This window comes from Culex quinquefasciatus, chromosome 3, assembly GCF_015732765.1.
Source record: "Culex quinquefasciatus strain JHB chromosome 3, VPISU_Cqui_1.0_pri_paternal, whole genome shotgun sequence".
Classification (NCBI taxonomy): domain Eukaryota; kingdom Metazoa; phylum Arthropoda; class Insecta; order Diptera; family Culicidae; genus Culex; species Culex quinquefasciatus.
The window spans coordinates 30,663,826-30,937,880 of NC_051863.1; the positions used below are offsets into that span (position 1 = coordinate 30,663,826).

The 274,055-nt window shown below is 38.7% G+C and overlaps 14 protein-coding genes across 24 annotated transcripts; 6 read left to right on the plus strand and 8 right to left on the minus strand.

The window, feature by feature from the left end:
* Positions 1–1,049: 1,049 nt before the first annotated feature.
* Positions 1,050–9,243, minus strand: LOC6035030 (translationally-controlled tumor protein homolog). Its single transcript, XM_001845223.2, has 3 exons — positions 9,089–9,243; positions 8,070–8,325; positions 1,050–2,229 (listed from the first exon to the last, which is right to left on the minus strand). Exons 1-3 carry the CDS (start codon positions 9,114–9,116, stop codon positions 1,998–2,000), a joined length of 516 nt encoding a protein of 171 aa, XP_001845275.1. The 5' UTR covers positions 9,117–9,243; the 3' UTR covers positions 1,050–1,997.
* Positions 9,244–16,580: 7,337 nt separating this feature from the next.
* LOC6035029 (dolichyldiphosphatase 1) lies at positions 16,581–18,475 on the plus strand. The gene is made up of 4 exons (XM_001845222.2): positions 16,581–16,805; positions 16,915–17,015; positions 17,081–17,259; positions 17,335–18,475. The coding sequence occupies exons 1-4, from the start codon at positions 16,727–16,729 to the stop codon at positions 17,693–17,695; spliced, it is 720 nt and encodes a 239-aa protein (XP_001845274.1). The 5' UTR covers positions 16,581–16,726; the 3' UTR covers positions 17,696–18,475.
* Positions 18,476–22,885: 4,410 nt separating this feature from the next.
* Positions 22,886–36,960, minus strand: LOC6035028 (vacuolar protein sorting-associated protein 11 homolog). Its single transcript, XM_001845221.2, has 5 exons — positions 36,789–36,960; positions 34,570–36,721; positions 29,215–29,512; positions 28,925–29,153; positions 22,886–23,579 (listed from the first exon to the last, which is right to left on the minus strand). Exons 1-5 carry the CDS (start codon positions 36,801–36,803, stop codon positions 23,028–23,030), a joined length of 3,246 nt encoding a protein of 1,081 aa, XP_001845273.2. The 5' UTR covers positions 36,804–36,960; the 3' UTR covers positions 22,886–23,027.
* Positions 36,961–41,220: 4,260 nt separating this feature from the next.
* LOC6035027 lies at positions 41,221–73,260 on the plus strand. The gene is made up of 5 exons (XM_038259815.1): positions 41,221–42,415; positions 62,485–62,683; positions 64,974–65,187; positions 65,251–66,223; positions 70,027–73,260. The coding sequence occupies exons 1-5, from the start codon at positions 42,298–42,300 to the stop codon at positions 72,120–72,122; spliced, it is 3,600 nt and encodes a 1,199-aa protein (XP_038115743.1). The 5' UTR covers positions 41,221–42,297; the 3' UTR covers positions 72,123–73,260.
* A 5,235-nt stretch (positions 73,261–78,495) lies between these two features.
* Positions 78,496–88,273, minus strand: LOC6035024 (choline transporter-like protein 1). 2 transcript variants are annotated; one of them, XM_038265384.1, is made up of 7 exons: positions 88,142–88,231; positions 87,913–88,071; positions 80,682–80,792; positions 80,376–80,495; positions 80,217–80,320; positions 79,673–80,159; positions 78,496–79,616 (listed from the first exon to the last, which is right to left on the minus strand). In XM_038265384.1, the coding sequence occupies exons 2-7, from the start codon at positions 87,982–87,984 to the stop codon at positions 78,627–78,629; spliced, it is 1,884 nt and encodes a 627-aa protein (XP_038121312.1). In that variant the 5' UTR covers positions 87,985–88,071; positions 88,142–88,231; the 3' UTR covers positions 78,496–78,626. The 2 variants fall into 2 exon arrangements, with proteins under 2 accessions (XP_038121312.1, XP_038121311.1); XM_038265383.1 differs by having other exon boundaries at positions 87,913–88,273.
* A 2,877-nt stretch (positions 88,274–91,150) lies between these two features.
* LOC6035023 (choline transporter-like protein 1) lies at positions 91,151–99,602 on the plus strand. 2 transcript variants are annotated; one of them, XM_038264379.1, is made up of 6 exons: positions 91,151–91,761; positions 91,813–91,932; positions 91,987–92,090; positions 92,146–92,593; positions 92,651–93,391; positions 97,594–99,602. In XM_038264379.1, the coding sequence occupies exons 1-6, from the start codon at positions 91,657–91,659 to the stop codon at positions 97,753–97,755; spliced, it is 1,680 nt and encodes a 559-aa protein (XP_038120307.1). In that variant the 5' UTR covers positions 91,151–91,656; the 3' UTR covers positions 97,756–99,602. The 2 variants fall into 2 exon arrangements, with proteins under 2 accessions (XP_038120307.1, XP_038120308.1); XM_038264380.1 differs by having other exon boundaries at positions 91,151–91,711.
* Positions 99,603–102,541: 2,939 nt separating this feature from the next.
* LOC6035022 (SNF-related serine/threonine-protein kinase) lies at positions 102,542–186,465 on the minus strand. 4 transcript variants are annotated; one of them, XM_038259597.1, is made up of 11 exons: positions 186,062–186,465; positions 185,176–185,444; positions 116,017–116,253; positions 115,736–115,954; positions 115,493–115,668; positions 115,291–115,432; positions 115,012–115,224; positions 114,812–114,949; positions 110,726–110,840; positions 108,959–110,668; positions 102,542–104,972 (listed from the first exon to the last, which is right to left on the minus strand). In XM_038259597.1, the coding sequence occupies exons 3-11, from the start codon at positions 116,238–116,240 to the stop codon at positions 104,535–104,537; spliced, it is 3,375 nt and encodes a 1,124-aa protein (XP_038115525.1). In that variant the 5' UTR covers positions 116,241–116,253; positions 185,176–185,444; positions 186,062–186,465; the 3' UTR covers positions 102,542–104,534. The 4 variants fall into 4 exon arrangements, with proteins under 4 accessions (XP_038115525.1, XP_038115524.1, XP_038115522.1 ...); XM_038259596.1 differs by having other exon boundaries at positions 185,176–185,617; XM_038259594.1 differs by lacking the exons at positions 185,176–185,444; positions 186,062–186,465 and adding exons at positions 142,365–142,404; positions 156,323–156,340 and having other exon boundaries at positions 116,017–116,251.
* A 2,189-nt stretch (positions 186,466–188,654) lies between these two features.
* LOC6035021 (polyubiquitin-B) lies at positions 188,655–189,871 on the minus strand. Its single transcript, XM_038263491.1, has 2 exons — positions 189,764–189,871; positions 188,655–189,693 (listed from the first exon to the last, which is right to left on the minus strand). The coding sequence occupies exon 2, from the start codon at positions 189,682–189,684 to the stop codon at positions 188,713–188,715; it is 972 nt and encodes a 323-aa protein (XP_038119419.1). The 5' UTR covers positions 189,685–189,693; positions 189,764–189,871; the 3' UTR covers positions 188,655–188,712.
* Positions 189,872–194,198: 4,327 nt separating this feature from the next.
* On the plus strand, positions 194,199–204,993 carry LOC6035019 (DNA repair protein complementing XP-C cells homolog). Of its 2 annotated transcripts, none has more exons than XM_038263484.1 (3): positions 194,199–194,571; positions 194,664–197,239; positions 204,633–204,993. In XM_038263484.1, the coding sequence occupies exons 1-3, from the start codon at positions 194,357–194,359 to the stop codon at positions 204,926–204,928; spliced, it is 3,087 nt and encodes a 1,028-aa protein (XP_038119412.1). In that variant the 5' UTR covers positions 194,199–194,356; the 3' UTR covers positions 204,929–204,993. The 2 variants fall into 2 exon arrangements, with proteins under 2 accessions (XP_038119412.1, XP_038119413.1); XM_038263485.1 differs by having other exon boundaries at positions 204,636–204,993.
* On the minus strand, positions 204,984–227,769 carry LOC6035017 (nucleoprotein TPR). 2 transcript variants are annotated; one of them, XM_038263476.1, is made up of 8 exons: positions 227,158–227,769; positions 221,140–226,793; positions 220,882–221,079; positions 219,960–220,759; positions 206,124–206,545; positions 205,787–206,058; positions 205,560–205,719; positions 204,984–205,501 (listed from the first exon to the last, which is right to left on the minus strand). In XM_038263476.1, the coding sequence occupies exons 1-8, from the start codon at positions 227,414–227,416 to the stop codon at positions 205,281–205,283; spliced, it is 7,986 nt and encodes a 2,661-aa protein (XP_038119404.1). In that variant the 5' UTR covers positions 227,417–227,769; the 3' UTR covers positions 204,984–205,280. The 2 variants fall into 2 exon arrangements, with proteins under 2 accessions (XP_038119404.1, XP_038119405.1); XM_038263477.1 differs by lacking the exons at positions 204,984–205,501; positions 205,560–205,719; positions 205,787–206,058; positions 206,124–206,545 and adding an exon at positions 212,449–213,244.
* A 22,336-nt stretch (positions 227,770–250,105) lies between these two features.
* Positions 250,106–257,195, plus strand: LOC6035015 (DNA repair protein complementing XP-C cells homolog). The gene is made up of 4 exons (XM_038263478.1): positions 250,106–252,996; positions 256,028–256,269; positions 256,336–256,727; positions 256,792–257,195. The coding sequence occupies exons 1-4, from the start codon at positions 250,255–250,257 to the stop codon at positions 257,076–257,078; spliced, it is 3,663 nt and encodes a 1,220-aa protein (XP_038119406.1). The 5' UTR covers positions 250,106–250,254; the 3' UTR covers positions 257,079–257,195.
* A 950-nt stretch (positions 257,196–258,145) lies between these two features.
* On the minus strand, positions 258,146–260,663 carry LOC6035014 (DNA repair protein complementing XP-C cells homolog). The gene is made up of 3 exons (XM_038263486.1): positions 258,927–260,663; positions 258,498–258,868; positions 258,146–258,441 (listed from the first exon to the last, which is right to left on the minus strand). Exons 1-3 carry the CDS (start codon positions 260,612–260,614, stop codon positions 258,155–258,157), a joined length of 2,346 nt encoding a protein of 781 aa, XP_038119414.1. The 5' UTR covers positions 260,615–260,663; the 3' UTR covers positions 258,146–258,154.
* Positions 260,664–260,964: 301 nt separating this feature from the next.
* On the plus strand, positions 260,965–262,701 carry LOC6035013 (mitochondrial ribonuclease P catalytic subunit). Its single transcript, XM_001845206.2, has 2 exons — positions 260,965–261,745; positions 261,802–262,701. The coding sequence occupies exons 1-2, from the start codon at positions 261,041–261,043 to the stop codon at positions 262,654–262,656; spliced, it is 1,560 nt and encodes a 519-aa protein (XP_001845258.2). The 5' UTR covers positions 260,965–261,040; the 3' UTR covers positions 262,657–262,701.
* Positions 262,702–262,967: 266 nt separating this feature from the next.
* Positions 262,968–268,968, minus strand: LOC6035011 (polyubiquitin-C). Of its 4 annotated transcripts, XM_038263482.1 has the most exons (3): positions 267,216–267,391; positions 263,293–266,673; positions 262,968–263,064 (listed from the first exon to the last, which is right to left on the minus strand). In XM_038263482.1, the coding sequence occupies exons 2-3, from the start codon at positions 266,662–266,664 to the stop codon at positions 263,011–263,013; spliced, it is 3,426 nt and encodes a 1,141-aa protein (XP_038119410.1). In that variant the 5' UTR covers positions 266,665–266,673; positions 267,216–267,391; the 3' UTR covers positions 262,968–263,010. The 4 variants fall into 4 exon arrangements, with proteins under 4 accessions (XP_038119410.1, XP_038119411.1, XP_038119407.1 ...); XM_038263483.1 differs by lacking the exon at positions 267,216–267,391 and adding an exon at positions 268,257–268,498 and having other exon boundaries at positions 262,968–266,665; XM_038263479.1 differs by having other exon boundaries at positions 262,968–266,673.
* Positions 268,969–274,055: the final 5,087 nt, after the last annotated feature.

Consider the following 274,055-nt stretch of genomic DNA (forward strand, 5'->3'; position numbering starts at 1 on the left):
GTACTAGTTGGCAATCATTGATTAATGAAGATTTCCATAATGGAAAAAAAAAACTTCAAAAAATAAGTGAAGTTAGACAATTTATACAAATTTATTGATGTTTTAAAGAAAACATAATTAAATACTCGATTAAATATGTTGTTTCAAAACAAATTTCACATTAAAACTGCTCATGTTCGAAAGAAGGTGTGTGTTACAAAGTGTTACAAAAATATTGATATTTTAAAGAATAGATGATATTCCAAAACATGTTTATTGAAAACAGCCAGCCTAAAACTATCAAAAGAACTGTTTATGTTTCAAAAAAAAGAGAATAACCTAGGAGAAAACAAAACATTATTGATGTTTGTTCGTACGACCTTTTGTCGCACATCCTGAGAATACTTATCCTCAAATATCAAATAATTCAAAAACAACGGCAAACGAAGTGTTAAAGAGATGCTACTTCCTAGTACAGACTTCAAGTTTTAATTCCAACCGTGGTTTTCTAATTTTTTATGAGTTTTCCACTCTATCATCAGAATTTCTGTTTGATAGTTGTGTTGGACTTTTTTAAAGTGATTATTTTTAAGACATTCTCTCAAATTCGGTTGATGGTTTAGGTGTGTGAAGAAAAAACTTATTACGGAATACAATTTATTTTACTGTACGGTTTCTAAGGAGTAGGTGTAGGCAGGAGTAGGTTAACGGTTTCTGGTATCTTATTGAGTTTTGAGTACAGCATCACGCTTCTAAGCGGAGGAAGCAAAACAATGTTAGAGTGTAGGTTGTGATTTTCTACTTACTTTTTTGAACGACGATTCTGTCACTGGGTTGATTTTTTATGACGGATTTTTCTTAGAAATGATCATTCTCATTTCTTCTTGATTAGAAGTAGCGTTCTCCAATATTTGTTGTAGATTTTGACAAATGAAAGCTGTTCATTTGGTTTGGTTTCAACTGTTCCGGTATTTGCAGAACAGGAACCACGTGATTTTTCAGCACGAACATCCAGGATCCAGTAATCTTTACGGGAACATTTCGGATTGAAAGAATAAAGAAAAATAATATTTTTTGCCATTCCGCATCCGCGGAACCGAGCTGGAGTTTGCCCCGCGCGATGCATTTATTTTTGTTTTTTCCTCCACTTTGACATTCGTTATCCTGTCCTAATTGATGTGTGTTGTAGTGTTCTGTTGTTTCTGAGATATTCGTTCCAACAAATTAGGAGAAGGAAAAAACTACTTTTCTCCACCTTCCTAACAGTGCTTTCCACCAAACTAAAAAAAAAAAGCTGGACTGCGCCACCACCTCAAGAGAGTGTGATGATCTAGCCCCGTTCTAACCTAAAGCGTTTTGCTTCAAAAGCCACCGCGTCGCCACTTTCTTTTTTGTTTTTTCCTTTTCTCAAACAAAGCACGAGTATTTTGGATGGTTTGAAAAAAAACGAAAAAATACAAAACACCGTGCCAACTCTAAGCCGCGTTGTTCTCCTCTGGTGAGCTGATTCTTTTCCCTGTCTGGCGATAAATGCGAGAACACTTTCGTGTGTGTGTGTGTGGAAGGTCGAAGCTTAGGGTGTGGCACCTGCGACGATTTTCTCGAAAGGGGGGAAAGAGGGGGGCACAGAGGGCACAAGTCTTTGCTCTACTGGAAATGCTCTAATGATCGTCACCTTACTTTTCGTCAACATGAAGATTGTGATTATTGGTTTTGTCGTCCGTTTGAATTAAAGCCCTGCCATTTGTATTTAACACTATTTAATCAAGTTTGCAATCATTAGATTTTGTGTCTTAAAAAAGTTTCGTCTAGATTTGCCGTAAATAAATATAAAAAAATATTTTGTTAAGAGATAAGGCTCGTAGGAATTGTGTTGGAAAACGTTCCGTGTCTGTTACTTCGCGATCCTGATGCACATCGTGTGAACGAAACACAACAAAAAAGAAACTAGTCGCAGAAAAGATTTGGAAAGAGAAAAAAAAAAATAGTAAGAGCTTGGTTGTGGTTGTTGTGAGTCTCTAGAACTTCTCCTCCTCGAGACCGTGCTTGAAGCAGAGCAGGATGGGCGTGCTGACGCCGTCAACGTCGCGGTACTCGAGCATCGCGATCAGACCCTCGCAGTCCATGGACTCGCCGGTGAAGAACTGCAGGTCCTTGAAGCGCGTCAGCAGATCCTTCATCACCTTGTTGATGTTGGTCTTGAACACCTCGACCTGGCTGGGGTCCTTCTCTTCGAGCTTGGTGACCAGCCTGGAAAAGAAAACGGAGAACATAGCATTTTTGTTAGTTTGTTTGTTTTATACAGAGAAGCAAGCAGTTTATCTGAATTTGGCAGTTCACGAACAACAAAGGAAGATTATAAAGTTTCTTCACGTTTATAGATTCAGAAATAAATTGCTGTTTGATCTTTTTGCACTTAATCAATTTCAAGGAATCATATTTTTGGTTAACTTTACACAGTCAGTCTGGCCATAACATATTTTTTTGCTGGCTTGGTATCAAAACCATGAATTTTGCATGGTTTAGTAAATGTCCCTTACCGAATCATTCCTAAGGAAATAATTCCAACTGAACAAATATTTCAATTTCAATAAATGTAAGATTTGACAAAAACAAAAAAAAATAGCGAAACAAAAAACTTTTTAGCGGTACAGTACAGTACTTTTTACAGTACAGTACAGTAACTGAACATCGAAAAATTGAAAAAAAAAATCCAAGGATTTTTGAATTAACCAAACATGTTTAAAATTATTCTAATGGCAGGGGAATGCATTTTAAATTGTTTTCAACTAATAGCACTTAAATTTTCATTTTTTTTTTTTTGTAGTTAGGCCGATGCAAATATTTAAAAAAGGTTTGTCCCTCGGCCCTGGCCGAGGTCAAGGGGGGGGCAAAAAAATATAAAAATTTTAATAACAAGCCATAGTCTTCACATTTAAATGAAAAAAGTGTTTTAAAATACATTTTACACTAGTTCAGTTGTTTTGCAATCTCTAGTTTTCAAAAAATCTAAGATCTGACAAAAATAAAAATTGTATCGAAAAAAAAAGATTTTGCATCGAAAATTTTCAAAAAAAATTAAGATTTTTAATAAACCCAAACATGCTAAAAATGATTTTAAACGCAGAAGAATGTATTTTAATTTGATTTCAGCTGGTTGCACTTGAATTTTCATTGAAATTTTGAAGTTTATTGTAAAAATATTTTTTTTGCCCCCTGATTTTTCGGGCCAATTTTGAAGGGGGGGGTGACAAAAACTTTTAAAAATATTTGTACCAGCCTTATTTGTTAAAATATTTATTTACACCCTGATCACAAAAACTTTTGTAAATATTTGTACCAGCCTTAATTTAAAAAAATCTATTTTTTAAATATAGTCATTTTTGAGTTTCCGAATTAAAAAAAAAACGTTAATTTAAGAATTTAGACATTTATTTGCACATTTTTTTGATATTTTGTTTGTTATGATTTATTAATTTCTAAATTTCTGACTATTAAATTTTCAAACTTTAAAATTTACAATTCATAAATGTTTTAATTTCTGAAATTGATTTTTCTGGCCGTTTACCCTCTACAACCCAACCCCGCCTTTAGATGAACTTCGATTTAAAAACTCGCCAAAAAAATATATTTTCAACCAATTTTTGGAAAGAAGAATTCTTTAAATTTAAGAAAATGTATGGGTTGGAAGTTATACTTGTTTTATGTGACTTTGGCAATGTTTTTAAAAATGACATTTTCAGGGTTGTTACGGTAGAGTCGAAAAAAAATCCGCGCCAAATCCGCGCCGATCTAAAATCCAAAACCACGCAAAATCTACGCCATATAAAAAAAATATCGCGACCAACATTTAAGAAATTTTATTTTTAATGAAGAAAAACTAATTCAGAAAGTATTTGATTGAAAAAAAACTCGTTTTATGTTCAATGGCTCCAATAGAATGAAAGCAATAAATTCATTCAAAAAAATCATCAAGAGACGGCAAGGCAAGGGTCATGAAAGAACAATCTTCAAAATAGAAAATACAATATTTAAAAACCTAAAAATTTAACTTCAAAAATATAACCTCAAAATTAAATCAAAATCTAAAATTATATTATGATAAAATTTTAAATTTCGAAAGTCTAAATGTTCAAAATCTAAGAATTTTTATACAGTTTGTAATCCAAAATCCTCGCTAAAATTTCACTCCGAAAGAAATTTAATTTCCGATATTTAAAATAATGTCTTCTCATAATTTCAAAATCACTTACATAAAATAGGACTTCAAAAATTGTGGAATTCAAGAATTTAAGAATTTTAGAATTTTAGAATTATAGAATGATAGAATCATAGAATTATAGAATTGTAGAATTACAGAATTATAGAATTAAAGAATTAAAGAATTAAAGAATTAAAGAATTAAAGAATTTTAGAATTTTAGAATTTTAGAATTTTAGAATTTTAGAATTTTAGAATTTTAGAATTTTAGAATTTTAGAATTTTAGAATTTTAGAATTTTAGAATTTTAGAATTTTAGAATTTTAGAATTTTAGAATTTTAGAATTTTAGAATTTTAGAATTTTAGAATTTTAGAATTTTAGAATTTTAGAATTTTAGAATTTTAGAATTTTAGAATTTTAGAATTTTAAAATTTTAGAATTTTAGAATTTTAGAATTTTAGAATTTTAGAATTTTAGAATTTTAGAATTTTAAAATTTTAAAATTTTAGAATTTTAGAATCCTAGAATTTTAGAATTTTAGAAATTTAGAAATTTAGAAATTTAGAAATTTAGAAATTTAGAAATTTAGAAATTTAGAAATTTAGAAATTTAAAAATTTAGAAATTTAGAAATTTAGAATTTTAGAATTTTAGAATTTTAGAATTTTAGAAATTTAGAATTTTAGAATTTTAGAATTTTAGAATGTTAGAATGTTAGAATTTTAGAATGTTAGAATTTTAGAATTTTAGAATTTTAGAATTTTAGAATGTTAGAATTTTAGAATTTTAGAATTTTAGAATTTTAGAATTTTAGAATTTTAGAATTTTAGAATTTTAGAATTTTAGAATTTTAGAATTTTAGAATTTTAGAATTTTAGAATTTCAGAATTTTAGAATTTTAAAATTTTAGAATTTTAGAATTTTAGAATTTTAGGATTTTTGAATTTTAGAATTTTAGAATTTTAGAATTTTAGAATTTTAGAATTTTAGAATTTTAGAATTTTAGAATTTTAGAATTTTAGAATTTTAGAATTTTAGAATTTTAGAATTTTAGAATTTTAGAATTTTAGAATTATAGAATTTTAGAATTTTAGAAATTTAGAAATTTAGAAATTTAGAAATTTAGAATTTTAGAATTTTAGAATTTTAGAATTTTAGAATTTTAGAATTTTAGAATTTTAGAATTTTAGAATTTTAGAATTTTAGAATTTTAGAATTTTAGAATTTTAGAATTTTAGAATTTTAGAATTTTAGAAATTTAGAATTTTAGAATTTTAGAATTTTAGAATTTTAGAATTTTAAAATTTTAGAATTTTAGAATTTTAGAATTTTAGAATTTTAGAATTTTAGAATTTTAGAATTTTAGAATTTTAGAATTTTAAAATTTTAAAATTTTAGAATTTTAGAATCCTAGAATTTTAGAATTTTAGAAATTTAGAAATTTAGAAATTTAGAAATTTAGAAATTTAGAAATTTAAAAATTTAGAAATTTAGAATTTTAGAATTTTAGAATTTTAGAATTTTAGAATTTTAGAATTTTAGAATTTTAGAATTTTAGAATTTTAGAAATTTAGAATTTTAGAATTTTAGAATTTTAGAATGTTAGAATTTTAGAATGTTAGAATTTTAGAATTTTAGAATTTTAGAATTTTAGAATTTTAGAATTTTAGAATTTTAGAATTTTAGAATTTTAGAAATTTTGAATTTTAGAATTTTAGAATTTTAGAATTTTAGAATGTTAGAATTTTAGAATGTTAGAATTTTAGAATTTTAGAATTTTAGAATTTTAGAATTTTAGAATTTTAGAATTTTAGAATTTTAGAATTTTAGAATTTCAGAATTTTAGAATTTTAAAATTTTAGAATTTTAGAATTTTAGGATTTTTGAATTTTTGAATTTTTGAATTTTTGAATTTTTGAATTTTTGAATTTTAGAATTTTAGAATTTTAGAATTTTAGAATTATAGAATTTTAGAATTTTAGAATTTTAGAATTTTAGAAATTTAGAATTTTAGAATTTTAGAATTTTAGAATTTTAGAATTTTAGAATTTTAGAATGTTAGAATTTTAGAATGTTAGAATTTTAGAATTTTAGAATTTTAGAATTTTAGAATTTTAGAATTTTAGAATTATAGAATTTTAGAATTTTAGAATTTTAGAATTTTAGAATTTTAGAATTTTAGAATTTTAGAATTTTAGAATTTTAGAATTTTAGAATTTTAGAATTTTAAAATTTTAGAATTTTAGAAATTTAGAATTTTAGAAATTTAGAATTTTAGAATTTTAGAATTTTAAAATTTTAGAATTTTAGAATTTTAGAATTTTAGAATTTTTTTAGATTACGACTTTAGAAATTTCGAAAAAAAATAATTTGTATTTTGATTTTTTTTTTCGTTTTTACTATTAGACATTTTTTTCGATTTTTTGAATTTCTGAAGCTTTGAATTTGGAATGTTTTGATCTTTTTATTTTCGCCAAGAATGTTTAAATTTAGAAAAAAAAATATTTCTACCGATTAAATTCCATTCCAAAATTCGAAAGTGGAGGCCAGCTTCTGTTACGTCCAATTAAGCACGCAGAAAAATGTTTTGTAGAATCAGCCTGTACGAGGTTTGTTTTAACAAATTTTTTGTTGAATATAATCAACGCCGATTTTGCGTTGAAACAAACCTTGATTTTCTCAATCCCACAAAAATATTTTGTTGTTTTGAAAAAGTTGCTTTGACGTTTAGCGTTGATTCAACAAATATCTTGATTTTCAAATCAACAAAATATTTTGTTGATCCAAATATGCTTTATTTTTCTGGATGAGCTCATATTTGGCGCCCACCAGAACAAGCCCCAATAATAGTGTTTGTTACACATTCTAAAGTCATATAGAAAAGTTTGTAATATTTGATTTACAAAATTAAAATTGAATAAATCCAGTATAAAATTAAAAATAAATAAAGTTAAAAATCATTACTCAAAACGCAAAAGAAATTAAATATTCAGAGCCGGAGATGTTAAGAAATGACAAGAAACATATAAAAAATAATTTCTACATAATCTTTATCTTCATTTTTCGACGTTTCATACTAAGAAAATACAAACAAACATTTTCAAAATTGCCATCCGCACGAAATCCGCGCCTAAGCAAAATTAGCCAGCAAATCCGCGCCAGATCCGCGCCATCCGCGCCGTCCGTAACAACCCTGCATTTTTCTAGGGGTCAACTCTGGCTGTGTTTTTGCCTTCCTCATTTTACTGAGGAAAAGCTATAAAATCACTCGCAAAACGAATTTCTTAATTTGACCTCCTAGACCCACCTTCATGTATACTTATCGACTCAGAATCACATTCTGAGCAAATGTCTGTGTGTGTGGTGGGATGTTGATAAAAAAAATGCACTGGATTATCTCGGCACTGGCTGAACCGATTTGGATCGTATTGATCTCATTCGATCCGTCTGGTGTCGACCCGTTTTTTTTATATGGCATATTCATATGAAGTCTGACTTGTCGCTCTTTCGACAACGGACCAATATATTTAACTATGAAAAATGCAATGATTAAAAATGTTGTCAAAATGTTTAGAACTTCCGAACAAAATGTGCGCTTCCCTAACACGGATGTGAACTTCATGTAACTGGCATGTATGGAGTTTTGTACGGAATTTGCACTTCCCGAACACAAACGTGAATTTAAGCATGAAATGAAGATGAAACATCTTCTTCCTATTTAAGTATCTAAACTTCTTCGTCATGATGGTTATCCTTGTAGGATTAACACTGCACCTCCTTTCGTTACAGGTAAATTGTATTAAAGCAGTTAGAAGCACTTCCAGGAATGTACTGCAGGTAAAACGATTTTCAGCGTTTTCCTCCTCCTCCTTCCTCAAAACATACTCACTTCTTCATGTAGTCCTTCAGGTAGGTGGTGAACTGTTTCTTGTCGGCGAAGCCGGTCTCGCACAGCCGGTGGTTCAGCACAATGTCCACGCCGGACTCGGTGGCGGCATCGGTGCCCTCATCGGCCTCCTCCGCTGACGGGTTGGCACCGTCCAGCTGGACATCGCCAATGGTGCGGGACTCGAACTTGCCGTACACCTCGTACATGACCTCGTCCACCAGCTTCACCTTGTAGGTGTCCGAGAACATCTCGTCACCTGGAAGAAAGATTAGGATTTCGTTAGAATTTTTTGACAAATTTACATTTGTATTTTTAAGAAAGAGTGAATCCGTGCGGAAAACAGCTGGTGCGAAAAACATGAAAATGCTTTTCCAGTTTCTTCTTGATCATTAAAACAATTCGAGAAATTTCCAAGCTAAATAAGCTAAGATGACTCATCCGGAAAATTGAAGAAAAAATTCACGTTTTGCTGCATTTTCCTAAAAGGTCAACGCCCCCAGATCGTGACATATTCTGTATAAACCCGAAAAGAGTGAAACTCTCTTTTTACCTCGCCAATAGTCGAGATCGAATAGATTTTTTGGATTCTGAAACGACCTGCCATGACCCCGGAGCCATTGCGGCCATTTCCGGTGCATTCCAGATTGTCGCAAAATCGGTGCACTTCACGCGTCATTTTTCGCAAGAGGCAAACAGCCATTTTCAAAAACACGAAATTTGAACAAAAGCTCAACTTCAATGCAATTTTCTCACTAAACAGTCTTTTGTAGCCAACAAGCTCTTTTCAAAGCGAATTCCAGAACAAAAGTTCCCCCAACTTCACACGTATTCACTTTTCAACACCAACACAAAGCAAGCCTTGCACTTTGGTTCGCACCAGAACGCTTTTGTCCGTCCAAGACAAAAAAAAAAAAAAGTTTTCGCACGAAATTTCCGACGCCGATTCCGCGGCCACGGCCGGTCCTACCGGGGCCACTCCAACGGGGTCGGACGCGTTGCCCGGCACTCTGTCCACTTACCGGTAAAGATATCCTTCCAGATTTTCATTGCGGGAAGATGGAGAAAATTTTACGGCTAAAATTATAAAAACTACGACTCGTCCACCTGAGGATCTCGCCGGAAAAAGAATGTGAATGTGTCAGGCGGAAATGAAGTTGACGTTTAAGTAGGGTGGATCACAGCCATCAGGCAGATGACGGCGGCGCGCGGAGGTAGTTTCGTCGACTTTTTTTGAGGGGGTAGCTCGAAATGACGTACACGCACTTTTTTAATCACTAAAATTTGTAATTAAACTAAATCCAACATTTTTTCGATGGATCAACTATGGTCCCCCTGGAACGAGCTGTCAAGTAGGACCTTTTCTGTCAAGAAGGACCGTGAAGTTATTTTTTGAAAATTCAATTAAAAATCCATTTTGAATCCTTTGCAGTCGTTCAAAGGGTCATTGTGCTCAGAAAAATGAGCTTTATCGCTGTGAACAGTAATATCTAAAATTTAATCTTAATTTTAGGACCCAATTGGGTACTAAAGCCCTATGTAAATTTTTATGTACAACGGTAAAAAATACGATTCAAAACCATTTCTGATCACTTTTTTTTTAATTTTTTTTTTCATAATTTTTTTTTTGACAAGACAACATTTTTTCGATGGATCAACTATGGTCCCCTTGGAACGAGCTGTCAAGTAGGAGCTTTTCTGTCAAGAAGGATCGCGAGGTTAATTTTTCAAAATTGATTTAAAAATCCATTTAAAACTCTTTTTGGTCGTACAAAGGGTCATTGTACTCAGAAAAATAAGCTTTATCGCTGTAAACAATAATATCAGCAATCTAAGCTTCATTTTAGGACCTTAAGAATGAAATTCAGCAGAGTCTTACATTTCTAGAGTTTGTGAAAATATCCTATAAACAAAATTTTGTTTTTTTTTGTGTTTTTGAATACCCCAGACTTAAGGCGGTTTTAAAAACACCAAAAACAAAACATGGTTTATAGAAACTTTCCAAAATTTTAAAATTGTAGAATTCTGGAGTTTTTGTTTTTGAATAGATTCCGCTATCTCGACCGCTCTTGTGTTTCATACACTCAAACCCCGTTGGTTTGACACCAACTGTTGTCAAACAAACGGGGTCACTTTTTAGTTTGACACCCTTCTTACACGGAGTTCACACACACTACTAAACGTTTGTTTTGATAGTGTGCGTGAGCGCCGTGTAAAAAGTGACAGTTCGTCACTTTTTAGTTTGACTTTGACCAACCAACGGGGTACAAACTAAAAAAGTGTCAAACGAAAAAGTGACCAACCACCGGGGGTTGAGTGTATATGTATAAGACCTTTTCAAATAAAACTCTAAAATCTCGTCTAAAATTGTTAAATTGTTTAACTGTTAAATTGTTAAATTGTTAAATTGTTAAATTGTTAAATTGTTAAATTGTTAAATTGTTAAATTGTTAAATTGTTAAATTGTTAAATTGTTAAATTGTTAAATTGTTAAATTGTTAAATTGTTAAATTGTAAAATTGTTAAATTGTTAAATTGTTAAATTGTTAAATTGTTAAATTGTTAAATTGTTAAATTGTTAAATTGTTAAATTGTTAAATTGTTAAATTGTTAAATTGTTAAATTGTTAAATTGTTAAATTGTTAAATTGTTAAATTGTTAAATTGTTAAATTGTTAAATTGTTAAATTGTTAAATTGTTAAATTGTTAAATTGTTAAATTGTTAAATTGTTAAATTATTAAATTGTTAAATTGTTAAATTGTTAAATTGTTAAATTGTTAAATTGTTAAATTGTTAAATTGTTAAATTGTTAAATTGTTAAATTGTTAAATTGTTAAATTGTTAAATTGTTAAATTGTTAAATTGTTAAATTGTTAAATTGTTAAATTGTTAAATTGTTAAATTGTTAAATTGTTAAATTGTTAAATTGTTAAATTGTTAAATTGTTAAATTGTTAAATTGTTAAATTGTTAAATTGTTAAATTGTTAAATTGTTAAATTGTTAAGAGCGAGTCCACGAACAGGGCATACCCCTTTGTATGGGACGTCGTTTGGACCTCACCAATCTGCCTGAAATTTTCAGGGGTTGTTTGTACATATAAAACTAGCATCTGGCCAAAATATGAGCACTCTAGGTCAACGGGAAGTGGGGCAAATCGGGACACAAAGTTTGAAAGTTCAAAAACGTCAAAAATCTTAAAAAGGTTATAACTTAGGCAAAATTCAATTTAATTTCAAAATTCAAAATGCATTTGAAAGGGCTTCAAAATTGCAACAAAATGCAGGGTAGAGCATCTCAATTGGTTATTTCTAAAGGGAGTTATTGGCATTTTAGTGAAAAAATAGCATAATTTTCAAACTCAAATAAAAAAGTGTTCCATCCAGATATCAACTCGGTTCGACCTGCAGCTTGTAGGGGACATCTGGGACTACCATCTGAGACTGAGAACGCTTTGGGTAAGGCAGTTTAACATATTAAATAGACACTTTTACTTTTTGTGAATTTTTTGGTTGTACATTTTTGCTCGGGGGACCCCTTAGATCCCATTTTTTGGTGATAATTTTATCATATTCGTGTTCCTGAGACAATTTCACAATAGAAACATGCATAAAAATGTTTATTTTCATCTATTTTAACCCTTTTAAAAATGAAAGTTAAAAAAAATTGAGAAGCTGCTTTATTTCTGGTGTCATCTAGTATCCTTGGAAACAAACTTGATTTTCAATAAATGTGAATCGAAGATTTTTTTTAACTTTCATTTTTAAAAGGGTTAAAATAGATGAAAATAAACATTTTTATGCATGTTTCTATTGTGAAATTGTCTCAGGAACACGAATATGATAAAATTATCACCAAAAAATGGGATCTAAGGGGTCCCCCGAGCAAAAATGTACAACCAAAAAATTCACAAAAAGTAAAAGTGTCTATTTAATATGTTAAACTGCCTTACCCAAAGCGTTCTCAGTCTCAGATGGTAGTCCCAGATGTCCCCTACAAGCTGCAGGTCGAACCGAGTTGATATCTGGATGGAACACTTTTTTATTTGAGTTTGAAAATTATGCTATTTTTTCACTAAAATGCCAATAACTCCCTTTAGAAATAACCAATTGAGATGCTCTACCCTGCATTTTGTTGCAATTTTGAAGCCCTTTCAGATGCATTTTGAATTTTGAAATTAAATTGAATTTTGCCTAAGTTACAGCCTTTTTAAGATTTTTGACGTTTTTGAACCTTCAAACTTGGTGTCCCGATTTGCCCCACTTCCCGTTGACCTAGGGTGCTCATATTTTGGCCAGATGCTAGTTTTATATGTACAAACAACCCCTGAAAATTTCAGGCAGATTGGTGAAGTCGATGCGAGATGGGTATGCTTTGCTCGTGGACTCGCTCTTAAATTGTTATTATTGCGGGCGTTAATAATAAGAGTTCACGCGCGGTGATACGACCGCAAGATAATGGTCGCATGACAGCCGCATGACTACCGCAGAACAAATTTTTGGCTATTGTCAGGCTTCACCGAACACCAAGATCGGGTGCGCCGTGGTGCGGTTTTCGTGTCACTCTAGAACCCAAACCGAGCTAGGAGCGGCCGTGGCTGACTGGTTACGGTGTTCGCTTTGTAAGCGAATGGTCCTGGGTTCGATTCCCATCTGCTCCCAACGAGAAATCAAATAATATATGAATCTTGAAACTCTAAACATTAACGAAAAATCAAAGTCTCTCGAGTCGGGGTTCGATCCCCCGTCTTTTGGATTGGTAAGCAAAAATGCTAACCACTAGGCCATCGCGACTTGGTAGGCTATGGCTGGAATTAGGAATACTGTTACTATATACGCGCTGGGTCCTTGTCCATTTGACAAGGGTTCGGAAGTTCTAAATAACGTTTGAATCCGATTGATGCAAACGTTCTTCAGGGCGGGGCTTGTCGACTCAAGCTGAGGGACCTCGCGTTCGGCTAGCCAGCGTAGAAATGGGTCACCGAAGCTCGGCAGAGCTAACACCTTCCAAATGCCTATGCGAGTTATTTGCATGTATAGAATATAGATCTAAAAATACATGGAAACAACTCAATTTGTAAGAAGCGACCGCGTGGTCCCGTTTGGTTGGTTGCACACACACACACACACACACACACTCTAGAACCCAAACCGAGCTGTTTATTGTCACACCATAGCAACTGTACCGAAAGCACCTTGGTACACCACCGGTGCACCCAACTGTATACCAAGATGCAACTCAACAGAATGTTTGATCCAAGTAAACCGGAGGCGACATTGTTTTGATTGAGGTTTGTTAGCTATCATTCACATTTTCGGGGTGGCCTGGCGGTTGTGATCTCCGTCTTTTAATCACGAGGTTCCTGGTTCAATCCTGACATAAATATTTTTGAGGTTTTTTTTCAATTTTTATTATCAAAATTAGTGATTACATACATTAAAAAAAACTTCTTCGAACCTGCGACGCTCTAGTCAAAGGGTTAAAGCATTGAATGATTTTTTGTAGTGGAATAGAGAAAACGTTCTGTATTATGCAGGCAGAAAATGCATATTTCAGGATTATATGCACTAGAAGTTAGAGTTTATATTTCATGACACTACGAAATTCTATTTCTAAAGAATTATTCTGAAGAAATAAAAACATTCAAAAAAATAAAATAATAACTGTCGAGATCTCGGACAGCAGTTTTTAGAGCACTTTAAGCTTTTAAATTTGGAAATGGATGTACACATTTTATTGACCTGAGTCTGTTCTAACCGAAACCAACCAGAAAAATCAAAATATTGTGCTCCAACATGGTTAAAACTGCTGTCCCAATTCGCCCCATGTGTCCCGATTGACCCCAGCTTACGGTACTGTAAATTTAAAAAGTTCGTTCGTTGGATTAAAAGTTCGCGTTGGTGAATATTCGTAGAAAGTTCAAACTTTTTAATTTAAAAATTGGGTACTAAAGCCGTATGTCAATTTTTATGTACAACGGTAAATAACACGATTAAAAACAATTTCTAATCACTTTTTTTTCATTTTAATGCAAAATTTTTTTTTGACTAGACAACATTTTTTCGATGGATCAACTATGGTCCCCTTGGAACGAGCTGTCAAGTAGGAACTTTTCTGTCAAGAAGGACCGCGAGGTTAATTTTTCAAAATTGATTTAAAAATCCATTTTAAACTCTTTGTGGTCGTACAAAGGTTCATTGTACTCAGAAAAATAAGCTTTATCGCTGTAAACAATAATATCAGCAATCTAAGCTTCATTTTAGGACCCAATTGGAAAGTTTTTGATACTACCATGCATTTCTGGAACAAAATCGTTGTATCGGTAAAAGTTTTTTACTTTTATTATAAGAAGAAACTTTTTATGACAACAATAAATAACATTTAACATTACAGTGATGATTTTCGAAAAATGTGATGGATTTTATTTATTTCTATTTTTATTTTATTACTAAAACTGCTGCTTTTGGTTGGCCAACTTCCACGTCCAAGCTGTACCGATTCTTACGGTACGCCACTGGTCACGTCCGAAGACCCCGGGTTGAGCAGGTTACGGATGGACGTTTCTTTGGGCAGCAACATCGCGGCCTTAATTTTGCAGCGCGACAGCGATGTAGAGAACAGGGTGGTCTCGTTGCCGACCATCATCAGGACAGGCTTGGAGGAGTTGGCCATTGGTTGTTGATTCGGGAAGGGAAGTCGACGTTTTCCGGCTGGGAAGTAAAGCTGGAAGTAATCCGAGTACGTCAACTCCAGGACTTGCGGCTTTCGTACAGACGGTCCATCCAGAACTGGTGCAAAATATTCTTCTGGATGTTTAGGTAATCGTCAAACATGTCCCGCAACGAGAAATGGACTGCGGGCCCTCAGGACATCCCACACTGTCCCGTCATCACTTCCGGCACATAATGCTGCTGATGGTCGTAAACCGCCGGCACCGAGTGCAATATCCACGCTGACCACCTCCGATTATGCCGATTCTTGTCGTTTCCCTCTTCCGTCGGATCCTTCTCCTCATTGTTAAAATTTATTTTATCGTACTTGTTCGAAATTTCGTCCACCTGGCCACCACCACCGAATACAACCGGTGCGAATCCACATCCCGATCTTCGGCAACCGCATAAGCTGCGTCCTACAAAAACAAACAAAATTAATCACGGACGCCACCAAACACCCAAGCTTCCTTCTTACCAACTCCGGTCGTGAAACAGCTGCAGGTCCTGCAGGAAGCTAGCCTTGTCCTTTTTCGAAAACCAACTTTCCCCCCGACCTCGCCCCGCACCGGCACCACCCACCTTCCGCTGCTGCTGTTTTGGCTCACAAAGGTGTCCGCGTCCGACTCCTGGCTGTGGCCGCGTCCGGATTTGATTCGCTTCGTGGACAACTCACTCACCACCGGCACTACCACGAGAACGACGAAATGAAAGAAATTATATAGTCGAATTAAAAGTAAAAACTTTTAAATCAGTTAGCAATGAGATTTTCAAAAACTGTAGCAGTAAAAGTTTTCATATTCAAAACAAGAAAATAACTTTTAATGGAGCAAATTTTGACCACTTTTTATTTCAACAGTAAGTTACTTTTGCCATTACAGTAATATTTTTTTGTGTGTATAGAGATTTTAGATAGTCAAATTTTTAAAAACATCTTTGTAAGTTAAGCGATCCAAATTTTTGAGTTTTTGAGATTTTTTAATTGAAAATTATGTTTTTTTGCTGATAACAATTTACTGCAATTTACAGCAACCAGTATTTTTGGTTTTTCATATTTTTATAATTTTTGAATTTTCGAATTTCAAGGATTATTTTTATTTCGGAATTTATGAACATGGAGTTTTTAAAATGTTTGATTTTGTTTTCGAAATAACCAAAATTATTCTGGTTACCTATTATTTCATGACTTTTTTTGGGTTATCTCGTTCTGAGCAAAGTCTTAAGAGACAACTTGGCAACACCAAATGGTGCGCTAGTGTGCGTACGCGAAACGTCATACCTCTATCGAGATATTAAAAGTGAGAGTGTGTGAATTCAACATGAAATTAATCTTTTCGAAGTGCTATGGTTAACAGTAAACTTCACAGAAAGTTTAACTCCATGTTGCATACACTCAAACCCCGATGGTTTGACACCAACTGTTGTCAAACAAACGGGGTCACTTTTTAGTTTGACACCCCTTTTACACGGAGTTCACACACACTACCAAACGTTTGTTTTGATAGTGTTCGTAAGTCCGGTGTAAAAAATGACAGTTCATCACTTTTTAGTTTTACTTTGACCAACCAACGAGGTACAAACTAAAAAAGTGTCAAACGAAAAAGTGACCAACCACCGGGGGTTGAGTGTATTTGACAGCTCGATAGGATTTTTTAAATACGCAATTTTAGCACGCTCCCCTCATTCATCGATTCGTCACCCTATCGAAATCCGTTCGTCGATTCATCGAATCACCCCATGGCACTTATCTGGGATTGTTTGACACCTGACAGTTGCACCCCTTTTTTAACCCAAAACCTCACTAATCGTTCGTTAACGTGTACGCTGACAACACAACGCGATTGACGCGAAACAACTGGGGACATCGCAGGGATAATATCCAGGATCAAACATTCGCTGCAGAAAATGCAAATGTAAAAACCGAACTGAACCCTATCGAATTTCGAGCGCAATGTCGTGTCCCGCGAACCTGGAAACCGCCCCCATCGAGTGGCAACCGATTACGCTTACGCTGGTGGAGTATCCCAAAGGTAATTCGTTTTTTTTGTGTGATAGAAAAAGGATATTTTTGACAGTAGTTTTGGAGCGCAAGGATCTTCGGTGTTTACAAAATTAGTTAATCCGTTTTTCTCACCGTAGATGACCTGTTGGGGAAGTTACTGGCGTGGGTTTGCCTGGCACCGTTAGGCATCGGTGCCGGCTTCGTGGCACTGATTCTGTTTCGAAGAGATTTGCATACCGTAAGCGGGTTTGAATTTGGTGGTTTTTGCTGTTGGTGTTGACTTGAAGTTGTTTTTTTTTGTAGATTGTGTTTTTCATTGGGACCCTCGTGAACGAGTCGATAAACATGGTGCTCAAGCACTGGATACAGGAACCGCGGCCGGTGAGCCGGGCGCAGGTGTGGAACGAGTACGGGATGCCGAGTTCACACGCCCAGTTTATGTTCTTTTTCACGCAGTACGTGCTGCTGTTCATATTTATAAGGTCAGTTGGAGTCTGCTGAATGATTGTATTAGGCGTTTAGAATGAAATATTCTTCCTTTTCCACCCCTCCACCAGACTGCACCACATGAACAACAACAACGCCCGGGCCGAGCGGCTCGTTCGGCTGTTGGTCCTAGCGATGTGCTGCGTGGCCACGTGCGCTGTGTGCTGCGGAAGGGTATACCTTCAGTATCACAGTACGCGGCAGGTGCTGGTGGGCGCCCTCGTCGGCACCATCGTCGGTTCCGGGTGGTTCGTGCTAACGCACTACTTCCTGACGCCCTTCTTTCCGCTGGTCGTATCGTGGCGGATCTCGGAGCTCTGCCTGCTGCGGGATACGACGCTCATTCCGAACATTCTGTGGTTCGAGTACACGCGGACGGTGCAGGAGGCTCGGGCCCGGGGCCGCAAACTCGTCAGCATGAAGTCCCAGTGACGGTTCTGGCCGGCGTGGTACGTTAAATAGTGGGCCACTCGTGCACTGATTTAGAGAGACTGGCCAACAGCAAACATTAAACAGAGTTACAACGCAAAGGAGTGCAGTACAATATAAACCAACACGAAACAATAGTGCATGCAACACACAGAGAACACGCTCTCGCTATTACAAATGAATTTTGTAGATTGATATCGAAAGAAGGAAACATTTTGCAACGGACGCACAGATTAAATGAAACACATTGAAATAGGAGAACACTCTCAAAGCAAAACCAATAATAAACGTAATACAATTTAACGACAAATTTAAAGTGTACGTTGTGACCCTCCCTAGAATTTCTGTTCAGTTTTAGCTGTTAACTAATTTATTTCGTTGTATAGAACTGTATAAAAACACGCGTTTTTAATTTCCAAATGAATGTTCGCGAAAAAAAGCACCCCTTTCTACAGAAAACAACACGCAAGCGTTACACACACTCCTCAATCCCCCTCGCTACCACCCCATTAGTTTAGGCTGAGTTAGTTTGTCCGGTTTGTGCTAGGCTTAGCAACTCCCTCCCTCCCGAAACTTGCACCAACAATAGAAATCACCCGAAAGCGACGAGACGACGATTATGTGTAAAAGAAACGCAGAGGACAGTGACGGACGTCGTAACTGTAATAGTTATTTAACAACAACATGAAGAAAAGAAGCTCTGAGTAGATGTAATCCTTTAACAAGAGACATTGAGATAAATAAAAACGAAAGACACACACCTCTTCGAATGAGAAAAAAAAATCTTTTTTTTTAATTTTGACAGCCTGAATAGTTTTTTTTTACAATTCTATTGATAAAAACAATGTTTTTGAACTTTACAAAGGTGACAATAAATGTTCAAACATTTATGTTTAAAGTAAAATTTGAAAGTCAACGATTTGTTTTATTCAAAATTGTTGTGCCTAACATGTTTTAAAAGGCCCAGCGAAAAAATTAGGATGGAGCAACTCATCTAAAAATATTGAAAAAAAAAAATTTTAAGCGACCTGAGAGTTAATTTTAAGACATTTTTTTCACAAAAGTCTCCATAATGACCATTGCACTTGGTGTTATCCTTTTAACGACTCAGTGGATTTAAAAAATTAAATCTAAATTTAAAAATAGAAAAAATGAAAAAAATTAGAATGACAAATAAAAAAAAGAAAATTAAAATAATCAGAAAATTCAGAATTTAAAGATTTTAACGTTCAAAAATAAAAAAATTAAAAGATTATTACTTTCACAATGTAAAATTGCTAAAATAAAAAAAAATAAAAAAAGTGTTTTTTTTTTTATTTGATTTAAAAATAATAATTTTGAAATTTAATAGTTTACAAATTTGCTTATTTAAATGTTTCATAATTTCAATAATTTATAATTTAAAAATTTTATAATTTCAAAAATTTATAATTTAAAAATTTTATAATTTCAAAATTTTATAATTTAAAAAATTTATAATTTCAAAATTTTATAATTTAAAAATTTATAATTTAAAAAATTTAAAATTTCAAAATTTTATAATTTTATAATTTCAAAATTTTATAATTGAGCAATTCTAGCTCAAATCAGGAATTTTTCTGGTACTTTTGTACCCGACCCTCTCCGATTTCAATGAAACTTTGCAGACATGTTATCTTAGTCCTATATGAGCCATTTCTGTGTATATGGAGCCAATAGTACTCGAAAATAACATTTGAGGAAGGCGTAAGGTATTTAAATATTTTTGTATTTTGTAATTTAAAAATTACTGTATCTCGAAGCCGTTGCGTCGTATCAAAAAGTGGTCAAAGACAAACTTGTAGGAAATTGAACGAGCTTTCTGAAAAAAAAAATACACTGAAACAAAAATACACGCCACATCAATGAGATTTTTTGATTTTTAAAACTAAAACTTTAATTTAAAGGTGATGTCACGATTTTTTTTCGTTCAAAATTTTTGAGGAAATAGCCTAAAATGTTACCAAAAGACTGACGAAAAATTCAGGATGGTATGTCTCTCCTAAAAAAATACAAAAATCATTTACTAAAACTGTTTTTTTGAAAAGTGGTCTAAACGTCAACATTTTTAGAAACCAGTAGTGGGGATCGCTTCTCCAGACAATTTTACATAAAAGTCTCCATATTGACCATTGTCCTATGTCCCATTCTTGTGAAGATATAGCGATTTTAAAAATAAAAATGTTGTAAAAACGGATTTTTTGTGGTTTTTGGCAATTTCTATATGACAGACTTGGTTTTTCAGTCTTGTAAATATTTTTACCAGGAAGCTCGTCCAATTTCCCATAAGTTTGCCTTTCCTATATTTTAGGTAAAAAGAAGTTTGCAGTAATTTTTTTAGTGTCACAGGCATAGTCACATTTTTTATAATTTAAATGATAAAAGTGCCATTCTAAAGCAGAAAATGTGAAAACAGGCAAAAAATTAAAAAAGTTACTGTAAAAACATGATAAAATTAGAAAGTTCAAATCTAATGATAGGAGGTGGTAGACCAAACACTACCAAAAACAAACATAAACTAAACAAATTAAAATGCTAAAAATGAAAAAAAAAACAAGAGAAGTACAGTTTTTTGTAGAACAAAAGTTGCTCAAAATGACCTCCTAAACAAGGAAAAAAAAATAAAAATCGAAAAATTTGGGTGGCAGAGGAATAAAACATTTAAAATGTTAGAATTCACAAAATCGAAAATTCGGAGGTTTTAAAATCCACATAAAAAATTTAAATTCAAAAATTGAGGAAATTGAGAATTTAAAGATTTTAACATTCAAAAACAGAATTTTTGATTTTTATAATTTCAACACTTTTGAGTATGAGGGTTTTTTACTGGAATTTTTGAATATAAAAAAAATCATAACTTTTATTAAATTATAAATTACTAAAATTCTAAAAATTCTGGAGTTTTTTTTTTTTGAAAAGACTCAATTAACCAAATTTCCAGTTTTTGCTTTTTGGGTGTTTTTAAAACCGCCTTGAGTCAGGGGTATTAAAAAACACCCAAAAAGTAAAAACTGAATTAACAGAACAGAATTAAAAATATAGGTTCAACAATTTTAAGATTTTATAATTTAAAATAGTAATGGTTTCCAAATTCTCTTATTTAAAAAAATATAGCTTTAAAAAAATTTAATTTCAAATTGTTATAATTTCAAAATTTCTAAATATCGGAATTTTATGGGCTCAAAATAAAAAATTTCAAGTCATAAACATTTTAAATTTTAAAAATCTAGAAATTTGAAATTATATATTTCCAGGACAGTTACAATTTTAAAATTTCAGAATGTTAAAAATGTATCGTTTTTAGTTGCAGAAATGTTTTTTTTGTTGATTCAAAACTACTAAATTTAAAACGCCTGATTTAAAAAATATATATTTTCAATATTTTTTTTTTGGGTTTTTGAACATTTTTTTTTAATCTTTAAAAAAATAAATATCTCCCGGCCCTTGAAAAAGGTCGGCCCGAAAAGACAAGAGCAAAAAAAGTTGGAGTTTTTTTTAAAGGTCCAATAAACCAAATTTCCAGTTTTTGCTTTTTGGGTGTTTTTGAAACCGCCTTGAATCAGGAATATTGAAAAAACACCCAAAAAGCAAAAACTGAAAGTTTGGTTTATTGGACTTCAAAAAAAAACTCCACAAGTATTTTAAAAAAAACGTTAATGAATCCACCCTTAGGTGGTTGGCGCCTTCCTCACATTTAAGGGTGCTATCCAAAATGCAAAAAGTGCGTAAATAACACTTAAGTGCTTATAACTTTTGATAGGGTTGTCAGATCTTCAATGTTTTAGACGCGTTAGAAAGGTCTTTTGAATACCCATCCTACGATAGGTCGCATGAGAGATCCGGACAACGTTTCCATCGAAATATCTGAGATCCGGCCTACAAAAAGTGCATAAATAACTCTGAAGTGTTTATAACTTTTGATAGGGTTGTCAGATCTTCAATGTTTTGGAAGCTCTTTTAAATACCTTTCTAAAAATGTATTGCATGACGGGTTTTCTTGCAAAAACTACCCTTTTTACAATCTTCCGGACTTTTGTTAAAATTGATTTTTTAGCATAACTTTTGAAGTACATAACTAAACTGCATAATTTTTAATAGCGACTTATGGGACCCCAAGACGGATCGAATGACGCCAAAACGGACAACATCGGTTCAGCCAATGTCGAGATAATCGAGTGACAATTTTTTGATCAACATCCCACCACACACACAGACATTTGCTCAAAATTTGATTCTGAGTCGATAGTTATACATGAAGGTGGGTTTAGGACGTCAAATTAAGAAGTTTAATTTCCAAGTGATTTTATAGCCTTTCCTCAGTAAGGTGAGGAAGGCAAAACTTAAAAATTTCAAATAAATTTTTAGTTCAGTCAGCTGGAAACAATTTAAAACGCACTTCCCTGCGTCTAATTTTTTTAAACTTGTTTTTAGATTGTTTTGAAAATATTTTGAGATTTAACATTGAGCGCAAGAGTTTTTTTCTTTAAAAAAAATAATCTTAGATTGCAAACCGACTGTACTGCTGTATTATGTATTTGCCGAGAATTTTTTTCATTGAAATGTTGATATTATGGCATGTGAATTTTTTTTTTAATTCTGAAATTTTTCAAAGTTTTATGTTTTTGAAATTTTGTAATCGAGAAATCTCGACCGTGAGGCGAGAAATATTCTTTCGATCTAGTGCTGTCATCATTACGACTTTTGAACTCAAAAATAAAAAAAATAAAATTCATAGAAATTAGCTCTGAAGCCAATAGTCAGATTTTCAATTGCAAAAAATTAATCTGTTGTAAATTTGGTGGATTTTTTCGAAAACAAATATTTTGAAAATTTAAAATAAACAGAAAATAAGAAACTGCTTAATATTGAATTAAGTTACATGTACACTCTGGATAAAAAAAATCTGAGGAAATGAATATTACGAATTGATTTTCTGGTGGACAAACCTACATGGCAAAAGGCAAATTTCGTAAAAAATATCAAAAACAACTAACCCAATAAAATATTTCAAGGCATGGGCCTGAAGACCCGTCCTCGGATTTCCAGAGATTTTGCAACAAAGTAAAAATAAACTAATATATACTGCTTACTTACTTTATTAATATAATTGTTATTTTAGCAAATAAATATGATTTTGGTTACAGAAAATATTTTCAACGATACAAAATGGCGAACTTTCTAAACGTAATTTCATAATGTATTATATTTATATCATATTGTTATAATGGATGCTGCAGCAAATTGCATTTCTCTGCACTTGTCGCTCAGCTGGAATCGTTATTTTTGTTTGCCATCACGATATTCCCCAAAACTCCTCTTAATCCGCAAACGGATCCAGACTGCTGTCGTAGTCCTGCTCGAACGGATTGCTAGCCGGCGTCGCCGACGCTGTCACCACCTGGCTCGGCTTTTTCGTCGGCGTCGGTTCCCCGGACGCAAACGGATCCTTGCTCTTATCGTACCTAACTTCCTCCCCGCCGTCGTCGTCAAACGGATTTTTAGCCACCACCTTCGCCGGAACTTTCTGCTGTGAGGCTAGTGCAGACGGCGGCTTGGGACTGCCGTACGGAGACTGTTGACGCTTTGGGCTGCGATCGTCGCGCAGACGCAGTTGCTGCTGGGTCGTCACGAGGCTGGCCTGTTGTTGGCGCTGCCGGATGCGTTCCTGTTCCATTAGGCGAAGGCGCATTTCGCTGGTTTCCTGCGCCTCAAGACGGAGTTGGCGACTGCCTTCGTCCTGGCGGAGACGCGCCTCGGCACCGGGACCGTAGTTGGCGTACGGCGTTGGCGCAACGGTGGCCGGTGGTCTTGGGTTTGGTTGCTTCGCAGCGGGGGCACGTGGTCCGGCGTCGGTTGGTGTGAGCAGGGACTGAAAATGGAATTTTGGTTTAGTCTTTTATAATCACAACTTGATTATTCCAAGCGGTTGTTATATTGCGATCGAAATTTAGATCAACTTTCGTTGGTCAACGTAAATTGACTTCTCTTAAACGCTAATATTTGTGTTATTAACATTTCCGAACCCCACTTAAAAATTATTATATTAAAGCATTAGCATAAAGTCTCCTAATAAATATTATTTCTGTTAATTTTTATTCTTATATTCATTTGAATCCTTGAAATTCTTAAAATTCTTAAAATTCTTAAATTTTTTAAAAATTTTAAAATTCTTAAAATTCTTCAAATTATTAAAATTCTTAAAGTTCTTAAAATTTTTAAAAATTTTAAAATTTTTAAAATTCTTAAAATTCTTAAAATATTTAAAATTCTTAAAATTCTTAAAATTCTTAAAATTCTTAAAATTCTTGAAATTCTTAAAATTCTTAAAATTCTTGAAATTCTTGAAATTCTTAAAGTTCTTGAAATTCTTAAAGTTCTTGAAATTCTTAAAAATTCTTAAAATTCTTAAAATTCTTAAAATTCTCAAAATTCTTAAAATTCTTAAAATTCTTAAAATTCTTAAAATTCTTAAAATTCTTAAAATTCCTAAAATTCTTGAAATTCTTGAAATTCTTAAAGTTCTTGAAATTCTTAAAGTTCTTGAAATTCTTAAAATTCTTAAAATTCTTAAAATTCTTAAAATTCTTAAAATTCCTAAAATTCTTAAAATTCTCAAAATTCTTAAAATTCTTAAAATTCTTAAAATTCTTAAAATTCTTAAAATTCCTAAAATTCCTAAAATTCTTGAAATTCTTGAAATTCTTAAAGTTCTTGAAATTCTTAAAGTTCTTGAAATCCTTAAAGTTCTTGAAATTCTTAAAATTCTTAAAATTGTTGAAATTCTTAAAATTTTTAAAACTCTTCAAATTCTTAAAATTCTCGAAATTCTTGAAATTCTTAAAATTCTTAAAATTCTTGAAATTCTTGAAATTTTTGAAATTTTTGAAATTCTTGAAATTCTTGAAATTCTTGAAATTCTTAAAATTGTTGAAAATCTTGAAATTCTTAAAATTCTTATAATTCTTAAAATTCATAAAATTCATAAAATTCTTAAAATTCTTGAAATTCTTAAAATTCTTGAAATTCTTGAAATTCTTAAAGTTCTTGAAATTCTTAAAGTTCTTAAAGTTCTTGAAATTCTTAAAATTGTTGAAATTCTTAAAATTTTTAAAATTCTTCAAATTCTTAAAATTCATGAAATTCTTAAAATTCTTAAATTATTAAAATTCTTGAAATTCTTGATATTTTAATATACATAAAATTCTTGAAATTCTTGAAATTCTTGAAATTCTTGAAATTCTTGAAATTCTTGAAATTCTTGATATTCTTGAAATTCTTGAAATTCTTAAAAAAATTCAAATTCTTAAAATTCTTGAAATTTTTGAAATTCTTAAAATTCTTGAAATTCTTGAAATTCCTGAAATTTTTGAAATTTTTGAAATTTTTGAAATTTTTGAAATTTTTGAAATTCTTGAAATTCTTGAAATTCTTGAAATTCTTGAAATTCTTAAAATTCTTAAAATTCTTTAAACTATTAAAATTATTAAAATTCTTGAAATTCTTAAAATTCTTAATATTCTTGAAATTCTTGAGATTCTTGAAATTCTTAAAATTCTTAAAATTCTTAAAATTCTTAAAATTCTTAAAATTCTTGAAATTCTTGAAATTCTTAATATTCTTAATACACATAAAATTCTTGAAATTCTTAAAAAAAAATCTTGACATTCTAAAAATTCTTGAGTTCTTAAAACTCTTAAAATTCTTAAAATTCTTGAAAATCTTGAAATTCTTGAAATTCTATAAGTTCAAGAAATTCTTAAAATTCTTGAAATTCTTAAAATTCTTAAAATACTTTTGAGATTCTTAAAATTCTTGAAATTCTAAAAACTCTTGAAATTCTTGAAATTCTTAAAATTCTTAAAATTCTTATAATTCTTATAATTCTTAAAATTCATAAAATTCTTAAAATTCTTGAAATTCTTAAAATTCTTAAAATTTTTGAGATTCTTAAAATTCTTAAATTATTAAAATTCTTGAAATTCTTGATATTCTTAATATACATAAAATTCTTGAAATTCTTAAAAAAAATCTTGAAATTCTAAAAATTCTTGAATTCTTAAAACTCTTAAAATTCTTAAAATTCTTGAAAATCTTGAAATTCTTAAAGTTCAATAAATTCGAAATTCTTGAAATTTTTGAAATTCTTGAAATTCATGAAATTCTTAAAATTCCTGAAATTCTTAAAATTCTTGAAATTCTTAAAATTCTTGAAATTCTTGATTTTTTTGAAATTCTTGAAATTTTTGAAATTGTTGAATTTCTTAAAATTTTTAAAACTCTTGAAATTCTTGAAATTTCTAAAATTCTTAATGTTCTCAAAATTTCGTAAAATTCTTGAAATTTTAAAAAATTATTACAATTCTTAAAATTCTAAAAAATCTTGAAATTCTTGAATTTTTTAAAAAATTTGATGTTTTGGAATTCATGAAATTCTTGATATTTTTGAAATTCTTGGGATTCTTGTTATTCTTAAAATTCCTGAAATCCTTAAAATTCTGAAAATCTTAAATTCTTCAAATTCCAAAATTTTTAAAAAGTTTTAGATTTATAAATTTTTATACTTTTAAATTTTTGAGTTTTAAATGTTTAAACTTTTAAATTATTAAGTTTAAAATGTTTAAACTTTCAAATTTTTATGTTTTTAAATTTTTAAACTTTTAAATTTGACGTTTTTAAATTATTGAACTTGTAAATTTACCAGTTTTTTCAATTTTAAAACTCTCAAATATTTAAATTTTTAGTTTCAACTATATTTCAATTAGAAGGCAAAACTATAAAGTTATTATTATTTTAAAATTCTGATATTCTTGAATTCTGAAATTCTAAAATATTGAAATTCTATGATCCTAAAATTTTAAAATCTTATTTTTTTTCTTCACCTTAAGACATAATACAATATTATTATTATCCTAAAATTCTTTGCTTTAAATTTTGTGTTGCTTACTTTTTAAACTGAAATATTTTTTTTTGTAAAAAACGGATACACTTAAAGTAAAAAAAAGATATATTATAAAATTCTTTAATTCTCAAAATTTAAATTCTATAATAGTAAAAAATTAATAAAAATAGCTTATCGAGAAACATGTATAACATAGACAAAAAAAACAAATTCCGAGAAAAATCTGAATTTTTGAATCCAAGAATTTTAAAATTTCTAGAAATGCAAAATTAAAAACAAGACTTAAAACTCGTTGAAAACTTCAAAATAAAAATAATCAATTTGGTTCACTGTTATCCTACAATTCAATAAATCATAAAATTAAAAAATAAAACAATCAAGTCATAAATGTTTAATTCAAAACGATACTTAATCCACCTTCAGGTGGTTGGTGCCTTCCTCGCATTCATAATATGAATATTATATTGAATATTGCATCGTTCCCGAATAAAGGTTTCAGATCTTCAATCTTTCTGGCTCACCGGTATGTCTTTTGATAACCTATCTAACGATAGTTCGCATGATATATCAAGACATTATTTTTATCAAAATAAATGAGAACTGTTTTCAAAAGAAATTATAAATAACATGTAAGTGCTTAAAAAATGTTGATAGGGTAATCAGATTTTCCATATTTTGGGCTCTTTGGGAAGGTCTTTTGATTACCCATCCATCGAAGGGTCGCATGACGGATCCGGATAAAGGTTCAATCAAAATATCTGAGATTCGGTCTCTAATAAGTGTTAAATTAACACTTAAGTACTCATAACTTTTGATAGAGATGTCAGATCTTCCATGTTTTGGACACATTGGAAAGATCTTTTGATTACCCATAAATGGATGGGTCGCATGATAGATCCGGGCAACGTTTTTATCAAAATAGCTGAGATCCGGCCTATAAAAATTGAATAAATAACACAAAAGTGCTCATAACTTTTAATAGGTTCGTCAGATCTTCAATGTTTCAAACTCGTTAGAAAGGTCTTTTGAATGCCTTCCTGAAAATGTTTGAAAAATATTTACTAAGGGCTTGTGGGACCCCAGGACGGATTGAATGATACCAGAACGGTCCAAATCGGTTCAGCCAGTTCGGAGATAATCGAGTGCATTTTTTTTTCGGTGCACAGACTTAAAGACATACACGGTAAACGTGAAGGTGGGTCTACGAGGTCGAATTAAGAAGTTCATTTTTCGAGTGATTTTATAACTTTTCCTCAGTAAAGTGAGGAAGGCAAAAAAAAATAAACTGAAAAAAAATGTTTTTTTTGTTGAGTAACATTCAAAAATTAAAACAAAGACTGAAAAAACAAAATCTGAACCAAACATAAAAAAAAATCAATTTCATGCCATCCACATTAACGACCCCCGGGTCTTTTGTGGTCTCTATTGCAAGTTTCTGCTCGAACCTAGGAGTCCGAAGGCTTGAATGGCTAGAGCACCCACACCTCTTTCTACTCCAAGGAACCTTGCACCCCAATGTTTGAACTGACGACCACCGGAGTAGGCTTGGTTTGGTGTGTTGTTTGTATTTATGGCATGGAGACGACTCCTACACCTGAAATGACTTAACGGCCTAACAACCAAGGCCGGGACCGACATTTTACTTCATCATCCGATGGAAGGTTGCAGCAGATGGGAATCGAACCCAGAATCATCCGCTTACAAAGCGGACAGCGTAACCATTCGCCACGCACTATGATGAGTAACATTCAAAAATTAAAACAAAGACTGAAAAAACAAATTCTGAACCAAAAAAAAACAGTTTAATATCATAATTTGAATGTTTGCGTTTTTTGTGTAAATTTCTAAAATATGTACCTTTAACAATCTCAAGCCTGCTAAAAATTCGGTTTTTTTTTCAGCTAAATACAAGCTAAATCAGAGCCAACGGCTGAGATTTGTACACAAAAATTATGTAATAATATATGAAATCTTGTAAACGTATATTTTAATACGGTTTTCTGATTTTAATTTCAATAGTGAGGTCAAATTTTAAAATTTCCTTTTTATAAATTTAATTAAATTATTTTTTGTCAGATGCGGAATTGATTTTGAAATCTGATATAGTTCAAATAGATTTTTTATCATTTATACCTAGATCGTCAATTTCAATATAACGATCGCTTGCAGTAATCAGCTTGTTAATCTCTTCAGTTTCATCCCTCAGTTTAGTTCGCTTTCATTTCTCAAGGGAAATTTATGCAAACCTCAACCTTGAGTCTAATTCTTTTTAATCGAACATCACCGGGATTTTCCTCTCTAGATCTAGAACCTACCTCCGATCGCCCATCCTCTTCCTCCACAATCAACAGCTTGTTGAACAGTCCCCGCCCAAAGTGTTCCGCCACCACGGAGAACGGCTCCGGCGACCGATCCAGCAGATTATGGAACGCCTCATGCTGCCCGCGGGATTCACTCTGGGCACGCAACGCATCCATCAGCAGAATGTTCTTCTTGTTGCACACCGGACAGTCGCGCTCCGTTTCCGAGTAGCCGCGAATGCAACTAAAACATACGAGATGATTGTTAGTAACTTGAAGAAGTGAGTCTTGAGGTGCGCGCTTACTCCTGGTGGTACGAGTGCTTGCAGAGGAAAAAGAGCGCCGGCCAGGAGAGGGGCTGCTTGCACGTGTCGCAGACCGTGTTCCGGAACTCGACGTTGCCGTGCTGCAGGTGCGCGATGTGCTGCTTGATGGCGACCGACTCTTCGCTGTACTTGCGCGTGAGTTCCGCGTCGTGGCGCGTTGCGTCCTGCTCCTTCTGGAACACCTGCATGAAGTAGTCCCGGACGGGAAGGAGAGTGGGCCCGCTTTCGACGGCCAGGCAGTTGAGGATTTGGAGCGGGGCTTGCAGCTTTTCTTGGGCTGGAACAAAAAGAAAATCGTGGTGAATATTGTACTCGATCGTGATTTCGTTCGAAATTTCTCGATCTACAATCGACAAATTACGACTGACGACCAAGGAAATCTCGATATGTGATTTAAGAAATGTAAGGCTAGAAAAAATGTTTTTACCTTCCTCACCTCAATGAGGAAAGGCTATAAAATCACTCGAAAAATGAACTTCTTTATTAGACATCGTAGACCATCCTTCACGTATACCTATCGACTCAGAATCAAATTCTGAACAAATGTCTGTGTGTGTGTCTGGATGTTAGTCCGTGCACCGAAAAATATGCACGCAATTATCTCCGGATTTGCTGAACCGATTTTAACCGTTTTGGTCTCATTCGATCCGTCTTGGGATCCCACAAGACCCTAGTTAATATGATGAAGTTTAATAAAGTACTTCAAAAGTTATGCTAAAAAACGATTTCGTATTAAGTCCGGAAGATTGTAAATAGCGTAGTTTTTGAGAGAAAACTCGTCATGTAATACATTTTTAAAAAGGTATTTAAAAAACATTTCCAACGAGTCCAAAACGTTGAAGATCTGAAAATCCTATCAAAAGTTATAAGCACTTAAGTGTTATTTATGCACTTTTTGGAGGCCGGATCTCAAATATTTTGATGAAAACGTTGTCCGGATCCACCATGCGACCTGTCTTTGTATAGGTAATCAAAAGACCTTTCCAATAAGCTTAAAACGTTGAAGATCTGACAACCCTACCAAAAGTTATAAGTGTTATTTATACACTTTTTAGGCCGGATCTCAGATATTTTGTTAAAAATAAGTCTTATTTATACTCTATTTTTTGAGGCTCTGTAGTGTATTAACTTTATGAATGTAAGGAAGGCACCACCCACCTAAAGGTGGATTAACCCTTTCAGGCCCAAAAATCAAAATTTTCTGAAGTAGCCTATAATTTCGTATGGCCTTAAGGATCATTTTCCAATCATTAACTAAAAAAAGATTTTTTTTGAAAATTCAGGCCTGAAAGGGTTAAGAAACGTTTTTTTTAAGTTTATTTGTCGAGAAAAGAAATTTAAAAAAAATATGATATTTTCGTAATTTTTTTATCCTTATTTTTTTAAACCGTTGGTTGTTGGAAAAGCTTTCATATTTTTTAAAATTCTCACAGATTTTGAATTTTCTGTTGTGTTTAAATGTTTTAGTTGTTCATACTGTTTTTGCAGTTTATTAAACTTTTAGATCCTTAATTTTTTAAACGTAAATTTATAAATACAAAAGTTTAGATGAAAATGTTAAATACAAATTTGTTAATCTTTCAAAAAAAAATCTAAAAATTAAAATAATTTTGATTTTTTGAGTTCATACAATTTTATAAACAACGTTAATTTTGACAAGATTTTGATGTATCTTAATAAAAAAAATGTTTTAAAGGTTTATAAAATTTTTGAAACTTCTAAAATTTCAGAACCTTAATTTATTAATTTTTAATTAATCAATTTGTTATTCCATAATTTTCTAAAACCGTAAAATTTTGGAGAAGTTTTATATTTTTGAATTTTAGAAAATATAAATTTTTTAATAATGTTTCAAAATTTTAAAATATTTTAAATTTTTGAAATTTTTGAAGTTCTTGAAGAGCTAATTCTTATTTTTTCAAAACAATAGATTTTTAAAATGCATTTATATTTTTTTTTAAATTTTGAATTTTATTTCTGATGTTTTTAAAATTTATGATGTGTTTTTTATTTTTTGATTGTGCAAAATATTTGAAATTTATAATATTTTTAAAGTTTTTTTTTTTATTTTTAGAGCAGGCAAAAACCTTTCTTACTAATTTAAATATATCTCTGAAATTTTAAATTTTCAGTCGTTTTTATTTTTTAATTTTAAATTTTTAATATTTTTGTGCTAAATTTTTTTGAGAAGTTGTAGTATTTTTTAAACTTTGAATTTTCTTTCTAATGTATTTAAATATTTTGCTTTTTTTGAAATTTTTTGATTTTTAAAATATTTTTTGAACTTAAAATTATAACCAAAACTTTCAAAACTAAAATAAAAAAATAAAAATAAAAAATATTCAAAAATCCGAAAAAAAGCCAAAATGCTCCAAAAATTGAAAAAGCTTAAAAAATTTAAAAAAACTGCAAAGGTTTAAAAAAATTAAAAAAGACATTTTAAAAATATCTAAATCTAAAAAAATCAAAAACAGCAAAAACTTCAGAAATAAAACTGAAAATTAAAAAAATATAAAGCATCTTCAAAATCTAACGTTTTAAAAAAAACAATAGCTTCAAGAACTTCAAAAATTTCAGAAATTTCAAGTATTTTAAAGATTGAAAATTTTTAAAAACATCACAAATTTTAATAAACGTTATTAAAAAGGAGAATGGGCAAATTTGGTCCAAGGATGTACACGAACGGGACCAACTTTTTTCGAAAGATCTCTCTGAGACATGAAAAAAAAGTCTTCTGGACCAACTCTCTAAACCCCGGGGTTCAAAAGTTACAAGTTGTTGAAGTTAGAGCATTTTGGGTTAAAATGTACAAAAAATCGTATTTTTGCTATTTATAAAATCATTCATAAAATCTCTGTTTCATTATGGATTTCGATTTTCTTGACTTCATTCGACGCGAATCAGTAAAAACTATGAGTTCTGATATATCTTAGCATGATTGAAACATGATTTCTCTTGTTTTTATCCGTTTGAACCGTTTGTGCAAGAGGCATCCCATAGAAACAAGTCGAAACTTCAAGGTTTTGAAACCGGGTCCAACCCAGACTGCTTCAGTGAGTATGGAAGGCTTCAGTGCAATGTTGTAACAACTTATTGGGATGGTCTGAGTCATCCGAGAACTCCTTGGAGTTAAGACCGGTGATTCTACCGCCGTAACAAGCAAGATGTCGGCGGTTTTTGACCACGGATCATACCCGCATGGCTTCAGTGAGTATGGTAGACTACTATGCTGATGTGTTGGAGTGTCCTGGGTTCTCCTAGGACTCCCTGGAGTTAAGATCTGTGGGTCTACTACCGTGACAAGCAAAATGTCGACCGGTTTTGACAACGGAACATACCCGCATAGCTTCAGTGAGTGTGGTAGACTACTTTGCTAATGTGTTAGGATGTCCTGGGTCATCCAAGGACTCCCTGGAGTTATGATCTGTAGGTCTACGGCTGTTACAAGGACTCTCTGGGATGGTCCAGAACATCCCAACATAACAGCAATACAGTCTGAAATACTCACTGAATCTTTGCGGTTATGATGCGCGGTTAAAAATCATCGACCTTTTTCTTGTTACAGTGACCCAAATATCTAAACTCCTAGGATGACCAAAGACATCCCAACACATTAACAAAGCAGTCTACCATACTGTCTGAAGCCATGCGGGTATGATCCGTGGTCAAAAACCGCCGACATCTTGCTTGTTACGGCGGTAGAATCACCGGTCTTAACTCCAAGGAGTTCTCGGATGACTCAGACCATCCCAATAAGTTGTTACAACATTGCACTGAAGCCTTCCATACTCACTGAAGCAGTCTGGGTTGGACCCGGTTTCAAAACCTTGAAGTTTCGACTTGTTTCTATGGGATGCCTCTTGCACAAACGGTTCAAACGGATAAAAACAAGAGAAATCATGTTTCAATCATGCTAAGATATATCAGAACTCATAGTTTTTACTGATTCGCGTCGAATGAAGTCAAGAAAATCGAAATCCATAATGAAACAGAGATTTTATGAATGATTTTATAAATAGCAAAAATACGATTTTTTGTACATTTTAACCCAAAATGCTCTAACTTCAACAACTTGTAACTTTTGAACCCCGGGGTTTAGAGAGTTGGTCCAGAAGACTTTTTTTCATGTCACGGCGAGATCTTTCGAAAAAAGTTGGTCCCGTTCGTGTACATCCTTGGACCAGCTCCTATACAAATTTGCCCATTCTCCTTTCTTTGAAAAATCTTAAATTTTTAAATTTTAAGCTCTTTTTAAAATGTTCGATGTTTTTGACATTTTTGTTGTTTTTGGGTTTTCTGTAGTTTTTTTTTTAATTTTTGTAGTTTTTTTTATTTTTAAGTTTTTTGGAGTTTAACAAAAATAATTCATGAAATTTTTGAAGTTTTTTGAAAATGATCTATGATTTTTTTAAACGTTTGTTTTAATTACAAAAAGATGTTTTTTCGTTTAATATTTTTAATTTTAAACGTTATTTTTGGAAAAGATTTCAGGCCGTTGCAAATATTTTTCTAAATTTATGTACCCTAATTTATAAAATTCCGATGTACAGCACAGCAAAAAAAAATCGCAAAAAATATTCCCTCAGTACTTAGAAATTTTTGAAACTAAAGATTGCAAAACAACTGGACAGGTGTATAATTTAGAACACTCTTTTCATTAGGCTGGTACAAATATTTTTAAAAGTTTTTGTCTACCCCCCTTCAAAATTGGCCCGAAAAATCAGGGGGCAAAAAAAATATTTTTACAATAAACTTCAAAATATAAATGAATATTCAAGGGCAACCAGCTGAAATCAAATTAAAACACATTCTCCTGCGTTTAAAATCATTTTTAGCATGTTTGGGTTTATTAAAAAATCTTAAGACTTTTTGAAAATTTTCGATGCAAAATCTTTTTTTTCGATACAATTTTTGTTTTTGTCAGATTTTAGATTTTTTGAAAACTAATGATTGCAAAACAACTGAACTAGTGTAAAATGCATTTTAAAACACTTTTTTCATTTAAATGTGAAGTTTATGGCTTGGTATTCAATTTAAAAAATATATTTTTAAATTTTGAATTTTAGGTTGTTTTAAAACAGTGAATTTTTCAAGTTTTCCTTCTAAAAACTAATAACAATTTAATTCAAAAAATAAAATATGAGCAAAAAAAAAATCCTAATTTCTTTAATTGATCGTAATTTCTCGATTGTTAGTTGTAATTTGTCGATGGTAGATCGTAATCTGACTATCGAGAAATCTCGAACGTGAGTCGAGCAATTAAGATCAAGTGCAATAATCCCCCGGAACATCTTTTGAAAGTGGCTATCGTTAACGAAGAAACGCTCAACTCACCGATGACTTGCAGCACCTGCGACAGCAGCTTCGGCGGAGCGGCCTGGTCGTTCTTAAGTCCATTCAACGCCAACAGCCACAGCGAGGCATCGCTTTGGCCCAACTTTCGGCAGCACGCCAGTAGGTTCTCGTAGTCTCGATTCTTCAGATAGTGCCGCACAATCAGATGGTGCAGTTTGTCCTCCTCGTAGAGATACATGACGCCGGGCCAGAACTGGTGCACCCGGCACTGGATCAGCACGTGGCTCTTGTCGTACCGGTCGGCGTTCTGCTTCAGCGTATCGAGCAGCTTGCGCTCCACGGCCGGGGCTTCGCGCCACCGGTGCAGATAGTGCTCGATCAGGCTGTTGTAGACGAACTTGCTGCACGAGGGCAGATTTAGGATGAGATGTTCGAGAAAATCGATCAGGAGTTCGCTGTTGGAGAAGAGATGCACGAAGTCTTCCGGGTTGCCGCGCTCGCTGTTTAGGCCGTTTTCCAGCAGGAAGCTGGAGGTGAGGTCATCGCCAAAGTGGTCCTGCAGGGCGCTCGTGCCCAGGTCGGTGCGGACGTAGTCCGTGCAAAGTTTCTTCAGCAGGGCGATGGTTTGACCCGGGCAGTGCTCCATCAGGAGAAAGCCGTACTTTTTAACGTTTCGTTCCGCTTCGTGGAAATCCAGCTGGGAGATGTACTTCAGGGCGTCCTCGTAACGGCACAGATCTTCCGTCAGGATGCTCAGACAGAGATCGTGCTTGCCGTGCGCTTTGGCCAGCGCGAGAGCCTGCTCAACCGATGCGTTACGACAGACCTTGATGGCCACGTCAACGTCGAACAGGTTCAGCTTATTTTCGTTCTCCAAAAACTGTTTCAACTGCTCGGTCCTGTCCAACCTGGTGAAGCAGTTCAGCAGCAGCGTCGTGTGATCCGCACTGGCACGACCAGACTTGTGAATCGCCTGCAGGTAATCCGTCAAGTAGTGAATGTGACGAGCGTCCAAAAAGCGTCGAATCACGTACGAAGGCTCCAAAAATCCAATCGTCTTGGTGTACTGATCAACAGACCCGGAAAAGTCCCCCTTACTGTACAGATGATCTCCGTACTGCTTGAATATCCCGGCCAACCCGTCCGTGTCGTACTGATTGCTCTTGGCGATCCGCACCGCAATGTCGTACAAATTCTTCTTAAACAGCAAGTTCAGCTTGCTCTGCAGGTCCTTCTCGTCCAAGTGAAAAATCTGCTTGTTCTCAGTCAAAATATAGCACGAGCCAAACTCCGTCAGAATCGCCGCCACCTCGTCAATCGGACACGTGTACACGATAAACTTGTTCTGAATATCAATCACGGTCAGCACAAACCCAGCCCCGTTCGAGCCGCTAACCCGAGTATTCTTCGACACTATCAACAGGTGCGATCGGAACCACTGCAGCAGCGTCTTCTTGCCGTCCAGGGCGTAACACGGCCCGCGCCCATCCGACGTGTAGCAATACACGGCATCATCTCGCCCGACCATAAAGTGGCCCTCGTTGTGACCGGTTTGCAGCGCGCAACAACCAACCGGCGATTGCATCGTGTCCAGATTTATCCGAATCTCCTTGTCACGACTCTGCAGGTTGTACAAATACACCCCCGAATCGGAGCAGACAAACATTTGCGTTATCTTATTAAAGTGCTTAAACGCAATCCCGCTAATCGATGCCGTCCCCGCCGTCAGCTGCTTCAGCGTCTTCGACCGATCCCTACTAACATCCCCCCTGTAAAGCGAAATGTTCCCCTTGGCAAACCCAATCGCCATAAACTGTCCGCCTTCGGAAACCGCAAGCGCACTTGGCACCGACACCATCGTCCGCACCGTCCGCAAGCACTGCGCCCCCGCAATCGCCGTCACCTTCCCCAAATTCCACACCTTAAACGAGGGTCCATTAATGTCCTCGCCCACCGTAACCAGCAGGTTGTTCTGTTTGGAAATGTCGCACAGCAGAATCGAGCCCTCGTGGCCCTTGAAGGAGATCGGTTCCCAGCTCCGGTTGAAGCTGTGGATCATCCCCTCCGAGTCGCACATCACGATCACGTTGTTACCGCTGGCGGTGGCCGTGATGCGTGCGTCCTGCAGCGTCTCCGCGACCCGGTCCTTGTCGACGCCCTTCCGCAGGTCGAAAAAGGTAAACTTTCGCCACTGGGGAGGAAAGGAAGGCAGAGGCGTCAGCTTATCACTTCTAATTACAGAATTTAAAACGTCTTACCTCGAAAATCGCCATTGCGAAGGCTCAATTAACGCCAAGTGAACGATAGAAAACTTAAATACTAATTTTTAACACCTTAATCACAAATTACTAGCAAAAGATTACCAGAATTTTGAATGTTTTGATGAATAATCGAACTTTTTTCGCTATCAGCTCCCACCCATCTGTCAAAATCACCTTTGTTTTGGTGGCGCAGGGCTGGACACGGAGGAAACTCTCCTCTGCTTTCACACGCTTATTCAAAGTTACGCAATACACTCAAACCCCAATGGTTTGACACCAACTGTTGTCAAACGGGGTCACTTTTTAGTTTGACACCCCTTTTACACGGAGTTCACACACACTACCAAACTTTTTTTTTCAAACTTCATCATCCCGGTACGAGAATCGAACTCACGACCTCTGGATTGGAAACCCAGCACGCGGCTAGTCGAAACCCATCCCCTACCGGTCAGTATTCCCAGTGAGTAGAATTACTCTTTGAAGGGATCTGACTTTGCCGAGCCAGGCAGGAATCGAACCCATCACCTTCCGCTTACAAGGTGAAACCCGTAACCTCACGGCCACGGAAGCTCGGCAACGTTTGTTTTGATAGTGTGCGTGAGCGCCGTGTAAAAAGTGACAGTTCGTCACTTTTTAGTTTGACTTTGACCAACCAACGGGGTACAAACTAAAAAAGTGTAAAACGAAAAAGTTACCAACCACCGGGGGTTGAGTGTAGAGATCCTAAATAGGGAGACTGGACGAAGTGAATTTGACGTACCCAAACAGACGCGAGTTTGACGTATCTAAACGAGCATTTGCCTTTACGCACAGCAAAACTTATCAGTGTTGCCAAGCTCAAAACATACGTTGCCAGATCGATTTAGCAAGCTTAGACCAGTCTCCCTATAGAGATATCCACGCGCGAGAGTGTGTTAGTGTTTAACAAAATTACACTCAGACATAGGCAAATCGAGTAGAATAATTCGTCTGTCAAAATCAGCTGTGTCCCTTGTTCTACCACGAGCACGTGGTAAACAGCTGGTTTTTACAGACGATTGATCTACTCGATTTGCCTATGTCTGCGAAAAAAAAGGGTAAACAAAATCAGCTGCTTGGAATTCAGCCAATCACAATCGTTCAAAACTAAAACAATACTTCAAATACAAATACTAACACAGAATGATGGTGTGCGTGAGAGAAACCGTGGAGATCTCAATTTAGGGTCTCTAGTTGAGTGTACATTGATATTTTTACTCAGTTTTTGTTCGCAGAGTTCGGAAAACCACTCACACTCACAAATCGAGTAGGCTTCCTCACAGCAAACACTCTCGTTACTCTCCGTGAGTGTGAGGGCTGAGTAAATTTACTCATATTTGAGTAAAATGAGGGCGTGAGTAGGCCGTTTCCAACAGTTTGTTATTTATAGAATCAATGAACATATGAATCCAAAATCAAACGTCTTTATCAATCGGTTTTACATTCGAGGTAGCGTCAATGTCTATGGTTTTGTGTTTGTATTAATTAGACATATACTTTTTTTTGTTGTCTGTCTGGTATATTTTTTTTCATTGCTGAAAAAGAAACCTTGGATTGTTGAAGTCCAGTGGCTGGCGGATGGGCAATTATTTTCATAATTTTAAGATGGGCGACCGGCGAGCCAATAAACCAAATTTCCAGTTTTTGCTTTTTGGGTGTTTTTCAATACCCCTGATTCAAGGCGGTTTCAAAAACACCCAAAAAGCAAAAACTGGAAATTTGGTTTATGAGCAATTCTCTACGAAATCGGTCTTTTTTCTTCAATTTTAATTTTTGTATTTTTTAATCCGACTGAAACTTTTTTGGTGCCTTCGGTATGCCTAAAGAAGCCATTTTGCATCATTAGTTTGTCCATATAATTTTCCATACAAATTTGGCAGCTGTCCATACAAAAATGATGTATGAAAATTCAAAAATCTGTATCTTTTGAAGGAATTTTTTGATCGATTTGGTGTCTTCGACAAAGTTGTAGGTATGGATACGGACTACACTGGAAAAAATAATACACGGTAAAAAAAATTTGGTGATTTTTTTATTTAACTTTTTATCACTAAAACTTGATTTACAAAAAAACACTATTTTTATTTTTTTTTTTTTTTGATATGATATAGAGGACATAAAATGCCAACTTTGTGCAAAAAATCATTGACCGAGTTATAAAATTTTTAATAAATACTGATTTTTTCAAAAAATCGAAATTTTGGTCGTAAAAATTTTTCAACTTCATTTTTCGATGTAAAATCAAATTTGCAATCAAAAAGTACTTCAGTAAAATTTTGATTAAGTGCACCGTTTTCAAGTTATAGCCATATTTAAGTGACTTTTTTGAAAATAGTCGCAGTTTTTCATTTTTTAAAATTAGTGCACATGTTTGCCCAGTTTTGAAAAAAATATTTTTGAAAAGCTGAGAAAATTCTCTATATTTTGCTTCTTCGGACTTTGTTGATACAACCCATAGTTGCTGAGATATTGCCATGCAAGCAGTGTTGCAAAAGAGTGATAGAAAAGCTATCAATAGATTATCTCTGCACCAAAAATATCCGAGAGTATAGCGGCCGTCACTATAGCTTGTGAGATCTCTTCTTGTGTCTCGTGATTCCCAGCGATGTCATTCTCTCTCTATCACTCCTTCCCTTTTCCTCGACTATGCGCTCTCACCGCTGAGTCTCTCAACCTCTCCGAAAACTGCAATGAGAGAACGCGAGATGGCGATTAGGAGCCGACCACGCATGACGCCCCTTCAAACTGCGTTTGCAAAATTGGTTTTGTGGCGGCTTTTGTGGTTAAACGCTGTTGCGGTAGGATGATCGTGGAAGCGAGAATGAGAGAGAAAAGGAAAATGTCAATCGCGAGTGGGTAAACACAAAAACGTGTTCGGCTATGTTCGGCGCTGAGAGTTTCAATGAAGAGAGAAGAGCAGTTGTATTTGAGGCATGAATATTCAGGCGAGATAATTGTAGTTGCTGAGAGGTGATATTTTGATATTTTAACAACCCTGCATGCAAGTGTTTAAAAACAGGAAAATTGATGTTTTCTAAGTCTCACCCAAACAACCCACCATTTTCCATCGTCAATATCTCAGCAACTAATGGTCCGATTTACAATGTTAATATATGAAACATTTGTGAAATTTTCCGATCTTTTCGAAAAAAATATTTTCAAAATTTTCAAATCAAGAATAACATTTCAAAAAGACCAAACATTCAATATTACGCCCTTTTGATATGTTAGTCTGGATTTAAAATTTTTGAAAATAATTTTTTCGAAAAGATCGGAAAATTTCACGAATGTTTCATATTTAAACATTGTAAATCGGACCATTAGTTGCTGAGATATCGACATTAGAAAATGGTGGGTTGTTTGGGCGAGACTTAGAAAACATCAATTTTACTGTTTTTAAACACTTGCATGGCAATATCTCAGCAACTATGGGTTGTATCAACAAAGTCCGAAGAAGCAAAATATAGAGAATTTTCTCAGCTTTTCAAAAATATTTTTTTCAAAACTGAGCAAACATGTGCACTAATTTTAAAAAATGAAAAACTGCGACTATTTTCAAAAAAGTCACTTAAATATGGCTATAACTTGAAAACGGTGCACTTTATCAAATTTGCACTAAAGTACTTTTTGATTGCAAATTTGATTTTACATCGAAAAATGAAGTTGAAAAATTTTTACGACGTAAATTTCGATTTTTTGAAAAAATCAGTATTGATTAAAAAATTCATAACTCGGTCAATGATTTTTTGCACAACCTGGAAATTTCTGAAAAGTTGGCATTTTATGTCCTCTAAAACATATAAAAAAATAAAAAAAATTATAAATAGTGTTTTTTTGTAAATCAAGTTTCAGTAATAAAAAATTAAATAAAAAAATCACCAAATTTTTTTTACCGTGTATTATTTTTTTCCAGTGTAGTCCGTATCCATACCTACAACTTTGTCGAAGACACCAAATCGATCAAAAAATTCCTTCAAAAGATACAGATTTTTGAATTTTCATACATCATTTTTGTATGGACAGCTGCCAAATTTGTATAGAAAATTATATGGACAAACTAATGATGCAAAATGGCTTCTTTGGGCATACCGAAGGCACCAAAAAAGTTTCAGTCGGATTAAAAAATACAAAAAAAAAATCGAATGACCGGAATCCTAGAGAACTGCTCTTATTGGTCCTTTTTTAAAAAAAAAACTCCAGACTTTGTATGCTAATCGTTGTGGAACTGAAAAAAATCGTATGAAAAAGTGTAAAAAGTGCGATAACGAACTCAGCAAAGTGCAATTTTCAGTAACAGTGTACAAAACTGTCACTTCGAAAATCGGCCGCCGCGGCCAGACCTTTTTTTTTCGAACAAGACTGTTCTTTTTTTTGACATTTTTCGAACTCTCACCAACACCAACACGCGCACACAGTTCAAGCAACACTGCTGTTGCAATCCGAACCGCGCGAGTCATCATCATTCATCGTCGTCAAGCAGCAGCAGTGGCCAAGATCCAGATTTTTCCGTCTCGTTATTTTTTCGCGTTCGGAAGTTACAAGTCGGTGGTTCGAGTCCCGTGCGCAATCCGTGTTACTTCCCGGATGGAATCGTCGTCGTCGTCGTCGCCGTTGCCACCGAGCGTTCCGGGATCGTGTGGCTGAGGAGAGTAAACTCTACGGGGACACGACGTCGTCGTCCCCCTCTCTCGAATCTGCTGACGGCTGGCAAAAGAAAGATGGTCGTCGACCAAAATTGAAACGCATTTCGTCGTCGTCGCCTACTTGGTGGAAGATTGGATTGACGGTGTGTGTCGAGGTCGTTTCCTTTTGCGTTTTTGCTTGGCGCGACTGCCAGACTGAGCAGATTCTGTGGGAAGCGCGACTTCCGGTCCGGGAACAGCTGGTCCAGCCCACCGTAATGGGGCGAAAATAGCCGTGACTCATTCGACGAAGAAGCAAAGTTGTGCGCAAAATTCGTCTTGAAAAATTTTGCGAGTAATTCTGGGGAATTGTTTTGGAGAAAAAGTGAACAACAAAGTTTTGCCAAAAAACACAGATTGCAAATCAATCGAAAAGCTTAACCGAGTGGAATGAATGATTAATAATCTGTCCTTCAAAAGTTCGAAGCCCAGCAGAACCAGCAGGAGCCAATCTCGTGGCGAGTGAGGGGAGAAAAAATTTCACTCGACTCGTGTCACTTTTCTTTTCCACCCCGCAGTCGGTCGAAGAGGCAAGGCAAGAAGACGAAGAAGGAAAAAAATACACCCATTTCATTAGTGTACGTGTGTGTGTGTGTGCGCGCGCTTGTATGTGTGCAGTGCCGCGCGGTTCGAAACAAACACCGTCTTAATTTTGGTTGAAGGTTGCGTGAAATGCAATTTTCGGTCGTCGCAGTTGCCTAACGGAATCGACGTGATTTTTTGTTGTCGTTGGTCTGCCCGGAGGAATTTTGCCCGGAGAACATCGGACGTTCATTTTTGGATTGGTGGTATCGAGCGGCTAAACCATGTGGAGTCCTTCGTACGAGATTATCGTGGAAACGCTGACCGGGTCCGAGTTTGAGGTGACCGTCAGCGATCGGGACACCGTCGGCTACATCAAGTCCAAGATCCAGAAGTATGAAGGTATGTGTTGGGGAATCTTTGTAGAATGCTAAGCTTCATGTCGTTAATTTGAAATATTTAGCGGACACCATGAAGGTGCCACATTTCTATCTAAATAAAATAATAGATTAATTCAACGTTTTGCCTTTGCTCTTCTTGCGCATTCTGGTCAAAAGAAGTGTATTTATAAATGCCGTTGTTTGCTGACCCATTGTGGCTAATCCGGAATCGGTTACCGGTGGCCCCTTGGGGACACTTCCGGAATATGAGAGAACCCCTATCATCTGACGCATCAAACTTCATGAAATTGAAAGATATGTCAACCAACAGTCAGCGAACAACGGCATGACCGTAGATTGACATATCTTTCAATTTCATGAAGTTTGATATGTCGGATGATAGGATTTCTCTCATATTCCGGGAGTGTCCCCAAAGGACCACCGGTAACCGGATCCAGATTGGCCAAGATGGGTCAGCGAACATTGGCCGTAGATTGACATATCTTTCAATTTCATGAAGTTTGATATGTCGGATGATAGGGTTTCTCTCATATTGCGGGAGTGTCCCCAAAGGGCCACCGGTAACCGGTTCTAGATTGACCAGGATGGGTCAGCGAACATTGGCATGACCGTAGATTGACATATCTTTCAATTTCATGAAGTTTGATACGTCGAATGATAGGGATTCTCTCATATTCCGGAAGTGTCCCCAAGGCGCCACCGGTAACTGGTTCCAGATTGGCCAGGATGGTTCAGCAGTTAACGACATTACCAAAGATGGATATATCTTTCAATTTCATAAACTTTGATATGCAACATGATGGGTTTTCAGCAAAAAAATCAAATTAGCCGTTCATCGAGTACCCGGGAACCGGTTCCAGGTTACCCGGAAGTGGCCACTAACACTCCAGAGTGGTTCTGGCAATCGTGTATTGTGTTTTTAGTAAGTTATATGGAACAATTTCAACTATCATGAGAGTATTGGTATCACATATACGTGAAAAACAGTAAAATATGAGCTTTTCGGATATTCCGGATTTCCGGAACCGGTAGGTAACCTGGCCGTGATATTAATATTTGTGGTCAAAGTACAGGTTTATACCTGTCGAATGCAATCCGGAGCATCCTGATTGGTTGAAATTTGCCGGAGATACAGGTCGTCAAAGTTGGGGTCTCAATAAGGCCTTTTTTCGGTTGTAGCCGATTCCCGGTGGCCACAGCGACCAAATCCTGTTTTTTAGAATGATTTCGGAAAGGGGACGTTCCAAGCTTTCATTTGTGACTAAAAGAACCGGAATCGGTCAAATACTGAATTTTTGACATTTTTTTAAAGTTTGGGGTCGAAAAGGACCCCAATACCTTTATAGTAACTTTAGCTATGGACGCTCCCCTAGGGGTCGTCCAAGGTTTATTTGTTTTGTAAAATGTGTATTTATACTATAAATTTAATGTCAGAAAATTTCAAGGCTCTAGCATGTATATAGCAAAAGTTATGGCAAATTTAATTTTCAAAAAGGCCGAAAAGGACCCCAATACCGTAGGAAGGTAAATAAAATTTGACAAAATTTCCCCATAGAGTTATCTAAGCCCGATCTCACGCACACTAGCACGCCATTTGTTTTGCTGGCGGGTACAAAATTTAACCTCAATCTTTTTCGTAAACGTACACGCAATACATGCGCACGTAGATAACTCTATAGTGCTGTGCCAATTTAGCAAAATAAAAAAAATATAGCATGTAGTTTATGAAAAATTGGGCAAAATTTTCCCATAAAGTTAGAGCAAAATTCAACAATAAAAAAATAGGTTATCCCGGGCAGACGGTAATAACAAAATTAATAATATTTCAATAACAAATCCTGTTAAAATAACAAAAAGTGTTATTATTTTATCCTGAACTTAAACTTCTAGAAGAAAAAATAATAACAGTTTCTGATGAAATAATAAGAGTTGGTATTGAAGTGATATTATATTGAAAATGTTTATTAACACGCTAATAAGAGGAAATGTTATACATTTCAAAAACTCTTTTAATAACAAGATTTGTTATTCGTTTGGTATTCTGACTTGGAAATTAAATTACCGTAAATAGCACAAATGGAAAAGTTTCGAAGTGTCCATAACACAATCTGTTATTATTTTTTCTTTTGTTAAATATGTTTAGATCTTTCCCGAGCAGACGGAAATAACTTGGGAATAACATTTTTTGATATTTGAAAATACTAGGCCAATAACATTTAATGTTATTTATAAAAAGATTTGTTATTCGTCGTTATGATTTTTTTGTTATTGGATTGTTATTGTAATAACAAACTAATAACATTTTTAGTTATTCTTCGAATAAATCTTTGTTATTATTTTTTGTTATTTTAACAACTAATCCGATCATCCCAATAACAGTTGGCGGTATTCTTCCATAACAAAAAATGTTATTTTAAAGTTGTTTTGCCTTTCAACCAATATCAGACCAATAACAAATTTTGTTATGATAACATAAATTGTTATTAAACCCTTATGCCAAAATGTATTTTTCATGAAGATTCCATAACACATTCCGTTATTTTAACAGTATTTGTGATTGAAATGGCATGAATTTTGTTATTACGGTCTGCCCGGGTTGCGATAATTTTGACCAATTTCGCCGGGGTCATTATTTTGGTCATGAAATGGGGCCCTTAATCTAAAATTATTCGAAAAAGTTAGAATTTTGAAAGCAGATTTTTTTTAAATTATTTGATATACTCCCTACGGATTTTTGCTAAAATTGGCTAAAACTAGGGATATTTTTTACCAATTTCGTCGGGGTCATTATTTTGGACATGAAATGGGGTCCTTAAGCTGAAATTATTCTAAAAAGTTGAAATTTTGATAGTCGATTTTTTTTATTATTTGATATACCCTTCTAAGGGACTTTGCTAAAATTGACTAGAACTATGGAATAATTTTGACCAATTTCATTGGGCCCATAAAATGGGGTCCTTAAGCTAAAATTAATCCGATAAAATTATCTTTTGAAAGCTGTTTTTTTATTCCTTAAATCTTGTCATTCCTTCATGACTCCTTCTGTGTTATTGGTTTGTTATTGAAATAACAACATAATAACAGTTTCAGTTATTCAAATCTTTGTTATATAACATACTCCGATATACTCACAATATCAAAAACTGACCTTTCCAAGTTATTTCCGTGTGCTCGGGTATCCCGAGCAGACGGAAATAACTTGGGAATAACATTTTTTGATATTTAAAAATACTAGGGCAATAACATTTTATGTTATTTATAACAAGATTTGTTATTCGACGTTATGATTTTTTTTGTTATTGGATTGTTATTGTAATAACAGACTAACAATACTTTTAGTTATTCTTCGAACAAATCTTTGTTATTATTTTTTGTTATTTTAACAATTATTCTTCCATAACAAAAAATGTTATTTCAAAGTTGTTTTGACTTTCAACCAATATCAGACCAATAACAAATTTTGTTATGATAGCATAAATTGTTATTGAACTCTTATCCAAAAAATGATTTTTCAAGAAGATTCCATAACACTTTCTGTTATTTTAACAGTATTTGTTATTGAAATGGCATGAATTTAGTTATTTCCGTCTGTTCGGGTATGCCTGATGATTGTTTTTTAAATGTTGGAATGTCACATGAAGTAGCTACTACACTACGGCAAACAAAATCGCACTTTTTGACAGTTTGCCTCCCGGGCAGACGGTAATAACAAAATTCATGCCATTTCAATAACAAATTCTGTTAAAATAACAAAAAGTGTTATGGATTCTTCTTGAAAAATTCATTTTTGAATAAGAGTTGAATAACAGTTTATGTTATCATAACAAAATTTGTTATTGGTCTGATATTGATTGAAAGCAAACACAACTTGGGAATAACATTTTTTGTTATGGAAGAATAACTTCAAATGTTATTGCGATGATCGGATTAGTTGTTAAAATAACAAAAACTAATAACAAAGATTTGTTCGAAGAATAACTAAACATGTTATAAGTCTGTTATTACAATAACATTCCAATAACAAAGAATCATAACGGCGAATAACAAAACTTGTTATAAATAACAAAATATGTTATTGGCTAAGTATTTTCAAATATCAAATAAAGTTATTCCAAAGTTATTACCGTCTGCTCGGGCTGCTTTGTTTGTTTGCCTGGATTTGTTTGTACAAACGTCAGCCTGCATACATTTTGCCTTGTTTGCGAATTTGCCGCAAACAAGTTCTGAGTTTGGCAAACTGTCAAACACGGAAAAGTGCGAGTTTGTTTGCGGTAGTGTGATAGCTCCTTGAATTACCCGATCAAAGATTGAATGATTTTTCATAGGATCTGTTCAATAACAATTTTTTGACTAAGTGTTGGGAATGTTATTATTTTTTCTCATTATCGATGATCATGACGTTCTGATAACAAACGGGAATAAAATGTGGTTTTTGCAAAAAAATGACGAAAATTGCCACTTTTGGGATCACCCTAGCACGGTGTAGGTCATCCTAACGGCCAAACAAAAAAATATGGGTTTAATTATTTTGGCCAAGGAATCTTCACAAAAACTTTTTTTTTCGATTTGTGCCCTTTTCAAATGGAATTGCTGAATACATTTGTGTTCTTTCACAACTGCTATCCTTTTTGCTTTTCTCAGACTTTGTATGAAATCGTTTTAAGCATACTTCATCATAACAACTTTATAACAGATAATTTATCAGGTTCATAATCCAGGTAAGTCTACAAGGCCTTATTGAAAAGTCATTTTTTTCGAGTGAGGAAGGCTAAAAGGAACACCTCAAATTATCAATCTGTGGCAACACTTTCGCCAAAACGCCAAACCATTCAACTTGATATATCCACCCCAACATCTTTAAAGTGCGCGCGACGACGACGACGACGCGTTGGCAATAACAACAAAATTGCGTCTTGACCTAAAAGACAGCCTTCTTTCGCGAGAGACGAGGACGTCAGAGTTCCGCCGCGGCCACGACCGACCGATGCGGCGGCGCTCGTTTAATTTTAGTAGATACTCAAAACGACCCCGTCTGCCCGTTTGGTTCGTGTGGTTGGTTGTTTTGTCTTCTAATGTTTTCCCTTTTTGACCGGCTAGATTGTGGCTTGGTCCTGTCTGTCTGTGGTGGGGTGGGTTGGCTGCTATTAATTAGGAGCTTTCATACTCTAGCTATAGGAACTTTTGGCGCCGACCAAAAATAGCCACAATTGGCCTCAGGTATGGCTTTAGGGATGGAGTGGGGTTGTAATTATTGAGGGAGCCAGGAACTGCTATTTTTAGTATAGTGCAATTGATCAGTTTTCTTCCCAGAAGTGTCCTGCAGATTCTGTTTTACAACAATCCTGCAATCAATGTAATGCCACTCTTATGAAAGGGTACACAATGAAACGTCAATTAATTATTGCTTCTCGCCTTGCATCGACGTCCTTCCTAGTAATTATGCGCCAGCACCTGGATGAAAAAGTGAAGCCTTGTCCTAAAATAAACAGTAATTTATCGGGCTGTTTTCCAAGCTCCAACTAGGTATGTACTCCCACCGGGGGGGCCGGGGTCGATATCGAATATCCTCGTCGCGCCTGTTTGCCCTTCCCGGGAACCATCTCCATGCCAACTGCTGGCGTTCCAGCCAGTGCAGGGGTTAGAACCGTCACACTGGGAAAAAAGGGACCCGTAGCCCCATGAATTAGATGCCGCTGAAATTTTAACTTGGAAATATATGTTTATTATGTAAAAAACTCCGGGGAATCGAATGGTGATGGTTTCGTCTGCCGGAGATAATGGGAAAGGGTCCATTTTGCCCAAATATCCCCTAAAATGCAACCTTTTTATATTATATGCTACATTACGAGAAATACCGCAGGTTTTTAGACTTCAAAATAAGTGAACTTTATGTAAAAAACTATGACAAATCGATTGGTGAAGGTTTCACGTGCCGGAGACACCGAGAAAGGTCTCATTTTGCCCCAATTAACCCTATATTCGATTTTTCATGTAATTTGCTCCACATCGTAAAGTGCCGCAGTTTTTTAGACTTCAAAATAAGTGAACTTTATGTAAAAAACCATGACAAATCGATTGGTGAAGGTTTCACGTGCCGGAGACACCGAGAAAGGTCTTATTTTGCCCCAATTATCTCTATATTCGATTTTTTCATGTAATTTGCTCCACATCGTAAAGTGCCGCAGTTTTTCAGACTTCAAAGTAAGTGAACTTTATGTAAAAAACCATGACAAATCGATTGGTGAAGGTTTCACGTGCCGGAGACACCGAGAAAGGTCTCATTTTGCCCCAATTATCCCTATATTCGATTTTTTCATGTAATTTGCTCCACATCGTAAAGTGCCGCAGTTTTTTAGACTTCAAAATACGTGAACTTTATATAAAAAACCATGACAAATCGATTGGTGAAGGTTTCACTTGCCGGAGACACCGAGAAAGGTCTCATTTTGCCCCAATTAACCCTATATTCGATTTTTCATGTAATTTGCTCCACATCGTAAAGTGCCGCAGTTTTTCAGACTTCAAAATACGTGAACTTTATATAAAAAACCATGACAAATCGATTGGTGAAGGTTTCACGTGCCGGAGACACCGAGAAAGGTCTTATTTTGCCCCAATTATCCCTATATTCGATTTTTTCATGTAATTTGCTCCACATCGTAAAGTGCCGCAGTTTTTCAGACTTCAAAATAAGTGAACTTTATGTAAAAAACCATGACAAATCGATTGGTGAAGGTTTCACGTGCCGGAGACACCGAGAAAGGTCTTATTTTGCCCCAATTATCCCTATATTCGATTTTTTCATGTAATTTGCTCCACATCGTAAAGTGCCGCAGTTTTTCAGACTTCAAAATAAGTGAACTTTATGTAAAAAACCATGACAAATCGATTGGTGAAAATTTTTATGCACCGGAGACACCAGAAATAGGTCCGTTTGCCCCAAATGTCCCTTATATGGAAAAATGTGCATTTCCTAACATTATTCATCAATAAAGAAATAGATGGTGTTCGAACGAAAGTTGGTATCGGACATATTCAGGTCCGACCAGGTCAGCGATAGCCTCATTATGTCCAATAAATTGGCTTCAGGAGTCGTTTTACGAGCGAGGTGAGTCCGAGCGTGTTTGTAACGTTTGTGTGTATGCTCGCCTGGTTGCTCATCATAGAAGCACAACGGGTAAGGCTGCAATGTTTAATATTTTTAGAATAAGTGATTTTTTCAAACTATATAACACTTGCAAATTAGATTAAAAAATCGAATATAGGGTTATTTGGAGCAAAATGAGACCTTTCCCGGTGTCTCCGGCACGTGAAACCTTCACCAATCGATTTGTCATGGTTTTTTACATAAAGTTCACTTATTTTGAAGTCTGAAAAACTGCGGCACTTTACGATGTGGAGCAAATTACATGAAAAAATCGAATATAGGGATAATTGGGGCAAAATGAGACCTTTCTCGGTGTCTCCGGCACGTGAAACCTTCACCAATCGATTTGTCATGATTTTTTACATAAAGTTCACTTATTTTGAAGTCTAAAAAACTGCGGCACTTTACGATGTGGAGCAAATTACATGAAAAATCGAATATAGGGTTAATTGGGGCAAAATAAGACCTTTCTCGGTGTCTCCGGCACGTGAAACCTTCACCAATCGATTTGTCATGGTTTTTACATAAAGTTCACTTATTTTGAAGTCTAAAAAACTGCGGCACTTTACGATGTGGAGCAAATTACATGAAAAATCGAATATAGGGTTAATTGGGGCAAAATAAGACCTTTCTCGGTGTCTCCGGCACGTGAAACCTTCACCAATCGATTTGTCATGGTTTTTTACATAAAGTTCACTTATTTTGAAGTCTAAAAAACTGCGGCACTTTACGATGTGGAGCAAATTACATGAAAAATCGAATATAGGGTTAATTGGGGCAAAATAAGACCTTTCTCGGTGTCTCCGGCACGTGAAACCTTCACCAATCGATTTGTCATGGTTTTTTACATAAAGTTCACTTATTTTGAAGTCTAAAAACCTGCGGTATTTCTCGTAATGTAGCATATAATATAAAAAGGTTGCATTTTAGGGGATATTTGGGCAAAATGGACCCTTTCCCATTATCTCCGGCAGACGAAACCATCACCATTTGATTCCCCGGATTTTTTTACATAATAAACATATATTTCCAAGTTAAAATTTCAGCGGCATCTAATTCATGGGGCTGCCGGTCCCTTTTTTCCCAGTGTGCGTTGGATGGCGACGTCGCGACGCGCCCAACTACTGCGGCGTGGGCGTCAATATTCAATCTCTAGAAGCCAGAAAAGTGCACTTTTATCATCATCACTTGCAGCGGGATGCACTGTGATGAGACCAGTTGAATACAATCAATAAGGACTTCATTAGTGGCTGGAATAAAAGTCCAAAATGAGCCATCGTTAGTTTGTTCGTCGAAATGGTCAAAATATGAACATTCCAGCCGGTATTAGAAATAATCCAACCGGGTGCTTATCAAGTACTCTGGCGCAAGCTTATCAATCCGAAAACATTGCCGCAAATGTGAATGTAACCAGTCAAGGTCGAACGAGTTCGTGGCGCGTGATGATTTTTTTTTCGCTTTGCCTGTATTTTTTTTTGCTGTTGTTTTTGTTAGCGATTGCAGCTCAATTTAGAATTTCGCGGAGCTAATTTTGGACAGCATTTGTTTTCTGTTGGGCCGTGCAAACCAAACAGCTGCCTCTTTAGCTAGCAATCGATTTTTTTTGACGGGTGAAATCAATTTCTCTTTTTAATACTTTTAAAAACCTCATTGTTTTTTTTAATTTTTAAACCTTAATTTGAAACTAAGATATCTTCGGAACTAGAGGTGGGCAAAAAAGATCGAGCTGCTCAAAGAGCTGGTTCACTAAAAAGAGCGAACGAACCGTGGCTCTGAAAAAAAGAACCGCGGTTCTTTTTAAACTTCGGTCTTTTGGAAGAACCGTTTCAAGATGGCATGATTTATGTTATAAATATAAGTGATTGAATTAAAAAAAGTACTTATAATTTTGTTTTTGATAATTGAAAATGCAATTTCAAATATTTCAATTCTAATAAAAATTTATCTCAAAAGTAAATTATTGTCTAAACAAAATGAACAAAAATCATTGTACAGCTGATGTTACACTAAAGTAATACCAGAATACGAATTTGAGCATTTCAAATTGCAAAATAAACACGTTTGTCCAATTAAACTTTAGCGTTTATAGGCTTTATCGATTGAATCAGAATGTACCTAGAAAAGAGTTCACAGAATATTTTCTTCAAATAAAACATCAGCATTAGTTCAATTCTTGCAGAAATAAACTCAATAAAACACAATTTTTCCAGCATCCTAGATTTAAGTTTGGATCAATTACTCGAATGTTTAGGTTTTAGTAGAAATCTTGACAAAGAGACCACCAAGACTTATGGTTTCCAAGGGCATCTTCTCGTTATAGTTTTAATTTGTTTTATCAAATAATTTATAAAAGTCCAATGTGAAATCCAAGGTGAAATCTATATATATAAAAAATTTCGACGGTTTTGTTCGAACGCGAATCAATTCAACACGGAATTTCGGATCGAGGTGCTGTTTGTTGCGTTGGGTTCGTATGAGTCCAAGGATGGTTCTTACGCCAAAAAGTTACAACTTTGGCCACTCTGGAACCGATTCCGGAAAATCGGCAGATTGTATGGGTAAAGTTACGTAGAATCAAATTTTGATCACAGTAGGCTGACAAGGAAAGAGCTAAAAACGTCAACAAACGAAAAAAGGAAAAGACGAAGTTTTTCGGGTAAGGCTTGTAACTTATAAAATCACACGATTCTTTAAAAAAAACCCTCTTTATCCAAACTTTGAAAAAGAGCGAAAGATCCGTTCAAAAGAGCGGACCTTTTTAATAAGCGAACGAAAATGAGCGGCTCCTAAAAAAGAGCGGTATTGCCCACCTCTATTGGGAACTGCAATTTGCGTAAATCTACTAAAATTTTCTTCATTCTGCAATTCTAGAGTTTTGTTAGAAAATGTCCTATAAACAAAGGGAATTCCAAGCTTATAAGATATATTTAAAAAAAACTCTGGAATTTTACACTTTTCAAATTTAGGCTATATTATTCAATCTGCACATTCTTTTTGTGACCCCTTCAAGAAAAATGGACAAAACATAATGTGTTTTACATTTCACCTGTTTAGTTGTTCTGCAATCATAAGTTTCTAAAATATGTAAGCATTGGCGATTTTTTTTGCTTAAAAAAGGTTCTAGCGGTACTGTTCATTAGATGGGGGCGAATAAGCTTAAAACAAATGCTGCAGTACTTTTAAAATTACAAAAACTTTTAAGAATTGAACTTTTTGTTTTTGAGTATTTTAAAGTTTAATAATTATACATTATATTACATTATTTTTCCGTTTTTTTTTGTTTGTTTTTACGTTTTAAACTGTAATGTATAAGTATTTAATTTTTTTTATTTCAATAGTCTAAAGTAAAACAAAATTAATTTTAGAGCATTAGAACTTCAGAATTTATAAGATTTAGTAGAGCACATCAAAAGTTATGCTTAAAAAACTGCTGCATAGAAATTTCACAATTTGCAAAAAATTGTGGTTTTTGCATGACAACCTGCCATATCATATATTTTTAGATAAGTTCGGAAATACTTTTTTTTGTGGATTAAAAATTTTCAAGATCTGACTTACCTATCCTACAAAAAATGGTCTGAATTTACATAACCTCAAATGGTCGGGTCTGATCGCCACGAAAAAGCCGTGTAGAAGGATGCCATTTTTCTCAAAAGCGGTGTCTGTATAATCTTGACAATAAGTCTGTAGGTCTGTTTTTTACTCATTACTTATTTTTATAAGGACCTCTTAGGTGCTGCGAACACGTTCCATAAACCATGTGGACACTTAAGGGGGATTGGAATCACTCTATAAATGAGAGGAAGGTAACAACCACCTAAAGGTGGATTAGGGGAAGGTGGGGCAAGACGACCATACGGGGCAAGAGGAACAATCGCTCGTACGGCCGTAATTTTTACAATTTTGATTATTTCCAGTATGAGGAATTGTTGCTAGCAATGCAATTAGCTGATTCTACTACCACATAACCGCCAAAGCGACGTAAACGCCACGGGGCATAAGATTTAATGAAGTTTTTTCAAAACCTTTGTTTTCTTATAATATTTGGAATGTACAAAATAAGGCTCACGGTTCGTTTTAAGACTCATTTTATCAAAATGCTATTTTTCCTAGATCAGTAGTGTTCCAACCAATGACTTGCACCTATTAGAGAGTATGATTAAGCTTTTGGTTATTTTTGTTGAGAGCTTTTAAAAAATCTTGTTCAGGTGGGGCAAGTGTACCATATGGATTTTTAGTATGGAAAAAATTACGAATTGCTGCAACAACATATTTTATTGGGAAATAAATACATGAAAGTACTTAAAAACTGATAAACAATTGTTAAAAAAAAATACAAAACAAAGTGATATTATGAAAATTTACTATCTATCTTAATAATATTTTTTTTTGTGAAAACGATAAAATTTTTAGTAAAACATTATTATTTTGTCTAAAAATGGAAGAAACCTTTCAAATACATTCTAATCTGATGTATCTAAGTGATAACAGTTCAATTGTTAGCAAATTAACATGTTTTTTCATGCATTGTTCCTCTTGCCCCAACGGGTTGTTCGTCTTGCCCCACTAGTTGAGTAGAACGTACGGAAAATCAAAATTTTTAAAATCAATTTTTTACATAAAAAACAGGATTTTTTTAAAACTTGCTCAGACAAAGTCTTAGTCAAGACCTAGAATAAGATGATTATAATAAAATCCGACAGTTTTTTTTAATTTTTTAATGGGTTATAACGAGCATTTCCTTAGCTTGTTACACTTGCCCCACTTTCCCCTAAGTAACGTTTTGTTTTCAAAAACTTCAAAATTCCAATGCCATTTTAAGTGCAATCAGCTGAAATCAATTTAAAACGCATGCGTTTAGAATCATTTTTAGCATGCTTGGGTTGATTTAAAAATCTTTTGTATTTTTGAAAATGTTCGATGATTATTAGCGCAAAAAGTTGTTTCCCTAGAAAATATGGTTTCTTCAAATCTTACATTTTTTGAAAACATATGATTTCAAAACATCTGAATTAGTATGAAATGCATTTTAAAACACTGATTCCATGCAAATGTTTAAACTATGGCTTGTTATTTCGATATTTACATTTATTTTTTTATTTTTTGCTGCTAGGGTCACTAGGTTGCCAGATAAATCTGGGAATGTCAGTTTTTTTTATCTGTCAATCAGAATAACGATTCATCCTTTTCAGTGCCAGATATTTACAGATTTTGCCTGTTTTTTTTTTTCACTTTATGTTCATTTAGAACAACTTTTTGATTAAAATTAACAAATTTAATTGATAATCAAAAATATTAGAATTTGTTTGTCTTAAAAAATTGAATTCTACCTTTTTTAGGCCAGAAAAACAATAAAACCATACATGCTTTTAAATTAATTCATATCCTCCCTTACCTTCATCAGTGTGATTTGTTAGATTTTTGTACGCAGATTTTTTTCTAGATTTTTTATCAATAGTTTGCCAGATTTTTCAAATTTTGACCTGGTAACCCTGAATGCTGCCGATAGAAAATCCTCTTTTAAACTTTGTATTGTGATCTTTAGAAACAAAAGTAAGAATTTTTTTAATAACAAATGCCTCGATGCTAACCATCTGCTTTTTAGGTTTGGACGATTGATGAAATAATGTATTAAATTTATACATATTAAAAAAAAAACAAACTATTCGCTCTACAGCATTGCCTTGGCGTTCCCGATTACGAGATTCCTACTCGAAACTAGGTGTCCGAAACTTGATTTTTGAGGCAATTGCAAACCTCTTTTTACACCTAAGCTTCTATCCACCCCGGGATTCGAACTGACGACCTTTGGATTGTTAGTCCTAACCCCTTTAGGTTAGACCGGGGCCAACATTTACTTCCCCATCCGACGGAAGGCGTGGTCAGACAAATCTCGTCACGAAAAATGCCACCGGGACCGTCTGGGATCGAACCCAAGCCGACTGGGTGAGAGACAACCACGCTTACCCCTACACCCAGTCCCCTACACATATTATATTTAATATATTTAATAACAGAACTGGAAACATTTTTAATGACAAGCAAAATCAAATTTCAATAACTGAAATACCAATCTTCGGCAAATGATCTGTCAAACCAGACATGCATCTGCACTAAAAGCTCTTCTTAACGGCACTCAGCTTGTTCTAGATGGCATTTTCGTTTAATGTAATGTTATGCTTGTTGCCAGGTAAAAACCTCTTGTTTTTGGCATGAATAATGCTGTTGCGTCCGCAATTAGCTTTTTACCCCAAATTTAGCTTCTTACACGATCATAAAACTGATGACCTTGGACGTACTCTCGAATATCCAGCTCTTTGTACAAGGCCTCAACAATTGTTCTATTGTGCAGTTTAGAAGTCATTTTGGACTCTCTATTGTGATACACAGAAAAAAAAGTGTAAATTTACCCGACACTGAAACCATGTTTTGAACGTAAACAGGCTTAATGTAAATTTGAAATTTCATTTAAAACGATGAATTGCATTTAAACACCCTTCTCGTAAAATGAGATTCGATGTAAAACATGAATCTAATGTAAATAGAACTTTTGTTCCTGGGAAATATTAAATTTTAAATTTTGAAATGCATGTAATTGTACTTCTGATGTAAAATTTTCTTAATGTAAATTTAAAAAGCATTTAATTTCAAGTACATATTTTTCTGTTTGCCAAATGACAGCTCACGCAGTCGACAAAAACAAATCGGTTGATAATTATTAAAGTTTGGAGCGCTGCGCAGTAAAGAGGGAGTGTTTTCGCATTAACTGCTCATTTTTGCGACGATTAAAAAAGGCAAGTGTATTGTTGTAGCAACAGTATATTATTGCTTTGGATTTTTGAGCATTTCTTAAGTGGGTTCAGAAGGTAAGATTTTCAAAAGGCTTTCTGCTTCTCGCTCGTTCTTAGAGTATGTTGTAAGTATCAACTGACATAAGCAGGATGCACTGTTTGTTTATTTTTAGTTTTTTGGCTACTTTTTGGCTGACGCACGGAGTGATTTGTTTACCTTTTTTCGACACCCTCCGCAAACGTCACACCATACAAAATTGCTGCAGGATCTTTTCCGGAGAGATCCGGTAAAAGATCCGGCAGCAATTTGTATTGATTTGACGTTTGCTGAGGGTTCCGAAAAGTTAGGTTATGTTACTGCTTGCAAAAGGCAATAATTTAGTTTGGTCTAAATTCTCTCTAATCGAAATAAATAGGTGGAAATTCCAATCGCAGTTTCACAAACTTACATAATGCAACTTCCGGATGTTTTTGACAAAAGTTGTCAACCGGGTTGTGGCCGGGCGCTATGGGGAATGCGTCCCAGCACAGCTGTGGGGCTTGCTCATCCGACTTCTGGGACATAAAACCACAGCAGCATTTGACTGCGTTGACTGCGTTACCTCGGGAAACCCCAAATCCAGGAACGCCGTTTCACCCTCGATCTGCAGTTTGGACATGGCACGCGCGTTTCCCTCAACGGGTACGCCCTTAGCGTAGTTCGCCAGAAGTTGGTCACCTCAAACTGTTTATGTTCCTTCCCGACGCTGCGCAAACAGTGTCGTCAATCTGAATCTGAACAACTCGTCCGCTAGCTGAACAGCTGCCATAAGGCGCGGAGATGAGTTCCGAGCTGAAAATAGTAAGTTTTGGCTTAAACAAATTGTACATTATTTTCAGATTAACTAACCATCAGCTTTGCCGTATTGGACACCAGACAGTACGTGCCGTTTCGGGCGCAGCAAAGGGTCAGGGTCGTATACGAGGCGAGTTACGCTTCACACGAGATTTTGGTGCGGGGGGCATGGTGACTTTGTAGTACGACGGGGCCCAGTAGTTGGTGTAGTTATTCTGCGTTCGAACAAGCGCCACAAGCAGGTCCGCTGAGACGGCTGGAGCCTTCCGTACGTATTTATGCGCCAGCAGATATGTCTCGACCACAATCTTGGCAAACTGGTGGATTCAAGTGTGAGCGATCTTGTTGCGGGAAGCTGGCCCTTTCCAGCAAGACTAGCGATGACTGAGGATAGTACTCAACTGTAAGTACAATGTTTAATAAATATTTTTTCAGGCCAAATTTTGTCCAGTCATAAGTTTACCAGATTGAAATTGCGAAACCAGCCAACGGATTCCGGGCAGAAATTTGCTCCATTGCGCTCGTTTAGTGGCAAACTGCTTATCGTTGTTGTTCTTGAACGACCTTGACCAGGATATTTTGACCATTCAAAACTGCGACCTTTTGGAACCGGGACCGGTGTTGATCTGGTCAACGACGCACTGCAGCTTGTACGCGGCGCGCAGCTTCGGAATGCGGCTGTTTCGGTGCTTGACGAAGCCACGCTTGTAGACCAGCCTGCGGATGAGCATGAGCAAGGGGTACACATAGGTGATGAAGGTGGCGTTGTTTATCTGACGCAGATGAAACAGCTGCAGCAACTTGCGGTCCTTTGGGGCGACCATATAGATAGCACGGATCACGAAAGTCACCTTCGGCTCGGCCGGAATGTTGATGTTTCGATCACCTTACGCTCCATGCGGGCATCTTCGTGGTGTACTTGGCCGCGCGCAGCAGGTCGCGACGGAGCAGATTGAGCTTGCGGCACCTTCGCAGGCGGTCACCTGAGCCGGTAGTTTGTTCTCGTTATTGTCCATGCTGGCGCCGGCTCCTTGACGGCCGAAACAGTCTTCGCTACAGCGGGTAATTAAAATATGATCAGCCACAAATTTCAACGTTCTATGTCGATAAAAACAAAGAGCTACCTGGTGCTGTGCAAGTTTCACGTCAAAAAGACCGAAAAAGGTTTTTTCCGGAGGCCTACTGCGGCTCGGAACTCCACGCGGACCGTTTACAAAAAAAAACACGCTGATGGTGAAGAAATTTATTAAATAATTTGACAGCAAAACATTGGCAAAACAAAACCATCTCATAATCTACACACCGATCTAGATAAAACAACGTGGTGTACACATCTAGTGTGTACAATCTACTCATTGTGAGCGTTAGGTTTATGTTTCGTTTTAGCATAGACACCCACCATTTACACTCTAGAGAAAATCTAGTAATCATATTAGGTTTAATCCGTATTTTTCTTGCTTTTTTTAAATTAATGTTAAAATGTATTGATCTTTTATTTTAATCGTGCAATATTTGTTTTGATCCGCTATTTTCGGCTGCAGTTTTTTTTTTCCTTTGGGCGGTAAGGCTAAAACCGCGGTTGGTCCATATCACATCGTCTGCAGTTTTCAGACTCGGAGTGTGAGAGGAGCGGAAAGGTGGGCACTAGTTCATTCATCATTTGTGGTAAAACGGTGTAAGGTTTGGGTTAAGCAAGCCTCTGCGAGCTTGCAAGGACGTCTTATTCGCGACTCCACCGAGACAGGACCCAGGGAGACGACTCCTGCACCTGGACTGAGCTAACTCCACTTAAGCTTTAGCTTAGTCCGGTGCCAACATTTACTTCCCGTCAGACGGAAGGCGTGATCAGACAAATCTCGTCTCGAAAAATGCCACCGGGACCGTCTGGGATCGAACCCAGGCCGACGGTGAGAGGCAATCACGCTTACCCTTACACCACGGTTCCCAAAATAAAGGTAAGTGAAATTTAATTTGATGCGAGAGTATATGGGATTTAATTATTTATTTATTTATTTTTTTGATAGATTGAAGGTCGTTGTCGTCGGTTCAGTACTGTCTGTTTAAGAAGTTTTGGCCACCGTTGTCTGTCGAAGCGGCTTACACGGCATGATCGTTTCCTAAATAGGGAAGTGGCGTTACATCGTGCTGCCATCTGGGTTTTTGAAGTACAAAAGTGGAAAAGTGCCGAGTCATCTTCTAAAAAAGACGGCGTCCTATCTCGCCCAGCAAAATGGTCAACCGATGACGTTTAAAATAATGCCGTAAGTAGAAACAGAGTTAAATGTTTTTTTTTATAAACATATTTGATTTCAGTTAATTCGTCGATAAACGAAACACTTACATAAAAAGTGAATTTTAACGGGCAAAAAAGACATTTCATCCCTTTCGCTAACCCCGTTGAATTTAGATTTTGATGTATTTATCATAAGCATTAACTTGTATTGTTTTAAGCACTTTGAATTGTATGTTTTGTTTAGTATTGAGTTTAAATAGATTCAATACAAAACCGTAAGCATGCATTTCAAAGAAGGTTTTGTACCAATACAAATCGCTATGCTATTGAAAATTACATCTGATTCTAGATTCAACGGGGGAAAAAAATTTACACCTTTTGTAAATTTACGTTAGTTTCATCGGAAATTTACATGTTTTCAAAGCATAATTTGTTCGGATTATTTACATTGGATGGCATTTAAATTTACAATGAATTTGATGTAAATTCGCATCATTAATGACGTGCACTTTTGGTACATCATAAATGATGTAAATTTACCGGATTTTTTTTTTCTGTGTAGATCACACAAATCCTCGTGCCCTCGCCTATAAGAAGGCGATCAGAATTGTAATCCCCATCCAGTACCACCAAGCCCCGGCTAAAGGGCACACCTAATAAACATCACCCAGAACCGACGACCAGGCCTTTTCTTCTTCGATTCGGACCAAGCCCAACCAAGGAGTCTTTACAGTCCACTCCCCGTCCTGCTGAGGACAATCCCGGCTGTCGAGGAGGTGTCTCGGCGCAGACAAATGCGTAGAAAACATTGGTTCATTAGAAAAAACTAATTTAGTGATATTTGCATGTGAATGTTGTCTTAAGCTCTTAAAAAAAAACTTCTTAAAAGCTCTTTGAGTGCGTTTAAAGGTTCTTAGGCTATAGACGAATCCAGTTTGAAATGGCCGCTACACGGAGAAAAAAGAGCTCCCAAAATTGTGAACAAGCGTTCATGAAAAAGGGAACCACGAACAAAGTGTTCAAATGGTTCCCATTTTCATGAACGCCTGTTCACGATTTTGAGAACTCTTTTTTCTCCGTGTAGGTGGCCAAAGGTGTTATAAATGACAGCTTCCATGTATTTGAATATGGGAGCTCAGGAAAACTCAATTTTTAAGCAATAAAATGATTATTTATGATAAAAGTATTGATTGATTAGGTTTACAAAATGTGTCTAGAATGCTATTAAAATAAAAACTGTTCGAAAAATTTGCAATCGAGATAAGTAGGGAATCAGCATCTAATTCCAGCGTGCCTCTTTTGTTGCCATATCAGCACTTTGACATTCAATTACAGCTCATAAAAAGCGTTTTCAACTGAATTCGAGTGATAATTAGCTCAATAAGAAGTGAGCAAGCAAGTTTGTATCAAAAGTTTTGCAAAATTAATTGTTTAAATAGTGAAAATGAGCAATTTGGACGGAATTAGGAGCGAGTGCTTAACCTGCCAAACATACGAGAATTTCCCCTACACCATTCGATTCAGCAGGAATATTTAGTTTTCATATGTTAAGTACTTGATTTTAAAAGAATATTAACAAAAAGTATGAAAATCAAGACATTTAGTATGAGAGCTGGCAAATCTCTCAGCTTTCGCTGGATTTGTCTATATATCACTTAGTTTTCGATATTATTTTTCGGGGTCTTCGGGAGCTTTAAAGATCAGCGTCAGGCCTGCGTACACATGAAGCAATCCAAAATGTCAGTTCACTGCTAGCATGTGACTGTAAGCCTACTGTGTCCGTTCAACCACTGCCGCCTGACTCGTGCCGGTCGGCTGCTGGAGAATGAGAGACGTGAAAAAAATGAGCTACACTCACTCAATTCGTGTCGTATGACTGACTCGTAAAATCCTCTCTAAACACTATTTTGACTATTTTTAAGTAATTGAATGGTTCTAGACTGTGCAAAACACTTAAAACAACCATTACTTATATTTAAAATTACATTTCCACGCATAAATACCAACTTTTTGTGTAAAAACTTGTTTCTTTATGTGTATGCGTGCAACGTCGAATGAGCGTTGGTCGACTACTGCCTCGCATTGCAGCTGCTCAGTGAGCTAGGGCACTCACGACTGAGTCGGGAATGTTTATGTCACGGTTTTGCGGTTTAGTGAATGGATCTCAAAAATTCGAGTCAGCGTCACCGATTTTCACGTCATGACCCCTGACATTTTCAGCTCTGGTAATTAGTGTAGTCTAATCACTGGCACAACATGCTGGGTTTCATCTATGCGAAATGCTAAACAAGATCATCTAAAAGAGGAGTTAGAACGGATGCATGTCTGTGTCAAACTGCCACAAGAAAATTACGTAATTGTCAGCATCATAATTTGACGTTTCTTTTGCTGAAATTTCAGTTGTGTTGACAACTATTTTACTTAAATTTCAGTAAATCATCTGTCAAAGTGACAAATATCAGTTAACTGAGAATTCAGAAAAATCTAAATTACTGAATCGTTTACTTAAATTTCAGTAGATAAAAATTCATTAAACTTTTTTCAGCAACAAAAATTTGTTGTGAAGTTATGAACTTTTATTCTCGACGGTTGGATAATTCATGCTTTAAGTTCATAGTTCAAAACTTTGTGACGTATTACGCCTAATTTTCCTGGATTTGCATCTATATCCACATTACTTTTTTTCACATGCCTAAGCATATTCAATGTTGTACAGCTTAGTTACATGATGCTATTTTGTACTCTATATATTCCCCAACAATGATGATCTATTGAAAAGTAAACCAGCACCGTGCTTTTATGTCCAGTCCATTATTGTTGCTACTTGGAACAATCCCATGATAATTTGCCAAAAGTGTTCTATTTATAGATTAGTGTTTCCAATGCAGTTCAGTAAACGTTTCAAAAAAGCTCTTCTCAAATTACATCCTGTTATGGCATCGTTCGTAACAACAACATTGTTTTGTTTTTTAGGTTTAGGTTTTCTAGATAATACGTTTTTTTTAAATACAGTTTTATTACGTATACTAACCGATTCCCTTTTCTCACTCTTTCCCTCCCGCAGGAATCCCGGTCAGCCAGCAGCACCTGCTGTACCAGCACCGGGAGCTGGCGGACGCGACCGAGATGCGGGACGTCCCGCTGGTCAACGGGTCCCGGCTCAAGCTGGTGCTGGGCATGAAGGGTGGCCCGATATCGTCCAAGCGGGTCGTCACCATCTCCGACTACGAAAACTGGTTCGACATGAGCGACGTGCTGTCAAGGTCAGTGTTACTAATTTATGTTGTGGGTTGGTCGCCGTTCCTGGAACGTTAGAATCTATTTATAGCTGCTGCCGCACTCGGCAAACTTTTAGTGGTGCATTGTTTCCAGCAGATTGCGCTTCCTCTCGATAACGATTAAGTGCGAGCGAACATCCAATTTCACAGTTTGTCTTCATTTTTGCCACCATGTCGGATGTCACGTGCCCGCCCCTCCCTTCTTCTGCCTTGCAACAGATCGATGCCAATTGATCTACTTTACAAGCAAGTCGTAGTCGTTTCATTCTGGTGGGCTCACGACGTGAGACCAATCTTCGCAGAACACAACCATATGACAAGAGAGTGTAGTTATAAATAACTAGGCTTAGTGATTTTTCACGCTCAAAAATTGCAAATTTCACGGGGACCTCAATTTCAAAACACCAAATTTCACGCAAATTTCGCGGAACGTGAAAAATGTTAAAATAACTATAAAAACCTTTTGTTTAAATTACAGAAACTGCTTTTTATGCTTCATTATATATTATTTAAATAACCTAAAAACAATTTGAATAAATTTGAACCTGACACAAAAAAAATTCTCCTGATTTTCCTAAAAGATTCCACCTGGTTAATGGATGGGCTCTATATATATTTTTAAACAAAATGTAGGGCATGCGTATTCTCATTTATTGAACTGTTTTTTTTTTTATATTTGACTAATAAAGCTCAAAAGTTTTCGTGAATTTCCTTCATTTTACTGAATTTCATATCAAAGCAAGATTCAACAATCTTGTCCAGCCAAAATAAGTTCAAAACCAAAAAGTTAAATTTTTTGCGACATTTATCACATTAAAAATAAGTTTAATTATTTTATTCAAAATGAAATTTTTAACATTTTTAATTTATTTTACTTGCTCTTGTTAGTGATTTAGTTATAGAAGTTGTTCCAAAATGGATTATGATGCAACACACAGCTGAAAGGAACTCCAAATCTCTGTTAAGAATTGCAAAAGAACTGATTTTATCTTGATTATTCACCAAGAAATCCGAATTGAATTGAAAAAAAAATCAAAATGACTCAGAAAAATTAGAAACGTTTTTAAAAGTTGATTTCAAAGCAAAAAATGCCCTTCATTTTAATTTGAATAAAACAATGCTTGATTCTTTTAATTTCTTCGAACTTAGAACTTCTTAACTATACCTTTCAAATAAAATGCAGTAAAAATTTTATTACAGCCAATGAAAATATTACTAAACTAACCTAAAGGAACCATCACAACGTCCTTCCTTAATCTGTTTCCAATAAATTACAAATTACTAAACTTAATAAGTTTCTAAAAAAAATTTAACAATTCCTCAAATGGTTCATATCAAGCATTTCAATTGTAAACTAATAAAATTTACTTAAATAGTCTGTATGGGTAAAATATTTATTATGTTGTTATTTAAAAAAAAATATTTGAGAAAATTGATAGATTTCACGTTACGCCGTCTTCGAAATCTTAAAAAATCATTAATCCTGTGTTAGTAATTAAACCAGGGTATTCACTCGCTTATTTCTACAGTATGTTATAAGATTATTTTTATTCTCATTCTAGTTTCATAAATCATTTTGAGAAAAATAGTTACAGTTTTACACAAACATAAAATTTCACGGGATTTCGCGGAAAAAGCCAAATTTCACGGATTTCACGCTGTCCGCGAAATCGTGAAATTTCACTAACCCTATAAATAACTGCCAGACATCACCTCACAGTTGAAAAGGGGGCCTCGTGATTTTTTTTTTTGCTTCTTCAGTATCGTTCACTCCCCGGAAATGTCGTCGCAGGCAAAGGAGGACACTCCCCCGCCACCACTTCTTCGTCTCCGAAGACAGACGACAAAGGAGATTTCCTCCTACCTTCACGGATCCGAGATATTCCAGTTTTTCAATTTGAATATTATCTCGCTCGCGGGGCTGTAGTTGTGCACAGATGTCGTTTGAATTCAGAAATCTTCTGCACCGCGATGACGACTTCGTCGTCGAAGCTCTGGATTGCTGCGCGCACACAACACACCCATATCAACACAGACAGAGAGCGAGCGCGCGCGCAACTCCCGCGAGATTCGGGCAATCGTGTTACGTGATCTGTTAATTGATTTTATTGTGTGTGGCGGTTGTGCTGTGGAATGTGAGCGAGTTCATCATATTTTTTGCGCACCGGCATTCCGTGCTCTCTGGAATGTTTGCACTGTAGAATGGCGTAGTTCTGCGAACTTGGCGTTCCTGGGGTGTAAGTCACCCTGGATATTAATGTTTCTCGTACTGCAGGCAAGACGCGGCCAACTTCAAGACGCCCGGCCTGAAGCTGCTGGTCAACAAGAAGAACATCCACCGGCTGATGAAGGTGCGCGCCGAGAAGGCGTCGGACAACATCAAGGGATCCGTGTCCAGGACCATCGGCAGCCAGAGCTGTGCCGACCTGGACGCGGAAGAGTTTGAGCGTGAAACGCAGAAGGAACGCGATGATAAAATCACGGCAGAGGTTCGTACGGTGAGTGCTTTCGAAGCTAACATTGTACTAACAAGTGTCCTTTTTATCCCTCAGAAATTGAATCAAATCAAAACCAAGCTGAACATGAAGAAAAAGAAACTAGCGAGTGGCGCCCTCTCGGAAGAAGTCGTCGTCAAAGAGGAAAGATCCCCCATTGCCCGTCCCACCTTTTCGGCTGGTCCGATCGGTTCGACGGTGCCACACTACCAGCGCCCCCACACATCAACGACCCAGCTGGCCGGCGCCAGCATAGCGACGGCCACGCGGGAGCCCTTTCTACCACATATCAACTTCCAGAGCGCCATCACGACCAGCACCAATCCGAACGTCGCCATCGCACCCACAAGTGCAAACACCCGTCGGGCGGAACTGGACCGCCACTCGCAGATCCGCGAAAATCTCCAGCGCAATCGTTCCTTCAAAACCATCAGTGCTAAGAACCTGAACCACCACCACCACCTGTCCGGTAACGACATTACGGTGCGCGATCCGAGCAGGCTCGAACGGTCGCTGTCGTACCATTCGAACGGTATCTTCAACCGGATGGACTCGGACCCGACGACGGGCGGCCGTAGCCACCACGCGACCGCCGCCAGCTACAACAGCACCCAGTCCCAGCACCAGCTCTCGTCCGCGTCGCTTCACGACATCATCGAGCTGCTCAAGTATAATCCCTCCAAGCTGCGAACCATTTCGCACGACGCCCTCAACAAAATGGTCTCGTCCAAGAAGCACCACGGCGGCGGCGGCGGCGGCAGTCACACGTCCAGCGCCAAACTCGTAGACAACGCTTCCCTCAAGAACATCGACGAGTTCATCCGGGACTACGACGTGACGATGACAAACCGGCTCAAGACGATGGCCGGCGGCGACTGTTCCGCGAATCTGCTCGCGGAAAGCATGTTCAACAAGGAGGCGGCCAGCGCAGCAGCTGGGTTCGCCTCGGCGGAGATTGCCTTCGACAAGGGGTCCACCGGCAGCGGGCTGGACAAGACGTTCCGCACGCTGTACAAGTCCACCTCGGATGGTAAGCATTTTTATTCGGTTGACAATAAGAATTAATTTCAGGGTGGCCACTCAAGTTAGGAAAGTCGGGAATTTGAGATTTTTTTGTTAAAAAGTTGGGAAACATCTGGAATTCCAATCATACTCGTTTGAAATTTATTTTCTATCTCTTGAATAATTTTGTTAATTTTTTTACTCAGCTACATTCAATCCGTGTTGAGCACTTCTAAACAACAAATTTAAGCATTTAAAAACAAATTCAAACTATTCAAATACTTGTTACTTTATGAAAATACAAAAAAATATTGCAATTTCAAAAATGACTGAATCGATTCAAGGAAGGATTTTTCATTGAAATAAAATTGAAGACATTAAAATACAGTCCATACTCCATAATCGGAAGACTCGCTTATCCGAATCCGACTTCAGATAAAGCAGATCAATAGATTTTTTTTTTCTTGCTTTTGACATAAAAATCGAGTTGGGTGATCCCATTTTAGTCAAATTTGAATGGTTAATTGCCTTAAAAATTACGAAGCACATTTTCTCGGTATTTCATCGCCGCCATTTTGGCCGCCATCTTGAATTTATAAATTCAAAAACTTTTTAAAGTAGTTTAGGAGTCACACTTAATCTCAATAATTAAAAATATGATAGAGCAATTCCAGCTCAAATCAGGAATTTTTCTGGTACTTTTGTACCCGACCCTTTCCGATTTCAATGAAACTTTGTAGACATGTTATCCTAGGCCTATATAAGCCATTTTTGTGTATATGGAGCCAATAGTACTCGAAAATATAATTTGAGAAGGGCGTAAGATATTTAAATATTTTTGTATTTTGCAATTTCAATGTTACTGTATCTCGAAGCAGTTGCATCGTATCATAAAGTGGTCAAAGACAAACTTGTAGAAAATTGGACAAGCTTTCTGAAAAAAATACACTGAAACAAAAATACACGCCACATCTATGAGATTTTTCAGTTTTTAAGTTTAAAAGTTAAATTTGACGGTGATGTCACGGTTTTTTTTCGCTCAAAATTTTTGAAGAAATTTTAACATAAAGACTCATGAAAAATGCAGGATGGTGTGTCTCTCCTAAAAAAATACAAAAATCATTTACTGCAACTGTTTTTTTGAAAAGAGGTCGAAAAGTCATTTTTTTCAAAATCGATAATGGGAATCGATTCCCCAAACAATTTTACAATAAAGTCTCCATATTGACCATTGCCCCTAGTCCAATCCTTAGGAAGATACAGCGGTTTTAAAAATAAAAATGTTGAAAAAAAATAGGTTTTTGGGGGGTTTTGGCAATTTTTATATGACAGACTTGGTTTTTCAGTCTCGTGAATATTTTAACCGGAAAGCTCGTCCCATTTCCCATAAGTTTGCCTCTGACAGTTTTTTCATTTTGACTTGTCTTATTATTTACGTATGCTTATTTACTATCCAGGTTTCAACCACACTGAAAAAAATATTCTATTTACAGTTATGAGCAATGTAATTAAACTTATATCTGTAAGCCCATACATTTAATTGAAATGCAAAATCAAAGATATACTTATGGGAAAATGGAAGAGTTTTCCGGTAAAAATATTTACGAGACTGAAAAACCAAGTCTGTCATACAGAAATTGCCAAAAACCACCAAAATACCTATTTTTTCAACAATTTTATTTTTAAAACCGCTGTATCTTCCCAACGATTGGACTTAGGGCAATAGTCAAAATGAAGACTTTTATGTAAAATTGTCTGGAGAATCGATTCTCACTATCGATTTTGAAAAATGTTGACGTTTAGACCACTTTTCAAAAAAACAGTTGTAGTAAATGATTTTTGTATTTTTTTTTAGGAGAGACATACTATCCTGCATTTTTCGTGAGTCTCTTTGTAACATTTTAGGCTATTTCCTCAAAAATTTTGAGCGAAAAAAAATCGTGACATCACGATTGGTCTAATACCTCCTTAAATTGCCACGACTAGCTGTCTGATCTGGATTGTACTAAGAAATTAATAAATCAAAATTGATTTTTAGAAATAAATACCTAATAACGAAAATTAATAAGGAAACTTGATAAAAATATTTGTTTGCTGAACTAACAATATATTTACTTATTTGAAAAAATAAAGATGTCCTGAGTCCTGAGGCAATTCTTGAAAAAAAAACTAATGACAAAATTTAATATTACCTCCTAGGTTATTTTTTTGGCAGTGTCTTTTCTTCTCCTATTGAAACAAAGGACCAAAAAAATAATGTTTGACAATGTTTGAAAAGCATCATAAAACTTTATCGAAATCATGAGTGCCTCAAGTACTTTTTTTTACATGTCTTAAGTTTTTGTTTTTACTAAATTTGTCAACAATTTTTTTTTTAAATTTGTTTAGAAATTAGGCTGTTGTAATTATTTTTCAAATTTTTTTACATTTCAAAATGGGCTAAAAATTTATTTTCCCTAAAAGAGCACTCAGCTAGCAAAATCTAAACGAAGAAATAAAGTTTCTTTTGTTTTTGCCTGTATTTGTTTGCAGAAACGACAGCCTGCATACATTTTGCTTTGTTTACGATATTGCCGCAAACAAGTTTGCGAGTTTAGCAAACTGTCAAACACTAGGCTAATACCTCCTTCAATCTGTCATACTGTGACAAACAAACAAACTCGCACTCTGTCGTGTTTGATAGTTTGCCAAACTCGCAATCTGCGAGTTCGTGTGTCGTGGTCTAATACCTCCTTAAGTGACATATCAGTATGACAGATTCAAGGAGGTATTAGACTATGGCAAACAATCAAACAAACTCGCCCTTTGTGTTGTGTTGTATTTTGTTTATGTTGTGCTTGATTTTCAAATTTAATTTAGTGATTTTTTTTAGCAAAGGTATGACAAATGTGGAAAACAAAAGTCTCGATGCTAGTACCAGTTTTTTTTTTTGGGTTGGGAGGATTGCCCAAACACCAACTTTTTTCGAAAGCAATGGAAAAAAATATTACCAAGAAAAATCAAATCTTGATCTTGAAATACCAGCAACGAATGCTGAATCATCAGCAAATGATCTGTCAAACTGACACAAGAAAATTACTGAATTTTCAGCAAAACAATTTGACTTTTGCTGAAATTCCAGTTTTTTAAGCTGAAATATCAGTGAATCATCTGACAATAAGTGACAATAAACAATTAACTGAGAATTTTGTTAATTCTAAATTACTGAATCGTTGACTGAAATTTCAGTTGATAAAAATTCAGTAAAACTTTACTGAATTTCAGCGAAAACACTGAATTTCAGCGGCCAGAGTCGAGGGACAAAAACATGTTTAGATGTTCACTTTTTCATGAATAGTTTTTGCAATCATTTTTTGGGTGAAAATTTTATATTATTTGACTTCCTGGAAACTTCGGGAATTCGAAAATGCTGGGATTTGAGTGGCCACTAGGGTGACAATTGAAAATTCAAATTTTAGGAAATCCCCGGAGATACGCGATTTATTAAGCAAATTATACCTCTACGTCAATTTTGAGGAAAATTAGTTAAGGTTTAGGGGTCGCATTGAGCGTTGAAGTTTGCATTGGAATTAAAAAAAAAAGTGTGGAGAAAAGCAAAAATTACGATCACTCTGGAATTTTGTCGAAGAGTGCACAATGATTCGAGTTGATCCGGAAAAGTATTTAGCAATTTAAAGAAGACGTTTTTGTATGAAAAGATTTATTTCATTAAATTCGCGACCCCTAAACCTCAACTGATTTTGCCAAAAATTGGCACAGATGCTTAATTTTGTCTAAGGAATCGAACCCTGATGGCCACCCTGTATTACAAATCTATCTTTTCCATTGCAGACAACAGCACGTACGAGCTGCCCAAGCTGCTGATTCGCGAGGATTCCCCCGTGGAATCGTTCCATAGTTCCTACCCGCAGCTGGAGACGGTTGCGCTGCGCGGCGAATCGCCCAAGAACTTCAACTCGATGGCGAAGCTGCAGGCCGAGGCGGGTGCGGCCGCGGCTGAAGGTCAATCTTCGCTGGCGCCCGGTCCCGCCGAAAAGAGCAAGCTCACGTCCGGATCGCTGCTGCAGCTGTACGAGCATCCACCGCCGGCCACGACGGCTGCGATTGGTGGCGGGGCGTCCGGTAGTGGTGGTGGTAGTGGGGGAACTTGGGCTCCGCACTACGGTGGCGTTGGTCATCATCATCACTCGGACTTGGGGATTAATGAGCTGGAGCTGAAGTTCATCAACAACGGGTTGATGGAGAAGAGTGGTAGCGGTGCGACGGCCAGTGGCGGTTCCGTGTTCAAACTGCCGGCGGTTTCGAACCTGGAGATCAACCACTGGAACGCGTTGTCCAACGATTCGGTGAATAACTATGCGCGATCCGGCGACGGTAAGGACAAGGAAGAGGAGCAGGCCTCCAATCCGCGTACGTCGAACGGGTTCATTCACAGTGATTTGTCCATTTCGTCGGACGAGGATGATCTGTTTAGCATATCGGACCTGATTTACAAGAGCCAGGCCAACAAGTCCAAGTCGATCGATTTGAACGAGTTTCGCAAAACGTTCGGCAGCAGTCCGACGCTGTTGAACAACTTTGGAGGTACCAACTGTAACCTAGCGCCACAGCTGTCCCGGCTGGACGCGATCCCGTCGCAGTACCGGAGAGGTTACACCAACCTGAACGATGCGGGTTTGTCCTGCTCAACGTCGGAGCTGGAGTGTGTCAACGCGACCACTAAGAAAAAGACTGGAGGCAGCGACAACGGTGAGTTGTCGCCGCTGCTAAAGCATCGTAACAATGACCACGTGGCGTACGTGCGGAGTTACGAGAACCTGAACCGCTACAAGGCGTTTTCGATGAAGAACGGAGAGTCCAGTGATATTTTACGGTGTCAACAGGGTGGCGGGCAGCTTCTGCCCGGTATTAGCAATTTAGATAGTATCGTCGACTCGGATTTGAACAGCAGCAGCGGAAGCGGCTCGAATCTGATCGACGACAGCTTTACCGATTTCGAGTATAGGTTTTCCAGACTGAGCTGTTCCGGTGGCGGTTGTAGTAGTACCAATACAAGTAGCAATACTCAAACTAGCAGTAGCAGTAGTAGTAATCAAACCAATGGTGCAACCGGCGCAACCCATCGGTTACTCCCGTTGACCGATCCGAACCACCGAACACGACTGATGTACGGCCATCCGCCTGCGTTCAACAACACGTCGTCTCCGTTTAGCAACAATAACCACACCCACAACAACCATCATCACCATCACCACCACCACCCCACCAACAGCAACAACAACAATAACTCGGCATCGGCAGCCAACTACTATTTCCCCTCGGACGAAAGTCTCTTCAACATCGACTCCTTCTTCGACGACTTTGTAGAGATCGACACCAGTGATATCTTTGACAATACCGAGTACATCAACATTGGCGACAGCCGCAGCTCGAACGCGTCCTCCTCGAAGCTGCGCTCGCAAAAGTCGTCCTCCGCCAACAAACAGTCACTGCTGCTGCCGGAAATCCTCCAGCAGGACGAGCTACTCCTCAAAACTCACCCCGGCGGCAGCTTCTCGGAGAGCGCCTCGGAAGAGCTGCTCGGTGACGAAGGCGCGTCCGCGTCCGCGATCCGACAAATTGACGCTGGCGTCGATCCCTCCACCCACGACCGCGACAGCATCGAGCGCGAACTTCCCAGCAAGAAGCCGCCGTCGGTTCACCACCATCCCGCCGAGCCGGTCAAGTCGAAGAAGCTGCGGTGCGCCCAGTGTAACCGCAAGCTGGGCGTCATCATGATCATGCGGTGCCACTGCGAGAAGATCTTCTGCGCCCAGCATCGGTACGCGGAGGCGCACAACTGCTCGTACGACTTTAAGCTCGAGGGCAAGAAGCTGCTGGAGCGCGAGAATCCGCTCGTGGTGGCGCAGAAGCTGCCCAAGATTTAGAAAGCTCTTGCTTTTGTCCTTGAACGATGTTATCTTTATCTGAACTCAGTGTGTGAGCTAAGCGCGATGCAGAAATGGGCGGCTCTATTTAGGTTTTTTTTTTTTTTTGTTGTTTTTGCTTAGAAGAAATAAAGAAAGTTTTTACAATTAACTTTATCCAATTTGTAATAGGCAGTGTTTTAGAAAGTAAACACTTGAATTAATAATTTAACATGTATCTATTCAAAGTCCTCCATTTAATGCATCATTGATTACCCACCACGCTGACACCGGAATTGTTTCGCCTTATTACTCTCATACGTATTTAAGTTTGTTTGTAGTAATAAATTGGCAAAGTCACTAGAAATCATAAAAAAAGACAGAAAAGAAGAAAAAAAGTTTAGCTAGATTCTCTATCAATTTTATCGAACAAACGTTTAAATTAATTCGAAAGTAGGGTGAAAAAAAGTTTGAAAAAAGGAAACAAAAAAAAAAAATCTTAGCCACAGAAATACAGGAAATTAGTTTGAAACACAAAACAAAAAATTCTTGGCTCGGAAACCATCAAAACACACACACACACACCAAAGGCATGATTTTCAAAATCACAAAAAAAAAAGTTGGAACTGAACTAAAAGCGTGTGTGAACTACTAGTAGTCAGAGTTGGTCGAAATAAAAATTGTCAAACACACACACCCAGTAGTAGCAGCAGCTCAAATGTGCGAGCTAGAAGCATATGATTGGTTTGTCAACACAACTGCGCGTTGGTCGCCCGAAAGCACGACGAAAGCAGCGCATCTCAACTAGAATTAGTGGTAAAGAAAAAAAAAGTTGAATATTTACGCTATTTTTGTTCTTAATTTTAGAAAATGGTGGATTTTCCAGTAGTTTCTTATTACCGATATAACCAATATATAGATGGTAACATTACACTACACAGCTACTAGCAGTAAATGTAAAACACTATAAAACGATGCCGTATGATACCGATCGTAACTGATCGTAACTGGAATGGTGAAAACAATGTTATAATCCTAGTACACACGAGAACCATTTAATCAACTCTATCTATCACACACTGGTAAAGCTACTAGTATCACATATGGTCGTAAGTTCAGAGCTAATAGAAGTGTTTATTCTTTGCAAACAAAAAAAAAACAATTAATTTATTACTTATCAAAAACTATTAAAAAAAAGTCCAATAAAAACTCGAAAAAAGCTCACAAAGAAATTTCGTCGTTCGTTTTGCTTTATTTGTGATGACCCTTCATTATGTTACAAAGAACAACGGTAAAAATGCATCAGGAGTAGAGACATTGCCATCAACATTTCCATCACTCTAGAACATTTCTCGGGTTAGTTTTCAAAACGTTGTGATGACCCTTCATTATGTTACAAAGAACAACGGTAAAAATGCATCAGGAGTAGAGACATTGCCATCAACATTTCCATCACTCTAGAACATTTCTCGGGTTAGTTTTCAAAACGTCCTTAGAGCCAAATCCCTCAAGTGGAGGAAAACGATGAACAAGTTTTTGACCATTATTTTAATTCTTATTAATATGTAAGAGGGTTTCAAAGGCATATTTTTAGTCAAAATGATTGCTTTGACTATAAGTAGGCTTAGTGATTTTTCACGCTCAAAAATTGCAAATTTCACGGGGACCTCAATTTCAAAACACCAAATTTCACGCAAATTTCGCGGAACGTGAAAAATGTTAAAATAACTATAAAAACCTTTTGTTTAAATTACAGAAACTGCTTTTTATGCTTCATTATATATTATTTAAATAACCTAAAAACAATTTGAATAAATTTGAACCTGACACAAAAAAAAATTCTCCTGATTTTCCTAAAAGATTCCACCTGGTTAATGGATGGGCTCTATATATATTTTTAAACAAAATGTAGGGCATGCGTATTCTCATTTATTGAACTGTTTTTTTTTTTATATTTGACTAATAAAGCTCAAAAGTTTTCGTGAATTTCCTTCATTTTACTGAATTTCATATCAAAGCAAGATTCAACAATCTTGTCCAGCCAAAATAAGTTCAAAACCAAAAAGTTAAATTTTTTTTGCGACATTTATCACATTAAAAATAAGTTTAATTATTTTATTCAAAATGAAATTTTTAACATTTTTAATTTATTTTACTTGCTCTTGTTAGTGATTTAGTTATAGAAGTTGTTCCAAAATGGATTATGATGCAACACACAGCTGAAAGGAACTCCAAATCTCTGTTAAGAATTGCAAAAGAACTGATTTTATCTTGATTATTCACCAAGAAATCCGAATTGAATTGAAAAAAAAATCAAAATGACTCAGAAAAATTAGAAACGTTTTTAAAAGTTGATTTCAAAGCAAAAAAATGCCCTTCATTTTAATTTGAATAAAACAATGCTTGATTCTTTTAATTTCTTCGAACTTAGAACTTCTTAACTATACCTTTCAAATAAAATGCAGTAAAAATTTTATTACAGCCAATGAAAATATTACTAAACTAACCTAAAGGAACCATCACAACGTCCTTCCTTAATCTGTTTCCAATAAATTACAAATTACTAAACTTAATAAGTTTCTAAAAAAAATTTAACAATTCCTCAAATGGTTCATATCAAGCATTTCAATTGTAAACTAATAAAATTTACTTAAATAGTCTGTATGGGTAAAATATTTATTATGTTGTTATTTAAAAAAAAATATTTGAGAAAATTGATAGATTTCACGTTACGCCGTCTTCGAAATCTTAAAAAATCATTAATCCTGTGTTAGTAATTAAACCAGGGTATTCACTCGCTTATTTCTACAGTATGTTATAAGATTATTTTTATTCTCATTCTAGTTTCATAAATCATTTTGAGAAAAATAGTTACAGTTTTACACAAACATAAAATTTCACGGGATTTCGCGGAAAAAGCCAAATTTCACGGATTTCACGCTGTCCGCGAAATCGTGAAATTTCACTAACCCTAACTATAAGCTATGGTAGCCATATCAAGCGAATGAAAAAAATTAGCAATTTATGTGTGTTTTAGCCTTGTTTTATAACACCAGGTTGATTCGACCTTTTACATGAGCAAATTGTTTCATACATCCCTGTACTTGGGACTTTTTGCCTTCCTCACCTTACTGAGGAAAGGCTATAAAATCACTCGAAAAACGAAATTCTTAATTTGACCTCCTAGACCCACTTTCATGCATACTTATCGACTCAGAATCACATTCTGAGCAAATGTCTGTGTATGTGGTGGGATGTTGATCAAAAAAATTTGCACTGGATTATCTCGACACTGGCTGAACCGATTTGGACCGTATTGGTATAAGTCGCTATTGAAAATTATAAAGTTTAGTAAAGTACTTCAAAAGTTATGCTAAAAAAACGATTCTAACAAAAGTCCGGAAGATTGTAAAAAGGGTGGTTTTTGTAAGAAACCACGTCATGCTATACATTTTTAGAAAGGTATTCAAAAGACCTTTCCAACGAGCTCAAAAGTTTGAAGATCTGACAACCTTATCAAAAGTTATGCGCACTTAAGTGTCATTTATGCACTTTTTGGAGGCCGGATCTCATATATTTTGATGAAAACGTTGTCCGGATCTATCAAGCGACCTGTCGATGGATAGGTGATCAAAAGACCTTTCCAAAGAAATCAAAAGATTGAAGATCTGACAACCCCATCAAAAGTTATGAGCACTTAAGTGTTATTTATAAATTTTTTAGAGACCGGATCTCATATATTTCGATGAAAACGTTGTCCGGATCTTTAATGCGACCTTTCGATGGATAGGTGATCAAAAGACCTTTCCAACGAGTTCAAAAGATTGAAGATCTGACAACCCTCACAAAAGTTATAAGCACATAAGTGCCCTGAATTATAATGATCTGAGTTCCCAATCTGATGGTATGAATAATGAATCAAGTTGATAGAACACTGAAAGGTCCGCCCTTGTGTATCTATTTTGGAAAGCATTACTCTCTAAATGTGAGGAAGGCATCAACCACCTAAGGGTGGATTAAGTAACGTTTTTGAGTAAGAATGACAATACGACCATTGGCAAAATTTATTTGTTTTGTGATTAAAACACATTTAAATCAAACATTCTTATTTTAAACATCGTTTCAACACCCCCCGCAAAAGAGCAGTCGATGTTTTGTGTTGATTGGGAGAAAACATCGCAGAGGAGTAAAGTCCTAACTGACAGATTTTATTCTCTCTCTCTCTCTCTCTCTCTCTCTCTCTCTCTCTCTCTCTCTCTCTCTCTCGCGTTGGTTCGGTTGGTAAGGTTCATATAGACAAATCCAGCGAAAGCTCAACGCTGCTTTTTGATGGTGAGAGATTTGACAGCTCCCATACTAAACGTCTCGATTTTCATACTTTTTGTTAATTTTCTTCTAAAATAAAACACTTAACATATGAAAACTATATATTTTTGGTGCCCAAAATTCCTGCTGAATCGAATGGTGTACTTATCTCAATTGCAAATTTTTCGAACAGTTTTTATTTTAATAATATTCTAGACACATTTTGTGCACCTAATCAATCAATACTTTTATCATAAATAATCATTTTATTGCTTAAAAATTAAATTTTCCTGAGCTCCCTTTTTCAAATACATGGAAGCTGTCATTTCTAACACCATTGGCCACCTAGCGGCCATTTCAAACTGGATACGTCTATACTTCATACGCCAGCTGAGAGCACGAAAAAACGACGAATTACCACTGATTTGTTTATCTTTTCTTCAGTGGTCCATGTGACCTTGGAGAACTCGGGTTTCTGTAGTTTTCAGAGGGCGTTTATGCCTGATAAGATGGATGCAGTCATTATCGCTCGTTCCTGCACAGATTCTGCATCTTGATTTTTTGTTTTGTGTTGATTCAGGCTGCCACACAAAATGATGATTTTGGGGGAAGCTAGCCGCCTCTGCCGGAATAAACGACTGAAACTTCGTTTTGCTGGCTGGCAATTTGGAAAATATTCTTCGCGCATCATTTAGGTCATATAATCAGCGCAATGACAAATAACAAATATTCATCTTTTTTCGTAAAAACTCATGTGCCCATAATAATTAAGCAATTATTATGGAACTTACGTCCTTTTCCTATGAGCGTAAGTACATTTTTGAAATTACCAGTACTTACGACCTTGCATCACCAAGGACGTATATGACTTCTCCGTATGAAAAGCACATTCGACCTTTTAGGAGGAAAGGCTATAAAATCACTCGGAAAATGAACTTTTTAATTAAACCTCCTAGACCTACCTTCATTTGTACATATCGACTCAGAATCACCAGCTGAGCAAATGTCTGTGTGTTTGGCTGTATGTAGACATGTGTACCAAATCAATGTCACTGGAATATCTCGTCACAGGCTCAACCGATTTTGGCCGGAATGGTTTCAATCGATCCATCTTAACGTCCCCTAAGTTGCTAATTAAATTCATGCAGTTTTATGATGTATTTAAAAAGTTATGTTGAAAAAACTGTTTCATATTAAATTAAAATTATGGTAAAAAGGGTGGTTTTGTCATGAAACCCTCACATGTTATATATTTTTAGAAAGCATATGAGAAGACCTTTTAGGTGGAGTAAGAATTTTGAAGATCTGACTTACCTATCTTAAATTACAAGCAGTTTAAAAAACGGTCTGAATTCACATAACCTCAACTGGTCGGGTCTGATCGCCTCGAAAAAGCCGTGTAGAGGGATGCCATTTTCCTCAAAGGCCGTGTCTGTATAATCTTGAAAAAAAGTCTGTAGGTAGTCTGTTTTTTTTACTCATAACTTATTTTTATTAAGACCTCTTAGGTGCTGCGATCACGTTAGGAGAGATCCATAAACCATGTGGACACTTTAGGCGGGTTGGAATCACTCTATAAATTATAGGAAGGCACCAACCACCTAAAGGTGGATTATGTAACGTTTATAATCATGATTTTTCAAAAAAAAAAAAACGATTAAATAGGCCAACACATTTTTAGCTGAATTTTTCATGTTAAATGAAATTTACTCTTGAATTTTTGTTTTTTTAAACCTCACTTTTCAAAAGATCTAAACAAGTCTTACAAGTAAGAGTTTAATTTTTTCCTAATATTTTATCACCAAAATCAGCATATTTCACGAAAAATTCATTTTTCAATGAAATTAGCTTAAATAGATTTAAAATACATTTTGATTTAATTCTTCAATATTAAACATTTCTTACTTACTGAACCCACTTTCTAACAACATTCGGACTTGAGTGTTCACGAGATTGCCTCCTTTTTTTAAAAAAAGGGCTGTTAATTCCTTTCATGCATTGTCCTGATGAGAAAAAAAATAAAATTAATGATATTCAACCGAAAGCAAACCGAATCAATGATATTCAACCGAAAAGCCGAATCAAACAATTTTGCTCAAAATTGTGCTTTTGCTTTATTTAAAAAAAGATGTCAGTTCCGAAAAATCACACGCACACAATTGTGTAGAAAACGAAAAACGCGCAGAAAATCCTTATGCCTATTACAAATTGAGTGCACTCTCAGTCCACCGTTTCCGAGATGGCTTTGGTGAGTTTCTTCCGCGAGCCCGATCCCTCGTCAGTCGTCCATGCTTTGCCCTCGCGCAGCGTGCTGGCCGTGCGGCTATCGTGCACCGCCAGCGCCTTCTTGGAGTTTTGCACAAATTCCATCAACCCGCGGGACATGTAATAGGGTCGGCTGATCCCATCGTTCGTCTCGCAGTCTTCGCAAAAGCAGAGGAATATCGTGTCCACCGTCATCTCGTAAACCGTCATGAAGCAGTGCGCCACCAGGTAGGCGAAGATTCCCACCAGGATGATCGGGACGTACGGGTGGTGCAGGCCCTGCTTCTTCTGGATCAGCTCCATGCCGACGAGACACGTTACGACCACTACGAACACCTTGGCCAGGATGAGGACGAAGTCGCCGACCGAGTTGATGGCGAACACGCGCAGTGCGTTGTTCGTGAGGAGCCGGAAGGCGTTCTTGCCCGCGGTGCAGAACGAGTCGCCGTGCATGGCCGTGACGATGTACGCGTTCCGGGTAAGATACTGGAGGAACTTCTCGAAGCACTGCAAACAGCACTGGCAGCACTCGAAGATGCAGGTCGTCACACGGTTCTGGTGCTCGCGGATGGAGTACATCAGCAGCTTCAACGTCGCCCGGAGGAACTGCACCACGGCTATTACGAACGATCCGAACGCGACCGTTCCCAGGTGATAGCGGAGCAGGTTACCGAAGGCGCGCAAGATCGGACTGCCCAGCTGGGACTTGTTGCGCGTGAAGAACCAGCAGGCCACGGCGCCCGCTATGACCATGTGCTGACAGCCGATGATGAACTGACAGAACCAGAAGAACGCCAGCAGGTTGTACCAGCGTGTGAACAGCATTGTCGTGTCCTTGACGTAGTGAGCGCTCTGGTTGTTCTCGACGCGCAGCATACCGGAACTCTCGATCCACATGGTGAAGTACACGTACAGGACGATCACGGCCGCAATTGAGATGAAGGTCTGCAGGAAACACAAAAATGAGGGAGATCGTCAAGTCACATCCTACCCCATCTTACCAGTATTGGTTCCATCAGTAGAAACGGCATGTTCGAGATGGCCTTGCCAGCCTCCCGGAACAACTGCACCACCAGTTTGATCCTTTTGCGCATCACCAGAATCACCAGGTACACGATCAAGGTCGCCACCGTGGCCGCGATCGCGTAGTACAAATAGTTGTTAACCCGAGCCTTGGCACCTTCACCCGCTTCGCTGGACATCTGCTCGGTCTCAAAGTGCCACTTGACCCACAGCCAGATCGTGCCCACGGTGCAGACGACGATCACCGCCAGCAGGACCAACCACACGATCAGCCCGGGAAGAATCCGCAGCAGCACCAGCGTCAGCAGCGAAAACACGAACGCAATCACGCACAGCCACAGAATGTCTACCGAGCACGACTCCAGATCTTCGGACACCTCCTGGAAGTAGTTGCGCAAGCCGGTCCGGGTGGCCACCTCCTGGGCGGGATTCTCCTTGCGGATGCAACGGTTCAGGAAGGGTTTGCTGCAAGCAATTGAAACACTGATCATCAACGTCTTGTCCTAATTTTTGTCAACCTACTATCCCTCGGTGTCCTCACAGGTGGCCACACACTGCCGGTGCATGTCGGCGGAAATCCCGGACGATTCCACCAGCAGGAACTTTTGCTCGGTACGATCGACGCCCTACAGGAACGATATCAATCAATAATACACCCAACTCCACACTGGAACACCATACCTTGCATGACAGATCCTTATCCGGTTTGTTGTCACGGCCGCACACGTTGGCACAGTCGTCGTACCCGTTGATTATGCGGAAAATGTCTCCGAACGCCATGCAGTAGATAATGAGCACCAACTGTGTGTTTGTGTGTGTGTGTGTGTGCCGGTGGTGAGTGGAATTAGATGTAGGTCGGGAAAATGGACAGATGTTTGATTTATATGGGTTGCGTGCGATTAGTTGTAGAGATATCCGAGAGAGAAAAAAAAGAGAAAGCAATTAATTATGCATTTTCAGCACTTGGCGTGAACTGGCCCTTCTTACCAGGATCAGGATAAACGCTGCCTTGACCGCGATGAACAGAATGTCCGTGCAGTGGCGATCGTTTTCAAACGCGTTGGAGTCATCGCGATGGGGCGATGCGGCCGTCGATTGCTTTTAGAAGTGATGGAAGAGGTATTACATAAAAAAAATATTAGTTTCGAATGACTAACTTATGTAACCAATTGTTTGAAAAAATAAATATAATGAAAAGTCCAAATAGATCAAATTTTGATTTAAAAACAAAAAATTAAAGCATCATTTTCAAAATAAAAATATGCTTGCACCAAGACATTATGTCAGCTGCACAGAAAAAAATGATGGTAATATTCATCAGGAAATGTTGACAGATTTTGTGTCGAAAAAAATGATTAATTTTCCTCAGAAAATGATGAATATTCATCAGTTTTTGATGAATTTTCATCAGATTCACATTTTTACACATTTTTTATGTAATATTACTCAAAGAAAGAGGTAATATTCAACCTACCAAATTTTCAACATTCCAAAAATCAACTTTTTTTTCTGTGTGATATTGGTTCAAATATTACCTACTCGTTTTGAAGTGAAAATCAATCAACCAATTTTAAACCTTCAAAAAGCATTGCTTGTGACATTAATTTCTCTTGTTAGACTCTAGCCGTGTTTTTGACTAATATCACAAAATTTATGTTTGGAATTGAAAATATTTTGATTGAAAACTTTGCCTTTTTTGTTTGTCCCATAAAAAATGCTTATCCAGAAAAAGGGGTTTGCTATGTAAAAATAATCATATCTCGGCCGAAATAAAATCGTCCGTCATGCTTTCATGCTCGAAAACTGACATTTTTGGTCCTCAGAAACATAAATTAAATAAACCAAATTCAAAATCATCAAAAAAAAAAAACAAGGTTAAGTGTGAGTGTGTTTGTGAAAAAAAAAGCTTATTCAAAATTATAATTATCAGAATTGTTCAACAAGTCGAGCATAAAAAATTGTAGCGCAAAAAAATTTAAAAAAATGTGTACAATTTTCTGGACAAGCGTCACAATCCACCTAATTCAAATTTTGTAAATTCAAAATTATAAAAATGTAATAAAAAATCTGATAGGAAGATGTAATAGAGCAATTCCATGCCAAATAGGGAATCGGTTGTACCCGACCCTCTCCGATTTCAATGAAACTTTGTAGACATGTTATCCTTCGCTTATATAAGCCATTTTTGTGTATATGGAGCCAGTTCCACTCGATAATGACATTTGAGAAGGGCGTAAGTGTTTTAAATATTTTTGTAATTCGGAATTTAAATATTTCTGTATTTCGAAGCCGTTGCATCGTATCAAAAGTGGTCAAAGACAAACTTGTAGGAAATTTGACGGGCTTTTCGATAAAATACACTGAAAGAAAAAACACCCAACTTTTATGAGATTTTTGATTTTTAAGTTTAAAAGTCAAATTTGAAGGGAGCCCACGATTTTTTCGTTCAAAATTTTTGTGAAGATAGCCTAAGATGTTACAAAAGACTCACGAAAAATGCAGGATGGAGCAACTCACCTAAAAAATACAAAAATCATTTACTGAAACTGTTTTTTTGAAAAGTGCTCTAAACGTCAAAATTTTCAAAAACCGAATACGGGAATCGATTCTCCAGACAATTTTACATAAAAGTATCCATATTGACCATTGTCCTAAGTCCAATCCTTGTGAAGTTACAGCGGTTTTGAAAATAAACATGTAGAAAAAATAGGTTTTTTGATGGTTTTTGGCAATTTCTATATAACAGACTTGATTTTTCAATCTCGTAAATATTTTTACCGGAAAGCTCGTAAAATTTCCCATAAGTTTGTCTTTGACCACATTTCAATTGGATGTATGGGCTTACAGATATAAGCTAATTTACTATCCAGGTTACTATACTACACTGAAAAAATATGATGTTTTCAATTATGAGCAATGTAATTAGCTTATATCTGCAAGCTCATACATCCAATTTAAATGTTGTCAAAGACAAACTTATGGGAAATTTGACGAGCTTTCTGGTAAAAATATTTACGAGACTGAAAAATTAAGTCTGTCATATAGAAATTGCCAAAAACCATCAAAAAACCTATTTTTTCAACATTTTTATTTTTAAAACCGCTGTAACTTTACAAGGATTGGACTTAGGACAATGGTCAATATGGAGACTTTTATGTAAAATTGTCTGGAGAATCGATTCCCGTATTCGGTTTTTGAAAATTTTGACGTTTAGAGCACTTTTCAAAAAAAACAGTTTTAGTAAATGATTTTTGTATTTTTTTAGGTGAGTTGCTCCATCCTGCATTTTTCGTGAGTCTTTTTGTAACATCTTAGGCTATCTTCACACAAATTTTGAACGAAAAAAAATCGTGGGCTCCCCCTCAAATTTGACTTTTAAACTTAAAAATCAAAAAATCTCATAAAAGTTGGGTGTTTTTTTCTTTCAGTGTATTTTTATCGAAAAGCCCGTCAAATTTCCAGGAAGATGCTGTGTCCTATCCCTCGCCTAGACCAGACCAAAATCCATGATAAAGCTGTCAGACCAAATCTGTCAGACCAAGACTGTCAGACCAAAGAGCAAAAAGTAAACAATCTTGGTCTTCGACGTAGGTGCACACAAATCAAGAAAAGAAAATTTGAAAAAGAATTTTATTTTTTCATTTCAGTGACTGGTTTTGGACTGCAAAATTGAATGTACGTCAGAAAATTATTAAACCGTGCGGCGGCCTGTACACCGACAATTAAAGAAGAAGTTAAAAGCCTTATTCTTCCAATTTAATTTTGGATCGCGTTTTCGGTTTACACCTGAACAATCTTGAAATTATTTATACGGATTTGTGATTCCTCTCTTTCCATCATTCCCTTGCAAATTTCCTACAAGTTTGTCTTTGACCACTTTTTGATACGATGCAACGGCTTCGAGATACAGAAATATTTAAATTCCGAATTACAAAAATATTTAAAACACTTACGCCCTTCTCAAATGTCATTATCGTGTGGAACTGGCTCCATATACACAAAAATGGCTTATATAAGCGTAGGATAACATGTCTACAAAGTTTCATTGAAATCGGAGAGGGTCGAGAAAAAAGTACCTGAAAAATTCCTGTTTTGGGCTGGAATTGCTCAATACTGGATTACGTAATCTCAAATTACAAATCAAAAAATCAAATCATTTTGCATTTTGTTTTACTTTACGCATAAAAATTACAAAAAATCATGCTTAGAATTTCAAATTTTTGTTTTCCCCTTACCATACCAAAAGCAGGGGGCCAATTAAATCCCATTTTCGCATTATCTACATTTCCCGGCTTTTCTGGAACCTCAAATAATAGGATTTACCTTCCCAAAATATGGCAAATCGAGCACGGTTTATAAAAAAAGTCAGCAAAATTTCTAAAAAAAATAACTTAAAAAATATTGACAATTTGACTTCAAGAATGGAAGCAATCATAATTTCCATTCTGAGAGAAAACTATTTGTAAGACATTTAATAACAATTCAAGCAGCTCAATATATTGTTTCCCTTTTATTTTAATAGGAAAAGAAAAGAGAATGGCAAATAGTTTGAAATAACATTTTTATGAATTTTGCAAATCCAAAAATTTTTCTTGAAAACAAAAACAATTTAAATAACATCGAAAATCTTTCAAAGTAGATTTGTTCTTAGAGAGTTTCTTGTTCGAGGGAATCGTATTGACATGCTACAATTTTGCCTTCCTTACCTCACTGAGGCAAGGCTATAAAATCACTCGAAAAATGAACTTCTTATATACACCTCCTAGATATACCTTCACGTATACCTATCGACTCAGAATCAAATTCTGAACAAATGTCTGTGGGGATGTGTGTAGACATGATTTTTTTTCCATACGATTATCTCAGAACTGACTGAACCGATTTTGGCCGGATCCGCCATATTCTGTTCGTATTGGGGTCCCCTAAGACCCCATTAAATTTTATTTTGTTAAGTAAAGTTTTTTAAAAGTTATGCTAAGAAAAAGATTTTTGTAGATACAAAAAAGGGTGATTTTTTGCATAACCTCAAAAGGCCGGGTCTTTTTGTTTACGTGCGAGAGTCGCGCCAGATGCGAAACGCCCGGTTGCCATATTGCTTCAAATGAGAGTCTGCTTGTTTTCTGGAAAAGTCTGTATCAGGTATATATTTTTTTCATAAATTTATTTTCATTATTACTTTGTAAATGTGAGGAAGGTACCACCCACCTAATGGTGGATTAAGAAACGTTTTTATATAGAGATTTTTAAACATTTGTGTACTTTTCGAGCAACTCCGACAAACTTATTGAGGTTATTTTGGCCAAAAACGTACCTCAACTTTAGACAGATGCAAAAATGACAGAATTTGTACCAGAAACGAGATCTTTTCAGCTAAGACGTCTTAAGATGTTTCCTACCCAACCCTTTTAACAGAATTTAGTATCTTTGAGATAAGTAAAAAATCACAACGTCTCGAGACTATTTTGTTGTTTTTGCAATTTCTTTTTTCTTCATATTTTCATTAATTTACAGGGCGGCCACTAGAATCCCATTTTCAAATTGCCGTTTTTTCGATCATACCGACATTTTCAGAATCTAACAAATAAGCATTTCGTATTATTTTTTTTTTTTTTTGCAAAATCAAAACTTTCTATTAAAAGTCTAAATCAACCAATGAACAGAATTAATAAATACATTAAAAAACTATTGTATTGTAAATAGAGCGTCCAATTTCCCGTCCCGGGATTTCCCGAAATAAAATATTTCCCGTTTCCCAGGAAATTTGTAAATTTCCCGGCAATTCCCGAAATTTAAGTAGAAGTATACATTTTCTTAACTATTCGGCACTAAAGTTTTGAAAATTTGCAAAGTAAATTTGTGAGAGAACTTAATATGATTTTTTTAAATTCAATTTACTGTTCATATTGAACTTTCACAACTGGAAATAGATAGTATAGTATCATTTAATGTTTCAAAGCGGGTTTTGCAAAAACAATTTGTTAAATAGTATTCGAGAAATTCAATATGAAGTTAAATATTAATTAAGCACTGGAGCTACCAAGGTTGTATGAAGATTCAATGAGCAACTCTCTACGAAATCGGCCGATTTCGACCATTTTATTTTTTGTATTTTTTTTTTATTTGACTTAAACTCTGTGGGGGCCTTCCCTATGACCAAATAAACTATTTTGTGTGATTGGTTCATCCATACAAATCCCATACAATTTTGGCTGCTGTCCATACAAAAATGGTATGTAAACTTTTGAGTGAATTTTCTGATCAATTTGGTGTCTTCGGCAAAGTTGTAGGTATTGTTAAGGACTTTTGAGAAAAAAATAGGCACACGGAAATTTTTTTTTGCAGATTTTTTTATCAACTTTTTTTCACTAAATTTTTTAAATCAAGACTAACATTTTAAAAGGGTCAAACATTGAATATTACGCCCATTTCAAATGCTATTCTTGATTTAAAAAACATCAAAATATTTTTTTCGAAAAGATCGGAAAATTTCACGAATTTTTCATGCATTAACATTGAAAATCGGACCATTATTTGCTGCGATATGGTCATTAGAAAATGGTGGGTTGTTTTGGTGAGATTAAGAAAACTTCAATTTTCGTGTTTCTTTTTCTTAAAGCGGCTCTATCTCAGCAACCCGAGGTCCAATCTTCAATGTCTCTTAGATAATTTTATAGCAAATTTTCTGAACTTTTCAAAAAAAATATTTTTAGAAATGGTCACTCATGGTCACTATTTTTAAAAATCGAAAAACTGCAAATATTTCGCTAAAATCAAACTTTCGGTGGCTATATCTTGAAAACGGAGCCCTTTATCAAAAAATCTGTAAAGTACTTTTCGATTGCAAATTTAATTTTGCATAAAAAAATAATGTCAAACTTGTTTTTGCATGAAACTTCATTTTTTTCCAAAAATCACTATTTTTTCAAAAATTCATAACTCGGCGGCAGATTTTTTGACCATGTTTCTCTATGGCTCAAAAGTTGCGGATTTTTGTCCCCTAAAACATATCAAAAAATCTCGAAAATCAAAAAATACGTATTTTGGGAAATTGAGTTTTAGTGGAAAAAAAAAGTTGATTAAAAAATCTGCATTTTTTTTTCCGTGTACCTATTTTTTTTCTCAAAAGTCCTCAACAATACCTACAACTTTGCTCAGAAAATTTACTCAAAAGTTACAGCTGTTTGAATATTTACATACCATTTTTGTATGGACAGCAGCCAAAATTGTATGGAGACTTGTATGGATGAACCAATCACACAAAATAGCATATTTGGTCATAGGGAAGGCCCCCACAAAGTTTGAGCCAAATCAAAAAATACAAATAAAATCCATTTCCGATTTTGGTAGAGAATTGCTCCAATATAAACAACATGTATATAATTCATGATCTGAAACCAGTAAATTTTGTTCGGGAAAAGTTCTTTGCCAACAACAACATATTTTGCCTTTTTGTTATCATTTTAATTTTATGTGTCAAATATGAATAACTATTTTTTCAAACTCACAAAGGCAAATTTGAAAGCAATTTTATGTATGTGTCCAAACACTTTGATAAACTAATAACGCTTCTAAACAAAAAAAAAATATTGATGATCATTTTTTGGTTTGGTACGATTTAGAATACAGCATGTAAAATTTGTAAATTTTGTATATTTTCTTAGAGTTTCTTAGACAAATTTGTTGTAAATTTCCCATTTCCCGGGAATTTTGTAACCCCGGGAAATTGGACGCTCTGATTGACAATCACAGTAAAATAGAAACTTCACAACAATTTTTTTTAAACAATGAATCAGAAGGAAAAATTAAGCGATCATTTTTGAGGAATTAAGTTGAAATTTCAAAGTTAATTAAAAATGTTGGACATAATAAAACTGAATTAAAAATTTTAATCTTAATTTTATGTTATTTTCTGTTTACAAAAATATTGTTTTATCAAAATATCAAAGAAAAATAATTATATCCGGTTTCAGTCTGTTTATTACCTAGATATAATGGTTGATTTATCAGTTATCACTATTTCAATGTTTTGTTTTCAATGCCAAAGCCAGTTAAATAAAAATATTTGTTTGGCGAATTCCCGACTTGAGTGACCACCATGTGAAATATAAAATTTAGTTAAATAAAAACAAAACAAATTATTTTTGAAAGTTCTAAGTTTTCTGTTGAACAAACTTTAAACATAAAATAGACTTCCAGCGACCTGCGCCCATATACGCACCTGCACCGATTCACCGGGAGACACCTTATCCGAACGGGCTACAAAGCAGCACAGGTGCGCTGTGGCTCCCATATGGGTGATACGTTTGATGTGGTTTTCCCTGTACTTTTAGATCAATTTCCGTCGTCGAGATTAGTAATCCATATCGAGCACTCTTCACTTAATCATGATAACTTAATTTAAGTATGTTTTCTCTCAGCAAACAACACGACTTCTACTCTACAGATACCTCTACAAGGACACTACTGTTCTGTCTACCAACGCGAAATCGATCGATGTGTCCTTTTCTACTACACTTCGGGGTCCTCGTTTCCGTTTCGCGACCACCGTATCCTTTCAACGTTGGCGCGCGACTAACTGTGGTGGCGGGCACCTGACCTGCGAGCCTGCTACGTCCTGAATTGCAGAAGTGCACCCACACAACACCCTACCCTTACCGTTGAGCCTACCAACCGTACCAAATAACAGCAGACAGATAGACGCAAAAATAATAACTTCAATCGGGTCAGCCTGACTGCTACCGGGAATAGCAGCAATACCAGTATGTGGAGGAGGTCCATAATTTAGCAATGTGTAGGGACTTTTTGTCGGTGGGGGTATTCCGATAGGCCAAGCAGTCTCCTGGTTGATTCTAACGATTCTCAACAGACTTTTAAATAAACAGAGGTGGAAGTATTCGTTTCTTTATAGTGAAATTCACAAGTTTGTTATTTTGATCCCTCAACAACGACCATTTGTGTATAGTAGTCAATCAATATCCCTGGCTGCAGGCTGGCTGGTAAACAAATTTTATGTTCTCTACCTTGCGTACTATACCGAGTGATTTACTTTGCAGGGGGACACCGACTTGGGGTTGAGTTTATTTTGGCAACACCCCAATAGTAACCGGTTGAGGCGAACTTTTCATATTAATTGGAATGCCAGCGTGGAGCGAAGTTTGTCGCGTGTAATTGACTTGAAAACCCGACAGTAATTAATCAACTCGATTATTTAAAATTCTAAATAAAAGTATTCTAACCCTTTCAGGCCTGAATCTCAAAAAAATAGTTGGAAAATGATTTTAGGGACCAAACGATAATTATAGGCTAGTTAAAAAAAATTGGGTCATATATAAGGCTACCAACTGTACGGATTTTTTCCTTACCGTACGGATTTTCAACTCTTTTCGCGGGTTTTTAACAGGCTAGAATGTTCGTACGGAATTTTCGTACGGAGTTTTTTTTTAAATTTGGCCAAAGCAAAGATTTTAAAGAGATAACTTGGATAGTTTTCCAGAAATTCCTTATTTCAGAGTGGATTATCAATTATTGTTCTTTCCAAATTCTTTACAAAACGTGTTTATTCAATAAAAGATCCAAAGGCTTTATAAAGGCGAAAACTTTGAGACTGATATTATTCGTAAAAAGTAACTTGACATTCCGTGAACTTTTAAAGGTTTAACCCAAAAAAAATGAAGATTTGATTCAGCAAATCACGGTTTATTTTGGGAATATGTTTGAACGTGAAAGTCATAAGCACTTTGATAACAAAGTGGAATTTGTAAGCTGCAAAAACGATACAGTTTTATATTTTTAATTCCCAAAATTTAAAATTTATCTAAATTATTAATCAGTGAAGATATATTCAAGCATGATAGAACATGCTTCTAATTACATTATATGTCCAAATTAATTGCGTACATCAATAAAATATCATTTTCATGAAAGTAAGCTAAACCAGCTAAAAAGATTTGTGAAAAAATCTGGATTCGCGGCCATCGATGGACAATTTTGAAAAATTTTCTTAAAAAACTAGTTGAAATAGCCTAAAAACTCGCTTGGCTAACCATAAAGCTTACTAGAATACCTTAAAATCCAGCTAAAATAGGTAACAGACTTTCTGAAAACATACAGTATTTGAGACTGACAGCATTTTGCCAGCTTACAAATTAGTAAAATTTACTAATGATTTAGCTAGATTTACTATTTTTCGGACCTGGTTCCAGCTATCAGATCCAGGATTTTTTTTAGGATTTCTAACTGGGTAATTCTCCGCCAACTCACACAGCAGTTGCCCCGACCCCTCTTCGATTTGCGTGAAACTTTGTCCTAAGAGGTATCTTTTGTCCCTGATCACGAATCCGAGGTCCGTTTTTTGATATCTCGTGGCGGAGGGGCGGTACGACCCCTTCCATTTTTGAACATGCGAAAAATTAGGTGTTTTTCAATAATTTGCTGCCTGAAACGGTGATGAGATAGAAATTTGGTGTCAAAGGGACTTTTATGTAAAATTAGACGCCCGATTTGATGGCGTACTCAGAATTCCGAAAAAACGTATTTTTCATCGAAAAAAACACTAAAAAAGTTTTAAAAATTCTCACATTTTCCGTTACTTGACAGTAAAAAATTTTGGCACATGTCATTTTATGGGAAATTTAATGTACTTTTCGAATCTACATTGACCCAGAAGGGTCATTTTTTCATTTAGAACAAAATTTTTCATTTTAAAATTTCGTGTTTTTTCTAACTTTGCAGAGTTTTTTTTTAGAGTGTAACAATGTTCTACAAAGTTGTAGAGCAGACAATTACAAAATTTTAATATATAGACATAAGGGGTTTGCTTATAAACATCACGAGTTATCGCGATTTTACGAAAAAAAAGTTTTGAAAAAGTTGGTCGTCATCGATCATGGCCATTCATGGTCACCCGCGACAGACACGGACGACGAAACAAAGAGAAACGCAAAAAGTAACTTAACAATTGAACATCTTGTTTTTTTACTTTTCATTTAAAAACTAACTTAACCATTTCCAATCTTGTTGAAAACAGCTTCTAGTGATACTTTGGACACTTTTCTATCATGATCACTACGATTTCAAGCCATTCCGTTCTTTTTATTTCTAATTTATAAATTAATGATTTTGCAAGAAACAATTTTATGTTATTAATGTCAATCCGAGTTTTTTTTACTAATATTTTTTTCAAAATATTCTACCTCTAATTTCCCTAAACATTATTTTACTGAAATTCAAGGTTCAAAAAATGCATTGGAGAATCCTTGATCTTTCGGACTAAAATCTCGATTTTGCAAAATGGATAGAGTTCAGTTTTTCACATATGGACAGTAATGTTTCTATTCGCCCCAGTTTGACGGAACTGCTGTTGTATGTTTTTTGAGCATAGATTTTTGAGAATTGTATACATCATGGAAAATTTATCAGTCAAATTGCGATCACCTAATTTGAACAAAGTTATTGAAGTAACACGATTATAAAACAAAATCCACCTGTAGCTTGCTGAACCGCGGTCAATGAACTCTACATCCAATCGAATTACAAATTCAGTCGTCTTATTTTGCACACATGTTTCTTCCAAGCAAACAGAGGCCCAACTGCCTACAGCCAGCATTGATTACCGTCCCCACCCCCGGCAGACAGTGCAGAACTCCAGAAATCGGGGACCCCACCGGCAGTGCAAACCATAGTCGGTACGCATGGTAACGGTCGCGCCATCACGAATCCAGACCCAGTTTGTGGCGGGAAAATGTGGGTCGGGACTTGCCTATTATTCGTCATCCGTCGGTCGTCTCTGCGGGGTTGAGAGAGCGCGGGACTGATTAATGGCCGCGAAGGATGTCATGAACAAAATTATGTCATCAAATTTAATGTTTAAAAAAACTTAATCTAGTAACCTGACAACATGATCATTTTTTGGCCTCCGTTTTGAAGTTTAGCGACTGTTTACAACATTTTGTCACGTTTTGACATGCAGAAATTTGCACAAACTGATGACGATTCGTTGCACCGGAAAGAACGACAGTGTACGGATGTTGCGTTTTTAGTTGTACAATTTTGTTTCGTCACAGGAATGGTAGGATTTAAATCAATATTTTAATCATTTTCATAACTTATTTTCGCACAGTTTGGCCTAGTGCTAGCATGCCTTCCCAGTACGGACATCTTTCGCACAATCTACGGCTACGACGATTGTGGCAACATCTGCGGCCGAAACAACATCCGTGCAATTGACCTGCCATGTTCGGTGAGATCAAACTAAAAAGGTGGTTAATTCTTTGAACTCACTCTCACTTTCCAGGGCGAAGACATGCGATACAAGCCGTACCTACTCCTCACCGTCACGGCCACTTCCCTGGAACCGCTGCGAAGTTGCGTCGCGGATTGTAACACCAGCGAGGGATAGTAAGTTGCGGTTCTTTCGGCGAGTTGCTGATTTTACAAATGGGATGTTTTTCAGCGAACTGATCTTCAACCGCTGCGTTCGATTCCAGTTGAGGGGACTCGGCCAGGTCCCACCGCCACAGGGTTACCTGGACGAACTGTGGCAAGACGTGGGCAATTTCTGGTTGGAACTGTTCGCCCTCTGCGTGATGGCACTGTTGGGATCGTTCGGGATGTTGGTTCTGCTGTGGTGTGCCACTCGCGTTGTAATACTGGCGATGGTGGCTTCCATTGTCGGAGTTTGCTTTTGCGGAACCGTTTGGCTGTGGTACACGTGGTACCACGCTGACGGAAGAAGCTCTAGCTCGCTGCTGTGGTACGCCGTCGGATCTACGATCGCCACTCTTATCGTGTTTCCGTTGATCACGTTTGTTTGGAAGAAGATCACAATGGTCGTACAGCTAATGGCCGAAGCTGGGGAAGCCATCCGGAGTATGCTGCTAATGTTGTGCATCCCGATTGCGGTTTGATGCGCTCTACCTTTGTTGAAACAAAAACACTTAACGTTGACTTCATTGCAGACCATCACAACCCTACTCGTGACGTTCTTCCTGGCTGCAATCTTTATCCTGGTCATCGAGAGCTCCGGACATGCCAAGCTGATCGACGGCTCTGTCACCTACGAGAAATCAACCTTAGTTCTAATCACCCGCTGGTACCACCTAATAACGCTAGCTTGGTTCCTGCAGTTCGTGTACGGCTGCCAGCACCTCGTCACGGCCGGCGCAACCACGCAGTGGTTCTTCACCCGGGACAAATCCACCCTCAAAGCCCCCGTCCCCCGAAGCTGGTTCGCGCTGATCCGCTACCATCTCGGTACGGTGGCACTTGGCTCGCTCCTGATGTCCTTCATCCAGCTGCTGCAGTGGCTGCAAAGAATCCTCCTTTACACCAGCGGCAAGTCCCAGAAGTTGCAACGCCTTGGCAACGCGTGCCTGTGCTGTGTCGGGTGCTGCCGAGGGCTGCTCGATCCGGTTTGCCGCAATGCGTACAGTTTGACCGCCATGCGAGGGTTGCCGCTTTGCGTGGCCGGGACGGAGGCGGTGCGGCTAATGCGCGTGAACGCTGCCAACGTGGTCGGTGTGATGCCGACCGAAAGTGTGGTTCTGCTGCTGGCGAAAGTTTTCGTGGTGGCGCTGGTTGGGTACACGGGGCTGGAGTTGGCGAACAGGAGGGCGGAGCTGTACCATCCTTACGTGATGGCCGGTGCAGCGTGTGCGCTTTGCTTCCTGATCGCGGACTGTTTTCTGCTGTTGTATGAGGTAAGCGGGTTCAGTGTTTATTAGAATGATCTGCAACTATTTCTACTAAGAATCTTCTTAACATCTGAAGAGTTTTTCAAACACACGATTATCCGAAGGCCTCCGAAAAATTTCACTTTGGATAATCGAAAAAAAAATGGAAGAATTCAAGTAGGGTAACCACTCAGTTCCCAATATAAAATTGCCGAAACTCAATTAATAGACATTTCTTATCTAAAGAATTATTTCAAATAAAAAAAAACTCTTTATAAAAAAGTCAATATCAACTCTTGAAAAATTTAAATGAATTCAGAAAATATCAAACTATTGAAATGTTTAAAAAAAACAAAAAAAAAAAATACCTAAAAATACTTGAAAAATTAACCACTCTAAAACCACTAAATAAATTTAATTCGTTGCAACTGGAAATGGCAAAATATTTAAGATAACTGAATTTATGCTTATTTTATTGAATTTCAAATCAGAATAAAAAAAGCTAGGAATTTGTTTATTTTTTTAATAGGATCCTTTTTTATTTTTGTAAATTCCCATCTGCTCCCAACGAGAAAGTTCTGGACTCATTGAATGAATTAATGAAAAAACTTCAAGCTCACGGCGGGGTCCTTAGGATTGGTAAGCAAAATGCTTTCCACTTAACCGTGGAGCATTGGTAGCTTGAGGAGGAATTAGACTGGTATAGTTGAATCCAAGAATCGGACAAAGAGTCAAATTGAATGCAAGTTGAACATCAGAACTCAAACAAGATTGCAAGCGCAGTTGAAATTGAATCTAAAAATACACGAAGAATTCGAACAACAATAGGGGGATAGCGTCGCTATTTTTAGACCACGTTTTCCACTTTTTCTCATCGAAACCGACTACCTTATCGACTTCATTTTGCTGGGCGAGATAGGACGCCGTCTATTTTTAGACGATGACTCAGCACTTTTCCACTCTTGCGCTTAAAAAAACCAGGTGGCAGCACGATGTAACGCCACGTCCCTATGCCAAAGGTCGTTACCACTCGCCTAGGATGGCTCCTCAGACCATTCACCTTCCCAAAAACCGTCCAACTCCAAGCGAAACTTACTTGTGGATACCGTGAAGATTTTCCCTTAATACTCTTGAAAAAGTGGAGCATCAACACTTCCCGTCTTCCAATTCCCTTTCCTTGTCCTGGTGCGCGGTGGAGATGGGAGCGGCCGGCAATGGACGGTTGCCATGGTGGTGAGAATCTGGTTCAGGTGGAATTGGTTCTATTTCCAATTATCGATTCCTAGGCAACTTGGGCTTTTTCCCGATTTTGGCAAATGTTGGCGAATTCCCGACTTGTTCCCGACATTCTCGATTTTTCCGACATGAGTTGCCACCCTGGGAAGAGAAGAAAACCTGCAATAATATTTGCACTGGCCTTATTAAAAATGTAAGAATTCAAATAAAAAAAAAAATAGAATAGAATAATATATAAATACACATATTTCAAGAAATTTAATACTTGGACCATTTCGAAGGTTATGTTGTAGGTATCTTTTTTTCTTCAGAAGATTTACTCGATTCTTTAAACCCCGCAAACTCTGTTCCCAACTTTGAATCAATCAGCTTTTAAAAGGTAGTCCACATCTCAGCTGTAGCTTCACACAAGTAATGCTTAAACAACGAAATAAATTATTAAAATATTTGAACGATTTTGAAAATTCTAAATATAAAAAAAAACATAATATTATTTATTTTTAAAACATTATATTAATTATTATATTAATTATTCCATAACTCAAACAAATCTGTTTTGAATTCATTTGAGAGATATCAACAACTTCAAAATTTTCAGATAAAGAAATATTTTTTTTCAAAAATTCTAAAAAAATTAAATAAAAAATCATAAATTAATAAATTTACTAAAAATTAAAAATACAGCTAAAAATAACATAATTATAAAATATCAAAACATTCAAAAATAAATACATATCTCGGGTCAATTTTTTTTTAAAAAGCCGTAAGAGCCACCGTGACCTCTGACACTAATGTTCGTTTTTCTCGAAAATGAAACAAAATTTAATTTATTTTAAGTATGGGGCACTTGAAGGACGTGTAGATGAACAATTTAGAGCATTTTTGATATTGGTTTTACGTAAGTACGTCGAATACCGATGCAAAAAGGGCTTTGTTTACCAATTACTCTTACGGCTTTTTGAAAACTAATCCGAGATATATATACAGTAGGTGTTCGGTAACTGGGCTGAGAACGTAGCCCATCAGTCACCAAATGTTTCTCTTTAACTGGGCTGAAAAAAATTACGAGGGGACCAACGATGCATAATATTTTCCAGATGAAATATAAAAATAAAAGTTACTCAAATTTATTTACAATGCTTGCTTTTCATATTTCTTTAATTGTAACTTGAAATTAAACAAAAATTTGAAAAAAGTTTTTTTATTTATTGAATATGATTTTTGCATCCATTAACCCATCGGTCATTTTTGTTTGGTTTGGTTTTTTGACGTTTGTCTGCTTTTTAACTGGATTACGGCCCAGTTGTCGAGCGCCCAGTTAAAAAGTAGCCCAGTTAAACAACGCCCAGTTACCGAACAACTACTGTATCTAAAAACCAGAAATTACAAAAAGGAAAAAAAATATTTCAGAAAAAATAAGAGAAGTTCAAGTAAAAAAAAATTAAAGATTAAAAAAAATATTTCAAAATTGAATTTAAAATCGACTTTTTATTTTTTTTAACTATGTATCACATGGTTTATGGATGGCCTCTTAGGGCTCGTGCATATTGAACGTCAAAAAGGTGAACACATATCCAGATTTTTAAGCAAAGATGGCGTTACGAATTGTACACGCCCGAATTGTCATGCCATGACACTTTTTACTGAGATGTAATGTTTTGTACATATGTATTTCTTAAACGGTGTTTTAAGGGATTTTAAAGAAGTGGTATTAATGTACGACTCGAGCAGAAAAAAAAATCATTTTGCAACACGATAAAAAACAGTTCGGAAGTAGCAGTTTATGCAACAAGTTGCAAAAAGAGGATTTTTTCAGCACGAATCGTACATTTATCCTGTACGAGTGCTGAAAAAAACCAAGTTTTGCAACGAGTTCCAAACAAATTTTTTTGCATTTCAGAAAAACACCAATTGAGTGAAATTATAAGTCAAATGTTTATGTTTTTTAAAATAAATCGTTTCAATCAAAAAAATGTTGAAAAGTATTACTTTTTGCAATTCCGTCGTGAAACTACTTACTTTTCCTGTCATTCTTGAACGACGAAATAGCCTACTTTTCTGTACCAAAAATAACAGAATCGAATAGCAACACTTTTCAAAATAAATGCTGAAAAGTTCTACTTTTCAGCACTCAAATGGGCCTGAAAAGTTGAACTTTTCAGCACTTGTTTCGAAATTTAACACTTTTCAACATTTTTTTATTTAAACAATTTATTGACAAAATACATGAAAATTTTACATAAAATTTCACTCAGTGTGTGTTTTTTGAAATTGCAAAAAATGTTGTATGGAACTCGTTGCAAAACTTGATTTTTCAGCACTCGAAGTATCTATCCAACTCGGTGAACCTCGTTGATAAAAGTACGGAAAAAAACGGAATCGACGTAACACCTTATAATGTGGCCCTCTTAAACCTTGCGGTTTCGTCAACGGATCCACAGGCGTGTATCGTTCTTTTCGGGACAAGACTCAGCCTCCCGGGTCTACTAAGTGTGAAGGTATGGGCACGGGGAGAGGGCACCGAATAAATGTACGACTCGTGCTGAAAAAATCCTCTAACGAGGTTCACCGAGTTAGATAAATACGACGAGTGATGAAAAATCAAGTTTTGCAACGAGTTCCATACAACATTTTTTGCAATTCCGAAAACCACCCTTTGGACAGAATTATGGGACAAATGTCCATGCATTGAGTCAATGAATCGTTCAAATCAAAAGAAATGTTGAAAAGTATAACTTTTCCTCAGAAGTGCTGAAAAGTTCAACTTTTCAGCACCCATTTCAGTGCTGAAAAGTAGAATTTTTCAGCATTTATTTTGAAAAGTGTTATTATTCGATTCTGTTATTTTTGGTACAGAAAAGTAGGCTTAATTGCAAAAAGCACTATTATGAGTTCTGAAACGTTAAACTTTGCATTAATCTTTTATCTAGGATTTAAAAGTTTAAAAATTAAAACAGATATTGCTCAGAAATTTACACTCCAATGTTTCGCAGGTGACGACCGACACGATATTCCTGTGCATCTGCAAGGACTCCGAGGTGAACGACGGCACCAGCAGCCGACCGTACTACATGTCCGCTCGCCTAGAGAGCTTCGTCCAGCGGGGACAACCAGACAAAATGGATGCCGAGCAACCAAGCGGCTCGCCCCGTTAGGAGGGATGTTTCGAAGAGTTTTGGAAAAAGGAAAAAAGCCCATTTAATTTTGATTATTTTTAACAGGTTAATAATTTATCTCTCTTTTGAATAAGTGGTTGGTTTTTTTCTTCTTACTTTTCGTGGCTTCTTTGTTTTGTTTTTCACTTTTCACGCCTCTGTGTTTGTCTTAACCATTTTGTAACACAAGTTGCCTTTGTTTTGCATTGTTTCCTCAGTTTTGCTTCCAATTCGAGTTTACCTTCGTGACCCTGGCTCTGTGTGGGATCTACAGAAGGTGGGTTTTGTTTTAATTCGCCTGTGCTGCTTTGCTTTGCTTTGCTTGTTTGTATTTTACCTAAACATTATTCGACATTTTCTATTGCGAATGTGATCATTACTGTGTGTGTGTTTTGTTGCTGTGTAAACTCTAACACCTACACGCGTGCGCGTGCTCTGCTGGCGCTACTTTCTATTGATACTGAGATTTGTTTCTTTGCTAGTTTGCTGATTTTGGCGTGAGCGTGTGTCTGTGTTTCTGTTTGTTAGTGTGTGTGTGTGTGTGTGTGAGTGTTGTTGCATAACAATCAACGACATTGGAACGTGCGTGCGTGTGTTCAAGATAGATCCTCCTTGGTGTGTGTGTTTGTTTGTGATTGGTTTGTTGGTGGTATTGGCTGGTCTAACTGCTTCAGTTTGCTTTTCTCATTTTTCCCTTTTGTATTTGTTTAGTGTTAGCCTAATCACTACCCAATTAAAACATCAATCATCGTACTCTAGAGCTATGTTTTATGTATATCTCTGTTCCTTCTTGTTTTTTTTTTTGTTTCCACAATCAGTTCATGGTTTCAGTGGCGCATGAGCTTGCTTCAAGTGTCTCCAGAGTTCCAGCGGTGTAAATTTGCGGTGTTTTTTGTTTAGTTGCTGTTAGTAGCTTGTAGAATAGAATAGGACAGAGTCGGATATCAGTTTTAGATAGATAGTGCTGTGTTGAGTAGAGAGCGAGTAAGAGATTTTTATTTGTAACTTTTTGCTGTGTATTTTTGTTTAAATTGGTATCCTTCTAGCTTCCTGCGAGCACAACTGGGTACCGCTTAACCTGCGTGTGTTGATTTTTCGCAAAAAAAAAAAAAAAAAATAGGAAGTCATCGCCCGGCAAACGTACGTACGTGCTTGCTAAGCTGGTCCGGTAGAAGCGTTCGTTTTTGTATTTTTTAATTTTTTTTTGTTGATTCAAATCTCGTATAAACAGGTTCTGTGTTACACATAAGTAGTGCTGTGCTGTGCTGTGTGTGTTTGTGTTCGTTTCCGTCTAAAAGTAGTACAATTTCACTAGCTTGTTTGGTTGTTTTTGTTTGTTTTGTTTTAATTCTAAGTTTGTTTTAATTTTCTACCGTGACAAATTCTTATCAATGTGTGTAAATTCATCTTAAAAAGTAAAATGCGCGAAATATAAAGTCAAACATTGAACTAATGATTTCTGCTTTATTTCCCTCACTGTCGATATATAAATATATTACTTTTTTCTGCACAAGTCCAGCTTGCATTCTTTCAGTTTTTATTTAGTTTATTCATCTTCATACCACTTACTCGGTTACAATTATTTTCAGACTACTGCTAAGTGTCAATCTTTTTCATCGTGAATCCGTCTTCCACCGAGAGAATACACGAACTTTTTTATTCAAACATTCAGTCGTCATACACACACACACACGCACGCAAGGAGCGATTTTGCAAAGATGTTTGCTGAACATTATTTTTGTTGTTTTCTGCTAAATTGCTTTGAAAATTAGGTACGATGTGCATTTGTGAACATGAGCAATTCTGTGAGACTTTGAAAAGTGAAAATTGTGGTATTTTTCGTTGGGTTGAAACTGAGAATAAGGATTTTTTCTATGACCAAAGAAGCAAATTTCATTGTTAGTTCGTTCAGTTTCTTTGTAAAAATTTGACAGTTGTCCATTAAAAAATCTAAATTTAAAAAATGTATCTAGTGATACCAAGAACGAGTTTTCTAGGCATTCTAATTTCTCTGGAAAATTTGTAGGCAGGTATTATAATTTTAAGTGCTTTGTTTTATCAAATTTTAAATTTTAGAGGGCAAATAACCCTTCTTGCTTAAATTCCCATCAAGACGGGTTTTGATCTTATAATTCTGTCAAAAATCAATATTCAAACCAAATTTGATTTTTTTAAGCATTTGAAGGGATAAGAATGCAAAAGTATTTGAAAAATAGAGATAAATTAATGATAACTGAAGTATTTAAATAATAGAGAAACTGAAATTACAAGACTGCCGTTGTTTCAAAATTTCCTCAAAAAAAGTTTTAAAAATGCAATATACTAGTAGTTGTTTTGAATCATCAAAAAATTCAAGGCTTTAATTTTTTTTGCCGGAACTGTTTTTCGGAAGTTCTACAAAATAAAAAAAAATTGTTAAATAGTGCTTGAAAACGATTATCAAAGCAGGAATATATAATACAAAAACTAAACAAGATCGAAACATTTAAAAACAATAAATGAATAAAGAAAAACGTAAAACAAAAGAAGCAAAAATTTAGCAAAATAAAAGTTGCTCAAAATGATCTTCTGATCACGGGAAAAGAAAACATTTAAAAAAAAATCGCACCAGGTTCCCGACGAACACGCACTGCCCTACATCTCACCCTTGCTCTGAGTCAGTACGAGCAACACGCTAGAACACGCTTTGAGTGTTCGTACCAGGCATGCACACCTTCTTTTCCGGTTACGCATCTTAAATGCTGGGTTTGATGTAAGTATAAGTGTGCCTATAAACTTTCATTCAAGCAAAAATGTATTATTTGTGGTTCGGATTCAAAGTAAAATCAATAAAAAATACAATAAAAAATATATAAATTGAAATTACAAGATATGATGTCAACATTTGTCTGAGAAAACTGTTTTAAAATGCATTTACACCTGCTCAGCTGTTTTGCAATCATTTCACGAAAATTGATTTTAAACGCAGTAAAATGCAGTTCCAATTGCTTTGAGACTTGTTTGAATTGTTGAATTGTTAGACTTCAAATTCCATTAAAATTTGTAAGTTTTTTGAGAAAAAAAGGTTTGCCTCCTGATTTTTCGGACCGATTTTGAAGGTGCCCCAACATTAACTTTGAAAAATATTTTCAACAGCCTAATCAATAACTTAAAAATTTCACAAAATTTTAAAAGATTCTGAGTAAGGCTAATGCATTTTTTTCAAGTTTTTGTCCACTTCCTTCAACGTTTCCTCATAAAATCACAAAATCACCCTGATGACGGTACCGTTTATTTTTACATATTTAATCATTTTATTTTTGGCAATTCAAAAATTTACAATTTTAAGAAAGCAGATCGGAAAAAATCACAAAAGATAAGGAAAAAAAAATTATAACTTGATTAATATTTTGCAATTTTTTGACAAAATAATAAATAAAGCATTTTGTTAAACTTTTTTTTCACAATTTTGAACGTTGGACTTGAAATATAAAAAAAAAAACAAATTCGACAAATTCTTTAACATTTCGAGCCAAACATTTCATTAGGGCACAAAACCAAAAACCGCGATTCGAGAAAATCAAAAAGTGGACAACTTGTTTCAATTCCTGTTTAAAAAAAATGAAGCTTGACTGATGGTATTTTTTTTACTGATGATACGATAAAACACATCTGGAGTTTTTTTTTAAAAGGTCCAATAAACCAAATTTCCAGTTTTTGCTTTTTGGGTGTTTTTGAAACCGCCTTAAGTCAGGGGTATTAAAAAAACACCCAAAAAGTAAAAAAATAAAATTTGGTTGATTGGACCTTTTCAAAAAAACTCCAGACATCATTATCCTCAACTCTGCTTGAATGCTTCTTAATTTTTGTTGATTTTCGCAATAAAACTCATAATTTAAAAAAAATCGTTATTGGGCCCTTTTAACTTTCCAACTGTTGTTCATAATGGGCCCTTTCTAAATGCAATTTCGAAGATTGTTGTTTTGAATGATGTTTACGGGCCCTTTTGTTTAGCTAGAAATAATGAGGAATTCAGTAGAAATTTCGATTATTGGTGAAGTTTTGTGATTGAATAGTGTAGATAAGGTATGTGAAACATGGTATGTGATAAGGTATGGGACCGTATTAAATATTGTTTTTTGACGAAGTTTTTCTCTGCAGAAATCCTGTGTTTAGTGAATTAGTGTTAAGAATGTATGAAAAGTTCACTTTATAACACAAAAAGTTCCTCAAGTACGAGAACCTATCGAAAAATAAAAGGGCACATTTGAACTTTTCTTTTGGTTTGCAGTGAACATGGTTATGTGCCCTTTTGTGTTTTTGATTTTTCAATAGGAAATTGTTTGTTATCAATCTGATTCTTGGAGGGCATGTAGGGAGTGTACTAATGAATGGAATAGTGGAATAATCCCGAATGTTTACGTTTTGGTTTTGTGCCCTAATCAAATGTTTGGCTCGATTCTTCTTCCTCTCGAATTCAACCAGAACCGAGGGTAAAACAAAATGTCTTAGCTTTATCATGGAACACGCAAATAGAAAACAAAAGTTGGAACTGTTTCAAGCTAGTTTTTAATGAGAAAAACATTTTAACCATAAAAAATACAAGGGTTAAAATTTTTTAAAATACATAATGCACTTTTATCACGGACGAACGGACATGACACCAGGAACAAATTTTCTTCAAATTTCTGAAGCAAACTATCACTAGCACCATCTACATTCAAGTTGTCGAAGTAGCATCGAGCGATTACACATGATTTCTCAAAATGTCTTATGAAATAATTAATTAAAATATTCAGCATTTGTATGGTACTAGAAACAGTTTATTGGCATTAAGTTTGTCTTTAAGACTCTAGGTAATTCATCTTTTTTACTAGAATTTCCGAAAAATTAATAAAAATTGTATTTTTAATGTAAATTTCATACGACCATTTCAAAAAGTGCCCATGAATTTGCAACATCAGCTGGCTTTGTTTACGTTTGAAACCACGTGGCGCGTTGATTTTGACACAAGCGATCTCGCTTGCGCAGGTTTGCGCCAAGAAGAAGTAAAAGAAAACCGGCTTCACTTTTGGAAGCCCCGTGTCATGTCCGTTCGTCCGTGCTTTTATCAAATATTCCACAAGTACTTTTAGATTTTTAATTTAAAAAAAATCAACAATTTTGAATGTTAGCAGGATGAAAAAAAGCGCCTTCAGAAAAGTTGTAGGGGCCGTATACAGGATGAAAATAACTTGTTTGGTTTTAGAAGAAAAAAAAAATATTCCGGAGCAACATGGCTCTTACGGCCTTTCATCGAAGGCGTTTAAATGGGACGAAAGACCGTAAGAGCAATTTCGTAGCGCCCCTTTCAAATGTTGCTTCAGATATAATTCTTCGAGAATTGCTCACATCTAAACGAAATTGAAAATAAGTTGAGTGATTTCCAAGTTGAATTTAAATTTTTTTAAATTGCTGGATAAGAAAATTCAAAAATTTCGTTAAAAAAACACTTTCAACATAAAAAAGGGAAAGCAGTTTTTGAAGTCTGAAAATAAACGAAACAAATTTTATGATGATAAAATTACTATTAAATGTTGTGCTGGCTTATTTTGAAATAAAACAGAATACATACAAAAAAGCCTGAAAAATGTGTTTTGGGTATTTTTTGCTATATTAAAGAAAAATTATAATAATTTACAAAACGCATAACGAAAATTTGGATCTACTTTTTTATTAAAAACCGTTCACCAACTGGAAACGCTCAACCATATTTGATATGCGAAATCCCGATGGAGACGCATGACATTAGCGTAACAATACATCATGCGTCTCCACCAAAACTGAAATTTAAACTTTTGATGCGTGCTTTTAGTCGTTTGAATAAAAGCTTTCTATTTTATGCTCCCATGATTGATAGTAACTATTTTTCTTGTTTGTCAGCAAACTTCACTTTAGTCAATCTTCACACCCCGCACACACACACGCCTTGTTTTGCTTTGTTTTTTTTTTCCACCTAGAATTTACAACACTCACACTTATGAGATTGCGTGCGAATAGAGGAAAACAAACAAACAATACAAAAAGGCTTAAAAATGAGCTAATCTTGGCAACGTGTTCTTTCTCTTTAAAAACAAAACATCAAATGGGTTACGTTTCGAAAACGGCCACCTCCTCTCGCAGTCGCAATTCAAAAACCTGTGCACAGCACATACAAAGTATTATATTGTTTTTTTTTATCGGTTTGCGGTCAAATGATTTGCTTCACTGTTGTGTGGTGTGTGAGTGAGTGTTACTTTTGTTTAAATGTCTAACTCTCTCTTTTCAAAAAACGGTGTCATTAGTGGTAGAAATTTAAATATACACGTGTCTTTGCTTAATCCTCCTACACACATCTTTGTGAAAGAAAACGAATACTTGTATTTTGTTGTCGTCTCAATCAACAGTTGCTTGCTATTCGAGAGAAAATACGTGAAACTGTAAAATCAAACCAACGTAAAACCTAAGCTCATCTAGTTATTGCACGTAGATTGCCCCTTGCCGTTCCGAGCGCGCCGAGCTGATTCCCCCCGATTGGTGCAGTACCAAACTGCCTTTTTGTGTTGTGGACGGATCCAATCGTCCCCGGAGGCTGGAAATGTCTCTGCGAGAGTGTGCGCGCGCGCGCGACTCGTCGGGACCGTAAACTAATACATACATACATACACTTACGTAAGGAACATTCAGTCTAGATTTAAATCTAAAGGACAAAAAAAAACACAAATCTAGAGGTAAGCGGGCTGCGGGCGCGGCGGCAACGTCCCATTCCGTCGCATTCCCTACTACGCAGTTTTGATTGGCACAGACGCGGCGGCACCGGTTCCGGCGGCCAGCAGCCCACACGGACTGGCGCCCGCCGGCAGGTGATGGTGGTGTTGGTGTTGCTGTTGATGGTCCACAGGAGAAACACTGCCGTTGGTCATGGCCGCCGTCGCAGCTCCCGGTGGCAGCGTGATGAAACTGTTCCCGTTGTGGTTGATGTCGCCGTCGCTGCCCAGAAGCCGCGACCCGCTCAGACAGTTTTTGATGAAGCGGTTCTTCTCGTTGAAGATGGTCGAGTGGCGGGCGTTGGTGCCGCCGCGGGTGGTGCCACCCGCTCCGGAACCGCCGTTGGGATTCACGTTGACTTTGTCCCGTACGATCGAACCGCAGGACTGCGCTTTGTAGAGCCGACCCCGCTGGAACAGCCCCGACAGCGGAACGTAAAATTTCTTGTGGACCTGCGGGGAAGGAGTTGGATTAGAATTTTGAGCTTCTCCGCTTCCACCTAATTAAAAAAATATACCCAAAAAAAAAATTTAAACTTTACAATTCTCGATTTAGGAATCCTGAAATTCCATAAATCAAATTTGTAAAGACAAAGATAAAGATCCAAGTTCTGAAATTCTTCAATTTTCTATATTTTTTTTTGCAAACATCACAGTTTTGAATTCTTAAATTCCTAAAGTCTTAAATTCATAAATTCTTAAATTCTTACAATTCTTAAATTCTTAAAATCTTAAATTCTAAAATTCTAAAATTTCTAAAATTCTAAAAATTCTAGAATTCTTAAATTCTAGAATTCTTAAATTCTTAAATTCCTAAATTCTTAAATTCCTAAATTCTTAAATTCCTAAATTCTTAAATTCTTAAATCCTTAAATTCTTAAATTCTTAAATTCATAAATTCTTAAATTCTTGAATTCTTAAATTTTTAAATTTTTAAATTCTTAAATTCGTAAATTCTTAAATTCTTAAATTCTTAAATTCTTAAATTCTTAAATTCTTAAATTCTTAAATTCTTAAATTCTTAAATTCTTAAATTCTTAAATTCTTAAATTCTTAAATTCTTAAATTCCTAAATTCCTAAATTCCTTAATTCTTAAAATCTTAAATTCTTAAATTCTTAAATTCTTAAATGCTTAAATTCTTCAATTCTTCAATTCTTAAATTCTTGAATTCTTGAATTCTTCAATTCTAAATTTTAATTTTTTTTATTTTAAATTTTCAAATTTGTAAATTTCTGAATTTTAAAATTTTAAAATTTAATATTTTAAAATTCTTAAATTCCTAAATTTTTAAATTTCGAAATTTTTTAATTTCAAAATTTCTAAAATTCCTAAAAATTTGAAAAATTCCTTAATTTTAGAATTTCTACAAATTCTTTTTTTTTAATTCTACAAATTCTAAAAGTTCAAAACACAATATAAATTATAAAAATACTAAATGTTCATGAATTCTAAAGCTTTCCAAATGTTTTATTAAGAAATTTTATTTTTTTTATGTTTAAATTCTGCCGCCATGATTGATTTAAAAGTATGATAAAGATACAGCATATCCGGCTAATTTTTTTTTTAAATTTCGTTATTTCAATTGTCCGGATTATGTTTTATTGTTTATTGTTTATTTTTTTAATTTTTTTTTAATTTTTTTTTATTTATTTTTTTTTATTTTTTTTATTTTTTTTTTTTGGGAGGGTGATCCAGCCGCACATCGTTGATGTTGAAACCTCTAAACTGGGCCCTCGTCCTGTCACGTCCGTCAGTAGTCTTGTCGTACATTACAACTAGAATCAGATCTGCCAATGAATTAGTACACTTCGACCAAATAAACACTGACGCTGTATGGATCTGACTCTAGAATAAATGCACAGTTGTGTGTTATTCATAAGTCCAAAATGTTCAATTATTCATATAAGTCCAAATATTCATTTGCGGATAACTACCTAACTTGAATTGAATACAAGATTTAAAGCAACCTATCCGAAAGCTACTCTTATCTCAAATCCCCGACATTTTAATTATTAACAAAAAAAAAAAAAAAAACGTTGCTTTTAAAACCTGTCTGGCTTCTTTAAAAAAAAAAAGTTCAAGGTGGTATGTCAGAGACATAACCGAAAGACATAGGACCAAACAATTTGAATGAGTTTTTGGATTGCTAGTGAAATCTGGAATAAGATTATTTTATTTTGTTTCATAGATTTGTCGACAAAATTGTCATAAATGTTCTCCCAAGGTGAACCTGCTTTGAGATCACTGGCCACTTCAGGTTGTGGCCACTACTGTCGAAATGGCCATTTTCATGTTCAGTATCAAAAACCATGAATTTCGATATCCATATCGCCAAAACTCGTATGGTTCTGTAAATGTCCCCCCAGGCACCGGGGGAACCTGCTTCGAGGGCACCGGCCACTCCAGGTTTTTTCCACCACTGTCGAATTGGCCATTTTTCATGAAAACCGCCGCATCATAGCGACTTCCACCGGTCCGTTTCGCTCGAATTTCCTCCTTCTGCTGCTGCTGATTCTTCCTTCTGGTTGCTGGTCCTCTTCTTCTATTGGCTGCTGCTGCTGCTGCTCCGCGCCGGCCCGACGTGCACAGTTGGAGTGCTCGTTCCAAAGTGACTTGCTTTTGCGAAATTTCCTGCTTAAATAGCGGCACAGCCGGAGAACGGCACACAAGGGGCGCGGCCTCGAATGCATACGCTCGCTCTGATTGGTCATCTGTCCGATTTGTACTGAAAAATTACTCATTTTGATTGCATGTTTTAAGTGCTTTAACTACACGCAGAAAAATGTTTTGTAGAATCAGCCTGTACGAGGTTTGTTTCAACAAAAATTTTGTTGAATATAATCAACGCCGATTTTGCGTTGAAACAAACCTTGATTTTCTCAATTCCACAAAAATCATTTGTTGTTTTGAAAAAGTTGCTTTGACGTTTAGCGTTGATTCAACAAAAATCTAGATTTTCAAATCAACAAAATGTTTTGTTGATTCAAATATGCCTTATTTTTCTGCGTGTATGTTTAGTCAAACTATCTATGTAATTAAACGATAGCTGAAGTCTTTCTCTTTCGATTGGTGGTCCAACCGTCTGGATTGATTCACAGGGAAAAAAGATATAAGCGTTCAAAATGTCCCCTTTTTTAACGCTTAAAAGTGACGCTTTGGATCGAATTTCTGAACTGGCCCCCCAATATAGTAAGTAGAGACATAGTCCTATGTCAAAAACAAAAAAAAAATAACAGTTGATATTTTACAAGTCGTGAATTGAAAAAGAGACGACCATTTGTTCTTCAGAATTCCAGTAGATCCTCGATTCGCAACAATGGTCGATACAATCATAATCCGACAACCGTTAGTTCAACAGATCAACGAATTTAGTCCGATATCATTTCACTATTGATTGATCGAGACTCTATGAAAATTTTGACAAATTAGAATGGTTTGTATGCTACTTGAATGAAAATCACCGATTCTGATAGAATTACTAAATTCACTGTTACTAATTTTGTCCCTAAATAACTAAAGGCAAAGTATAAAAAGTTGATATTTATAGTTAAAATCCTAAATTCTACAATCACTATTTTTTTAAACCCGCATCTTAACCTGACACCCACATTAAGATAGGGAAAAATCACATATGTAGCGGTTCATTGTACAAATGTGATATTTCCACTATCAGAGAACCTCCTTGTCTCGATGACAGCTTACCGGCCATCGATTAAGCCCTGAGACTACGCCAAAGTGGGTTCTCGCAGCATGAAGTGGTGTCCATGTGTAAAAATGGAAGCTTCAGCAATATACTGAACACTTCGATTTTAATTCCACATCGAATCAAATCATACTCTTTGCCAAACAAGCATCAAACCTATGACACTCATTATGACAAAGCCCAGGGCAATTGTCCGGATTAAAATTTTGTCGAGAAATTAAGTAAAAACTACTACTTCTACTCGTGTGGGTCTCGTGGCGCAGGGGTAGCGGCTTCGGCTGCCGATCCCGATGATGCTATGAGACGCGGGTTCGATTCCCGCCTTATCCACTGAGCTTCTATCGGATGGTGAAGTAAAACGTCGGTCCCGGTTTCTCCTGTCTCGTCAGAGGCGCTGGAGCAGAAATCCCACGTTAGAGGAAGGCCATGCCCCGGGGGGCGTAGTGCCAATAGTTTCGTACTACTTCTACTACTAGTACTAAATTTTAAATATGAACTTTTTTTAAATTTTGGCCCTTTCATTAACCGTTTCTTGAGTGTTTTTTTATATTGAATTTTGCCTTCCTTCTGAGCACCGTTCTAGCCTTTATGGACTAAATATGCACACAACTTCATTCACATTGATTTTTTTCATTTTTTACTTTTTTCTCAAATTTCAAAAAAGATGGCAAATAAAGAAAGAATTGCCTCCCAGGAGTAGAGATGCCCTTAGGCCCAATAAAAATAGTTCTCACCTGAAAGTATCGTCCAAGAATTTTAATCTTTTTCGTGCTTTTGCTGTTGTTGCTCTCGGAGGCCGCGTACGCCTTCTTCAGCTCGACCATGATCTCTATATCATTCCCCGTGGCAGCACCACCATTCTCAACCTCGAGCGTTCGCTCCCCGCCGTCCACACTGCTGGGCGTTGAACTGTTCGACGACGGATGCTGCTTCTTGAAGGTGTGGAATATCCGCGCGCTGAACCCTTTCGGTTTACTTCCACTCGTGCTGCCGGACGTCGTCGTCGCCACGTTTGTGCAATCCGCAACCTGTTTGCTGTCACCGCCACAAGCAACGCCAGCTTCCTCCTCGTCCGGTGTGCTGTCGTTCTGCCTCGTCGTGCGATCGCTTCCGTCTTCAAACGGACAATCGTCCGCGTTTGGCACATTGTTGGAGCAAGCTATGGCACCGGCGGCCGCGGCCGCAGCAGCTGCAATCGCAGCCGAATGGGAGATCTCCGACTCTTGCACCTCGGTGATCCGATTCAGGGATTGGCTCTCGCGAAGTCGCGTTTCGACGGGCCTCCTGCGACCCCGGTGGCGCCGAAAATCGACCTGCTGGGAAGACTTCCTGTGGGTTCCGCCGCCGCTTCCGCCTCCGCTGCCGGAGTTTTTGTCCGACGGCGACTGACTGCTGTTGCCGTTGGTGGAAGTGCCGGTCATGATGGCCCGCACACAGGCTCCGGTTTGCGTTCCGGACGGGGCCGCCGCATTGCCCGGGTCCTGCGAATCGCTCGAATCGTCGTGCGAGTCCCGCCGCTGAGTTTGTGGCTTCACGGTGGAATCGACAATTTTGTGCGCCCGCTTCTTGCGGTTCTCCGAGTCGTCATCCGACGCGTCCGAACTGCTGCACGACGCCGTCCGCGACTTGTTGAACTTTGTTCGCCGATGGACGTTGTTGCCGGCAGCCGGCCCACCCGGGGCTTGTTGCCTCACGTTGAACTGATTCCTAACCACCGGTCGCGGAGTCGTACTCGTGCTGTCCGAACTGCCCACATCCGTCCCCTCCTCGAATATCTCGTTCAAACAGTTGGTGTTGGCGCTTAGAATGGTGTTCGTCCTGGTGGGCGATGGCATCGTCTTGTACTTTGGAATCGTCGAAGTGGTCACAATATTCAAACTCGGAAGTGGAATCGTGATCGTCGAACTGTCCGTCAAAATCTTGGTGCTCACCAACTCCACGTCCTTAATACTGGCGATACACTTGTCAAACGACCCTCCCCGCAAATTTCCATCACCCAACTTGCCCAAACTTGGCTTCAAAATGGAGGAACTCTTCTTCACAAAGTCCAACCCACCCCGTTTGATCTCCGGCACCTTCCGCTGCAGCCCACCACCCGCGATCCCGAGCCGATCTTTGGTACAACTGTTTTCGCTCGTAATCAGCGTCACGTTACCGATCGCCCCAAACCCCCCGAGCATGGAGTTCTCCTTCGTTTCCTGCTTCATCAACTGCTCCAGTTCCTTCTCTTTGGCCGCAGCTGCCGCAGCCGCAGCCGCCGCCGATGCTTCCTGCTTCAACCGCTCCGACTCCGCTATCCGGTCCTGCACGGTCACGTTGATGCGGCCCTCCGAGCGGGAGCCGCGCCTGTTCAACGGCGTGGACAGTTCCTCGTGGCCCGCACCAGTCACGTCGTCCTCGTCGTCCTCCTCCTCCTGCACGATGCTGCACTTGCGGTTGCGACCCTACGAAATTCGAGACTGTTGTAATATAAGTCTACAAATTTAGACTAGTCAAATTACCTGTCCGGTTTCGGTGCCCGGTGTCCGCGGTACGCTCAGCAGCATTCCCAGCTTTGGTGGCAGCAAACTGTCCTCCTTCGGGTCGTCCTCGGAGTCCTTGCGGAAGTTTTGTAACCTATTGGGAATGGGGAGGGAGAGAATGGATGACGGGGTTTCGAAGGGAGTTGTCGTACAAGGTTCATGTTCTCTCACGCAGGCAACATTTATTCAACAGTTCTATGCTAGAAATTAATATGTACATTGTTACAGCTACACCGTTTTCCATTAAGAAGCAAAACAAGTCAAAGAACTATTAATTAACAAGGCATGCAATATTTTAGATAACTTATAGACAATAATCCTCAAACTGGTTAAAAGTGGAGATGTGATTATTAGGTGGTTTTTGGTGCATCATGTTCCCAATATGGTTAGACGCCTGCAAAGAAGAAATTATTCGTACTATTCTTCTAGTAAGGGAGCATTCTCTTATTACGTAACACAGTTGAGGGGAGGGGGCGAAGGTTCCATACAATTTGTTGAAAGTTGTGTATGAAAATTTTGTTACGAGGGGGTGGAGGGTGTCAAAAATCCTGATAATTGAGTTACGTAATAAAAGAACGCTCTCTAACCAAGATGAGAAAAAGGTAACAATACATGTGGGTGAAAATGATTGATCGAAACAAACAGTTTTCGCTCCCAATAGGGTCCTCCTAAAGCCCTATGTAAATTTTCATGTACAACGGTAAAACACGATTTGAAAACCACTTTTTCATCAAAAAAAAAAAAAATGACAAGACAACATTTTCTCGATGGATCAACTATGGTCCCCTTGAAAGAGCTGTCAAATAGCACCTTTTTTTAACCTTGATTTAATTTCAGATCGACTTGGTGTCTTCGGCAAAATGGTAGATTATGATTAGAATTCTAGTTAACTATTCAGATTTAATAGCCAAAAAGTGACAACTTTTGAGCTATTAGGTTTTACAGCGTGACGTCACGAGCTTTTACGAAGACACACGTGCAAAAACTGTAAACAGTGCAGCCAAGCTGTCAAATTTCTAACCTCAAAACCGAGTCGGCGTAAAACCTAATTGGGAGAAACGGACGTTTTGTTTTTGGCAAAGTTATTGTACGGTCAGTTCCTTAGTGGACTCGGTCGTTGGAAACGACTGTCGAAATAGGCGCCGGGTCAGATGCAAACTTAAAAATTTCAAAACCTCTCCCTCCTCACTTCGTCAGAAATGAAAGAAAATTATCAAAAAAGCGTATTGTAAGCAGGGTTGCCAGGTTGCCAGATTTTTCAAGTGTCAGCCAGAATAAAGATCTGGAGTTTTTTTGTGAAATGGTCCAATAAACCAAATTTTCAGTTTTTGGGTGTTTTTTAATACCCCTGACTCAAGGCGATTTCTAAAAATCCCAAAAAGCAAAAACTGGAAATTTGATTTATTGAACCTTCTCAAAAAAAAAAAAAAGAACTCCAGAAATTCACTCTTCTCTGTGCCAGATTTTGACAGATTTGGCCAAATTTTTACTTTATGTCCATTTTGAACTACTTTTTGATAAACATTAGCGAATTAAATTGAAAATGATAAAATTTAGAATGTGTTTTTCTCAAAGAAAATCTAAATTCGACATATTTGAGGCCATAAAATCAGTTACACTATTTGGATTCTGAAAACTTCTGAATTAATTCATATCCTCCCTCCCCTTCATTATTTAGAATTGTTAGATTTAAGTCTGCCATAATTTTCCAGATTTTTAATCGATACTTTTTCAAATTTTTCAAATTTTGACCTGGTAATCCTGATTGTAATTACTGCCCAATTGACACTCAATTTTCAATTGACGATTTCTTGGAAACTGTTGGTCAGATTTTAAATGATAAAAAGTGAAATTTGTGAAAAAAATTCTCAACTCTAAGAAAAAAATATTTTCTTATTGTGAAAATCCCGACTTACATTTCAAAAGGGCCCAAAACTTATTATTTAGCCCTATTGAAATGTAAGTCGTGATTTCAGAAATTGGTATGTTGGCTATAACTCAAAAACAACTTTAGTCTTATATATCCGTAGTGAATTTTCAATAGGGCGAAACTTTGAATGTGAACAAGCAGCCTATCCCACTCTTATTCAACGTGAACTGTCACTAGAGCAAGTGGGATAGACTGTTTGTTTACATCTGCCTTTTTGAAATGTTACTAGGGATATCACCTACAATTTTGCCGAAGATACCAAATTGATAAGAGATACCGTTTTTCAAAGGTTTTCCGTGCACATTTCTGTGGAAGCCCCTTTTCTATGGAGACTTGTAGTACCTAATGATGCAAAATGGCGAAATTCTAAGGCTTTTGAAAAAAACAGTGCCATAGCATTTAAAAAGGACGATTTTTCAAGATCCATCAGATGGATCGAGCTCAAGCCAAAATCAACATGAGGCTCGAGTCAAAATTCTCACTGGGAAAGGGAGCTTTTCGCAAGTTTTTGGCTAAATTGATTTTGTAGTTTTTTTTTATTTCGATGAAACATTTTCCATCGATTTCTTATGTCCAAAAGGCCAAGCTATCCATACAAACTTGAGAGCTGTCCATATAAAAATGGTACGTAAAAGTTAAAAAAAATCATTATGTTTAGAAGGAATTTTTTCAAAGAATTGGTGTCTTCGTCAAAGTTGTAAGTTGTGATAGGAGTATTCTTTTAATACGTAACGCATTTTTTTTTTTTGGATTTGTGACGAATTTTCTGATCATTTAGAAAAAAAAAAACATTTTAAAACCTTTGGAATCAAGACTTACATTTCAAAAGGGCCAAATATTCAATATTGCGCCCTTTTGAAATGTTAGTCTCGATTCCAAAAACTAAAAAAACGATCAGAAAATTCCTGCCAAAGAAAAAGATTTTTGAATATTTGCGTACCATATTTGTATGGACAGCTGCCAAAATTGGATGGAGACTAGTAGGAGATACAAAATGACATATTTGGTCATCGGCAAAGTCCTCAAAATGTTTGAGCCAAATATTTAAAAAATACAAAAAAAAATCCATTTCCAGAATTCGGGTAGAATTGCTCATTTTTAATTTTTTTAAAATAAACGTTTTTTCCTCCAAATTTGTTTTTGTTCACAAACTTAACAATATTTAGAAAATTCGATTTCACATATACATAATTTTGAAATAGTAGTTTATGTAACAAGTTGCAAAAAGAAGATTTTTTCAGCACGAGTCGTACATTTATCCAACGAGGTTTACCGAGTTGAATAAATACGACGAGTGCTGAAAAAATCAAGTTTTGCAACGAGTTGCTTACAACATTTTTTGCCATTTCGAAAAACGCTTCTAGAATGGAATTTTATGTCAAACATTCATGTATTTATTAAATTCACCGTTCAAACCAGAAAATAATGCACCCATTACAGTGCTGAAGAGTAGTACTTTTCAGCACTGGTGTAGAAAGGTATTAACTTTCCATTCTGTTATTCTTGGTAAGGAAAAGTAGGCCGTTTCGTTTCTCCAGAAGGACAGGAAAAGTTGACAGTTTCACATCGGAATTGGAAAAAATATTTTTCTTAAAAAAATATCAAAAAATAACGTAAAGATTATGTATTCTCATCGAGTTATTAACTTAAAAATAATTATTCAATGGCTAAATAGAAAGTCAATTTCGAATAAAAATTAGCAAAATAATGTGTTTGTATGTAAAGTGAAATCAAACAAATTTGGATGGAGATAAACCCAAATCTTTAACCAAGAATTCGACATTTTTCACGAATTAATGTTTTAAATACGCCTCACTATCGACAGGCACGACACATTTACCTAGTTGGATCTTTTTCAACTTGTTTTGTGGTTCCCCCATACAATCCCCAAATTACAGTAATCCAATTGGCGTAAGCCAATATTCCTCTCACCCTCCCAAAACAAAACAAAAAAGCTTCAAATCATGCATGCATGCAAAACAATTTACGCGATGGTGGTGCTTTGTTGGTTTCCCTCCGTGCCCCAACACACAGTGCTCCGTGAGAAACGTGTGAACATGAAATACTACTACCCAAAACCGAAAAATGAACATGCATCAGCAAGAGGTGGGGAAAAAAAGAAGCTAAATGCTTACCGCGCCGAACTGGACACCGGCAACGTGAGCTCCGGTTTCCGCTTCTGGGCTTCCTCCTGGCGGTGGGCGCGCAATTTTCGCTCCGCCAGCAGAAAATACGTCGCCGTGATGTGGTTATACTCGTTACGATCTAAAGCCCTGCGAGAGTTGGTTACGGTCAGAAATGACTCCACTTGTATGGGAAGAAGCTGGGAGCTTACTCTAAAATGTCCTCTTTGGTAGCGATTTTGCCGTTGACCATCTTCTGCAGGATGAGCGCGTGGTCTTCCTCGCTCACCTGCTCCCGGCTGACCAGCGGCAGATACTCGGGAATCTCCTCGGTGCTGCTGCCCTCGAGCAGCCACGGATCCTGGGCGATCTGCTGCAGGGTGGCGCGGTTTTCCGGCTCCCGCACCAGCATGGTGCTGATTAGTCTGAAAATGGGTAAGAAGTTGGGGTTAGATTGGTTGTTTGAAGTTTTGGAAGATGGGAAAGGTTACCTCCGACAGCCCTCGGAAACGTGCTCCGGCATCGTGTACTTGCAGTCCATGATCATCGTGAGCGTCTCGGAGTCGTTGGCCTCCTGGAAGGGAGGATGGCCGCAGACCAGCATGAATAGAATGACTCCCAGCGACCAAACGTCTGCAATAAAGAAAGATTTTTGGTTTTTTTGATGAAAGCAGTTCGACTTGAGTTACTCACCAACTGCCGGTGCGTCGTACGAATCGCCCAGCAGAATTTCCGGCGCCGAATAGGCCAGACTTCCGCAGGACGTTTCCAGCTTTTGGCCCGGACAAAATTTGTTACTAAACCCAAAATCAGTCAGTTTTACCACTCCCAGCTTCTCGAAGAATACTACATTCTCTGGTTTTAAGTCTCTGTTGAGATAGAAAAAGGAAAAGAGATTGTGGTTTAAGTCCTCACTCAACGGCGACCGCTTCTTACCTGTGCACTACATGCAGCTGATGGCAGTACGAAATGGCCCGCACAATCTGGCGAAAGTACTCCTGCGCGACGTGCTCCGACAGGCCCTTGTCGTGCCGCATAATGTAATCGTACAGATCTCCGCCATCGCCCAACTCCAGTATCAGGTATAGCTTCGTCTGCGTATCGATGACCTCGTACAGCCGCACCACGTGCGGATGCTGCACCAGCTTCATACATCTGCAAGTCAAGACCGATTATTACAACTGAGCAAACCCCAACATACACTCCTCTTCTCTTACCGCACTTCCTGGAACAGGTGAGCGCGCGAAATCTCGTCCAGCTTGGTCTTCTCGATCACCTTGACGGCGACCTTCTCGCCCGTGAAGACGTGCCGGGCCAGCTTGACCACCGCAAAGTGGCCCGAGCCGAGCGTCTCCTCCAGGTCGTATAGGCCAGCTATCTTCCCGTCGTACACTCCGGCCCGGTTCACGGCGGCGGACATCCCGAAGGCGCGGCCCTGCATCGTGTGGCAATCTGGAAGGGGTTTGGAAGGGAGAAAAAAATAAAAACACAAATTAGTTACAAGTTACAAGTCACAATGTGTTGCCACGTGACGGACGTGCAGACTGAGCCTCGGTTCAGAGAATTTGAATTTATTTTTGTTTTACGGAAGGAATCGCACAACACGTGTTCCGGACAAAAGAACTACAACTTATGTAAGTTGGCGGTTGTGACTGTCGTTGTGGCGCCCTGGTCAAATCCAATTATTGGGTTCTACTACGACGCTGTAGGTTTTCCCGGTACTTTCGATTTCGTTTTTGTGCTATAAATTATATCGACATACTATGTAGCTCTTATTTAAGATACATCTACCTAAAAGTTGTAATTTCCTGTTTCTGTAGAACTCAAACTTTTTTAACTGTCTGCCCAGATAGAACTAAGATGTTAACTTTTCGACGAATATTCAAAATTCTTCAATGGCTGACCCTTTGAGCCAGTGGTGGCCAAATTTTAGACTAGCATATATGAAGAAAAATTATCATTAACTAGCTATTTTTAAAGCTTTTTGTACAATTCAAAACATTTAGAAACAATGCAGTTTTTTTTACTTATTGAAAATAAAAAAAAGTATTTGAATCGACCCATTTTGATATTGCAATTTAAAATATTTGGGAATTCCCACTAGCTTCGCAATAATAAACTAGTGTCGATCGCAATTTCTCAACTTGTCAAACCGATCAGGAAAATTTAAAATTTCCTTAAAAATTATCAATGCGAACAATAAATTATTTTTCTCTCTCTTGTACAAGTCAAATCAAATTATTCGCTCTACAGCATTGCCTTGGCGTTCTCGATTACGAGATTCCTACTCGAAACTAGGTGTCCGAAGGCTTGATTGTTGAGGCAATTGCAAACCTCTTTTTACACCTAAGCTTCCATCCACCCCAGGATTCGAACTGACGACCTTTGGATTGTTATAGTCCAACTGCCTACCAGCGACTCCACCGAGGCAGGACCCAGGGAGACGATTGAGCTAACGACCTACACTTTTTTTAGGTTAGTCTGGGCCAACATTTACTTCCCGTCCGACAAAAGGCGTGGTCAGACAAATCTCGTCTCAAAATTTGCCACCGGGACCTTCTGGGAACCCAGACCGACTGGGTGAGAGGCAACCACGCTTACCCCTACACCACGGTCCCGGCTTGCACAAGTAACGAATAAAAAAATATAAAATTAAACCAACCATTATTTTAGAGGAAAAAAGTAATAATATTACACTGATATTTAATGTAAAAAATTGAAATTTTTTTTATCTCACTTTTAATTTTAAAACTACAGAAATGTCCTATTTTTAACAAACACAAACATTCTTGTCAATATTAATAATTGCGGTACATTCGAAAACACCTGAAAATGTATTACCCATTTTAAACGGCAGCCCTACTGCGTTGTGTTGAACGCATAGAGGATTCTGAGAACGGATCACATTTCACAGAATCTACATGGGAGGATGGACGCGTGGACATACCGTACCAAAAGCTGCAAAATTTTAAAACCAGTTAATTTAATAGGAATCAAAAAATATTTGGCTATTCCCACTAGGGTAGACTTCGCAATAGTTTAATGGCGTTGATCCCAATGTTTTGACTTGTGAAACCCTACAGAGAAATTAAAAAAAATTATCTTTGTCAGTCTAATATGAATTTCCTTTTTTTTAAATGATTTTTTTTTATTTCTTTTAGGGGTCTGAAGGTTTTTTTTTGCGCTAGAGTTTAAGATGGTGCAAAATCTGATACCGGATATATGAATCTTTGAAAAAAATGTGATTTTCGGAAAATATCTAATATTATGTCAAACAAAATTTCTACAAATCAGTTTTAGATGCAAAATCAAATTTCCAATCGAATATAACTTCACACATTGTTTTATGAAGAGTACCGTTTTCAAGTTATGAATTATCCTTTTTTTTTTGTTTTTTTTTTTTTTTTTGGTGAAATATTCAGTTCTTTACAATTTAAAAATACTTCATGAAGAATAAGCACCCCGCAAAAAAATATTTTTGGACAGCTGATGTAAATTTCTTACAATTGATTGGTGCGCTGGAAGTGGGGACGCGAAGTCGTGATTATTCAAGTTAATTTTTTTGAGTGCTTTTGTGTCGCTTTTCGTATGGGGTGAGTGATTGTGGTAATTTTACTGTCTGCATGTAAATTTATCAACTCACTATATGATTTATATAAATGTTTATATTGTTCCTTATCCTTTTCCTTTCCTGTAACACACCATCTCCTCATACCATATATGATCAAACTGTTTGAATTAACGAAAATTTCTAGGACAGCATGGGAACCATCTGGAGCATTTATATTTTAAATTACTGCTATTTTTTTACAGCTTCCTGGAATCATCTTGATTTTATTTGTATTATATTTGTTTCATTCATTATTTTTACAAAACTATATGCTTATTATATAATACACTAAAGACTCACATTTACACGTACAAACTTCGAAATCATTTAATACATTACGCATTCAACAATTTTCATCGGCCCGATGAAATTCCCCTAACCCCCATTCCAAACCTCCCAAAAATATTCCGTTCACTTTTAAAAGTCGCATGGGTTCCCTGCACTTTTGCCACTAGTGAACAACAAAAACATCCCGTCCCAAATCCCCACGGGACTGTATGGGCGTAGCCTTGGAGCACAGTGTGAAAATTTACGTTCTTAGATATTTTTGGATGTACCGGGCAGCAATCAAATTGTCTAAGAATATTGAATTGACCATTGTGGCACCCCCTACAGCGTGGTGCAGACCCGTTATGCTATGCTATGCTATGCTATGCTGATGTAAATTTCTTACAATTTTCCTCTTTAGAAATTGTTGATCGGACTGTTAATTGCTGCCATAAAGTCTAAAAGTAAACATGTTGTGAAAAATTAGTATATCTCAGTGTCATCCAATAAGCCCTAATTTTTCAACTCGCGATATCTCGAAAACTATTGGTAAGATTTTCAATTTAAAAAAACCTTAGTAAATATTTCGAAATCATATGTTGAGCTAGATCAACGTTTTAAAAAGTTACCCTGATAAAAAAAAAATAATTTTATTAAAAAGAGATAAACATTTTCCAAAATTTCGTCTCGAGCAATAGTTTCGAGATATCGCGAGTTGAAAAACGGTAAAAAATATATTTAGAATCCCGGGAATTCCCGGGACCCCGGATTTTTTTTTTTTTTTTTTTTTGAAACAGTCATAACAGCAATATTTTCAGCTTAAAATCCTAGAATTAGCTCAATAATATGAATTGGTGATAATCTACACTTCAAATTAAACAACCATAACAGATTTTAAATACAGTCCAGATTCAATTATCCGAAGCTTCGATTATCCGAAGTTTTGATAATCCCGAAGTTCGATTATCTGATGGTTTGTATGGGACCTCGAATAATCAAATCATGAACAAAAAAAAATCATGTTTTTTTTTTATTTTCTAATTTTAAATATCAAATTCGAGTTCTGTGATCCCATTTAAGTCAAATTTGAGTTGTTGATTGACTTTTAGCATACGAAATACATTTTTTTAGTATTTCAACCCCGCAATTTTGGCCGCCATCTTTGATTTAAAAATTCTAAATCACTTTACAGCATTTTTGGGGTCATATTGAAGCTTAACAATCAAAAACGAGACAACGAGCAGTTCGCTACGGAATCGGTCTTTTTTCTTTAATTTTAATTTTTGTATTTTTTAACCCGGCTGAAACTTTTTTGGTGCCTTCGGTATGCCCAAAGAAGCCATTTTGCATCATTATTTCGTTCATATAATTTTCCTTACAAATTTGGCAGCTATCCATACCAAAATGATTTGTGAAAATTCAAAAATCTGTATCTTTTGAAGGAATTTTTGGATCGATTTGGTGTCTTCGGCAAAGTTGTAGGTATGGATAAGGACTACACTGAAAAAAATGATACATAGTAAAAAAAAATTTGTGATTTTTAATTTCACTTTTTGTCACTAAAACTTGATTTGCAAGAAAGCACTATTTTTAATTTTTTTTAATTTTTGGATATGTTTTAGAGGACATCAAATGCCAACTTTTCAGAAATTTCCAGAATGGGCAAAAAATCTTTGACCGAGTTATAATTTTTTGAATCAATACAGATTTTTTCAAAAAATCGAAATATTGGTCAAAAATTTTTTCAACTTGAGTTTTCGATGTTAAATCGAATTTGCAATCAAAAAGTACTTAAGTGAATTTTTGATAAAGTGCACCGTTTTCAAGTTAAATCCATTTTAAGGTAACTTTTTTGAAAATAATCGCAGTTTTTCATTTTTAAAATTAGTGCCCATGTTTGCCCACCTATGATTTTTTTTTTGAAAAGCTGAGAAAATTCTCTACATTTTGCTTTATTGAACTTTGTTGATAAGACCCTTAGTTGCTGAGATATTGCCATGCAAAGGTTTGAAAACAGGAAAATTGATGTTTTCTAAGTCTCACATAAACAACCCACCATTTTCTAATGTCGATATCAAAGCAACTAATGGTCCGATTTAAAATGTTAAAAGACGAAACAATCGTGAAATTTTCCGATTTCAAGCATTTAAAATCAAGTCTAACATTTCAAACGGGCCAAACATTCAATATTACGCCCTTTTGAAATGTTAGTCTTGATTTACATTTTTTGAAAATATTGTTTTCGAAAAGATCAGAAAATTTTACGAATGTTTCATATTTTAACATTGTAAATCGGATTTATAGTTGCTGAGATATCGACATTAGAAAATGGTGGGTTGTTTGGGCGAGACTTAGAAAACATCAATTTTCCTGTTTTTAAACACTTGCATGGCAATATCTCAGCAACTACGGGTCGTATCAACAAAGCTCATAATAGCAAAAAATAGAGAATTTTCTCAGCTTTTCAAAAATATTTTTTTCAAAGGTGGGCAAACATGGGCAATAATTAAAAAAAAATAAAAACTGCGACTATTTTCAAAAAAGTTACCTGAAAATGGCTATAACTTGAGAGCGGTGCACTTTATGAAAATTTCACTGAAGTACTATTTGATTGCAAATTCAATTTTACATCGAAAAATGAAGTTGAAATTTTTTTTGCGACCAATATTTCGATTTTTTGAAAAATTCTGTGATGATTCAAAAAATCATAACTTGGTCAAAGATTTTTTGCCCATTTTGGAAATTTCTGAAAAGTTTTCATTTGATGTCCTCTAAAACATATCAAAAAATAAAAATAGTGTTTTTTTTTGTAAATCAAGTGACAAAAGTGAAATTAAAAATCACTATTTTTTTACCATGTATTATTTTTTTTCAGTGTAGTCCATATCCATACCTACAACTTTGCCGAAGACACCAAATCGATCCAAAAATACCTTCAAAAGATACAGATTTTTGAATTTTCCCAAACAGCTGCCAAATTTGTATGGAAAATTATATGAACGAACTAATGATGCAAAATAGCTTCTTTGTGCATACCGAAGGCACCAAAAAAGTTTCAACCGGATTAAAAAACACAAAAAAAATCGAATGACCGAAATCTCAGAGAATGGGTCCAACAACAAAAAAATGTTTTCGTGATTCGATTATCCGAAGGGAAATTTTTCAGAAGCCTTCGGAAAATCGAGTCTGGACTGTAGCTTAAAAGAAATTAAAAAGGGTTCTTTTTTGTTCTTTGTTGTGGTTAAGACTTCAAGTGAAATCCTTTTTTTTATCCAATGTGATTCAAATAAAAAAACTCTTTTTTTTAAGTACAGATTTTTCAATATATTTTTTGAAATCAAATTTAAAATTCGTCATTATTATACCCAGTCTATAAAAAATATAAAAGATTAAATAAAAATTGAAAGCGCTAGGCGATTGGTGGATCGATTAACTCAAATTTTAACAATATTCCCTAATAAACCAAATTATTGCTGATACATATATCGAAGCCGGTGTGCTCTTTTGTACTAAGCATTCTGGGATTCCTATCTAGATGCCGAATACAAATTTTGATACTTTAAAACTCTTTTCGATTACTAAGTATTCAACATGTTGTCTATATCCACAAGCAAATCTGAATTTCCAGACAATTTTTTTTTTCAATTTCGGGAATTCCCGGGACAAATTATAAAAAAAATCCCGGTATTCGAGAATACCCGGTTTTGGAAAAATTCCGGGAATTTTGTCCGGGGAATTCCCGGGATAGAGGCACTACTAGGTAATTCGAAGACACTGAGAAATACTTATTTTTAACAAATTTCAGGAGGTTGTACCTCAGCAACAAACAAATTTTCTCACCCCTTGAAAAATGTTTCATTTAAAAACTGAACATCTTGCAAACGGTGCACTTTTATAAAAAAAAAGTGTTAAGTCAATTTCGATTGCAAACTTGTGTTTTGTTATATTTTGTTTCATATAAAAATAAAATGAGAATGATAGACATTCCAATATATTCAGTAGGCTTAAAAAGTTATTAAGAAATGCCAAAATTTATTCACTTGGCAAAATATTTTTTAATGAATCCATCATCCCGGAAGGGGTAACTCGGACAACTGGTACCCTTCCAGTCCAGCTCTACCCCCGGCACTGACTGCACGAAATGTCGAACACGCTAGAAATGAAATGCTTTTTTATTAACTCAACTGTTGCACAACATCCATCAAATCAACCTCCACACCAAACCGAGAGTTCCGAAAGTAAACCTCGTCTCTGGCGGCTGATACGACTCGACTAATATACCACTCCAAACTTGGCGCAGAGTGGTTTCGCTGCAATTCGTGCACGTTTTTACTACCTCGGCTATTGGCTTTATTGATTTTTCTTTTTATCCATTTTCCCAAATCCGAAAACCCCGCCGTCATCCACCAGAGGGAAGGAAAATTTCGCAGAACACAAAAGAACGAACTATACTTTCATTCCTTTTAGTGCACCGAGCTCTTAGCCATGATTGCAGCGGCAGCAGCCCACACTTCCGGAATCCGGCATTCCTTGGTGGGTTTAGTTTGGTTCGTGCAGTGCTTTACCTCCTCCCAGTTGGTTGTGTACTCTCTCGCTCGAGTTCTCAAGTTGCGCTCGTTGAGTGTCGAGTCCGGCCCTCGTGACTTCTCTTCAATTCCCGTAATGAGGTTCAGAGCATAACTCCCAGATTGGCAGGCAATTGAACTTATGAGAGAGGTTTGAATGCAGGTCGACGACGACGTGCTAGCATTGGTGATTTAGTATAGACAACTCAACAATAACAAGCGTGGAGAACGCAAATTCCAAAATTATGAATGCATAGAGAGTACGGAGCCGGGGGCACGAACTGCCGGCGATGGTCCAGATAAAGAAGGAAGGAAATAGGTCAACGGGCGATACTTTGTATGGCAGGGGCAACGTTGCAGTAGATTTAGATTAAGGTAAGGTGTATAGTTTGAGAAATAGATCACGTGACTTGGCAGAAGAATTGGATAAGTTGAAGCACATCACATCAAAAACCATTTTCCAACAATTCTTTACAAGTGACACTGAATGGATAAAATTTTAGTGACGTACTTTAAAACCCATGCAACTAGCCTTTTTGACCCCATCAACAGTCGGCGCTCCATATTAATCTCAAATGAATAGAACATACTGTGTTATGAATGAATATGAATTGGAAAAGCAACGTACTTGAGGGCACTTGCGAGGGCATTCCGCTAGAGCTCAAACGACGCCGTCGACGACGCCGCTTACGAAGGCAATCGAGTCAATTACGATGATGAACAACCAATTCACGGCGGTTCCGAATGACAGTATAGTATGTAGTGCAGCAGACTCATGGCGGAGGTGTTTGTGAAATTTTTAAGAGTCAAACTTGTTAAAATAACAAAAAGTGTAGATTACCAACACTATTTCTTTAATGAAAATAGATTTTTCCATTTAAAATATAAATTTAGATTTCCAAAACCAAAAACATATGCTGATCTAAACTGTGCTACTAAAGCGCATTGACGTCAAACAAGGCAAACGCTTGATTCATAAATCTGATCTGTCAGTTTGAAATCCGTACACCGGCGAACTGGCGACAAGGCGTGTGACGTAAAGAACAAGAATGCATATCGGATTTTGACTAGAAGGATGACGTAGTTGTCCGATCGGTATACGTTATCTTCACAGCATGAACAAAAGAAACATAGAAGAAATTATATAATTGTGAGACAAAATGTGAAGCATAATTTTGAAAAAGTGTCAAAACATGCTTAAACATTAACGTTATGTTATGTTACTGTCAAACATTTCAATGGATTAATAAAACAGTTATTTAGGCCGCAAGTTGCAAAAACAAGACAATATTTACCAACTGGACGAGTGTATTTTTTGCATTTCCCAAAAAATGGGATCTAAGCCAAATGTGCCTGTATTTAGTCATTAACCGTTTAAATCAAAATAATATTGAAAAGTATTACTTTTCAATTCGGTTAGTTTCTGTTGGTGAAGAAGGCCTTTTTTAATTCGAAGATGTAAAACATATTTTTTTTTTCAAAAATATTAATTTGATTTTTGGTGATGAAATATTCAGAAAATACAATTGTTAAATTTATCAATAAACTACTCAATTTTACATAAATGTGGTCGCAGAACCCGAATTTGATGTAAAATTGGAAAAATAAAGGTCCCAATGTATGATCGTAATTTCGAATAAATGGGTTTGAACTGTAAATGCTTTTAATTTTCATGATTCTGAAAAAAATGTGGTGATGACCCTTTTTGCATTTTTTAAACTATCTGCTCTTTTATAAAATCAGTTTTTTTCACTGTTTCACACCAGAATAAAAATGACATATCAGGGAAATTTACTATAATTTATTTTACTAATGGTTCGATTTATAATGTTAAAATATGAATCATTCGTAAAATTTTCCGATCTTTTTGAAAACGATATTTTCATTTTTTTTAAATCAAGGCTAACATTTCGAAAGGGCATAATATTGAATGTGTGGCCCTTTTGAAATGTTAGTCTTGATTTAAAAAAATGAAAATATTGTTTTCAAAATGATCGGAAAATTTTACGAATGATTCATATTTTAACATTGAAAATCGGACCATTAGTTGCTCAGATATCAACATTAGAAAATGGTGGGTTGTTTGGGTGGGACTTAGAATACATCAGTTTTCATGATTTTAAATCTTTACATGGCAATTTCTCAGCAACTTAGGGTTGTTTAAACAACAAAGTTCAAAAAAGCAAAATATAGAGAATTTTCTCAGCTTTAAATTTTTTTTTTTTTTTTTTTAATGAATAGCTGCGACTGTTTTCAACAAAAATTACCTAATAGCTATTTAACTTGAAAACGATGCACTTTATCAAAATTTCACTGAAGTATCTTTTTAATGCAAATTAGATTTTACATAAAAATGAAGTTGAAAAATTTTTGCGACCAATATTTCGATTAAAAAAATCAGTATTGATTCAAAAACTCATAACTCGGTCAAAGATTTTTTTTCCCGTTCTGCAAATTTCTGAAAAGTTGGCATTTGATGTCCCCTAAAACATATCAAAAAATTAAAAAAAGAAAAATAGTGCTTTTTTGCAAATCAAGTTTTAGTGACAAAAAGTGAAATAAAAAATCAACTATGGGTAATTCTCTACCAACTCACACGAAATCGGGAAAAGTTGCCCCGACCCCTCTTCGATTTGCGTGAAACTTTGTCCTAAGCGGTAACTTTTGTCCCTGATCACGAATCCGAGGTCCGTTTTCTTGACGGAGGGGCGGTACGACCCCTTCCATTTTTGAACATGCGAAAAAAGAGGTGTTTTCAATCATTTGCAGCCTGAAACGGTGATGAGATAGAAATTTGGTGTCAAAGGGACTTTTATGTAAAATTAGACGCCCGATTTGATGGCGTACTCAATAATACGAAAAAACGTATTTTTCATTGAAAAAAACACTAAAAAGGTTTTAAAAATTCTCCCATTTTCTGTTACTCGAGTGTAAAAAATTTTGGAACATGTCATTTCATGGGAAATTTAATGTACTTTTTGAATCTTCATTGACCCAGAAGGGTCAATTTTTCATTTAGAACAAAATTTTTCATTTTAAAATTTCGTGTTTTTTCTAACTTTGCAGGGTTATTTTTTAGAGTGTAACAATGTTCTACAAAGTTGTACAATTACAAATTTTAATATATGGACATAAGGGGTTTGCTCATAAACATCACGAGTTATCGCGATTTTACGAAAAAAAGTTTTGAAAAAGTTACTTTTTGCGTTTCTCTTTGTTTCGTCGTCCGTGTCTGTCGCGGGTGACCATAAACGGCCATGATCGATGACGACCAACTTTTTCAAAACTTTTTTTCGTAAAATCGCGATAACTCGTGATGTTTATAAGCAAACCCCTTATGTCTATATTTCAAAATTTTTGTAATTGTCTGCTCTACAACTTTGTAGAACATTGTTACACTCTAAAAATAACCCTGCAAAGTTAGAAAAAATGCGAAATTTTAAAATGAAAAATATTGTTCTATATGAAAAAATTACCCTTCTGGGTCAATGTAGATTCGAAAAGTACATTAAATTTCCCATAAAATGACATGTTCCAAATTTTTTTACAGTCGAGTAACGGAAAATGCGAGATTTTTTAAAACATTTTTAGTGTTTGTTCGGGCCGAAAGCTGTCAGCCCGAAAAAGGTTTTACAACTGAGCAGTGTCCAACCCCACGGCTACTGCGATCGACGACAAAGCTGGCAACCGCGCGCCGTTGACGACGGTGCGAGAACGAGAGAGATGGAGAGAACGACGCAACGAACGCACCCGCGTGTGGAGAGTTTTTTGGCGCGCAACGAACGAGTTAGCGCGATCGTGCGAGAAGCTGAGACAAGTTCGCCGCAAGCAGCCGAAGTGATCGGACGGAAGTTACGTCGTCGCGAATCTACTCGAAATAAACCTTAAGTTTAATTAGTCGATAAATAGATGTAGTTAAGAGAAACTTGAGTGTTTTAGTGGCTTGCTTGCGATAATCCGATCCTCCCAGTGAAATTCCCGGTTCCCCCAGTCCGCCGGAAGAAGTGTTGTGTTTGCTCGAGAAATTACAGTCCGCTCGAATCGAAACTGGACATGGTCCAAACGAGCCGGATCTGGTGAACCGGGAGTGCACAGTGAAGGACAAAAGGCGGAGGGTCGTTTGTATCGCGGCTAGTGGACAAGTTCGCGAAAAGTGCGAAAAAAGTGAACGCCGCGACCAAGTGAAAAAGCCGCCATCTTGGCGAAAAAAGAAGCGACGCCATCTTGCGTCCAGAACGTTCTTGAGAGGAAAAAAGTTCCAGAAGAAGAACAAGTGGAAGGTTCCAGAAGCGGAACCGGAAGATAGTGAAGTGTCGGCCAAGAGGACGCCATTGTTTCCCCCTAGCACCGTGATTTCCAACTTGGTGGATTTCCGTGTTAGGTTCGGGCAAAAGGCTCGATTGGTGGTGTCCCTCGAATGCCGAAAAGTTCCGCGAAAGCTCCTGCAACATCACCTGGAAGCGCTGAGTTCGGAAACTCGGCCACATCGTCGACTCCTGTAGTGAAGAAGGAGAAGAAGAAGCGGAAGTTGCAGGACAAGATCAAGATGGAGATCGAGACGCTCGTCCACCGCCGAGGCCTGGCCAAAGGTAAGGTGACGAAGATACTCAAAGCTATTCGCCCCACGGAGACTGCGGAAGTTCGCCAGCTAAGCGAGCCGCAAGTTCATGTCTACATGAAAAAGTTGGAAACCGCTCAGAAGGAGTACATGTCCAACCACGAATCCATCCTGGCCATGGTCGACATGGAGGGTCGTAAGCAGGCTGACAAGCATTACGAAGAATTTGACGACCTCCATGACAAAGTGGCCCTCATGCTCGAAGAGCAGTTGCTCGGGTTCAATGCCACAAGGGCAAACGGAACCTTGAACGCAACTGCACCCCCACAAGCCCCTCAACCCCCTGTCATTGTTCACCAGCCCTTGAGAATGCCAATCCCCTCGTTCGACGGCCGCTACGAGAGTTGGCCGAAGTTCAAGGTCCTGTTCAAGGAAGTGGTCGACAAGGCGCCCGATCCGCCAGCAGTGAAGCTCTACCATCTGGAACACGCGCTGGTGGGGGGTGCAGTTGGGTCGATCGACGCGAAGACCATCAGCGAGGGCAACTACGCCCATGCCTGGGAAATTCTGGAGGAAAAGTACGGCAACAAGCGTCATGCGATCGACAGACACATCAACGGGCTGCTAAACCTGACGAAGATGAACAAGGAGAACCACGTCGAGTTGAGAGGCCTGGTGGACGAGTGCACAAGGCACGTAGAGAGTCTGAAGTTCCTGGAACAGGAGTTCACGGGAATATCAGAGCTGATTGTGGTCCATCTGCTCGGCGCAGCGCTGGACAAGGACACTCGAAGACGCTGGGAGTCGGAGGTCAAGAAAGGAGAACTACCCCAGTACGATCAGATGCTGGAGTTCCTGAAGGCCCAGTGCTTCGTCATGGAGCGTTGCGAGGACCTGAAACCAAAGCAGCCAACGGTCCAGCCCAAGCCGGCCGTCAAGTCCAGCCAGAAGTCGTACGCCGTGTCCACGTCCGAGTCCGAGACCAGGTCGGAAGACAGGTGCGACATCTGTGGCAAGGGCCACAAGAACCACGCCTGCCCGGATTTCAAGGCACTTCCGTTGCAGCAGAGAATGGTCAAGGTTCGGGAGCACAACCTGTGCTTCAACTGTCTAAAGAAGGGACACCCCAGCAAGAAGTGCACTTCACCGGGAACCTGCTCGAAGTGCAAACGACGTCACCACAGTCTGCTCCACTCCGAAGAACGCCCCAAGTCGGAACAGAAGATGACACAAGCACCGCCGGAACAAGCCCCGGAGGTCAAGAAGCAAGAAGCAGCTCAGCTGACAACCGCGAGTTGCCACAACGAGACGCCAACCCAAGAGGTGCTGCTTCTCACGGCAGTGGTGGACATAATGGATCGAAACAACAAGGCCCACCCCTGCAGAGTTTTATTGGACAGTGCGTCACAAGCTAACCTCATCTCGAGGGCCATGGTGGAGTCGCTGGGCTTGAAGCAGTTTCCATCCAACGTCACCGTGGCAGGAATCGACGGCACGAAAACCCACGCTTCATCGGGCAGCGTAGTCCAACTTCGTTCGAGGTAGGTACTCCAGCTTCAGCGCGAACATCAAGTGTTTGGTCACGGAGAGGGTCACGGCCGACCTTCCCACGTCCGCAGTGAACGTGCGCAGCTGGGAGCTGCCACCTGGAATACAACTTGCGGACCCGTCTTTCCACCAGCCTGGGAAGGTGGATCTGCTACTGGGCAATCAACTGTTCTTGAAGTTGCTGATGCCCGGAGAAGTGCATTTGGCGGAACACCTGCCAATGCTACGCGAGACTCAGTTCGGCTGGGTCGTTGGTGGCGTGTGCGATGAAGAAGACGAAGCTGCAGCAGTGGTTCACTCGCACTCAACCACACTGGAAGACTTGAACCGCTCCGTTCAACGTTTTTGGGAGCTGGAAGAATACGAAAGTGATGTGAAAGTGTCAAGTGAAGAAAGTGAATGTGAGCTGCACTTCACGGAAACACACCGTCGGGATGCAACTGGGAGGTACGTGGTGGAGCTTCCGCTCAAAGAGTCGGTCGCCGAGCTCGGCGATTCACGTACGATGGCGCTGCGAAGATTCTACGCTCTGGAGAGAAAGCTTGCACAACAGCCGGAGTTGAAGAAGCAGTACGTCGAGTTCATGGAAGAGTACGAGAAGCTTGGACACTGCAAGGAGATACAAGAAGGTGAAGACCCAGTTGGACTCAAGAAGTGGTACCTGCCTCACCACGCCGTTCTTCGCCCGTCGAATACTACCACCAAGTGCCGCGTGGTGTTCGACGCATCCGCCAAAGTGAACGGCCTCTCTCTCAACGATGTGATGAAGGTAGGTGACCTAACCCAAAGCTCCCTTGTCTCGATCGTTCTTCGCTTTCGCTTCCCCCGCTACGTGCTGACCACAGACGTGGCCAAGATGTATCGGCAAGTCCTTGTCGATGAAAGGCACACGCCGCTGCAGCGCGTGTTTTGGAGAACCGATCCAACGAAACCGCTTAGGGTGCTAGAGTTGACGACGGTCACCTACGGCACTGCATCCGCACCATTTCTGGCCACACGAGCGCTTCAGCAGCTGGCCAGAGACGAGAAGCATCGATTTCCACTAGCAGCCAAGATCATCGAGGAAGACTTCTACGTCGACAACGCGCTGTTCGGTTTCGACGACATTTCACAAGCGTCCGAAGCGCAATCGCAGCTGATCCAACTGTGCAAGGCAGGTGGATTTGAGTTGCATAAGTGGTCGTCAAACTGTCCGGAACTCTTGGAGGCCATTCCGGAAGCCGATCGGGAGGAGCTTGTCAGCGTTGGTGGAACTGGAACCAAGGAGGTGATCAAGGCTCTAGGTCTGCTGTGGAACCCCGCGGCGGACGAACTACAATTTGCGCCGCTGCCTTCCGAGCGAGACGGGCGGCCAACGAAATCGCAAGTGCTCTCGTGTGTCGCGAGCATCTTCGACCCGGCCGGAATCGCTGCGCCAGTGGTTCTCGTCGGCAAGTTATTGATGAAGGGTATCTGGGAAAAGGAGATTGGATGGAATCAGCAGATACCTGAAGAGCTAGTGAAGGAGTGGGAGCACTTCCTGGATGCGATCCGGGACCTCGACAAGATTCGAGTGCCGCGTAGGGTGGTAGCTACGAACGCCGCTGCTAACGAGCTGCACGGGTACGCTGACGCGTCGAAGCACGCGTACGGAGCTTGCGTGTACGTGCAATCGATCATCCCAGGGAGCCCCGCGGAACTGAACCTGCTGTGTGCCAAGTCGAAGTTGGTTCCAAAGACGGTGAAAACGATCCCACGAAGTGAGCTGCTGGCCGCACGCTTGCTGCACCGGTTGGTCAAGAACGTCCTGGAGGCGGTGGACTTCGTCTTCCGGAAAATTGGGCTGTGGTCTGACAGCCAGGTCGTGCTTGCTTGGCTAAAAAAGAAACCTGATCAACTGGAGGTGTTTGTGAAAAATCGGGTTGCTGAGATTGTTGCTACCGGCGGTATTTTCGAGTGGAAGTATGTGCGCACTGCAGACAACCCTGCAGATATCGTTTCACGCGGTATGTCTGCCACCAAGCTAGCAACAAACGAGAAGTGGAAGAAGTGCGCAGAGTACCAGCGAAGTGAGATCTGCGAAATGGAGGAACCAGAGCCGCTGCCAGATGACGCCGTTCCAGAGCTTCGTCGTGCTGTGGTCGTAAGCGCGGCCATCCAGTACGAAACATTTCAACCAACGTTCGAGAGGATCGAATCGTTTCGAGAGCTGCAGCGCATCTTCGCCTACGTCGTGCGGTTCTGCCGCAACTGTAAGGAGAAGGTCAAGGAAAGGCGGATCGTGTCAAGGTACCCTACGATCCCAGAGATGCGCGAGTCGCAGAAGGCGATTTTGCGAGCGGTGCAACACCTGGAGTTCGCCGCCGAAATAGCCAGCCTCGAGAAAGGTGAGTCCTCCAAGAAACTAAATTGTTTGAACCCATTTCTGGACGATGGGTTGGTACGTGTGGGCGGTCGCCTGCGCCATTCGCGGCTGCCGTACGCAACCAAGCACCAGTGGATACTGCCGCAGCACAACAAGGTGGTGCAGAACCTGGTCAGATGCATTCACAAGGAGAACTTGCATGCTGGCCCGCTGGCATTGCTGGCGGCAGTTCGCCGGCAATTCTGGATACCCAACGCTCGTTCGGTGGTACGCAAGATCACACGGAGCTGCGTGCAGTGTTTCAAGGTCAGTCCCACGACAGCCAAGCAGTTTATGGGAGACCTTCCAACGAGTCGCTGCGACAGAGCTCTAGCGTTTCAGAAGGTTGGCCTGGACTTCGCGGGCCCGTTTCTCATCAAGCAAGCTGGACGGAAGGCGGCCCCGGTCAAGGGTTACGTGTGCGTGTTCGTGTGCATGGTAACGAAAGGAATCCACCTGGAGGCGGTCGAGAGCCTGTCGACTGAAGCATTCATCGCTGCGCTGCTACGGTTCGTGTCCCGCCGTGGTCTACCCGAGGAGCTGTTTTCTGATAACGGGACGAACTTCGTCGGCGCCAAGCACGAGTTACACGACCTGTACAAGCTGTTGCAGGATCAGCTGACGGAGAGAAAGATTTTTGAGTTTTGCCAGCCGCGCGAGATTCAATGGAGTATGATCCCCCCTGGCGCACCGCACATGGGTGGAATTTGGGAAGCAGGAGTCAAGAGCACCAAGACGATCCTGAAGAAGGTATGCAACACTGCGATACTCACGATGACGGAATTTGCTACGCTGCTCTGCCAGATTGAGGCGCAACTCAATTCGCGGCCTCTGTACGCGCAGTCCGAGGACCCATCGGACCCGGAACCGCTAACGCCGGGACATTTTTTGATTGACCGTCCGCTGACGGCAATACCAGAGCCAACCTACGAGGAGATTCCTACGAATCGCCTGTCCCGCTGGCAGTACGTCCAGGTGCTCCGTGACAACTTTTGGAAGCGCTGGTCACGGGAGTATCTGGTGGAACTTCAAGCTCGGGGAAAATGGACCAGGAAGATGGTCAATGTGCGCAAGGGCATGGTTGTTATGATCAAGGAGGACAACTTGCCACCCCAATCGTGGAGACTCGGAGTGGTTACCGAAACTTACCCGGGTCCGGACAAGATGGTTCGAGTCGTCGACTTGCGAACACGTTCCGGAATATTGAAGCGGCCGATCCACAAGCTGGCACCGCTGCCGATTCTGGACAACGCCGAGACTACAGCCGCTTCCGGTGGGGAGGATGTTCGGGCCGAAAGCTGTCAGCCCGAAAAAGGTTTTACAACTGAGCAGTGTCCAACCCCACGGCTACTGCGATCGACGACAAAGCTGGCAACCGCGCGCCGTTGACGACGGTGCGAGAACGAGAGAGATGGAGAGAACGACGCAACGAACGCACCCGCGTGTGGAGAGTTTTTTGGCGCGCAACGAACGAGTTAGCGCGATCGTGCGAGAAGCTGAGACAAGTTCGCCGCAAGCAGCCGAAGTGATCGGACGGAAGTTACGTCGTCGCGAATCTACTCGAAATAAACCTTAAGTTTAATTAGTCGATAAATAGATGTAGTTAAGAGAAACTTGAGTGTTTTAGTGGCTTGCTTGCGATAATCCGATCCTCCCAGTGAAATTCCCGGTTCCCCCAGTCCGCCGGAAGAAGTGTTGTGTTTGCTCGAGAAATTACAGTCCGCTCGAATCGAAACTGGACAGTGTTTTTTTTTTCGATGAAAAATACGTTTTTTTTTTCGGAATTTTGAGTACACCATCAAATCGGGCGTCTAATTTTACATAAAAGTCCCTTTGACAACAAATTTCTATCTCATCACCGTTTCAGGCTGCAAATGATTGAAAAATACCTCTTATTTTGCATGTTCAAAAATGGAAGGGGTCGTACCGCCCCTCCGTCAAGAAATATCAAAAAACGGTCCTCGGATTCGTGATCAGGGACAAAAGTTACCCCTTAGGGCAAAATTTTACGCAAATCGAAGATGGGGCGGGGCAACTGCTGTGTGAGTTGGCGGAGAATTACCCCTATATTTTTTACCGTGTATAATTTTTTTTTTTCAGTGTGGTCCATATCCATACCTACAACTTTGCGGAAGACACGAAATTGATTAAAAAATTCCTTCAAAAGATACAGATTTTTTAATTTTCATACATAACTTTTGTATGGACAACTGCCAAAATTTGCATGAAAAATTACATGGACAAACTAATGATGCAAAATGGCTTCTTTGGACATACCGAAGGCACCAAAAAAAATTCAGCCGGAATAGAAAATACAAAAATTAAAGAAAAAAAAAACGATTCCGTAGAGAACTGCTCAAATATAAGGGAAAAGCAGTATATTTTTTTTTTAATTTAATTTTTTTTTTTTCAAAAAACAAGGGACAAATAATTTTACTACAACAAAAACAGCATATTTCAAGCAAAACAATGAAAATGGGCCAATGTAGAAGTGTAAACAAAGAGTCTTTCTTGGCACGTCAGTTAATGTTTATATTGGTTATAAACGAGCAGGGTAGACTCTTTGTTTACACTTAGGCCTAGGCCCTTTAGCAATGTTTTGTTTTATTTTCAATAATGAAATGAACCTTTGTTAACTGATTTCAATACATTTTGTATTGTAAATATTATCATGTTAACCAAATTTGTTTTTTCTTTTACATTTTTGGTTTTATTCTACATAATCGGCAAATCTAAACCGGTTTGGCTGAAAAAATGAAAATATTTATTGAAATTTTTGTCGCTCCTTTTCTTTCAGAATCATAAAAAAATCAGTTAGGGGGGGCAAAACATAGATTATAGATTTTTTTTAAAGGTCCTATAAATTACTATGTTTCATATGTTCTAGAATTGTTTTTTTTAAATTTTGCTTGTTCCATAAAGAAATCTTTTTAAATCGATAAAAAAACTGCTAAAAAAATTCTTCGAGTATTTTTTGATCTTTTGATAGTTGGGTACCTAACAAGGAATAGGTTTCTGTTGTGGATACATGTTTTATATTATTTGTAGAACAATACAATACATACCAGAACAATACAAAGTGCTTATAAATTGTCATAAACATGTCGCTGTCGCAAAATAAAAAAAAAAGATTTTTTTTAATTACAGTCCAGACTCGATTATCCGAAGTTCGATTATCCGAAGGTTTAGATGGGACTTCGGAAAATCGAATCACGAACAAAAAAAAAAATCGTTTTTTTCCTTTTTCTTGTTTTAAACATCAAATTAGAGTTCTGCGACCCCATTTAAGTCAAATTGGATGGTTGATTGCTTATTAAATAAAAAAAATGCATTTTTTCAATATTTCGTCACCGCCGTATTGGCCGCCATCTTGGATTTAAAAAAATGTAAATCACTTTAGCGTAGTTTAGGGGTCATACTTAAGCTCGACAATCAAAAATAAGACAACGAAAAAAAAATTTTTTTTTTCGTGATTCAATTATCCTAAGTGAAATTTTTCCGAGGGCTTCGGATAATCGAGTCTGGACTGTATGTTAACCCGGGCAGACGGTAATAACAAAATTCATGCCATTTCAATAACAAATACTGTTAAAATAACAGAAATTGTTATGGAATCTTCTTGAAAAATCAATTTTTGCATAAGGGTATAATAACAGTTTATGTTATCATAACAAAATTTGTTATTGGTCTGATATTGGTTGAAATACAAAACAACTTTGGAATAACAATTCTTGTTATGGAAGAATATCTCCAAATGTTATTGGGATGATCGGATTAGTTGTTAAAATAACAAAAAACAATAACAAAGATTTGTTCGAAGAATAACTAAAAATGTTATTAGTCTGCTATTACAATAACAATCCAATAACAAAAAATTCATAACAACGAATAACAAATCTTGTTATAAATAACATAAAATGTTATTGGCCTAGTATTTTCAAATAACAAAAAATGTTATTCCCACGTTATTTCCGTCTGCTCGGGAATACGAGATTCCAACCAATTCTTGACTTAGTCAAGTTTATCATGTTCCAACCAATTCTTGACTTAGTCAAGTTTATCATGTTGCGGAATGCAATCTGTTTGCTAAAAATAAAAATAATTCGCTTTGTTTGTCAACCCATCCTCAAATTGATGCCCCGAGCAGACGGAAATAACTTGGGAATAACGTTTTTTTAATATTTGAAAATACTAGGCCAATAACATTTTATGTTATTTATAACAGGGTTTGTTATTCGTCGTTATGATTTTTTTGTTATTGGATTGTTATTGTAATAACAGAGTAATAACATTTCTAGTTATTCTTCGAACAAATCTTTGTTATTATTTTTTGTTATTTTAAAAACTAATCCGATCATCCCAATAACAGTTGGAGGTATTCGTCCATACCAAAAAACGTTATTCCAAAGTTGTTTTGGCTTTCAACCAATATCAGACCAATAACAAATTTTGTTATGATAACATAAACTGTTATAGAACTCTTATGCAAAAATGGATCTTGCAAGAATTTTCCATAACACTTTCTGTTATTTTAACAGTATTTGTTATTGAAATGGCATGAATTTAGTTATTACCGTCTGTTCGGGGCTGAATTTCAATTCAATTCAAAATCTATCCTTATTTCAGTTCACAAATTCACTCTCGCGAACGAAATCACCGTAAATTTTCCGCCGATTCGTAAATAAATTCCCTGACCATGGTCAACGAACGGCGGCCGCCATCGTCACCGCCACCACGCACCGCACCCTTCCACCTTACACCCTTACGAAGGCCGACATCGGACAAAGTCATCCGGCCTGCGCGAAGTTGGCAGTAAGCAGATGACTCGCTCGATATGCTTTCCCGGTTCAATAAACCGAACTTGTGTGAGTGTATAAATGATGTTATTGAAAGTGTGAATGCCAAGAGGCCGTCCCACCAGAACAAGGGAGACATTCCTCAGAAGGTTGTAATTTATGTTGAACGTCTTAAACCATCATCAGTGTCACCGAATTGTGACGCGCGTCAAGTGATGAACACAGAATTAGGGACAAGCACAATGCTACGAACTCGTTAATCACGAAGATTTGCTCAAGGTTTGCCCCTGCTCTGCTCTGATGTGCTCTGAAGCTGAGAAGAAAGTAAAACAACAGTCTTCGGTCACAAAAGAGAGCATGTTTCAGGCCGTGTCAACATTATGTTTACCGCGCTATTAATTCGAAACCGTAGACGACAGTCCAGGGTCACGGATGATGAGGCTGGCTGCTGTTACAGTGAAGCTTCGATAGTTTGACACCTTTATTTGTTGTGTGTTCAACCATTCCGATATCTGTATTAGGCCGACTGTGAAATTATAGGAAATTATTTCATGTTTCTCGTGGGTAACATTCAGTACCTGTCGATCCAGCGAGGTTGTACTGTGGTGCGATTTCGTGAAGACGTGCGACTCAACTCCTCGTTCGCGTCTCGCGTACAACTTCAAGGTTCCTTTCTCCAACTTGGCGAACTCCCCGCTCGACACAACTCAAAGGTTCAATGACCGCCAAAGAAGGATGACATCGGCAGGTTTCCAAGAAATACACACTTGTCATAAATCTCCGACAGGCTGACCCTCCATTTGCCAAGTTCAACCGCACGAATGTTGTGTTTTTCTAATTAAAAGTGTCCCCCTCCACCCGACAGTCGAGGGTTAAGTAAGCGCGCGCACACCGGTTAAGTGAGTCCGGGCGGATTATTACGCGAACCAACTGGTCGGTTGCTCTAAATCTGCTCGATTCTGTACGCGCTGATGTTGCGTCATCGCGACGTAACAGATCTCGAGCGGGGCGCGTGGACAAGCCAAACTCGTCAAACCTGCGCCGGCGGTATGGCTCTTGTCAGAATTCCTGAAACTGGTAGGAATAAGCCCTCTCTCATCTCTATCTATATCATTACGAAAGGCACCAAACATTCCATCACTCAGCGAATCGGTTGTGTTTCCTGCTGCTGCGAAATCCTTCAACTCGGACGGTGACACTTTTCAAGTTCGCTCCAAATTTCACGCGACCAGTCGGAGGTTTCAAAGTGCAAATGCATTTGTGGCACCCTGTCTGTATAGCTGTGAAGCTGAGCGTGAAAGTTAAATTAGAAATAATTGATCTTGAACGAATATAGATTGAAAATACCCTAGCTAGTAGCTTTACAGTGGCAATGCACTTCAAACCGATTCAAGTTCAAACGTTTAACTGTATTATGATCGAACAAAGTAGACTTGGTGACCTTTTAAGCTTTAAACCAAACAAGTACAACAAAATAAGCTTATTAGTTTGAAAAAAAAAACTCAAATTTTACAGGAACAAGAATACATTATTTTGAAGAAAATAATAAAAAAAACTTTTTAAGTTAAGCATAAGCATAAACATAGGTGCCCACCCGCAGTTGCTACTCCGTTATTGACCAGGACCTCCAGAAGTTACATCCACGAGCCGTGGAAGATAAGTGGGAGCTATCTTTCCTCGCTTCGCAACTTCTCAAAGGCCCCTATCATGCTGATCAATACCGGCGCCGGCCACGACCAGTGGTAGGGTCACGGGGAAGTGGATGGGAATGTTAGTCCGATACTTGAGTGATAGAGACCGCCCAATCGACTGCATCTCCGACAAAGTATCACATGAGTTTTGAGGGGGTTAGTAGATGGGTATGAGGTCAGGATTCACGAGTGGCAGTGATGTGACCATGAGCATTTTGTTTATCGGTTGAAAATTTCAAATCTTAGGCAGCCGGCTGCGGAAAGATAGATAATTGATTATTTAAAAAGTTTTTTTTAATCGAACGCGTGCCAGCCGAGTAGTAGTGCTATGGGCTGGACTTATCAGTATATTTTTACTGTTTTTAAATTTAGATAACGCGAGCAAATTTCAAAAATAGTAAATAAATGACGCTTTACTCTTCATAAAATCGATAGTTTGATGAGTTTATACTAAAACTGCCAGTTAGAATAATTTTTTACGATCATTTACGACGAAAATTATCGCGAAAAAACAGGACTGCGCGTCCCCAGAAGCACCGCACTTATGATGGCATTATTCAATTATTATGACAAATCACCCCATGCACACAAACAGCGACACAAAAGAGACAAAAATTATCACAAAAAACAGGACTGCGCGTCCCCAGAAGCACCGCACTTCAATAAAAAAAAAAACTTTTTAAGTTAAAAAAATACTTTAGGGACGACATTCGAAATAAACGACGACTGTTGGTATCCAACTGATCCACGAAGCGAAAAAAATAAATGGATTTGAAATAATATTTAAATATTTTTGAATTAAGACTCGTCAAGACGAGAAGTCTTGACTTTTTCTATTTCCATTTTTTTAGATTTTTTTTTTAACCAAAACTTTAAATAAAATTTGAACCAGTTTTATTCTCTATGGTTTTAGCAGATTTTGAGTATTTTTTTTTATTTTTTTGTATTATTTTATTTGGGTCAAACCCTATGAAAAAAGGAACATTTTGGCTGTCGTCGGCAAGTTGTAGGTATTGATAGTCTTCATCAATCAGAAAAAGAAAAAAAAAACATTTTTCGCCAATTTTTAAATTTGTCAACAAAAAAATAATTTTCCAAAAAAATCCTTAATTTTCATTTTTTTAGTTTGTTTTAAGGGACAAACACCCCTTAACTTTTTAGCTATCAAGAAGAAAGGGAAAAAAATTTGACGCAGAGCTGTGATTTTTTTTATATTGTGTTTTTAGGGAAAAAAATAGAAATCTAAACATTTTTGTGACACCATTAGTCGCTGAAATTTTGAGACTTTGAAAACTTCCTGTTTGAGTTTCTTTTATCCGCTGTATCTCAGCAACCCGAACAGACGGTAATAACTAAATTCATGCCATTTCAATAACAAATACTGTTAAAATAACAGATAGTGTTATGGAATCTTCTTGAAAAAACATTTTTGCATAAGAGTTCAATAACAGTTTATGTTATCATAAAAAAAATTGTTATTGGTCTGATATTGGTTAAAAGTCAAAACAACTTTGGAATAACATTTTTTGTTATGGAAGAATACCTCCAACTGTTATTGGGATGATCGGATTAGTTGTTAAAATAACAAAAAATAATGACAAAGATTTGTTCGAAGAATAACTAAAAGTATTATTAGTCTGTTATTACAATAATAATCCAATAACAAAAAAATCATAGCGTCGAATAACAAATCTTGTTATAAATAACATAAAACGTTATTGCCCTAGTATTTTTAAATATCAAAAAATGTTATTTCCAAGTTATTTCCGTCTGCTTTGGAACCAGAGATCCAATCGTCGATGGTTCCTAGACGAAATTTTAGGAAACTTTCGGAACTTTTCGAAAAGAATATTTTCAGAAATGGTTTCTCATGGACACAATAAAAAAACGAAAAACTGCAAGTAGGTACCGTAAAACGGGGTGACTTTTATAGCCGGGGTGACTTTGATAGGTTTGCGATTTTTCCGCAAAATGAAGAGTACAATTAAAATACGTAAGGAATGGTTTAGAATCATACTGACCGTGGTAGAGAAGTGTTCAAAGTACCACGAGAAGAACTTTTCATAAAATTTTGAAAAATTTAAAAAGTTAGTTAACTATAGTTAAGAAAATGTTGATGAAAGTCATTATTTTAAACTACTCAAAGTGTCATGATTTTCTCAATGAACATGATTATGAATCAGAAAACGTAATGCATTTTCGGATTCTTTGGACAATTTTCCACTAGGAGAAGGTTAAAAAAAAATGTAAATAATAAATAATATGTTTTTTTAAAACACAATTAAAAAAATCTCCAGATTTATAGGCAATCTTAGTTTAACAAATTTCATGTAAAATGTGAAAACTTGTGATTTGTGCTTCGAATTCAGTATACAATACAATATAAATCAATAATTTTATAAACAAAACTAGTTTTAACAAATTTCAAGTAAATTCCGACTTTTTAACAATTTTACCTAAAATTTATATGTAGTTTGCTAAAAAGCATATACACTTAGTTAACTAAATATAAACATTGATTTTTTTGCTTAAAAACTATATCAGGTATTTTAGTGATGGTACATTTAACGTACAAATAAAGTTTGAATATCTTAAAAATGATTTTAACAAGAAAAACTATGACTATCAAAGTCACCCCGGAATTAAAACCAAGAATTTTTAACGTAACTATTTTTCTAAACACTATTGAAAAAACTTTTTTTTCCAAAATAGTGCATGGACTTTGTGTGGCCTACCCCAGTACATGTTTTAAAAATAATAATCTTGAGAAAAACCTTACCTGTTGGAAAATCTTACAAAAACAAATTGAAATCCTATCAAAGTCACCCCGGTTTACGAACTTTAAAAGTAAAAAAATAAATGTCAAAAATTCAAATACATATAATATGGATTGTAAGAAATTCATTTTTTGCAAGTGACGAATGACCTTTCAAGGTTGAAGTCACGTTAATAAAATGAACAACAACATTTTTTGCGGAAAAAAATGTTAATTTAAAAGTTGTTAAACCACGTAAACACTTTAAGAGGGGAGAGCAATTGTCCACGCTACATACAACAAATATTTTTTTGTATGGATTATTGTCCACGAAGGGAGGAAGGGGGGGGGGAGGGGGGTCAAACATTTAAAAAAAAGTGTCCACGTGGTTTATGGATGGTCCCTTTCCGTGTCCATGCAAAAAAGGTACGTAAATATTCGAAAATCTGTATCTTTTGAGGATTTCTGATCGATTTGGTGTCTTCGGAAAGTTGTATGTATTGATGAGTTTGTCGAAGACAACAAATTGATATAATTAATATCCTTCTAAATATACAGATGTATATTTGCGGACCATTTTCCTATGGACAACTGCCAAACTTGTATGGAATTTTGTATGGGCGTAACAATAAAACAAAATGTTTTTGGTCATAGGGTAGGCCCTCAAAAAGTTTAAGTCAAATAAAAAAAAAAAAACAAATAAGCACTAGTTCTGCAACTCGGGAAGAATTGTTCATATTTGTCTTTTCCCAAATTCGACATACTTTGATGGATTCCCTTTTTTGGCATACTTTGATTAATTCGTTCTTAGGATCTGATTTCCCCCTTTCTCGATTGCACCTTCGATATTGACACAGAGAGAGTCGACTGTCCCAAAAAAAAGGTGAACTACAAAGGTTTTGGCCAAAATTACCATCGGAATGCACCAATCATATGTTTAATTGACGCAAGCTAGCTGACCGACTGAGAGCTGTCTTGGCAAGCAAACACTTTTCCTGTGCCAGTCACGGTCGTTCGATCGTGAATTTTTCGACACAAGCAACAGAAAAAGGGTGGATTCACATACGTCGACAGTAAAAAAATGTATTTGGCAGACTCTTAAACCATTTTCAAACGTATCTCTACATTTCCTACCGGCAGCGTAGTTTGCTGTTTATATCTGTTTTTGTTTATGTTTGGATCGGCCATCGCCATTTTATTGCAGTTTGCACAAAGATAATTTGTGGCGTGGCGTCTCCGGGAACACGACACTTTTTAAATACCATCCGTTACGATGACTCTGCAGAGCACCGACAGATAAATTTGATTATTTTATACTAAGGGCAATAATTGAAACTTATAATGTTAGTATTTTTAATTGATGTTTTTTCCATGAAAATCTTTATTACTTACAAATTAACAGATGTATATTTGAGTAGATAGCTTTATGTACCTAAAAAGAGAAGAAATGTAAAATAAATTAGTGAATTTAAAATAAATTCAAAAAATATTTTGCAAAATTTCCCACTTTTAAAATACATAATGAATAAATTTAAAATAGAACCCTCGTTCAAAATCGCTCGTGATTCATCGTTTAGTTCTGCGTCATCCTGCGTCAAGCTATAGGATATACCGCTGCCGTCAAAATCCGGCGTTGATCCGTGCGCGCGCGCCTCTTCAAAGAAAAACATGTCAAAGATTGATTTCCTTCCTTGTCCTCGTTGGCCTGGGCCGGCAAAATTGTACACCGAAACGCGGCGACTTCCCCGTCGTCGTCATCGCCTACGCCCTGAACCGATCTCTCGGGGAAAAGTCAGAAACTGAATGAATGAAAATTTCCACTAAATTTTCCCGCCTTATTTTCAACACATTTCCCCCGGCAAGTGTACATCTCTCCCATTTGAGTGACTGTTTTTGTTTTCGCCTTTTTAAAATTAGCTCCGACGACCGTCCAACGCGACCGCGGCGTCGTACACCCCGGAGACCGGCTTGACCGTATAGCCAATGTCTGCGCGCGGGTCTTAAAAATAGAACCTATATAACCGTGACTATCGCGGGACTCGGCTGTACTATCATGGCTTGGCGGAACATTTTCGCGCACGCAATTTTTCGCCCACCGCGGAATACACAGCAGGTGACGAAGGTGGCGAGGGCGTCGGCGGCTTTATGATGCGCGTAGGAGCTGCTGTTTTGCCAATGTCAGTGTCACTGGCACTGTGCGGTAGTGGTGGTTGGTTGAACCTGGAAGTCACTGGAGAAATAATTGTTCAAATCAACCAGAAACCAAAAAAAAAACCTTGCAATATCCGGAAGAACAAAAAAAAGCCAATATATTTTTATTGGAAAGAACAGAAATTTCAAAATAGATTTATTATAAAACATTTAGAAACAAAACATTAGTTGCTGAAAATCAAAGCATTTCGAAAATATTTTCTATAATGAGTGTATTTTTTCCAAATTGAGGCATTTAACTTGAAAACGGTGCACTTTATTGAAAAATCTCTTTAAGTCTTTTTGGATTTCAAACTGGTTTGAGCCTTTAAAAAATCATTTTTGCAATTCCGTTGTGAAACTACTTACTTTTCCTGTCATTCTTGAACGACGAAACAACCTACTTTTCTGCAAAAAAAAGTATGGAGCTCGTTGCAAAACTTGATTTTTTCAGCACTCTTCGTATTTATCCAACTCGGTGAACCTCGTTGGATAAAAGTACGACTCGTGCTGAAAAAATCCTCTTTTTGCAACTTGTTGTATAAACTACTATTTTAACTTTTGTGGACCAAATGTTCAATTCTAAAAATCAAAACCTTCTCAAGATACAAATTTTAGCATATTTAGTAAATATAAAAATGTAAAAATATACTTTTCTCAGAGTCACCTGTTAAAGCTCTGTTAGGGCATCCAAATTTTCCGGGTTTTGAATTTCCCGGGAAACGGGAAAAATATTTTTCGAATCCCGGGAATTTTTCAAACATTCATAAAATCTATGTTTTCATTAAATTTGTTATGTTTTTGCCTTTATTACAAAAGAAAGGTTTGAGGTTTGCTTTTGGAAAAACGCTTTTCTCAGAAATCTTTAAAAAATCGTACACGGCGAGGATTCGTCCCAGGAAAAAATCCTATTACTAAATTGAAGGTTTAGATGCGCTCTTTCGATTGAACTCAAAGTCTGATTTTTGAGAGCTCTTTTACTGAAATACATGAGTGATGTCTGTATCCGTTCTTAAAAATTGGTGTCTTCCATCACTGGAAAACCGCACGTAAAACCCACCATTTTTATATTTCACATCTGTAGCCATGGGGTCGGAGACGAACATTTTATTTTTCGATTCACAATTTTCGACCAGTAAATGTGGTCAAAGCCATTTTTAGAGGTATTTTTTGGACTATTTTACAGATAACATTGTCAAATTAAACGAATTCAGTTTCAAACAAATAGCCATTCGAAAACATGCGCCATAAACTGCTTGGGCCCTAAATTTGAAGCTTTTCCAAAATGTATTTCCAGAGATATAGCCATATTAGTGTTTTTCGTCTTACTTTTACCCTATTTTTTCCTATTAAATTTTTGGTTTTATGCAAAATCACATACTGAACATAGAATTCGAAGTCCCGGCTCGTTCTCGCTCGAAAGCTCGGTAAGTCGTCAAGTCGAAGCTTCAACGCCAGCGCTTTTACGCTTGCGCATGAAAGTGTTCTTTCTGGCTTCTCATAATAGATCGACAAAGTGCAATAGCGATACATATTTTTTAAAGTTAATCATAGACTAACATTTAAGACTGAGTACCCTTTATTTTTTTCTAATAATGTCAATCCAATATGTTTTTCTTAATTAAATTTACATATCTTGCGACAAATAATGTACTTCTGAAATAAAAAAGAATGGCATTCGAGGTTTAGCCTAAAAAGATTCGAAGCTTTAGGTAAAATTCTCACTGGTGGTATCATTATGTTTCTGAAAAATTAATTGCACCAATATATTTTTTGGAGTTTCATAATTTTGTAAGAAAGGCTCTATTTCACCTCTGGTGATATTAAATCGGGTTTTAAGCTTACAATCATAGAATTAGCTCAATACTGTGAATTGGTAATACTTTACTTCAATCTCGATTTTACAAAAAAAAATCTGAGCAAGAACAGCAGTTTTTAGCTAGTTTAAAAAATATTTTTAAAAATTGTTTTTTGTTCTTTGTTATGCTGTGGATTTTTAATGAATCATATTTTTAAATCCAATGTGATTCAAATTATTTCATATTAATAAAAATAAATTCTTAGCAATATATATTTTTTAATTTTTTTATATGAAATGACTACAAAAGCTAAAATAATTGAAACTGTAATAAAAAAAAGAAACGAAAACAAATAAAATGAATTTCATGTTTTATATAAAACATATTTTACAAACTATCTTTAAGTCACTGCCACCAACTGGGAGAAATCGGGACAGCAGTCTGAATAGGTACAGGATATTTTAGAGCAATAAATTTTAAAATTGGTGTACTAATTGTTTAGTTAATTAAAAAAAATATCAGAACATTATTCTGTCTTAATTCGTTACCATTGTCCTAATTTGCTCCAGATGGCGATGTTTGATGAAAAATAATTAAATATGATTTTAAAATCATCATTAAACGTAAATATTTAAAAATAAATAAAGTTCAATGAAAAATATTTCAAGCGCTAAGCCTTTTGCCGATCCGTAAACTAAAATAATTTTAAATAATAAATTTTAATAATTTTCCCTTACAAGCCAAATAAATATTAATAAATGCCGAATACAAATTTGCTAATGCTTTAAAATTAACATCGATTACTAATTATTCAACTGTTCATCTTTTTCCACAACCAAATCGGAGTTTCCAGACCAAAACATGATTTTTTTCAATTTCGGGAATTCCCGGGACCAAATATCAAAAATCCCGGGATTTTTGTCCCTGAAATTCCCGGGATGGACGCACTAGCTCTGATTTCTCAACTGACGATATCTTGACAACTGTTGGTTCGAGTTTAAGGCAAAAAAGGAAACTTGTGTGAGATTTTCTGATCTAATTTTGAAACCAAGTTAAACATATAACAAAAGGCTGAAATAACGTAATTTGGACATTTTAAAATGATACGGTTGATTAAAAAACTAATATACTTCTGTTTATAAAACAAGGAATTGCAAAAACATAATAATCACAATGATAACCACTAGCGTGCACAGGGTGGGGCAACATGGGGCAGTTGCCCCACTATCCTCAGAAATTTGTTCTAAAATTGCTAAAGGGGTGTTCACAAACGACGAAATTTTCAAAACGCTCATATTGTTGCCCCACCTTCCTTAAGGATCTGTGCACGCTAGTCAATCATAACCTATAACTTGGTGAAAACACCAATTCGATAAGAAAATTCCTTCCCAGGATACAGATTTCTGAATACTCGTTTTGTATGACCAGCCCACAAGTTTGTATGGAAAAAGTTATGATTCAAAACGGCTCCTTTTGACATAGGGAATGCATGAACCACAGGTTATTGTTTTGACGTGTGACGTTACAGCTGCATGTGCAGTAGTGAAATAGATGTTCCGTTGAATAATCAATATGGTGTTTTTTTGAGATTCCTTTTACTGATCATTCTTCCATCGCTGTGTGCCATAAACCGGGGTTACATTGATAGGATTTCAATTTATTTTTGAAATATTATTCATCCAGCAAGACTTTTCTCATGACATGAAAATTTTAAAACATGTTCTGGGCTGCAGGGTGGTTAAAAATCTTCGTTGATTTCGCGGATTTCTGTTGAATGTTCCTGTGGGTCTATCTTCAAGAATACAACGTAGATTTCGATGGCTAGTGAAAATGTTTGTCTAAATCTAGTATTTCCAGAAGAAAGAACGCAAATTTATCTAAATCCAGCTCGGTGAGAGCAATTTAGATTTCCGCGAAATCCGCGAAATTCGCAAAAATCGCGAAGATTTAACCACCCTGGGGCTGGGTTACACAATTTCCATGTAGGTTTTTTTAAGATTTGTTTTTCAATAATGTTTTAAAATAATAGTTTTGATGAATATTGTTATTTAAAAACAATCGATAACACGGTGTTTTAAAAATGTCAACCTAAAAATGAGCAATTTTAATAGATACCGTCTAATTAATCATTTGTAAGGTTTAGTATTTAAATAATCCTATTTAACAATGTTTTCGTAATTATAGTTCACGTACTTTTAAACCTTTCATTTTTAAAACTACTTCTTGAGGAACTTTGAACACTTCTCTTACATTCTGTTTGTTTTTCAAAATAAAAACTTCTTCAACCTAGCAATGCCATCCCGGCTATCAATTTCATCCCGGTTTACGGTACATTTGAAAATTGTTTGAATGTGAGAGATACCATGGAAACCATATCTAACCTCATTTAATTTTGAAGAGTAATAAAAGAAAATGTATAATAGTTGTCCAAGAATCAGCGTCCCGTTTCACCCTAAGTCACATAACTGAAGTCACCCCACCTGACAGTGCCATTAAAATAGCGCAACTACCACGTTCAAACTAACCGCCCAAATAAGACACATAAACACGCGAATCGGAAATGCAAATGGGTTGATGTCTTCGTCTTGCCTGCTTGCCAAACGGTCGAAAGATCACCGCGCGCGTTCCTTTGATATTTATAAATCAGCCAATCTGCCAATCCCCAGGTTGATTTCTGCCGTAAACCGATTTGGCACATACATTATCCTACATGAGGGGCAGGTTCGTGTTTCGTGGTTCCGTTTGGGAGAGTGAGAGTCTTTGTTCGCTCGGCCCCAAATCTAAAGTTTACGTGCTACGCCCACCACCTGAAAATAGCCACCCGGTGAGGTCTGTCGTTTGTAGCATTTGACGGTTGGACCACCCCCACGATCCGAGAGTTCTGTTCTTTGTTACCGGTGCGGATTTCCGAGTCTGGTTGGGTGGCTGGACAGAAGTTAAATCAAGGTGATACAAGCTCCAAAAATAAAGGTGAATAAGGTAGTCATGAAAAAAATGGAAAGTTACACCAAAAACCTATTTTTTTTTACATTGAAATTATAAAAATCAACACCACAGTAATTAAAATAAACTCATCTAACTTTTAACTGTGTAATAGCGAGCTCAGGATGTTGATGTAAACAACGTATTTGCCATACGTTTGCCCTGCAGTTAGGGATGGTCACATTTCAAACATCACCAAGATTTCCGTACAGGTATAATAAATTTTACTTTGATGATGATCATCTCTAACAAAGATTTTCTGAATGAAATTTGTTTCTTCAATTTGTAGCTTTGTAGATCGCATCAAGTTTAGTTGTAAACATTGCATTGGCAACGGTCCTACTTTTTGTTGGCAGACTTACTTGTAAACAAAATTGAGCACACTATTTTTATGCGGCGAACAATGCAAAACCAAATATCCAAAATAACGCTTGAGGCAATTTATGAAATTGTACAAAACAAATGAACCTTTTAGAATTATTTTTATACAATAAATCTTCCATATCTCATTCTTTCCATCACAACTAATAAAGTGAAAGCCCGATTCATTGACTGATCCAAGTTGTCTGATGCTCGCTCTACGCGCTCAACGTTCAGCTGTGCAACCAAAGTAGGCCACTAACGTTTCCTCCCAAAAAAGCAGATCTCCGCGAAACCAAAAACCCGTCATAACTCTGAACCCGTAATCCACTTTCCGGGTGTACGGAATTTTGGAATTTGGGTGGCCGGCGATTTAAATCGCCACAAAAGTTTTCGCCGGGGACGGGCGAAAATTCGATCAAAACAAAATCGCAATTCTCCCTCTCTCTCTCACTCACTTGCCTCTTTTAGACTGATTTTAAATCGATTAAAAAACGTTAGGTCCATTAGAGACAAGAAAGCTTTTGCTTTGCTTCATTTGCCACTTTTGAGCGCAATTATTGAAGGTACAGGTGCATTTATTTTGCACCTTGCTGACGGGAAGTGGTTTATTAGCAGTAATGTGTGCCTTAAAATATTTTTTAAACCGTTATAAGCTTGGCCAATTTTTTACTAACTATTGTAATGGAAGATTAGTTTTTCCTTTTTTTATTTTTTTAATTTTTGCAATTTTGCATTTTTGTGTTTTTGTATTTTTGTATTTTTGTATTTTTGTATTTTTGTATTTTTGTATTTTTGTATTTTTGTATTTTTGTATTTTTGTATTTTTGTATTTTTGTATTTTTGTATTTTTGTATTTTTGTATTTTTGTATTTTGTATTTTTGTATTTTGTATTTTGTATTTTTGTATTTTTGTATTTTTGTATTTTTGTATTTTTGTATTTTTGTATTTTTGTATTTTTGTATTTTTGTATTTTTGTATTTTTGTATTTTTGTATTTTTGTATTTTTGTATTTTTGTATTTTTGTATTTTTGTATTTTTGTATTTTTGTATTTTTGTATTTTTGTATTTTTGTAGTTTTGTATTTTGGTATTTTTGTACTTTTTTTCACAAATGTTCAATTCCACCCCCTTTTCAATGACCAAGGAAGATAAACTTTAAAAAATATTTACATTGGACCTATTGTATTTTCATTTGTATTTGTAAGTGTTTTTTACAAATTGGAGAGAAAATTCCAGTGAGGAGAGTAGAGAATTTCAATTGATCAAAATAAAATGGATCAAATTTGTTATTACGTCGTCCAATTTCCCGGGGTTACAAATTTCCCGGGAAACGGGAAATTTTCAACCAATTTCCCGGGAAATCCCGGGAATTCCCGGGAAATTTAAATTTATTGAAAATTGTTTTGATCTTGGTTCTGCTGCAACTAAGTTGTTTAGAACAGCGACTGAAAGGCTTTAACAAGTGTGAAGATCAATTAACAGCTTAACTGCATGAAAAAAATCATAAAACTGCAAGAAAATGTTATTTTTTCTTATTTTATAAGCTCCAATAATAGTACAATAAATCAAAAAATGATGTCATTTTTTTATCAAGGTAATTAGACAGTGAGTAGTGGAACAGCATCTAATTCCGTCGTACCTCTTATGTTGGCAGGTCAGCACTTTGACGTTCAATTACAACTCATTGAAGGCGATTTCAGCTGAAATAGAGTGATAAATAGCTCAATAAGAAGTGAGCAAGCAAGTTACTTTTAAAAGTTTTGCAAAATTTGTTGTTTAAATAGACAAAAAAATAGCTAATTGGATGGAGTTAGGAGCGAGTGCTTAACCTGCGAAACCTACGAGAATTTCTCCTAAAATGAATCCATACTCCACAATCATACAAATTATTTTCTTTCCTCTGTGACCAGTAAAAGAGAGCGTGGTTTGATACAAAAAGATGGAAAAAACATGCAGAAATTATGTTTTTTATGACAAATAACTTTTCTAAAAAAAAGTCATAATGGTTTCAGTTCTAGGACAAAATGGCAAAGCAAAAATCAAACTTCTCTTGTTTGTTTTACTTCAAACAACTCAATATTTTCAATTAACATCATCACATCAATTAATTTTGGAATTAACATCATGTCACAATCAGTCTTACATGTTTTGATATTTAACCTTCTAACACTCATTGTTACACCAGTGCTCCATTTTTCTTTTACTTTTGTAATATCTTGTATACCAGGTATTTAACGAATTGAAATAATTATTCTTGCACAAAACTATTTTAAAAATGTTAAAATACCAATTTGATTTTCAACTCATTAGATCATAGCACACAAAAACGTAAAAATTCTCAGTTTAATATATTTTTTATGAAATAACTCCAAATATTCTTGAAAAAGCTTACTTTATTTTCCCGTAGCTTCAAAAATTTATATTATCAGGTATCAAAGTTTCTGATAATCTAATTAATTGTATATGAGCTATAAAATAAATTTATCTGAACAAAATCATCTTCATTTATTTTTCTCTGAGCATCTAAAAAAATGGTTCCAAAAAGTATAGAAAATGTGTACCTTTGCTTAAATTTCGGGAATTCCCGGGAAATTTACAAATTTCCCAGGAAACGGGAAATTTATTTTTTCGGGAAATCCCGGGAATTCCCGGGACGGGAAATTGGACGCTCTACTTGGGGACATTCCGTAAACAACTTTATAAATGGACCATAGAATGTACGACCTGTAATTTTCGTCATTACTTAACTCGATTCCAAAGCTCTACAAGAAAACTATGGGATGAGGCTTTTGCAAATCCTTCCATCAAAAACCAAGAGGTGGGAGTCCAATAAAGTCTCAATTCAATTGCGAAGTCGCGCCGTAATCGTGGCCAAAGTGTCACTGCGGTTATTAAATTGAAAGGTATAGAAATATCTATGTTGCACACACGCTAATAAGCCCACGGTGGGTCCGCTTAATTAATTAGCAAGTGGCATTGATCTTTGTTTCTCGAGCCGTTATAAGACGGTCCCTGTTTAATTGTGCGGCTACAACTCGGCGAAACAATAATGCGTCAATCATCCGTCGTGGTGGAATTAATCTCAATCACGCGTTCACGCGCGCGCAAGAGTGTTCAATTTTCACAATTGGATTGGAATGAGCGAACAGCAAGTCGCCGCTGGTTCGAAAGTGAATCTCCAAACAAGGGGAACCGGTCCCAGATTGGACTTGTTTCCTTGATGTTTCAAAATATTTCCAAGCGCTGATCAATACTAGCTCCACTTACCCTACACACAACGGCAGTGCGAAAAGCTAACGACTATGATGTAATTGAGAAATTGAGCCATAAAACTACGGGAAGTGCCTCTTTTACAGCTACCCACGGTTTGCAACATCTTTTACCACTTGTCCGCGTGTTGACGGTCACAAGGATCACTCAGTGCAGGTTGTTATCATTTCTTGACGGAGCACGGGAAACACTCGACACTAGCTAGCATCGAACGAGTCGGATAGCGGACGAGGATTCCGGCTCAACATCAAGTCAGACCTTTTACTTAGACATCATGGTGAATCCTGTGAGTTGGTGGGTGCAAAGGAGCGGGTTTTTATACTGCTTTGTAGGTAGAGGGACTCATTTCTTCTTTGAGTCGGTAGTTAATCACACTAAGAGCAAATTAGTAGGTAGGGAAATTGTACTCCATTTAAAAATATTTAAGTATCTATTACAATCTTCTTGGAGTAGAAGAAGATTGTTGTTGCATCCTTATTGAAAATTTGAAACTCAAAAAAAACCTTTTAATTCCAAACAAGTGTAAAATATGCATAATAAATGTCAATTTGCAATTTCCCGTCCGAACACAATCATGAATGTAAATCACATTTTGATGAAGTCCAACCAAACCATACTTCCAATGCCAAACCGCTTATTCGATCCATATGGAAGATAAATTGCGCATTTACGAGCAATTAGGCCCCGTCATCAGCAGCCATAATTGACACTTTTGAAAATTTAAACAAGCACAAACAATAAGTGCAACAGAAAAAAAAAATCAACACCGCCATCATCATTATAATCATTGGCAACATAACTGGCAACCTCCCTGCGGCAAACTCATCACCTCATCCCATCGCTCGAAATCAATTGAATCTAATTGCCCTTCAATTATCAAACTATCAGCACCATCATCATCATTATCGTCATCACCTCGGAACGACCGCGACTGCATCGATGGGACAAATTTAGCTGCTCCCGGTTCATCTGCATGCTCTTGATGATGCGCACGTGGCCGCAATAAAAATGCACAAATCGACGTGGTTGTGCTGTTCTGTCGTATGTCGCTTTAGACCTTCAATAAACAAAAACCGGAACACGCTATGTAAACAATAACAAACACGTTTTGTTTGGCTAATCGTGCTGGGAACTGTCCAGAAATTTGGTTGGATTTGATTGCCGGAATCCCAAGTTATACCAATTTGAAATGTAAACAGTAGACGTGCATGCACGTGTGTCAAAACGGCCTAAGACTAAATTTACCTTTGGCAAGTTGTCGCAATTGCAGGCTGTGTCAAAACATAAAAAAAAAATATGGTAATATTCATCAAGAAATGGTGGCAGATTTTGTGTCAAAAGAAATGATTTATTTTACATCAGAAATTGATGAATATTCATCAGTTCCTGATAAATATTCATCTGGTTCACAGTTTTACACATTTTTTAGGTAATATTACTCAAAAGAGAGGTAATATTCAACCAACTAAATTTACAACCTTCCAAAATTCAACTTTTTTGCTGTGAAGATAGCACGTAGAGGGTGACGAGCGGGAATTCCCAGGAAATCAACAATTTTTGGACCTCTCGATTCCCGGGAAATTTGGTGGAGACTCCCGGGAAATTTTAATTTTATAAATATCGATGCAAAATTATATAAACTAATCAGAAAAACATGTGAAAATTTGAAATTGTTTAGAATATTGGATGTTTAATGTAAGATATTCAAGTTCGAATGAATCAATGATTATCTAATCTCCTTAAGCCGTTGCAAATATTTTTCAAAGTTTATGTCGCCCCCTTCAAAGTTGGCCTGAAAAATCAGTAGGGGAAAAAACATTTTTTCGAACAACTTCAAAATTTTAATGAAAATTTAAGTTTAACCAACTGAAAACCAGTTAAAATGCATTTTCCCACGTTTATAATCATATTTAGCATGTTTGAACTCCTTTGAAAACATTTTAAATTTTCATGAAATACCAATGTACAGTACCACAAAAAAAAAATTTGGGGAAAAAATTCCGTCAATATCTTGATATTTTCAAAACTAATGATTGGAAAGCAACTGTACGCCTGTAAAAAGCGCTCAATATTAAATTATATTTTGGAAGAAAAAAACTCTAGCAATCTTTGTATTGTCCGCCAAATGTGAACATTCGAATTTTCCTGATTACTTTTTCTTCAATGAATATTCACAGTTGACCTTAACAAAGAAAAAAACAACTTTAATTGTTGTTTTGAGTCACTATTTATCATATTGCAAAAATCCCGATACTGGGAAATTATATATTAACTATTTTTTTGCTTCACAAAAATCTAATAACAAGTTTGTACAACAAGTTGTATTTGCAGATTCTGATTCTGGGTCCCGGAAATTTCCAAATTCAAGTCTCGATTCCCGGGAAATTGAAAATCTGGAGAATCGTCACCCCCTAATAGCACGCAACTACATTTTGTATGGAGAGTGTCAACATTTCAAGCTGTCGCAATTGCAGGCGGTGTCAAGATAGCACGATCTGATTGGAACACCATTTTGTATGGAGAGTGTCAACATCGGATGCGGTTTGTACGGATCTGAGGATTGAAATTGATTTTTGGGGATCTTTGGAGGTCAAAAGGTGAAGCATTAAAAGCTTGTTTAACTCAATTTGGCCCAAAATCGACGTGCGCCAAAGTAGCACGATCACAACGAAATGTTTTATAAAAGAGCTACACACGCAGCACCTAAAGCTGTGTCCAGAAGGAAAATGTGCTAACACGTGTTCTATACTAGTGTGATATTTTTGTTTGCAAAAATGGTGTGAAACAGTTGTTTCCACATATTAATCTTGACAAGGTTTCCAGATCTTCAAACGTTTCGTAGCTCATCAGTAACTAAATACAGCAAGAGCAGGGATAGAATAATCGCAAAAAAATCAATTTCGCTTGCGAACTTTCTTCACCCGCGAACGAGAGAGGAGGCGAATCACGCAAAAGAAAATCGCTCCAGAAATTCTCAAAAAAAAAAATCTGCTGATGATTTTTGAGAATTTCCTTGTCAGCACCACTTAATTATATTTATTTCACTTTGTTTACACACATTGCCCATCTACAAAATGTGACAAGTCATGTTTCGACGGGTGACGTTACACTTGCAAGTGTAGTTGTAAAAAAGATATTCCACCGAATACTCAAGAACAAGATGATGATTTTTTAAGATTCCTTTTACCGATCTTTCGTGCGCGAGAGAGAAGAGCATGCTTTTTTTTTTGTTTTCTCTTGATGAACATCCAATGATTTTCTTTTGATGATGATTATTCCATCGCTGAACAAGAGTATTTATAGTAGTTATAAATACTGATATCTCTTCAGCAGGGTTGCTTGATCTTATACTGTTCAATTTCGAAATAGAAATATACTAAAAATATTATACCGATGTGTTTAATACACCTTGCCAGGGTAGCCAGTTCTTCAATATTTTTCTCCTTCTGAATTGTTTTTCAATAACTCAGAAAGCAAGTTTTGCCAAGTTTTATAATCGCCATGAAAAATTACCGTTTATTTTTCTTTCATCGAGACAAAAATAAAAATGTTATTAAAATCAGTACTTACAAAGAGGAACTATGCTCAAGGTTCACGTCTTTTGTAAGTATTCCCCAATCACCATCAATAGTGCACACACCCCTTGCTGGAGAGAAGTCTCACAGCTGTTTGTTTTTAACTTATTTACTCTTTTCACTTTTCTACCGAGAGTTTCCCGCAACCATCAGCGTTTGCAGTTTTCTCCACTTTTGACCAGCGCGCTGCTGTGTTTGCGTACCGTATTTTGCGTCTATTTTCCAGCTTCTTGCATCTCTAAATTGATTTCTTGCTTCGATGAACACGCGCATGCTGCTTAAAGTTGCACCCGAGAGTTGTTGATGTTTTTTTTTGTTTTGTTTTTCCACACACCTCTATCACATTTGAAGTATCTACTCTCGCGTTCGCCGGAAAGGTGTGATGCTGTCAGAGTGGGATGGTACACTGCTAATTAAGTGCACATATAGTTTTGTAATTACTTGAGAGTTTGAGCTCGTCACTCGTGCAACGAGGCGCGATCGCACACAGGTGCCCCCTAGGCGTTTGTGGTAGGGTGGTTCTAAGAAAAGTACTTTGTAACATTAAAGTCAGACTTATTAATTTTATCTTCAATTTTTTTGTTATTATTTTGAGAATCCTTTAGAAAATTTCAAAAAGACTAAATCTATCACACCCTGAAGAAACTGAAGCGTTTACAGACAGCAACCAAAAAAAAAATCGAGTCATCCCACAAAAACCACCCCACCAAGGGCAAGGGCCCGGGTGTTACGTGTACGCCAAGTTCCGCGCGCAATCTTCAAACGCCAATCCCTAGCTTTGTAACCCCATGTGATCCGGCGCGTCCGCTTGTACTTGTACTTGGCTACTCTCCGAACACTAATCTAAGCGCAACCGCTGAAAAAACGTGATCGCAGTGCCGTGACCGTGAGGACGTCATCACAGACATGTACTACTTGGCAAGGGATAAGCTTCTGCCGGCATTAACTTTCTGCTGAAAGTGAACTTTTTGGGTTGAATTTGCTCTAGTGGAAAATTAAGAAAATAAACAAGCTTGAATCCAACATTGGCACTGTTACCCTAGGTCACGCTGCATGTGGGGCTGCACGTGAGCAATTGCCTGCCTCCCACGACAAGCAACAATTTATTATGCTGATTTTGTATCCATTAGTTTTCGTATACAAACTTATGCACGTGTGTACGTGTACAAACCATTCTCTCATGGATGTTCTAATTAAAAATCTCGCCTCATCAGCTGCCACTCCACACGGCAGCAGTAGGAAGATGAAGTGCACAACGCTGCATCTGAAGGTGGCTGGAAGGCCGAGAAAATGAGAGTAATTACTCACTTGTTTTAGTTTCAATACACGCGAATTTTGATCTTATTCGCCATCTTCACCAATAGTTTTTTTCTTTGTCTCCAAAACTGTAAACTATACTCTAATAATTGCAAGGTGCGCTAATATATTTAACCGCATTCTGTGGAGTTCGAAAACAGCTTTGAACTTGAAATTTAGAGCGAAAACAACACGGCACTGGCCTTTAACACCATTTGCAAATGATTGTTTAGGAATGGAATGTCGAGTAAAGTGATGGGGTACTGCATGGTACTGGAGGAGCAAAGCAATTTGCAAAATTGTGAAAAAAATGCAATACGAGATTTTGGGGTCTATCGATTCCTTACACCATAGCGCACCTCTATGCAAATAATAAAAACATTCGCTGATATAGTTCTCGAAATACAGCCCTTTTAAGAAGTTACATCCGATTTTCAATAAGAAAACCAAAACAATCTAATACAATTTCAGCATTTCAAACAATATTCAATTCGAGATGATGATGAATTTTGCTTCACTTGACTGTCAAGTATCTTTGGGCCGAGTTTCAGAAGGTTTGCTGATGTTGTTATCGGGATACAGCCGTTTTAAAATGTTATTTCCGACTTATTCTAACAAAATCTATAAAATCAATACAATTTCAGCACTTTAAAGAATAGGCATTTCAAGTAGAGCGTCCAATTTCCCGGGGTTACAAATTTCACGGGAAATTTTCTACCAATTTCCCGGGAATTTTCAAATTTATTGAAAATTGGTCTAATCTTGGTTCTGAATCAAATTTTGCATCAAAGTTGAATAGGACAGCGACTCTAATGGTTAAAATAAGTGTAAAGATCAACTAATTCATGCAACTACAAGAAAATATCTATTTTTTTCTAATTTTATAAGCTCAAATTGTGTAATAAATAAAAAAAAATGATCTCTGATATTTTTTGTTGAGAAGATTTTTTTCATCAAAGTTTTTGAACAGTTAGTTAAATGAATCCATACTCCACAATCTTCTTTTTTTTAAACTTGCCTATGTGACCAGTTTGAGAGTTTATGGTTTGACACATTATGTTGTATCAAATAAGATCATCCAGAAATTATTTTTTTCATAGCAAAAAACTTTTCTAAGCCAAGTTATACTGGTTTCAGCTCTTGAACAAAATGGTTGAGCTTTTTAGTTTTTCCTTAAAAATTAAACTTCTCGTGTTTGTTTTACATTAAACAACTCAATATTTTCACATATTAGGAGCAAGTTTTAAAACTATGTTTGCATTTCGGGCACCTCTTAAACAATACAAAGTAATTTTTAAATGATTTTGTAATGTTTTTTTTCACATGGTTTTCAGGTTTATAATTGACTTCTGTTAAATGTTTTTTCATAGAACGAAAACATGATTTAAATTCTAAGATAAATTGACATCATCCTTCTACCTTTTTTATGTTAAACCTTCTAACACCCATTGTTGCACCAGTGCTCCATAATTCTTTTACTTAAAATTTAATTTCTTTGATCGAATTGAAGTAATTCTTCTTGTAAAAAAATCTGAATTTTGCTTTGACAGTAAAGGGTTTAAATATTCTTTATTCGATACCCAATTATTCTTTAACAAGTTTACCTGAATTGTAATAGTTTATTTTCACTAAGCAAGGTTTCTTGATTTTTTCTATAGCATTTAAAAAAATGGGTCCAAAAGATTAAGAAATTGTATACTTCTGCTTATGTTTCGGGAATTCCCGGGAAATTTATAAATTTCCCTGGAAACGGGAATTCCCGGGAATTTTTTTCCCGGGACGGGAAATTGGAAGCTCTAATTTCAAGATAGTGATGAATTTTGCTTCACTTGAATGTCAAGTATCTTTGGGCAAAGTTTCAGAAGGTTTGCTCAAGTAGATTTGAGATACAGCCGTATTAAGAAGCTATTTCCGACTTTTTCATGCCGATTATGTAGATTTTCTTAGAAAAAGTCGGAAATAACACTTTAAAATGGCTGCATCTCGATAACTACATCAGCAATCCTTCTGAAACTTTGCCCAGAGATCGTTGACAGTCATATGAAGTAAAATTCATACTTATCTCGAAATGTATATTCTTTAAAGTGCTGTAATTGTAATGAAATTTTGACAGATTTTGTGGCAAAATAAATGATAAATTTTACCCCATAAAATGATGAATTTTCATCAGTTTTTGATGAATATTCATCAGGTTCACATTTTTACACATTTTTTATGTAATATTACACAAATAAAGAGGTAATATTCAACCTACCAAATTTTCAACATTCCAAAATTCAACTTTTTTTCTGTGAAGAATTTCTTAGAAAAAGTCGGAAATAACATTTTAAAATAGCTATATATCGATAACTACATCAGCAAACCTTCCGAAACTTGCCCCAGAGATACTTGACAGTCATAACAAGCAAAATTCATACTTATCTCGAAATGCATATTTTTTGAAGTGCTGCAATTGTATAGACTGTTTTGGTTTTCTTATTGAAAATCGGATGTAACATCTTAAAAGGGCTGTATCTCGAAAACTACATCAGCGAATGTTTTCTTTTTTGCTCAGAGGTGCGTTATGGTGTAAAAAATCGATAGACACTAAAATCTCGGATTACATTTTATTTTATTTTTTTTCATAATAACGGTACCGTAAACCGAGGAGACTTTGATAGGATTTCAATTTGCTTTTGTAATATTTTCCAACAGGTAAGGTTTTTCTCAAGATTATTATTTTTAAAACATGTACTGGGGTAACCCACACAAAGTCCATGCCCTATGTTAGAAAACAAAGTTTTTGCAATAATGTTTAGAAAATTAGTTACGTTAAAAATTTTTTACATTCCGGGGTGACTTTGATAGTCATAGTTTTTCTTGTCATAATCATATTTAAGATGTTCAAACTTTATTTGTACGTTAAATGTACCATCACTAAGGTAGCTGATATAGTTGTTAAGTTAAAAAAATCAATGTTTATATTTAGTTAACTAAGTTTATAAGCTTTTTAACAAAAAAAACATTTAAATTTTGGGTAAAATTGTTAAAAAGTCAGAACTTTACATGAAATTTGTTAAGACTAGTTTTGTTTATAACACAGAAAAAAAAAGTTGAATTTTGGAATGTTGAAAATTTGGTAGGTTGAATATTACCTCTTTATTTGTGTAATATTACATAAAAAATGTGTAAACATTTGAATGAACCTGATGAATATTCATCAAAAACTGATGAAAATTCATCATTTTCTGGGGTAAAATTTATCATTTATTTTGCCACAAAATCTGTCACCATTTCCTGATGAATATTACCATCATTTTTTTTCTGTGAATATTATCGATTTATATTGCATTTTAAACTGAATTCGAAGAAAGAATCACAAGTTTTCACATTTTACATGAAATTTATTCAACTGAGATTGCCTATAAATTTGGAGATTTTTTTTAATTGTGTTTTAAAAACACATATTATTTATTATTTACAAACTTATTTAACCTTCTCCTAGTGGAATATTGTCCCAAGAATCCTAATATGCATTCCGTTTTCCGATTCAAAATCATGTTCATTGAGAAAATCATGACACTTTGAGAAGTTTGAAATAATGACTTTCACCAACTTTTTAAACTTTTCAAAACCTATCAAAGTCACCCGGCTATCAAAGTCATACATAAGTTTTACGGTATTTTGAGCACCGTGGCTGTGAAACTGTCAACTTTTCCTGTCCTTCTGGAGAAACGAAACGGCCTATTTTTTGCAATTCCGTCGTGAAACTACTTACTTTTCCTGTCATTCTTGAACGACGAAATAGCCTACTTTTCTGTACCAAAAATAACAGAAGCGAATAGCAACACTTTTCAAAATAAATGCTGAAAAGTTCTACTTTTCAGCACTAAAATGGGTGCTAAAAAGTTGAACTTTTCAGCACTTGTTTCGAAAAGTAACACTTTTCAACATTTTTTTATTTAAACGATTTATTGACAAAATACATGGAAATTCGACTTAAAATTTCACTCAATGGGTGTTTTTCGAAATTGCAAAAAGTGTTGTATGGAACTCGTTGCAAAACTTATGTTTTTCAGCACTCGTCGTATTTATCCAACTCGGTGAACCTCGTTGGATAAATGTACGACTCGTGCTGAAAAAATCCTCTTTTTGCAACTTGTTGCATAAACTACTATTTCCCTACCTAAAACAACTACTTTTCAGCACTGAAATGGGTGCTGAAAAATTGAACTTTTCAACACTAGTATCCTTCCCTTCCCACGCCTTGTCTTTTAACATCAATCCCTTTCCTACTATTCCCCAGTAGGCCGGGGGTAATCGGCTCCCCTGCCACTAGCATTTACACACAAGATTACTCTTAGCTTTAAGAAAAATGTAATTACAAAAGCCGTTTCGGTCCTAACCAGGTCCCAATACCGAAAAGAATGACGAAAAAGAATTATGAAAAAAAACACTAGTATCAAAAAGTACCGTTTTTTTCAATTTTTTTCTTGTTTTGAACGGTGAATTTACCAAACACATAAATGTTTGACATAAAATTTCATTCAAGAAGCGTTTTTCGGAAGTGCAAAAAATGTTGTAAGCAACTCGTTGCAAAACTTGATTTTTTCAGCACTCGTCGTATTTATCCAACTCGGTAAACCTCGTTGGATAAATGTACAACTCGTGCTGAAAAAATCTTCTTTTTGCAACTTGTTGCATAATAGTAGTTTTTGCAATTCCGTCGTGAAACTACTTACTTTTCCTGTCATTCTTGAACTACGAAACAGCCTACTTTTCTGTACCAAAAATAACAGAATCGAATAGTAACCCTTTTCAAAACAAATGCTGAAAAGTTCTACTTTTCAGCACAGAAATCGATGCTGAAAAGTTAAACTTTTCAGCACTTGTTAGGAAAAGTTATACTTTTCAACATTTTTTTTATTTGAACGATTCATTGACTCAATGCATGGACATTTGTCCTATAATTCTGTCCAAAGGGTGTTTTTCGGAATTGTAAAAAACGTTGTATGGAACTCGTTGCAAAACTCGGTGAACCTCGTTAGATAAATGTACGACTCGTGCTGAAAAAAATCCTCTTTTTGCAACTTGTTGCATAAACTACTATTTCAGGTTTCTGTATTGTTTATTTGTTCTCTTTTTATGGCGTCTTACTCTTGGTATATAAAAGGCAAATGTACCTAAATTGGTCCTATTTTTTTGGCTACAGTTCAAAATTTAGTACAGTACCTTCACGATATTGGATCCAACTTTTTCGTTAAAAGTTAAACACATAATTCTTTGTCAATAACGGTGACCACCGAGTCTGAATATAGGTAGTTGAGAGCATAAACCAAAATATTACGGAATTCTCTACGAATCTGGGTTGGGAATGTACAAGACACTAAAGCAAGCGATAATCTGAATCTGCAATTCCAAGTTTGTGAAAAAAAGCTCACTTTATCAGCAGCTGCATATTTTTGACAGAGCATTTTTTCAGAACTCTCCCGACTAATGCCGTTTCGTCGTCATCGTTTGCGTGCCACTGACAACGCGAGTCGTTACGGCACATGGCACCCAAATTGCACCAAAAGCACACAATCCATCGGTGTTGACGGCTGTGCCGTGTCGAGTGCATCTTGTAAACTGCAGACTGTACGCGTGTAGCGATAGGGGGAATATGGTTCTGCAGTAGCGTACTCAAAAAGTCACTTTTGAAAGTTTATGGTTTATAATTTGGAGTACAAAGAATTTTGATTTTTTTTTTTGAAAATTTGTACCACAATTGCTCGACTTCACCAGCAGTGTGCATCAATTCGCGCCCGCGATATTATCGCGTCGCGTCGGCATTTGTCGGACCTGCCGCGGAACGGACGTGATTGATGAGCTTTTTGCTCTTTTGACGGGTTCCCATCGTCTGTGCCGCGCAGCGGCGATGCTTTCAATTGCATCGTGCCGCGGAACGCAAGACAATACCGAAATATCTACCTGTCGTGTGTTGTACGCGGTTGTAAGCCCTGCCTTAGCTGAGTAGTAGCTGTGCCTTCTGATGTGTACATTGCCGGAGTAGACGATGATCGCGGGAGGTTTTGGAAAGTTTTGGACGCGAAAAGCGATGCAATCCATTCGATTACATTGTTGAGGTGGCGCACTGCGTCGGACTTATCGTGCCGTCGTATCAACGCCACTTTCACGTCAGGGGAATGATGGAGTTTTGGAGCTTGCAATGAACTTTATCAAACGTACTGCAAACCTTCACGAAAGACATGCAGTAAGATTATTTGGATTGCATTGGAATACAACAAAAAAGTTGACCTTTACTTATTTCTGAACCCGCGAAAAGTTCTCATCCCTTGCAAAATAACATTTCGAAACAAACGTCAATTGTTCATCGCGAGCTGCAGCTCATCTCCTACACCCGGTTTTGTCATCATCATCACTTTGATGGCACCGGTTCCTTCCATCATCCGTGACCTTTTGCTCGGTGGGGTCTCGTTGCTGCAATTCCCACACCGCGTCGTCGTCGTCCGGCTGCGGGGGAGACCAATTCGTTACGGAGCTTCGGCAGCGTGCAGTAGATATGCAATAAGCCGTGACATACCGTACAGACCGGCGACGACGATCAACTCTTTTTTTGCAATCGGAATGCATTATCTACGCTCAAGTGGTGCTGACTCTTCCATCACTGCAAGTTTACTTTATGCTGTGTATGGTTTGTTGGCTATTGCAGGACCACGTTGGGTTTGGAGATCTTACATACATAAATACATACAAATGGGTTGTTGATAAATATTCAAATAAATACCTTTAAACTATTAGTACTTTGTGGAATTATGGTGTTGTAAATAGATACCAGAAAACTGATAAAACGCGCAGGAATTTGTCGTCTGAAACGTCTACTTAGTCAAAAGTGTATCTAGCAACGCCAGAAGAAAGCAACAATTGCTTATGATTAGGCATGTCAAGAGCGCTATACTCCCAGTAGCAACGATGTGTCGCAAACGAGCGAAAGCATACAAGTCCAAAACAACGACGCACTTCAACGCGTCGCCGCCATTCTTCGCCACATACTTAACCTCAACAACATCACAATGTTCGCAGCATTAGCCTGTCCTGTTCTGAGAGAATCCTGAATGGAGGTCACTCCGCATAACGCTCCCAAGCAAAAAAAAAACCGGTGAATGAAACCATCATCCGTCCACAGAGAAAAGGCATCATCATTATCTAACGCAGCATATCGCTGGCGCTGGAAGAAGAAAGAGAATGAAATTTATCGATCCATTCATTCATGCTTTGAAGAGACGCGCCGCCGCCACGCCGTTTTGGCTTGCGTGTGAGCCTCCCGTCATTTTCCGACAGTAACCCCCCTCTCTGGCTCCACTCGAAAGTGGTTGGGGGTTGTTGTTGCGTTTCAAAAGTTTGGTCTACACATACAGGAGGTCCCGGTAGATGGAGCGATGTGTTTCTGGTGGTATGGTTCTTCCATTCAGGAAATTTTGTGCTCCATTTGACGTCGTTAAATGTTTAAAAGTTAGAGTAAAGATATTTTCATATTTCAGACATCCTGCCTCTTAAAATTGGGCAACTAACACTAAAGTAATAAAAACATTTGATAGGGTTGTCAGAACTTCAATCTTTTGAACTCGTTGGAAAGGTCTTTTGAATACCCATCCAACCATAGGTGGCATGATTGATCCGGACAACGTTTTCATCAAATTATCTGAGATCCGGCCTCAAAAAAGTGTATAAATAACACTTAAGGCCTTATAATTTTTGATAGGGTTGTCAGATCTTGCAATCTTGAAATTTGAGCTCGTTGGAAATTACCTTTCTTAAAATGTATAGCATGATGGTTTTTCTCACAAAAACCACCCTTTTTACAATCTTCCGGATTTTAGTCAAAATAGTCTTTTAGCATAACTTTTGAATTACTTAACTAAACTTGATAATATTAAATAGCGACTTATGACACCCAAGACGAATCGAAGTTCCGAGATAATCGAGTGACAATTTTATGATAAGCATCCAGACACAGACCTTTGCTCAGAATTTGATTCTGAGTCGATATGTATACGTGAAGATGGGACTAGGAAGTCAAACTAAGAAGTTCACTTTTGAAGTAATTTTATACTCTTTCCTCAGTATGGTGAGGAAGGCAATAATAACGCGTTTTAATTTATGTTTATAAACATCAGTAAAATACCATTACTTCGAAGAGATTGGAGCTTGCCATAATAATTGTTCTAGGTTTGATTTGCAAGCAATCGGCCATGAGGATTTTCCAGAATTCACGAATTTTTATCCCGATGAGTAGAAAAATGCCGTGGCAATTACCTACGGAAAGTTGTGGGTATACCTTTTCCTTGATATTCAGCATGACTTTTAGCATAGCATTTTTTAGTATGATTCCAAACATTGGTGTTGACAAGACTCTGGTACTATTCTTTAATCTGGATCTGGTAGTAATTTTGGTAATCTGTTACCCATTACAGTTCAGCGTGAATTTTTTTTCCTTATCACTAGTTACTAATTAGAAAAAAAATAATGAAATTTAAATATGTTTCTCGATAAATTGTAATTTGAGGTAAAAGATTTTTTTATTATTAACATATTTCTATTAGGTCCATTTAGGTGCTGTGAAGGTAAATGATCAACAGGCCACAATTTAGAATTTAAGTAGGCCATGTAAACCTATTTACCAAAGCAATAGAGGAGAAAAGCAACTCGCGACAAAATTTTGAGGCTAGGAATTTTGACAGGTATGATTTTCATAAAGTATTCGCCTCCTTTTCTCTCCCACAGAAAACCTGGGAACGAGGTAGCTGTCAAACTAGGCCAAAATGTTAAAGTCACTCACAAAATGAACTTTGAGTGATTTGAGTTCATTTCTGACGTCACGATGTTCTCCTTTATATTAATAGTACTAATATTGCTTTGGTAAATAGGTTAATAGAGGAGAAAATCGTGACGTCAGAAATGAACTCAAATCACTCAAAGTTCATTTTGTGAGTGACTTTAACATTTTGGCCTAGTTTGACAACTACCTTGTTCCCCGGTTTGCTGTGGGAGAGAAAAGGAGGCGAATACTTTATGAAAATCATACCTGTCAAAATTCCTAGCCTCAAAATTTTGTCGCGAGTTACTTTTCTCCTCTATACGTACCATAGTTTTTTTTCTCAAAGGTAATGAAATAATACAAAAAATTATGAAGTTCGGATAACAAATTTGGGTTTTTTAACCAAGTTTGTCTATCGCAACTATGAAAATTTTTAATAGGGTAAATCTCGGCCAACTCACACAGCAGTTGCCCCGACCCCTCTTCGATTTGGGTGAAACTTTGTCCTAAGGTCACAACTCCTAGATACGTTTTTTGATATCTCAAAAAAGAGGTGTTTTTCAATAATTTGCAGCCTGAAACGGTGATGAGATAGAAATTTGGTGTCAAAGAGACTTTTATGAAAAACAAGCCTTACCCGACAAATTTTGTTCTGCCTTTTTTCGTTTGTTGACGTTTTTAACTTTTTTGCTTATTCAGCCTCCTGTGATCAAAATTTGATTTTACGTAACTTTTCCCATTCAATCTGCAGATTTTCCGGATCGGTTCCAGAGTGGCCAAAGTTGTAACTTGTTGGCGTAAGAACCTTCCTTGGACGTAAACGAACCCAACGCAACAAAGAGCACCTCGATCCGACGTTCCGTGTTGAACTGATTCGCGTTCGAACAAAACCGTCGAAATTTTTTATTATATAGATAGATTGGACGCCCGATTTGATGGCGTGTTCAAAATTCCGAAAAAGCGTATTTTTTTATCGACAATAACACTAATTTTTTTTAACTCAGCAATTTTCCGTTACTTAACTGTAATTTTTTTTTAAACATATCATTTTAAGGGAAATTTAATGTATTTTTCAAATCTACATTAACCCAGAAGGGCATTTTTTTTTAAAAGAAAAAAAAAACATTTTAAAATTTCGTATTTTTTCTAACTTTGCAGGGTTATTTTCAGAGGCGCCGACTAGTCCAAAATGTTGGGGGGGCACAGTTGTTTTCCGAAATCGTCAGGTGAGAGTGGCGATTTGATGTTTAAGTTTATTGTATATCACGAATTTTACCAATTTGAATATTACGATGTGATAAGAGTTTTTTTCATCCGGATTCCATTTTTTTTTTTTGAAAAAGATAATTCATTAAAACGTGATTGAGAATGTTTATTGGGGGAATTTTTTATATGTTTGGAAGGCGAATTCCTTCTAATTGGCATATTCTCACTTATTTTCCAGAAGTAACAGTCAATAATAAAAATTATTAGGTATTTAAAATTCAACAACACAAATATTCTAAAAATGAAAACAAAAGTAAAAAGCAAAAATTTAGAACTTTAGAAATTGGAAAATGCACATTAAAAAACAATTTCTTTTTCAAATCTGCAATTTAGAAAAAAAATAACAGAAAAAAAATATTCCAAAATTTAAAAAAAGTTTAAAAAAACATAGGGTTAAAAAAACTCATGGCTTAAAAATGTTAAGAAATCAAAAGTTGAAATTCAGAAATTTAAAAAATCAGAAATTTGGAAATTACAAAAAAAAACAATGTTTAAAAAATCGAAAATTTAACATCAATTTATTTGTTCAGAATTTAAGAATTTAAGAATTTAAGAATTTAAGAATTTAAGAATTTAAGAATTTAAGAATTTAAGAATTTAAGAATTTAAGAATTTAAGAATTTAAGAATTTAAGAATTTAAGAATTTAAGAATTTAAGAATTTAAGAATTTAAGAATTTAAGAATTTAAGAATTTAAGAATTTAAGAATTTAAGAATTTAAGAATTTAAGAATTTAAGAATTTAAGAATTTAAGAATTTAAGAATTTAAGAATTTAAGAATTTAAGAATTTAAGAATTTAAGAATTTAAGAATTTAAGAATTTAAGAATTTAAGAATTTAAGAATTTAAGAATTTAAGAATTTAAGAATTTAAGAATTTAAGAATTTAAGAATTTAAGAATTTAAGAATTTAAGAATTTAAGAATTTAAGAATTTAAGAATTTAAGAATTTAAGAATTTAAGAATTTAATAATTTAATAATTTAAGAATTTCAGAATTTCAGAATTTCAGAATAACCAAAAAGATACACAAACGGTTTTTAATAAAATCAAAAAAAGCATTATGAAAACTTGATACGACCAAAAATTTGCAATTTTTTAAAAAGAAATCAAGAAAAAAATACCTAAAATTACTCAAAAAAATATAGAATTTATCAGCTTTTTTTAAATGTAAAGCTGTCATCAAATGACCATTTTGAAAAGTGTTTCAGTTTATTTTCGCTAAATCCTGATCTACAATGGCAAATCGCAGAATGTTGCGTCTGAAAACTTGATGATTGTTTTGACAAGAGTTTGCGTAAGTTTGCTCTTGTATACTAAGCTTGCTGGTTTTCCTACCTAGTTAGCATAAGAGAGCGCAGTAGTATAGATGAAACGTTGTCGATTTAAAAAAAAAATTTGAACTATTTTACAGATTCGCTTACAAGAATTCTATCCAATTCCAATTCAGTTTTAAATATTATTTTCAATTATTTCTGTGATTTTTTTTGTAATATTTAAAATAAGAATATTTTTCTTCTAAAATTTCTGGGGGGGCACAATGTATGGGCTGCCCCCCCTGCCCAATTTTAAGGGGGGCAAAAAGTACCGTGCCCCCCCAGAGTCGGCGCCCCTGGTTATTTTTTAGAGTGTAAAATGTTCTACAAAGTTGTAGAGCAAAAAATCACATACATTTTGATTCAAAAACATAAGGGTGTTCTTCTGGGTTAATGTAGATTCGAAAAGTGCATAAAATTTCCCTTAAAATGACATGTTCCAAAAAAATCACGATTTAGTAACGAAAATGGCAGTTTTAAAAAGTTTTTTAAAATACTTTTTTTCGGAATTCCGAGTACACCATCAAATCGGGCGTCCAATTTTACATAAAAGTCCCTTTGACACCAAATTTCTATCTGATCACCGTTTTGGGCTGCAAATTATTGAAAAACACTTCTTTTATCGCATGTTCAAAAATGGAAGGGGTCGTACCGCCCCTCCGTTACTCCGATACGACGCTTAGTTGCTGAGATATTGCCATGCAAATGTTTAAAAACATGAAAATTGATTATTTCCAGGTCTCTCCCAAACAACCCACCATTTTCTAATGTCGATTTCTCAGCAATTAATGGTCCGATTTACAATGTTAAAACATGAAACATTCGTGAAATTTTCCTATCTTTTCAAAAAAAAAATTTCAATTTTTTTAAGCCAAGACTAACATTTTAAAAGGGCGTGATATTGAATATTTGGCCCTTTTGAAATGTTAGTCTTGATTTCAAAATTTATATTTTTTTTTAAAAGATCGAAAAATTTTACGAATGTTTCATCTTTTAACATTGAAAATCGGACCATTAGTTGCTGAGAAATCGACGTTAGAAAATGGTGCGTTGTTTGGGTGGGAATTTGAAAACATCAATTTTCCTGTTTTTAAACCTTTGCATGGCAATATCTCAGCAACTAAGGGTCGTATCAACAAAGTTCAAAAAAGAAGAATATAGAGAATTTTCTCAGCTTTTCAAAAATATTTTTTTTTCAATACAGGGCAAACATGTGCACTGATTAAAAAAAAAGGAAAAAGTGCGACTATTTTCAAAAAAGTCACCTAAAATTGGATTAAACTTGAAAACGGTGCACTTTATCAAAATTTTACTAAAGTACTTTTTGATTGCAAATTTGATTTTACATCAAAAAATGAAGTTGAAAAATTTTTGCGACCAATTTTTCGATTTTATGAAAAAATCAGTATTGATTCAAAAATTCATAACTCGCTCAAAGATTTTTTGCACAACCTTGAAATTTCTGAAAAGTTGGCATTTGATGTCCTCTAAAACATATCAAAAAATGAAAAAATAGTGTTTTTTTGCAAATCAAGTTTTAGTGTCAAAAAGATAAAAGATAATTACCAAAAAATTTTTTACCGTGTATCATTTTTTTCAGTGTAGTCCATATCCATACCCACAACTTTGCCGAAGACACCAAATCGATCGAAAAAATCCTTCAAAAGATACAGATTTCTGAATTTTCATACATCGTTTTTGTATGGACAGCTGCCAAATTTGTATGGAAAATTATATGGACAAACTAATGATGCAAAATGGCTTCTTTGGGCATACCGAAGGCACCAAAAAAGTTTCAGTCGGATTAAAAAATACAAAAATTAAAATTCTAAAAAAAGACCGATTTCGTAGAGAATTGCTCATTTGTAATACAACGATTTAATATTGCTGTGGTCTTCCAAATGCAAGATCTTGGAATGATTTCATGGTATTTTATCATCTATTATTTGGTCATGTAATATAAAAATGTGATAATCCCGTGTTATTTTCCTCTGGGTAGGCCTTCAGAACCGTGATAAAACCTATTAATTTTAAAATGCTGGGGAGTATTATGGTCTTAAATTTATCAAAAAGGTAAGAGTATGATTTGGCATTCGCATGTTATTTTCCCCTCGTCGGACCGTGCAACTAGAACAAGTCCTACGTTGATGTACTCTTAAAAATCCCTGTGCCTCCAATTAGGCCACGCTAATACTCCCTAAAACAACGTTCGCCAAATTCAATTTTCCCGGCAACGCTTCGACGTGTGTGTCGTTTTGTGTTGTGTGCGGCGCTGGTAGCTTTTATAAATAAATCTAGCAGAATAATTAAATTATAACGAGTGACCATCGGCAAGGAGAAATTGGAAAATTAGAGCTGCGCGCACCCGACCAACCGACCGACCGGTCTTACGTTGTTTGGTGTTGACGCTTTGGTATTTTGGCAAAATAACATTACACGCGGCTTTATAGACCGGTCGCTTGCCGTTAACAAGAGTTGACGCAAGTGTGTGTGCGTGTGACGAAAACTTAAAATAACGTCGCGGGGTTTACTTAACCACAAACCCACCCCAAACAGCTGCTGTTGCTGCTTCTGAAACAATTGACGCGGAAATACCAGATGAACGAGCGACGACGACGACGACGACGACGCGAACGAATGCGATGAGGCGTAAGAGATAGCGCGCACCGAGCGCGGGAAAGAAATCGTTGTTTATATAAATAATTTAGTCGGGGTGTACTAATAGAGAGACGGGGGATCGATTTTGGGTGAAACAAGAGGTCGAAATGTTTTTGAGAAGGTTTCTTGAGGTTATCGATATTAAACACTGCTCGTTTGCACAAGGCCACAAGGAAGTGTCTCAATCAATACTTGAGCAGGAATTCGAGGAAAGAAATGCCGCTTGGTCTTATAAACTGATGAATCTGTGAGACTTTAACTACATCTCCGGATGGATTACTTCAACCGTGAACGACAGGTGAACAACCGAATTAGACGACTATGCGCGAGAGTGAAAAGTCCGATTCGGGTGTCAAACATACTCAAAACTCGAACGTGCAGGTCTCCTTCTCAATCTGCTTACACTTTCCTCGTTCGGTTCGCCACGGTGGCACTGTAAACGTAAAGCGAGAGCTCAGTTACGGCTCGACGTGCAGCTCTATGGGCCGGAATGGCATAATTCGATTCGCACCCGCCGACCACGTTGAGCCTAATTGGGATTCGCATCGTTGAAGACCTGCAGCCCATCCGTCGAAATGATTTCCACGGGTTTAAACTCCGAATTTCAACGGACTAGCCTCTACTAACGGACGGTACCGTTCACCGAGCGCACACGATATCGGTCGAGGTTCGATGGATTTCAACTACCGTTTGCCGAGGCGCGGAACGAACTATTTGCCGAGCTTTGATTCTCCCCAAAGTTGAACTATCCACTTTCATTTGCGCAGTACCGCGAGCGTCCGATGCCAGGAATGTACCACGCCAATTATGCATACTGCTTGGGTTCAAACTGTCAGCAACATTCCGAGCACTCCGACATCACGGACCGGGGTCTCCACGAGAAGCTCAACAGGCTATACCGGCCAAAGGAAAAACGTCGTCGGCAAACCGACCAACGATATCATTTTCTATTTAACATTCCGCGTTGAGGCGCTTTTTGTGCCTCTTGCGATGTTTTTATTTTCATTTTTCAGTCTCGTTTTCGTTGAGTATTATACACATATATATTTTAACTGCACTCGCGGCGGCGGCTCAAGTACCTTATGCTTTATTTTCCCTACAACGTTTTCACATCCGTAAACATGAAAGCTGCTGCTGCTGATGCTTCTGCTTTTGCTGCTATATACCGGACCCAGAGAGTAGTATAGTAGCTCCTATGTGCAGCGTTGAACCACGGCGAAAAGTGACGCCGCCGCTTTTCCGTCCCTGGAACTTTACAGCGAAACTTACCCTGGAAAAGGCAGAGAGAGGAGAGAAAAAAAAGGCAAAGAATTAGTAAATCATTTCGGGTTTTTACGGTTGGCACCGTCTTTTCTGCTGCGGATATATATGGAAGTGGCATGAAAAGACGTGGAAGTGGAAATACATCAAATGCTGCTAAATGAATGGGAAAAGTTTGCTCTTTTATGTGTTGGTCGAGGGTGTGCTGTGGTTGTGTGATTGCAGTTTGTTTTTAGAAAGACGGAAGCGGAAGTGTTCTTGTTAAGGGTTACCACGTAGAAATCTCATCTTTGCTGATTAGAATAGCTTAAAACTATCTTTTGTTAGAAGGTATATCAAACAAAGTCTTCAAGAAGTTTTCCCTTTCAAGAATGACCCTAATCGATAGTGCACCCTACCTCTCAATGGACAACCCTAAAGCGGAACCGTTGATATACTAATAAGTTCTCTACCTGGATCCCCCTTAATGCATCCGGGAGAACACTAAACTATTTATAGCCCCCTTTCTCGTCACACAGAGTCGAATGCCGCACTATTCATCCACTAATCAACGACCCAACATGGCTTGAAGGTATCAATCTGCACCCGGATATGACTTTAAAATCAGTTCTTGCATATTCTTGCGGGATGATGATGAGGATCGCTCGCGCCAACGATTTATTATTAGATTTGGTTTCATCGATTTTTCTCGACGCCGACCGCGGCTGGTTACCACTTTTCACCGAAAAGTGAATAGTGCGTCCATCCCGGGAATTCCCGGGACAAAAATCCCGGGATTTTTCCTAAACCGGGAATTCCCGAATCCCGGGATTTTTTTGTAATTTGTCCCGGGAATTCCCGAAATTTAAAAAAAAACAAATTTTGGTCTGGAAATTCAGATTTGGTTGTGGAAATAGGTGAACAATTGAATACCTTATAATCGATAATAATTTCAAAGCATTAAAATTTATATTCGGTAGACTTCAGCATTAATCAGCTATTAAGCCATTTTTTTGCACGATATTTTGAATGACTTTTGTTCAAACAGGAACATAACAAAAATTCCACGAAAAACCGGTTTTCAAATTTATCACTCTAAAATCTCCTCTTTACCTATTATGACTGTATTCCTGTGTTTTCCTAGTTGATAGTAACTTGAAGATAATTTTTAAAATATGTTTTTTTTTTGTAAAAGTTTTTTTCAAGTTGAACTTTTGAAAACTAGTATCAGTAAGTATTTTTTCTAGCGGTGAATTTATTTAACACATGGATGTTTGCAAAAATGCCATTCAAATAGCGTTTATTCAAAATTGTAAAAAATGTTGCAAGCAACTTGTTGTAAAACTTATTTTTTCCAGTACTTGTCGTATTTATAATTTACTTTTTCATAACAACCAACGTGCCAACAGTTTCTTATGTACATCAGACATTTTTAAAAAGTAATCGATATTTACCCCTTGTTGTGTAATCTTTTATTATATAAAATATTAAATTCAAAACTTATCTAAAATTTTACATTGATTAGTGTCAATTTATTTGTTGTCGCCTCTTGTTTTTTTGAAGATATTTTCAAAGAAATTTTTCAAGCTTCTCTGGTCATGTCTTATAAAAAAGATATGTATATTTATATAAGCCATATTTGATTAGAATCACATTGTAGTTTATTTGAAATCCAAAGCACAACAATGAACAAAAAAAATTAATTTCATTTAAGCTATAGAAAACGGCCGTCATTGTTTATATTGCAGTGTAGAGTATCACCAATTAATTTGATTCAGTTATTTCTATGATTTCAAGCTTAAAAACATATCAAATATAATGAAAACATAGATTTTATGACTGTTTCGAAAATTTCCCGGGATCCCGGGAATTCCCGGGATTCCAAAAATATTTTTCCCGTTTCCCGGGAAATACAAAACCCGGGAAATTTGGACGCCCTAAAAGTGAAGAAGGAGGGTGGAGGAGAGGAAAAAAATGTTGAGGTAGCCCAGCACAGGTAGGGCGTCGGAAAACCAACCAAGGTGTCATTTAATTCAACGAAAATAAGTCGATTGGTGTTATGAATATGGAGTGGAGTTTGGCTAAGCATAAACTAGTGGCGACTTTAGCTACCTAATTGAAAGGGCAACGGAAAAAGGCCAAATCTGATTCATAAATGAGTATCATAACATCGGAAATTACATGTGTGTTTTTTTTTAAATTATGTTGTATGTTGTATGTTGAGACGTTACGGAATCAATTGGGTAGTAAATTGCAGTTGTTTCAATTCAGACAAAATTATGTGATAGATATCTACTTTCAAAAAACCCAACAACAAAATCACACAAACTTTTATCGCGGCGTGGATAAAGGCGTGGGTGTGACAACAAAATTGCATACCTGAGAATACGCCAAGGAAATCTTATCAGACAGTTTATTTATCGGCTTCAATGCGAGTTTGATCAACCTTTGAAGTTTGATTTGTCGGATGATAGGGGTTCTCTCATATTCCGGAAGTGTCCCCAAGGGGCCACCGGTAACCGGTTTCAGATTGGCCAGGATGGCTCAGCAAACAATGGTATGGCTTTACATTGACATATCTTTCAATTTCATGAAGTTTGATATGTCGGATGATAGGGTTTATCTCATATTCCGGAAGTGTCCCCTAGGCGCCACCGGTAACCGATTCCAGATTGGCCAGGATGGCTCAGCGATTAACGGTATTATCAAAGATGGACATATCTTTCAATTTCATGAAGTTTGATATGCAACATTATGGGTTTTCAACCAAAAAATCAAATTGGCCGTTCACCGGGTTCCCGGGAACCGGTTCCAGGGTACCCGGAAGTGGCCACTAACACTCCAGAGTGGTTCTGGCAGGGTGGCCACCAGATTTCGATTTTCAATTTCCCGGTTTTTTCCCGGTTTTTCCCGCAATGTTTTTAAGCCAAACTTCAATGTTTTTTAGGCTAGCATTAGTATCAAAATACTTTTTGAAGGCATAAATTTGGTTCAAAGTTTGAATTCCTTAAACAAGCTTTCAAATATCTTTAGAACAAAGTAAGTAAGTTGTAAACGCCGTTTTTATCTCTTTCCAATCCAAACCTCTAATTTCACAAATGATCGGGATTTTACAAACTCAAAATAAAAAAAAAAACGTTTTTATTTTTTAGAATAACATAAATTATTATTAGAAAGCAGGAAATGAATTAACAAGAAAAGGTTTGCAAAAATACATTGTTATCAACATTTATGTAAATGCTCGTAAATTTTCTTTGAAAAAAAGTTTTGTGAATTCAAGAAAAACGATTCTTCCAAGAATCACCAATTTCTGTGAATTAATTATTAAGTTTTGGCTTAAATTATGTGAGTACTTTTTTTTTAAAGTATTTTTGCATCATTAGTCAAACAAAAATTTATACACTTTGACAGCAGTGCAGGAAAAGTGCCATAGAAAGTAAAAAAAACGGTACCGGTAACGGTAACCGATTAATTATCTTCGGTAAGTTAATACATAAATTGATGGGATGAATTTGAAATTTGGAATTTTTCGAAAATACAAAATGGTAAAAATCGTAAAAAATTGCCGTTTTGCAATTTTTTCAACAACGCATAAGGCTGATACAAATTTTATTTAAAGTTTTTGTCGCCCCCTTCAAAGTTGACCCGAATAATCAGGAGGCAAAAAAATATTTTTTCAAAAAACATCAAAATGGAAATTTGAGTGCAATCAGCTGAAATCTGTTCAAAGTGCATTTCCTTGCGTTTAGAACCATTTTTAAGCATGTTTGGGTTGATTTAATAATCTCTTGAATTTTTGAAAATGTTCAATCTTTAGTATCGCAAGGTTTTTTTTTTCGTTGACATTTTTATTTTCGACAAATTTTTACATTTTTTGAAGATTAATGATTGCAAAATAACTGAACTAGTTTAAAATGCCTTTTTAAACACTTTTTGTATTCAAATGTTGAGACTATGGCATGTTCTTTAATTTTTTATATATTTTTTATTTTTTTTTTTTTTGTAAATCTTGTTTCTAGAGTTGTTTAAAAACTTATACTGGATAGGCCAAACAACGTCGTTTCTTCAAATCAGTTTTCTAAGTAAAGCTTCAAAATGAAATGTATTTCTTTATTTCTTTTAAACTATCTACTAAAAATGTCAATAAATTCGGAAATATTCCTTTTGTAAACCAAATTTTCATAGATTTTTTTATTTGTACAAACATTTCTCATATATGTTTTAATTTTTATTTTTTTGTAAATTTCTGATGACGGACGAATTGTTTTTGAAACAGAGATTTTTGAAACTGCTCAAAATATACATTCAAAAGATTTTCAAGAACTATTTTGATTTCAGATTTAAACATGCTATTTAATAGTACTTTTCAGAAGTTGTAATTATTTTCAATAAAGAATAATTCGGTTTTATCTCTAAAAAATAAAATGGTTGACAAAATTCTTAACTGCTTTCATTTTTAAACATTTTTGATCCATTCTTTTGTTGCTGAGATACAGGCCACGAAAAATATTTTAAAAGAGTGTATTTTGTGTGACAATTCGAAAGAAAAATCTTGATCTTTAAATTTTAAATAATCCTGATTTTAATTTTATGCAAAACTAATATTTTACCAAAGAAAGGTCGAATTGACAATATCTAAATTATAGAACATAAGATATTTTTACAAAAATATTGAATGTTTTAAATACCTAAATGGTAGTTGGCACAATTTACAAATGTGAAACACATATTCGTAGAAATAAAACAAAAAAAAATCAAAAACGGTGCACTTTACTTAAAATTCTTAAATTTGCTTAACGAATGCAAACTATAGGTTTATCATTTAAATATTTTTAAATTCACCCGTAACTCACTGCACCTTAAATATGGTTGTTAGTTTGTTGCTTCAAATCAATTTGTTATTTTTGTCTCTTAAACATTTTGTTTGCGACAAATGTCCGCCGTTACGGTGTTTGTCTTCCGGACCACCTGAGACCGCTCTTGGTACTCCCAGGGGTCCATGCACCCCAGGTTGAAAACCACGCTGTAGAGCAAACAAATGCTATATTTAAAAAAAAACAAATTCTCCAAGTAAAAATATCATAGGATACTACAGAAAAAAAACATCCATAGCCAAGAAGCATGAGTCTACTACACAAATTCAAACATAGTTTTCGCGAAGTCTTCATTTAGAATAACAGGAATAATATTCTTTTTGAGAAAAGAACATATTGAATACATTAAAGAGGCTTTTGTCAAATTTTATATAGACTAAAAATATTTTCCCGGTTTCTCAGTCGAATTCCCGAGTTTTTCCCGGTTTTCTCCCGGTGGATAGAAATCCCGGTTTTTTCTCGGTTTTTTCCCGAGGTGGCCACCCTGGGTTCTGGCAATCCTGTATTATGTTTTTAGTAAGTTTTATGGATCAATTTCAACTATCATGAGAGTATTGGTATCACATATTCGTGAAAAACAGTAAAATATGAACTTTTCGGATATTCCGGATTTCCGGAACCGGTAGGTCACCTGGCTCTGAAATTAATATTTGTGGTCAAAGTACAGGAGATACAGGTCGTCAAATTTGAGGTCTCAAAAAGGCTTTTTTTTGTTGTAGCCGATTTCCGGTGGCCACAGTGACCAAATCCGGTTTTCCAGGTCAGTTTCGGAAAGGGGACGTTCTAAGCTTTCAATTGTGACCAAAAGAACCGGGATCGGTCAAAAACTGGATTTTTGACGATTTTTTTAAGTTTGGGGTCGAAAAGGACCCCAATACCTTATGTGTGATTTTTTCAAGGGAAGGTTAAGGTGTGGGTGTGACAACAAAATCACATATCTGATACTACGCTATGGTAATCTTATTAGAGAGTTCATTTTTCGTCTTCGGTACGGGGGGCTAATAAAGCAACGACAAAAATGTAGTTTGCAGAAATTTTCGCATCATCATAAATTTTATTTTTGGTAATATCTCATTACCCAGAAAAGACCATTCCTCAGAAATCCATTCGCCTAAATGGCACATTCCCAAGAATTCCACTCTCAGGATTAAGCCAATTCCCAGAAATGTTTAACAATATAAATATAATATTGTAACTAATGGAGTGGAGCTCTAAGATTTCGCAAATCGACTTTTCTTTGTATTTTTTTACTTTGATGTAACTTTGTCAATGCATTCCCTATATCAAAAGAAGTTATTTTGCACCATTATTTTTCCGTACAAGTCTTCATACAACTTTGGGAGCTGCTCATACGAAATGGGTAGGTAAATGTATGAAATTATGTAACTTGAGAAGCGATTTTGAGAACGATTTGGTGTCTTCGGCAATGTTGTAGCATGTTGGTTTTGATAAAGTTCTTTTTTTTCGGAAAACTAGTTACACAGAAAACAAAATTTCCTAAATATTCAGATCAGAAAATATCGCATAAGTTTCATTTTTTTTACATTGAAAATCGGATCAATAGTTTTCGAGTTATCATCAGTTGGAAATTACAGGCTTATTAGATTACACTAAAAAAATCATTTTCATCGATTCGAATTCTTTGCAAGATTGTATCTCAGAAACTAATTGTCCGATTTTCAATATTTCGGAGCAAATTGCAAATTGCAAATATTAAAAGCTGCTATAACTTGCAAACAGGACATCTAATCCGAAAAAAAATTGTAAAGTACTTTTCGATAACAAATTCAATTTTGCACCATGACGCGCGTAGGCTCAGATGTCATTTTTAGTTCCCGGATTTTTTTTCCGAGCGCCTATTTTTCCGGATAGTCCTAATCTCGGGTGAGTTTTCAAAAAGCCGTAAGAGCCACCGTGACTTCTGGCACCAATTTTTGTTTTTCTCGCAAATGAAACAAAATTTCATTTATTTTAAGTTTGGGGCACTTGAAGGACGTGCAGATGAACAATTTCGAGCATTTTTGGTATTGGTTTTTCGTAAGTATGTCGAATACCGATGCAAAAAGGACTTTGTTTACCAATGGCTCTTACGGCTTTTTGAAAACTAATCCAAGTAATCATAACCTACAACTTTGCCGAAGACACCAATTCGATCAGAAATCCCTTCTCAAGAAATAGAAATTCATGATTTTACACACCTATTTAAAAAAAATAAAAGTAGTGTCGTAATTCTCGTTGATAAAAGAATAACCTTCTTTTCGATCGAATCTTTAAATAATATTTAAAAGAAGGGTGAACATCTATCAACTGCATAGTTCGTGAAAGAATATCATTTGTTTTGGTATCTACAGATCATTCATTAAATTTAATAGACAAGAAGAGTATACAGCAAAAAATCCGATGGTAAAATCGCATGCAAAAGCATGCACATCACCTTTGCGCAACAAAAGCATGTAATGTTGTATGAGAATACGTGTACACAAAAAGCATGTATGGAAGAAAAAAAAATTGCTCGCCCCAAAAATTTACAACAATCTGGTGAGAATCACATCCAGATTTCCAAGTCCGCGCCCCAATCATCTCGGCTATCTCGCCGTTGTGAAATTGTCTGGAACAATATCGATGTGCACCATGAAAGCCTTGGCATTACATGCATTTAAACATCAAAAACATTAAAGTGGCCAGGCCTACTGCGTAATGTTAACCGCAAAGACGATTCGTTGAACTAGATTCAGTTTGAGCATTGATGATCAAACAAAAATACAGTTCAAGCAAAACAATTTAAATGGGCCAATGTGGAGTAGTAAACAAGCAGGCTGTCCTGCTCATGGATCTTCTTATGTCACAATCCCTTGTGGCATAAGAAGATCCATGTCTTGTTGGCGAACTAACAAGACCCCACAAACGATTTTGCAAACGTCCGATCAAGTTGACCCGATATCTTCGTCGCGTCCTCTATAGTTTTCCTCAGAAACCCCTTTCGAACGTAAACCGGTTCTCCCCAGCGGTGACGTTTGTCACAACACCCCGTCACCATTCTACCGTTCTGGCGCAGCCTTGAACCAACCTCAAATTGTTGCGGTAAAAGATCACCTTCGCCGCGAAACCCTCCCCCCCCCCGTACAAACTGCATTCACAATTCGTGATTGCTGAGAGAATCAAGTTCTACCTTCGTTGGTGAGGTGTCACACCGACGCTATCAGGAAGCCAAAAATCGAAGCGAGTGCGCGACCTTTCGGAATGTCAAATGCACTCTGTGTCGGGCGACCTTGGGATCTTCAAACGTCGTGAATGGTTCGTCGCTATGACACATCGTAAAGTTGCGCTATCAACACTTGGCCAGCTGGCACTATCAACAGCAACCGCCGGCAACGAGTGTGTTCGGTTTAATTCCGTTTTTACGATTACACGAGCGTTGGTGATGATACCCGGACTGCGCGTAGACTTGGTTATTACATCACAGTTTGTGAGCCGACCTTGACTGCTCTGAGTTTGCTATCACTGTTGGGGAATCTAATACTCCACCAATCACGTGGTGTTGGTGGTGCTGCCTGCTGCTACCAGAATTGGTCGGTTATAATGACCAATTAAAATTGCCCGACAAAGGTCGCCCAGGTTCAGGAGTTGCGTATAAGACCAGTAGTGGTCGCAGGTCCAGTTAAAACAATTTACGGCTTCCGATTAGTGGTGTTGTAGCGGTTTGCTGAGTTGAGGCATCTAAGGAATTTTGGTACGGATAACGTTCTTCGCTTCAAACGGAAGGAAACGTTCTTTTGGTATAACACGAAGAGGACAATAAAATACACTTTAGTCTCTATTAAATCCCTTACAAAGCATCAAAACGTACCACAATCAACACCTGTAAAAAGGCAAACCAATCTTTCGGTTTAATTCAATTTGGCACGTTTATTTCTATGTTATTCCTCATTCGCCCAGTATGTACCTTCATACTCCAGTTCTACAGTCCATTTTATCGTGCCTAGGCTTTGAATTGTAAATTTCATTCAGGTGTGGTACCGCTGCGGCGCTTCCTACCTGTATGCGGTATAAAGGCATAATCCATCATGTTCCCCACGTATTCTGGACACACGGCTGATCCAATCAGCCGCGCAGCGGTTGTAAAAAGCGGGACGTGTACTCAATATTAACGCGGTTGATGGATGAGTTGACACTGTCGCGGTTCGGTTCTAGTTTCAATCGAGTTAGTTGGGCTTCTTGACCTAGTTTCACACCTTCAATCCAATTTCATCCGTTCAGAATCAGAAGCTGAATCTCGCGCTCATTTCCATACAAATAACCCTTTGTTACTTGCTGCTCGTGGCGCGGAGTTGTACCAACGGAAGTGCCTCATTTCCAATGCACTTCCTGGCGATTCTTTCTTTCAGCGTTTTTGAGAGAATGACATTCAAATTTCCATAGTTTGCTCGTTCGTCGTATGGAAGCAACTTGCGCGAGGATCTGCAGCAAAGTATCCAATAAAACGTAAAATTTCGTACAAAAACAAGGTCATCCTAACCAATCGCTAATGCATCTTAAATGCTTGAGCAATCGCAGACACACATGTGTTCAGCGAACGTCACCAGCGCCGTGCACGTTTCTCGGCGGTCACATTCTCCATCCTGGACGTCATTTTTAAACATCACACAAACGACACAAACAGCACACAAGATCCTATTTGATCAGTTGATTTGAACCGTGTAAATATAGAGGAGCTACTGTAAAAGCGTTTCAAGATCGATACGATATAAGGGTCATTCCATCTCAACTGAGTACACTTTTGGACTCGACTTTCACCGATTTGGACCGAACTTGGAGGGAACGTTCATCTACCGCCCTCTTTTTTGACAATTTTCTAAAAAACTTTTTTTTTCTTTTAATCATAACTTTGCAACTATTTTAGCAAAAGACTTTCTACAGGTTGCATTTCATAGAAAATTGTCCAAGGAACGATCGATAAAAATAAAATGTAAATGCCCACTAATATTATATTTTATCGTTTTAAGTATTAAAATTCAGTTTTGACAAATTCCTTATATTTTTATTTGATGAATTTTATCACCATCGTGTTCCCCGGACAATTTTACATACTTATCAATGTAGACCTCAAACAAAAATGAACTATTGGCGAGATACAGCGATTTTACTGGAAAAAAGTACAGTCATCCCACATATTCGGAACACCCACAAATTCGGAACAATTTTGTGATAATTTGTCAATAGCATGCCAAATGAATCTTTTCTGGCGACCCTTCATTTTTTAGGCCCTTTATTTGGACATTCTCTTGCTATTTCACTAGCAAAAGGAGTTCTTTTTAAATAAAAAAAAAAAACTGCATGTCGAGACTGTTTTGTTCAAAGCTGCAAAACACTGCCTCAAAATTGCCTGTTCCAAAATTGTGGGATGTTATTGTGCCTCCCACAATTGTCGAACACCTGAATTTAACAGATATTTTCACAAAAAAAAGTTATCAAACCATAGATAAAACATCACTAAGCTTGAGTTTCACTGGTTTCAGAGTGTGAAGTCATTATTTGGTAATAAATATGTACTCCTCGAGAGATCCAAAGTTTGTTTACATTCGTAAGAAAAAAGTGTTCCGAATTTGTGGATTTCAAGGGTCAAAGTTTTTCTTCAAAAACTTGATATAAAAGTTAAAATGTGCAGTTGTTCGATACAGCATTCGAAATATCGCTTTCAAATGAAGGTAAAAGCAAATTATTAAGTTCAATTATCGATTTTCTATGATTTTTTGAACATTGGCCGATCTGTAAACTGTTCCGAATATGAGGGATGGCTGAATGATTTTGCGCAGCACTTGGAAGTACATGGTGTACTTTTCGACAAAAAGGGATGAATCTCGCATAGTTCGGTCTTTATACGTGAGAAACTTATTTCGGATTTGAATTCATAGGACAGAGTGCAGCGCAAAATCAAATTTTTTTTCTGTAAAATCGCTGTATCTCACCAATAGTTCATTTTAGTTTGAGGTCTACATTGATTACTATGTAAAATTGTCTGGGGAACACGATGGTGATAAAATAAAACAAATAAAAACATAAGGAATTGGTCAAAACTGATTTTTAATACATACTTGAAACGTTGAAATATAATATTAGTGGGCATTTAAGGTTTAAATTTTATTTTGATCGAATTCCTTGGACAATTTTCTATAAAATGCAACCTGTGGAAAGTCTTTTGCTCAAATAGTTGCAAAGTTATGATTAAAAAAAAACGTTACTTAATCCACCTTTAGGTGGTTGGTGCCTTCCTCACATTCATAAAGTCAATACATTCAGTAAAAATAGCAACATTCCCTTAACATGTTTAACAAATCAATTTTATTACTGATTTCTTTTGAAAGGGTTCACAGACCTTAAATTTTTCTGGCTCATCGGCAAGGTCTGATGAAAAAAACCTAGCCAACGAAATTTCACATGGAAGATTCAGACAATATTTTTATCACAATATCTCAGATCCGGCCTTCAGAAAGTATATCTGGAGTTTTTTTTTGAAAAGGACCAATAAACAAAATTTTCAATTTTTGCTTTTTGGATGTTTTTTAATACCCCTGACTCAAGGCGGTTCTTATAAATAACACTTAAGTGCCAATTACTTTTGATAGGGTTGTCAGATCCTTGATGTTTTAGGCTCATTTGAAAGGTCTTTCGATTATCTAACCAACGACAGGTTGCATGATGGACCCGGACATCATTTTCATTGAAATATCTGAGATCCGGCCTCCAAAAAGTGTATAAATAACACTTAAGTGCTAATAACTTTTGAAAGGGTTGTCAGATCTTCAATGTTTTGGGCTCATTGGAAAGGTCTTTTTAATACCTTTCTGAAAATGTATAACACGATAGGGTTTCTAGCAAAACCCACCCTTTTTATAATTTTCCGGACATACGCCAAAATCGTTTTCGTACTTAACTAAACTTACTGATTTTAAATAGAGACCTATGGGACCCCAAGATGGATCGAACGAGACTAATACGGTCAAAATCCGTTCATCCAGTCCGGAGATAATCGAGTGACAATTTTTTTTGTCCACCCACCTACACACATCCACACAGACATTTGCTCAGAACATGATTCTGAGTCGATAGGTATACGTGAAGGTGGGTCTACGAGGTCGAATTAAGAAGTTCATTTTTCGAGTGATTTTATAGCCTTTCCTCAGTAAGGTGAGGAAGGCAAAAAGTTTTTGAGAAAATCATCAAAAAAGAGGGCGGTGCCAAAAATAGAGGGATGGTCAGATCAGCACCAAACTTGGGATTTCTGTTAACTATCGGTAGATGAACGTTCCCTCCAAGTTCGGTCCATATCGGTGAAAGTCGAGTCCAAAAGTGTACACAGTTGAGATGGAATTACCCATAAATGTTGTGTCAATTAACGTTCTGTGTACTTATTCAATTAGGTTGATGCAAATATGTTGCTGCTTTTGTCCCTCGATCTTGGTCAAGGTTAGAGTCGGTATTGAAAATATAATCATCATCATTTTCAAAATACAGTCAATGTCCAAATGTCGATCTGGGATTCCTCTATTGCTCGTTGTACCCCAGCTCGATGATACCTTAGATTTAATTTGTTCAAACTTATTTTGAGATTTTCTTGTTCTTAGGATAACTTTATGTTTGTCTTCTTTCAATTTTAATGTTTTAATAAAAATTTATCTGTGCCTAGTTTAAAATTTTGTCGATGCTTTCTTCAGTCCCTTCAAACTGCATACTTGATACTTCGATGCTCTTTTTTTTTATTCGAAATCCTCTCTTGCTCGATGCCTGTTGGATTTAATTTGTTCATTTTCTGGAATTCCCTGGACAAATACAAAAATACCCGGGACTCGGAAATTCCTCATTTTGGTAAAATCCCGGTAAGTGATTACAACTTTTAATAAAACTGTCAGATCTTCATTCCTTTGGACTCGTTATGGTTCAAATAGTTTGTTAGCATAGCTTTTGAAGTTCTTAACTAAATTTATAGTGGTTTTATAGCCTCCAAAGGTTCGAACTGACGAACCCTGGGATGGAAGGTTCCTGGGAGTAGAAAGAGGTTTGGGTGCTCTCCCTTCGGACTCCTTGGTTCAATTAGAAACTTGCTTAAAAAAACAGTATTTTTTCAAAAAATCGTAACTCGGCTTTACTTGTTTTACCTATTTAGCAATCAAAAGAATGCTATAATGCTGAACTTTTCAGCACTTTGATCTTAAAATAATACTTTTCAGAATTGTTTTGAATTTTTGACAATGCAAACAGTGAAGTGACTAAACACATGGACGATTTACATCATCCATTGGTTTATATTTGTTTCGGTTTGTAATATTATAATAGCGCATTATTTTTTTTACTAAAAATAAAAGAGTCGAAAAGTTTTACTTTTCAAAACAAGTACTGAAATGTTCTACTTTTCAAATGAGTGCTATAACGTTAAACTTTTGAGCACTTTGATCAGGGTTGGGTCTCAGAGGTAAAATTTGAAGTATTTTTGTAAACGTAATCAACATTGTGTATGACTACGAACCCTCTCTACGCTAGCGGAGTAGTTTTTCCACCGCGTGGATCGATATTTTGGAACTTACTTGAAATTCTATCCGCACACGGCTGCGAGTCTGCTATCCCGAACACACAGGGTTTTGCCCCGGCGTACGCGACCTCTCTGGCACTGCTGCTCCTTCTGCTTCTATTCCCACGGAACAAACACACGACGAGCAGACATTAAATTCAGCAGATCGTAGGATTGGAATAATACACTTTATTTTTCCTTATCTCTTGCTGATTATCGGGGTTATTCACTTCACTTTGTAGCCTTTTTTTTTCCTTGGAACCAACTTTGTAAACATTCACACCAGCTGTACGGACACGACACAGATTCAAATATCTTCCCCCCTGGACTGGCAACTCCACGATTGGCTAAATTTGCGATCTCCGCGACTCGATTTCTTCTTTTCCTCTCCGCGGTCACAAAACCAACCCGAAATACGCACTCACTCGCGCTTAATGCGCTTCCACGGTGTTCGCCCACCTGCGAAAAAAACGCCAGCCAGCCAGCCAGCGCCAACCAGACCAGGCCAACGCGAGTTGAATTTCTTGTTTTGACCTTATTCGGCCAACTGTGGCCCGCGACGAGTGGTGGCGCGGCCCACTTTTCACGGAACCTGCTACGGGTTACGCTGCTTCAACGGTGGATTTATTATTCCTTGCTGTGGGGCGAGGTTCGGTCAATTGGTTACTTGCAGCTATTGAAACTTTACGGCTCCAGTTCCGCTATGATTCAAAGACAATCCTTTCTTGCTGTATTATATAATTTTATCCCGAATCCAGACCTTTATTTTGCTCGGTGGGAGGTCAAACTAAGCCCTAGACAACCATGATTGTCACTTTTGGCAGCATCAGCACCATTTTGGCTGATTCTTCCAAAATTTTCGTTCCGTTTCTCGACGACCTCATAGCGGGTCTTCACTCTTACTTCATTCGGCCGGAATCCGGACCGCTTCCGTCTGGCACGGGACCATTCTACGCCGCGTGAGGTGGTGGCCACACACGGCAGACAGTGTGACCCAAACCCCGTCCGGGAGGGCGCTGTCAGAAGAAAAATTCTCACACCAGGCGCCCAAGCCAAGCCACAAAATTCCTTCACTCGAAAAAGTGCAGCCTCAAAAACACTGCTCCCAAGCCGCGACGAATCCGCCCACTTCCCGCAAGGACACACGGCGACACCCGATCCGATTGGGGGAACACGGTTCCGCTACTGATGCGATCAATTTTGTAATGATTTTCAAAAGACTTGATATTTTTTTTCTCGACTTCACACGAAACAACACTCCGCCGACATCTTCGCAAGACGATTGGACAACGATTGGATGTCAGGGCAGGAGAAAAGTTTCCACGAGCGAGATTCTCTCGCTCTCTCGCGATTCGATTTGATTTTGTACACGCTGCAGTAGGGCTGTGCAATTTGTAAGTGTACTCAAATTTGAGTACAGGTTGATTTTGATATCAATGAGGACAGCAAATTCGTATAGTTTTTGATGAAAAAAATCATGATTTGAATTTGCTTATTTGAATGTGACTGATAATTAAAAACGTTTAAATAATTTCTTAATTTGATATCATTGAGAGACTATATCCCCTTTTTTGTATTGCACATATTTTTCTCGATTTCTCACAAAACTATACAACATATATGTTTTTTTACATGATTTTTAAGCACAGACTGTGGTAAAATGTTGTCTTCTCAATTGGCCCTTTTTGCCTTTCTTACTAAAGAAAGGTATAGGGCGAGGTAAAGGGTTTGCTTTTGGCTCCGACGCCAAATCAAGCTTCGTTCTCAAGTCATTTCTCGAGAAATATTCATTCCAAAATTTGCAAAAAATCATGGACGATCAATTTTCGACGCCCGATCGTTTGACAATGACAGAATTGGTCCATCTCCAATATCCGAATTTTGGCGCTTAATTTACTGTAGAGCACGCGTGACGTCCGTGTGTGGTAAAAAAGTGCTCAATTTTGTGGTAGGGGGTTTCTCAGAGCCCACATTATGGATTTAAGCTCTCTTGGGCGCATTTGAAAGGGGATGTGCTGAACCTGAACCAGTTCCATACCAAATTTGAATTTATTATTATTTTCAGCGATAAGGCTAGTCTGCAGATCGGAAGGAAAGGGGTCAAGAAACAGCTTTACGAACAGCAGAACAAAGGAGAGGGAGCGATTTCTTGGGGCTTTTCTTCACCCTCTCTGACTTGCTTGCGCTGCCGCTGCTTCCCATTTGAAATTTTTCTTGACCGGTTTCTTCCGAAGTGCATACCTTATAAGGCTGGTACAAATATTTTCAAAAGTTTTTGTCACCCCCCTTCAAAATTGGCCCGAAAAATCAGGGGGCAAAAAAAATATTTTTACAATAAACTTCAAAATTTCAATGAAAATTCAAGTGCAACCAGCTGAAATCAAATTAAAATACATTCTTCTGCGTTTAAAATCATTTTTAGCATGTTTGGGTTTATTAAAAAATCCTAAATTTTTTTGAAAATTTTCGATGCAAAATCTTTTTTTTCGATTCAATTTTTATTTTTATCAGATCTTAGATTTTTTGAAAACTAGAGATTGCAAAACAACTGAACTACACTCAACCCCCGGTGGTTGGTCACTTTTTCGTTTGACACTTTTTTAGTTTGTACCCCGTTGGTTGGTCAAAGTCAAACTAAAAAGTGACGAACTGTCACTTTTTACACGGCGCTCACGCACACTATCAAAACAAACGTTTGGTAGTATGTGTGAACTCCGTGTAAAAGGGGTGTCAAACTAAAAAGTGACCCCGTTCGTTTGACAACAGTTGGTGTCAAACCAACGGGGTTTGAGTGTAAAATGTATTTTAAAACACTTTTTTCATTTAAATGTGAAGACTATGGCTTGTTATTTAAATTTTTATATTTTTTTATTTTTCTATCTCACCCCAGGTGGGATTAAATCGGGTTTTAACATCAAATCCAAAAATTATTCAATTTAAATTTTTTAAATTTAATCACTTTTGGCTTCTTTAGCTGAAGTATTTAGTCAAAATGGATTCAATTTAGATAGATGTCTGACTGAATTTAGTAAAATTTAAGCAGCATCTTACCAAATCACGTTAAACGTGCATTCATTGCTCACGCAAATCTACGAAAGAGAGCGCGGAGAAGCTAGATTGCTCTCTCGCGTCAACTCGCCCGCACACATACCAACGCGCGTCGCACATCGCTGGCGTTTGAAAAATGAAAACAAACCGCACATCCTCGTACTCGCACACACAGCATAAAAATATGCTTCACATGCGAGTATTTTGAAAATGGCTGCTGCTGTTCACTCTCGCGATTTTTCATGAATGGTTTTGGCAGTTGCGAATGATTTGCTCTCGCGGCGAAAATGAGCGATTTTTTTTCTTTTGAATTAAACGTTGGCATAATTATTTTCTTGAAAGATTTCTGAAATTGCTAACAGAGCAAAATTATTTCAAAATGATTCCTAAATGAAACCAATTCTCAAAGCATCTATTATCAGTTCATGTTATAACTTTATTCGTGAGTTTTGGATTGAAATCAAATTAAGCATTTTAGAGCTGTTAAAACTTAATGGCTCTTCAATTCAGAGCGCAAGGTTTATGATGTCCTTGTCCTGAATGTGGTAGTACGAAAGCGAGCAGCCATTTTCCAGTTCCTGTTGGTTGAAGATCAGACGCTGTTGGTTTGGGGGGTATCCTTCCTTATCCAGGATCATGTTCTTCACGTCCTTAACGGTGTTGAAACGTCGTGGCCGCAGCGTCATGGTCTTCCCGGCCGAAAGCTTAATGTAAATCTCCATATAGGGATTGCAAACATTGCATGGTCCTCCCAATCGTATCAATAGGTGAATGGTGTCCTTGTTCTGAATGCCGTAGTCTGCCAAGGTGCGTTCATCGTCAAGTTGCTTACTGTTGAAAACCAGACGCTGCTGATCCAAAGGGATTCCCTCCTTTTGCAGGATCATGATCTTTACCTCCTCTGCGGTGTTAAAACGTCGAACCGGCATCGTCATGGTCTTGCCAGTCAAAGACTTCACGAAGATCTCCATGTTGGGGTTGCAAACGTCGCAAGATCCTCCCGATTGTAGCAGAAGCAGCATGATGTCCCCATGCTTAACGTTGTAACCCGACAAGGTGCGGCCATCCTCCAGCAGCTGGCAGTCGAAGATAAGGCGCTGTTGGTTAGGGGGGAACCCTTCCTTCTCCTGGACCATAATCTTCACATCGCCAACGGAGTTGAAACTCCGAAGCCGCAGCGCGATGGTCTTTCCAGTCAAAGTTTTGACCAAGATCTCCATCGAGGGGTTGCAATCGGTGCACGGTCCCCCCGCTTGTTGCGCCACGTGAATGGTGCCCTTGTCCTGGACGCTGTAGTCCGCCAAAGTGCGGCCATCCTCCATGACCTTACTGTCCGCAATCAAACACTGTTGCTCGGTAGGACACCCGGCCTTCTGCTGGATCATGACCTTCACGTCCTGAACGGTGATGGAAGGTTCAACCTGCAGTGTAAAGTGCTTTCCGCACTTTGTGGCCAAACTCTTGATAATTATGTGCATTGTTGGTGGCTGTGGTTGAGAACAGAAAGTTGTAACAACGAAAAATCAAGAATTTTTTTTCTCACTATTTTCCTCTTACTTTTTGCTGCTCCGACCAAGGCTCCGACGCGTTCGTGCGTGCTGCTTCGTTGGTGATTTGCTTGCGAATGCGCCAAATTTTCCGATTTGGTACAGTTGGCAGCAGTTGAGAATGTCAGGGGGCTGCACGGTTATGTGTTAAAAAAAACCAGGGGGGGCGACATCTATATCTCACTACGGGCAGCTCGCCCGTAGCCAACACAAGCTGTCAACTTCGGCACCAGAACAAAAGGGAATGTCAACTTCGGCTCCAGCACAAAAGAACAGCTGTTCGTTACGGAATCAAAACAAAGCAACTGCGCACTGTAAAAAAAGGACAAATACTGCAGGCATAAAATGGAAATAAAGTAATTCGACGGTAACATTTCAAAAGGCATCATGTACATTTTGCAACTTTCTGGGTTATTGTATATTCTGAAAGCACTTCTAATAAGCTACCTCTCCACCAAAAATGAGCAAAAGTTACTTCAGTAAAGTCTGTTTCATCATGATTTTAAATAAAGTAACATAAACAAAATCTCTGCCATCAGCAGTCTCTGTTTATATAGCCCTGTCAACCTGTCAAACAAAAGACTACATGAACCTCGTGACGGAAAAAAAGCGCCATGCACATTCGGCGAAGAAAACCGAATCATAACAAAGCGTCCCCCTCAATGCCAGCAGGGTGATATAAACGTTGGTGATTTCAAAAGAAGTTATGTTTGTTTTTCTCAAATAAAATTACGGAAAAATGTTTTATTGAATTTGGATGATCAAGTATCAATAAAAGCAACGTTTTTCATCGTTTGTTATCATTAGAACTTCTTATTTTGCTTGTATATTAAAATGGGAATTGAAAATGGATGCTCAACATTCAAATGCGTTTTTCTCAAAACGCATGGTTTGTACATGATGCTTTTTGAAATGTTGGCGCCGAATTATTGTTTTTATGTAAAATTTTACCGCAATGTACGTTTAAAAGTTAGTGTATGTTTGTGAGGTCATTTTTATCAATTTATTTGCAAAATAAACTACTAAAGTAGGGATCAAGGGTAGGGATTATTAAGCACACATCGGGACGATTACCTCATTTAAAGTTGTACTTTTATCACATGAAACGTTTAACATAACTACTGTGTAAACTGTGACTTTTACTACAGTAATTCTTATAACAAAAATTGAATTATTAATAAAAGAAATATTTTTGTTTTCACTGTGCGCAGTTTGCGCGCGTTAAGCTAAGAACAAGATTGTCCGTTCGACGCAGTGGTGAACGCAGAACGCTGTGCCAGTTCGATTTTTCCATCAACTGTCAGTCGAACAATCTACAGGGTTGCTTTGTTCAAAGGTCGTTGACTGGCCGGCTATGATGACAGGCGCAAAATTTTGCGTTTGCGTCCAGGTCTGACGGACAATCTTGTTCTTAGCTTTATCAATCTCAATCACCCAAATGGCGGCCTTTAGCACCCGCCTGAAAAAACACACATTTCTGGAGCAACATTTGAAAGGGCGCCTAGTATTTTGACAGCTACCCAGTCAGCGCGTTCCGTTTAAATTCCGATCAGAATTCCGTTTGAGCTAAAAAAAAGCTATAGCTAAAAGCTAACAAAAATAAAATAAATTTAAACAGTGCGCAGCGAGTTCCACAGTGTTCGGAACGGCAAAATAAGGATTTCTAGGCCCAGTGAAAAAAATATAATTTAACTCAAAAATGACGAACTCCTCGTCACAGTGTCCTGATGCAAACAATGATCGAGCTGTAGCTGTCACAGCCCTGCGAAGTATGTTGGCTGACATATCGGGCAGTCAGTCAAAAAAACTAGCTAGAAGTCGCCTGACAAAAAAAACTTTTGCTAGAAAGAGATAGGAAACCTGATGCAAACAAACGTCCAGCTGTCATGTAATCATACTTTGAATGTGTTGGTAAATTTCTGACTAGAAAGCCTTATTAAGTGGAATAAATTCGGAAGATTGTCCACGCTCCATACAAAAAAGGTTTTTTTTTTTGTATGGACAATAAATTGTGCACGGGAGGGGGAGGGGGGACGGGATCTGATTAAAAACGAGTGGTAATCGGTATATTTAAAGGTAAATTGATTGATGTTTATAGAAAGTACATAGTTTACGAAAAAAAATATGATCAACGTTCAGAGATGGAATGATCGCCAAAAAAATCAATTTCGCTTGCGAATTTTCTTCACCCGCGAAAGAGAGGGGAGGCAAATCACGGAATAGAAAATCGCTCCCGAACTTCTCAAAGAAAATCAATCTGCTGATTATTTTTTGGGAATTTCCTTGTCAGCACCACTTAAAAATATTTATTTCACTTTGTTTACACACATTGCCCATCTACAAAATGTAACAGGTCATATTTCGACGTGTGACGTTACACTTGCTAGTGTAGATTTTTTTAGATTCCTTTTACCGGTCATTCGTGCGCGAGAGAGACGAGCCATACTCCTTTCGGATTTTTTCTCTTGATGAACGTCCAATGATTTTGTTTTGATGATGATTATTCCATCGCTGCCAACGTTCTAGAATGATAAATAAAAACATGTTTCGCTCGAAAATAATATAAGTTAAAGAGAGTACGGAGTTCGCAAGGAAAGCGGTCAAAAAAAAAAGCTTTACGAACAGCAGAACAAAGGAGAGGGAGCGATTTCTAGGGGCATTTCTTCACCCTCTCTGGCTTGCTCTCGCCGCCGCTGCTGCCCATTTGATTTTTTTCTTGACCGATTCCTTCCGAAGTGCATATACAGCTTAAAAATAAATGTCCATTATTCAACTTAACTATCGAGATATAAAACACACGCATATTTAAATTTTTAAATTTTATGATAATTCTCCCAAATTTTCCAGCCAGTTCAATTCAAATTCTGAAACGGAATCCAATTAGAATCGTAAACGAATTCCATTTCGAACTCAACTATCGGCTCGGAGTTCGAAACGGTTGCATGAATTGATTTTTGCATGACAAATTCGTGCACGTTTTAAAGCGGTATACGCACTTCGGAAGGAACCGGTCAAGAAAAAAATCAAATGGGCAGCAGCGGCAGCGCAAGCAAGTCAGAGAGGGTGAAGAAAAGCCCCAAGAAATCGCTCCCTCTCCTTTGTTCTGCTGTTCGTAAAGCTGTTTCTTGACCCCTTTCCTTCCGATCTGCATACTAGCCTTAAAACTTACGAGTTTTAAGCTGATAACCTATAGAGGAGAAAAGCAACTCGCGACAACATTTTGAGGCTAGGAATTTTGACAGGTATGATTTTCATAAAGTATTCGCCTGCTTTTCTCTCCCACAGAAAACCTGGGAACGAGGTAGCTGTCAAACTAGGCCAAAATGTTAAAGTCACTCACAAAATGAACTTTGAGTGATTTGAGTTCATTTCTGACGTCACGATTTAAAAAAAAAACCGTGACGTAGCAAATGAACTCAAAGAACTCAGTATTCATTTTGTGAGTGCCATTTGAGTGGTTTGACAGGTGTCAAAACGGGACTTAGCATTTTTTTTTTTTCAATTTGAATTAGCTTCCGATTGCGCGAAACGTCATAACCCTAGTTTTTTCCGTATTAGTGCCCGTGTGCTTGTCCGTGCTTCTGGCCGTGTTCGTGTACGTGCACCTGACCACGTAGGTGCCTGTTCCTGGTCGTTCCCGCGGCCGTGTCGTTGTCCGGACTCCTGCCCGTGTTCGTGCCCGTGCTTCTGGCCGTTTTCGTGTACCTGGCCGTGTAGGTGCCTGTTCCTGGCCATTCCCGTGGCCGTATCCTTGCCGTGATCCTGGTCGTGTTTGTGTCCATGCGAAACGGAAGAATCGGAACAAAATTATAATTTTAAGCGCTAAGTCCTGGAACTGACACCTGTCAAAAAAGTTCATTCGGTTGTTTACCTTTGAGGTTAAGTTCCGAGCTTTTCTCCGTGACGTCAGGAATGAACTCAAATCACTCAAAGTTAATTTTGTGAGTGACTTTAACATTTTGGCCTAGTTTGACAGCTACCTCGTTCCCAGGTTTTCTGTGGGAGAGAAAAGGAGGCGAATACTTTATGAAAATCATACCTGTCAAAATTCCTAGCCTCAAAATGTTGTCGCGAGTTGCTTTTCTCCTCTATTGTTTTTGCAAATTTTTACAATAATGACAAATTTCTTTATACCCTTACCAAAAATCATGATTTTCTGAGTTTAATATCCCACTTTTCATACGAATTTTTCAGTTCAACCCATATAACCATTTTTTATGGTTGTAGTACCTGAACTAAAAAAATCGTATTAAAAGTGGGATATTGAACTCAGAAAATCATGATTTTTGGTATGGGTGTATAATACAGAATTTCGATGACCGAAATTGAATTTTTAAATTTATATTTTTAAACAATGGCTGAATTTTAACAGATTTTTTTGAGTGTCAACCAGTGGGTGCAAGTTGCGCCGCTGTCACCGAAATGAACTCAAACGCCCGCCGAGAGAAAAATCGAGTTCACTCACGCAACGTGTTTGCAAACAAATCCGGGACGCAAAAAGCTTGCCTGCGGCGCGTTGTTTTTGTGGTTCTGCACAGAAATTTCGATAGATTGTGTAATTTGCGTAGTTTCGGGAATAATTTGAGTGTTTAATGTATGAAAAATGAGTGATAATTTCATGAGCGACAGCGAGGCAGAGGAGGATGCGGATTTTTCTGCGAGCGAGAACGAATGGCTGCCGGGAAAGGAAAAAGGTGCGAAAACTTCCGGCGTTGCAAAATCCGATTCGGAGGATGAGTCCGGCTCGGACGCCAGCAATGAAAGTGGGCAGCTTGTGAACAGTAAATCCAAGAGGGGAACGAAATCGAGTGGCGCAAGGTAAGGGGGAGCTAAACCGGTTTGGCCTTGAACGAGAAATTTTCTACCTGAAAGGGGTTCAAAAATTTAATTCGAGGGTATTTTGTTTGTAGGAATCAACGTGCCGCACCGAAATCAAAGCTTTCAGCTGAGGAACGAACGCGGCTTTACGAGAAGTATCGTTCGAGTCCATCCACCTCGGCAAAACCTGCAAAAGTTCAAGATTCGGATAGCGACAGCGGCGACGAACATCTCGTGAACGCGGATCAGCTGGATCTGAACTCAGACTTTTTCACGGAAGCTCCGGTCAAAGCTAGCGCGGAAAATGCCCCCCGCTTTGATTGTGACGCGGGAATGCGCCTGTCCGATTCAGATTCCGACGAACCGGCAGATGATCAAAAGTCGGCGGAAGAGATCGAAAAGGCCAAGCGCGATGCCAACAAGAAGCTCATCGCCAAAATCAACAAGGACTCGCAGGGATTCGTCAACTTTGACGGTTTGACCGAGTTTAACCGGAAGATCGAGCAGGCCAAAGCGAAGCTCGCTGCAACGAAAGAGGTTCCGAGCGAGGCTCCGTCGGGTGTGAGCGACCTGCTGGCCATGGGCGAGCAGAAAGCGGAGTCTTCGAAAGGGAAGCTGAAGGCGCGAAGCGCGCGTAAGAAGGACGACTCCGACGATGACGACTGGGAGGACGTTGAGGACAAGGAGGAGAGTCGTCCGCAGGGCGATGTTGAGATTACGGTGGATGTTGGACCGTCTGAAGTCAAGAAGAAGAAACGTTGCAATGAGTTTGATGTGGAGGCGTGCATCAAGCGGATCGTTAACCGGGATCGGCGGGAAAATCGGCTCGTTCTGCACAAGGTTAGCGTCCTGATGGCCATAGGTCAGGGAAACTACATCAACACTTCGCTCAACAGCACCAAGCTGCTCTCGATCGCGCTGTCGCTAATCCCGTCGCAAAAGTGCTACCCCAAAGACCGAACCAGCATCGAGTACTTTGAGCAGATCACCAAATACTTCCGCCAAATTGTCGACCTGAAAGATAAGCGCATGTTTCACCGGTATCGCAAGGTCCCGGACCTGGAAACCGCACTCCGACTGCAAATGCTAACGAAGACCGCAAATTGTCGAAGAGATTACGTTCTAATTTTCATCATACTTCTTCGAGCAATCGGCGTTCAGTGCCGGCTGGTTATTTCGTTGGTTGTAGCGCCAAAAAAAGCTCCCCAAAGCGAAGTGGGGTTGTCACCGCCGGCCAAGGGAGGCAAGAAAAAGGAGCCGGAAGTCAAAGCTGGCACCAGCAAGACCGTCAAGGCAGATCATGACTACGAGAGTGGTGGTAGTAAAGGCAGCAAGAGAAAGCCGACGAAGACGACGCTGAAGATACCGCAGCTGGACGGCAACGACGACACGGCGGCCGTTCCGGCGAAGAAGGCAAAGACGGCGGCTTCCAAGGCGAAATCGAAACCGGCGAAGGAAGAGCGGCCGGGAAGTTCCAAGGAAAGCTCCTCGAAGGTAAAACTACAGGAAAGTTGCATGTTTTCACCGCGAAAGACACGCAAACAGCGCCAGGAGCAAAACGGTAGTGACTCAACGAGTCCCAAGAAGCCGAAGCTTGCGGAGAACCCACCGAAGGCGTCGTCCTCCGCTTCGTCTTCAACGATTTTGATCCGAAAGGACTACAAAGCAAAGGTCGAACCGGCGAAGGAGGTCAAGCCAGTGAAGGAAACTAAACCGGCGAGAAAATCCGAACCTAAATCAGCTGACAAAACGTCTCGAAATAACAAAGGAGAATCTCCACCTGTTAAGAAGCTCGAAAAGTCTAAAAAAGCTGAACCGATCGTAGTCAAGGTCGAATACGTGGACAAGCGTCTCAAACGGCTCGATCGTCGCATTCTTTCCACAGACGACGAAGGCGGCCACAAGGACCAAAAGCCATCGCCCAAGTCCGGCGGTGCCAACGTCTGGATCGAAGCCTTCGCCGAAGAGGAAGAGCAGTGGATCCCGATTGACGCCGTCAGCGGAAAGGTCCACGCCCTGGAGCACATCGTCAAGCAAGCCTCCTCCCCGCTGGTCTACATCCTGGCCTGGAACAACGACGGCACCATCAAGGACGTCTCGACACGCTACTGCGCCAACTACGTCACCAGCACCAAAAAGCTTCGCATCGAACACGAGTGGCTCGACGAAGCCCTGGCCAAATTCAAAGGCAAACCAACGGCGCGCGACATCGAGGAAGATCGTGCCCTCAACCGAGCCCTACTCGAACAACCCCTCCCGAAATCCATCGGCGAGTTCAAAAACCACCCGCTCTACGCCCTCAAACGGCACCTCCTCAAATTCGAAGCAATCTACCCACCGGACGCCCCCACCCTCGGCTTCATCCGCGAGGAACCGGTGTACGCGCGGGAATGCGTCCAAACGCTGCACTCGCGCGAACTCTGGCTCAAGCAAGCCCGCACCGTGAAGCTGTTCGAAAGTGCGTACAAAGTGGTCAACGCACGGCCCAAGTACGATCGCGCTGCCGGGCAGATGTTGCCGGCCCAGCCGCTCGAACTGTTTGGGCTGTGGCAAACGCAGGACTACGAGCCGCCGACGGCGGAGGATGGCATCGTGCCGCGCAACGCGTACGGCAACGTGGAGCTGTTCAAGGCGTGCATGCTGCCCAAGAAGACGGTCCATTTGCAGTGTGAGTTATTGATGTGTCACGATTTTTTATTATTTACTATTATTAAAACCTGGTAAAATTCAGTTAAAAACGATTTGCAAAAATATTTTTACAAACTTTTGCCAAAGTTATGCTCATTGGTCATCTGAGTACCGATTTCATCAATGGAGTCCAGAAAAAATGGGCAATTATTATTTTCATGTAAAAATTGAGCCAAAAAAAGGCTGGGCTGCCTGCATTAAAGTCTAATTGAAAAAAAATTGAGCATTATTATTGTTTAACTTGAAAAAATCCAAAAAAAAAACTATTAAAATGCAATTTTGAAATAAAAAAAAACATTTATTTGCCTCTGCTAATCTGCTTGCCCGGTTATGGACCATCCATAAACCACGTAGACACTTTTCATCCCCTAAAAAATGCAAAAAAAAACAATTTTTCAACCAATTTTTGATCTTCAAAAAGCATTGGAACTAAGAATTGAAGTATATTTTAGGGTTCAAAGAGTGACTTCTTTTATGGGACTTTGGCAATGATTTAAAAATGTTTATTTTTTCTGGTGTCAACTATGGCTGCAATCCAAAATGGCGGACAATATGGCGAAGTTTGAATATTGGAAATGTTTATACAGACATGTAACAGGCTATCAATAGGTCAAATATAACTAATTTGGGGTCGCTGAACTCGAATATGATTCCTAGGATACTCAAAAGTACCCAAGGAATGTGCAATCCAAGATGGCGGCCAAAATGGCGAAGTTAGAATATTGGAAATGTTAATACAAAAATGTAACAAGCAATAGACAGGTCAAATTCAACTTATTTGGGGTCGCTAAATTCGAATATGACTCCTAGAATACTCTAAAGTACTCAGGGATCCAAGATGGCAGTTCCAAAATATTATTGGAGTCATATTCGAGTTCAGTGACCTCAATTTAGTTAGATTTGGCATGTTGATTGCCTGTTACATGTCTGTATAAACATTTCCAATATTCTTACTTCGTCATATTAGCCACCATCTTGGATTGCACATTCCCTGAGTACTTTTGAGTATTCTAGGAGTCATATTCGAGTTCAGCGACCTCAAATTAATTAAAATTGACCTGTTGATAGCCTGTTACATGTCTGTATAAACATTTCCAATATTCTAACTTTGCCATATTAGCCGCCATCTTGGATTGCACATTCCCTGAGTACTGTGGAGTATTCTAGGAGTCATATTTGAGTTTAGCGACCCCAATTTAATTATATTTGAGTTGTTGATTGAGCTTAAAATTCCTTTTATTGTGATTTTTCCATTCAGCCGCCATATTGGACGCCATCTTGAATATCTTGGTTCACTTTGAGAATCGGGAAAATCTACAGGCAGATTCGGATTCAAGAGGGTCGATTTAGTCTAGATCCATAAAAAAATTGCCTGTTACACGATTTGCTTCTAGACATGAAAAATGAGCACCTTTTTGATTTCGTGCCTTGACTATCTCAGTTTGATTTCAATTTGCTATCCGATATTCAGCAACCGCATCATGCACGGAAAATCGAATAAAGCACAAATAAAAAACATCAGGAAAATTACAAAAAAAATTAAAGGTTATAAAACTATTTACAAATAAAAAAAAAGATTTACAAATTACAGTTTCGGTAAAATTCGTTTCGTTTTCGTTTTACGGAGCAAGGTGGGGGACGCGGCCTCAAGTCAGTCCAAGTCCGGTTTCTTGTGGAAAAAAGGGTAGTGGTCGAACTAGTATTGCATACAAAATGAACACCACCGGAAGATATAGGGGATCGGGAGGGGGAAGGTGTAAGAAAATTAGTGTAGGTGTGAGTAGTAAGAACTTGGATGACTTGAGCAGTTACGGTAATCTAAGTTTAACACTAAATAAAGGAAATCTGAAATTATGATCCAAAGTAAAAAGGCCCGGAGAAATTAAATTATGAGTTAATCAAATTTAAAGGAAATTAAAAAAAATACTGGAAAACAAAAGATGGAAACTAACTTGTCTAGGGAATATAAATCTTGAGGACTTTTCTCTGGGCCCCGTCCTGTCGCGTCCGTCAGTAGTCTTGTCGTACATTACAACTAGAAGCAGATCTGCTAATGAAATAGTACACTCCGACCAGATCAACTGATCATTTAAGTCCAATTATTCATTTACGGAAAACTAACTAACTTGAATCAACAACCTAAACTAAACTGTCTGAAAGTAAATTGAATCTCACATCCCCGAAATTATAATTGCAAAGCCAAACATTCCTTTACCTTGTTTTTAAACCTGACTTGCCGCTTCCAAAACCAATAAACATAAATGAACTGTTCATACTTTACAAGTTGAATACTCTTCGTTAAGAAGACTATTTCGTGCCTTCCATTTCATCAGGGCACAGAAGCTCTGCAAACAAGAGTGTATCCCTATCATACCTAATATAAACTGTCAATTGAGTGAAAGAGATGAACTCCTGTTCACAAAACCCTTGTGTCCCTTTGAAATGTTAGGCTCCATTTGATCGTCAAAACTCCTGTAAATCCTCGATTCGCAACAATGGTCGATACAACCATAATCCGAAAACCTTTAGTTCAACAGGTTAACGAATTTTGTCCGATATCATTTCATTATTGATTGATCGAGACTCTATGGATGTTTTGACAATTCCGAATGGTTAGTATATCACTTAGATTATAATCAGAGATTCTGATAGCATCACTTAACTCGTTTACACAGAACTGTCAATCTAAAGTTACAAAAAAAAACTAGCTATTCTGAGTGCCTTGCAAAAAACTTATTTATTAAAATACCAGATCCTAACCTAACACCCTCATTAAGATAAGAAAAAATCACGATTCTGTTTTTGTGATTAATTAAATCATTAAATATAATCCCACAATGCCTAGAAAGACCTCTCTTACTGTTGTGCGTAAGCGTTGCTTTGCTTTATGAATTTCTACCTAAGCTAACGATGTATCAAAAAGATTTAAACCTGTTCCTACCAGATTTTATAAACAAGAATATTGAGATGGAAATAAAAAAATCAATATCTTGCAATTTTACAAAGTATAAAAGTTGTGATTTCTATCAACACAAGTATATTAAATATAAAATAAATGTGTGATATATATCAACATCGGAAACCATCTTTGCAAATAGCCCTGAAACGACGGCAACGTGTGGCTCCATCTCCAGGGAAATTACAGTTTCGGTAAAATTCAACAAATAAAATCTAGGTTTTTTTCATTCTATAATCAAATGTAAACATTTAGTATATCCCGTTTACTCTGATGGACATTGACATAAGGTGTGAGAGGGACACACTCAATGTTTTTGGTTATAGGACCTAATTAAAAAAAGTCTTGAAATCAATAAATTTAAGAAAAAAACAAAAAATAAGAAAATTAAAAAAAAAAACAGATAAAAACATTCGTTTTCGTTTTCGTTTTACGGTGCAAGGTGGGGGACGCGGCCTCAAGTCAGTCCAAGTCCGGTTTCTTGTGGAAAAAAGGGTAGTGGCCGAACTAGTATTGCATACAAAATGAACACCACCGGAAGATATAGGGGATCGGGAGGGGGAAGGTGAAAGAAAATTAGTATACGTGTGAGTAGTAAGAACTTGGATGACTTGAGCAGTTACGGTAATCTAAGTTTAACACTCAACACTGAAGAAAATCTGAAATTGTGATTCAAAGTAAAAAAGCTCGGAATAAAATAAATTATTAGTTAATTAAATAAGAAAATGTAACTAATCGGAGATCTATACAAAAGAAACCTATGATGTATTTCAAATTTAAAGGAAATAAAAAAATACTAGAGAACAAAATATGAAAACTAACTGCCGACCTGTCGCGTCCGTCAGTAGTCTTGTCGTACATTACAACTAGAAACAGATCTGCCAATGAAATATTACACTCCGACCAAATCAACTAATCATTTAGATCCAATTATTCATCTACGGAAACCTAACTAACTTTCAATCAACAACCTAAACTAAACTGTCTGAAAGTAAATTTAATCTCAAATCCTCAAATGTTTTATTACAACGCCAAATAAGGTAAAGGACCTTTTCAAACCAGTCTTGCCGCTTCCAAAAACCAAAAGACATAAATTAACAGTTCATAAACATAAATGAACAGTTCCTTAGTTGAACACTCGTCATCAAGACGACTATTTCATGCCATTCATTTCATTAGGGCATAGAGCTTTGCAAACAAGAGTGCATCTCTATTATACCTTATGTAAACTGTCATTTGAGTGAAGAAGACACACTCCTGTTCACAAAACCCATGCGCCCTTTTGAAATGTTAGGCTCCATTTGATCATCAGGGCTCCAGTAGACCCTCGATTCGCAACAATGGTCGATACAACCATAATCCGAAAACCGTTAGTTCAACAGATTAACGAATTTTGTCCGATATCATTACATTATTGATTGACCGATATTGATTGATTGCAATGCCTAGAAGAGGCATCTGTTTCTGCTGTGAGTAAGCGCTGGTTTCAGAGTTCATTTTTCAATTTAAAAGGGTGGGAGACGACTAATTTGCTTCATGAACTCCTACTCGGCCTTGGGACCACCTCTTAAGACACTGATGGCTCCTAGCTAGGTATTAAACCTAGACACAGCGTCGAGGCCCGCTTCGCATGGCAAAAATGTTGGCTGGGGGGAAGTGATATTATTACGAAATTTTATTTTAAAGCCAACATTGCTAACGGCGTCGAGGGCCTTACTCATGCCCAAGGCAAAAAAAAAGAAAAAAAAAAACAGATACAAAAACAGATAAAAACATGTATCAACATGTATCAATTTGTGAAATAAAATTAATAATTTGGTTTTGAATTTTATTTTAGAAAATTTGATTTTTTTTCAACCGAAAGGTAGGGAACAGCATCTAATTCCAGCGTGCCTCTAATGTTGGCAGGTCAGAACTTTGACATTCGTTTTCAACTGAAATCGAGTGATAAATAGCTCAATAACAAGTGAGCAAGCAAGTTTCTATCAAAAGTTTTACAAAATTAGTTGTTAAAATAGTGAAAATCAGCAAATTGGATAAAATTAGGTGCAAGCTGTCAAATTTCGAACCTAAAAATTGAGTCGGCGTAAAACCTGTTTCTGCTGGTTTGCTACTGCGGCAAATGGAAAGATGCACGGAAAACTGAATCATGCGCGGAAAAAATTAAATTGTTTGTGTGTGTGTGTGTGTGTGTGTGTGTGTGTGTGTGTGTGCAATCAACCAAACGGGACTACGCGGTCACTTCTTACAAATTGAGTTGTTTCAATGAATTTTAGATTTTTTAAATTCTATACATGCAAATAACTCGCATAGGCATTTGGAAGGTGTTAGCTCTGCCGAGCTTCGGTGACCCATTTCTACGCTGGCTAGCCGAGCGCGAAGAACGTTTGCATCAATCGGATTCAAACGTTATTTAGAACTTCCGAACCCTTGTCAAATGGACAAGGACCCAGCGCGTATATAGTTGATAGTAACAGTATTCTTAATTCCAGTCGCGTAAACTAGTGGTTAGCATTTTTGCTTACCAATCCAAAAGACGGGGAATCGAACCCCGACTCGAGCGACTTTGATTTTTCGTTCATGTTCAGAGTTTTAAGATTTATTTTTCCTATACTTTCTCGTTGGGAGCAGATGGGAAGCGAACCCAGGACCATTCGCATAACGAACACCGTAACCAGTTAGGCACGGCTGCTCCTTGGGAACGTCCTACCGGCGTTGTCTTGAATAATGTGTGTGTATGTCAGAATAAATGAAAGAATGGTTGGTTTCTCTTCAATCGTCTTCGTCAAACGAGGGCAAAATTAAATTGTTTTTTTAATGTATAAAAAAAATAAAAATAAAAAATTAGAAAATCACAAAATTAAAAAAAAAATTCAAGAGATTTAAAAAAACAATAAAAAAAATAAAAATAATTAAAAAAAAGTTAAAGAAATGACAAAATTTAAAAAGAAAATTAAAAAAAATTAAAATAAAAAAAATTAAAATTTAAAGAAAAAAATGAAAAAATAAAAAAAAATAAAAAGATTTAAAAAAATTATAAAAATAATTGAAAAAAATCAAAATTTAAAAACAATAAAAAAATTAAAAAAATAAAATAAAAAATTAAGCTATTTAAACGCATTTTTGAGTTTTTAAACTTTAAAATTTTCGAGTTTTTTACTTTTGGAATTTAGAATTTTCAAATTTCTAAAATTTTAAATTTTTGAATTTAAGAATTTTAAAATTTTTGAATCATATACTAGAGCAGACATACAAAATTTTTAAATTTTTGAATTTAAGAATTTTTATTTTTTTGAATTTTGAAATTTTTGAATCATACACAAGAGCAGACATACAAAAATCTCCAAAACACGCATTCAAAACTTTGCCCCCGGCTTGCCGGTACTTGTCGGATATCAGAAAATGAGTACCCGACAGGTACCGACACATATTTTTCTTCTACAGATGAACTTGAGATCAAATTTGATACCTGCTTTGCTACGCGCGGTGGGAGACTCGGGGGCAAACTCGAGAGCAAATTTGGTTGGAATCAAATCGTGTAGCAAAGTGTTGAACTTTCGACATTTTCGAAAAATGAAATTCTTTGAAATTTTCAATAGGATTAAAAAGTTTTACAAATGTTTAGCATTTCTAGGCATGAAACAACGCATAATTATTGATTTTGAAGGTAAATGAGAGCAAACAACGATTTGCACCCCAGCGCTGGAGATGCCCTAAGTATGCAGTAATATGTGTATTGTCCCAGATTATCCCTCTAAGCGTTTTGTAACAATTTAAATGAATATGGGTACTTTCTAGAGTAAAAATTGCAAAAAAAAAATCATGAAAGAATTAAATAGAGGCTGTAAAAACATGAACAAAAATGTATAAGGCAAAATACGATCAATACAAAAATAAACTAAACAAGGAAAATGCAAACTAAAATACTAAAAATTAAACCAGAAAAACTTAAAACAAGAGAAGTCAAGTTTTTAATAGAACAAAATTTGCTAAAAATTACCTCCAGAACACGGAAAAAAACATTACATCAACCAATTAAAAAAAATATGAAAAAAAATCGTGATTCGATTATCCAAAGTCCTATACAAACCTTCGGATAATCGAGTCTGGACTATATTTCTAAAATATGTTGAGTGTAAAAAAACAAACTAAACCTTTTAAAAATGTCTCCAAAAATCTGGGAGTCAATATTTTTTTAAAGCATTAAAAATTTATAGAAAATAAAAGTTAACTGAAAGTCGTTCATAGCACCTTTTCATAGCTGCTGCTCAATATTTATAAATTCATAATTATGTTGAATCGTTAAATTTTGCGGAAGAAAAATATTTTCAAATAATCGACCTTTTGCCATACGTTCGTGCTTTCGTCTCCAGATATAACATACATTTTCCTTTTCTCTTCCCCCTCCCCCCCTCAGCAGTGCCCGGCCTGAACCGGATCTGCAAGAAGCTGCGCATCGACTGCGCCCAGGCCGTCACGGGCTTCGACTTTCACGGCGGCAGCAGCCACCCCGTGTACGACGGGTTTGTCGTGTGCGAAGAGTTTCGCGACCTCGTCGTTGACGCCTGGCACGAGGAGCAAATCCAGGAGGAGAAGCGCGAACAGGAAAAGTACGAAAAGCGCGTCTACGGAAACTGGAAGAAGCTCATCAAGGGGCTGCTGATTCGGCGCCGGCTTCAAAACAAGTACAACTTTGATAACCTGACCGGTTGAACCCCGAGGGGTTTGCGGGGTTGCGTTGTCATCCTGGTGAGCAATAAACGTTCTGTCGAATTCAATGATTTTATTTTTTTGCGTTATTTCATGTTACGAAATTTCCCCTTTTTTAAAGTGATGTCTATTCGGCGTGGGGAAATTGAAAGCCCAAGTATGCAGAACTAGCATAGGAATTGTAATCATATAATGACGTCTTAGGAGTTAAGAATCTTGAATTGATCTGAGATCAACCGAAGTAATTTTTACAACTAACGCGGTTCAAGCGTGTCTACCAACTAAAACTGACTGTCGCGGTCAATGAACGTGTGCGGAATGACGGGTTTCCTTGGAACAAATTACCTTGCACGGCTTACTGCCGATAGGGTCGGCCCCGTTGTTTGGCCGATCGCGTGGCTCGTCGCATCGGTGGGCTGCCCATACCGTACGGACTACGTTGCTGCTGCTGGGGAGAGGCCGGGCTGTAGCCCTGCCGGTTGGGACTTCCCAGCGGAGATCGCTGCTGAGCGTAGTGATGTTGGGACGCGGCCTGGTGCTGCTGCTGGGCGATCGACGGACCGGCGCGGTTGAGAGCTGTGAGAAGATCCGGTTTTAGTGTTGGAAGATGTTACTCAAGGATCATGATACTTACGTCGTCCCTCTGTCCAGGTCATACTGCGGGTTGCACCGGCGCCTCGCTTGCCGAAGGGACGTCCACGCCGAGTGGCGGTCACACCGTGTCGCGGAACCGATCGCGATCTCAAGTTGCTGCTGGGCGTTTGCAGCACTTCGGCTTCGCTACCCTCTTCCATCTGGAAATATTGAAACATCATGTTATCTCCCCTCGAATCGGTCACCTCTACGACGGTAAATACGCACCGGTGCGGCCTGCGATGGACCAGGTTTTTCACCCTCGGACGTGACCCCGTCCCCGGATTCTTCCTCATCACCAGCGTTCTCCGTGTTTTGGTTGTTGCGTTCCTCCTCCATGTCAATGTCCAGATCGTCATCATCATCATCATCATCGTCCATGCCGGCGTCCTTCTCCGTGTAGCCCGCAGCGGTCGCCTCCGATGAACCACCCGGCTGATCCTCCTCGACCCGTTCAGCCGTCGTCGTAGACTCGGTTATACCATACTCATCGTCGTCATCTAAAAATCCAATCTCTTCATCAACACCTCGTCTCCCCTTAACATAACCCAACCCCCAATCTCACCTTCAGCGGCCGACACCGTAACCTCAGGAACCTGACCCTCGCCCTCCTCGCAGCTAGCCCTCAGATTACTCCCCGACGGCCCCGCCTCGTCATCCGCCGTACCGACCTCTTCCTGGGCGGCCACCGACACGGAACTTCCGCTCGGAGCCAACTGTTCGGCCTGTTCTGCCTCGTTGCTGCTGCTGCCATGAATAACGGCCCGCTCGTGCTCGTTCGGCGATGTCTGCTGGGGTGTGTTCGGGACGCTGCGTCCGCTGGGGCCACTGGCCAGCTGGGACAGATCCATCCGGGTATCGTCGATACCCTCGGGGATGAGCTGCTGCGCGACGACACCGGCGGAGCCCGAAGAGGGACGCGCCTCGGTAAAGGTGAACCGCGCGTTCGGGACTTGGGGGTGGGGCGAGCTGACCACCTCGCTGAAACTGGACGATCGGTATTTGATATTGGTAGTTTGTGTGGGACTTGACTTAAGCTATTTCACCTAAATTAGTTTAATTTCGATTTAATTTCGGCGATCCAAATAACTGGTTATGAAGATCGAAATTCTAAATATTTAAATTCTATAAACTATTTGAATAGAAAATTTGAAGATTTTAAAATTTAAAAAAACGATTTCTTGACATATTTTTTAGTTTTTTTTAATATTTCAATTTTAAGCTAGACGGGTTAGTTTTAATCCATTTTTTTAAAGTTCTTAGTACATGAAATAATTCCAATGAGTACTTAAGTACTTACTTTACTTATGTTGGCATATCAGCACAAGTACTGTAATAACAAGTTTAGTTGGCAGTGAGCAAGCAAGTTTTCATCTTTTGCAAAATAATTTGTTTAAATAAAGAGAAACAGCCAATTGAATTGGATTGATGAAATTGACGTAACCTTGCTTGAAAACGCCCAAAGTTACGTCCTACTGTAAATTTACCTTAGAATCAACCATCCAATTCACTTGAGTCGGGAAAAAGATGAGAATTTGCCAAATTTCACAAAACGTCGGAAATTGATGATTTTTGTAAAAAAATCTCGAGGATACTTATTTTTCTCAAGCATTAATTATTATTCAACTGCATTTCATATTACTACATATTGGATGATGGCATGCATTTGACATGAATTTTCCTTTTAATTAATCAAAAATTGAATTTTTTTTTTCAACTGTCATCTCGGTTTCAAACACAAGACATCAGGTCCAAATGTTATTCGTTTTGATCCTTTCAGGCTCGAATTTTGAAATATAAATATGTAGGAAAATGATTTTTAGGACCATACGAAAATTATCAAGTCCAATTTGAATTTGAAAATCAGTTTCTCATTATAACTTTTTTTTTTAATTCGATCTACCATCGACAAATTACGACTCATGTGTTTGAAGCCTGTTCTTAAAACAATTTTAAAAAAATTGAAATTTGTCAAAACCTTTTAAAAATTCAAAAAAAATATAAATTTCTGAAAATTCAAAAAGAAATAAAGATTTAAATTTGCTAATGTTTAAAAAAAGAAAAAATTTAAAATTCAAAACATTTATAATTTTTATAAATTTAACAAATAAAAAAAAAATTATTTAAATTCTAGATTTTTTGAAATTTTGCAGAAAAATATCAATATTATTTTTTTTTTATTATTTTTCATGTTAAAAAAATCAAACTCAGTATTTTTTAAAATATTTCGTTTAAATGAAAAATATTAAAAATGTAAATGTTATTACAAATCGTGCTTGCCATTTCATTAGGGCACATAACTTTTGTAGACAAGAGTGTGTCCCTTCAAACCTGATGTAAACTGTCATTTGAGGGAAAGTAATACACTATTGTTTACAAAAGTTATGTGCCTTTTTGAAATGTTAGGCTCCAAACTACCATAGTAATTTTTCGATATAGCCTTTTATGACATAAAGTATCTTGCTCCGAAGGGGACTATAGCACAAAATATCGACTTGTCGATTTATTTTTTGTGTAAGAAACTAAAAGGTCGAAAATGGTTCTGTAGCATGCCTTTTTATGCTGTACGAGTATAAAAAATACATAAGGTTAAAGACCCTATAGAAAACATTGATTTTAAATTGAATATCGAAATCTAAAAAAAAATTTTTAATAAAAACATGTTTTCAAAAGAATTTGACATTTTTCGAAAGAAAAACAAGTGTATTTTTTATAAAATTTTGAACTTTTTTTCCCATAAAAAGTAATTAACGAATTAAGATTTTTTTTGCAATTCTTAATATGACACTTAAAATTTTATTTGTTATGTTTATATTTTTGAATTGTTAATTTTTTTGTTCTGAATAGAAATTACATGTACCTAATTTTTATGTATTTTTTATAAATTAGTTGTTAAATTTCTATTCTTACTGAATTACCGGACTTGAACTGACTTCGTCCTGGCTATTGCATCTTGATCCCCAAGAAAAAAAGTTTCTATTTTTACTGAAACTGTCAACAATGTGTTTTAATTTTAAATCTGTTTAGACATTTTGACAAGTTATAGACATTTTTGGATTAGCTGCCATCTTTTGAGTAAAACCTCGATTTAATCCCACCTGGGTTGAGATAGAGCCTTTCTTACAAAAGGAAGATAACGGCAGTTGATTTTTTTTTCCAAAAAAATAGCAAAATAAAGAATGGTCCATTCATTAATCAATTCAAAACTCAACATGATTTTTTTCATAAAACAGAAAAGCGCTGGTTTTTGCCCCATTTGCCATGACCGGGTGTAAGATGTACTCGCACACAAGCATTTTTGATTTTTAAAATCAGGACAAATTATTTTTGAGGCAGAGAATTAGCTCACAATTTGCGATGTTCGTAATGTTTTCTGCCTATCGCTTAGTTGTTCGTATTCTCTGAGTGTTTTTTTGCACTTTTCAAAATATCAAGAATTAACGAGAAAACAAAATAATTCCGTCTTGCTCCAACGTTCGTTCGTTCCAACGATTTGAGAACGAAGCTTGATTTGGAGTCGGAGCCAAAAGCAAACCCTATACCTTTCTTTAGTGAGAAAGGCAAAAATGGAAATTTTCTAAAATCTGAGCGGTAAATCCAAATAAGGTCAAATTTGTTTCAGAACCTCGATTATGGTCTAGATTATGATATGGAGAAAAAAAATTAGATAAAATGCCAAATGAATAGTTTTGGCATTTGGTGAAAATTGGCTTTTTCCCTTTTTTAGGGGGTTTTTCCCCTCACAGTGAATTAGTCCACAAGTTGTAAATCATGAACCACATTACCGACATGGATGAAAATTTGGGAGGATGTAGGCCTCGAAAAATGCAATTTTTTGGATAATAAAACGATTTCAATTTTCGACCGAATTTCATTTGAAAACCGCCTGATCAGGTGAAAACATACTCCGAGTTCCCTTAAAAAATAGATAAATTCAAATTTGGTGTGAAACTGGTTCAGGTTCAGCACATCCCCTTTCAAATGCGCTTAAGAGAGCTTAAATCCATAATGTGGGCTCTAAGAAACCCCCTACCACAAAATTGAGCACTTTTTTACCACACACGGACGTCACGCGTGCTCTACGGTAAATTGAGCGCCAAAATTCGGATACTGGAGATAGACCAATTCTGTCATTGTCAAACGATCGGGCGTCGAAAATCGATCGTCCCTGATGTTTATTGCAGATTTTTCGAATGAATATTTCTCGAGAAACGATTTGAGAACGAAGCTTGTTTTGGAGTCGGAGCCAAAAGCAAACCCTATACCTTTCTTTAGTAAGAAAGGCAAAAATACTTATTAAATGAGTTGACGAAAAAAAACCGTTTCGTTTGCCGGATTGTAAAGTCAACATTAGAAAAAAAAAAGTTACCTTATCCACTTTAACGTGGTTGGTGCCTTCCTCACACCAATATAGATTTGTGTTTGTAAATTAAAAATGTCCGACATGAGCAATTCTCTACCAAAACCGGAAATGGACTTTATTTGTGTTTTTTCAAACTTTGTGGGGGCCTATGGCCAAATATGCTATTTTGTGTCATTGGTTCACCCATACAAGTCTCCATACAATTTTGGCAGCTGTCCATACAAAAATGGTATGTAAATATTCAAACAGCTGAACTTTTGAGTGAATTTTCTGATCAATTTGGTATCTTGGGCAAAGTTGTAGGTATTGTTGAGGACTTTTGAGAAAAAATAGGTACACTAAAAAAAATTGCCGATATTTTTATTAAATTTTTTTCACAAAAGCACAATTTCCCAAAATACGTATTTTTTGATTTCTGAGATTTTTTTATATGTTTTAGGGGACAAAAACCCGCAACTTTTGACCATTAGTTGCTGAGATATCGACATTAGAAAATGGTTGGCTGTTTGGGTGAGCCTTAGAAAACTTCAATTTTCCTGTTTTTTTTTTCTTAAGGCGGTTCTATCACAGCAACCCAAGGTCCAATCTTCAATGTCTCATAGACAATTTTAAAGAAAATTTTCTGAACTTTTCAAGAAAAAATGTTTTTTAGAAATGGTTACTCATGGTCACTATTTTTAAAAATCGAAAAACTGCAAATATTTCGCTAAAATCAAACTTTCGGTGGCTATATCTTGAAAACGGAGTCCTTTATCAAAAAATCAGTAAAGTACTTTTCGATTGCAAATTCAATTTTGCATTAAAAAAAACGTCAAATTTGTTTTTGCATGAATCTTCGATTTTTTCCAAAAATCACTATTTTTTCAACAATTTATAACTCGGCAGTAGATTTTTTGACCATGTTTCTCTTTGGCTCAAAAGTTGGGGATTTTTGTTCCCTAAAACATATCAAAAAATCTCGAAAATCAAAACATACGTATTTTGGGAAATTGAGTTTTGTGAAAAAAATGTTAGTTAAAATATCGCCAAATTTTTGTCCGTGTACCTATTTTTTTCTCAATAGTCCTCAACAACACCTACAACTTTACCCAAGACACCAAATCGATCTGAAAATTCATTCAAAAGTTACAGATATTCGAATATTTACGTACCATTTTTGTATGAACAGCTGCAAAAATTGTATGCAGACTTGTATGGGTGAACCAATGACACAAAAAAGCTTCTTTGGTTATAGGGAAGGCCCCCACAAAGTTTGAGTCAAATAAAAAAAAAAATACTAAAAATAAAAATTGTCAAAATCGGCCGATTTCGAAGAGAGTTGCTCACATACAAACGTTCTCAGAGAACAATTATGTTCATATACTCATAACTTTTGATAGGGTTGTCAAATCATGTCAAATTTTGGACGTGTTGGAAAGGTATTTTGATTACGCATCCAAGGTTGAGTCGCCTGATTGATCCGGACACAATGTTTGTCAAAATATCTGAGATCCGGTTTAAAAAATAGTATTATTGAAACTTAAGTACTTAAAATTTTTGTTACAGTTGTCAGATTTTCAATGTTTTGGATTCATTGGAAATGTCATTCGCTTACCTACCCAGCGAAGGATCGCATAGATCCGGATATCATTTTCAGCCAAATTTGTGAAATCCGGCTTCTTAAAAAAACTGGAATATTACTTAAGAGCTTAAGACTTTTGATAAAGTTATCAGATTTTCGATGTTTTATTCTAATTTGAAGGGTATTTAAATTATCCAACTGATGCGACCCATGCATGACGGATCAAACCATCATTTTTAACGAAATATCTGAGATCCGGCCTCAAAAATGTACTAAAATATCACTCAAGTGCTCATAACTTCTGATAGGGTTATCAGATCATCAGTCTATTGGGCTCATTGGAAAGGTCTTTTAAATACCTTTTCAAATACTTTGCGTAAAAGAGGTTTTGGGTGACTCACCACACATAACCTTTGGACGCCTATGAGCAGTAACTTGCAACAGAGACCTCAAAAGACCCGGGGGTCGTTAAAGTGAATTGCTTTGCTTTTTTTTATGCCAAATATATTACAAGACTGGTTTTCTTACATGAACCACCCTTTTTACAATGTTCCAGATTTAAGCCAAAATCGATTTTTTAGCACAACTTTTGAAGCACTAATTAATGATTTGGCAACACTATCATGTGATATCGATAATGAGGTTGTTTTTAAGAGTCAGAATCATCCTCTTATCAAGGGATTAGGTTTCTCAAGGTCATATTTCGGATAGTTACTACCGACAAACAGACGCGCGCACACACACACACATATAAAGGAAACCCGTTGGACCAGCCACCAGAAAGTAAAATTCGCTCTTTTATCGCTAAACAAAGCAGGAAAATCTAAATCAAGAGATAAATGTCCCTAACGAGAAAAATTGAAACCCCCTGACAGGCAAACTTTATATGTGTGTGTGTGCGTGGATGATTGTGGCGTGCGAACCAAAAGAAAAATAAGTAAAACAAGAAGACCAGGCCAGTTTTTAGATTGCTTTTCACGGTTATGATCATTTATTTGAATGTTTGTTTTTTTCTTTGCTGTGCCAATGTTTTGCGATGAGTCTTCGGCCCTAACCAGTCTTGCTAACAGAATCGATACACGTTTTGAAAAACTCCATGTTTTTAGTGGATATTTGTTTAAATATTGCCAATTTAAAATTGAGATTGATAACCCTGCATCAAACGACTTTATTTTTGAGTACAAAACAAAAAACGTTACAGTTCAAACTAGAGAGAGAGAAAGGATACAGGTCCGTGCACAAATGAGCAAAACAATCACAACTAGAGACAATCATCAAATCCTGTACGTTTTTTGTCATCTTCTTCTTCTTCCTGGTGCGCTAGATATTTATATCTCAAGGAATAGTTTATCAGTATTACGATGCACAAGTTTCACTTACGAGAATTACTTTCCTTTTCTTGTTATTTTTTTAAGATTACGATTAAAACACATATACTGTTTGCCTGTATCTCTACCTTGCCAATCGACACTTGGGGGCGATTTGGACAGAAGGAAGGGGGTTTCACCTTTCATCGTATTTTTAGACTCTTGGAGATTGTGTGGAGTCACACTGTTCTACACTGTTTGATTTTTGTTTGGGTTTCTTATGACAAGTGACAACTACTGGCACGCTACTGGAGACAGCGGGGCGATTACGGTAGTTTAATGTTTCAAAGTTTTACTTTCTAGCAGCTGGGCGTCGGGTAGCACTGTGTAATGTCAACACACCCCAATCCTCTTGGGGTGTGCGGGCGACTAAGTGTGGGTGCAGAACTTACGACCTTTGGTGAGGAATAGAACAAATGGTAAAATATTAGTTTTTAGGGTTAAAATACAAAATTCTGCGACAAAAAACTAAAATACCCTAACATTTGTTATGGCATTTTCGTAGTTTCATAAAATGAATATGAGAATAAAACTAAAACTTTTAAACACAATATGCCAAAAACCGTTCGTTATTTGGAGATTTTCCCTCATCCCGTTAAAAAAGTGGAGCCATTCCCATCTTCCACACCCCTTACCATTCCATGGTGAGCGGTGGAAATGGGAACGGCTGGCAATAGACGGCTGCCATGTTGGTGATTATCATTTGCTAGGCTACCTGTTGTGGAAAATCATCACATATACATGGCGAAATCCAGTCTGCAATCCGTTAAAATCACCGTTTGAATAATTGGTTCGTCCATACAAGTTTTCACAGAAATTCGACAGCAAAACAAATGGTTACAAAATATTGTAGAATCTGTATGCTGAGCATTTTTTTTTATTTTACATTTCAAAACAAAAAATCGATTTGATCATAAAATCATTTTTGTATGTTCTTAACTCTAGATTATTAAAATAACAACTTTTGAGCTTTGACTCAGCAAGGGCAAAAAATATTTGGCAAAACGAAGAGTATTGAAAAACATCCAAAATGCAAAAACAAAAACAAAATTTTGTTAATTCAGCACTACTGATCTTAGGCTTCGACTATCAAAAGGCGTTCCTCTTATCAACAGCATGTATGAATGCGCCGAAAAGATAAAACACCATGATTGCCAAAACAAGATCAGTTGCGAATAGGTAACAGTCATTGGCCCACCAACGGCGCCCGCCATGTCAGTTTGTAGATCTCGATTTTAAGGGACGGGAATGTTAGTTAGCGCAGGTTGCTACTAGGGCAGCTGATTTACTCTGTGCTTACACCCCACGAGCGCCAGGAACCTGAAAACTTGTTAAGTAGAAAGCGTTTTGCTTGCCATCCTAAGGACAGGAGATCGAACCCCGCCGTGAGCTTCAAGTTTTTCATTTAATTCAAATTTCCATAACTCTCTCACTGGGAGCAGATGGGTATCGAACCCAGGACCATTCACTTATAAAGCGAACATCGTAACTATTCAGCCACGACCGAACCTGGTCGCAAAAATTAATCGACAACATTTTTCGATGTAAAATCAAATTTGCAATCAAAAAGTACTTTAGTGAAATATTGATAAAGTGCACCGTTTTCAAGTTAAATCCATTTTTAGGTGACTTTTTTGAAAATAGTCGCAGTTTTTCATTTTTGCCTTCCTCACCTCACTGAGGCAAGGCTATAAAATCACTCGAAAAATGAACTTCTTAAATACACCTCCTAGATATACCTTCACGTATACCTATCGACTCAGAATCAAATTCTGAACAAATGTCTGTGGGGATGTGTGTAGACACGATTTTTTTCCACACGATTAACTCAGAACTGACTGAACCGATTTTGGCCGGATCCGCCTTATTCTGTTCGTTTTGGGGTCCCCTAAGACCCTATTAAATTTTATTTTGTTTAGTAAAGTATTTAAAAAGTTATGCCAAGAAAAAGATTTTTGTAGATACAAAAAAGGGTGATTTTTTGCATAACCTCAAAAGGCCGGGTCTTTTTGTTTACGTGCGAGAGTCGCGCTAGATGCGAAACGCCCGGTTGCCACATTGCTTCAAATGAGAGTCTGTATGTTTTCTGGAAAAGTCTGTATCAGGTATGTATTTTTGCATAAAATTATTTTCATTATTACTTTGTAAATGTGAGGAAGGCACCACCCACCTAATGGTGGATTAAGAAACGTTTTTTAAATTAGTACACATGTTTTTTCATGTGTTACACCCACCATTTTCCATTGTCGATATCTCAGCAACTAATGGCCCGATTTACAATGTTAAAATATGAAACATTCGTAAAGGGACCATCCATAAACCACGTGGACACTTTTTGGGGAATCTGTTACCCCCCCCCCCCCCTCGTGGACAATTGTCCATACAAAAAAAATTTTTTTGTATGGATCGTGGACAATCGCCATACCCCCCCCCCCCTAAAGTGTCCACGTGGTTTATGGATGGTCCCAAAGTTGTTCGATCATTTTCAAAATTTCTAAATCAAGACTAACATTTTAAAAGGGCGTAATATTGAATGTTTCGCCCTTTTGAAATGTTAGTCTTGGTTTGAAATTTTTGAATATATTTTTTTTCGAAAAGATCGGATAATTTCACGAATGTTTCATATTTTAACAATGTAAATCGAACCATTAATTGCTGAGATATCGACGTTAGAAAATGTTGGGTTGTTTGGGTGAGACTTGGAAAACATCAATTTTCATGTTTATAAACTTTTGCATGGCAATATTTCAGCAACTAAGGTTCGTATCAACAAAGTTCAAAAAAGCAAAATATAGAGCATTTTCTCAGCTTTTAAAAATATTTTTTTATAAAAGTGGGCAAACATGTGCACCAATTTAAAAAAATGAAAAACTGCGACTATTTTAAAAAAAAGTTACCTAAAAACTAATTTAACTTGAAAACGGTGCACTTTATCAATATTTCACTAAAGTACTTTTTGATTGCAAATTTGATTTAAAATCGAAAAATGAAGTTGAAAAATTTTTGCGACCAATTTTTCGATTTTTTAAAAAAATCAGTATTGATTCAAAAATTCATAACTCGCTCAAAGATTTTTTGCACAACCTGGAAATTTCTGAAAAGTTGGCATTTGATGTCCTCTAAAACATATCAAAAAATAAAAAATATTAAAAATAGTGTTTTTTTGCAAATCTAGTTTTAGTGACAAAAAGTTAAATAAAAAATAACCAAAAAATTTTTTACCGTGCATCATTTTTTCCAGTGTAGTCAGTATCCATACCTACAACTTTGTAGAAGACACCAAATCGATCAAAAAAAATCCTTCAAAAGATAAAGATTTTTGAATTTTCATACATCATTTTTGTATGGCCAGCTGCCAAATTTGTATGGAAAATTATATGGACAAACTAATGATGCAAAATGGCTTCTTTGGGCATACCGAAGGCACCAGTTTCAGTCGGATTAAAAAATACAAAAATTTAATTTTAGGAAAAAGACCGATTTCGTAGAGAATTTCTTGGCTCTAGTTTTTTTTAAATTAAATTCTCTTAGTTTTTACAAAATACCGTATTTTTTCGTAAATAAATTTTTTTACAAAATACCGTATTTTTTTTCTAAAACACTCAAGTTTTCATAATTTGCAAAATGGGAATCAAACGAAGCAGCATTTGGTTTTTTGAATTCAGTACAAAAAAAGTACAAAGTACAAAAATTACAAAATACCGTTTTTTAAGTACTTAAATTTTTGAAATTTTCAATATGGGTATCAAAAATTTAAATTTTTGTATGCATTTTCACTGTGTTTGAGTTTTTTTTTTAATAAATACTTAAATTTTCGCAAAATACCATATTTTATTGAAAGCACTAAAATATTCATAATTTTCATTATGCGTATCAAACGAAGCGAAATTTGGTATGCTTTTTCACTTTTAGTACAGTTTTTTAAATTAAATACTCAAATTTTTTGCATATTTTCATAATTTGAAAAATACGATATTTTGCGAAGATTTGAGTACTTTATTCCAAAAACTCTAAAACAGTGAAAATGCATGCAAAATTTCAAATCTTTTGATACCCATATTGCAAATTATGAAAATTAGAGTACTTTATAAAAAACAGTATTTTGTGAAAAGTTTAGTATTTCATTCAAAAAACTATAAAACAATGAAAATGCATGCCAAATTTCAAATGATACCCATATTGCAAATTATAAAAATTTCTGTATTTTGGAGAAAATATGGTATTTTGTGATTTTTTTGTATTTTTACTTTTAAACTTACCATATTACCAAAAAAATATTTTCTAATAGAAAGCTTTGAAAATTTAACATAATTTAATTGGATTAAATCAGTTTTAGAAAAATATTAAAAATAAGTTATCGTCCGTTATGGTCAATAAAATGATCGCCGATAAATCATCGGAATAACGATAACGATAAAACTATCGATATTGTTATCGAACCTCGATAATTTTATCGTTAACAACCTTGTTTGACTTGTATTTTGTTTCTACTTTTCAGTAGGTATTTATTTTCATAATTTTTCGAATGTATTTTTGCCTTCCTCACCTTACTGAGGAAAGGCTATAAAATCACTCGGAAATTAAACTTCTTAATTTGACGTCCTAGACCCACCTTCATGTATACCTATCGACTCAGAATCAAATTCTGAGCAAATGTCTGTGTGTGTGGTGGGTTGTTGATCAAAAAATTGTCACTCGATTATCTCGACATTGGCAGAACCGATTTTGTCCGTTTTGGCCTCATTCGATCCGTCTTGGGGTCCCATAAGTCGCTATTAAAAATTATGCAGTTTAGTTAAGTAGTTCAAAAGTTATGCTAAAAAAACAATTTTAACAAAAGTCCGGAAGATAGTAAAAAGAATGATTTTTGTAAGAAAACCCGTCATGCTATCGTTTTTAGAAAGGTATTTAAAAGACCTTTCCAACGCGTCTAAGACATTGAAGATTTGACAAATCTATCAAAAGTTATAAGCACTTAAGTGTTATTTATACGCTTTTTGGAGGCCGGATCTCAGAAACGTTGATGAAAACATTGTCCGGATCTCTCATGCGACCTATCGTTGGATAGGTATTCAAAAGGGCTTTCCAACGCGTCCAAAACATTGAAGATCTGACAACCCTATCAGAAGTTATAAGCACTTAAGTGTTATTTACGCACTTTTTGCATTTTGGATAGCACCCTTTTAATGTGAGGAAGGCGCCAACCACCTATGGGTGGATTAAGTATCGTTTTTAAATCTGTATTTAAATTCTGCTCGGGGAGAGCAATTTAAATTTCCCCGAAATTCGAGAAAATCTTGAAAAATCATTAAAATTTCGTTTCGTTAGAGAATCAGAAACACAAATCATGGAAAGTAGAAATTTTAGACAGAATAAAATTCAATTACAAAAAATACAAAAGCTTTCCAATCGACTAATAGGTATAGTGCAAAATAGGGCGTCCAATTTTCCCGGGTTTTGAATTTCCCGGGAAACGGGAAAAATATTTTTCAAATTCCGGGAATTCCCGGGATTACGGGAAATTTTTGAAACATTCATAAAATCTATGATTTCATTATATTTTTTGTTTTCAAGCTCAAAATTATGGAAAAAGCTAAATAATATTAATTGGTGATAATCTACACTTCAATCTAAACAAGGACGACAGTTTTCAAAAAGCTTAAAAGTAATTAAAAACTTTTTTTTTTGTGCTTTGGATATTAAATGATTTTTTTTTTATCCATTGTGATTCGAATTAAATAAGTCTTTCATAAATATATTTCTTTTGTATATATTTTTTATAACATTAGGCTGGTACAAATATTTTTAAAAGTTTTTGTCACCCCCCCCCCCCCTTCAAAATTGGCCCGAAAAATCAGGGGCAAAAAATATTTTTACAATAAACTTCAAAATTTCAATGAAAATTCAAGTGCAACCAGCTGAAATCAAATTAAAATACATTCTTCTGCGTTTTAAATCATTTTTAGCATGTTTGGGTTTATTAAAAAATCTTAAGATTTTTTGAAAATTTTCGATGCAAAACCTTTTTTTTCGATACAATTTTTGTTTTTGTCAGATCTTAGATTTTTTTGAAAACTAATGATTGCAAAACAACTGAACTAGTGTAAAATGCATTTCAAAACACTTTTTTTTATTTAAATGTAAAGACTATGGCTTGTTATTTAAATTTTTATATTTTTTTATTTTTTTGCCCCCCCCCCCCCCTTGACCTCGGCCAGGGCCGAGGGACAAAAACTTTTTTTAATATTTGCATCGGCCTTACTAGAATTCAATTTTTTGAAAAAGTCTAATAAAGAATAAATAAAACTAATAAAAAGATACCAGTCAATGTAAAATTGTAAAAAAATTACAATCGAAATCGGGACGACAGGCCGAATTTTCAAATCCAAGATGGCGGCCAAAATGGCAACGATGAAATATTTAAAAAATGCATTTGGTAACTTTTAAGGCAATCAATCATTCAAATTTTACTAAAATTGGGTTTCAGAATTCTAGTTTCATATTTTTTAAGGTAGAAAAAAAAACATTTTTTTCGTGACTCGATTGTCTGAAGTCCTATACAAACTTTCAAATAATCGAACTTTGGATAATTGAAACTTCTGATAATCCAATTTTGTTTCTGTTCCAACGAATCGAAGCCATTCAAAACATTTTGAAAAATAATTGACTTAAATAGCTGTTCGTTTTTGGTGTTTGATGAAAAATAATGTAATATTATTTTTTTCAAATTTAAAATCATGAATTTACTTTAAAAAATTACCCTGTCTTTCAAAAATATATAAAATAGAATGGAAACAAAATTGAAACCTCAGGCATTTTAAAATTTTAACAATTTTCCCTAATAAGCCAAATTAATGCTGATATAATATAAAAAATGTAATGCTTTAAATTTTAATTTTTATTGATAATTAAGTATTCAACTTGTCAATTATGTATTTCCACCACCAAATCTGAATTTCCAGACTAAAATTTGATATTTTTCAATTGCGGGAATTCCCGGGACAAACAATTGAAAATCCCGGGATTCGAGAATTCCCGGTTTTGGAAAAATCCCGGGAATTCCCGGGATGGACGCACTAGTGCAAAACATAGAAAAAAAAAAAACCTTACCCATCGGTTCGCCGCGTGAGCGTCGGTGTGCTGGGCACGATGCGATCGTCCGCACTTTCGTCGTAGTTTTGCTGCTGAGCCTGTTGCTGTTGTTGCAGCACCAGCTGGCGTCGGCTCTGGGACGGCGAAGCGGACACGACCGCCGCTTGGGCCGGCGCGATGCTTCCCGAGGAAGCTACGACCGAAGCGGCCGCCGTAGCCGAGGAGGAAGAGGAAGAAGTGGACGTAGATGCGGTCACGGCTGCCGTTGACGACGATGACGAGCTGGACGAAGAAGTGCCCGGTTCTCCGCTGCCACTGCTAATGCTTTGAATCTGCTGGACGTCCCCGCCGGCGGTTACGCTCTGACTCTGGCTGGTGGCGATTTCCGTTGCCGGGTTACTGCCCGTGGAGGTTGACGGGCCAGCGTTGCTGCTTTGGCCAACGCTGGTGCTGCTGGAGCTTTCCGCGTCCGGAGCGACCTGTGCGCTGCTGCTTTGCGACTGGTTAGGAACTTCGTTATCATCGTCCACGTCGACCTCGTTGTTGGCCGATTGGACGTTGTCTTCGTCGATATCGGGACCTTCACCCTCGTCGTAATTTCCGGCGATTTCCGGTTCGTCCTGCTCGTACGCCTCTTCCGCTTCGTAACCCTCGAACGGACCGTCGTCCGCTTCGGCCGTGCCTTCGTCGGCGGTTCCGTCATCGGCCATGCCATCGTCATCCTCCTCCGAATCCACCACAATGATGTCGTCCTCCTGGTCTCGCTGGGACGAAGTCGGCACCTGGTACTCCACGTCCAACCCGGACTCGCTCACACCCTGCAAAAAGGCAAACGTTGGTCATCGAAACGCTTCGGACATTGCAAGGAAAAACAGAACAAGAGCAATTCTTCTTTCACACAATTTACTAAGCTCTAAATACAAGCAACAAAAATCTATACCTGGAACGTTTCACCGCCCTGCATTCGGGTGCGCTTGTTGACCGGGGCCGACTTTTCTCCCGGCTGTTCCACCGTATCCGTCGAGCTGTCCCCCTCGACGTCCCGCGGACGCTTGTGGCCGGCGGCAGCCTGCGACGTGGTCACCGCGTTGCTCGACGTCGACGCCTGGTGGTGACTGCTGAGGGCCAGCTGTTGAGCCTGATGGGAAAGATAGCATGATTAGTTTGAAGGTCACTCAGTTAAATTCTAACAACTCACATTGGAAGAAGTGGTTCCGCTGGTGCTGGGTGCCGGATTTTGCTGCTCCTGGGGCGGAGGCTGCTGCTGCGCCAGTGGCAACGACTGAATCGACGGTGCAACGGCATTGCTGCTGCTGTTGGCGGCCGGAGCACCCTCGATGTGGGGCGAAACCAGTGCAACGGTTTGCGAAGACGGTTGCTGCTGCTGGCTGGCGGACAGGGCGTGCACCTGCGAAGACGGTCCCGGCTGTTCGTTGGGCTGCTGGGCTGGAATGCTTTCGTTCTCCTGCTGGGACGTCGACGAAGAGCTGCTTTCGGCGGCCGTTGTTGATCCCATGGGAGGAACTGCGGCGACGGCCACGTTTGCCGAACTGGTGGCCGGCATGTAGTCCGTGTGGGAGCTCGTAGGTGACGAGGACATGGATTCGTTGGAGTTGTTGTTGCCGCTGGTGCTGCCGGCGGTCGTGTGCACTTGCTGTTGGGGTGGAACCAGAGCGGTAACGCTGCCACCCGTGTTGGACGACGAAGACGAGGAGGACGATCCTTGTACGATCGCGACGTTGTTCGATTGACTCGTGGGAAGAACTGCGGCCGTCCGACTGCTCGACTGCACCGACATCGGGCGGATGCTGGCCAGAGGAGTTTCGCTTCCGCGGCGTGGCGTCACCGTTGCCGATTGTTGGGCGCTCGGGCCGGGGATCGGCTTCACATTGGCCGTCCGTGGACTCTCGGCGGCAGTCTTCTCCGACGAGCCGGAAGCACTGGTCGATGGCTTCGAGGCCTGTTGTAAGCCGAGCTGACGTGAGAGTTGATTCAGGCGCATGTTTAGTTGCTCGTTATCCCGTGTCAACCGCGTGATCGCCTCTGCCTTTTCCTTGTCTTGCTCGGCGAATTCTTTGTTCAGCCGCGCAATACGCCCGTCCAGCTGGGACTTGAGCAGCTCGTTTTCATCGCGCACGTGCTCCAACGATTGGATCTGGACTCGGGCGGCGTTCAAATCGCGCGTGGCAGCATTCTTCATCTCGGTCAAGCTCAAAATGCGATGCTTCACGTCCTTCAGGATGTCCTGATTGCGTTCGGCCTTCTCCAGCTTAGTCTTGATCAGTTCGTTCTCCTTCTTGAGGTTTTCAATCTCCTCCTGCGAGGAAGTGATTTGGGACTTGAGTTCCGACACGTTATTCTCGCCGGCCTTGTCCGCCTGCTCGCCGCTCGTTCCTTCGCCAGTCGATACTCCCTCAGCAGCAGGCTTGTTGCCAGCCTCGCCCTCCTTCTCATCGACCTGCTTCTTGAGATCCATGTACGAATCCTTGTATCGCTTGGCAATCTTCCGAATCTGAGTTTCCTTGCTCTTGGCGTCGGCCAACTGTTCCTCTTTGCTGGCAATCTCGTCGGTAAGCTTCTTCAGTTCATCATCGCGCTTCGTCAACGTAGTCTTGACCTCGCCAATTTCGGTAGTCATCTTGGCACCGGCCTGGCGCAGCACATCCAACTCTTCAGCGTACTTTTTGTTCTGATCCGCCGAGCTGGCCAACTGCTTGCCAAGGTTGGCAATCTCCGCCTCCAACTTACCCTTCTCGATCTTGATCGAGTTCAGCTCCTCGCTGGACTTCTTCAGCAGTTCCTTCTCGTTGGTCAGCATCTTGGCCAGGTTCTCGCGCTCCGTCTGCAGTCGCTTCCAATCCTCGGGGCTGGTCTTGTTCGATCGCTCGACCAGCAGATTAGCACGCTGTCTCCAGCGGGTTGCCTCCAGCCGCAGCGTTGAGTTCTCGCTGGTAGCCGATTCGATCTTGACGCTCAACTCGCGCACCTTCTCCTGCAGCGGGAACAGTTCGTCCTCGGACTTGAGCAGTCGCTCCGACAGCTCCTTGATCTTCTTGTTCAGACTGTCACGCTCCTCGCGCAGGACGCGATTGCTGTCGGTGATGGCGTTGAACGTCTCGAGCTTGCGCAGAATCTCCTCGTGCTTGGCCGCCGTAACGACTCCCGTTTCCGACTTTTCCCGCTCGGCGGTCAGCTCTGCCTGCGCTTCCTCCATCTTCTTCTGGAACATCATCAGCTCGGACTGAACGCGCACGTTCTCCGACCGCAGAATGTCAAACTTGGCCACGGCAATGTCCTTCTCCTTGCGCAGATACTTGATGATCTGGAGCAGCTGGTCGACCGAGCGCTTCTCCTCGTCCGAAATGGACTTGTTCATCACCGAAGAGTCGTCCATCGCAACCGAGTCGTCCTTCATCGATTCGTCTGCGGCCTTCTGCTCGAGTGCTTGCGCCGCCGTTATCGACAACTTGGTGCTCAAGCTCTGGATCTGATCGTGCAACGCGGCGTTCTGCGAGTTGAGATCCGAGAGGCGTTCCTCGAGCTGGTCGATTTCCTTCTTCATGATCTCCTCCCGGTTCTTCCAGCACTCTTCGCTGGTGTTGAAGCGTTCGATCGCCTGGTCACGCGCTTGCTTCAGCTCGTCAAACTGCAGCTTCGTTTTCTGCACCTCCTCCTTGAGCGTGGTCAGCTGTTGAATGTCGGACGAGTGCTGCACCATTTCGTTGGCGTACTTTTGCTCGGCCACCTGCAACTGCTCGAGCAGAGAGTTGTTCTTGTCACGCAGCTCCCGCAGATCCTTGTTGTTCTCGCTGATCTTCTCCAGCGCTTCCTTCAGCTCGACCTGGGACTTGTGCAACTCGGACTCGCCGTCCGTCGAGGCGGTCAACTGCTCGCCGGTCTTCTTGAGCGAATTCTCCGTCTTCAGCTCTTCCACCTGTGCCTTCAGATCGGTCTCGCTCTTCTTCAGGCTGTGCAGCTCGGACTCGGTTTGCGTCTTGTACGTCGTGTACAGCTCGTTCAAATCCTTCAGCTCCTTCTCCGACGACTCGGACATGTTGCAGTACTGCTTGACGTGCTCGCGGGCGGTGGTCAGCTCCTTCCGGAGCGATTCAATCTCAATGTCGCTCTCGTTGAGCTTCGCCTCCAACTCGCGGATCTTCTTGTTGGCTTGCGTCACCGGATTGTCCTCGTCGTTGGGCGAAAGCGTCTCCTGCAGCTTCTTGTTGAGGTCGTCGATCTTGCGCGACTTGATCTCCAGCTCATCGCGAGCGTTCTTGAGCTCCGCCTGGACGGTTTCGGCGATGGCCACTTCCTCGTCCATGCGCTGCTTCGCCGTCTGCAGCTGACGCTCCAGGTGAGTGGTGAGCTCGCGGGCACGATCCTGCTCTTCCTGGAGGCGACGCCGCAGGGCTGAGCATTCACGCGAGACATCGTCCAGACGGGTTTCCAGCCGGATGCGGCCTTCGGCCTCCGAACGCTCCATGGTGACCTTGATCATTTCGAGGTTGTTGAGGAGAAGGTTCTGGTTCTGACGCTCGCGGTTCAGGATTTCTCGTTCCGTCTGCAGGCGGGACTCGGCGTCCTTCAGGATGCGGCACTCGTGCTTGAGGTTTTCAACCTGAACTTCGGCACGCGCCAGCTTCGACTGGGCACTCATCGTTTCGTCCTTCAGGTACATGATGGTTGCTTCCTGCTTCGAGATGGTGGTTTCGTAGTTCTTGTTGCGCTCCTCCAGGGTGGAGATCTGCTTCTTGTACGTGGCAACGTTCTTCTGCTGGATCTTGATCTGCTCGTTGTTGTACTCGACGGTGGCGGAGAATTTGATGTTCTTGGAGGAAAGCTCGCGAATCTCCGTGCGCATTCCATCGAACTGCTCGTTCAACATCTTGTCGTTGGTGAGCTTTTCCTTGCGGTAGTTGTCGTACTCTTCCTTCAGCGTGGTCAGCATCTTTTGCGTTTCCTTCACCTTGGCTTCCAGTTCGGAGATCTTCTTCTCCTTTTCGGCCACGGCTTCGCTGGAAATGGCACTAACCGTCGAGACTGTTGGAATTTCCTCGTCCATCGCCACGTCGGCGTTTTCTCCGGAGAGCGATCCGTTGAGGCTGCCACCAAAGTTGCCACCCTTGCCGCCAACCGCGTTGTAGCTGCGCATGGCGTCGTGGTACATCTTCTTGTAGCGATCGCGCTGCTGGATGCACTGTTGCATCATCTGCGTTTGGTACTCGCGCGTTTCCTGCATCTCCTGCAGCTGCTTCTTGTACGATGCGATCTTGGCCTCGAACGTGGCCTGGCTCATGGCGTTCTGGGCGATCTCGAGCTCTTCCAGCTTGGCGCTAAAGTCGCGCACGACGAGCAGCAGCTTGACGTTGTTCTCCTGCAGTTCCTGGATGTCGCTGAAGGTGACCAGCTTCTTGGTGATGACCTCGTTGGCACTCATGTCGGACGAGATGGATTGGTCCGCCTCGGAAGCGTACCCTCCGCGCATCTGTTCGATCTCGCGCAGTAGGTGGCAAATCTGGCGACTCAGATCGCCCCGCTCGAGCTTGTACTTTTTGTTTTCGTTGTCCAGGTAGCGCACCTTGTCCTGCATGGCCACCAACTCGGACCGCACGTCGGCGTTCTCCTCGATGAGCTTGTTCAGCTGCAGACTCATCTCCTCGTTGGCGTCCTTTAGGTTCTGGTACTCGTTTTGCTGGCGGGTCAGTTCCGGCGCCCGTTCCTCCAGCTCCTGCACGATGTTCTTGATCTGCAGCTGCAGTTTGCTGTTTTCCTTCTTCTCCACCTGCAAATCTTCCGCCGTCTTCACGTACATGGTGTACAACTCCGTGAGCGTCATGCCGGACTTGATGAGCCGGCTGGTGGCGGCCGCAGATGGGGCCAACTTCTCGACGGCATGCTCCAGGCTTTCCTCCTTGGCCAGCTTGAGCAGCTCGTTGGCGTTCTTCAGCTCGTCGCGCAGCTGCTGCAGGGTTTGGTCCTTGGCCTCGAGTTCCTTCTCGTGCTTCAGGACCAGTGACTTTTGCTGCGTTTCGAGCTTACCGTACGCGTCGCTGGCCTCGTTCAGGAGCTTCTTCAGCTCGGAAACGGCCGTACCGAGCTCCTCGGTCTGCTTCTTGTTGTCTTCGCAGTCCTCCTGGTACAGTTCGCACAGTTTGGTCTGCGACTGGAGCTCCTTCCGGTAGTGGTCCATCATCTTGCGCGTTTCCTCGCTCTGCTGGAGCAGTTTGTTGGCCATATCTTCGGCCTTCGCGGACAGCTCTTGGTTCTGTTCGTTGAGGTGCGCAATCTGGGCGGTGGCGATCTTCAGCTCTTCAGTCTTTTCCGTCAGCTTGGTGTCCGTGGTGAGGGACTTGAAGTTCTGGTCCCGACGCACGTTCTGCAAGTCTTGCAGGGCACGGTGCAGGTCGTCGCTCAGCTTCTGGATCTGGTTGTCCCGCATCGACAGCTCTTTGTCCATGCGTTTCTCCTTAAAGTCGAGGGAAAATTCCTTGCTTTGGATTTCCTCCAGCTTCGCGAGCGCCTCGCACTTGGTCACGTTGGCCGCCTTCAGCTTCTGTTCGAGTGCAAGCACATCGGCCTGCAGCCGTCCGACCTCGAGCGTACGTCGCTCGACCGCGTTCAACAGCGTGTCGCGCTCGTTGACGGCTTCGTTGCGCTCGCGCCGGAACCGGGCCGTGTCCAGATCGTTCTGCTTAAGCTTGTCCTTGGCCTGGATCAGCTCCTGCTTGGCGTCTTCCAGCTCAAGCCGCAACTCTTTGCCGCTCTGCTGGGAAAAGTGAAACTTGGAAGATTCATCCTGATACTTGAGCGTCAACTCTTCGATCTGCTTCTCGTAGTCGACCTTGGTTTGCTCTGCAAAAGAAGAAAATCCAAATCAACCAGAGTGCTGAAGGAAACCCCCTCCTCCCATGATGAATTACAAAACAGCATAATCAAAACAAAGCGCACAAAAACCGCTTCGCGGCTTTTCGTCGCCCTCAAATGAACAAAAACAAATTCACCGGCGAACCCTGGCGGCAACCTCCCAAACTAGTCCCGAACGAATTCACGCGTGACAGACGCCGGGTGAATCCGGCTCGCAAAAAAAAGCAAACAAGAAAAAGAACACACAACACTTTCTTCTCTCGCGTTTGCAACAATGGCTGATTTTGCGAGACGAAACACAAAAAATAACCCCAAAAAAAACAGCCCCAGCTCCTCCCTACAAAACGCTTACCAACATTGGTTTTGGCCGTCTCCAGCAGTGCCTTGGCCGTCAAAAACTCCTCCAACTTTTGCTCGTAATACGTCTCGATCTTTTTCGTCGTTTCCCCCGGAATCACCTCCAGCTCCTCGGCAGACAAAATCGACCGCAACGAGCCCACCGCAGTCGGCGTTCCGTCCACCTTCGGCGCTGCCTCCACCGCTTCCACAACCTCCGCCGCCGGAACCGCCTCTCCCGCGGTCGTCACTTCCGGACTTTCGTCCACCTCCATCGTGCGAGGTTCGGTGGCCAGAGCTAGGATTTGCTAACGGGAACTTCTCTTCCAGACGAGTCGATGGCGTTCTTCTCAGCAGGCTCTGAAACTCTGGGTGTGCGTGCGAATGTGTGTGTGTGCACGCCGTCAAACGCGCTGATGCCGACGGGGAAGAATCGCGTTTTTTCCGGTTTCCGCGGCAAAAATTTATCTCTGTTCAGGCGGAATTCGCGCGTTGGCCACGTAGCGGGTTCTTTTCCGGTAGTTTAACCCGTGGACAGGTTGGTTTTTGAACGAGCGAGGAGAGACAAAAGCACACGCACCACGACGGTCGGCTTTTTCGCGAATGATGGCGGAGTTCGAGAACGCTTTCAGTTCAGCAGCAGAGGCAAGACAGCTGTCAAACGGCAGGGATGCCAAATGGGTTTGAATGTTTTCGCAGACTTGGCGAAAAAGACTGCACTTCTGTTGGCAGGTTTAAGTGGGTTTAATTCGATACAGAGCGGATTCGTTAATTCGAATCTTGTAAATTCAAACCAGGTTACTCAAACTGATTTTGACATTTCGACGCGAGTTTCAACGGCAATATTTCAAAAGACATCATGTACATTTTCACGCAGAAAAATAAGGCATATTTGAATCAACAAAACGTTTTGTTGATTTGAGAATCATTATTTTTGTTGAATCAACGCTAAACGTCAAAGCAACTTTTTCGAAACAACAATAGACTTTTGTAGACTTGAGAAAATCAAGGTTTGTTTCAACGCAAAATCGGCGTTGATTATATTCAACAAAAAATTTGTTGATTCAAATCTCGTACAGGCTGATTCTACAAAACATTTTTCTGTGTGTTGACACTTTCTGGATTATGGCATATGCTCAGCCCCCTGTCACGACGGCCATGTTTATGAAACCTAAATGTTTTACGCGAACATGAAGACAACAAAGAAGATGAAAAACGCATTTGCTGTCAAAATTTGTAAATAAACAAACCGCGTGGTAAAAAAAGGCATAATTTCAAATGGTGTTGAAATGATTTCCATGAAAAAATAACGACACGGGACGGATTTCCAAACACAAGTTCCCGAAGGACCCTATCCGCCAGAGACTATGGATAAATGCCCCGCGAAGTGGCGATGAAGACGGTTTTGCAAGTTCAAAGTTCAGATTTGTTCGGACCACTTCACGATGAACTTTTTGTGAGTCCACAAAAGGTCGGATTCTACAGAAGCACGCGATTCCTTAGATTCCCTGTGCGAGTCGATAGCGGGAGTGGGCCAGTCCTCGGAGAAGGTTATCGAAGGATGTTCGGAAAGACCAGCTCCGCCACAATCTCTGGAATCACGGATGTTTCTGCACTTGGTCGGTTATTCTCTGCCGGAGATTACAGCGAGTTGTTCGGAAGGATCAACAGCGGGACTTGGCCAGTCCCCGGTCCAGTACTACCCGGCAAATCTTCCCGGTTAATCGGAAGCAACAGTTCTCATCTTTTTTCGTAACAGATTTGCACAGACAAAAAGTGATGTTTCTTGAAGATGTGGTGTAAACAAACAGACAACACCAATACTGCTACATTCACAGAGCCCACGCAGTAGTATTAGTGAAGAGCCCACGATAAACAACGTGGGCTCTTCACTAATACTACTGCGTGGGCTCTTCGAGGTTTTGGTGACTGTCAAACGTTCTAGCCATTTACAGTGGTGCCAGAGGGTTGCATATGCTCAAACCCCGCTGGTTTGATACACTCAACCCCCGGTGGATGGTCACTTTTTCGTTTGACACTTTTTAAGTTTGTACCCCGTTGCTTTGTCAAAGTCAAACTAAAAAGTGACGAACTGTCACATTTTACACGGCACTCACGCACACTATCAAATCAAACGTTTAATAGTATGTGTGAACTCCATGTATACGGGGTGAGATAAGGGGTGTCAAACTAAAACGTGACTCCGTTCGTTTGACAACATCGGGGTTTGAGTATATATGGCCGGTATGCCATATAGACTGATAAGACTATGGGTATGCTCTTCAAAAGAAAGGGGGTCAAGAAACAGCTTTACGAACGGCTGAGCAAAAGAGAGGGAACGTTTTCTTGGGGCTTTTCTTCACCCTAAGTAAAGTTTTATTGAATACCGTTCCGCACTCGAGTGTCCCGTCTGTTTTACTTTAATTGGGTCCTAAAATGCAGCTTAAATTGTGATATTATTGTTCACAACGATTAAAACTGTTTTTTTTTCTGATTACAATGACTTTTTGTACGACTACAAAGGATTTAAAATGGTTCGACAGAAAAAAAACAAAGAAAAAATCCTACTTGACAGCTTGTTCAAAGGGGACTGTAGTTGATCCATCTAAAACAGGGTGGCCACCTCGGGAAAAAACCGGGAAAACCGGGAAAAACCCGGGAATTTATTCCACCGGGAGAAAACCGGGAAAAACTCGGGAATTCGACTAACAAACCGGGAAAATATTTTAAGTTTAGTTTAAATTCGACAAATTCCTCTTAAATGACTTCAACGTATATTTTTCTCTATTAGAATCTCGATTAGAATATTATTCTAGTTATTCTAAATGAAGAATTCGAGACAATAATGTTTGAATTTGTGTAATAGACTCAAGCTAGGGGAAATTCTCGTATGTTTGGCAGGTTAAGCACTCGCTCCTAACTCCATCCAATTTGCTGATTTTCACTATTTAAACAACTAATTTTGCAAAACTTTTGGTAGAAACTTGCTTGCTCACTTCTTATTGAGCTATTTATCACTCGAGTTTAGTTGAAAACGCTTTTAATTAGCTTTAATTGAATGTCAAAGTTCTGACCTGCCAACATTAGAGGCACGCTGGAATTAGATGCTGTTCCCCTACTATAGGCTTTGGTTGTTTTTTTCTGTTGAGTATTCCATGATATATTTCTTTGACGAGAGGAGAGAAGCAACTACGATTATCAACCACCGGACCCGGTTTAAAAAACAAATGTTTGATAAGCTGCAATTTTTCCGATCAAGTTCGCGGTTCAATAGAAAATTTACTCGGCGCTATGATTTTTGAAGTCTTATTTCAATAAGTATTGAATTTCATAAGCACAATAAACAATTTATTTTTATTTTATTATGTATTTCAATATCAACTTGAGGGTGCACAGCAGCCAAGGAAGTTGTTGTCTTTTTATTCCAAAATTGTCATTCTTATACCCCGTTCGCACGGGCGAGTTATAGCCGGTTATAAGACCAAAAGTGGTTATAACTCTTAAAACCGGCTATATCTTTGGTTTTGCCCATACAACGATCTGTCAGATTAAAACTGGTTTTAAAAGTTATAAGACTGGTTGCAACGCGGCTCTACTTTGTTCTAGCTGTTTCATTTTTCAAATAGAACTGAAACAGACCACGCGCAACGCGGAGTTGCAGTTTTATTTTTCGAGCAGTATTTTGAAACCGGAATAAAACTGCTCGACGAGTTTGTTTCAAACGTGAGACGGTTTGGAACTGGAATAGAACTCAGTTTCAAAAAAAAATCAGATATATAAAGATATCCACGTATTCTTACACACACACTATGATGCTGTGTTGATAATCATACGCACACAATTAAAAGCATTTTTTTTTGAAACAACATTTAGATCAACGCGTTGCGAGCACCGTGTTTTAGTTTCATTTCCGCCAGTTCTAAAAATTTAAAACTGCTCGTAATTTGAAACAATTATAAAACTTCGCGCTGCAGACAGTCTAACCAGGTTAAAACTGCTCGAAAAGGGAACTCGAGTACTCGAAAACTCATAGTAGCCTTTGGAAATATTTGCAAAACATCCGAAATTGACAGGAAAAAAACAAAAAAAAAATCGTGACGGCTGTTTCAGTTATTTCTGTAAAAATTGTTCAATGAACCGGCCCGTCCCAACTTCACGGAACGCACGGATCACCGCGAAAACCAACCGGTATATCGAGTGACATATTCTAGGACAAGTAGAACTCCCGGAATCTACTCTGGCTGAAGAGTCCCACAACCAAAAGTTGTCTCGATCGCTGAATCTGGCTCGATGGTTGAATCTGGGGACACATTGAGGTGAGTGCGATTTGATTTTTATTGGGAACTTCCCAATTTCCTTCTCTTCTTGCAGTCGTGAAAAGATCGCATTCCACCAAACCCGGATGCTGATTGACGTGATGGGAGTCACTGGAATGGAGAGCACCTATCGGAGAACCTGCAAAAGGATCATGCACGTCCTTCATCGCAACATTTACAACCTTATGGCTGTCCAGGAGCTTGCCGGTATGATCCGCTGGACGCAAACAAAACCCGTCAATTGCTAAGCGCCACCGACGCGGACGCTCAAGGACAAGGAAGAAAGGCTCGACCAACTGATCGTCAACGCGCGAAATCTCCAGCTGAGCAAAGTAAATACGAAGGCCATAGCAGCAGGGGTGGCGGCCGCAGCCACAGAATGTGAGGCTGATGCTGCACGACAGATCGACCAGTACGGAAGGCGCCACCAAGGCGGTGAAAGAGAGGGTCAAGGAGGGTAGAATCGGTCACAACCGATCGAACTACGGAACCGGCGAATTTTAGTTCGTCGTCTGAGCAAAGTACCAAAGAAGAACAAAAGACGACAACAGAGAAAACTATCAGTATGTTGGGCAAATACCTACAAGGGACCATCCACAAATCACGTGAACACATTTTTGTAATCTTTTTTGTATGGAGCGTGTACAATCGCCAATCACCACCCTTCCCCCCTCCCCCTTAGGTGTCCACGTGGTTTATGGATGGTCCCCAATTTCAATAAAGAATTTGATCGTAGCAATTTCTCATCCATTTCAGGCCGACGATCTGGTCAGAATGTGTAACAGTGCGGGAGGCCAGGTTCTGCAGGAAGAAAATACTCAATGCCAACACACTACCATTCTAGAAACACTCCCGCTTTTGCGCCGGTGTGGACCCGTTTGCCACACTGCGGAAGAGGCCTGACTAGTTCTTCTAGGGCAGGTTGTGGAACAATCGCAAATGTACAACGGCAAAGAGACCTAAAAATCTACAACACAATCGAAAGCCAAATGGCAGTCAACAATGCAACGTATAGACAAATGGTTATTGGGCAATGAACACATTTTTTATTGCTCTGGCAAAATACATCAGATACGACTTGGGGAGCTTAATCCAGCTGATCTGACCCGTTTTGTCACAGTCTCGTTTCAGACACGGTCGAGAGCAGTCGTGTGTGCTTTTAACTCCGTGAAAGAGTGTGCGAGAAGAAGAGGAAGAAGTTCTTGGAGTTCTTCGAAGTGTTTTTCGCGAGTGTTTCAAGTGTTCTAGGCTCCGGAAAAGAGTCCGCTGGATTAATTCCGGGTTGAGCTCTCCGGTACCTACGCCGGGAACGGCACAGAGGACGTGGCCCTCTGCACAAACGTCGATTCGGGGAAATTTCCTCGACTTTGACAGTTCGGCCCAGGGCGAAAGACCTTCAGTGTCGGGAGTGAGGAAGAAGAAAGAAAGTGACCTAGGGCGGAAGAATAGCAAAGTTACTGTGGTGTGAAAGAGACGATTAGTGTCGCAAAAAGTGGTGGAAAACCAAGCTTGGTGTGGTGACTTGAAGCAAGGACACCAACCTCAAGTGGTGACACCTGTGAATTCGAGGGAAAAGTGCGAAAAGTGAACGGTAGATAGCGCGTCGATCAACGTAGGGCTTTCTCCCTTTCCTGGTCGTCATGACCAGGAGAAAGGGCCGGCCTGGGGAGGACCCCCAGCGTTCGCCGAACGACGCGACACTTCCGGCCTACCTCGACCTTGATGGTAGTCACGGAAAGGTTTTCGTGTTGGTGATGAAGGCTGCGGAGGAAGGTAAGGTTCTGCCGTCGAACCCCTTCACGCTGGCGAAGTCCATCCAGTCCACCGTTGGCACGGTCACTGCGGCCTACCGGGACAAAGAGAAGAACTTCGTTCTGAAGGTGCGAGGCGAGGAGAAGGTAAAGAAGCTGAAACGACTAACGGAACTGATCGACGGAACGAAGGTCGTAGTGACAGAGCACCCACGCCTTAACCAATGTAAGGTGGTTGTGACGTGCAGCTCTGTTGACGATCTCAGCGACGAGGAGCTGAAGGCCGAGGAGACGCTCCAGGACCAAGGCGTGGTTGACGTGAAGCGATTCCGCAAGAACGGCAAGCCAATCCCAACCATGGTACTTACCATCCGGGGTACGGTCGCACCTGAGGCGATTTACTTCGGATTTGACCGGTGCTCGACGAAGCCGTACGCACAAGCACCCCTCCAGTGCTACAAGTGCTTCGAATATGGCCATCCGAAGGCACGCTGCTCAGCACCTGAAGAAGTTTGCCGCAACTGCTCCACCACCCACCCAATCCAGAAGGACGAACTCGGTCGCACGATCTGCCAAAAACCAGCGCGATGCCTACACTGCAACGGACCGCACTCGCCGACGAGCCGCACATGTGAGTTCTACAAACAGGAGGAGGAGATCGAAAGAATTCGCGGTGAAGGCAAATCACCACGCGAAGCGCGACGAATTGTTGAAGAACGCCGAACCCAAGAGGAGAACAACTACGCTGCGATTGTGAAGAAGACGGCGGTACAGGCACGGCTGGACCAGCCAGCCATTGAAGTGCTGCGGAAAGAACTGGTTAGCGCCCAGAAGGCGCTCAAAGAAGCCCAGCAGGAGATCGCCAGATTGAAGAAGGCCAATGCCCAGAACGAACCGAATGATGGAAAAACGAAGGAGCAAACAAAGCCGAACAAACCAACCCCTGAATCAACCCAACCAGACGAGAATTCAAACGAAAACGACATGGAAACTGACAGCGCCGGGGACGATGCAGCTGACGGCGTCAACAACGACGACAGCCGCGGCCGCAGCCGCAGCGATTCAGTATCCAGCTCGGTGAGTAAACGCAGACGTTCTGAATCTAGCGCCGGAAGTGAGTCGACACTGGTCGATAGCGAGGAAGGCCTCGAAGCTTCCGAAACTAACCCCTCCAAACCCCCCAACCAAATTACTACCCCAAAAACAAACCCTCAAAACCCTCCCAACCAAAAATCCTCGGGAACGGGGAAGTCCAAGAATACGAAGAACAAAACCAAAAAGAGTAAACAGTGATGGCCATCGAGCCATCCACTGAGAGCTCTCAAGACGCTCTAAACCCCAACGACGACAATCAAAACCCGAACCTTACCAATCAACAAGCGGTGTCGTCCACTTCTCGCCCTGCCCTCACGGATGGGGCAGCGGATGACACCTCAACCACAACTCCAACAACGACTGCGATCGCAGTCCAATGGAACTTGCGCGGCATGGCCGCCAGGACCAACGAGCTACAACAACTCTTGGAGCAACACCGCCCGGTGGTGGTGGCACTCCAAGAAATCAAAACGAAAAAGAAGAAGGATAAGAACAAGCTGGACCGGCGACGATACGACTGGAAATTCTGTTTCAAACCCAGCGATGGGTATTCGAACGGAGTCGCCCTCGGTATCGAGAAGGACGTACCGCATCGCTACATCGACATTCAAGGACCACTTCAAGTCGTGGCTGCTCGCGTCGAGTGGCCAGTATTAGCCACCTTTGTCTCCATCTACATCTGTAGGGAGGATGGCAAGACCGAGATTGAAGACAAGCTAGCACAGTTAGTCGCACAACTGCCGGCACCGGTAGTACTGTTGGGAGACTTCAACGCCCACAGTCCACTCTGGGGTGGGAATCACATCGATCAGCGTGGAAAGGCTATCGAATGTTTACTAGGTAAACACAACTTCATTATTCTCAACGACGGGAGTCACACGAGGGTAGACCCGAGTAACGGAAGATCATCAGCGATCGACCTGAGCATCGTGTCCGACACGATCGCGCCCGAGCTGGTTTGGTCTGTGGACGTTGACACCAGAGAGCGACCACTACCCGATCTTCATCCACAGTGTCGACCACACGCGGGCCAAAAGATCGAGGAGACCAAGGTGGAAATATGACAGTGCTGACTGGACCAAATTCGCGAATGAGGTTCAGAAACCAAACCCGGAGAGCGCACAAGAGATTGAAGAAGCGATCATAGCTGCCGCCGAGGTTAGTATCCCACGAACATCTACCAGGGTGGGTCGCAAAGCGGTTCACTGGTGGACGAATGAAGTCGAAGAGGCGGTCAAGGATCGCCGCAAGAAACTTCGTCGCTTGCGGAAGCTGGGCGACGACCACCCAAACAAAATCCAGGCGCTGAACGAGTTCAAACTAGCACGCAACACAGCGAGACAGATCGTGGAGAAAGCTAAGGCTGACAGCTGGGCTGCCTTCGTTTCGGGCATCGCTCCTAGTAGCGGAACAACCGAGATCTGGCGGCGGGTTAACGTGTTCAGAAACGGGCCGAAAGTCAACATTCACCAGCTGATGATAAATGGAAAATTGTCAGACGAGCCCGGGGAAGTTGCTGAGACGCTAGCTGACTACTTCGCTGAGGTGTCGGCGGCAAGACAATCGACCCACCGTCGGGCGGTACCGGACCAACCAACGCCGATGTTCGAAGGGGGAGAAACCTCCAAATACAACGAAACATTCAGCATGGAAGAACTGGATTGGGCTATCCGGAAGTCGAAAGGGCTATCAGCCGGAGTAGACAACATCGGATATCCAATGATCCGGAACCTTCCGCACCTAACCAAGACCCGACTTCTCGAGCTCTACAACCGGATATGGGAGGACGGGAACATACCCGACCGTTGGAAAGAAGGAATAGTCGTCCCGATCCCGAAAGCTGGAAAAGACAGGAAGACAGTCGGAAACCAGAGACCGATAACACTTGTCAGCTGCCTCGGGAAAATCATGGAAAGAATGGTCAACCGACGTCTTATCACCACGCTCGAAGAGCTGGGAGTCTTTGGGGACAACCAACACGGCTTCCGGAGAGGCAAAGGTGTTGACACCTATCTCGCCGAACTGGAATCTGAAATCCAAAACTGGATCGACAAACGCCAACATGGGGAACTCGCTCTACTGGACCTCGCAAAAGCATACGACACCGCGGAACGGGCACCGATTCTCCAGAACCTACATCGGTGGGGAATCCGTGGGCGGATGGGCTGCTTTGTTGCGAACTTTTTGAAAAACCGGACCTTCCGAGTAGCTATCGGGAGCTTCCTGTCGACACTTCGGACCATGGAGAGCGGGGTGCCGCAGGGAACGATTCTGGCGGTTACACTTTTCCTGGTCCGGATGACAGAGGTTAGAAGGTACATCCCCAAAGGAGTGTCCCTCAAACTCTACGCCGATGATATCCTCCTTGTCGTCCATGGTAGAAGCGCAGTCTATGTTAGGAAAAAGATACAGGAGGCGATCTCCAGTGTCGAAACCTGGACCCAGTTGGTTGGGTTCGAACTGGCCTCGACCAAATCCAACGTGATCCACATTTGCCGACGGAATCGACACGAGGAACGAAACCCTGTGACCACCGACGCTGGTCCGATTGAGCTGGTCAAGTACGCGCGACTGCTTGGAACGGGCTTTGACGGGAGGTTCAACTTTAAACAGCACATCTCGGATACCAAAAAGATGTTAGAGAGCCGGAACCGCGTACTCCGAGTAATTGGAGGCCACCGGATCAGCGGTGCGAGAAAAACTCTACTCGACGTACACCGTGCAATTGTGCAGTCGCGGCTATTCTACGCTTGGGGAATAGTCAGTTCGGCGACACCAGCGGCCATTCGACCACTTGGACCCGCACACGTCGCTGGAATCCGAAACGCCTCCGGAGCGTTCCGAACAAGTCCGGTCAAATCAATTTACGCCGAAGCCGGACAACTTCCTTTCGATTACGCCGCAACCGAGGCGACAGTAACCAAAGCCGCAAGGCTGGAAGCAGGAGGGACCATCAGCCCACAGCACCCACTGGGGGTGAGAGCTAGACGGGAATTCCAGAGGATCACCCAAGAAGAAATGCCCGAAATCGCGCGAAAACTTCGGATCGGAGACCGCCCCTGGCATGCGGAAAAGCCAAAGGTTGACTGGGAGATGACGGCCTACGTCCGAGCCGGAGAGACCTCCCAGAAGGTCGCGGCGGCGTTCGGCATTGTCAGAGAGAAATACGGGGAACATCGTCAAATATTCACGGACGGATCCAAAGACGAGGACTTCACCGGGTGCGGATTCGTTGATGGCACGGAGCAAACAGCCATCCGACTGCCCGCACAGTGCAGCATTTTCTCCGCAGAATCGTTCGCAATCCTGAAAGCTCTAGAGCGAATTCCTGAAGGAGATGGGGAAACTACACAGAAAAAAAAAATCAGGTAAATTTACATCGTTTAAGATGTACCAAAAGTGCACGTCATTAATGATGTAAATTTAAATTAGTTTCATTTTAAATTTACATGCCATCCAACGTAAACGAGCCAGGCTAAACGGGACTTGAAAACATGTAAATTTCCGATGAAATGAACGTAAATTTACCCAAGATGTAAATTTTTTTACCCCGTTGAATTCAGAATCTGATGTAATTTTCAAATGCATTGCGTTTTGTATTGGCACAAAACAGTCTCTAAAATGCATGCTTATGATTATGTATTGAATTAATTTAAGCTCAACACATAGCAAAAGCGCACAATTTAAAGGTTTTTGAAGAACAATACAAGTTCAAGCTTATGAGAAAAAACATCAAAATCTAAATTCAACGGGGTTTGAAAGAGGAATAAAAAAGTGTTGTCGACAACTTTGCTGAAATCAAAGTGTATTTAGGAAAACATATATACTAAAAACTTCTACTTACGGTTTCATTTGAAACGTCATCGGTTGACCATAGTGTACCTGTACTCCATTAACGTGATGATCGATCATGCCGTCGATAAGCGCCGGAATGTCGTCAAACGGAGGTCTTTCAGCTTGCGGCGCTTGGACGAAATCATAGAAAAAGACGCCTCCTTGTAGGGTCTTTGCGAGATCTAAAAATAGAGTGTGAAAAAAGTGCAGAGAAATTTCACAATTCAGCATACCGTTCTCATCCATGGTCTCAACGAAAAAAAAATGTCAAAAAAGTATGCTGTCCAGGTTGACACCGTTACTATTCGTGAACAGATGAGCCAATGCGTAACTGGAAGCAACTCTGGACCATAATCTGCAAATAGAAGCCGGCTACGGTCCAGTGCTTGGGAACCGGTAGGAAAATAGCCACATCCGGAGGTATCTGCTGGTCAGGCTCGTGCAGGTCGTGGTTGATGCAATAACTGTTCATCGTAGACGCCGGATTTCTAGTTCCAGCGATAAAAAAAAACTTGCCAGCAGCAATTGGTCCATCGGCTACGACCTACAAACGATCAAAAAAGTCAGTCCAATCTCATCAATATTCGTACCCACCAAGATCTCACTCACCTTGATGTTCTCCAAGAACTGTTTGGTGATGATGAGAAAGAACGTCTTTGCATGCCTGCTAGGTTTTGAACCTCAAGCGTTTTTCCGAAAATGTTGCACCGAACTGTTCGTCTGCCGGGTGTACAGCCGCGACTCAAGGATCGGCGCCTCCGGTGATGAGCAGTTTTGGAAGTTGACACAAATCAGCTGTTGGAAGACCACCTACAACGGATGACAACGGAGATCTGTACCACAAACACTCGCGATCAGTTGGTTTTTAAAACTGCAGAAAAAACAACTAAGCGAAACAAACATTGCACGATAAAATAAAATGAGCACTATTGAGCTGAATTCTGGATATCCTACACGTTCACAAAAATAAAAAAAATATAGTAAGATCGAAAATATAAAATTTAATTCAATTACTAGTTTTTATCTAGTGTGTAAATGGTGGGTGTCCGTGCTAACCCAGTCTCGCAAACACCAGCTCAGTTCGGCCAGAATACTGCTAGACATTTTTGCTAGAATGCTGTAAAAATATGAACTCTGCTAGAACGTCGTGACTGGGAATACTCTTTATTCGAGAATTACCCAAAATAAAACTCAAGTGGGAAAAAAAATAAAGTTAGTTTTGGGTAATAAGTCTTTTCCAAGTATGACGGATTAAGTTAAGCAAAATCTGTTCATTTTAGTATTCGCGTGTTTGCTATAAAATATGTTTATAGCACATTGATAGAAAAGTGTTTACGTTTCGTTTCCAACTATTTTGCTTCCGCAACCTTTTTCAAGGAAACAGAAATTAAATAAATCTAGAGGAGCGGCCGTGGCTGACTGGTTACGGTGTTCGCTTTCTAAGCGAATGGTCCTGGGTTCGATTCCCATCTGCTCCCAACGAGAAAGTATAGGAAATATTAATCTTGAAACTCTGAACATGAACGAAAAATCAAAGTCGCCCGAGTCGGGGTTCGATCCCCCGTCCTTTGGATTGGTAAGCAAAAATGCTAACCACTAGGCCATCACGGCTTGGTGAGCGATGCCTGGAATTAGGAATACTGTTACTATCAAACTATATACGCGCTGGGTCCTTGTCCATTTGACAAGGGTTCGGAAGTTCTAAATAACGTTTGAACCCGATTGGTGCAAACGTTCTTCAGGGCGGGGCTGGTCGATAAAAGCTGAGGGACTTCGCGCTCGGCTAGCCAGCGTAGAAATGGGTCACCGAAGCTCGGCAGAGCTAACACCTTCCAAATGCCTATGCGAGTTATTTGCATGTATAGAATGAAGATCTAAAAATACATGGAAACAACTCAATTTGTAAGAAGCGACCGCGTGGTCCCGTTTGGTTGGTTGCACACACACACAAACAGAAATTAAATAAATCTTTAAATCTCAAAAAATGGTAAGTTTATTATAAATTGTTTGCCGTTAAAAATTGAATTCTGACCAGTTATCGCATGCCTGCCATTAAAAGGAAATCTACTCACCGATATTTGTATTTGCCTGCTGGAAATAAAGAAGCCTCCAAGATCCGAAAGTGCAGTCGGCAAGTCGTGCGGGTCTCGCGGAACGTATCTCCGGGCAAATTTCAAGAAGATCCGCGAAACGGCGCTAGCCATCAAGAAGATGCCGTCATAACAAAAAGTTCCAGAAGATCGTTTGTCGAAACAAGTCCGTGCCATTCCGTCGCTTCAAAGGTGGAGTCGGTCATTGCGCCCAAATCATTGGACACGTCCGTCAGTCGCTGACCGAAAATCCACCGACTTCCGGCTGCAGCTCCTAATGCAGATGAACCGTGTCTGCGTCGCCGTACGTAACGTGTCCACGGTAGCATCAACCCGTACAGGTCGTCGCCGTGTCACAACAAGCCTTCATTCACCAAGAAGAAGGACGTCGTGACCAAGATCACGGAAAGCGAACCAGAGATGAAGAAGCTTTACATAATGGAAGGGTAACTTTTGTAAACAAACGGTGTATCCCTCTCACACTTCATGCAAACAGCTATTCGAGTGAAAGGAAACATTCTTTGTTTATAATTTTGGAAAGTTAGGCTCAAAATTTGGATTCCTACAAAATATTTGATTCTTAGAAGAGCAACTTACAAAATGTAAACAAGTTTACAAACAGGCAAGCAATCGTTACTTACTCAGCCAATCCATTCAATCCGGATCAGGGAATTCAATACGGCACCGCACTTCGTCTTCCGGACCAAATGATGCATTCCACTTGCAACCTTCATTGACGAGCACCAACCTCTAACTGAACAGAACAAGAACGAACAGGTTGTTGTTTTACTTGCTGCTCTTCGCAATTAAAATTACAATCATTTCAAATTTACATTGATGAAATTTCACATTGATTTTAACTTTTACGTGCTTTTTGATTTCAAATTCACGAAATATCTGGGCCAAAATTTTCATTCACATCAGTTTCATCAATTAAGTCGAATTTGACTTTACATGAAGGTGCTTTACGTACAATATAGTAAATTAAATTGAATTTCAGATTTACATTGAGCATGTTTACGATTGAAACAACATTTCAGTGTCGTGTAAATTCACATTTTTTTTTCTGTGTACGGTGATTTACACTGACTCTGCTAGCGTGGCCGAGGCGGTGGAGAACGGCGTATCCCACCACCCCTGGGTACAGGCCATTGAAAGGGAAATGAGACGCACAGGAGCCATATTGTGCTGGGTTCCAGGCCACTGTGGCATTATCGGAAACGAACGCGCTGACGAAACGGCGAGATCGGCCAAACGGCTTGACCGCATTAATCTACCAGTCCCGGCCCAGGACTTTCTGTCATGGGCCAAAAACCTCATCCGCCTGGCATGGGAGAGGGAATGGCATGGCGAACGGGATCTCTTCCTTCGCCGGGTCAAACCAAACACCCTGCCAGGATCCGACCGAGACAACCAAGAAGAACAACGCGCGCTAACCCGCCTCCGTATCGGACACACCCGCCTTACCCATGAGGGTCTCTTCAGGGGCGAACGGGTCACGTGCGATACATGTGGAGTTCCTATGACCGTTGAGCACATCTTGTGCACCTGCAAGAAGTTCGACGGGCTTCGTGATGATGGAGCCCAAAGCGTTTATGGAGCACTGTGTAATGACCCGGAGGCGGAGAAGACGCTCCTCCGATATCTTAAGAACACCAAGCTGCTAACGGAAATCTAGTACCACTGTCGCGCCCGGAAGTCCCGGGGCCCCCCTGACCACAAGTCTTTGGAGGCGTGGAACAGGGACAACCCCTCGGCTCTTCCGGGGTGCCTGGGAAAGATCAAGAAGAACCCACGGGAAGTCCGGGAGACTCGGGGCCCCCCTAACCACAAGTCTTTGGAGGAGTGGAATAGGGAACACCCCCGGGCTCCCGGTTTACCGGTGGAAGAGGACGCAAAAAGGGGGCCTAACCCCCTGTTCCCTGGGAAGAAGCAAGGAGAGGCCCAGCAGGCCCAGCGTTGGAGGTGCAGCTACGACAACAAGCGGCGATTACCTCACTCGGCAACTTCAATACGGACATCGAGCACAACGGACCGAGCATCACCACAAAACACAATCGTGTTTTTTAGGCCTAGAATAACAAATTTTATTTAATTTTTACCAACGGGAGCGAATGACCCATAGGGTTAAAGTTCCCCCAATAAAATCAACAACAACAACAACAACGACCCGATTTGTGTAGCTTGTCGTTCATCTCGCTACCGCTCGTGCTGTTGATGTTCACGTAGCCGCTCGATGCTCCTATAGAAACGCGGATGCGTACGCCGTCTTGTTCTTCAGATGACTACGTGTAGGATGAGGAGATGATCACGTTGCCAGGAGCAGCTCTGCGCTTCTCAACGGCCTTCGGTGGCGAGCGGATGATTTCGATCACCGCCTAGATGTTGGTGACGAGCTCGGTTGGTCCCGCAGGTGAAAACGTGGCCAGAAGCGTCCGAACGCTTCGCGACGGCCGTCACAAATGAAGAGTGTTCATCGACCGCCACGTGGTCGTTGATGGCGATCGCGGCTTGTCCCGTGTGTCGATGTTGAAGACCCACGAGAACGGAGTGTCTGAGAGTTTTTCAAAGGCCCTTGCTGCTTGTCGATCGTGGTTGTTGTTCGTCCCCCACGTGGTCGTAGCTGGCGTGAGCCACAAGGTAGATTGTCGCAAGGTAATACACCTGATTGGTTCCAGCAGAATGTTGATGGCACAGCGGAGTTCTGGTCACACGATAAAATGGCGTACACGTGTAAGTCGAGTTTGAGATAGATGGATGATGTTAGATTAATCGTACCGTAATCGTAATCGTGACGATCGCGATCGCTGCTTGCGAGTAGCGGTTCCCCAAGATTTCACAGCCGCTGGTGGTTTCCTTTTGCTCGGGGTTTTGACACGCTTCTACGGGGTGAAAACTACCAGACGTGAAGTACGTACATCTGTGGAGTGACCGTAAATTACTTTTCTCGGGCAGGCGACCATCCTAAGCTGAATTTCCCCTGCAGGCGCCCTTAGCTCGAAAATCGTGGCTGTGGTTTCCTACGGGCTTGTCGACGTTCTCGCATACACCACGTGGTCGGTGACCAGGTGCTGTCCGACACTCCGGATGATCACGTGCTTCGGTAACTAATATTGATAAATATAATTGAAAGAAAATAATCCCTCAGGGTAATCAACGATCGGAGATATCTACCGTAATCTTGTCGGAATTCTGACCACCCTTGGCATCACAGGCCCAAACGAGTGCCTGTCTGCTATGGTATCCAAAATCTAATGGGCACATGATTGGCCAAATTAACTGTAACTTCTGCCACAGCGAGACATCGATGATGACCATCATCAATACATCGCCAAAGTCATCTGTATCACGACCGTTTATCTTCACACTACTCCGTACTAGAGATCCTAAATAGGGAGACTGGACGAAGTGAATTTGACGTACCCAAACAGACGCGAGTTTGACGTATCCAAACGAGCATTTGCCTTTACGCCCAGCAAAACTTATCAGTGTTGCCAAGCTCAAAACATACGTTGCCAGATCGATTTAGCAAGCTTAGACCAGTCTCCCTATTTAGGGTCTCTACTCCGTACCACCCTCAATCAAATGGGGATTTCGATACCTACAAGGACCTTTCAATCTTGTTGAAACCAACAATCACGCTGAAGAACGTGTGCTGTCCATCGTTCGCAACGACGGGTCAGGAGAATCTTCACGTTAGTGCCTATGACAATCATCGATCCGGGAAAGTGGACGCATACTTATCGCCCGAAGGAAGTTTTCCCTTGGAAATGTGCGTTTCGTCATCCAAGACCAAAGTCAACACTGCAATAGAGAGAACATGGGCGCATCAAGGCCGGGAGCAACGTTGGCCCAGGCGAGTGGCTAATTTCCAAGATGTTCGGGAAGAAATAACTGTATCGGATCTGTATCAGAATTAAAACTAAAGTGGAAGGGGAGAGGGAAGGTTAGGGACGGGGGGGGAAGAGGGAAAGGAAATGTTTAATTGACTTAATCGACGCCCTTTTACGTTAGTGCTGATCTCTTGACGCGACTCGGTCGGCCATTGCCGAAAGCGAGTTGAACGATCTACTTGATCTACTTCCAGACACAGATGTGTCGCAGACTGATCAACACGCGGGTGTGAACTTTTCCTGTTCCAGCTTGAACACCTGGATCTTCAGGTGATCTTTCAGAAAGTCGTCTATCTTGAGGCCAAGCATGTAATTAGGACTCGTCCAACACTCCGCAATACCCAGGAACAGAGATTCTCCTCCTTCGTAGGTAAGCAGCCCACGGGCCACCTTGAAACTTCAAGTCAGACCTCAGCATCGAGGCGCGACCGTGGAGAACACCGAAGAGGTAGATTTCCGGAAGCAGCTTTATAGATTCCAGAAAAGAGTTCCTCCAAAAAACCAACGGCAGGAACCTGTCTAGCAAAGAAAAGCCTAGGATTGAATTTCTCGTTACTTTTAATACGGGCTGGACTGAAAGCTGTATTACCATTTAGCTGATTGCTGTTTGGAAAAGATCGCCTCAGTTCCGTCACGTTATCTAGGGACACTCAAAAATGAATTCTGTAAAATAAACCTATTCTAAACAAATCGAACTTATGAAGATTTAATTTCAAATACCTGCCATCCTGCCCAAATCCGGGAGCGAAAACTGTCAAAAAAAGCCCGGTCCTAACCGAAAAGAAAGCCCAACAACCGACCGTAAAAATGAAAATAAATGACAACACTAAAATAATCACAGATTGCTATAATCTGTCAAAATAGTTAAAACCGTTATATTGTCGCCGCGGCACTAAACCGAATTGAGTAGGTTTATCTCTCGCGACGATTTTCTGTCGCGAAATATCTGTCAAGCATGTTTAGGTGATTTTGAATCAGTGTGTTTGGTTTTTTTGTTTTGACGGCTTCGGATGTTGAGAAAAACGTGGCTGATTTTTTTCTGATTTGCCGAGGAAATGGAACGCTTTAGATTAAATTATTGTTTAAAATCTTGGTTTTTAGTTCTGCTACCACTAGAACTGTTTCAATTGGGTACTAAAGCCCTATGTAAATTTTTATGTACAACGGTAAAAAACACGATTTTAAACCATTTCTGATCACTTTTTTTCATTTTAATGCAATTTTTTTTTTTGACAAGACAACATTTTTTCGGTGGATCAACTATGGTCCCCTTGGAACGAGCTGTCAAGTAGGACCTTTTCTGTCAAGAAGGACTGCGAGGTTTATTTTTCTAAATTGATTTAAAAATCAATTTTAAACTCTTTGGGGTCGTACAAAGGGTCATTTTACTCAGAAAAATAAGCTTTATCGCTGTAAACAATAATATCAGCAATCTGAGCATCATTTTAGGACCCAATTGGGGTAATTTTTGAAGGTCAGTCGGTTTTCAGCTTCAAAAAAAGACGCAGAATGGAAAAGTGTTGGTTAAGTTGCTGATTGCGGATGGATTCCGTCTGAATAAAACAAAAACAAGTGGCCATAATTGGGTACTAAAGCCCTATGTAAATTTTTATGTACAACGGTAAAAAACACGATCAAAAACCATTTCTGATCACTTTTATTTCATTTTAATGCAAAAAAAATTGACAAGACAACATTTTTTCGATGGATCAACTATGATTCCCTCGGAACGAACTGTCAAGTAGGAATCTTTTCTGTCAAGAAGAACCGCGAGGTTAATTTTTCAAAATTGATTTAAAAATCCATTTTAAACTCTTTGTGGTCGTACAAAGGGTCATTGTACTCAGAAAAATAAGCTTTATCGCTGTAAACAATAATATCAGCAATCTTAGCTTCATTTTAGGACCCAATTGTCGAGGGCCTCAATCCGGTCTGTTCGGGACCATCGGGAAACATTTGCTGATGCGGGTTGTTGCGGGTGCCGATTGAGTAAGCTCTAGAATCAAAATGGGAAGACCTAGCCACCAATTTGAAAATCAAAAGCGCCGTAATTGTCCTCTCCAAGTTAGATATCATAAAATGGTCCATCTGGTTGATCGAATCCACGCTCACAGAACGCTTTCCAGTAGATCTTCGTGATCGATTCCGTGCTCCGTGTAAGTCGCGGCGCGAGTCTTTTCGCAGCTCAACTGGCGACATTTCAGTTTGGTGCCGCGGCGAAATTTTGTTTTGGTTTTGCGTGTGACATTTGAGATACACTCAGAAAAGATCAACAGAAAATTGCTTCGCGAGATGAAAAGCACTCGCGCTGTTATTTCGATATATTTCAAGAACCACAATAACCTCTCGTGCCCGTGCGAACGGGTTGGTTTTAACTCGGTTATATAACTTAAAACCATTTCGTTAAAACCGGCTATAACTCGCCCGTGCGAACGGGGTATTACGGATTTAACCCATCAACAATATGATTGTAAAAAAGAGTCAAAATCCTTTTTTTTTTTTTTTTTTGTAGACAGTAACTTCAGGGAATAAATAACCGATAGTTCCCATAATTTCGAAGATAAAATTTGCGTACCGAAAATCGTGGTGCAAAAAGCTTAGCTTGTGTGCGCCGTTAAAAATAAGAATACAGTTCAGACCCGATTTTTCTGGGAAAAAAATATAAATATTGAAATAAAAAGCCACAGTTTCAACATTTGCATGGAGAGTGTGTTTTAAAATGCATTTTACACGAGTTCAGTTGTTTTGCAATCATTAGTTTTCAAATAATGTGAAATTTGACGAAAACAAAAATTATAACGAAAATAAATAATGAAAATCGAAAATTTCAAAAAATTCAAATGATTTTTAAATCAATCCAAACATGCTAAAATTGATTCTGAACGCAGGTGAATGGATCTAAAATTGATTTCAATTGAAAAAAAAAATCAAATTATTCGCTCTACAGCATTGCCTTGGCGTTCTCGATTGCGAGATTCCTACTCGAAACTAGGTGTCCGAAGGCTTGATTGTTGAGGCAATTGCAAGCCTCTTTTTACACCTAAGCTTCCATCCACTCCGGGATTCGAACTGACGACCTTTGGATTGTGAGTCCAACTGCCTACCAGCGACTCCACCGAGGCAGGACTCAGGGAGACGACTCCTACACCTGGACTGAGCTAACGACCTAACCTCTAGGTTAGACCGGGGCCAACATTTACTTCCCCGTCCGACGGAAGGCGTGATCAGACAAATCTCGTCTCAAAATTTGCCACCGGGACCTTCTGGGATCGAACCCAGGCCGACTGGGTGAGAGGCAACCACGCTTACCCCTACACCACGGTCCCGGATTATATGATTTCAATTGATTCCACTTAAATTTTCATTATAATTTTGAAGTTTATTGAAAATAATGTTTTGCCCCCTAATTTTTCGGGCCAATTTTGAAGGGGGGAGACAAAAACTTTAAATAAAATTCGTACCAGCCTAAACTATTTTAAAACGATTTAGAATTATGAAATCCAAGATGGCGGTCAAAATGGCTAGTATGAAATATTGAAAAAATGCATTTTTAAATTTAATAGGCAATCCACCACTCAACAGTGACTAAAATTAAGTCGCTGAACTTGAATTTGATGTTAAAAGTAAGAAAATAAAAAATACGAATTGTTTTTTATTGTTCAAACCTTCGGATAATCGAGACGGACTGTTTACAATTTTTACTGAAAACATTTGGTGGAATTTCAAAAATCTGTTTTCAGTAGTATTTTATAAGATGATTTTTGGCTTTCTCAGTTAAACAAATATTAAGGACAAATTGCTATGAAACTTTGTGCTTGTGTTTTTAAATCAGATTTGAGTACCTTTGTACAATTTTAGAATGTCGGAAATATTTGGTATTTAAGATATTTTTATATAGTTGGGAATCTTTCTACAGTTAAATGCCTATCAAATTATCTTCAAATTCAGAACACTTGAAAAAATATCTTTATTTTAAAATTTATTTTAAAATTATAATTTAAATTTTTCAGATGTTTTTAAATTACAATATTTTCAGAGTTCAACTGCATAGCAGTCATTTCAATACAAACAGTCCCTTTTTCTTTTATTCAAACACAAAAAATGAGTTTTTGTTGGGTTTTATTTAATTCTCATCTGAAAATTCCGTAAAAAAAAGATTAACTGAATTTTGACTGTTGTGTTGTTCAGAAAATCGCAGCACGGCAATTGATTTTTTACCATTCTGTGTTACTAAAAAAATTAAAAACATCCAAACATGTTTATTTTTTCTTTTTTTCAATAAATTTGGCACGGCTCACACAAAGGATGTATCGAGAATTATGTTTATGTTTGCGCGATCTGCGAGTCGCGATGAGGGGTTGAAGTACAGGCTAGAGTACAGGCCAACTCAGAGGGGTTTTTTTGTTAGTTACATTTTTTCTAGAAATCATCTCATCGGTACCTAAATCCTTGCCGAAGATACTAAATCGATCAGCAAAAAATGTTTTAAGTAATCGATTTTTTAAACATATGGCACTTTTCTTTGGAAGAATCATTCTTCTTGAATTTACTAAAGCTTTTTCAAAGAAAACTGAAGAGTATTTGCATTAATGTTGTTTTCTTTTGCAAATCTTTTCTACCCATACTCATACTAAACATTGTAAATGCTATTTACTGCTTTCCAGTCACGTTTCCAGTAATAATTTACGTTATTCATAAATTTTAAACAAAACGATTTTTTATTGATTTTAAGTTAAGAAAAATTGCGGAGCATGGAGATGAAAAATCACAAGCATTATGGAAATTAAGGATTTGGACTAAACACTGTTAAAAACGGATTCTTACTTTTTGTACTCAATTTGAAAGCTTTCTTGAGAAATAAAATTATTGAACCAAATTTATGCGTTCAAAAAGTATTTTGATACTAACGTCAGTCTATAAAAAAAAACATTGTAATTTGATTTAAAACTATATGGAAAAATTCCTTCTGACCTCGGGAGAAAACCGGGAAAAAACCGGGAAATTGAAAATCCAAATCCGGTGGCCACCAAGTTTTTGATCATGTTTTTCACCGTTGTACATAAAAATTGACATAGGGCTTTAGTATTGTCGCTCTGGCACTAAACCGACTTTTTCTCTCCGCCTTTTTCTGCCAAGCTTTATTTGGTGGTACTCGATCAGTGTGTAGCCAAGTTTGTTATGATTCCTCAATGTTGTTTTGATTGACGACTTTTTTGTCGAGGGATGAAACATTTTTTCTTTGTTTATTTAATAAAAAAACAAATAAAATATGTACTATTGCCACACTATTGCTATCTGCAAAAATTACCATCATTATCAACCAAAACTTTCGGCGGCAACACGCAAGCATTGATGCTATTTATTTTGCAAAAAAATGCGGAGAGAAAAAGTGCGGCGAGAATGGAAATCGCTCGTTTCTATTTGGTGCCAGAGCGACAAAATGTTGTCAGTGTCGTTTATCCTCGCGTTCAGCACAGCATGTCGTTACACTCAGAAATGAAGTTGATAAGTTTGCGAAGCGTAGTGTCGGAGAAGTCGCCGCAAAAATTCGATTTATTTCCGAAACCACAATACCCAATTGGGTCCTAAAATGTAGCTTAAATTGGGATATTATTGTTCACAACGATTTAAACTGTTTTTCTGAGTACAATGACTTTTTGTACGACTACAAAGGATTTAAAATAGTTCGGCAGAAAAAAACAAAGCAAAAATCCTACTTGACAGCTCGTTCCAAGGGGACTGTAGTTGATCCATCAAAAACATGTTGTCTTGTAATTTTTTTTTGCATTAAAATTTAAAAAAAAAGTGATCAGAAATGGGTACCCAATTCAAATTCTTTTTCAGAACTCGAATTAAATTCGAATGGAATGCTTCAGTCCTTCAGTTTCTACAATGAAAATTTTCCCAGTGCAGTTAGTTGCACCCACTCATCAGGACAGGCAAGTTTGGCGCCAAACACCGCATGAACTCTGGTGGGTAACATCCATAAATCAGTCAGGATTTCACATGTTTTCGCAACATAAAACATCTCGCAAAGCAAGCTGCGCATAGTGTTGCGATGTGAAACTGCGTCGTTAGTTATATTTTTTTATGTTTTCCAGTGTTTCGTGTGTGTTCTAGTTTTTCCCATCGTAATGAACCGCGCCCGTCGCAGCGTGACCGTGAAGAAGAAGGTGGCCACACCGCCGGCCAAAGTGGCCGCCGACAGTGACGACGATTTCGAGAGTGAGGAGGAGGAAAGTGGGGCGGACTTTTCCGCCAGCGAGGACGAATGGCTGCCGGGGAAGGGCGACAAAAAGCAGAAGGCCGGGACGGAATCCGACGGGGAGGAGTCGGCAGCGGTTGATGAAGATGAGGAGGAGGACGACCCTAGCGGGGATGGGTCCGGGAGTGACGAAAGCGTCGTGGCTACTAAAAAGGCGAAGGTTAAGAGGTCCGGGAAGGGATCTCCGAAACAGCCGGCCAAGAAGAAGCGGATGTCCCCGAAGACTCGTGATGAGCTGTATTCGCGCACCAAGAAGTACCTGTTGAAAGAGAGAGATCCGGAGTTACCGCCGTTGAACTCGAGCGTGTCGGACATTCTGAAAAGTTGTCAATTTCAAAAGAAGAAAAATTTTACAGCATCTCAGCCGGAACCGAAGAGGTTGAAGTCCGTTGCGCGGAACGATGAGTCTGAGAGCAGTGGCGACGAGCATTTGATAAACCCGGAAAAACTGGACTTGAACTCGGATTTCTTCAACCGGCAAGAGAAGTTGGAGGAGCGAGCTGTGGCGGTGCCACAGTTTGACTGTAACGCCGGCATGAACTTGTCGGATAGTTCGGACGGGGAGGAGACGAATGAAGGCAAACTTCCGGCGTCGATCCCGAAGCTGGCCGCAGATCAGCTGATCAGCAAGATCAACGAATCGTCGAGCGGGTTTATGAACTTTAACAATTTGGGAGAGTTCAACAAGAAGATTCAGGAAGCGAAGGACATGTTGAAGAATTACCAGACGAAGGAGTCGCAGGAGGGCAAGGACGACGATGTTTCAAATTTATTGGCTCTGGGTGAGGCCGAGGCTGGAGCTTCACCCGGGAAAATGGGCCAAGCCAGCCAACCGGACAATGAGAGTGAAGAATCGGACTGGGAGGAAGTTGAGGAGGCTCGGAAGAGTCAGGCTTCGGAGGGGAAGCAAGCTGGCGATGCTGACTATCAGATAACGGTTGAGGTCGAGGGGACCAAGACGAAGAAGAAGCGGTGGGAAGAGATCGAGATGGAGCTGTACATTAAGCGGCAAATCAACAAGGTAAAGCGGGAGAAACAGTTGGCTTACCACAAGAGCAGCGTTCTTTGTTGTATCGCCGAAGGTCGTAAACTGAACGAGATTGTGGGCTCGGGAAGGGTTCAGGCGATGATGCTGTCCTGTATGCAGGCCAAGCAGTGCACGCTCAAGGGGAAGGTCGACGTGAAGTTTGTCGATCAGCTGATGGGTTGGTTCAAGGACACGTTCCAGCTCACGAGTCAGCAGATGCTGGGGGAGAAGCAGTCCAGCTTGAAGTTTACCCTTGCCTTGGAGTTGTTTACGCGAAAGGTGTCCTGCAAGCGTAACTACGTTCTGCTGTTTCTGGCCTGTTTGCGAGCTGCTGGAATTCACTGCAGACTGGTCATTTCCGCGAACGCCCCACCGAAACGGCCGGCCATGAAAGATCTTTGCCCGATTTCCGAGCGTCAGCTGATTGAGCAGTTCGAGCGTGAGTTCAAGGGTAAAGTTCGGAGCGGCGAAGACTCGACGGTTGATACGAGTGTGAAGGAAGAGGATACAACCGTTGAAGTGAAGGAAGAAGCTAAGGAAGAACCACAAGTCGAAGAGAAACAATCGGACAAGAAACCTGCCAAATCTGCTCGAGTTCCTAAGGTATTAATTGAGAAACTGGACGTGAAGACAAATGAAACCGCTGAAACCTCCTCAGTCAAAAAGCCTCCGAGATCGTCGCGGGTTCCAAAAGTGCTAGTTGAGAAACTTGAAGTGAAAACTCGAAGCCGCTCCCGATCGCAAACGGCCAAAACCGATGAGCAATCGCGCAAGCTGCGCTTCAGCCCCGAACCGGAACTCCTGGGCGCAGATTCCAAATCGGCCACACCAAGTCCTTCCAAGGAGAATCCAAAAACGCGAAAGAGTATCCTCAAAGCTGGCGCTTCACCGAGAATTTCATCCCGAAAGGCTCTGAACACGCTCAACATCCCGCAGCTGGACGGTATGGACGACATTCCGGCCAACTCACCCCGAAGACGAAATCTTCGTAGCAGCGATAAGGCATCGAAGCCGGATACCTCCAACGACCTGCCCTTCGCCAAGCGTAACACCAACACACCACAAGCGACGACTTCAAAGCAGATCCCCAAGCAACCGGGACGAGTCTCCAAGCGCAAACTCTTCACGACGAGCAAAACCGTCGAACCGGAAGTGGAACCCGCCAAAAAGCCCAAACCAACGAAGAATAAAATTCTGTCGTCCGATTCGGAACCCGAACAGGAGCCACCAAAATCGCAGTCTTCGCCGGCGTTGAGCAAGAAGCGCAAGGTGAAAAGCGCCGTCAAGTTGGCGGACCCCGAATCGGACGACAGTGACTTTGAACCTGCCGGCGACAAGAGGAAGAAGGTGGCAGCGAAGCGGACCCGAGTTGGCTCGGAGACGCCCGATGTGAAGAAGAAAAAATCGGCGCCGGCGAGGAAGGGCAAGAAGAAGGTGGAGATCGCGGAAAAGGAAGCGGACATCTCGAACTCGGCGGGGACGAACAAGACGGACGTGTGGATCGAGTTTTACGCTGAGAAGGAGAAGCAGTGGAAAACGGTGGATCTGTTTGCCGGGAAGGTCGACTGTGCGGAGTATCTGGCGGTAAGGAATGATGCGAGACGGGTGGGTGGATTACGGGTCATAGAATGTGCTAGATTTAGATAAAAGAACTCATGGCGTACTTTTGAAATAAAAAAGGCGAAAGGCTATAAAATTCTCGGAAAAAATGCTTCGTCATTTAAGGATCACGCCTTAGAAAAAGTGTGAAAAAGTTTCTAAGTGCTCTCCAACGGGTAGCAAACATCGAAGCAAATCAAATTTGCACCCGACGTCAACCCCACCGCGATACCTGTCGCGGTAGCAAATTTGCTCTCGGTTCTTCAGGATTTCACTGTGCTACCCGCTATTCAGCTGGTTTGCTACTGCGGCAAATGGAATGATGCACGGAAAAAACTTAAATTGTTTTTTTTATGTATAAAAAAGTGCCAAAATTAAAAAAAATAAAAATGAAAAATTAAAAAAAATATACAAAATTCAAAAAATAAAAAAAAAACAATTAAAAAAAATGAAAAAAAAATCTTAAGATTTAAAAATATTATTTAATTATTTTTAAATCTTAAGATAAAATAAAATAAAAATTTTAAAAAAATGTTTAAATAAAAAATTAATAAAAATTAAAAAAAAATAAACAAAACTTAAAAAAATAGTTCAAAAAAAAAATAAACGACAAAATAAAAAAATTAATAAAAATATAAAACTTTTAAAAATGACAAAATTTAAAAAAATTAATTAAAATAAAAAAAATAAAAAAGACAAAAATAAAAATTATAAGAAAATTTAAAAAAATTTAGTAAAAATTAAAAAAAATTACAAAATTTAACAAAAAAATAAAAAAAAATTTTAAAGAAAATAAAAAAAATTAAGTAAAATTTAAAAAAAAACATAAAAATTAAAAAAAAGTTCAAAATTAAAAAAAAATTCAAAAAAAATTGTAAAATATTGAAATTGAAAAAAATAACAAATTTAAAAAATTAAAAAAAATTAAAAATATTTAAAAAAATTGGAAAACCAAAAAAATTAAAAAGATTGAAAAAAAAGGAAATTGAAAAATAAAAAAAGCTATTGAAATTGAAAAAAAACATTAAGAATTAAGCTATTTAAACGCATTTTTGAATTTTTGTATTTTAGAATTTTTGACTTTTTGACTTTTTGAATTTTTAAATTTTTCATTTTTTGAAAAAAATTAAGCTATTTAAACGCATTTTTGAATTTTTTATTTTTGTATTTTTGAATTAATTTTTTTTTCGATTTTTTGACTTTTCAAATTTTAAAATTTTTAAATTTTTGAAATTTTGGTTGAATTTGGTGGGAGTGAAATTGGGTAGCAAATGGTTTAACTTTCGACATTTTCGAAAAATGAAATTCTTTTAGCATTTCTAGGCATGAAACAACGCATAATTATTGATTTTGAAGGTAAACGAGAGCAAAAAATGATAAAAACCCATATTTACCCCCGCGGTGGGCTTGTTTCGGTGGCAAATTTGCTACCCTAGCTGTGGGGAAGACGGATTTTTTTCAAGGTGGCAAATTCGATCTCGATATTCATGAGCCGGGTACAAATTTGATTTGCACCCCAGCGCTGGAGATGCCCTTAGAAAATAAAATAAGAAATTATATGTACAGATTTAAGTAAAAAAAATGTTTCAATTTTTAATTTCAAAATTTTTTAAAAAGTTATTAAAAATTCTTTAGTTAAAAAATGATTTTTAAAAATAAAATTTAATAATTTAAATTTCTAACATTCAAATTTCAAAGAAGTTGTAGTTTTGCTGTTCTAGATTTTTCAAAACGTTATTTTAATCAAATAACTTTTGTTTTATGGAATATTTATTTTAAAATTCATAGTATTTTATATTAATATTGACAAAATTTTATGCAAATAAAAGTATTGCTTTTTCATATTCCTGATTTTTTTTATTGATTTTTTTCTGCTGTTTCGCTAATTTTGAATGTCAGAATTTAGAATTTTTGTGATTTGAAAATTGTGAAACCTAGATTAAATTTTAAATTTTTAAATTTTTATTTTTGTTTTGAATATTTAATCTAGAAATAAAAAAAATAGCCGTCAACAATTAGGTAACGTTAAATAAGATTTCTTCAGTTCTGGAGTTCTTTTTAAAGGATCAATAAACCAAATTTTCTGTTTTTGCTTTTTGGGTGTTTTTTAATACCCTTGACTCAAGACGGTCCTAAAATTTCAAAAAAAAACTCCAGAGTTGAATAATTTATAAAATTGAAAATTCAAACATTTCAATCAAATAATTATTAAAAACCAAAATTTTATACAGCCTATTGTCTCATTAAAAAATCAATTCCCGTTTTCCGTTAAACAACGTGTTTATTATTGTTTTAATTGAGCCGTTGGAATTATTTCTAGAGTATTTTTTTTAAATGGTCCTATAAATTAAATCTAGCAAAACATTTTAATAGGGCCGAAGCCGAATTGTAAACAAAGAGTCTATCCTGCCCATTCCTAATGTAAACATCAAGTGACGTGAGCAGGATAGACTCTTTGTTTACACTTCGGCTTCGGTCCTATTACAATGTTTTGCTTAAAATTTTCAATTTTTGCTTTTTGAGTGTTTTTAGAACCGCCTTGAGGTAGAGGTATTCAATAACACCCAAAAAGCAAAAAATGAAAATTTGGTTTATAAGACCTTTTCAAAAAAAAAAAAAAAAACTCTGGATTTTTCAAAGTTTATGTCACGAACTGTCAAAACAAATTGACAGTTGTTAACACAGGTTTTTTTTATCACCTTCACTATGACTACTTTCAAATGATTGCGGTTACCAGGTAGCACTGCACGAGCCAGAAAGAGAGGAAAAGGGAAAGAGCATGCGTCGTCCGGTCGGGCGGCTGTTTGAGTGCTAAGCTCGGTTTTTGTTCGTTCGTACCTAAAACTTTAATGAATTCAATATTGATTTAAGTATTGAGATTTGTATTGAGAAACCTATGATGCAAAAAGGCTTATATAAGGAATTGATGTTTCTATGTATGTTCTGGAAGGATCCATAACCCTCAAAAAACACTTCACTTTCTCAAACTAAGACACTATCTTCCCTCCCCTTCCAGCGCCACGCGACCGCCCCCATCAGCTACGTGTTCGGCTTCGACAACGCGGGCCACATCAAGGACGTTACGCCGCGCTACGTCCAGCACTGGAACACCGTTTGCCGCAAGTCGCGCGTCGAGCAGAAGTGGCTCGAAAAGGCGCTCAAGCCGTTCCTGCCGGAAAAATCCGACCGCGACGAGCAGGAGAACGCCGACCTCAACAAGATCGACCTGGACAAGCCACTGCCGACGACGATCGCTGAGTGAGTGGAGACGACTTGGGAAGGTGGGATTTCTCTGAATTTTGTTGATAATCGTCAATTTTGCAGATGCAAGAACCACCCGCTGTACGTGCTGAAGCGTCACCTGCTCAAGTTCGAGGCGCTCTATCCGGTGGAAGTGCCTAGCTTGGGCTTTGTCCGCGGTGAAGCGATCTACGCGCGAGAGTGTGTCTTTGTGCTGAAGACCCGTGAGAAGTGGTACAAAGAGGGCAGGGTTGTTAAGCCGTTCGAGACCGCGTACAAGGTGGTCAAGTGCTGGAGGTACGACAAGGAGAAGAACGAGTGGCTCGGCAACCAGCCGTGCGATATCTTCGGGATCTGGCAGACCGATGAGTACGACCCGCCGACGGCGGAGAACGGTGTGGTCCCGAGAAACGAGTACGGCAACGTGGAGCTGTTTACGCCCAAGATGTTGCCCAAGAAGACGGTGCATCTGCAGCGTGAGTAGACACGACCTGTTTTTTTTTCAGATCAGATAGTTGACTAATTTTGGGCTTGTTTCAGTTCCGGGTTTGAACCGCGTGTGCCGCCGGCTGGGCATCGACTGTGCGCCCGCGTTGACCGGCTTCGAGAAGGCCCGCATGCGGATGATTCCCGTGTACGATGGGTTCGTTGTGTGTGAGGAGTTTGGGGACCAGGTCACCGAGGAATGGTACAAAGAGATGGAGGAGGAGGAGAGGCGCGAGCAGGAAAAGCTGGAAAAGCGCGTCTACGGCAACTGGAAGAAGCTCATCAGGGGTGTGCTGGTGCGCCGCAAGCTGCAGAACAAGTACAATTTTGACAATCTGTGAGATGTTATTGGGAAGGAGATTTTTTGTTACGAGGTTCTATTTTTTTTGTATACGTGTCTTTTTGAAAGTATTTTATTATAACTATTAAACCCAGTTGATGCCATATAGTATTGTAAATGTGACTTTGATTTTCATTTTTTATTTTTCTATTTTTTCAAGTGTCCGAATGGTTGCCTTTCAAGCTGTGGATCAGAGGTCAAATCCCGCCCGTTCACATTGCCATCGATTTTTCGGTGGCAACTAGAACCCCCTGCTCCCTCTGGGACCAACAGATACTCGGGCGGTGGGAGAGTGGAGGAATGGACGGGAAGATGACCAATCAGCCACACCACAACGCGTGAAAGAAGGAAGGAAGACTCTTCCAACAAGACCCCCCTGATATCATCATCATCCATCAAGACGAAGAACAATATATCTCGGATCTATTAATAGACGCACGGCTCCGTGATGGCAAGGCCGATTGAGCCAGTTAGGGTATCCAGATTTTTAAGCGAAGATGGCGTTACGAATGTTGCCAACGAGCTAGTACTAATAAACTCCCTGCTGAACAACACCAACCACCAACACTGGTGGTCTACCGCTCGCTCTCCAAAGGTGTTTTCCCGTCGAAATGGCAGATCGCTTCAATTACCGCGATCCACAAGTCGGGTAGTCGAACCAAAGTTGAGAATTACCGTTCGATCTCAATGCTAAGCTGTTTGGAAAATGGTGTTGAAAAACGTCACCTCGGAATACCAGCACAGCTTCATGAAACAGCGATCTACGACGTACAACCTGATGTTCTCGTCTCTAGTCAAGCAAGCTGTTGTACGCCGGTGACCTCGACATACTTCGGTGAATTGCGATGCTGACGAGCGTCCGTGCTCTTCAGACTGACATCAACAGCTTTGCTGGTGCGATCAGAACGGAATGGAAGTGAACTTGAAAAAGTGCAAACTGATCTCGTTCCACAGGATTTGGAGGCAAATCGGAGGAAATCCATCAACGGACTATGCTCCGCGCCGGCGTACAGTAAATCGCTACACCAGGGGGATAACGGATGGGACAAAGACAAGATAAACCATCAGTTCATGCTCTCAAAGCCGATCAAAGTTATATTTCGCTCGCAACCTGCTTCGGATCAGCAGTCCTTTGATCAGTTTGCGCCAATTGTCGTATATCCGACGCTCGCGCTTTTCCCGCTTCTGTTGCTCCTGTTCCACCAGGTCGCGCTCGTACTCGTCCAGAACACGCTGCTCAAACTCCCGGCAGATTACAATCCCCTCGAACACCGGGTGATTCCCACCGGCGTGAATCCCAAAGCCGACCACGGCGGGCGCGTAGTCCACGTTCAACCGGCGACAGATCCGCGAGATGTTGGGCTCTGAAAGATTCAAGATGGTTCAATGAAGTCCAGTGAAGCTTACCAGCGGAACTCACGCTTCAAATGGACCGCCCCGCGCGGCAGCATGCACTCCTTGAAGATCTCGATGTTGCCGTACGCGTTGCGCGGAACCTTGCCGTCGCGCGGCTCCGGCGGCACGTACTCCTCCGTCTGCCAGTGGCCGAACAGCTCGAGCTGGGTGGGCTCCCGGCGCAGCTTGGACATGACCACCTTGTAGGGGGACTCGCGCAGGCGGATGGTTTTGGCGTGGCGCAGCCAAACCTCGCGCGAGTGCAGCGTGTGGACGCACTCGCGGCCGTAGATGGGTTCGCCGTGGAAGAAGCCTAGCGGGGGTGCGTCCGGCGGGTAGATGGCTTGGAATTTGAGCAGGTCGCGTTTGAGGCAGTACGAGGGGTGGTTTTTGAACCTGGAAGAGTTAAGCTATTTAGGCTCTTGATGAATGTATCTAGAGTTGAAGATCTTACTCGGACAACTTCTCCGGAATCGGTGCTCTGGACCGCAGCTGTCGAAACTGTAGCTGATCCACGAGATCGCGCATGACCTTTCGTCTTCTGTCGAAGCGGTGAAGCACGGGACGCAGCCACTTTTCGGTGACGCGTTGATGTCGAGCGGACATCTCGTTTTTCCACCAATATCGGCCGCTAACATCCTGCAACGTGTCGTCGTTGCTCCAGCCGAACACGTAGACCACTGGATCTGGAAGTCGCTTCATCACGTGCTCCAAGCCAACCTGATTGTTCAGGATGTCCACGGGAGCCCAGCACTTCTCCGCCGTGAGATACACTTCGATCCACAGGGATAGACTTGGCTGTTGATCGGATACCAATTTCTTCGTCTGCTTCGCTTTTGACTTGTTGAAGAACTTGGAGGTCGTCCCACGTTTCGGCTTTCCGCTTGAAACGGACACTCTCGCGGGTGCAGATTGCTTCAGCTTCCACAGGCGAGGTCGTTTCGGCTCTAACGGCGCGTCATCGGCTCCGTCGAGTTGTGGAACTTGGGAAAAGTGAGCAAACTCGGGCTTTCGCTTCAGAATCTCGGAGGTTGTAAGAGCGACGTCAGTGTAGCGTTGAGTTGGCAGTTCTGGGGACGGGTTACTTTTGGCTTTCGGTTGAGGTTTCGGTTTAGGCTTCTCTTGGACCATGGCTTTGGATATAACGTTTAAGTACATGACTAGTCGTGCTTCTATGGCTAGAAATCGCAGAATTGTGATGCTCAACAGTACGAACGCTTCGTCTCGAGAGATATTTTCGCTAAACATTTTTCTACAACTATTAGAAAATTCGTCTACTCTTCTAATCTTTTGGCAAATATCACAAACTGACTTCAGATAATTGAAATCTGGTTCAGAAGGTACCTCGTCTTGCTGAATGTTAAGCAGTTGAACAATTTGTTGGCTACAATCTGATACTGCTTGATTAACTAACTTGTTAAGGTAGAATCCTCTTCCTAACATGCAAAGTAAATGTACTTGATGTGTATGTAAGAATTTATCTCTACGTTCACTTTGAAGTAATCTTTTAAGACATGCATCCACGTCTATAATTTTACCATTTTTACCGGTTTTCCGTTGAGTTATGGTAACTTCAACATCCTTCTGTTTCGTTTCCTCAACATTTAAAGCCTTAATCAACTCCCATTCCCCATCGGAACCTTCCTTCTGTTCTACCACTTCAATTCCCTCAACCTTATGAATCGACCTCAAAATCTCCTCCCCATCCATCCCTACATCAACGGAACCAACGACCTCCCTGTTCCGCTCAACAACCTCCCGAGCAGCGTCGCTGTTAAACTGCGCCAGCTGCGTGAGCATCTCGCAAATCCGTCCCCTCTCTTCAGCATCACCCTCCCCGTCCGAATCACTCGACAGCACTTCCGGCCGTACCCTTTCTTCAATCGACGCAACATTCTCGCTCCGAAACTCCTGGCTGAAAAACTGCGCGTCCAGGTCGATGTCCTCGAGGTTCACCAGGTGGTCACCGACGCTGCTCGAGCCGTCCGAGTCAACTTCCGGTTCCGGGTTCCGATCTGGTTGTTGGATGGGCGGTGGTGGTGGGTTCGAGATTTCCTCTACGACGATGGCTGGTTCCGTGCGTGCCGCCTTGGGCAGTCTGCTGAAGATTTTGTCACGAAGCGATCGCTTACCGGGGTCCATTTCCGGTTCGGTGATTTTTTACGATCGTTCACTAGTTTGTTTACCAACAGGTTTGCTTTGAATGTAAAAAATCTGTGGGTTGTTGAGAAAAATCTGTAACTATTTCTTTCAGTATTTTTTTTAAATTTAATTAATTTTGATATTCTAATGTTGTTAATGAAAACGTATAAAGAACTTTTGAAGTCTGTTATTTTTTTAAGCAGCTCAACAGCTCAAAAGAAGAGTTTTGATTTTAAAATTCTTTTTTGCTTCGAATAAAATCTGTGGCATTACATGAGAAAATCTGTGTTACGAGGGGGCTAACTTCAACCTCTTTTCCCAACAAACGAAATACGACCCAGTAAACGACTGCTCTCCCCTACCAGAGTTTGTTTTGATATCGTCGCGCGGTTGAGATCGGAAACGTGCGGTAATTCGGTAACGAAAATGTTCCGGCCCTTCCTGTTCCGCCGGCTGGGACCACTTTTGCTAGAGGCAACCCGACGTGGCTACGCCGGAGCTCACCAGCGGATGGTGCAGTTTCGGCTACCGGCGGAGCGGTTGAACGATCTGAAGGAGAGACTCTCCAAGGGCGACGGTCCACCGGGGGCATCGGAGTGGAACGAGATTCGGCGGAGTATTCTGGACGAGCGCCGGTTTACCTCGACCAATGTGGACAGCACGGTGCTGGGGTTGTGCCGGGATTTGACTACGGGGAAGTCTTACGTGCAGTTTTTGCGCTCGAAAGGGATCGCGTTAAATTTGGCGATTGTCGGGAAGTTGCTTCGGTTATACCGGATTCAGACTGGGGGTGGTGGGTTGAGTGAGGTGGATCGGGAAGAAATCGTTAAGATTTATGAAGAATTACGGGCGAGCAATCCGGTTCTGGATGGGAACACCTGCGAGCATTTGATTGTGGCGTTGACACTTACGGAACGCTGGCGCTTGTCTTTTGACTTGCTGGATATGATCAAGCTTGCTGGAACTCCGGACAGTTTGACCTACAGCTGCCTGATTGAGCGGTGCTTCCAGGAGGGGAAGATCGAAACAGGTTGGCGATTGCTCGAGGAGCAAGCGACCAACAAGAGATTGCCAAACGATGAGGTTTTCCTCGCTTGGCTGAACCATTGCCGGAAGGATCGAGCAAACTTTGTGAGGAACCTCAACCTGTGACTTAAATTCAATTACTAACAATTCTATAATTTCAGCGATCCAACCTGGAAAAGATGCTCTCCTTCACCAACGCTAAAGCAATCTTCCTGTCCAAACGAATCGGCGCAGCGCTGCGAGAACTTCCCCGCGAGTTCAACCTCCAAGCGGCGGAAGCTCGCATGACCGACTCGGGCAAGTGTTCCCACTGCAAGTCCACCCTCGCGAGCATCGTCGTCCCAGAGGACCAATTCCAAGCCCTGCGCGACGCCTTCATTCAAGCTGTGATAATTAAAAAGGACATCTTCAACAAAACAACCCCCAAAGAGTTGGAACGCTTCCAAACCTTCCTAGCGCGCACCAAACCGTACGACGTCGTGATCGACGGTCTGAACGTGGCCTTCTCCGCCGGCAATCAAAAGTCACCCGCGGTGTACGCGATGCAGCTGGCCGCAGTCGTGCGGCACTACGTCCGGCACAAAAAGCGCGTCCTCGTGATCGGCCGCCAGCACATGGACCGGTGGCGCTCCAAGGACATGAAGTACATCCGGGAGAACGCGTTCCTTTTCTTCACCGAAGACCTGTCCCAGGACGATCCGTTTCTGCTGTACGCGGCGCTGGAAAGTGGACCGCGGACGGACTTCTTCTCGCGCGATCTCATGCGGAAGCACTCGTTTCTGCTGGGTGATGAGTTGGGTGCGGTGTTCAAGCGGTGGCAACAGGAGCACCAGTTTTCGTTGGTGTCGATTACGCCCGACGGGCGGGTTATCATCAGATCGCCCTTTCAGTACGACCTGTACGCGCACAGCCTGCCGGAAGAGCCCAGCCGGTGGCACATTCCACTCGTGGACGAATGTCTGAAGATTCACAAGGTGGAAAAGCAGGCAACGTGGTTGTGTTTGAAGTTTGAATAGTTTGGGGGAATCTTTGTGATTTATTAAAAAAGCGGTTCTAGAGTATCGTTTTGGGTGTGTGATTTGTAGAACTTCAAAGAAAGCCTTGTCTCCAATTGCAGAAATTTCAGGAAGATTAAAGCTTATTGTAGTGATGGTGTTATCCTGAAGTAAACAGATTACGAGTTGTTCATGAAGAAGAAACCAATGAGTTGAGATTAAACCAGCAAAAGCAGTTCTACAGAAGCTGTTCAACAGTTCAAGGTAAGTGCCTATTTCTAAACTTAAATTTGGGAAAATATTTCGGATATTCTTATTGAAAAGTAGGAAGGTTTACTTTGAGAATGATTTATTCATAATACTTTGAAAATCCCCTTACTGACCTCCCCTCAATCGCAATACCAAATGCAGTGTGCTCTCCTTCTGGATGTTGTAATCCGACAGGGTACGACCATCCTCCAGCTGCTTACCAGCGAAGATCAGACGCTGTTGATCTGGGGGAATTCCTTCCTTATCCTGGATCTTGGCCTTAACGTTTTCAATGGTATCCGAGGGCTCGACCTCCAGGGTGATGGTCTTGCCAGTCAGAGTCTTGACGAAGATCTGCATACCACCGCGCAGACGAAGGACCAGATGAAGGGTAGACTCCTTCTGGATGTTGTAGTCCGACAAGGTACGACCATCTTCAAGCTGCTTACCAGCAAAGATCAGACGCTGTTGATCTGGGGGAATTCCCTCCTTATCTTGAATCTTGGCCTTAACATTCTCGATGGTATCCGAGGGCTCGACCTCCAGAGTGATGGTCTTGCCAGTCAGAGTCTTGACGAAGATCTGCATACCACCGCGCAGACGCAGGACCAGATGAAGGGTAGACTCCTTCTGGATGTTGTAGTCCGACAAGGTACGACCATCTTCAAGCTGCTTACCAGCAAAGATCAGACGCTGTTGATCTGGGGGAATTCCCTCCTTATCTTGAATCTTGGCCTTAACATTCTCGATGGTATCCGAGGGCTCGACCTCCAGAGTGATGGTCTTGCCAGTCAGAGTCTTGACGAAGATCTGCATACCACCGCGCAGACGCAGGACCAGATGAAGGGTAGACTCCTTCTGGATGTTGTAGTCCGACAAGGTACGACCATCCTCCAGCTGCTTACCAGCGAAGATCAGACGCTGTTGATCTGGGGGAATGCCCTCCTTATCCTGGATCTTGGCCTTAACGTTCTCGATGGTATCCGAGGGCTCGACCTCCAGAGTGATGGTCTTGCCAGTCAGAGTCTTGACGAAGATCTGCATACCACCGCGCAGACGCAGGACCAGATGAAGGGTAGACTCCTTCTGGATGTTGTAGTCCGACAAGGTACGACCATCTTCAAGCTGCTTACCAGCAAAGATCAGACGCTGTTGATCTGGGGGGATTCCCTCCTTATCTTGGATCTTGGCCTTAACGTTTTCAATGGTATCCGAGGGCTCGACCTCCAGAGTGATGGTCTTGCCAGTCAAAGTCTTCACGAAGATCTGCATACCTCCGCGCAGACGCAGAACCAAATGGAGAGTGGACTCCTTCTGGATGTTGTAGTCCGAAAGGGTACGACCATCCTCCAACTGCTTACCAGCGAAGATCAGACGCTGTTGATCTGGAGGGATTCCCTCCTTATCCTGGATCTTGGCCTTAACGTTTTCAATGGTATCCGAGGGTTCGACCTCCAGGGTGATGGTCTTGCCAGTCAGAGTCTTCACGAAGATCTGCATACCTCCGCGCAGACGCAGGACCAGATGAAGGGTCGACTCCTTCTGGATGTTGTAGTCCGAAAGGGTACGACCATCCTCCAACTGCTTACCAGCGAAGATCAGACGCTGTTGATCTGGAGGAATTCCCTCCTTATCCTGGATCTTGGCCTTAACGTTCTCAATGGTATCCGAAGGTTCGACCTCCAAGGTGATGGTCTTGCCAGTCAAAGTCTTCACGAAGATCTGCATACCTCCGCGCAGGCGCAGAACCAGATGAAGGGTCGACTCCTTCTGGATGTTGTAGTCCGACAGGGTACGACCATCCTCAAGCTGCTTTCCGGCAAAGATCAGACGCTGTTGATCTGGGGGAATTCCCTCCTTATCCTGAATCTTGGCCTTAACGTTTTCAATGGTATCCGAGGGCTCGACCTCCAGTGTAATGGTCTTGCCAGTCAAAGTCTTGACGAAGATCTGCATACCTCCGCGCAGACGCAGTACCAGATGAAGGGTGGACTCCTTTTGGATGTTGTAGTCCGAAAGGGTACGACCATCCTCCAACTGCTTACCAGCGAAGATCAGACGCTGTTGATCTGGAGGAATTCCCTCCTTATCCTGGATCTTGGCCTTAACGTTCTCAATGGTATCCGAAGGTTCGACCTCCAAGGTGATGGTCTTGCCAGTCAAAGTCTTCACGAAGATCTGCATACCTCCGCGCAGGCGCAGAACCAGATGAAGGGTCGACTCCTTCTGGATGTTGTAGTCCGACAGGGTACGACCATCCTCAAGCTGCTTTCCGGCAAAGATCAGACGCTGTTGATCTGGGGGGATTCCCTCCTTATCCTGAATCTTGGCCTTAACGTTTTCAATGGTATCCGAGGGTTCGACCTCCAGGGTGATGGTCTTGCCTGTCAGAGTCTTGACGAAGATCTGCATACCTCCGCGCAGACGCAGGACCAGATGAAGGGTCGACTCCTTCTGGATGTTGTAGTCCGACAAGGTACGACCATCCTCAAGCTGCTTACCAGCGAAGATCAGACGCTGTTGATCTGGGGGGATTCCCTCCTTATCTTGGATCTTGGCCTTAACGTTCTCAATGGTGTCGGATGGCTCGACCTCCAGAGTGATGGTCTTGCCAGTCAAAGTCTTCACGAAGATCTGCATACCACCGCGCAGACGCAGGACCAAATGAAGGGTAGACTCCTTCTGGATGTTGTAGTCCGACAAAGTACGACCGTCCTCCAGCTGCTTTCCAGCAAAGATCAGACGCTGTTGATCTGGAGGGATGCCCTCCTTATCCTGGATCTTGGCCTTAACATTTTCAATGGTATCCGAGGGTTCGACCTCCAAGGTGATTGTCTTGCCAGTCAGTGTCTTCACAAAGATCTGCATACCACCGCGCAGACGCAGGACCAAATGTAGAGTGGACTCCTTCTGGATGTTGTAGTCCGACAAGGTACGACCATCCTCCAGCTGCTTACCAGCGAAGATCAGACGCTGTTGATCTGGAGGGATTCCCTCCTTATCTTGGATCTTGGCCTTAACGTTCTCGATGGTATCCGAGGGCTCGACCTCCAGGGTGATGGTCTTGCCAGTCAGAGTCTTGACGAAGATCTGCATACCTCCGCGCAGACGCAGGACCAAATGTAGAGTGGACTCCTTCTGGATGTTGTAGTCCGACAAGGTACGACCATCCTCCAGCTGCTTACCAGCGAAGATCAGACGCTGTTGATCTGGAGGGATTCCCTCCTTATCCTGAATCTTGGCCTTAACGTTCTCGATGGTATCCGAAGGTTCGACCTCCAGGGTGATGGTCTTGCCAGTCAGAGTCTTCACGAAGATTTGCATACCTCCGCGCAGACGCAGGACCAGATGAAGGGTCGACTCCTTTTGGATGTTGTAGTCCGACAAGGTACGACCATCCTCCAACTGCTTACCAGCGAAGATCAGACGCTGTTGATCTGGGGGGATTCCCTCCTTATCCTGGATCTTGGCCTTAACGTTCTCAATGGTATCCGAGGGTTCGACCTCCAGGGTAATAGTCTTTCCAGTCAGAGTTTTGACGAAGATCTGCATACCTCCGCGCAGACGCAGAACCAGATGAAGGGTAGACTCCTTCTGGATGTTGTAGTCCGAAAGGGTACGGCCATCCTCCAACTGCTTACCAGCGAAGATCAGACGCTGTTGATCTGGGGGAATTCCCTCCTTATCTTGGATCTTGGCCTTAACGTTTTCAATGGTATCCGAGGGTTCGACCTCCAGGGTGATGGTCTTGCCAGTCAGAGTCTTCACGAAGATCTGCATCGTTGAAATCTATAGATATACACAAAGAAGAGTGCTTGTATGAGTGTGATGTTTGGTTGTGAAATTTTCACGCAGCAGAGACTGATTCACTTTCAAGACGCGACATGTCTGCGCTTTGTTCATACGTGCAATGAAAAAAAAAACCTATGACGTCACAATGAGTTCACTTGAAATGATGAAATTAGCATCACTTTGAACAAAACTACAGTTACGGAATTCCAAAAACAGAATAAGGAAGTCACAAAAGTGTGAATTAGTTTTATGTATTCTTTTCATGATATTGATTTATCGATTTCCGCAACTTCAGTTGTATGATGCAATCTCTGGATGTATTTTACTAAATACTTTTTTTTCAAAATAGTTTAATAGGGACTGATTAAGGTACACTAGTTTGTTCAAAATTGTAGATGATGAAACTGCGTAGCAGTTTCGCAATTCAAACTCCACATCACACCTAGTCGCCATTTTGCTTGATTTTTTTTCCACTGCACTTATGAAATCGATATTTGATTCATTCGAAAACTACACTTTATCCAGGAACCAGAACGTACCTTATTCAAGCGACTTTCAGTTCTAGATGCACTTTTGTATGTCCACTAGTCACAATGTTGGAAATTGTTCAACTTTCACCAATATCTTTTCTTCACTTTAGAAATTTTTCACTTTCTCACTTGCTCACTTGCTTGTCTGCACTCCACCAGGAAACGGGTTCAATTGAGCAGGCCCCGTACTGGTGGAGGGCTTTTATAGCCCCGTTTTCGATGTGTTCATTCAGTTTGTTCGAGAACTGTGTAGAATACATTCGCAGCATTCAGGCAGACGACAACGGATGACGATGTATTCGTGCGCAGGTCTTTCTCGTCGCAGAATTTGTGGACAAAAACTTCGAGATTCTTGGCTTTTTCACGAAAAATAACGTCGTAAAATGTTTGCGTTGCAAGCAAAATACGGAAATAGTCCGAGTAAAGATAAATAAACGGGTTTTGGTTTCGTGAATTGGCGTGAAAATTGCGAATTCAATGCGTTTTTGAAATTTGGTTTATTTTTTTTCCATTTAGTGTGACTCATTGGTTGTATTGGTTTTTTTCTCTCTAGGTTGTTTTGGTTTGTGTGCTGGATTTGTTTGCCTATGTCGTGGTTCGAGAGATAGCTCAGCTGATGGACAGATTAAAAGGGTGTAGTTTTAAAGATAGTATATTACTTCGGCGAGCTTTATTTTGTATGCATTAAGATTAGTTTGGGTTTTCTTATCTAGACAAAACAGTTTGATAGGTAGTCTATCCTGTTGCGAGGTACTTTCTTCGTGTTTCCGTTTTCCGTTGAACCGCGATCCTGCGTCGAGTGATCATGCCGATCATTGTCCTCCCTTTAACCTCAGCACCAAGTGCAGCGTAGAGCCCTTGATAACGCTGTACTCTCCGACTGTACGACCATCCTCGAGCTGCTTTCCGGCAAAGATCAGACGGCATTGGTTCGCTGGCATTTCCTCTAGTCTTTCCGAAACCCTCTGCTTCAGGGTGTCGACGGTGTCCTCCTGCTCGATGTCAACCGTGAAGCATCTGCCGGTCAACATCTTGACGAAGATCTGGAATCCACCCCGCAGGCGCAGCACCAGATGCAGCGTCGATCCCTTCTGGACGTTGTAGTCGGACAAGGCGCGGCCATCCTCAAGCTGCTTGCCGGCGAAGATCAGGCGCTGCTGGTCTGGGGGGATACCTTCCTTGTCCTCGATCTTGCCCTTGATGTTCTGGATCGTGTCGACGGGCTCGACGTCCAGGGTAATGGTTTTCCCGGTGAGGGTCTTCACGAAGATCTGCATGATGGTTCGCGGGTTCCTGGAAACGAGGCATTACGTATTAAGGGGAGGTTCTATCAGGGATTCGCTTATGAAACATGGCATGTTGTTGCCCAACGAATCTTATGTCATTTCTGGACAGTGCAATTATTAGATTTGCGTTTGTCCTTCCATAAGTTCATTGGATGAAAGAATCGTGGGTGGTTTCGTCTGTATTGCTCGTTAAATTTAGCCAGCTGCAGACAAAGACTGCAACAATATTAGTGCAGCCAGTTCCACTTTCCACTGTATGAGAGAGTGTAAATCTTCTACCAACACCAACGCCCCCAAAACAAAAGCTCAACCTCCCAAGAATGAATTCTTACCTGGTAAGCACTTGGCTGCGCCGCGAAAAAAAAATATTCAAAAACTGTGAACTGAAGCTTCTCACCGTTTGAACTACTAGCCACACTGTCTGTAGCTACTTAGTTCTTGGCTGCAAGTGAGACCTTGTATTGAACACCGTATGATCCCTATTGAGCTTTTATAGGACGCGGCGCGTCGAAGTACCCGAATTTCCCCGATTGCCCAAAAAATCCGAATACCCCGAAAGTTCCTTCCTACACCAATTTTGGTTGGCAGTGTTTCAAAAAAGGGGGTTGTTTCAAACTTTTCGGCTGCCAACTTTTTTCAAAGTCAACATCGGTGATAAACAACGATCGATCGGAATGAATCGAATTCATCCGATCGCTCATTGTAGTAAGCAATCTTTGAGTTGCATTGAGACTAAAATTGGACTCTAGCGAGAGTTATGTAAACTTGACCGTAAATATTTTCTGTGTTTAGCTTTATTCTGCACCAGACGGTATTGGCATTGTCGCGTGATGATGCCCCCGCTGAGGGTTGCAGTGTGTTTCAAAGTCATTGATCATCACCGTTGTCGCGCGGTGTAGAGAGATTGGTTCTTATGTAAGGATACGATCCTTGTTCTACATTTTATTGCAGGGAGTTGGGATTTGGTCCCAACCCTCTCTTGATGGAATGAGTCTCAAATCGAAAATTATGAAGACTTATAGGAATTTACGAAAGTTATGTTTAAAATAGGATTCAGGCATATGATACAAACAGTATTGTCCATTTTCCAAAAGTGGTAAATTTTAAAGATTTGATAACAGTGTTGTCAGTCTTTAAAACATGAGTAACATGTGTTGGATTTTTTTTTATATTTACTTATTTGTAATTATTCGGCATGTACACCATATTGTTGATTTACACAATGAAATGTTTAAAAATCGTTTAAAAAAGAATGTCCATGTCCATTGGGATGTCCCAGGACATCCCAAAAGATCTGCAAAGTGGTCTACCATACTCACTCAAGCTATGCGGGTATGTTCCGAGGTCAAAAACCGTCGACCTCTTGCTTGTTACGGCGGTAGACCCACCGCTCTTGACTCCAAGCAGTTCTTGGATGACCCAAAAAATCAAATTATTTGCTCTACAGCATTGCCTTGGCGTTCTCGATTGCGAGATTCCTACTCGAAACTAGGTGTCCGAAGGCTTGATTGTTGAAGCAATTGCAAACCTCTTTTTACACCTTAGCTTCCATCCACCGCAGGATTCGAACTGACGACCTTTGGATTGTGAGTCCAACTGCCTTACCAGCGACTCCACCGAGACAGGTCCCACACCTGGACTGAGCTATCGATCTAACTTTTTTTTCAGTTAGACCGGGGCCAACATTTACTTCCCCGTCCGACGGAAGGCGTGGTCAGACAAATCTCGTCTCGAAAAATGTCACCGGGACCGTCTGGGATCGAACCCACGCCGACTGGGTGAGAGGCAACCACGTTTACCCCTACACCACGGTTCCCTGGATGACCCAGATCTTCCCAATAAGTTGTTACAACAATGCACTGTAGCCTACCACACTCAATGAAGCAGTCTGGGTAGGATCCGTTGTCAAAATTTTGTTTCATTTGGTAAGTCTATTGTCGTCTAATTCCCGGAAGTTTCGGATGGACCATGCTAAAATGTTTTAATAACATAACCAAACAAAATACAATTGATACATTCTCCCACAAATTACAAAATCTCAAAGATTCTTAAGGGATCATCCATAAACCACGTGGACACCATAGAGGGGAAGAGAATTTTGGAGAAAGTCACACTCATTTCATTTTACAAAATATATACCTGTTGCACATCGTGAGACCGTTGAATCCACAGCATCTCCTTCAAGCATCACGGGATTATTTTTTTTTTGTTAGTAGGATAAGGTATTGACTCCGCCTTCCGAGCTACGATGCTAAGGGGAGGACTTTCATAATAGTCCCGTCTGCGTGCCTTTCAGGCAACGATGCTATGGGAATATCTTTTTTATTGGCACTTCAAAACATTCACGCACAGTTATTTCAATACTAAATACTTGTAATTTTGCACCACGATTACCCAGAGGACTTAAACCGTTAGCGTGCCTTTCAATCAACGATGATATGGAAAGGACTTTTTTTTATAGTAATTTTACTCTGAACACTTAAACATCATTTCATATTTTAATACAGTAATTCACACGACGTCGTGCCTCCCGATCGACAATGATATAGGAAGGACTTCTTTGATTATACAAAACAATTAGCACGACACTTTTTTGCTTTTTCATATAAAATGTCGCTGCACAAACTGTACTCACAAATCATTACAAGAAAATAATTAATACTAATCTCTCAACAAAATGACACCGAAAACATGAAAAACCTGGACAGCATCCGTGTGCCTTCACTGCCGCCAATCGACTCCTTATTTCATTTTACGAAATTAGGTTATATCAAACCAAAATTGATACTTTTTAAGGATAAAAATGTTCTGTTAACTGTTTTCTAAAATCTGTTTGATTTAAAAATGTTTTGAAATGTCATGTTGTAAGATGGCAGAGGATTAGAAAAATAATTTTGGGAATCTTTTTGGAAATAAATAGATTAGGATGTTATAGGATAAAAATGTTATCCTGGCAATCTATTGCTATACAGAAGTAACCGAATGCTGCTCGCTAACTGGGCTGATCGAAAAATAACGAGGGGACCACTGATGCATATTATTTTCCTGATGAAATTTGAAAATAAAAGTTACTCAAATTTATTTGCAGTGCTTACTTTTCACATTTCTTTAATTTTGGCCTGAAATTAACGTTTGAAAAAAGTGTTTTTTTATTTATTGAATATGATTTTTACATCCATTAACCCCTCGGACAATTCGGTTTGTTTTGGGTTTTTGACGTTTGTCTGCTTTTCAACTGGGCTACGGCCCAGTTATCAAGCGCCCAGTTAAAAAGCAGCCCAGTTAAACAACGTCCAGTTACCTAACAACTACTGTATTTTTATAACAAAATATACAAAGAAAAGATTTGTTTTTGGTTGTAGTGCGGTTTCCAGCTTGGATTTTGAGGTTATTTGAAACAAACCTTTGTTTTGTTTTGTTCGGAAACTTTTTAAAGGAGGTCAATCATTGATAGAATATGTAATAGGATGTAACAAAAATGACTTTTTGGGGGGCATTCAGGGGTTTGTTCCGGTGGGCATACTGAGCCTAAATCCCAAATATGAGCTTGATTGGACGTAACAGAAGCTGGCGCTCCGCCCTTCAATTTTAAATAAGATTTAACCCGTAAAAATTTTTTTTTTTCAAAAATGTCACTTTTTGAGGCATTTTGGCCACTAATGCGTTTACCAAAAACATCACTGGCGTGTAGGCCAGATCCTTGGTATATATAACATTGAAGTTTGGAGCATCCTGGAGCTCGGTACAGACCTTCAAAGTTTGGCATATTTTCGAAAAATCAATTCCACTTGAACAAGATTTTCCATAATTCCCCTTTCTTAAGAGGCAGTATTTGTAGATTCTGCTCGGTTTGTTCTAGAGGTCGTATCGAGGTGCTCCGATTTGGATGAAACTTTCAGGGTTTGTTTGTCTATACATGAGATGAACTCATGCCAAATATGAGCCCTCTACGACAAAGGGAAGTGGGGTAAAACTGGCATTGAAGTTTGAGGTCCAAAAAATATGAAATATCTTAAAATTGCTCGCATTTCCGTAAAACTTCATCAATTCCAACTCTCTTAGATGCATTCGAATGGTTTTTTGAAGCCCTTCAAAATGTGCTATAGACATCCAGGATTGGTTTGACTTTTTCTCATAGCTTTTGCAAATTACTGTTGAAAATGGATTTTTTTAAAACCTTAATAACTTTTCCCAACAGCCTCCAACACCCATACTCCCATAGGTTTAAAGTTAGGGAATTTCATGGCCTATAAGCCTACTGTATTAACTTTTTGGCCAATTGCAGTTTTTCTCATAGTTTTACGGTTTTTCTAGAACAAACATTTTACAACGTTAGTTTTTGCCCTGTAGGCTCCAATAGCGGCACTTTTTGGTCTCAATTTTGTCATATTCGGAATCCTCGGACAATTTCACGTAATTTAGAAGTATTGGAGTTGTAATATTGCTTTAAAAAATAATTAAATAAAACATTTTTGAAAAAAGAAATAGATCTTATTTACCCTATGCTCAATACGTCAAATGCTGTATCAAGTAGGCGAAAACTTGTTTTACCCTTAATCCGACAAAATGCTAAATAATATTTTAATTAATTCTAAATGGCATTTTTTACAATCAAATTCAAAATTACAACACCTCAACTTAATGTAAAATTTTCTGAGGATTCCGAATATGTCAAAATTGAGACCAAAAAGTGCCGCTATGGAGGCCTACAGGGCAAAAACTAACGTTGTAAAATTTTTGTTCTAGAAAAATCGTCAAACTATGAGAAAAACTGCGATTGGCCAAAAAGTTAATACTGTAGGCTTATAGTCCATGAAATTCCCTAACTTTTGACCTATGGGAGTATGGGTGTTGGAGGCTGTTGGAAAAAGTTATTAAGATTTTAAAAAAATCCATTTTTAACAGTAATTTGCAAAAGCTATGAGAAAAAGTCAAACCAATCCTGGATGTCTATAGCACATTTTGAAGGGCTTCAAAAAACCATTCGAATGCATCTAAGAGAGTTGGAATTGGGTCCTAAAATGAAGCTTAGATTGCTGATATTATTGTTTACAGCGATAAAGCTTATTTTTCTGAGTACAATGACCCTTTGTACGACCACAAAGAGTTTAAAATGGATTTTTAAATCAATTTTGAAAAATTAACCTCGCGGTCCTTCTTGACAGAAAAGCTCCTACTTGACAGCTCGTTCCAAGGGGACCATAGTTAATCCATCGAAAAAATGTTGTCTTGAAAAAAAAAAAATTTGCATTAAAATGAAAAAAAGTGGTCAGAAATGGTTTTTAATCGTGTTTTTTAACGTTTTACATAAAAATTTACATAGGGCTTTAGTACCCAATTGATGAAGTTTTACGGAAATGCGAGCAATTTTAAGATTTTTCATGTTTTTTGGACCTCAAACTTCAAAGTCCGTTTTACCCCACTTCCCTTTGTCGTAGAGGGCTCATATTTGGCATGAGTTCATCTCATGTATAGACAAACAAACCCTGAAAGTTTCATGCAAATCGGAGCACCTCGATACGACCTGTTTCACATCGGTGAAAAACTCGCTCTTAAGGGATAA

Bases quoted from the DNA above. Each gene is read 5' to 3' on its own strand.
- LOC6035030 (XM_001845223.2), bottom strand. From the start codon at position 9,116: ATGAAAATCTGGAAGGATATCTTTACCG. The intron at 8,326-9,088 runs GTAAGTGGACAG...TCTTTCTTCCAG, and splicing joins CTGGAAGGATATCTTTACCG to GTGACGAGATGTTCTCGGAC. The intron at 2,230-8,069 runs GTGAGTATGTTT...TTTCTTTTCCAG, and splicing joins CTGAAGGACTACATGAAGAA to GCTGGTCACCAAGCTCGAAG.
- LOC6035011 (XM_038263483.1), bottom strand. From the start codon at position 268,483: ATGCAGATCTTCGTGAAGACCCTCACCGGGAAAACCATTACCCTGGAC. The intron at 266,666-268,256 runs ATTCCAGATCTT...ATAGATTTCAAC, and splicing joins GTGCTGCGCCTGCGGGGTGG to GATGCAGATCTTCGTGAAGA.
- LOC6035023 (XM_038264379.1), top strand. From the start codon at position 91,657: ATGCAGAAATTTGCACAAACTGATGACGATTCGTTGCACCGGAAAGAA. The intron at 92,091-92,145 runs GTAAGTTGCGGT...GATGTTTTTCAG, and splicing joins TGTAACACCAGCGAGGGATA to CGAACTGATCTTCAACCGCT. The intron at 92,594-92,650 runs GTTTGATGCGCT...ACTTCATTGCAG, and splicing joins TGTTGTGCATCCCGATTGCG to ACCATCACAACCCTACTCGT.
- LOC6035021 (XM_038263491.1), bottom strand. From the start codon at position 189,684: ATGCACATAATTATCAAGAGTTTGGCCACAAAGTGCGGAAAGCACTTT.
- LOC6035028 (XM_001845221.2), bottom strand. The intron at 29,154-29,214 runs GTAAGCGCGCAC...CGTATGTTTTAG, and splicing joins AAGCACTCGTACCACCAGGA to TTGCATTCGCGGCTACTCGG. The intron at 23,580-28,924 runs GTAGGTTCTAGA...TTCCATTTTCAG, and splicing joins AAGAGGATGGGCGATCGGAG to TCCCTGCTCACACCAACCGA.
- LOC6035027 (XM_038259815.1), top strand. From the start codon at position 42,298: ATGTGGAGTCCTTCGTACGAGATTATCGTGGAAACGCTGACCGGGTCC. The intron at 62,684-64,973 runs GTCAGTGTTACT...CTCGTACTGCAG, and splicing joins ATGAGCGACGTGCTGTCAAG to GCAAGACGCGGCCAACTTCA. The intron at 66,224-70,026 runs GTAAGCATTTTT...TTTCCATTGCAG, and splicing joins GTACAAGTCCACCTCGGATG to ACAACAGCACGTACGAGCTG.
- LOC6035014 (XM_038263486.1), bottom strand. From the start codon at position 260,614: ATGGACCCCGGTAAGCGATCGCTTCGTGACAAAATCTTCAGCAGACTG. The intron at 258,869-258,926 runs GTAAGATCTTCA...TAACTCTTCCAG, and splicing joins ATTCCGGAGAAGTTGTCCGA to GTTCAAAAACCACCCCTCGT. The intron at 258,442-258,497 runs GTGAGTTCCGCT...TGAATCTTTCAG, and splicing joins CGGGGCGGTCCATTTGAAGC to AGCCCAACATCTCGCGGATC.
- LOC6035015 (XM_038263478.1), top strand. From the start codon at position 250,255: ATGAACCGCGCCCGTCGCAGCGTGACCGTGAAGAAGAAGGTGGCCACA. The intron at 256,270-256,335 runs GTGAGTGGAGAC...TCAATTTTGCAG, and splicing joins CTGCCGACGACGATCGCTGA to ATGCAAGAACCACCCGCTGT. The intron at 256,728-256,791 runs GTGAGTAGACAC...GGCTTGTTTCAG, and splicing joins GAAGACGGTGCATCTGCAGC to TTCCGGGTTTGAACCGCGTG.
- LOC6035022 (XM_038259594.1), bottom strand. The intron at 115,669-115,735 runs GTAAGAAGCGGT...CTATCTCAACAG, and splicing joins CAGCTGCATGTAGTGCACAG to AGACTTAAAACCAGAGAATG. The intron at 110,669-110,725 runs GTAATTTGACTA...CGAATTTCGTAG, and splicing joins CGGGCACCGAAACCGGACAG to GGTCGCAACCGCAAGTGCAG.
- LOC6035013 (XM_001845206.2), top strand. From the start codon at position 261,041: ATGTTCCGGCCCTTCCTGTTCCGCCGGCTGGGACCACTTTTGCTAGAG. The intron at 261,746-261,801 runs GTGAGGAACCTC...CTATAATTTCAG, and splicing joins GGAAGGATCGAGCAAACTTT to CGATCCAACCTGGAAAAGAT.
- LOC6035029 (XM_001845222.2), top strand. From the start codon at position 16,727: ATGTCGTGTCCCGCGAACCTGGAAACCGCCCCCATCGAGTGGCAACCG. The intron at 16,806-16,914 runs GTAATTCGTTTT...TTCTCACCGTAG, and splicing joins GCTGGTGGAGTATCCCAAAG to ATGACCTGTTGGGGAAGTTA. The intron at 17,016-17,080 runs GTAAGCGGGTTT...TTTTTTTTGTAG, and splicing joins TTCGAAGAGATTTGCATACC to ATTGTGTTTTTCATTGGGAC.
- LOC6035019 (XM_038263484.1), top strand. From the start codon at position 194,357: ATGAGTGATAATTTCATGAGCGACAGCGAGGCAGAGGAGGATGCGGAT. The intron at 194,572-194,663 runs GTAAGGGGGAGC...TTTTGTTTGTAG, and splicing joins ACGAAATCGAGTGGCGCAAG to GAATCAACGTGCCGCACCGA. The intron at 197,240-204,632 runs GTGAGTTATTGA...TCCCCCCCTCAG, and splicing joins GAAGACGGTCCATTTGCAGT to CAGTGCCCGGCCTGAACCGG.
- LOC6035017 (XM_038263476.1), bottom strand. From the start codon at position 227,416: ATGGAGGTGGACGAAAGTCCGGAAGTGACGACCGCGGGAGAGGCGGTT. The intron at 226,794-227,157 runs GTAAGCGTTTTG...CTTCTTTTGCAG, and splicing joins GACGGCCAAAACCAATGTTG to AGCAAACCAAGGTCGACTAC. The intron at 221,080-221,139 runs GTGAGTTGTTAG...CTTTCCCATCAG, and splicing joins GCGGAACCACTTCTTCCAAT to GCTCAACAGCTGGCCCTCAG.
- LOC6035024 (XM_038265383.1), bottom strand. From the start codon at position 87,984: ATGGGAGCCACAGCGCACCTGTGCTGCTTTGTAGCCCGTTCGGATAAG. The intron at 80,793-87,912 runs GTGCGTATATGG...CACTTCTAAAAG, and splicing joins CTCCCGGTGAATCGGTGCAG to CAATCGACGGCCGCATCGCC. The intron at 80,160-80,216 runs GTAGGTTGACAA...AATTGCTTGCAG, and splicing joins TGTGAGGACACCGAGGGATA to CAAACCCTTCCTGAACCGTT.